Source organism: Chelonia mydas, chromosome 9 (genome assembly GCF_015237465.2).
Source record: "Chelonia mydas isolate rCheMyd1 chromosome 9, rCheMyd1.pri.v2, whole genome shotgun sequence".
NCBI classification, from domain to species: Eukaryota; Metazoa; Chordata; order Testudines; family Cheloniidae; genus Chelonia; species Chelonia mydas.
In genome coordinates this window covers 60,411,673-60,655,465 of record NC_057855.1, presented here as the reverse complement: position 1 = coordinate 60,655,465, position 243,793 = coordinate 60,411,673, and the positions used below count along the sequence as shown (strand labels likewise).

Below are 243,793 nucleotides of genomic sequence, written 5' to 3'. Positions count from 1 at the left end.
TCAAGTGGACTCTTCTGAAGGTTACCCCTCAAAGCAAGGTTCATTCAAACAGTGAGGAAAAATACATGGAGTCTGGTGGTGAAGGAAGCTCCATGCTTTTTCTTCCCCCACTAGTATTTGCTAAAATGCTAACTGTTCTATTTCCTGCCATTTCACCCTGGAGACCAGGTGAAGGCAGTGCTTTTGTGAAGCAGTGCTGTCAGTAGGGTGATTTGGCATAAAAACCTGGAGATGAAGTTCCTATAAAAGTTAGCAAACTCCAGGAAGAGCTTCAGCTTGTGACACTTTTGGTCTCACAATCAACATCAAGACGATAGAAGTGATGTGACAGTCTGCACCAGGAAAGTTTTATGTAGAGCCTGCTAACACAGTAAATGGCCAAGCCCTCCAGGCAATGGACAAGTTCACCTACCTCGGCAGTTCACTGTCACGTGCAGTTCACAACAATGATGAAACCAACACCAGAATTGCCAAAGCAAGTGTGGCCTTTGGCAGACTACATGCAAATGTGTGGGAGCGCAGATGTATCAGTCTACAAACAAAATTGAAGGTCTATAAAGCCATCGTGTTACCAACTCTCAGTTATGCATGTGAAACCTGGATGGTGTACAGATGCCATGCTGTGAAACTGAATCACTTTCACATGGGCTGTCTGAGGAAACTGATGAGGATCAGATGGCAACACAAGGTTCCAGACACTTAGGTTCTCATAATGGCAGACATTCCAAGCATCCATACTCTGTTGATGAAATCACAGATGAGATGGACAGGCCATGTCACCAGAATGTCAGATGAGTGACGGCCAAAGAAGATATTTTATGGTGAGCTAAAGGAGGGAAAGCGCTCTCAGGGAGGCCAGAAGAAACATTTCGAAGACTCCTTCAAGTTATCCTTGAGGCATTTCAACACTGACCTAGAAGATTTTGGGAAGATCTCGCTCATGATCGTTCTACCTGGTGAAGTTCCATCCATACTGGAGCTACAGTCTATGAGCAGAGGCAGAGTAGAAGCACCAACAGCATAAATCTCACAACAGTAGCATGTCTGCTGCTCTTGTTCAGTGTGCCACAAACCATTCAAAGCTCAAATTAGCCTGATCAGCCACACATGTGTTCACAGAAACCAAACCAATCAGTGATGGAGCTTTGTACTTGGGTTCCAGGCATGGAGGTGCTCCTGAGTCCTGGCCATGCATCCCAGCGAAGACTGCTCTGAGATCCAGGACATCCTGTAGCCTGCTCCGTCTGGATGAAGAGATCTCTGAGCTATTAATGATTGTCTTTGAGAACTCATGGAGGACAGGAAAGATCCTAGAGACTGGAAAAGAGCAAATATAGTACCTAGCTATATAAAGGGGAATAAGGACAACCCAGAGAATTATACACCAGTCAGCAGCTTAACTTCAGTACCCGGAAAGACACTGGAGTAAATAATCAATCAATTTGTAAGCACCTAGAATAAGATAAGTAACAAACAACATGGATTTGTCAAGAACAAATCATGTCAAACCAACCCAATATCATTCTATGCCAGAGCAACAAGCCTTGTGGATAGGGGGGAAGCAGCCGATGTGATATATCTCGACTTTAGTAAGGCTTTTGATACTCTCACATGACCTTCTCATAAGCAAAGCAGGGAAATATACACTAACCTACTGTAAAATGGGTACACAACTGGTTGGAAAAGTGTATTCAGAGTAGTTGTCAATGTTCACAGTCAAGCTGGAAGGGCATATCAAGGGGGGTCCCACAGGGATGTGTTGTAGGGCCAGTTCTATTCAATATGTTCATAAATGGTTTGGATAATGGCTTAGAGAGTACACTTATAAAATTTGTGGATGATACCAAGCACTTTGGAGAACAGGATTAGAATTCAAAATTATCTTGAAAAACTGGAGAAATGGTCTGAAGTAACAGGATGAAATTCAGTAAGGACAAATGCAAAGTACTATCCTTAGGAAGGAATCATCAATTGCATAAATACAAAGTGGGAAATGATTACCTAGGAAGGAAGAAGTACTGCAGAAAAGGATCTGGGGATCATAGTGGACACCAAGCTAAATATGAGTCAACAGTGTAACACTGTTGCAAAAGAAGCAAACATCATTCTGGGATGTATTAGCAGTAGTGTTGTAAACCAGACACAAGAAGTAATTCTTCCACTCTACTCAGCACATATAAGGCCTCAACCGGAGTACTGTGTCCAGTTCGGGGCACCACATTTTGGGAAAAATGTGGACATATTGGAGAAAATTCAGAGGAGAGCAACAAAAATTATTAAAGGTCTAGAAAACATGACCTATGAGGAAAGACTGAAAAAACTGGGTTTGTTTAGTCTGGAGAAGAGAAGACTGAGGGAGGGCATGATAACAGTCTTCAAGGATGTAAAAAATTATTTTAAGGAGGAGAGTGAAAAAATTTTCTTCTTATCCACTAAGGATAGGAAAAGAAATAATAGATTTAAACTGCAGCAAGGAAAAGTTAGGTTAGACCAGTGGTTCTCAACCTATTTATCATTGTGCGCCGCAGATTGAGAACGACAGGGCTCCCCCCCGTCAAAAAAAAATCCTATGCCCAGACCCCTATGTCCAGCACCCCCACCCAGAGACCCCTCCACAGAGCAGGACCAGGAGCAGAGCCCCAGGAGCGGGGCTGGGCAGCTGGGATCCGGACCCTGCCACGGGGGGCCGGGAAGCAGGGACCCAGACCCCAGAGCTGGGGGCTGGGCAGCCGGGTGCCTGATCCCGGCGCAAGGGGCTGGGCAGCCAGGGGTCTGATCCCGGTGCAAGGCGCCAGGCAGCTGGGGGCCAGATTTTTTTTTAAGCACCCAGCTGAGCTGCAGCTGTGACCTAATTGGGCTGCATTAAGCCCGTGGGCCGCAGGTTGAGAACCACGGGTTAGACATTAGGAAAAACTTCCTAATCATCAGGATAATTAAGCATTGACAGAAATTATCTGGGGAGGTTGTGAAATTTCTGTCACTGGAGGTTTTTAAGAACATGTTGGACAAACATCTGTCAGGGATGGTCTAGATAATACTTAGTCCTGCCTCAGTGCAGGGGACTGGACTAGACAACCTATTGAGGTCCCTTCCAGTGCTACATTTCTATTATTCTATTATTCCTAGGTAGGGAATAAGTAAAACAGGAATCAAGAAATTTACAAAGACAAAACTAGGATGTAAAAAAGATTTATTTTTAAAAATACAACTTTCAACAGCTGTGACATGGGCATTTACAAAGGGGTTCCCTGAAATGCTTTCCACCTGCTTTCTGCTTAGTCAGCACAAGCACCAGGACTCGTGAGAGCGAGTGACCCACACCCCAAAGCACCACAGGCCAACGCAGCCTGAATCTCACAGAGCAGATCTGAAGAGAACGGTTCCATTAGTTGTCTCCATCTCCACAGGAAATGATACGGGATACACAACCATGCCAATGGGGTGGTGTCTGGCAGGCACTATTTGTAAGTGGAGGTTGTGGTCTCATATCTCCCCATGTCTCAGGAATCCCAGTTCATGGTTTGAGCAGTTCAAGTTTGCTATGAATACACAGATCTGCTCTTTAGAAACATTCAGGAGGAGGGAAATGCTGTTTATGACACTTGCAGCAGCAGTTCTTCCACAGTTCAGCAAGAGAAAGGCAACGAAAGACAGACAATGGTAAACCCAAAGGAGAGGTCACTATTAAAATACAGTCATTTACTAGGACTCTTGTTTCCCAGATGTATAGAAAATTAAATACCCTTCCCCTTTAAAATCAGATTATTTACAAAATGATTCCGCACAGTGTGGACACATGTCACACTGTGCTGCTGCCATGACACTGGCTTTAATCTAGGTTTGCTTTTAAATCTGAAAAAGTCTCATATCTGATACAGTAGAGAAAATAGCTTTGTAAAGTAAGTGACCTTTAGGCTCATAAGCATTTTGCAAAGTCATATAAACCTCCTCTTCTCTTTTAAAATGTGCAGAATTTCTAGCATATAAATGTAGAAAATACTGATTTTTCCCCTTCCGTTAATGCTAGAAGCCAGAAAGTCTCTTTTTTGCTATTCCAAATTACAGTGTATGGCTGCTCTTAACAGCAAAAACATGCAGGGTGAGAGAGACTGGGGACACAAAACGCATACAAATTGTCAACACATTAGTTAGTTAGCTAGGTTTAAAATATATCAAAAAGTCAAACAGTAGCAAAGACTTTGTTCATAGAACATGTTGAACAGTACTTAAGTACAAGACAGAAGACAACTGAACAAAAATGTTACAGCACCCAAGATTCATTTGAATTTCTTCCATGAGTCTCCTGCTAGGTGCTATTTTACATCTGTGATTTCAGTCATGGGATAGTCCATAAAAGTATTTATAATTTATTCATGAAAACCATTGTATATGTAGGTTACAGTAACATCCTAGGTTTGTCTGAGGTACATATTCTGTGATTATTTTCAACGTCCAAAGCCAATCAAGCTGAAAAGTCAAGTCATTTTCAGTCCATCAAAGCCACAAAATTTCCACCTTTTCTCCAGGCTAGCCCCAACTCCACTCAGCTCTTGTTTGAAGGTGTGCTGCAGTCTGCTCATCAGAACTTCCACTTCAGTGGGACAAATCTGTAGGAAAGAAGTGAAACTTTCACTGAAAATTGACTTCTGGCTTGAGAATCCCAACTCTCTAGCTACATGTTTGCAGTTTTGTAAATGCTGACCCCAGGCACAAACACCATTTTCTGCAGTATTTAGGGTTTACCGAGGTCTCCCATACAAGTGCTAATGGTGACCCAGCCTGCTCCTGGTTAAGTTATAAGATGTGTTGTCATCACAGTTTGAGGAGGGATGGCTGCAGACATAAGGAATACTAAAAAGAGGAGGAAAAAAAACCTATTCTCATTACTTAATTATGGGACTTGAAATAATGGATTCAAATAGAAACAAAATGCAAATTAATGTTGCCATGGATTCAAGAACATCTTCTGAAGGGGGAGAGGAATCACAGACATGCAAAATATTCAAGACACATCTCGATGTGCATCTACTGGAGATGCTTGTCTGTGACAGTTGGGTAACCACTTAACCATCAAATGGAGTTCTAGAGAGACACTAAACAATCACAGCACAGACAGTCCCTTCAAAGGGGAACTGCAAATCAAACCCTACTTTATTTGTTGCTTTTCTGTTATACTTGGATGAACAGGAAAGGCCACCTGCTAGTTTCTGCTTTGTCCCCCACAAAATTTTATTTTTATGTTACAAATATCAGTCTTTGGAAAATCCAGAGGTTGAAACACATATTGCTGCTCTCTGTCATGGATCCACAGGACTTGTTCTATGTCCCAGCTTTTAAACAGACCCTGGAGGAACCCCTTCAGTATGCAGACCCCCAAAGGGTCCCACCCTTCCTTAAGAGCAGGGCACACAGCTTCAACATCTCCGAGACTGAGCTTCTGGGCTCCAGCACTGCTGTTTCACACCATGAGTTCTGCCCAGTAAGTTCAACTGAGAAAGACTCCTGTTCAGAGACTTTTACACTCTACAGAGATCCATGCACCTCAGTAAGTATTTGCAGCCTCTTCAAAACAAGAGTAGGGTTTATTAGTCAACTGGAATGCAGCACTGGGAAGCCCTTAGGTTAGCACAGAATAGCACATTTCAGGGCTGGGAGAACTGTAGCTCAGGATTCATTCTCCAGCTATCTTCTTATGGAGTGATATATTAGGAGTTCTGGTCCTAGCTCTGCCGCTGACCTGTGTGGCCTTGAAAATATCACTTCACCTGTCTCTGTTGGTTTGGTTGATGGCACTCGTGAGCTAGGCTCTATGGCCTTTCCTGTGAAGCAGTGCGTCTCAACCAGAGGGTTATGGCATCCCAGGAGGGTCACAGAAAGGCAATCAGGGGCACATGAGACATTAGATACTGTATTACAATCTAAAGCAAAGAAAATCTGGCTCCCCCACTCCCTTTCCCTTCAAGGTTGAATATTCTCTATCAACCTCCCAAACACACATTACAGAGGCTTTTATATTCTTACTATGAAAACAATAAATGTAAAGGGGTTATGAAAATGTTTTGAATTAGTGCCTGCCAAGCTGAAAAGTTTAAGGGACACTGGTGTGAAGGAGGCACTTGGATTGGCTACGCTGATTGAAAGATTTCTTTGTGAGATTTAGCATGTGTCTATGTGTGATGAAGTGGGAACTTTGGTGATATTTTTATGACTCCTATGCATGCTTCAGTTTCTCTCTGTGTTTTGCATTGCTATGCCTGGAATGTAAAGGGTTAAAGGATGCTCTTGGAGCTTGCTGTTTGTGTCATATAACTGTCTGGTGTTGTATGAATTCGTCGTTAAAGGACTGGCTGAAACTGACCCATATCAAGGGATGGTCCGGAAAAACAACGGGAATCCCAATGGCTACCCTGTTCACATCTACCAACCAACAACCAAGAGGAAGGTGATTTTCCCCTCACCTCTTGGAGAACAAACGGGAAAAGTGTAAAGTGGCTGGGCTCAGAGTTCGCCTTTGCAGAGAATCACACACTCACCTGGGACAGGGTGACAAAGGCACAGAGACAGAGAGAGGAAATCAAGATGGCTTCAGTGGCAGCATGGCTCCAGGGAGCTCTGGCCTGGCATTGGCCAGGCTGAACTCTGTCTTAACTTTTGTTTCTCTTTGCTAACCTAAGGACTTTCAGATTCTGTAGCCAGGTGCCTAATATACTGTCGCCTTGTTTTGAGAAGGCTGCCTGCTGCGGCTGCATATTCTCATGGAGAGCACTGACACCACAAGAGGGGTCACTCCCAAAGGTCTGGTTGGTTATTAGCTGGAACATAGACCAGGCCCTGTGGATCTGTGACAGCATCATCTTGTAAAAGTTACAGAGCTTGGGCGGTTACCTCCCTGGGCTCGATGTGACTTTACCATAATTTGGACGACATCCAGGAGGTGGGCATCAGGGCATGTCTACGCAAACACTTACTGAGCAGCAAGCTGCAGTGTAACTCCACAGTGCTCAACATGTGCCTGTCCAAGGGAGACGAGGTAAGTCACCACTCAGCTGCACTGACTTACCCTTCCAACAGAGACTGCATATGACAGCAACCTATCCCTGAGCCAAGTCTAGGTCAGATAACCCCGGCTCAGCTATTTCCCCAACCCTATCAGAGCTGCAGATCAGTCTGTGCAACAGCCCTACCAAGCCAGGAACCACACTGTGAGGCGGCAGGAGAACAGACTCTAGAGACTCCCAGCCTGCTCTTTATCCTGTTTCTGTTCCTGCCCTGGCCCTGCCCGAGCCCTGTTCCAGTCTTGTCCTTGCCTTGCTCTGACCTTGCTCCAGCCCTGTTACCGCCCCCCTCCAGCCTTGCCTCTGCTTCCCGACCCTCCCCAGATGCTTGGACTCTGACTACCTGGCTTCGACCTTTGGCCTGTGTCTGGATGCCGGCTGTGGTACTGACTTGGCTTGTCCCTGGACTCTGACCACGCAGTTTCAACCCCAGGCTTGCACCTGGACTCCAGCTACGTGGCTTGTCTACAGACTCTGATCTCAGTTCTGACCTCCGTCTGTCCCCAGATCTCGATTCCAACGCTACCCTTGGCCCCGTCCCAACCCTACATCCAGCTTCAACCTCCACTCCAACCACTAGGCCTGACTACCAAGAGGCAGCACCTGACACACAGGGCCTATCAAGAGAGACGCTCTCACACACCCTGCTATCACCACCAACACAGCAGGGCCAGAATACAGTCACCCCACTCCACGCACGAGGTCAGACCTACCTACCCAGAGGGAAGCCCATCGCCAACCCCTCAGTGGCTGAGAGATACTCCAAACCTCCCCTCCTCCCATCCACCTCTGTCTGCCTGGACAGAAAATCATCATCCCTGCCAGGCCAGGCTGGTATCCAGCTCCACCATCGCTAAGAGGAAAGCACAAACAAGCGGGAAATGAGAAGGCCAAGATGGAATTTGAAAAGCAAACAGCCTAAGATATAAAAACAAATAGCAAGAACTTCTTTCAGTAAATCAGCAGCAGAAAACCTGGAAGAGAATCAGCAGGTCCACGAGGAAATTAAGGGAACAACAAGGAGAATAAGGAAGTTGCAGAGAAGCTAAATGACTTCTGTGCCTCAGTCTTTGCCACAGAGAATAATGTGAAGATACCTGTTCCAAAGTAATTAAGGTGAGGCTCTCTTAGAGATTGAGATGTCCAAACAGAAAAAGCTGGAATAAATGGTAATGAGACAAAAGAACAAGAGGGCATTTCTCAAGGGAGCTGAGGAAAATTAAGAATTAAGTGATTATGTTGCTATCAAAAATACATAATCTGTCCTGTAAAGGGATACTACACTGGTGAACTAGAGGGGAGTGAATACTTTATACATCATTAGAAAAGGCATCAGAGTGATCCTGGAGAAATACAGAAGAATGAGCTATACTTCCCAGTCAGGAAAATTATCTGCAAATTAAAAATTAAAATTATCTTCAAATTAATTAAGTTAGAAAACAACCTTAATGAACATGATACTGTACACCAGGGACAGACCATAAAGGCAAGTCAATAGAATAGTGCATAGAGAAGAATAGGAAGACATAATTCACTTAGACCTTCAAAAGCCATTGGCAAAGTCCCTCATTATTAAGGCTATTAAGCCAACCAAGACATGGAGTGAGAGACAAAAATTGCCAGACATCATCAGAAACTGGCTAAGAGATACTGCATGAAACAGAAGCCAGAACAAATGATTCATGCTCCTTGTGCTACAACTTGCTTGTTTAGCTCTTATTTTCATCACCTTTCTCCCCCTCCATTTGTTTGTTCCATCTATCATTCTGCTCTGTTGTAACCTAGATTGCTAGGTCTTTAGGGCAGGGACAGGTGTTCAACAAGTGTGGGCTCCCCTCACCAAGCCCAAAATGCTACTACAAATTCACATGAGTGTCCTCGCCAAACTGCTATCTCACCTTCTGGAGTGAGCCCAGAAGTGGAACAGGTGGAGGAGGCAGTGCGAGGAGATGGTGACCTGGGGTTCTGGGAAGCCAGGAGCCAGGTCTGAGGGGTCTTTCAGGTAGGAGGGGTGCAGAGGTCCCAGCCATTCCCAGTCTCTCCAGTGAGAAGAGATGGGGGAGAGTCCCTGGCCAGTCTTGGTCTCTCTATTTTGAGGGGAAGGGGGAAGATGTCCTGGTCTCTCCAGTGAGAAGGTGGAGAAGGTATGGGGAGTCCCCAGCTGGTCCTGGTCAGATCTGCTGGGAGTGGAGTGGAAGGGATGGAGATTCTGGCCAGTTTCTCTCACCCAGGGCTGGTCCTTGGAGATGGGGAAGAAGTGGCAGCTGAAGCTGCCAGCAACCAGCTAGAACGGGGTGTAAACAGATGGTGGCCTGGATTCTGGGAAGCAAGAGTAAGAGACCCCTGCCCAACCACACAGAAAGACAACCACCCTCCCGGGTCAGGCCTGCCTAGATAGAGAGTGACCCTCCTCCCCATCTGAGTCTGCCCAGAGAGACAGAGACCCCAGCACACCTACCTTGGCGTCGAGTCGCTGTAAGTAGGAACAGATGTACTCTATGCTTGCTCCAAATGGGTGAACATGAAGAAATGTTGAAATTATACCTATTGAAATAACATGACAGGGGTCATTCTTGTGATTCACCTGAGAGTACCAACATTGCATGGTCTGCATGCAGCGCTTTTCTCTGCACGCACTGTACTGGATCCTGGCCTGTGTGCTGCAATGTAATGTGGAGCAAAGCATTTCTCTGAGCAGCAACTCAGACAGCAATATCCCTCAGTCCCATACAGACAACTCTCAAAGTGATTGAGAAGCTCCTGCAATGGGCAACGTGAAGCACTATAAAGTGTAGCAAGGGGTCTGCATCAACATGAGGAGGACAGACACTCAAAGAGGTGGAAGGAGAAAAAGGGGGAGAAGGGTGGGAGACAGAGAGGAGGGACGTAGTGGCAGTTATGCAAATTAGTTCCCAAACATTTTGATGAACCAAATGAAGGCAGGTCTGGCTGTGGCCGACAGGAACAGAAACCACCTGACCATCAATAGAGCAAGCAGGCAGCAGGTAGATGAAGTAGACAGGCCGCCAGCATATCCCTGAGGCAGTGCCCACAGCACCAGAAGCAAAACAAGTCCAAACCCATGACACCCAAGCTCTAGGATTCTGTCTCCCACCCAGAGACACATTGTCCTCTACAGCCCAGCCTTCAACTCTTTGGGATTGCCCCCTAGGAAAGCAGTTTGGAAATCTTCTGCAATAATTGACTTTCACTGATTTGCAAGGAGGAGGCAGCTCAGAGGGAATTAGGATTTGGAGGGTGGGATTTATTCCTGAGGAGCATGCGGGGAACGTCTCAGACACAGGGGGACTTGAAAGACTCAGCATCATTATGTCTAAACTCAGTATTTCTAAAACGAGTGATAACAATGTAAAAATACCAACAAAAACTGCTGGACATGAAAAATTACAAAACCACCATATCAGATGCTCCAAAATCTCAGCTTTCATCTGGCATTGGCCACTGGGCTAGATGGACATTGGTCTGACCCAGAATGGCCATTCTTATGTCCTTATCCTCAGTAGCATGCAAGACTTTGGAACAAATTGTGAAAGAGAATAATTAAATTAACGAGGTAAACAGAAAAGGGGGTGACTAACCTGATTTCCTTCTTTGAGAAAAGAACTGACTTTTTAGATAAGGGAAATGCAGTAAAAATAATATATTTGGACTTCAGTAAAGCATTTGACATGCTACCACATGGGAAATTATTAATAGAGAAAATGGGGATTAGTGCAAGTATTGTAAGGTGTATAAGGAATTGACTAAAGGGGAAAAAGCAATTGGGCTGTGCTGAAAGGTGAATTATCAGATGGGAAGGAGGTTACGGATTGGTCTTGGGACCAATCTCATTTAATATTGGAAGAAAAAAAATGAGTGTAATCAAGGGTTCCTCTTTGCCATAAGGTCTAGAAGCAGATCTTTTAAATGGAAGCTTCAATTCTGGAGCTACCCTGAGATGACAAATTGATCTGATGATCAAAATATTTGTCAGCAATAATCATGACAAAGCCAGGGTTATGATTAATAGTATCAATACAACAGAAATTAACAAATTAATACCCTTTAAAATTAGCCAATAACATTGAGCTTGATACAATCTAAGGGCTGGATTCTGGAGGCAGACTGAGCTCTGCTTAGCACAGGATGATGGGTAGCAAAACAGGTTTTACATCACAATTACTCCCCGCTGGGTCCGGGTCTGGCCAAAGGCAGAATCAGTCCCTACAGATATTCTTCCTTATACCTGGCTGGCTACGTCCCCAGCAGATCATTTGGGCAGTTGGGAATAACTGGCACAGAGGCAAGCCGGCCATTGCCCCTATACCATGGCAGCACTGTGAGAGCTGGAGCGCAACACAGGAATACACCTAAGTACACTGGAATATACCACGTGGGGACTCCCTCTACACCAGGTGAATTTCCAGCTGGCCAGATCTGCTGAGTTTCCAGCCCCTTTGCACCAGGGGATCCAAGAATCAGATCGTGTAAGTGAGTCAGTTCTGCTCTGTCTAAAACTTTAAGGCTCTTCTGGTCATATTATCTGAGTGTCTGGCTGTGTGGCCCTTGTTCATTGTCAAGAGAACAACATCTCACTGCATGGTCTTTGTTCCATGAACTGGACTGAAGACTGTTGGTAGGGGTCTAGGATATTGGCTGTCATGCAACTGACCCTGGGTGAACTTCTTAGTTAGTTAGTTAGTCCAGCATGGGTGACGCTGGGTGGTAGCTGGAGAGTAGTCAGCTGGCTGAATTTTAGCATGCTTCTGAAGTGGTGGTGGTGGATTTCCTTCCTCAAATGAAGAGTTGTTAATCTCAATGATTATGCATCCCAGATGCGTTAGCTAGTAAAGCACTGGATCAGCATGGCAAGGAGCTCAGTTTTCCTGCAGTACTTTTTAAGACCTTATTGTGTGAATAGAGCAAATGCAGAGAAGGAAGGGATCACATTATCGACCTAAGTTCATTATATGTTTCCTGGTGTCCCAATTCTAATGTGGGCAATTTTCTCTGAGAACAGGCTAATGGTTCTTCACAGCAGGAAGTGCTAGGCTGCAGACATGCATGAAGCCAAGTGTAGTTTAACAACATAATTCACAGTCTAGAACAGTTTAGTGGGTCATGATTTAGCAGCTGCTATGATGGAGGAGCACTTATGGTCCATGAGATTTTGGACCTTAAACATGGTCCTGGGTCGAGGACTTTATATCGTCTATCCTGTACTTCAGAGCACTGTCAATTGGAGAGAAAGGAGGAAACTTTTTAGTAGCAGGTTGTTTAAAAAAATGGAGAGTGTTTGAAACTGCTCAGAGGTTTGAAATGTGAAAATATGTCCCAGGGAGGCAGATGTGGCCTTGTCTAGATGAGGATTCAGAGGAATGATGCTGGCCCTAGCTTGACCTGTGACAAAGCAATTGTACTTTAGCACGTGGTAAAGTGATAAAAGCCCAGCAGGGAGAGTGCAGGCAAGGGGATTAAAGGTGCATAACATATCAATATATCAGATGAAAGTCACCATCAAGTGTACAGTGTGTGTCATTGTGTGACAAGAACAGATCTAGGTACATGATATGAGACCTCTACGTCAGCAATGCACAAAGGGTGAAATCCTGGCCCCAATTAAGTCAGTGGGAGCTTTGCCATGGACTTCAGTGGGACCAGCATTTCACCCCTGGCCTGCTATTTCACCCCAGTCCATGAAACTGAGGAAAGAAGCACATACACTGAGACTGGAAGAGCTGCATTTACAATACCTCCTGAGAGCATCTCTCATGGAGTCTGAATCTATGTAGCATGGATGGCAGCATTACAACAGTCTTACCATTAGCAGACATACTGTACCATGAGTCTTACCTACTAATAAAGCTTCTCGTTCAGATTTGACAGGGCTACAGCTCAGAGTCCTCTCAAGTGGGCATTCCTTCTCCTGGCTAGATGCACAGATCCTGTAAGTACTGCTCTCCTGCAAAAACAACACCATCCACTCCATACCCGCACAATACAGCACTCATTCTAATTAATTAAATGCTAGCTTAGTTTTTAACTTGAACAGTTTTTACAGAGTTGCAATTTTTGTTCTTCTGGTTCAATGTGTCACTTAATACATTGTTTATGTCATAAAATGCATCCCACAAAACACATGGGATGTGCAATGGGGGACACTGGTCATGTTGCTGTGGGAACCTTTATATTTGCCTTGATCAATTCCTCCGACTGTTAGAAAAAGGTGTCCTTACAGTATTTTGCATTTAAAACACGATTAGCTTAAAAATAAATCTTAGATGGAAACATTAAGATTAATGGTGATAATGACACTAACCTAATTTGTAAAGCACTTTGAGAACTATGAATGAAAAGCACCATATAAGAGCTTGGTATTATTATTAACAGTTGTGTTCTGTTTCTCTAGGTATTACATTCCCTGAATTTAAGTCACACTGGAATTGGAAAGTCAAGCTGGGTTCTTTCCAACACATGCATCCTCACCATTAATATGGCCTTGGCAGGCCATAGTAGGCCCCTAGCGATCCTTATGTAACCTCATTGCCTCCAATAGTTTTCCACAGGAATAACTGACCTGGAACTTAATATACAATTGAACTGATGCTGTTCAAAATAAGAGGGAAAAAACAGGGGTGATGTCATGGTAGGAATCTGCAGTAAAGGAAATCAGGAAGAGGAGGTGGATTAGGCATTTCTAGAACGAATAACAGAAATATCGAAAACACAGGCCCTGATAGTAATGGGGGACTACGCAGACATCTGTTGGAAAATTAATCCGGCAAAACACAAAATTTTCACTAAATTCTTAGAATGAGTTGGGGACAACTTTTTGTTTAAGAAAATGGAGAGAGAAGTCAGCAGGGGGACAGCCATTTTAGACTTGATTCTGAGAAAAAGGGAGAAATTTGTTGTAAATCTGAAGATGAAATTGAATTTGGGTGAAAGTGATCATGAAATGGTTGATTTCATGATTCTGGGGAAAGGAAGGCATGACAGCAGCAGATTAAGGACAATGGACTTCAAAACAGCAGATTTTAACAAACTCAGACAACTGCTTGTAAGTTTGGTTTAGCTGCCATGAGCAGGCCCAAGTTAGACAGGACGTGTCTGAACAAGCAACTGCTGAACAGGCCTGAAAACATAACTGTTGAAACAGCTAACTATTGTAGATGTGTTTATCGTAAATGAAGTAGGCAGAAACACCCTGAATTTATAAACTTACCTTAAACAATCTGAAAGCAATTGGTCTTTACATGCAAGAAGTATAGACATTAGTAGCTAGGAAAGATGTATATAAACTGTGTGATGTGTGACATGAATTGGAATTGTGGTATCACCCTGTACCTAAACCCCCTGCATCTGGGCCTGCCCAGCGTAGGCAAAGAGCTGTAACATGCCTAAAAAATTAACCTGAATGATGAGCTGGAGTCAACAGAATTGTTTGGATGCCAGAGAACTGGATAAGTCTTCTTCCAAAACTGGATGAGGTGTTCTGGATAAGACAAGTGGAAAGGTCTTGGAGGACCTGGTAGGTAAGGTCCCCTTGGAAGAAAATCTAAAGGATGAAGGAGTTCAAGAAAGATGGCAGTTTCTCAAGCAGATGATATTAAAAGCAAAACTTCAAACTATCCCGATGCGAAGGAGAGATAGGAAAAACAGTAAGAGGCCAATATGGCTCCATCAAGAGCGCTCTAATGACCTGAAAATAAAAAAAACAAATCCTACAAAAAATGGGAATATGTGTAAATTGCTAAGAAGGAGAATAAAAAAATAGCACAAGTACACAGAGACAAAATCAGAAACAGTAAGGCACAAAATGAGTTACACCTGACAAGGGACATAATAGGCAATAAGAAGAGGTTCTTTAAATAAATTAGGAGCAAGAGAAAGACAAAGTAAAATGTAGGTCTCTCTACTTAGCAGGGAAGGAAAACTAATAACTGATGATATCAAGAAGGTTGAGGTGTTTAATGCCTATTTTGCTTAAGTCTTCACTAAAAAGCTTAACGGTGACCAGATATTCAACACAATTAATATTAACAAGGGGGAAGGAGCACAAGCCAAAAAAGGAAAGAATATTTAGATAAATTAGATGTATTCAAATCAGCAGGGCCTGATGAAATTCATCCTAGGTCAATTAAGGAACTAACTAGCTGAGGCAATCTCTCAACCATCAGCGATTGTCTTTGAGAATTCATGGAGGATGGGTGAGGTACCAGAGGGCTAGAGAAGGGCAAACAGAGCACCTACCCTTAAAAAGGGGTGGAACCGGGAAATTATAGACTGATCGGCCTAATTTTGATACCTGGAAAGATACTGGAACAAATTTGTAAACAATCAATTTGTAAGCACCTAGAGGATAATAGGGCTATAAGGAACAGCCAGCATGCATTTGTCAAGAACAAATCATGCCAAATCAATCTAATTTCCTTCACTGGCGAGGTTACTGGCTTAGTGGTTGGGGGGAAAGCAGTAGACATTATATATCTTGATTTTAGTAAGGCTTTTGACACAGTCCCACATGACATTCTCAGAAGCAAACTATGGAAATGTGGTTTAGAGGAAATTACTATAAGGTAGGTACACATCTGGTTGAAAGATTGTACTCAAAGAATAGTTATCAATAATTCACGGTCAAACTGGGAGGGCATTTCTAGTGGAGCCCCATCTGGTCAGTCCTGGGTCCAGTGATTCCTAACTTGGATAATGGAGTGGAGAGTATGCTTATAAAATCTGTGGATGACAGTAACCTGGGAAGGGCCACAAGCACTTTGGAGGACAGGATTATAATTCAAAATTACCTTAAAAAATTGAAGAATTGGTGTGAAGTCAACAAGAAGAATTTCAACAGAGACAAGTGCAAAGTACTACACTTAGGAAGGACTAATCAAATACACAACTACAAAACGGGGAATATGTGGCTAGGTGATAGTACTGCTGAAAAGGATCTGGGAGTTATGGTTGAGTCAACTGAATGAGAGTCAATAATATGATGCAGTTGCGAAAAAGGATATTATTATTCTGGGGTATATTGACAGGACTGTTGTATGTAAGCCAAGGAAGGCAACTGTCCCGCTCTACTCGGTTCTGGTAAGGCCTGAGCTGGTCTACTGTGCCCAGTTCTGAGCACCACACTTTAAGAAAGATGAGGACAAATTGGAGAGTGTCCAGAGGAGAGCAACAAAAATGATAAAAGGTTTAGCAAACCTGACAACAAAAACTGGGGTTGTTTAGTCTTGCCAAAAGAAGACTGAGAAGACCTTATAACAGTCTTCAAATATGTTAAGGGCTGCTATAAAAAAGATGATGATCAATTATTCTTTATGGCCACTGAAGGAAGGACAAGAATCAGTGGGCTTAATCTGCAGCAAGGGAGATTTAGGTTATATATTAGGAAAAGCTTTCTAGCTCTCAGGGTAGTTAAACTCTGGAATAGGCTTCCCAGGAAGGTTGTAGAATCCCCATTACTGGAGCTTTTAAGAAAAGGTTGGACAAACACCTGTCAAGAATTATCTAGGTTTACTTGGTCCTGTCTCAGTGAGGGGGCTGGACTTGATGAGTTCTCAGGGTCCCTTCAGCCCTGCATTGCTATGATTCTATGATAAGATGGAATAGACTCAAGCTCATTTTCCCAGATCTGTGTCAGCTCGACAAGGCTACAGAATAAAAAGCAGTCAATGATTATTACTAAACTGAATGGATCTAGTTCAATACACACTTAGGGCAGCTCTGCTGGGTAAAGGAGTTGCCATTTTTACATCATCCTCTTTTCAGAGTAGAACTTCCCCTTGCAGCCTTGATTCAAGAAAGCACTTCAGCAAGTGCTTAACTCTCAGTTAAATCAATACAATGTAACCACACTTTAAAGTTAAGCATGTACTTAAGTGTTGTCCTGAATTCTTGACTGATCTAAGAGGAGACAGAGACTTCTCTAGGAAACGAATAGTCTGTTTATCCACAGAACAGGTGTAGCAAAGCATAAAGATGCAAGTGTTGCCTATTACGTCATCTCCTCCCTTTGTACATCAACCCTGCTCAGCTGGGTGCGGCAGTTAACCTTTCATCTCTCTGCAGAGACCAACAAAAGGACAGTCACTTGGCCAGCTGTTGGTAGGTGCTGAAAGTAAATCCATCATCCTCACTAGTTATGGACCAGGCAGCCATCAGCTGGCAATGACTTTCACTCACTCCTGATGTGGCTGGATTTGAACCAGTGACCGACACAGGTCAATCCCCAGAACTAATCAATCTGCAAGGAAGCTACTGTCTAATTCCAATTAGTTAACCAAAAGGGCAGGGTGTTGGCCTGGAGATTGGGACTAGCAAAATCCCACTCTCCCTCTCAGTCTTCTTGCTGCTCCAGAAAGGGAGTAACCTGCACCGGGTCTATACTCGGTGGCAGCATACACTCCCCAACATGCCGGTGAAGTTACAGAGCTGAGTGCATGAGCTTCCCACTCCTGCCCCCTCACACCCTCCTGTGTTGGGAGGGGATGTAGCAGCCCTATGAAGCCTGCTTTCCTAATTGTATTGTTGCAGATAGCCAGAAAGGAGTGTGGCCCTTTGAGAGACATATGTAGAGGTCTCCTGCAGTCTGTGGGTAGAAGAGTCGGATCACATATTACTAAATCAATAAAAGGAATCACATTATTTTCCTCAAGGTGCAATCAGGGAACAGATATTTTTGAAGAAGACAGGCAGATATAATCCTCTGTGCGTTAGGATGCAGCAAGTCATCTCATACCCTGAGCCTGCTCCCCACACCACAGCTCTGCAGAAATGTACTTCTTTACCAGCCTGAGACTGCTGATGGTGCTTAATGTGATGGTTTCTTGTTTCCTAGCCTACATGCATCAGGCTTATATACTCAGCTCCAAACAATGAATCCATTTATTATGAACTGTCACCACTTCTCTCAGTAAGATGCTCTGCCTAAAGTAGCAGAAAGAAATACACTGACTTACATTTCCTTGATTATCAACCACGTCTCTCTCCTTGTCCTCTTCATCTGCCATCTCTTGCTACATTCAGTTACAGAAAGGGAAAAGGTTATAATCTTTAGCACAGTTGGTAAAATATTAGCTTTGTTCATTGATCTTTGCAAATAAACTGCTCAAATTGGAGCAATCTAATTGAGATTCAAATACTTTAACAACCAGAAAGACAATTACTGTGTGTAACCCCTGCTCCAGTACATAGCACTAGCTAAGGCACAGGGAGAGGGCGAGTTCTCTTGTCAGGGAGTTATTGACTAGATCTGTCCCATTACTGTCCAACTGGATCTACTGTACTCAGTTAACAGAGTTGAGGGGGGCCTTCACCTCTTGTGAGGATTTGTACATAATGGCTGTCATCCTCCCTCCCAGCACACAATAGACAGTACTCTGAGGAAGCAATGACCAGCCAAGATATACCTCACGAAAACAGCTAGTGCAGAGCACAGGGGGAAGGAGGTGGTTTGGGAGAGGAGCAGAGAGAGAAAGGTGACACTTTATAAAGCCAACAGAAAATCAATCCATTGACTCATAAACAACTCCCACTTCCCCTGCTGGCGATACCCATGTGCCTGAGACTTCAACAGGTGGTCTTAGCAAGCTTGCTGCAACACACAGGAACAGCTAACTGTTAAGGGAGCTCTACTTCTCCCTGGGCCCAGCACTGACAAATGGGTGTGACTACAAGGTGCAGTCAGTAGATGGGAGCAATCAAACAACAGTAGGAATGTACATGTGATGGTAAGAGCTGGCCAAGAGGCTCCTCTACTCACAGCCCCACACAGACACCCCATGCTGAAACGCTCCAGACTTTTGAATCCTCATTAAAGCCAAGTCCCAAATCCTGGCTGCGGGTTCTCTGAGTCTAAGTCACTAACTAGACAATGGTTGCAAAGGCATTCCCTGTGGCACTCACAACAGCAGCCACAGTGCAGATGGAGGCCAACTGGGAATCTTGGGAACATGCTGGTCATCCCAGAGCAGGCAGCTCTTTCCAGCTCCCCAAGGAGCTCAATCAGTGCTCATTTTTGGAGCAGCAAACCTTTCTATCTCTCTCTCTCTCTCTCTCTACAGGCCAGGACTGGTGCTGGGGATCCAATAAGCCACAGCTAGCAGTTCATGCTGTGGAACCCTTCACAGCCTTTACCTTCTCTTTCCTCTCCCTCCTGTTCTTGTCCTATTGGCTGCCTTTGACATCATCAGCCAGGCTCTTTTCGAAATCTTCTCCCCCTTGGGTTTCCAGGATTTCATCCTCTCCTGACTCTCTAACCTCTCAAGCCCTCAGTATCTCAAACAGAAGGTGCTCCTCCTGCCTTCCCCCCTCCCACACACACACCGTCTTCATGGGGTATCCCACTGTAGACCTTCTCTTCAGCTCCCTCAGAACCTCTCTCCGGGTTATCACCTCTGCAAACTCAGCTTTGGCAACCATTTCTACGCTGACACCTCACAGATCTACCTCACTGCCTGGGACCTGTTCCCTCCATCCACACTGACAGCCTGGCTGTTTGACAGCTCCTTAGGGGTATCCAGCCATCTCCAAAACCGAACATGGGCGAAACTGAGCTCCTGATCTTCCCCCAAAGCCCTTCTCTCTCCCCACTTTCTCTATCATGGTGGAGAGTGCCACCATCCTCCATGTTGCTCAACCCCAAAATTTCAGCTGCTTCTTTGATTCGTCCCTCTCTGTCTCCACACGCACAGCCAACAGCTAAATCTTCTACCTGCACATCTCCAAGACTGGACCCTTCCTCTCTGCCCACATGACCACAACTTCTACCCTAACCCTGATCATCTCCCACCAGGAGTCCTGTAAGGTAGCTTCCATTCATCAAGATGCACTTCTCCAAAATTTAGTCCAATTTAGTCTTAAATTCTATCTAAATAGGTGCGGTGTGGACGAGCCCACTAAAAATGGGCCCAGTCCTGTGTAGTGCTGAGTGCCTCAGGATTACGCCCTATTGTTCTTCAACATTATTCCTTCCTCTTTGCACTGGCCTAGGCTACAGGAATGTATTTGTCCAGGACAGTGCTTCCCAGCCCTTTCTGCTTAGAGTAACATTTCACCTGATGTTCTAGTCCACTACCTCCCATTAACTCTCTCCTGTGAGCCACAGTGAACCTTAGGCTGTTCCAACAGTACATTGCAACTGAATGGGAGGTGGGTAACAGCTGTTCATGAGGGACATTACAGAGGCTCATCCTCAAAGAAGTGGGGATGAGTATTGTAACGCTGTCAAGACTGCTACGCTGTTAGAGCTGCTCAATGCTTCTGTCCTTGGAACTCCGCTGTTATCAGCACTAGCAGAGAGCGCAGCTTGCTAATTCAGCAGACCTCAATGTTACTCATAGGGAAAGACACAGGCATGGTTGGGTGACAAAGACACTCGGCCACGTTTATTGTCCTCAAGATTCGCACAACTTGCACAAGCACATTAACCCGAGTGCCAGATGGCAAGGAGCGGCTCAGTCAGCAGTGGGAGTTTCTGCTGTCCCCTCGGCCACACAAAGGATTAAGGCAAGGTACCCCGACATTTATAGACTAAGCCAAACAACTGGGATAAGCAACTTGTGTACCACCTTGCATGTTTCATGACATCTGTTTATCATCACTCCTTGTTCCTGATATCTTGGACAAAACATCCCTATTCATTATTCTGTCAAACTACCTTATCTTGTACTAGATTGGGGTATATCTATACTAGCCTTCTAAAATATATTTACATAAATATCTAGTGCCTAGTACACTAACAAAAACTTTGCCAAGTCCACGTACCAAACAGTGAACTTGTAAGCATCTACTTTAATACATGGCCTGACTTTAGTTCACAGCCTCTGGTTCAGGCCTCAGATCATGCACCCAGCCCAGTGCTCCAGCTCTCTCTCTCTCTCTCTCTCTCTACTACAGATGGTGCCTGGAAACTCTGTCTTCTATGGGAATTCTGTTGGACTAAGGAATGTAAAATTTGGCTCCATGTTTGCTGCATTTTAGGCTCTTATCAGCTTTCCCCTATGAAGATCTATTTGGGAAGGGAAAGGAATTTAGGGAGGGGAAAGGAATTTAGCTTGCTCTTGAAAGTAACAGTTTCCATGCTGACTACTCTTGTTTTCACAAAGATTTGGTAGATGAGTCTGCATTTTGCAAAGCATTCTCTTAAGACGTGCCCTTAGAGATTTGTTCCCTTTTGCTATGGAAAGCAAAGGTGCACAAAACAACTTTACTTTCATGAAAAGAGGCATGGATGTTTGAATGGCATTGTAAGCACCAGAAATTCTGCCATGTATATTCATACGGTGGTTCCAGCTTCAAAATATCCACAAAGTCCACACTGATAAATGTGGTAGCAAATCTCTTTAGGAGTCCGCCAGTTGTTCAATCAAAGCAGACCACTGCCACCCAAGCCAGGCTAAGGCCATCTCCTCCATCTGTACCTTGTGCTGCACATAGAGTGAGCTATGATGTCCAGTGGCCACAAGCCCAGCAACAGTCTATTACTGAAATGTCATACAGAAGCCTGGAGGCCCAGACAGTACATACCTGCTCCTTCAGGGTTTCTAACAACATTTCCATTTGTACTTTGTCTTCCTTCACTTTTTCTAGCTCGGCTTCTCGTTTTTTGTATTCCTCTTGCAATTTCAGAAGATGCTAGAAGAGAAAAGGTCAATTCAGACCACAGCATGACTTTCACACACCATTGTTTTAAAGAACATGGAATGAGTAACAAACTCTTAGACAAAGACGTGAGTCAAATTCAGAACATTTTAAAAGTTTCCATCCATAAAAGGAAGAAAAGCTTCCACAAAATCCTACAGCATGTGACAAACTTCTTTGAATATTGCTAGATATAAAAAAAAAAATGTGGTGGGCTGTTAACATGAGGTAAGCTCAAGAAAATACTCCAAACCAGCACATCCTAAGCTGTGTAGGGTGGTTTGTCCTGTACTTTGTTTTATCCAGACTACCAGAAAAACGCCATGATGACTCTGTTTTTCTAAACAAAAAGTGATGTGTTACTTTTTGTAACGTTACTTTTATATTTCTAGGATATGCATAATGGTGATTTGCAAAACTGCACATAATTCCTAAATGAGCACCTATAAAAATTAAACAAAATAATAAAACTACAAGACTGCATGAAAGAGAAAATGTTCATGCAGAAACTCAGGTTTCAGAGTAGCAGCCGTGTTAGTCTGTATCCGCAAAAAGAAAAGGAGGACCTGTGGCACCTTAGAGACTAACAAATTTGTTAGTCTCTAAGGTGCCACAAGTACTCTTCTTCATGCAGAAACTGCGTTTCTCAGGAACACTAGGCAAATGTTCAACCCCTTTTTGTGTAGTTATGTTTTAGGCAAGCTATTTTTCCATGCCTAAAATGGCCCATTTTTTCCCCCATCTGTCCAGTTTCAGAGCATTTTTTTTTCTCCACCACCCACCAAATAATTATTATTGAAATAACAACATATTTTGCTACACTTCAGAACAATTCTCTACTCATAGCAGTGCTAATTTAGGGCACCTCCAAAGACTGATTTATAATGAGATTGCTTTGTCCGAGTTCCTCCTCGTATCTATACAGTCCCAGAACATTCTCAGTTCCTCCAGCACAGCTCACTTGGGAGGTTGCAGGAGTTGGGTTAAATTGTGTGCCACGTAAGGGCCTATCCCTGGTTCCTGCAGGCTAGCTGGGTGCTAAGGAGGGCTCCTGCCTCAAGGGCCTGTGGTTGCTTGTTCCTTAGCTCTCCTGATCATCTTCCTGCAGAAGCACATTTTCTCTTCTGCAGCAAATTCTGCCCCGGCAAGCCCAACAGCTGAAGCAGGAGAGACAGCAGAGGATCAGGCTTTCCCTACAACCAGGAAGGAAAACTGTCGAGATGGGGAGGCAAGGAACAAGCGATCATTAAAATGTTAATACTTTTTTAAAGCTCAGGTGCTTTTGTGAACTTTGCTCCTCTGTGACCTTTATCAGTTTAAAAAGGGCTGTGGACTGACCCAGTAACCAGGTAAGGTGAGGGATCTACAAGGTTGCTGGTCCTGGGGTCTTACTTGTGGTGGGCTATTCTGCACAGTTCCTATTGTGAAGCAACTTGGCTGATAGACACTATCATATTTTACATTAGGATTTTACTCATATAGCACAAACACAAGCCTTGTTAAGCAACATTGCCAACCCTAAGCAGTTAAAATCAAGAGTCAGGCCCTAAAATCATGAGATCTGGGGAAAAAAAAATTAGGTTTGCCTTCTAGTTACTGAGCCTTTGGGCTACACTTGGATCATATTTTCAAGCTTCTTTTTGCAGCATGAGGGCTAGGAACTACAGCAAGGTGAAATTTTTTGACTGAAACTTGTTTTTGATGAAAAAGGCAGATACAGAATGACCAAAACACTTCATGAATTTGTGTCACTTGCGGTAAATAGTTTTGGTCAAAACGAAAAAAAAAAAAAATTGGAAATGCCAAAACTTTGACATTTCCAAAAGTCTTGTTTTGATTTTTCTCTCCAGATACACAATGGGATTTAGGCCCCAAACTATAGTAGGAGGAGAAAGTGGTGCAGTTAGGGCCCTCACTTGGGATGTGGGATATTGAGTGGAGCTGGGACTGGAAGCTAGGTCTTTCCCCACCAGTGAGAGCCCCAACTACTGGACTAGAGTCAGTGTCACACATTCTCTTTCGGGACCAATGACTATCTTATACAAGTGGAACAGCTTCTACATAGGAGAGCCCTATTTCTGAATACCTTATATACCTTATACCTGCTGATTAGTCCACTAACATGGTAGCTGGAAGACCTGGGTTTAAGTTCCTGGTCTTAAAAAGGGGATTCAAGTCTGGATCTCCCCCATCCCAGGTGAATGTCCTAACCACAGAGCTAAAGATTTTAACGGGGGAGGAGAGGCGTCCTCCTCTTCCTGTGGCAGTTTTTGAATTGACCCCTTTATTTCCTTTGGTTTTCTTAAAAATGTCTGGAGCAAAACATTTCCATTTGTGCTGAATGAAATGATTCCACCAACCCAAAGGAAAAATGTTTCCAGGGTTTCGATTAGCTAAAAATTCTGATAAACTTTGGTTTTGAATTTTTTCAATTTTTGAAAACACTGCCAGCGAATCAAATCAATTATTTGCCCAGCTGAGCTAGAATCTTACTTTTCTGTAAATGAAAGCTTAGTCTCACATAATCATGTGGCCCCAGAAGCTAGGTCTTAAAACCATCCCCCCCACGAAATCTCACAAGACTTGTCCCCAGCTGTGAGCACTGGCAACCGTGTTTAAAAGACTGGGAAGGCTGCTTCAGGGCCAATCCCACCTACCCACAATCTTTAAAATATGGAAATATAAAGCTGAGGGAATAGTGCTTGCAGCCCTTGCCCCTGACATGCAATGGTGCCAACATCACACTCCAATGTTCCATAAGGCTTTCACCGCTATCCTCAACACATAGCAAACTGCAACACATCCCCCAGTGATACCCAACTCACTCAGAACCTCAGACACTCTTGTTTCAACAGAGTGACGCACTGGTCTCTCATGGACCCCATGAATTTTGGAGGCCAGTCTGCCTGAACTGTGCTGAGGCTGCTGTTAAGATTTACAAGCACTGCTTTGCTGGCATAAGGGAGATTAGAGCTGTAGCTGCAAGGGTCTCATATTCTCTCTCTCACACACACACACACAGTCGCTGGGAACATGTCTGCCCCCAGTGCCCTCTCACTGTATTAGAAACCCAGAACATTCCATTAACAAAGACAAAACTAGCTTGTAATTCCCACTTTTCCTGCACACCCAAGTTAACAATAAATAGATAGTTTACACCCTGGGGTTACTGAGAGGTTAACCATAGACCCTACTGGGATAAAGTGGGAATTTTGGTTATATTTTTATCATTCCTGAGAGTGCCTCAGTTTTCCTCTGTGCTTTGCATTGCTATGCACAGAGTGTAAAGAGTTAAAAGCTGCTCTTGGGACAGAGCAGGGGACATGAGGTGTTGTAACTGTCTAGGGTGGTATGAATGGGTCATTAAAGGACTGGCTGCAACTGACCCAGAGAAATGGAGGATCTGGAAAAAAAAAAAAAAAAGGAACCCCAATGGCCAGGCTGTTCACACTTAGCAACCAAAAACCAAGAGGAAGACACTTTTCCTCCACACCTCGGCAGGGAAGCAGAGCAAAGGTCCCAGATGGAGAACAAAGGGGAAAGGTGTCAGGTGGCTTGTCTCAGAGCCGGCCTTTGCAGAGACTCACACACTCACCTGGGACTGAAAGACAAAGGGACAGAGAAAGAGAAAGAGAGAGGAAACCAAGATGCTTCCCTCACCAGCATGACTCAAGGGAGTCTTGGCATTGGCCATCTTGGACTCTGTTTTAACCTTTGCTTCTCTAGGCTTATCTATGGACATCCCAATGCTGCACTACGGTTGACTAATAAACTCTACTCTGTTTTGATAGTGCTGCAAATGCTCACTGGGTATGGCTACACTGCAATGTAAGCCCAGGGCTAGTGGAACTCGAGTTAGAGGACCCCGGGTTTGAGAACCTGGGTTTGGTCCTGCTTTGAGCAAGGGATTGGACTAGATGACCTTCTGCGGTCCCTTCCAACTCCGATATTCTATGATTCTGATTCTAACCACGACCTTGAGCATCTACACTGATTGCCAGCCTTAGATCAAGGATTTTCCAACCCAGACCTGAACTCACGGCTCCGGGGTCCACACTACAGTATGCAGATCCAAATCCAATCAACTGTATTCCAGACTGCCTAGAGCCCTCTCAAAATGTGGCTGCTCTAGCCCTCTGTTTGAGGTGCAGCATGGGAAAATTTGGCTGTCCACCTGGCACATTACAGGAAGTTTGAACTGCCCACCAAACTCATTCTGCCAAGCCATCGTTTTGGTCTGCAGGCTCCCAACAACTGGAGCCAGCAACATGGAGAAGAGAAGCCATTTGAAGAACTACTTCTTGGGCTTTCACTCCTGTTTCAGGAGGTGGGCAGAGCTTCTGTGAGACGCTGGTGAACTTTCAGCAGAGTTTTCTGACCCACCCAAGGCACCTGACAGAGCTAATGATGGAGCAGGAGAAGGAGGACACAGACATCACAGACTCAAACTGGCTGATGCTGCTCATGACGCTCAGTATAACAGCTACATAGACCAGTGCTTCGGGTGCAGGGCCACAAGCACAGACTGGTGGGACCACATTGTCTTGCAAACCTGGAACAACCAGCAGTGGATCCAGAACTTTCACATTAAGAAAGCTACGTTTCTGGAGCTGTGAGCAGCTTGCCCCAACTCTCCAGCATAAAGACACATGCATGAGGGCATCCATGCTGGTGCAGAAGTGAGTTACTGTAACCATCTGGAAGCTGGCTATCCCAGACTGCTACAGGTCCATTGCCAGCAAGTTTGGTGTTGGAATGCCGACTGTGGGTTTCTGAGGCAATCAGGCATGCAGTTTATCCCAGAGTGGCTGCATCTATAGTGCTTCAGGCTCAAACCCTCCACTCTTGTAGGGTCCTAGGCCCTCGGGTCTGAGCCCGAGTCTGACAGATTTGTGTGTAAGATGGAAGGAGGGCTTGGGCTCAATCCTGAGACTGTGCCAAGGCTTACACTACAGTGTAGGCATACCCACTGAGAGCACTGTGGCCTGAAGAGGTACTGTACAAGTCTCCCACAGGAGTCTGCCTTGGCTGGATTCACTGTAAGAAGCCACAGACAGAAACAGAGATCACGGGTGACCGAAGGTCCAGTTTTGGAGTCTTGGGGGTCACAGGTGTGGAACTGTGTGAACCCTGGGGGTTCGGAGAATCAAAGCTGTCACTCCCAAGGGACTGGTTACAGGCTGGGGCAAAGACCAGACCCTGCGGATCCCTGACACCTACATTTCGGACATAGCTGTAGGATGCATTAATGTGTACATAACAGAACAAGACTTCCAGGTGATTGTCATCAGTTCATATCCACCCAGGAGTTCTATTGTTTTTGTAACCTTGAGAATGGCAGAAAGTTGCTTTCATCTGAATATAAACTTCCAAGACATTAGCTGTTGCTCCAGCTAAAAAAAGGAAAATGGCTTTTTGAGTGTGTTGCTATTGCTCCCATTTTAGAGCCATGGAGAGAAGCTGAGACCACTTTGCACTCGTAGCAAGGTCATGACTATAGGAAAAAGTAGCCTTACCTGCTGCATTCCCTGCAAAGCTTGCTGGAGGAGTTTCAACTGCTGCTCTCTAGTTGTGTCTTCATCTCTGTTCACTTTTCCCTGCTCTTGCTTTAACAGCTCCACCTCATTCCTGTAGGCATCCAGCTGCCAGCGCAAACTGTCGTTTTCCTCCTTTAGGGCCTCTGCCTGGGATATCAGTGCTAGGAGAATGACGAACACAGGGAACAAACATTAAAAAAACAAATAAAAGGAGAGCAATGTCGGTCTTGTGAGTAAGAGTCCTGCATTCAGTTCCTGGCTCTGCCCCAAAGCATGACCTTGGGCCAGTCACGTAGGCCCAGATCCTGAAAGGTATTTTGGTGCCTAACTCCCATTGAAATCAATGGAGATCTGGTGCCTAACTCCCTCAGAGGATCTGGGCCTCAGACCCCATCTGTAAAATGGGGATAACACAATTTACTTCCTCCCAACTTTTGTCTGCCATGTCTATTTAGACTGTAAGATCTTTGGGGCTGGGCTGTTTGTCAATATGCGTCTGTGTGGTTCCTGGAATAATGGACCCTGATATCAATGGAAGCCTCTAGGTACAACTGTCTTACAAGTAATGTTACTATCTGTTATTAAGGCAGCCTGACACTTCCATTACAAGACCCTGTTTTCAGTTGCATAGAATTTTGCCAAACTTCAACCATCTGAGCTGAAATTTTCCATGCCAGGCGCCTGCCCCAGGCTGAAATTTTTTCCCCCCTGCCAAAGCAGTTCAGTGGTTTCTGACAAGGCTGAGGGAAAATATGTTGTTTTGCTAACGTTAAAAAGTTCTGGTGACTTCAAACAACATTCAGACAACTCTAGCACCCCACACTTTGGAGCAAGTACTAGAAATCTACTGACAGGTGACCTTTGTATCAAGGACGTGCATTTTGTCATCCCCACGAAAATCTGCCCAAATTTGGCCAAGGTACAAGACTTTGAGAGACAGCAGTTTGCACATGCTCAGTAAAGACATCTTAGATTTTAACAGCTAATGTCTCCAAAGAGTCTGGCCATACTGGGCATGCTCTATCCCGCAGCTGAGCGGGCAGTTACAGCTCTGGACTACTATGGAGTGGCCCCGAGCAGGGCATCAGAACTGAGAGAAGGTAGATTCTCTTTCCTGTGCTCTTAGCGACCTCTCCCACCCCCACTCCAAGGCCCACAGGGCCCAGGCAGTGTGGAGGAGAAAGATGCCTGATTTGAATTCTGGGGATGGGGGGAGAGGGACTAAATTGGGACAAAAAAACAATGGGTGGTGGTGGTGGAGAGATAGGAACTGGAGGCTGGCAGGAGAGAGGGAAACTCAAGCTGGGAGTTGAGGAGGAGGAGACTGGGACTGGCTGGACGAGGAGACTGGGAATGAGAATCAGTAGGAGGGAGGCGAGGGGTGTGGGGAGACAGATCTGATGAAGAGCCAAGATGCAGGGGGAGAATTGGGACTGGCTGGACAAGGAGAATGGAGACAAGGAGTTGGGGACTTGAGGAGGTGACAGGAAACGACTGGGCCAGGAGACTGGGACTGAAAGTGGAGGGGGAAACTGGTACATGGAATCCAGAGAGGAGGCGACTAGGATCTATTGGCTAAGAAAACTGGATCTGGGATGAAGAACCAGGAGTGCGGAAAAGGGACTGGGACAGGTTGGAGTGGAGGGGACAGAAGGGTCTGTGCCCAGTAGCACGCACTCCCCTCCGGATATCCATCATCCCTGAGTCTCACCAGTCCTCTGCTGTCAGCAAACAGCTGTGAACCCCAATGGCAAAGTGCCCCATCCTCTCTGCGGCTGGCACACACAGAGGATGACAATCTACTACCGCTATCCATTCCTCCATTAGCTCAAGCGGCAGAGATCTGTGTGACCTTAATCACTCTGTTCCCCATCTGCACAATGGTAATCATATTACCCCCTCATCTCAGGGTGTTGTGAAAATAAATTCACAAATATTTGACGCATTCAGATACCATATCGATGAACAACATGAGGAAATTAATAATTCTGTCTTCAGAGCAGGATTTGAGCAACGGGCAGTAAATAAAGCATAGGCCACACACTGAACAATGAGGACAAAACAAAATAGTGAATAGCTGCTAATTCAGTAAGCACCCGTGCACTGAACGAGGCAGGGATCCTGTGGAAAAAATTGTGAGCATGTAATTGAGATGTATCATAATGTATAAGCACGGAGAGGGGCCAGTGAATGGCTTGCATGGGCAATTTTCAGTCTGGCATTTTTGAGTGTTTGGTATTGCAACCTTAATAATGTCCTTTTAAAATCATATGTGTGTGTAATATAATAATAACAGAGTATGTGTAAAGGTGTATTTAGGGGACTATATCTCAGGACTACACTTGGTCCAATGGCTCCAAATTTGGTTCACTGACTCTGCCCTGCACCCCCACAAGGCACCCTAAATGTCAAGGCAATCTGATTAACTGTATAGAGTTTAGAGCACTTAGAACTACCAACCCTTAAACTGAAAGCGGGTCTTAACCTTTACAATAGCAAAGCTCTTGCTCAGCTATAATTCTTACTGGGATCCAAATTAAGTGCATCAGCTCAAGAAAGGACATTGCATCCCTGTGGACAGCTCAATGGAGACCTCTGCTCAGTGTGCTGCTGCAGTCAAAAGAGCAAACAGGATGTTAGGGTGCATAAGGAATGGAGAGGTGAATAATACCAGGGGCAGCGTTAGAGGAGGGCTTGCGCGGGCTATCGCCACCCCAATATTTACCTTAGCCCCCCTATAATAGGCACCCCCCCCAGCGCAAAGGTCAAACGCAGATACTTCTCTGCTGCTGCTGACAGCAGCGCTGCCTTCAGAGGTGGGCACCCGCCCAGAGCCGCTGCTCTCCGGCCATCCAGCTTTGAAGGCAGTGCCAGCAGCAGCGTAGAAGTAAGCCTAAGTGGGGGCGGGGGTGCCCGACAGCAGCCCCCAGCCTGTGTCCCTGCCCATTGGGGTGCACCGCCCAGAGCAGGTAGAGAGTCCGGGACTCCCCACAGCGCCCAGACTGACCCGCTCTGGCCAAGGCTCCTGGGCCCCACCCCATGTGGTTGCTGCTCCCCGAGGGTTCTGCCAGCCCCAGAGCTGGGTCCCCCCACCCAGGAGGCTTTTACGCGCTGTGAGCAGTCAAAGGGCGGTAGGGAGCTGAGGAACAGCCGCAGCCCCAGGGCCCCAAGCAGCAGCAGGAGAAGGAGACGGAAGCACCAGAGTCTCCTGCACCATGGCACCACCCAGCGCAGCGGCCACGCTGCACTGCCCAGCTCTGGCTTCTGGCCTCCAACCTGGGGGTCTTGGGGGAAGAAGATGGGGGTGGCACTTAACTGAGGAGGAGCAGGGGCGGGACCAAGGAGAGGGCTGGGGCTTGTGGCGAGGAGGGAGCAGCCCCCCCCCAATTTTCTGTCTAGCCCCCACCAGGAAGAGGCTGGCGCCACACCTGAATAATACAGAAGATATTCTAAGACCGTTATTTAAATTGGTCAGCCTACTGGTCACCCTGTCTCAAAAAAGATATCACAGAACTAGAAGGGGTTCAGAGGAGGGCAACAAGTATGATCAAGGTCCTTGAAAAACTCTTGTAAGAGAGATTGAAAAGGTTGGGAGACAAATAAGCAGGGACATGATAAAACTATAGAAATAATGAATGGTTTAGAGAAGGGAGATTGGGAACTTGTATTCTCCCTGCCTCATAACACAAGAATATGACACTCAAAGGTGGCAAATTCAAAACTGAGAAAAAGAAATACCTTTTAACACAAAGTGTGATTAACCTGTGGAACTCACTGCAACAGGGTGTCATTGAGGCCAAAACTTTAGCAAGATTCGAAGAGGAATTGGAAATTTGTGTCACCAACAAGAATATCCAGAGTTATAATAGTTAATACACCTCTACCCCAACATAACACGATCAGATATAACATGGTAAAGCATTTTCCCTCCTCCCCCCTCCCTCCCAGGCTTGCGCGGCAAACCTTGGAGGGAGAAAGGGAGAGGGGAGAAACGGAGCGGCAGCGGCGCACTCAGGGGAGGCGGCGAAGGCAGAGCGGAGGTGAGCTGGGGTGGGGGGGGCGGGGAGCTGCCGGTGGGTGCTCTGCACCCACCAATTTTTATCCATGGGTGTTCCAGCCCCGGAGCACCCATGGAGTTGGCGCCTATGGTGGCAGCGTGTCTGGCTCCAACACGCTGCTCTGAGCAGCATGTTAAGGGAGCCGGGCTGGGGGATTGGATAAGGGGCAGAGGGTCTCGGGGGACAGTCAGGGGACAGGGAGCGGGGGGGTTGGATGAGTCGGGGGTTCTGAGGGGTCAGTCGGGGGCGGGAAGTTGGTGGGGGTCGGATAGGGGGCAGGGCCAGGCTGTTTGGGGAGGCACATATAACGTGGTAAGATTTTTTGTCTCCCAAGGACCACATTATATCGGGATAGAGGTGTATTAACAAACATTTTGAGTGGCTATAAAACCTCCTGCTTCAGGGTTTAAGCCAGTCTCTGACTATTAGGGATTAGGATGAGAGCCTGACGGGGAGGAGGATTACCCCACATCTGCTTCTGCAAGGTTCTTACACCTCCTTCTGAAGCAGCTGGTGCTAGCCACTGTTGGAGATGAGAAACTGGGCTAAATGGACCTCGGCTTTGATGCAGTCTGGCAGTTCCTCTGTTCCTATTCTCCAGGAATCTGAAGCACGTTAGCCCAGGGATAACCAAAGCCCAGAGTCCAATATTCCTGAGATTTTTGGCGTCTAAATCCCAATTGTAGAAAACTGCAGTAGAAGCTCCACTGTTCAGACTAGGTAATTGGCTCAGTTCCACAGCTAGGAACCTATCATTCGGGGCTCCCCAAGGAATTCACACAGTCCAGACACAACATGCAGATATATTTATCATCCATAGCAAATGATTGTACCTGATTCTTCTGTTTCTTTCGTTTCTGAGGGATCTTCTATCTCATCGTCAGACATTTCCATTTCCTCCTCTCTTCGAATACCCATGAGTTCATCGTTATGAATGTTGCGGATTTCCTAAGGTTTAAACAGAAGATCTTTCAATGTAAGGTTACAAGCCACTTGTTTGTTTTAAAAGAGTCTGCAAAGAACAGACCCAGTGCTACCAGAAAAGAGCATGTGAGGAGTACTTCACTGCCCCAACCACATAGCAGCAAAGACCATTCACATTGTAAAACACTCCTGGCATAAAATATTCCACCCACTTCCCCAGCACACTCACCCAGCACTGCCCTCCACCTGAATTGTTGCCCTCACCCAGTGTTTCCCCAACATGCACCTTGCTCAGCACTGCCCCACCTTGTCCCTCCCCTATTACCCTTGCTCAGCCCTGCCCTGCCCCTCCCCCCGCGCTGCCCTGCCATGCCATACATCCTCTTCACACCTGCCCAGGTTGCAAAGCAGGTCTATGAAGTGGTTTAGTGCCAGTTCCAGTGCTGCAAGCTGGGAGAAGCCTCTTCTCTGGTTTTGTATTGTACTGTACTACTAAGGAGCTGAGAGGTAGCCAGGAATCAGATTTGAGCCATCACCTGTATGAGCTGCTGATGTCCAACTGCTCACAGGAGGAAATGGTGAATCACTCAAGGGGGTTGTATTTTCCCCCCTGCTCCACCAACGTGAAGCTGGAGCAATGGAGCCACGAACCATTACTACAGATCCATTGAGGATTCAGCGGATGGCGGAACCACTGTGTCCATTCAGCCTTTCCCAGTTGTGGAAGGTACCAAAGCCTCCTGACAGCCACACAGCCAAATGATACCCAGGAGATATGACAATGGTGCCTAAAGCTGGCAAGTCAGAATACAGCCAGCTCTTCGCTCACTGCATGGGAGGTTTCATACAAATGACCCACAAGCGTGAATATTTTACACCTATGCTAACCTCTTACTGCAGTCTCTTTAGTCCACAGCCAAGGGAGGCCCTTCGTACCTGCACAATGATGCAGGGGGGAAGCCTGTTTGCAGAGAGAGTTGGGGCAGCTGAGAGTACATGAGGGAGGTGAGGACATTTTCCCACATGTACTCTGGGCCATGCTGCATTATTCTTTTTAGCATGCTCCCATTCTGTCTCCTGTGCCTGAAATGCCCTCCCTGGGCCTGTGCACCATGCAGCCTTCCTGTTCCTCCATCAAACCCTCCCTCCCTCCTTTCCACTCTCTGTCAGGAACTTGTCCTCAGATTTTGGAGCTAAAAGGGGAAGGAAGATTTTGGAGCTAAAAGGGAAAGGAAGCACGATGGCACAACCAGGCTCCAAATAGGACTGGGTGCCAACCGGCCTCCGCCTTGCCCTTGCCTGGCCTCACCTCTGCTCTCAACATGTGATGTCAGAGCCAGCCTAGCCTGCAGCTCCTCAGGGCAGGGCCATAGGCCTGGCTGTCCTCGGCCTTGTACTGATTTGCACCTGTACTGGGGCAGAATGGTAGCGGTTCACTCCCACTTTGCACAGGTGTAAACGTCTGCCTGCGCCACATGCAAGACAGTGGAGAAGCCAGTCCAGCAGCTTCATTATAACATAGGAACGGCAATACTGGAACAGACTAAAAGTCCATCTAGCCCAGTATCCTGTCTTCTGACAATTCCAGGTGCCCCAGAGGAAATGAACAGAACAGGTAATCACCAAGTGACCCATCCCCTGTCGCCCATTCCCAGCTTCTGACATTCTCTCTGAAAAGTGTCATTCACACCCAGGGTTCTGTCATAGGGCACAATATCAATACAGGAACCACACAGGAAGAGAGATGGGTAAATGTGTTCAGGTGTTAGGATGCCAAAGTTACTTACCAGAGTCCCTCAGAGGTTGCAAAGTGCCCCTCCTAATGTCAACTTACCAGAAAGAGCTTTGCTAAGTCCCATAAATAATGACTGTAGAGAAGGCAGAGAAGTCTCATTTACTAAGCAAAACAAGAGGCAACCTTACCACAAGAGCCTGGAGCCAATAAGCGTTCTCTCTATTCATGTTCGACTACCCATGAAAAGAGCAGCCAAGCCATGGGAAACAGAAACATTCTCAGATTGGTGCAAAGGGGAAGCCATAGGAAAGGTACCATGAAAAGGACAGGAATGAATGTTGACCTAGCTAGTCAGTCAGAGATGACAGTGCAATGAAATTCAGGAGCCAGAGCTGGCTAGGCTACAAACAAGGGCCTCTGTCAAGCATTTGATCCAATGGTACATGTGACGGGGAACAGGAATCAGGAGAGAAATCTTCCCAAATGCATTAATTCACACTCTTTAATACCTAACATTCTTGATGGCCTTGAAGCCAGAGAGGCGCAGAGGAGCCAGCATAGCCCAGGGTGCATAGCAAGCTCTGGGACAGGGCTGGCCAGCACCCAAAATGGGAGCTCTGGAGGATGGAGCTGGAGAGACTGTAGGGTGCAGGTACTTAAGAGAGACCTTATGCAAGGGAAGATGCTTGGCAGCTAGGTAGCTACCCTGGCCTATAAAGTTCCACCAGGTGCCAGCATGTACTGATTCCTTCAGTAGTTGTACTCAGCAGCAGCATTTAGCAGTTCTGGGCACCAGCAGGCCCTCATAGGCGAATTACTGAATAGGGCCTATTCCTGATCCCAGCCATTGCAATGACTCCCAAAATATACACAAAATCACCAAACCACCTCTCAGACCCTCACATTACACTGTAACCTGTCTGTTGAGCTCAACTGAAAGCAGGACCTAACTCTGTAGCACTCTGGTGCTATGGCAGCTTTATTTAGAGTAACTAAATCCAGGACTGAATAATACACCCAATACAGCAGCCCCTCTTATTGAATGTAACATCAAAACTAATTTGTTTTATGCTCTTGCTGCACTGGAATAACCTATCTTGGGACCTGGTGGATTCTCCATCACTGGAAGGCATTAATACAAGTCTCGCTTTCTAAGAAAGCTACTACAGCTCTGTGAGCCAGGGAGTCCCTCAATGCCCACGGACAGAGAAAACACCATAATATAACTCACATCAGGCCTGACACACTCATTGCCCAAATACCCCGTTGTCATAATCTGTGTCTAAAGAGTATCATGTGAGGTATCATATGCCAACTGGTAACACGCAGTTCATTGATATTACTGAGTGATCTATGTGAGGGCAGCATGTAATAAATTATAGATGTGTGATTCCAGTGAGAGGGACTGGACACTGCAAGGGAGACGGTTTTGAGGAGACGTAGGACTGAAGAAGCTATTGGTGTCACCCTGCAAGGAGTAGCCTGGCTGGTGGAAGTCATGGTGAAGCCATTGTTCTGTGAACAGGTTGCTGGTGTCAGGGCTCTGAACCAAAGCAGCACAGCACAAAAGCACCCAGGGATACAGGACAGCCGGCGACACAACTCCTTATTGGCCTGGGTGAAACCCCATAATGTCATAGGCTCACACAGAAGTTATGGGCATGATACAGAGTTTACTGGGTGAGTTACAGATGATCATAGGGGCTCCTTCTGGCCTTAAAATCTATGAATAATCTATGAGCCAAAGATTCTCCCTCACAGATAAACTGTGCCTTCCTGCATAAAAACCAGCCACCAGATAGCTCTCATGAAAGAAAAAACAAAAACAAATTGCCCTTCCATGACACTATGCAGAACTGGTAATAAAGAGAAAGCTCATCTCCGAGTCCCTTAGTCCAGTCTATAAAATACGCACAAGAGACTTGTTGTGTCTTCATCAAGGGTTCCACATGCTTACAAACATAACCTCAGAGTTGCTCAGCCACACATGTACAGCTTGTATTCTGGGCTGCTTTATCTGTTGAGCAGGATGAGCTTTTATTCTTGAAAGCTGTGTGTTTTAGTGTGCACTTCCTGTAATTATGATACAAGTGTGTCTATTGTAAATATTTATCAATGTTACATAGGATAGACAAAGTATTACACAATATGACAAATGCACGTAGTGCAGGGGTGAGCAAACTACGGCCCGGAGGCTGCATCTGGCCCTTCAGATGTTTTAATCTGGGCCTCAAGCTCTCACTGGGGAGTGGAGTCTGGGGCTTGCCCTGCTCCCACACTCCAGCCGGGGAGCGGGCTTGGGGGCTTGCCCTGCTCTGTGCATGCCATGGCTTTGCTTGGCTCCTGGAAGCAGCGGTATGTCCTCCCTCCGGCTCCTATCCGAAGAAGCAGCCAAGGGGCTCCGCACAGTGCCCCCGACCCAAGCACTGCCCCCGCAGCTCCCATTGGCCAGGAACCACAGCCAATGGGAGCTGCAGTGGCAGTGCCTGCGGACAGGGCAGGGCACAGAGCCACCTGGCCGCGCCTCCGCATAGGAGCCAGAGCAGGGACATGCTGCTGCTTCCGGGAGCTGCTTGAGGTAAGTGCTGCCCGGAGCCTGCACCCTGGACCCCCCTTCCACGTCCCAACCCCTCATCCCCAGCCCCACCCCAGAGCCTGCACCCCCAGCCAGAGCCCTCACCCCCTCCCGCACCCCAACCCCCAATTTCGTGAGCATTCATGGCCCGCCATACAATTTCCATATCCAGATGTGGCCCTTGGGCCAAAAAGTTTGCCCACCCCGATGTAGTGTGTAACTGTGATATCAAAAGTAATTGAACCAATCAGCACCCTTTACTCCACAGCTAATTTGCATGCAACAGTTTCATTGGCTGTATAAGGGAGACATAGATGGTGGATTATTTTGTGACGGCATGGGCTTTTAGCTACTAGTACTACTTAAAGGCATAAGTTTAGAAGAGCATGTCTCAGCGTATTTTGTGTTTATGATGTACATAAAACAATAAAATCACGAGTACGAAACGTTCAATAGGAGGCCGAGAAGTTATTTTTTGCCAAGCAAACCATTCATACCTAAATAATCACTCAACATGTTAATTAGGGTCATTAGTGCTAAAATATGTTATTAATGTGAATCCTCTCTCACCTGCATTCATGGTTTTGCCTAGATGTGCATTTATTTAATTTGCAAAATTATGATGTGTTGTCAGGATTTTAGCTTCCTATGGATACTCTCACATGATGAGGACAGGCTGATGACAGAATTTCTAGCAGCCTGCTCATTTGTGAATCAGAATCTCCATCCATTGCAGTGAAGCTGCGTGTAGCTCCTTGCCTTATTGTGATTTATGACTTGCCTATGTTATGATAACTAAGCAACATCCCCCTACACAAAAATAATGCTTCTCAGTAGGTTAGGTCACTGGGTCTTTCACTCCCACGTTGCATAAAGCCTTTTGTGGAACAAATAGTATGCAGGGCTAACCTGAAATGATACCATGGTTTAATGTCAAAGTATAGCACAAGAAATACACTTGAGGTAAGTTTGACCTCAGTAGGGGTAGGTTAGACTGCACTTTTTCGAAGCAGGAACATAGCTGCAAAGAGCCTTCTGTCGCTGTTATACATTACATTAAATCAAAAAGAATAACCTTTGTTGTTACATATCCACTATATTCTGACTTTGAGGGCTACCCGCAGTTATGGGAGGTGAAATGGAACAAGATTTTCCAAAGCCTTTTAGTGAACTAATTAAGACGAAGAGTTAGAGAGGTTGTAAACTGACCAGTTAGACACAGCCAGTTTGATTATATGGTCTTAATTATAAGAAAAATGAATAATTGTCACCATCCATCCCTCTAGCTTGATTCTCCATCCATGACACTTCCCGTGTGCCCATCAGACTCTGAGACTGCAGGCAACACCCCTTATGGGAGAGGATTCCTTACTCTATGGATTCCTTTTGCCGTGCTGCCAACTCACAATTTTGGTCCCTGCTGCAGGCAGTCTTGCAATGATAGGCCTGTCTATCATACAATCTGGGCAAAGCAAAATATGAGAGAGATGGGCTACCCCACATGATACCCTTTAGCCCAGAGGAAGGTGCACATCCATAGGCCATTAATTATTACCACACATCTTCCACTGACAGCTATTAACGGTTCTGTGCATTTCACCACCCTTATCCTGAGCCAAAGTGTCATACTGCTGGAGAGATAACTATTATTCACAGATAACATAACTCAGAGCCTGTATAAGGTTATTTCAGGCACAGCTGAGAGTAAAAACTAGGTCTCAAAGATATACCTACAATAAACAGAAATCTTACCAACTTTGCTACATAGCCTTCCAGATGGAATGTCTAATCAGATGCTTCTGTAGCCTACTCTAGCACAGTGTGGCTTTGTGTCACCTGTTAGCAGCTAGGACACAGAGAGAGTTTCATAGACTCAGATTCCAAGGCCAGAAGGGACCATTGTGATCATCTCCTGTATAACACATGCCGCAGAACTTCCCCAAAAGAATTCCTAGAGCAGATCTTCTAATCAAAATCCAATCTTGATTTTAAAATGGTCAGTGATGGAGAATCCACCACGACCCTTGGTAAGTTGCTCCAATGATCAATTACTCTTACCATTTGCAACTTATACCTTATTTCCAGTCAGAACTTGTTTAGCTTTGAATCCAGCCACGGAATCATGTTATGTCTTTCTCTTCTAGAATGAAGAGCCCATTATCAATTTTTTCCCCAATGTAGGTACTTATATGCTGGGATCAAGTCACCCCTTAAACTTCTCTTTGTTAAGCTAAATGGATTGAGCTCCTTGAGTCTATCACTAAAAGGTACATTTTCATATCCTTTAATCATTCTCTGAATCCTCACCAATTTGCATGGGAATGGTTGCAAAATAAGAAGCAAATTGTACTGAAGAGGATTTCTTGGTACTGATGCTCGGAAATGGGAGGTGAACAGCCCAGCTGCACGCTCCCCTGAAGGATGGGGGACATGTGCCTCCATCACTCACAAAGATGTTGAGCTGGGGAAATGTCCAAGCCAGCTCCCCTAGAAGTTTTGTTTAGGGTGAAAACTCTATCCCCATTGGTCAGCTAATAGTAAGTGAGGTGAATAGGACACCTTGGTGGGAGGCACGGTCTGCCTAGGTGCCATAGTTGGCAGGGGAATTATATGGGGTGAGGAAGGGTCCAGCCTGGATCTTCTCAGACAGCTGCAAACCTCTGTCATTTCAATTCTAAGCCAGGGGAGCACTGTCTGCTTTTGGATTGGTGCTTACATTTTGCACAGCCCCAGTGGCCAGCTTTGACAACACACACCACAACATGCTGTTGCCGGGTTGCTGCAGCCTCCCATCGCCTGCAACACACAGCTGGCCAGTGGCCAGCACCTGTCTTTCTAAATTGAATAAAGTTAACAGTTTAGAAGACTGTGAGGGTGTATTGGCAACCTATATCAATGCCAAAGTTCCATGACAAGCCAGCATGTACATCCTGCTCTGCCCTAAACCCACTGCTTCCAGTCAGACACCAACAAGTAAGTCACACAGAAAATGCTCTACAGGAACATTCCACAACTAGCACCAGGACCTCAGAGAAGAACAGTTTGCACCTTGCTGCCCCCTTCCTTCTGTGGGTCACAAAGGATTTAACTATGCCCGACAGCATCCTGGGAGGAGCATGGTCTTGTGGTTCAAGCACTGAACTGGGTCTCAGAAGACAAAAGTCCTGTCTGTCATAAAGTTCATGTGTGATCTTGGGCAACCACCTAATTACTCTCTGCTTGAGCTTCCCATGTGTAAAATGGTAGTGTTGATAGTATTGGTATATCCCTTCCTCAGGGATCAGTTCATTAATGACTGTGATGTGTCCAGATACCTCATTGCTGGGGCCACAGAAGCAGACAGATCTCCATTTTACTAACAGGGAACTGAGACCTGGAGATGTAATGAGTTGTTCGAGGCCACACAGCAGGTCTGTAGCAGACTGGAGTGTATAACCTAGATCTCCTGACTCCGCGTCCCAAGCTTTGATTAGTCAATACCCTATCTTCCATCCATCCGAATTTTGTAAACAATGGCTACAAATATCTACCCAAGTTGCAGTCTCTTATTAATATAGCATTGTACTTCCCCACATGGGCAGAGTTTGCTCATTATGCAGCTGCCAGAGCAGCTCCATGGTTAAGGTTATGTTGAGATTAGCAGGGACTCAATTACTTTATTTTTCAAACATAAAAGATGATTTCCAAACTTACAGCACTTCCTTTGTGAATAAAGAATGCACTTTGTGAATTCACAAATTTCTCCACTCCTCAGTGTAAGAGGCAGGAGTATTTTAAAATTATTCCTTCTTGAACTTCGATTCACAAACCTGGATCTCTGCAGCTGATAAATGTCTTTGTTGTGAGACTTGATGACTGATTCACTTGAGGATATGATTAAATCTAGATGCAGACTTCTTTTTAAGTTTCATTATCTGAAAATAACTGAATTATTTGCATGTTCTACATCACTGTTTATGCCCTGGGGGGATAATAGTTTGGAAGACACCACTTTTGACATCAGCCTTCATAAGGGGAGAGGAGTAAGAGTGGGACTCAGTGTGGGAGGAGTGCTATCCTATGAGGTCTTCAGGAGAGGAGCTTCATGCCTACAGATCTCCTCAGTGTAGCAGATCTCTGCAGCCACTCCCGCAGACCTTACAAGGTTTACTATAGCAGAGTCCCCTCCTGCACACTTCCTCAGGCATGCCAAAGAGGAGCTGGATGAACTCTACAGGCAGGGATCTAGTGTTATGACCCTTTCCAGTGGTCTGATGGAAGAATGGGTTGCAGTGTACAAGTTTTCCATCCTTAGAAACTGAGAGCCAAATCCTGGGAGAATATCATTTCCATAAAAAGAAGTGTTCAGTGATCTTAATTTTTCTGGAACTAGCCTGTGAAGGTGCAGCACTGCTTCATACAGGGACCAGATAAGAACAGATCTCTTCTGCCTCATATTTTATTGTTTGTAGTGTTGTAGCAGTGTTGGTACCAGGATATGAGAGAGACAAGGTGGGTGAGGAAATATATTTTATTGGATCAGCTTCTGTTGGTGCGAGAGACAAACTTTGGAGCTACACAGAACTCTTCTTCAGGACTGAGGAAGAGCTCCGTGTAAGGTTGACAGTTTCTCTCTCTCGCCAACAGAAGCTGGTCAAATAAAAGATATTACCTCACCCACCTTGTCTCTCTCATCTTTTATTCTCATTTAGAAGGAACTGCAGTTTTAACCACAACCCAAATTAATTCCACTGTTACACTGTAAACTTAGGCTATGTCCACATTAGCCACTGAATGCATCCGATGAAGTGAGCTGTAGCTCATGAAAGCTTATGCTCAAATAAATTTGTTAGTCTCTAAGGTGCCACAGGTACTTCTTTTCTTTTTGCGAATACAGACTAACACGGCTGCTACTCTGAAACCTGTCATTAGCACTTCTGTCAGTCAGGGATGTGAAAAAACACCACCCTGACTGACATAAGTTACACCAGTGGTTCTCAACTCATGGGCTGCATGCGGCCCAACTAGCATACAGCTACGGCCCGGCTGTGTGCTAAAAAATCCAGGTCCCAGCTGCCCAGTCACCCATGGCAGGGTCCAGCCTCCAGCTGCCCGGCCCTCCATGGCAGGGTCCAGGGTCCAGTCCGCAGCTACCCAGCCCTGCACAGGAAGGCCTTGGGTCCAGCTGCCTGTCCCTGCACCCAGGGCTCCACTCCTGGCCCCGCTCTGTGGAGGGGTCTCTGGGCGGGGGGCGCTGTGGTTCTCAGCCTGAGGACTATAATGATAAATAGGTTGAGAACCACTGAGTTACACTGACAGAAGCGGAAGTGTGGACAGCACTACGTCATAAGAACATAAGAATGGCCATACTGGGCCAGACCAAAGGTCCATCTAGACCAGTATCCTGTCTTCCAACAGTGGCTAATGCCAGGTGCTTCAGAGGGAATGAACAGAACAGGTAGTCAACAAGTGATCCATCCCCTTTCACCAGCTTCTGGCAAAATTCCCAGCCATCATGGCTACCTCCGCTCATTGAGGATGGTTTAACTACGCCGACAGGAGAGCTCTCAGGGTGGCTACAAAGGAGACCTTACAGCAGCACAGCTGAACCGGTACAGCTGTGCCACTGTAAGGTCTCTAGTGAAGACATAACCTTAATTACATTCTATAGACACAGAAGTATAATGATGTCCTTCATCAGACCTGCTGCATTTGTGCCAACTTTAAACTTTGCACCTCTAAAGACTGTTACAAGGATTATATAAAGAACTATGTAGTCCTTTTTAGGATCCTCTCTCAGGTGACTCCCCGCAGTTTCCACACCAGTACACAAATTTTTACAGTTCTAATACCACAATAGAAACCATGGCCCAACAGTTATTTTTGTACACAATACCAATGGCTTACAGAGCTCAATTTATCATTACTAGGGCTGTGTTAGCATATGAAGGATCCTTCTCCAGTCAGAGACACCAATGGAACACTTATTACCTTTGTTGCAGCAGATGATCTAAGTAAGGCCCATATTGCACCATTTCATTAAGGCTGTTTCTGTCCATGTGAGCACAGTGTTACTAAGTGCCCAGGTAAACTTAAAATCAATATCCTGTTAAGAAAGAGACTGTACTCTGTAGGATCTAACACAATAAAAAATTACCAACCTCGGCTTGTTTGCACCACACGCTGATGTTCTTACGCTGAGCTTTCGTGAAATGGTCCCAAGCCTTTTGTTTGGAGGCGGAATGGTACACAGCCACTATCTGCTCAACTGTAGTGTGAAATCAGCAGTCAAATCGGGCCAGAATATCATCCAGAGAATGCAAACGAGAGGAGTAAAGGAGTAAAAGAGCGGAATCAGGCAGGTGGTTTGGCTAATCTTTTGTTATAACACTGTACTGTGCTGAGGCCATGCTCAGGAGGGACTCAGTGCCCAGAAAGGAAAGAAGGGACTCCAGAAGGCCAGAGCCAAAGTGTCTCTCAAGTTATTAACAACTGGGGAAGCCAGAGTCATTCTCAACAGAACAAAAGTGAGATAGGGTTAAATGCACGAAGCATACATTGTATAGGTGGAGCCAACAAGTCAAACAGGGGATTTCCTGGGAATCCAGCAGAACAGGGTCTCGCACTCTTTAGAATGCGAAGGATTGTGTAGCTTGCGTTCTTCTGTGCCACTGTTTCAGTCCCAAAGCACAGACGCATAACCTGGACATTATAACACACCACCCAAATAAGCACAGGGAAGGGTCCTCCACCACAGGGCAGCAAAACCAGGAAGCTCTCATTTCCCTGGACACTCACCTGTCAAACCAGGGCTCCGGAGTCATTCTTTCAAAATATTTTTCCTGCCAATTTTTGGAGAATTTTTTAAAGGAAGTATGTGATCTCCCCCTGCAAAGGGGTAGAATTCTCCTCACAACAAGAAGCACAGCTAGAATTGGCTTTGTATATTTGGGCTGCTGTAGTGGGCATGATTCTTATGAAATAAAACTCAGTGTACTCTATGTTTAGACTAACCAGTGCAGCTGTAATAAGAATACTAATGGGTGTGTTATGATGACTAATTACTAAGGCTGTGATTTAGTCACAGAGGTCACAGAACCCATGACTTCCAAAGACATCTGTGACTTCAGCCAGCGCCGGCTGGGAGCTGCAGGGTCCCCTGCCACGTGTGGAGGCACTGAACTGCGAGGTACCCCCGCAGCTCCCAGCCACCGCAAGTGGCAGGGGGGAACCCTGCAGCTCCCCACCGCTGCCGGCCACGATAGACAACAGGGGGGACCCAGAGGCAGGGGAAATCCCCACTGCTCCTGGCCGCTGAAGGTGGTAAGGTGGACCCCCACCACTCCCTTCCCCCAAGGGCAGCAGGGGGTCCCAGCGGCAGGGGGGAATCCCTGCCGCTTCCCGCCCCCGCTGGTGGCAAAAGGGACCCCCGTCGCTCCCCGCGGGACCCGCAGCAGGGGGAATCCCCGCTGCTCCCGGCTGCAACAAGTGGCAGGGGGGACCCCACGGGTGGCAGGGAGGATCCCCACTGCTCCCACTGCTGCCCTCAGGGGGATCCATGGAGCTCCAGGCTGCTGCAGGTGGCAGGGGGAACCCCGGCAGCTCCCAGCTGCAGCGGGGGGGGACCTTGGAGCTCCCTGCCTCCCTTCCCCCTCCAACCTCCTCAGCTGCCCAGGCTACCCATTTTGTCATGGGTATTTTTAGTAAAAGTCAAGGACAGGTCACAGGTTTCTGTGAATTTTTAATGATTGCCCGTGATCTGTCTGTGACTAATTACACAACACTTCCTGCTCTCTCTATTACTACTTACTCTGCAAAAAACACTGCATTTCCTGGATTCAATGCCCATATTTGTTTATGTTAAGAATAGAAAAAAATCTGAATCAAGATTAAGCATGAAAGGAAAACCAAATGCAAAAGGCACTAGTTTAAAATTTGGTCCTACGTCACCATGAGAAATTGATTTACTCTCCTATTTATGGAGCCTCTTTCTACAAAACAGGACTTTGAAAACATTATGTTACATCCTACCTTTGGTGAGTCAATCCTGAATGTTGCACCAAGGCACTGGGCTGCTGGGGACTTACCTTGACTGCACACAAAGGTGCAGAATGTTGGGCATTGCTACAGTAGAATAATTAACAGAATATATTTAAGAGAGAACAAATGAGGAGTTCATTCCCCTGTGCGTAAATGCTTCCTCCACGAAACACCAGAATTTTATGGAGATAAATGACATATATCTGTAAATTAACTGTATTTGTCCAGCCATGGTGATTATATTTTCTGGGGTCTTGCTGAATTTGCTGCACCCCCTCAAAACCAAAAAAATCTCCCAGTAATACATGAACAACACTCAGTGCAGAAATACTACTCACACTGAACTAGAATCCCTGAAAGAGCAAGCTTAAACTTCTCCTTAGCTTCCTCCATCTCTTTCTCATGGGCTGCTTTCTCGTTCATCAATCTGCGAATGTGGCTGTTAGCTGACTGGATCATGGAGTAGAAGTTGTTTGCACTCCGCCTGTTCACTTCCCCACGTTCTATCCAAGTCACCAAGGTCTGCACTGCTTCCAAGAACTTGGAATCGTCTGGGTCAAAACAGAAAATCTTTAGAACAGGCAAAATCTGCAGAGTCATTTCCAGTGGCTCAGCTGTTCAGCAGCCACCTTCCCAGCAGTCAGCACTGAACTATTTGCTTAGCCCTGGTCTACACAATGAGTTTAGGTCAAATTTAGCAGCGTTAGATCGATTTAACCCTGCACCCATCTACACAACGAAGCCATTTTTGTCAACTTAATGGGCTCTTAAAATCGATTTCTGTACTCCTCCCCAAGGAGGGAATTAGCACTGAAATCGACATCGCCGGGTAAAATTTGGGTTAGTGTGGACACAATTTGACAGTATTGGCCTCTGGGAGCTATCCCACAGTGCTCCATTGTGACCGCTCTGGACAGCTCTCTCAACTCAGATGCACTGGGCAGGTAGACAGGAAAAGCCCCACGAACTTTTGAATTTCATTTCCTGTTTGGCCAGTGTAGCAAGCTGATCAGCAAAGGTGACCATGCAGATCTCATCAGCAGAGGTGACCATGGAGTCCCAGAATCGCAAAAGAGCTCCAGCATGGACTGAACGGGAGGTACTGGATCTGATCGCTGTATGGGGAGAGGAATCCGTGCTATCAGAACTCCATTCGAAAAGACGAAATGCCAAAATATTTGAAAAAATCTCCAAGGGCATGAAGGACAGAGGCTATCACATGGACCCGCAGCAGTGCCGCATGCAACTTAAGGAACTCAGGCAAGCCTACCAAAAAACTCAAGAGGCAAACACCCACTCGGGGTCAGAGCCCCAGACATGCCACTTCTATGATGAGCTGCATGCCATTCTAGGAGGTACCCCTACAACTACCCCACACCTGTATGTGTACTCCTGCAAGGGAGTCTCACGCAACAGGGATGAGGATTTTGGGGACAAGGAAGATGATGAGGAGGGGGAGGTTGAAGATAGCGCACACCAGGCAAGCAGAGAAACCATTCTCCCCAACAGCCAGGAACTGTTTATCACCCTGGAGATAGTACCCTCCCAACCAGGGCTCCCAGACCTTGAAGGCAGAGAAGGCACCTCTGGTGAGTGTACCTTTGTAAATATAATGCACAGTTTAAAAGCAAGCGTGTTGTAATGATTAATTTGCCCTGAAGACTTGGGATGCATTTGCGGCCAGTACAGCTACTGGAAAAGTCTTTTAACATGTCTGGGGATGGAGCGGAAATCCTCCAGGGACATCACAATGAAGCTCTCCTGGAGGTAGTCCCAACGCCTTTGCAAAAGGTTTCTGGGGAAGGCAGCCTTATTGCGTCCTCCATGGTAGGACACTTTACCACGGCAGGTCAGTAGCACGTACTCTGGAATCATTGCATAAGAAAGCATGGTAGCATGTGGTCCCAGTGTTTGCTGGCGTTCAAGCAACATCCATTCTTTATCTCTCTGTGTTATCCTCAGAAGAGTGATATCATTCATGGTCACCTGGTTGAAATAGGGGAATTTTATTAAGGGGACATTCAGAGGTTGGCCGTTCCTGCTGGGCTGTTTGACTGTGGCTGAAAAGAAATCATCCCCGCTGTTAGAAACGCGGTGGGGGGAGGAGTGAAGTGATCATCCAAGAGAATTGGGGGTGTGGGGGGGGGGGGTTAGTTGGGTTTGTGCTGCACATTAACCCGAAAACACCAGTCCCTCCTTTTAAATGGCTAATGTGTCTTTTTCAATTTTAATTTCCCTTTTTTTCCTCCCACAGCTGCAAATGTTTCAACGCTGCGACTAGCATCTCCGTCCCAGAGGCTAGCACAGATAAGAAGGCAAAAAAAAACGCACTCACGATGAAATGTCCTCTGAGCTCATGCTGTCCACCCAAACTGAAAGGGCCCAGCAGAATGTGTGGAGGCAGACAATGGCAGAGTCCAGGAAAGCACAAAATGAACGCGAGGACAGGAGGGACACACGAGAGGAGAAGTGGCGGGAGCAACAGGAGAGGTTGCAGGATCAAGAGGAAAGGTGGCGGCAGCATGATGAAAGGAGGCAGGATGCAATGCTGAGGCTACTGGAGGGTCAAACTGATATGCTCCGGCATATGGTTGAGGTGCAGGAAAGGCACAGATCGCCACTGCAGTCCGTGTAACCAACCGCCCTCCTCCCCAAGTTCCAAAGCCTCCTCACCCAGATGCCCAAGAACACAGGGGAGGGGGCTCCGGGCACCCAACCACTCCACCCCAGAAGACTGCCAAGCAACAGAAGGCTGGCATTCAATAGGTTCTGAAGTGCAGTGTGGCCTTGTCCTTCCCTCCTCCCCTACCCCACCCGGTGCTTTCCTCCTCCCAGGCTACCTTGGCAGTTATCCCCCTATTTGTGTGACAAATTAATAAAGAATACATGAATTTGAAACAACGCCTTTATTGCCTCTGCAAGCGATGATCGGAGGAGGGAGGGGAGGGTGCTTAGCTTACAGGAAAGTAGAGTGAACCAAGGGGGCGGGTTTTCATCAAAGAGAAACAAACAGAACTGTCACACCGTAGTCTGCTCAGCCATGAAACTGGTTTTCAAAGCTTCTCTGATGCGCAGCACGCCCTGCTGTGCTCTTGTAACGGCCCTGGTGTCTGGTTGCAGATAATCAGCGGCCAGGTGATTTGCCTCAACCTCCCACCCCGCCATAAACGTCTCCCCCTTACTCTCACAGATATTGTGGAGCGCACAGCAAGCAGTAATAACAATGGGAATATTGGTTTCGCTGAGGTCTAAGCGAGTCAGTAAACTATGCCAGTGCGCTTTTAAACGTCCAAATGCACATTTTACCACCATTCTGCACTTGCTCAGCCTATAGTTGAACAGCTCCTGACTAGTGTCCAGGGTGCCTGTGTACGGCTTCATGAGCCATGGCATTCGGGGTAGGCTGGGTCCCCAAGGATAACTATAGACATTTCAACATCCCCAACAGTCATTTTCTGGTCTGGAAAGTAAGTCCCTTGCTGCAGCTGTTCATACAGACCAGAGTTCCTGAAGATGCAAGCGTCATGTACCTTTCCCAGCCATCCTATGTTGATTTTGGTGAAATGTCCCTGGTGATCCACCAGTGCTTGCAGCACCATTGAAAAGTACCCCTTTCCGTTTATGTACTGGCTGCCTTGGTGCTCTGGTCCCAAGATGGGGATATGCGTTCCGTCTATCACTCCACCACAGTTAGGGAATCCCATTGCAGCAAAGCCATCCACTATGACCTGCACATTTCCCAGAGTCACTACCCTTGATAGCAGCAGCTCAGTAATTGCATTGGCTACTTGGATCACAGCGGCCCCCACAGTAGATTTGCCCACTCCAAATTGATTCCCGACTGACAGGTAGCTGTCTGGCGTTGCAAGCTTCCACAGGGCTATCACCACTTGCTTGTGAACTGTGAGGGCTGCTTTCATCTTGGTATTCTTGCGCTTTAGGGCAGGGGAAAGCAAGTCACAAAGTTCCATGAAAGTGTCCTTATGCATGCGAAAGTTTCGCAGCCACTTGGAATCATCCCAGACCTGCAACACTATGCGGTCCCAGCAGTTTGTGCTTGTTTCCCGGGCCCAGAATCAGCGTTCCATGGCATGAGCCTGCCCCATTGCCACCAGGATGGCCAAACTGCCGGGGCCCGTGCTTTGAGAGAAGTCTGTGTCCATGTCCTCATCACTCTCATCACCGTGCTGCCATTGCCTCCTCGCCTGTTTTTGCAGGTTCTGGTTGTGCATATACTGCATGATAATGTGCGAAGTGTTTACAATGCTCATAATTGCCGCGGTGATCTGAGCGGGCTCCATGCTTGCAGTGGTATGGTGTCTGCAGGAGAGCAGAGTTGCAGGGGAAGTGGTGGTTGGATGACCAGTTTTGCAGACCTACTGCACCATCTGCTGCCAGGACACAACAGCTGAGTGGGCTGCAAGCTTGCCGTTTTATGGCGAGACAAGAGCAGCCGAGCAGAGTTGCAGCGGAAGCGGCCCTGCGAGACCACCAGGAGAGCAGAGTGGCAGCAGAAGCGGTGGATGACGACGGTCATATAGAGGACCTGCGAGGTGGATTCATAGCATCAGGAGAGCAGAGTGGCAGTGGAAGCGGTGGTTCGATGACGACGGTTAGCTGTCTTACTGCACCATCTGCTGAAAGCAGTGTGGCGCCTGCACAGAAAAAAAGCGCGAAACAATTGTCTGCCATTGCTTTCACAGAGGGAGGGGCGACTGACGACATACCCAAAACCACCTGCGACAATGTTTTTGCCTCATCAGGCATTGGGAGCTTAACCCAGAATTCCAATGGGCGGTGGAGACTGCGGGAACTGTGGGATAGCTATCCACAGTGCAACGCTCCGAAAGTCGACACTAGCCTCAGTACTGTGGACGCACTCCACCGACTTAATGCGCTTCGTGGGGACACACACAATCCACTGTATAATATCGCTTTCTAAAAAATCAACTTCTATAAATTCGACCTAATTTCGTAGTGTAGACATACCCCTAGTCTAGCCGGATTAGATTCCTCAAAACACAACATGGTCAGCTTTCAGTCAAGTACCAAATACACAGGGGCTGCCAGAACAGCAATTTATGGAAAGCATGCTTTGCAAAGATTATCTTAGAGGTTTTGTGGTTTCGCTGTATTTGATGATAATTTATGAATCTGGCTAGCTACTAGATTTTTGTAAATATTCTCCAATCATGACCATATTTTAGAGGGCAACTGCATTACATTAGGCCTCGGGCCTAACCTGTCTTAAGATTGTTATCTGAATTGTCCTCAGAATCATACATCGTTTTGCAGCCGAGAAACCCAGAAGAAAAAGCAGCTGCTGCAATACAATGCAGAGGAAGGCAAGGCCCCCAGCTAGCTCACACCCACTGCGCTGGAGCAGAGCTGGATTAAGTGCAGCTCTACTGAAGAGACAATATAAAGGCACGGATCAAACCCTGAAATACCTATCCAGTTTTAGTCACCCTTTGCCCTGGCAAAATGCCCATTGACTCAAAGACAGCTTGCCTGAGTAAAGGCATGAAGATTTAGCTTAATGTTTACTTCATGGAAAATTAGTTTAGCAAGGAATGTCACTTTCAGGCTATTATAAAACAACAACAAATGTTACAATCAACCAACTCTGGTGAGTGGTTGACTTGGGGGACTGGCAAAAGGCTGGCTGAGGAGCAGGTGAGTGGCTGGCTCAGGGATGGGCAGCAGGGTGTCCCTGGCTCAGGGGACTGGTGAACGGCTGACCCAGGAATTGGTGAGTGACTGGCTCAAGGGCAAGGTGCTGGGGAGTGCCTGGCTCAGGAGACCGGTGAATGGTTAGTTCAGGGGGACGCTTGGCCACAAAAGCTGTTTACCTCTAGGTCACTGGGTCATATCTGCCTCAGGTAACAGTAACTGAGAGGACTTGCCAGATGAAGGCTATTGTCTAGCCTTTGTGAAAGGGGTTGCTGTTCTCAGCCTATGTCACACCTCTAGCTGTTGGGTGGAGGAACTGGCTCTTGCTAGGCAGCAGGGGTTCCATGCTGACCAGCTGGGAAACTGCAGCCCAAATTTTCAAAGGTCTCTAGTGATGTTAGGTGCCCAACATGAGACACCTGAAAGCAGGTGATTTTCAGGAAGTGCTGAGCACACTCACCCCCTCAGATTCAGGCCCGTTTAAGGAGTCGCAAGTTGGGCACACAATGCCACTAGATTTTGAAAATCTGGGCCTGTGTAATGTATATGCCCTATGTAGATTTATGCCACACAAAACCAGATCACTTAACTTTGTTGTAAATGTGTCTTTTCATAGCAGAGAGTTTACTACTCTAAGTCAGTTAGCCTACCCCCAAGACCACAAACGTAGCTGTTAATGTCTTGATGCCTTTGCTGCTCCTCCCACATTAGCCTGGAAAGTGTCACCACCTCAGCTGAAAAATGTCCTGGCTTTAACCCCTAAATAACCACAAACATGTTCAATTCTACCTAGAGAAGGTTGTCTCAGAAACTTCTAGTCCCTTGTTCTTGGTGACATAAGTGATGGACCAAATATCCAATTTCCTGAATGACTTTGTCCACCCAAGATAAACTTGATGGCCCTGCTAACATCCAAATAGTGCCATCTCTATCTCCTGAGGATGAGAGGGCTCAGGACAGAATGAAGTCCTGATTGAGCTGATGAGGAGAATGGATTTTAGGTAGGAAATCTGAGTATTGCTTTTGAGGGAAAGCTGCAGAAAAGCCTCTTGACAGACAGTGCATTTAACTTGCTAATCCTTCAAGCAGATGTGATTGGCAGTAAGCAGGCAACTTTGATAGAGATGAAATATCATGAGTTAACCATCAGCTGAAAGGGCTGCTCTGTGAAGTGTTCCATAACAAGGTTCAGCTTCCAGCTAGTACAGGAGCTTTAACAGAAAGCAAATTTTTGCCACTGCTTTAAGAAACCTGCAGATGTGTAGGAGAGAAGCCAGACTGCCTTTGTCAGATGACATTGTGAGAGAACCCAAAGCCATTGCCAAGGCTTAGCTTTTTAATGGAGTCACCACACAACACCCAGAGCTCCGTGTTGTGCACTCCAGAATCTGCAGATCTTCCAGAGATCTGAGTATTTATGCTCTGCATATGGAGTACTTCCAGGAGTTGGAGAGTCATCCTGGCCAGAGAGCATCCTGGCAGAGGCCAGCTGCTGATCAGAGTATCTGAGCTTCCAGGGGTTCAGCCCCTCATGTTCAACGCCATCAGCTGGAATTTTTCTGGATCTTGGCACCTTATAGGAATCTGCATCAGCAGATCTTCGTGATAGATAACTGCTAGGAAGGGCACCAGGCCATCTCTTCGAGGCAGGATAAACAACGCCTGTGAGATGTAATGGGCTGGAACTAGATCCACAGATTCATCTCATGTACAGGCCACCAAACAGCCATTAGATGAGAAGAGGAGGTTACTTATCTGTAAGTGGAGGTTCTTCGAGATGCATGGTCCCAATCTGTATTCCACTGCACTATGCATCCAGAGCTGTAGATTTTGGAAGTAGTAGTGTCTGTTGGTCTGCCCTTGATTCGCCTCATGGTTTAATCTAAGGTGATAACAGACAGGTCAGATGGACACTCTCCAGTTCCTTCGCCGCTGCAAATCCAACAGATCCACAGCAGAGGGGAAGGAGGGCAGCAAGTGGAATACAGATAGGGCCACACATCTCGAAGAACCTCCACTTACAGGTAAGTAACCGCCTCTTCTTCTTTGAGTAATGGTCCCTATTGTATTCCACTGAGGGTGATTAACAAGCATAATTCGGAAGAGTGGAGTGGAGGGCAGCTGTGCTGAATGAGGCATCTGTTGCAAAGTTCTGAACCAAGCCGTAATGTGTAGCAAAGGTATGTACCAAACTCCATGTGGATGCCTGGGCTCTCGTGGAATGGGCCCTCACGCCAAGGGTTGGAGATGGTCCTGACAACTGATAGTATAGCGTAATGCAGTGGTTCTCAACCATGGGTACCCCGGGGGGTACGCAGAGATCTTCCAGGGGGTACATCAACTCATCTTGATATTTGCCTAGTTTTAGAACAGATGTGACGGGGCAAGGCCAGATGGCTATAGAAAAGTAGTGGGAGATAGATATATTAGCTCCAGGCTAAACAAATCCCTGGTACCAGGTTAAGTGAAATGGAAGCTGCTCCAGGTCAATTAAGATACCTGGGGCCAATTAAGAACTTTCCAGAAGGCAGGGAGAATGCTATGTAGATTGGGACACCTGAAGCCAATCAGGGGCTGGCTGAAACTAGGTAAGCCTCCCAGTTAGTCAGGTGGGTGTGCATGTCAGGAACTGTGGGAGGAAGTTGTGCTGTTGGAGAGGCTGAGTAGTACACACCATATCAGGCACAAGGAAGGAGGCCCTGAGGTAAGGGTGAAGTGGAGCTTGAGGAAGTGAGGGCTGCTGTGGGGGAAGTAGCCCAGGGAATTGTACATGTCATGTTTCTAAAAGGTCAGCTACCATAGCTGATACTATTAGGGTCCCTGGGCTGGAGCCTGGAGTAGCGGGTGGGCCCGGGCTCCCACCCACCACCTTTGCCCCCAATTAATCACTGAGACTGGGAGACAACAGAGACTGTGCAAGGAAGGATAACTTCTCCTCACCTCCCTCGCTGGCTTATGATGAAAATGCCTCAGTAGACTGTGACCCTTGTCTCTAGAGAAAGAAGGGTTACGTGGAGGGTCACAGCGAGCCTCTGAGGCTAGCGAAATCTGCCAGGAAACGTGGGACCCATGGAGGCAAGGTCAGAGCTTTGTCACACAGACTACAAAAAAAGCACTAGCGAAGTCAGTACAAACTAAAATTTCATACAGACGACTTGTTTATACTGCTCTATATACTATACGCTGAAAAGGAAATACAATATTTATATTCCAATTGATTTATTTTATAATTATATGGTAAAAATGAAAAAGTTCTTATTACAAAATCAGAAATAAAAATGCAAAAGTGTCACAGCACATTATTGATTTTTGTGTCCCCTTGTTTGTTGATGTAATAAACGGTGGTAGTGTTGTCTGACATGATGAGAACGCGATGGGAGTGGGTGAATGGGAGAAAAGCTTGACATGCTCTCTATACTGCCCAGAGTTCCAGAATGTTGATATACATCCAGGATTCCTCAGGGGCCCATGTGCCTTGCATCATGTGGTCTCCCATATGTGTTCCCCTTACTCTGAGGGATGTGTGTGTGATGATTGTCCTGTCCTGGGAGGAAGGGAATCCTCACACAGGTATGTCACGGGTCCGTCCAGCACAAGAGGGAAGAGAGCACCTCAAGTGGGGACTGTCATCAGAAGGTCCCTAGTGCTGCATGGGCGAGTAAACTCCCTGGAGACAAATCTGGAGGCAACAAAGGTGGAGGCAAGCGAAGGCGGTGACATACATGCGGGCTGCCAGTTGGCCAAGGAGGGATAGGCAAGTTCTGACCAGGACAGATGGACTGTTGACTGCTGGGGTCATGAGTTCTTGCAGAGTCTGGAATCTGTCCTTTTGTAGGTAAGCTCGTGCTGAAACTGAATTGATGGAGGCCTCTCTGAAAACTCGGGACTGTGCGGGAACCAAAGTTGATTTTTCGACACTGACTCTGACTTCTAGGGAGGAAAGGAGTCTGAGCAACATGGAGGTCGAGATCCAAACTTCATCTCTGGATTGCACTGCTAGGAACCAGTCATCAAGACAGGGGAATACAAGGACCCCATAACGCAAAAATCCCTCTATACAAAACGGCAGGCTCCCCTTCACTGCCCTGACTGTGCCACTCCTCCAGTGGCTAGTAGCGGACCTATTTATCACTAGCAATGGTGGCCTGCTCACTCCCTCACCATATTGCTCTTCCCCTGAACTGCTTCCTACATCTTCCTACTTCTCAGCTCTGCTTCTTGCTCGTCCCTCCTCCCCCTCATGTTTACCAGCCCAACCTCCCTCCTCCCAGACAGTAACTTCAGGCTGTCTGGCACTGTAGACCCAAACACAGCTCCCTTCTCTCAGGGAGTGACTGCAGACTATTTTCACTGCAGCCCTTTTCTGCTGCCAACTTCCTGGTTTTATACCAGCCCCTCCTGTTCCCCCAGCTGGAGTCCATCTTCTCTCAGTTCTTCCAGGCCTTGGCTCTTCCCCAGATGCAGCCTATCAGGCTAATTATTCTACTTTATCAGTCCTGCCTTGTGACGGGTAAACACCACATTACAGGGTACCAGGTGGTGGTATTAGTCAGTCTAGTAAAGGAAGCCACTGAAATCTGGGTGTGTTTCATTTCTTCTTATTTGCTATGAAAAACAATCAGTCTGCAGAAATACATACCTTTCAGCTTTTCAGCGACAATGCTGCACTCGTGGTCAGAGTAGTGGACAACAGGGGGTGGAGAAGGAGGACAGAATCTCTCCTCCTCCATTCTTCTGCGATGGCGCTCCTCTCGTGCCAGCATCCGCTGTTTACACTCCCACTCATACAGATCATCCCGAGCCTGAGCAAAGTCCACATGGAGGCGTCCGGTATCCTTTTTGTCGGTGCTGGAGCCTAGCCTGATACGATAACCTAATCGTCACAACAAAAAATTCAAAGACAGCTTGTACAATAACTAACCCATATGGTGATAGTGCCTCTAGCTCAGAGGTGGGTAAACGATGGCCTGCGGGCCATATCCAGGGCTGCGAGCTCCTGCCACTCTGAGTGGCATGGTAAGGGGGTGGCGGCGATGCGCATGCACAGCAGTGTGGGGGTTGGGTTGGGGGTCCTGGGGGGCAGTCAGGGGACAGGGAGCGATTAGGGGCAGGGGGTCCTGGGGCCCAGTTAGGGGACAGGGGGGTTGGATAGGGAGCAGGTTCTGGGGCGGTCAGGGGTCAGGGAACAGGGAGGGTTGGATAGGGCATGGGAGTCCCGGGGGGCCTGTCAGGGGGCGGGGGTGTGCATAGGTCGGGGAAGTCAGGGGACAGCGGGGGTTTGGATAGGGGGTGGGATCCCGGGGGGCGGTTTGGGGCAGGGGTCCCAGGAGGGGGGGGGCAGGGGACAAGGAGCAGGGGTGGTTGGAGGGGTTGGGGGTTCTGAGGGGGACAGTCGGGGGCGGGAAGTGGGAGGGGACAAATAGGGGGCAGGGGCCAGGCTGTTTGGGGGGCACAGCCTTCCCTACCCAGCCCCCCAATACAGTTTCACACCCCGATGTGGCCCTCAGGCCAAAAAGTTTGCCCACCCCACTCTAGCTCATACAGCACAACAGAGACTGCCTATTGGTTCCACAAAGCTACCCAATCAACCGGTAACAGTGATTACAGTGTAGGGCACACAAGTGTAGAGCGTCTCCTGCCAGAAAGAAACAGAGACAGCAGCTAGGGAGTTAAGAGCAATCGTCACATGTTTGATGCTGTCAACTTCACATCAACTGGCTCCATCTGCTAGGCAGAATTCAACATCCACCTTTCCCTGTCTGGGCTCGTGTACATGCCGTATCCAAAGCAATGAGCATTAGACCGAAACACACCCATTTGTGCATGGGACTCAGCTTGCATGGAGGAGCATTCAGAAACTACCTTGGGTCCTTCACACATCCTTCTAATATTCTGCACAAATAACTAGAGCCTCGCAACCTGACAGGACCTGACAACAAGTGCTGGGTTTGAGTCGGGTGTGAAAACAGCCTGACACAGTCAGCATTGGGGCTGGTTGAGTGGTCTCTGATCACCTGCTCCTGCCCGTGGGATCTGCGCAGCTACCACTGCTAACTCATTAAGCTGCGTATGCTGCAGAGGAAGCATGCCAAAGAGTTGCAGAGCCTCTCACTCCACAGCACACAGACCGCGGTGAGGTAGCAGCAGCCTGAAGGACTATGGCATGCAATCCCAGCCACCATGCTGGCGCCATAGGAAGGAGGCAGCTGGAGATGGATCGTAGGCATGAAGTGTGCGGAGCAGGACGCCCCACCAGGCTGAGCCCCTAGAACAAGGCAATGGTGGCAGCGCTGACACAAGTTTGGGTGGAAGTATCGGGGTTGGGTCAGATCTGAAAATGACTCAGCACTCTCGGGTCAGGTTTGGATTAGCTGTGCTCATACCTCTCATGTGTCCTGCACTGTGTGGGAAATCCTGCATCAGGCGCTTATTTTTAAGGTTGCCCTGAACTGTCATTGCAAAGTCCCAGGAATAAAAAATGGTTACCTATCTTTCGTAACTGTTGTTCTTCGAAATGCGTTGCTCGTGTCCATTCCAATAGGTGTGTGCATGCACTACATGCATGATCATCGGAAGGTTTTTCCCCTAGCAGTACCCATCGGGTCGGCTGTGGAGACCTCTGGAGTGGCGCCTTTACGGCAGTGTATATAGGTCCCTGTCGACCCACCTCCTGCTCAGTTCCTTCTTGCCGGAATACTCCGACAGAGGGGAGGCGGGCGGGATTTGGAATGGACATGAGCAACACATCTCAAAGAACAACAGTTACAAAAGGTAGGTAACCATTTTTTCTTCCTTGAGTGATTGTTTGTATGCATTCCAATAGGTGACTTCCAAGCAGTTTCCCTGGGGGAGGGATCGGAGTTTACCTGGTTGCTGAGTGCAGGACTGCCCTGCCAAAGGCTGCAGCATCCCTCGCCTGCTGGGTAATGGCGTAGTGTGACGTGAAGGTGTGGATGGAAGACCACGTTGCTGCCATTCATATGTCCTGGATGGGGACCTGCGCCAGGAATGCTGCGGACAACACTTGCGCTCCCATGGAGTGCACCGTAGGCTAAGGGGCTGGAATTTTTGCCAGGTCATAGCAAGTCCTGATACAGGACGTGATCCATGATGAAATACGCTGGACAAGATCGGAAGCCCCCTCATCCTTTCTGCGATTGCAGTAAAGAGCTGTGGTGACTTACAAAATGGCTTTGTGTGCTCAGTGTAGAATGCTAGGGCAAGCCTAACGTCCAGGGAATGGAACATGTGCTCCCTACCACTGGCATGCGATTTAGGGAAGAACATAGGTAAAAATATGTCTTGGTTCACATACACAGAAATGCAGGGTGAGGGCGTAGCTGCACCTTGTCTTTATAAAAGACCATATAGGGTGGTTTGGAAGTCAGCGCTCTGAGCTTGGATATCCTTCTGGCCGAGGTTATGGCCACCAGAAAGGCCACCTTCCAGGAGAGGTAAGACAGAGGGCAGGTTGCCACGGGTTTGAACGGGGACCCCATGAGTGCGGACAGGACAAGGTTGAGGTCCCAGTGGGGAACGGGCCATTGTACCTGGGGATAAAGTCTGTCTAAGCCCCTGAGAAACCTGCCCACCATGAGATTACCGAACACTGACCCACCCGCTGCCCCTGGGTGAAAGGCCGAAATAGCAGCAAGGTGTACCCTTAGAGATGATATTGCTAACCCCCTACTGCTTAAGGTATAACAGGTAGTCCAAAATAAGGGGAATTGGAGGTAGTTGCGGTTCGGTTCCTTTTTGCAGAGACCAAATGGAAAAAGGTTTCCAATTTGCCAGGTACGTGGCACAAGTGGAGGGTTTCCTCCTTCCCAGCAGGACTCCCGCACTGGGTCCGAACACTGAAGTTCAAGAGGGTTCAGCCATGGAGTTTCCAAGCCATGAGGTGGAGGGACTCCAGACTGGGGTGTTGCAGACAGCCATGGTCTTGTGTGATTAGGGTCAGGGGCACAGGAAGCGCCACTGGTCTGTCCACTGAGAGGTTCAACAGCATGGTGAACCAGTGCTGGCGGGGCCACGCTGGCGCTATGAGGATCAAGGAAGCACCGTCCCGGTGAGTCTTGAGGAGGACTTTGTGTATGAGAGGGAAGGGTGGGAAAGCATACAGCAGGTGACTCGCCCATGAAAGGTGAAAGGCGTCCGCGATGGAGCCTGGGCTGTGCTTCAGAAATGAGCAGAATCGCTGGCACTTCCTGTTGTTCTGTGTCGCAAACTGATCTACGTGGGGAAAAGGCCCATCTCTGGAAAATTGAGTGTGCGATGTCTGGCCTGAGGGACCGTTCATGACCATGAAACGAGCAGCTGAGGCGGTCAGCTAGCTCGTTTTGCACTCCTGGAAAGTGCGACACCTCTAGGTGCATTGCGTGGGCGATGCAAAAATCCCACAGCTTGAGGGCTTCCTGGCACAGAGGAGAGGAGCGAGCACCACCCTGTTTGTTTGTCAGCACTGACACACATGTGCCCTGCAGGCAGGCCTCGAACGCTTGGCATGCCAGATGAACTGTCCTCAGCTCCCTTACATTAATATGCAGCAATAGTTCTGTGTGGGACCATAGGCCTTGGGTTCTGATATTGCCCAGGTACGCTTCCCATTCGAGCGCTGAGGCGTCCCTGTCTAGGGATAGTGTAGGATGGGGTTTAGCAGAGGGTACTCCCGCACAAAATTGTGGTTGCGGCCACTAGAGGAGGGACTCGAGGATGCAAGGGGGGAGGGTAACTATCACATCCAGCCGGTCCCTGCCCAGCCTGTCCACCCATGCCAGCCACACTTGGAGGGGCCGAAGGTGTAACCTGGCGCGCTGGACCACATATGTGCAGGCTGCCAAATGCCCCAACAGTTTCATGCCATTTCTGGCCGTGGTTGTGGGAAATCGGCGAAGGTTTTCAATAATGTCCATGAGTGCTTGGAAGTATAACTCCGGCAGGAACGCCCTTGCCTGTGTGGACTCCAAGAGAGCCCCTATGAATTCTATTCTCTGCGTTGGGGCCAGTGTGGATTTGGAAACGTTCAGTATGAGGCCCAGCCTGTGGAATGTGGCCCGGGCCAGGGACACATGCTGTGCGGCCCATGCTTGGCACTCGGCCTTGATGAGCCAGGCGTCTAGGTACGGGAATACTTGCTCCTGAAGTCTGCGAAGGAAGGCTGCCACGACCGCCATACACTTGGTGAATACCCGGGGGGCCACCGAGAGCCTGAACAGGAGCACCCTGAACCGATAGTGCTGGCCACTGACCACGAATCTCAGGAATCGTCTGTGGGATGGGATAATGGATATATGGAAGTACGCATCTTTCAAATTGAGGGCAGTGTACCAGTCCCGCGGATCCAGGGAAGAAATGATGGTGGCCAGAGAGATCAAGCGAAACTCTCAGGGAGTCCATCAGCACCAGACTCGACGGGCCTCCCGTTGAGGCCAGAGTCAACAGTGCCAGAGTCTTGAGGCCCAGACCGTGCGTGTCCGGCGGGGGATGGTCCCTGCTGGAGTCCCCTCATGGCTTCTTGATGGGGAAACAATCCCTGTCCGCCTTCTTTTTCTTATGCGGCACCAGGGACTGCAAACGGTGCCACCTGGTGGCACTGGCCTTACGGGTTGGGGAGCGGCGCCGGTGCTCCTGGGACGAGTCCTTCTTCAGTGCTGGGACATCCTGCACTGAGGCCGGGGTGCTGCGCACCAATGATGCCGATGACACTTCCGGTGCCAGCTGCGGGCGGAGGGCCAACTCCATCAGGTGGAGCTTCAAATGATAGTCCCGCTCTCTCTTAGTCCTGGGTCTGAAGTTCCTGCAACTTGGGCACTTATCTGTCTGATGGCCCTCTCTCCTAAACACTTGAGAAAGGCAGCGTGCGGATCACCTGTGGGCATAGGTTTCACACACCTCTCGCACGCCTTAAACCCCTGCCACCGAGGCATGGCCCGGTGCCTGGGGAAATTAGAACGGAGGGGGAAGCCCCCCGAAGTAAGTCCAACTAATCTACAAACTAATATATCACGAACTAACAACTATATACAACTAAGGAAAGGGAACCACTAGATAGGCACTTGCGAATGCAAGAGACTGAGCTGCTCCAATGACCATCACGGGCGGTAAGAAGGAACTGAGCAGGCGGCAGGTCGGCAGGGACCTATATATAATACCATAAAGGCACCACTCCAGGTGTCTCCACAGCCGACCCGACGAGTACCGCTAGGGGAAAAACCTTCCGACGATCATGCACACGGCGCACACACACCTATTGGAATGCACATGAGCAATCACTTGAAGAACACTACCTTGCCTACTCGCTGTCCATACAGCATGCCGCAGTGAGCAATCTACTGTACAGAGGCCGGGAGGTGGCCTAACTCACGAATCTCCCCGCATACTCCTCGCAGGGATACGGGATAATACATCTCAAGCTTATGGCAGCCCAGCTGGATCATTTGGGTAAGGTTGGTGTTTCACGTGTGCTGATCTGAGCAGCAGCTGGCACGCTCCATGCACAGAGTGCTCAGCAGCAGCAGTACCTCTGTATTCACCCTTAATGATTCCCACGCACTCTCTGCAGACTCTTGTTGCTTGGGCTTTAGTCAAGGGATTCAAAGGAAAAAAGATTTCTGCCCACCCCGTTCTTTGCCCCAGCTAGTGCATCCATTTCTGCTTGCGTGGAAAGTGTTACTGGTGGCTGCAGCTCAGCCCCAACAAGTTGAGCCTGATGCAAGGAGCAGCCTGGGCTCAGGTCAAATTCAGGTCCGGGCTGGGCTTTAGAAGTAGGCCCGAGCAGACCTGTACATCAAGACCCTGCTACAGCTGCTGCGTGGAGCTCTATTCATACACATCCTTAGCACCATTCTCTCCGACTGGGAGATGTTACAAACACCACCAATGAACTGTGGAGAAGACAGAGAAGATTGGAAAAGGTGGAGCACAACCCCTGACACCGGTATGGAACCTTTCTGTCTCCTACAAGGATCACCTCCATCCATCTCCACCGGTGGGAAAACAGTGAGGAGGAAAAGGGCTGAGGAGCAAATCTCAATGAAACAGAGACAAACACGGCTCTCCTAGGACAAGGCTTACAGTCAGTGCCAAGTCTGAGAAAATGAATAGAGCTCCAAGCAGCAGCTGTAGCAGGAGCTTGAAGTGAGCTGTTCCTTAAGTTACCAGAGTTGCTTTGGCTTTTGTGGAATGGCAAGAAGCCTGCCAGACACAGCACCCTGACCAATGGCATCACAAGTCTAATCCATTTAGACAATTAATCAACTGATTCAAAGGAAAATCCAAAACTATTTTAGGAAGGAATTTTGACTGGGGACAAGGAGCCACCTTATTTTTTCTGGAATATGGCAAAAGGAAGGTCAGGCTGGAGAGCTCACAAGTGTTTCATGTGCAGCTGTGCCTCACACAAGGAACAGACAGCAAACAATCTGCCGAACTGGCACAGTTTGGGAGCGCTGGATGCGACTCCCACGTCCTGTGTGAAGCAGAGCTCTCGTTGGGGACATGCTCCAAGGCATTTCAAGCCTCCTGCACGGCAGTCTGTGTGGGGAATTTTAAGCCTTGCAGAGCCAGCATTAGTTGAAAAACAACAACTTGGTGTTGGTCTCAGATGAAAAGAGGCTGGTGCCCTAGAAGCGTTGAGGCCTCAGGGCCCTGCACAAAGCCCCCAGCACCACCACTTATCCTTGAGGGGAAAGCTTTCTACACATCTACTTGCCCTATAACCATGTGCACCCACTCTCATGCAGTGAGCTGAGAAACAACCAAGCAACCACAGTTTAAACATTACCCAATAAAACAAGGGAAAGGCAGAAAACAAATAACGGTCTGATGGAGCTCAGCTCCTGCGGCCTACAACCAATGGAACGTAGCTGAGATATTTTCTGGCTGGTGCCCCCTTTTATGGCCATACACGATCAGTTCAGTGCACGCACTCATCACTGCTAGGAGCTGCTGCTTTGGAGATGGCTCTGAGTCTGGTGCATCAGATTGTGTACATCCCAGCGATGCAGGTCTGCAGATGCAATACATTCAAAGGGGCACTGGGTAATTCCTAATGATAAAGCCTGGGAACGGTAAGGAGAGAAACCTCTTCAGATGGAGTCAAGCAGGTAAAGGGGAACTCTCCAGTGACTCTTGACATCAGTAAAGCTACCTTCATGACTAAAAGAGATGTGTGGATCACAAAAAACAACAAAGGGGGCAGGGGAGATGACTCCAGACCAGTGGTTCTCCACCTATTTACCACTGTGGGCCACATACGCAGCTCTCTGTGTGTTACGTGGGTCACATCCACACAATATATATACTCCCTGTATGGCCCTAAGGATGTCACATGGGCCGCAGTTGTATGCTGATTGGGCCACAGATTGAGAACCACTGCTCCAGAGGATCAGAGTGTCACAGGATGAATGCTCTGTGCTGTTGGAGCTCTACGTGTTATTGGAAACATGTTGATGAAACACAAGGGCCCCATCTAATGGCTCCACTACCTGAAATGTTGAAGTGTTACTGTTTAAATGTTCAAATTTAGTTGGTGTTGGTCCTGCTTTGAGCAGGGGATTGGACCAGATGACCTCCTGAGGTCTCTTCCAACCCTAATATTCTATTATTCTAAATGGCCCTTATTTATCTTTTGGGGAGTCTGCTGGAACAGACCCAGTGAGACAATAATGCACAGGACTGCGGGAGGAATTTTTCTGCCTATAGCTCACTTCATCCTGATACTCTGCAGAGTTTTCTGGGGAACAAGACTCCAGGAGGCACTTTCAGATATTTAAACCAGCATGAGGATGTCAAACCCCACAGCAGTGAGAGAAGTAACCACGGGGAACAAGAGGAAACGCCTCTTCAGATAGCAATAACAAACAGATCATGTCACATATAACTACACAGAAACAGCTATTTCTCTGTCCCAATTTCCAAAACCATCATTCGAAGCAAAGGCATGCCTACCAGAGAGATAGAGTGCCTTGTCCACCATGAATTCCTCAGCAAAGCGGATGTGGCAGAAGTTCTTTTTACTCTTCCGAATAGCTATGATCTCTCCACACTGCTCAAAAACCTCCACAATGATCTGCTCGGTCCCGTTTTCTGGTAGTCCTCCTACAAATACCGTCTTGCACCCTGGGGGCCTCTCTCTCGTTGCAGGAGGAGGAAGATCTGCACATGGCAAGAGGTAAAATACTGGAGGTTAGAAGGTCCCTCTCCAAGTGCTCTACATATCCACTTATCAGTCCTCAGAGCCAACCATCACTTTCTTTGAACACGTGCTTAGTCCCAGTATATCTTACTTTACTGAGTACTGGCATCTATGGTATTCACCGGGGCCTACCAAAGAGAACTTGTTCACTAGGTGGTATATCCTGGACTTTTAGAGCCATGAATGGATTCCCCAGTGTTAATAAGCACTCCCCTAGTCAATGTGAGGCATGTCACTCCTGGAGAGCGCTGAACTTCAAGGGTACTGATAACACAAAACCAACTGCAATGAACACCGCCAAAGGCTGTGCCCCAGCCCTGGGCAGTAGGGCAGGTGCACAGTAGTCCCTACTGCAATGTTAATAAAGAAATAAGATATTCATTACATGCTTTTTATTTTGCTTTTCTTTAATTTATCATTTCAAAATCTTGACACTAGAACAACAAACTAGAAAAGATGACATATTAAAACTATCCCCTCCATGTGAAAACAAAGAATCCTGCTCAAGCAAGAAGACAAGAACATCTTGAAATGGATACAAAACCAGAAATCATGGAGATACCAAATCCATTTTCCACAACAGAATCAATATCCATTGCACTCTCTGGTCACAGGAGAAATCCAGCCAAACTACAAAAAACAAACTGGCAGGCAACAGAAGACACCAGCATCTCACCCAGCTCCTTCTGACCTGGGCAGCTGGGGATTCCCCTGGTCTGGGAGGTACTTTGTGGGACAGAGCTAGCTGTGCTGGCTCAGTACTCGCACACATAGTAGGGGAACATCCTCAGGAACAGGCACATCAAGAGCATGGTTGTGCTCCAGAGATCCCCAGCCATGCTGGCTTCATCTCCCACCAATATCTCAGTGCCTTCTTCCATGCAGCACATTATATGGGGAACATCCTACTCCATTAATTTCATATAGCCACTACCCTATCCTCAATACCTGAGAGTGCCATGACATCCTTAGTAAATTGCCCAATGGAGCATACACAGGACTTTACGGCTTGCTGTGGTCTTATGAAATGTGCATGCCTTTCTGATCCTTCCCTTACATAAGCATCACTCCTGCAGCCAACGTTTCTTTTCAGTGCCCCACTTTTATTTCATAGGAACTGCCGGATAGGATCAGCCCCAAGGTCCATCTAGTCCAGTATCCAGTCTCTGACAGTGGCAGCACCAGCTGCTTCAGAGGAAGGTGCAAGAACCTCACAGTAGGCTGATGTGGGATAATCTGCCCCGCGGATTGTTTTAAATGTGAGATTTTATCTCCCTTCCAATTCTTTTTTTAGCATTAACTATGATAGCTCTGGCTAGTTGTGTTATCCATAAAAATGTCCAATTCCTCTTTGAATCTTGCTAAATTCTTGGCCTCACCAACAACCTGTCACAATGAGTTCCACAGTGTAATTATGAGGAAAACATTTCTTCTTAACAGTTTTTAATTTGCCACTTTTTAATGTAATTGAAGTTCCCCTTGTTCTTATCCTATGAGGCAGGGAGAGCACAAGTTCCTTCTATAGACCATTTTATACTTTTATCATGTCCCTCATTTCAAACACATTTCAGGGGAGGAAAACAATCTGTTAGCTGCTCAGAATCACCTTTTTCACATTCAGAAAACTCAAAAACAGCTGCTGGCAGGGGATTTGTCCTGAAGCTCTGGCATTTCTGTTTACTTGGACTTTTGTAAAGTGACCATGATTCATAGATTGTAAAGCCAGAAAAGACCCCTGTGATAATGTAATCTAATCTCCTGCACAGCACAGGCCACTGAATGAATTCCCGTTTGAACTAAAATCTATCTTTTAAAAAACCAAGGAGTCCTGATGAACTATGTCTTGAGGGAGCCAGCTGAGTAGGAGCAGGAGCACCTTTCAGACACCACACTGATGACTGGAAAAATATGGGACTTTGGGGGATATATAACCCGAAACAGCGAGGGCCTGACTGCACCTCCGGAGAGCTAGTAGCATAAATTAATTTGATTTCCATGCCTAACCCAGGATTATGAAAAGCTCCTAGCTGACGCTCAGAGGCTGACAGTGACAGCTGCTCTCAGCATGTAAGTTTCTGCTTCTGGTGGTGTTTCTAGGCCAGGTGAGTCTAGAATAAGAAGGCAAATGTTCCTCAGCCAAAGGTAACGATACTAACTCAGGTGACTGAGGAGTGATGCCTCCTCCTCTGGGGCACACATAGGCCATTTACAGGGATTGTGGGCAGAGGTGCTTGATAGGGTGGGTTCTGAAGGAGGCAGGGAAGAGGTCCCCTGAAGCAGTGAAGAAGACAGTTGACCTTGCAGTCGTTGTAAAAGGGAGCTCAAGGGCAGAAGTGGGGAAAGGTTCCCTCCCATGAGAGAGCAGAGCTGTAGGCCAGGTGCGGACACTCATGAGCCCACTCTCTAGCCAGGAGGAGGCCTGACTGGCTGTTTCTGTGGCTGTAAACCATCTAATTCTTCTCCTGATGCTTCCCCGGTGCCTATCAGACAGGCAGCTCCCCATATGTCCAGATCTTCAGCTCCACAGCAGAAAGGCAGACTCTCTTTCCCATCCTGACTATGATTCAGATGCCAAATGCCTTGCACTGGGAACAGGGTGATGCAGATATTCAGCCCTCTGACTAATATCCATGTAGCTGAACCCCCGTGTCTGTGGAGGCTGAATGTGTGACAGGCTGTATTGTCTATTTTTCCTCACACAGAAACATCTACCTAAGTGCACACTCGCCAGGCCCCAGCTCTAAGCAGTTAGCCAAACCAGCCAGGACCTCAGAGGCAACTGGGACACAGCCCTTGCAGAGGAAGAGAAGGGGAGAGGACATTGGAGGGAGGGATCTGAGCCCATGCCTCATCCTGACAGCCCTCTACTGGAGCCACAATCCATGCTCCTCATGAACCTGATCAAGACGGAGAGCCAGGGGAATGGAGACTAAGACCTCCCAGCACAGGGGGCACTAGCTCTGCCCACAGCATTCACGTGCACCTCCAACTGGAAGAACAGCATCCCCCTAGAGCACGCTAGGCACTATCCATACAGGGCCCAGCACTCCTCCCAAGAGCCAGCACTGTCTACATGTGCTGAGGAGAGGCTGGTGTCCTGAAGAAAATCAAAGCAAGCCAGGAAACTTGCACATCTCCCCTGCTGGCTGCTCTGTAACTCACAGCTAATGTCCCTGCCTGATTGATTCTGTCCTGAGCCCTGCCCTCCATGCACTGAGGAGCAGCACCTCACACCTGCTTTCAGGAACCGTCATGGGGTGTATGTATCCCACGCTGGCCCAGTGACCAAAGGGTTAATACAGGCACTGCCTGCCACTGCTGATTGGAAGCCTGACAGCAGGAGGGAGGATAAAAGGGCTGGGAAGCAGAGGGGCAGGGCGGCTACCAGAGGAGTGAGCAGGCTGTACAAAGGCGAAGGCGCTCCTGCCAACAAGCTAGTAAAGAGCTGCCCATAGACAATAGCCCAGGAGGGGATGAACAGCCCGACAGGCTGGAGAGCCTGCAGAGACCCAGGAGAAGGTAGGAAGAAGCTCAGGGCACTATCACAGTTGATGAACCCTGATTCTGCTTATCCAGCTCGAGGGCCCTGAGCTGGTACCCAGAGGAGTGGGTGAACCTGGGCTCCCCTCCAGCCCCCTGATGGACTTGGGAGTGGAGAAAGGGTTTTCAGACTCCTGGTCATCTGCTTCTCTGTGTATTAGTCTTCCTGTCTTGGGGTTTCTGTTGGTTCCTGTCTGTGATTCTTACTGATTTGTACAGACTGTTATATGCACTTATCTTACATGTGCTACAGCAAGCTTGGCTCCATTCATGCTCCCAGCCCACCCCTGCAGAGCTCGCTACAGAACTGAAACATGGATCATCAACCAGCACTCTCTCTTCAGCCTCCCACCAGCAAGTGTCTAAGATAAAAGCGGCCTTTCTGTACCATTACTCCAGAATCTTCCCATCTTTGTGGCCCAATTATGTGTGCAGAAAACCACACCATAGAGTTTAGACCCAGAACATTCAAAGGGCAGGGGTACACGCTGACTGCTACCAATTACCAGGCTTATTACTGAAAAATATCTAATTCCTTCAGATTGTAAAGAGCTTGTGAAATGATAAACAGCCAGTGACAAGGTGTTAGGACCAATCGGTGCTATTGCCTTATAACTTGCTTTATTATCAGTGGACCCTTTAAAATGTACATCCTCAGCGAGCTGTGCTGGTGGGTGGTACAGGGAACAGGCTCCCACATGCTTCTAAATGAATCACACTTTCTTGTGGTTTCTGGCTTCTTATTTAGCAAGAGGAATGAGAGACATTCTTTCTTATGTTCCATCTTACAGAGGTGATGGGCCAGAACATTAGCAGAGTCTTACTTGGGTTGGGTGGGAAAAGGGTGCAGCTTTTGCAGTGAATAATCTCCTTCACTGCTGGCATATCTGGAGGAATAGGTGGAGGAACTATCCCCAAGCCGGGCATCATGGGGTTGATAGGTGGAATTCCCGTCATCATTCCAAGTGCAGGATCAAAGTCTGAAATGGGGGAGAAGAAGGAAGAGTGTTGCTATTTATTATTTCTACTGCAATTGTGCCTAGGCACCACAATCAGGGCCTCATTCTGTTACGTAGCACACAAACAAATGACGCAAAGGCAGGCCCTGGGGCAGAGCACTCACGCTCTAGGGTTGAGACTATACATGACAGGTGAGTAAACAGACAAACATAGGGAAGAAGGGAAGGACAAGAGAGAAGAATATGTGAACAGATGTGGTACAGCACACAAGCAATTTGGGGTATTAGTTTAACTAAAGAGGAGGAGACTCACAACTAGAGCTATGGGAAATGTTATCAAAGCCGTTTTCTATCAGAAAATTGGAAATGTTTTGCTTTCTCATGCACACCTAGGAAAATGTTTCTATCCTACACACCCCAAACACACATTCTGCAGGTGCAATATGAACCACTACCTTCCCCCAGAAGCAAGAACAGAAGCTGTGTAGGGAAGCTATTACAATTTCCAGCTCAGAAACATGTGATTGTTACAGCCCAGTGCTTCATTGTTTGCTAACAGGAATACAGCACAAAGGAAATTGACATGGATACTTAATGCGATGGATCCATATACTGCACCAAAGATAAATTCACTAATGATTCTCCTCCACCCCCAATCTGTGCAGTGATAACAGAGGGCCCTCTTGGCGGCACCGCATTAGACTGCACTCATGTCTTAGCCTGCCTCAAATCTTTTCCATCCCAGATGAAAATGAGCTAGAGCCTACGTGCCCATTTAGGCAGTCTCTGCTGGAGAGAGGCAGGGCTACAGGTGCATTGACACAGCTGTGTGGAGGGAGCCCAGGATGGAACAGCAGGAGAGCTGCGGGCCAGGACGGAGATTCACTGACAGAATGGTGTGGACATTTTACATGAAGAATATCATTTTAAAATAAAGATTGCAAAGAAAACTGAAAATGTGACCAAAGTGTAACCAGTGCACTGTGCTCTTCCTGAGTCTGCTGCCAGCCTGGAACTGCAGCTCCAAGAGGGAGAACTGCACCATTCAACTCAACAGGACTTTAAATCGGAAACCTCAACATGATAACTTAAATATCTTTGTTGTTAATTACTGCACTGCTGATGATTTTGGAAGCAAAATCTCCAGCCACACTTCTTGTCTCTCAACTTCAAACTGTGCCCATGTCTCCCCAGGTATCAAAGCCCCAACTCTCTCCCATGATAAGTATTACACTCTCAATACAAAACTCCTTGGTGTGTGAGGACAACGTAAAACAAACCGGATGCAATGTCAAAATAAACAACATAGGGGCCCGAGTGTATTATTCATGTTCACATTTAATTCATTACAACCTCACTTTTTTTTAACAGTAACCACTAGAAGACTGCAAAGTCCTGGAATTAGGCTGTAGAATTTGGGTCCAGCTTATTGTGGGGTCCATGAGGTCTTGGATGTAGATGGATAAAACGAATTTAGCAAGTTAGAGGATATTTGTGTGTTCAGTTTGTTCCCTTCATTTCAACCTGCCTAAATTTTAGCTAATTCTGCTCTTCTGAATGATGCACTGCATGTGTTCTCCTCTGGCCACAAGGTGGTAGCATTTCATGTGCTGCTCCAAGGTTAGAGAACCAGTTTTCTTTGCAGAAGATTGTCTGGCAGCCCACAAAAGCCAGTCCCTCCACTGGGATGGTGGCCTGGATGCTGGCCACCTGTAGCTGTTCCTGGCACAGCTGATAGCTGGCTCTGGTAGATGAATTTTACTTTCTTCTGCTTTATCCTGCCATGTTTCTCCCAGGGCTGCATTTCTGCAGCATCTCGATACATGGCTCAGTTTTGCCTGCGTAATTTGGCTTTGCTTAAATTCAACTATCCCAGCCTCTTGTTGGCAGGGGCAGAGGTGACCTGATGCTTTTAAAGATTTCAACTCCCAGATCCAGCTCACAAACCCTTAAGAGGAACCAGACACCCTACTTCTCCCCCACACTGCATGGCATCCAACTGTAATGAGTAACACATTAGCTGGATGTTTCTGATAAAATGACTGGTAATGAAATAGTTAATATCAACATTTAGGAAAAGGAAGTTATTTACCCTCTGTTACTGGAGTTCTTTCAGGTACGTGGTCCCTGTCGCATTCCACTGTTGGTACAAATGCACTCCATGCGCCTGAGACCAGAGAATACTTGCAAGTAGTGTCCATAGGTTCATGCCTGCATACTCGCACTCCTCATACTCTGCACCAAGGGCATTAGGGACGGGGTGGTGCAGAGCAACCACCTCTCCAGTTCTTTCTGTACCGCGAATAGACACAATCTGAAGCAGAGAGGAAGTTGAGTGGGTAGTGGAATACAGAGAGGGACCCTGAAGAACTCCAGTTACAAAGGGTAAATAACTTCCCTTTCTTCTTCCAGTGTTGGTCCCTCTGTGTATTGTACTCTGGATGACTGACAGGCAGTATCCAGAGAGGAGGAAGTGCAAGGATGTAAGTGGTATGGCTGCTTGTAGAACCACTGTTCCAAAAGATGCGTCAGTGGAACAGGCTTGGACCAAGGCGCAATGTCTCAAGAATGAGTGGATGGAGCTCCACATAGCAGCCCTGCAAATGTCAGTCAAGCAGGGGTATCTCTTGAAGTGATGCTACTGAAGCTGCTTGTGGTCTCATAGAGTGAGCCCATATGTCATGAGGAGCAGAAGGACATGCCACCTCATAAAGTAAGATACAACCAGAGATCCACTTACAGATTCCCTGGGAAGAAACAGCTTGTCCTCTGACTCGTTCAACTGTGACAACAGCCAGCCTAGGTGACATTCTGATCTGTTTTGTCCTCTGCAACTAAAATGCCAATATTTGTCTTACATCAAGGGAATGATGTAACCACATTCTGCACCTGCAGGATTGCAACTCGGGTCTGCAAGGTCTGTAGGGCTCCCACTATCTGTGTCAGAGATATTGGCCTTTGTAGGATCCATGTCTGCCGTATCAGCTCTAGTTCCCTTATTATTGGTGGGTTTTTTGGACTACTCAAACTTTCAGAGTCAGGGATGTGGATAGTCACGCCTTGTGGTTGGAGCGGGAGTCAGGGTTAGCAATTAGAGCAGGAGACTGTAGCCAGGAATAGGAGCCCAGGGTCAGAGATGGAGTCAAAGCCCAAGTGTCGGAGCTGAGGGTCAGAAACAAGTTACCCTGAGTGAGGCAAGACAGGGGCAAGGCTAGGAACAAACCGGCACAAGAGCTATCATAGCCACTGGCAAATGCTTTGAGCAGCCACTGAACTTCAGAGCTGGTCTTCTGCTTCTTCCAATCAACCAGGTGGTGTGGCCAATCAGGCAGCCTACTACAGGCCAGCTGTGCTCATTAGGTTGCCCAGAGGCTGGCTCTGCAGCAGGCCCTGCTTCCTCACACTCTGTTAATGTGGCTTGCTATGCTCTGCACAATGCCTGTGAGGAGAAGATGGAGCTTTTTGCCAGGAGCAGACTCAGGCCACTGCTGGATATCTGAACCGGAACACACAGTGAGAGAGGCACTGGTTCGGACTGGTGCTGAATCCAGATGTGCAATGGAAATCACAGATGCTTTGTGCATTCTTATAATGGGTATGCACAGTTCCACACATGAGGGGGAATGAAATGGTATTTGAGGTTGTTGTGTGAGAGAGATTTTGGAAAACGTACTGGTATTGTGCATCATGAGTAAGGCTAAGATTTTGTCACGGATATTATTAGTAAAAGTCACGGACAGGTCACAGGCAAAACAGAAAAATTCATGGAAGCTGTGACCTGTCCCTAACTTTTACTAAAAATATCCCTGACAAAATGGGGATCTGCAGATCCCCACACTACTTCAAGCAGAGCAGCTGCAGGGACTAGGAGCTGCCTGTAGCACAGAGATGGGCAAACTACGGCCCGCGGGCCACATCCAGCCGGCAGAACATCCTGCCCGGCCCCTGAGCTCCCAGCTGGGGAGGCTAGCCCCCAGCCCCTCCCCTGCTGTCCCCCCTCCCCCTCCCCTGCTCTCCCCCCTCCCCCGCAGCTTCAGCTCTCCGCGCCGCCAGCGCTTTGGCCTGCCGCTCCTGCTGGTCAGCGCAGCAGTGGGGTTGGCTCCAGCGGGGCTGCGAGCTCCTGCTGCTCTGAGCGGCATGGATAAGGGGCAGGGGGTCCAGGGGGCAGTCAGGGGACAGGGAGCAGGGGGCGGTTGGATAGGGGGTGGAGTTCTGGGGGGGGGGGAGGGGGCAGTTGGGGCGAGGGTGTGGATAGGAGTCAGGGCAGTCAGGGGAAAGGGAGTGGGGGGACAGATTAGGGAGTGGAGTCCCAGGGGGCGGTTAGGGGCAGGGGTCCTGGGAGGGGGTGGTCAGGGGACAGGGAGCAGGGGGGGTTGCATGGGTTGGGAGTTCTGAGGGGGGCAGTCAGGGGGCGGGAAGTGGGAGGGGGCGGAGAGGGGGAGGGGGACAGGCTGTTTGGGGAGGCACAGCCTTCCCTACCCGGCCCTCCATACAGTTTCGCAACCCTGATGTGGCCCTCAGGCCAAAAAGTTTGCCTACCCCTGTTGTAGCAGCTGGATACCCCTGCTGTAGCAGCTGGGTACCTGTGGGGTACCCCTGCCGCCTGCAGCTCCCAGCATTCCCCGCTGCCCATGGGGGCCAGGAGCTTGGTGTTCCCCGCCACCCATGTGGGCCAGGAGCTTGGGTTCCTCCGCAGCAGCTCAGAGCTGCCCAACAGCCAGGAGCTCAGGAGTTCCCTGCCATCTCCCACGGCCCAGAGCTCGGGGGTTCCCCCATCGCCAGGAGGGAACAGGGGGTCCCCAGCTGCTGTCCGCCAGGCGGTAGGGAGCTGGGGGGTTTCCCTGCTGCCCCCACAGCTTCTTTCCCCAGCGGGTGACAGGGGACCCTGCAGCTCCCAGCCACGGCAGACTGAAGTCACGGATTCCGGGACTTCCATTACCTCCGTGACTAAATCACAGCCTTAATCATGAGTTCTGGAAACACTTTCACGAAGTGTACGAAGGCATGTTCTGCATTTTATTCAGCCTAGCAATGTGCTGCCATTCACAGTTTATGAATTACTGAGATGACAATTTGTAAGTTTTTATTGAGTGTGTGATGACATTCATTAGAGTTGTGCCACTTTTTTCATTATGTATAATAAAACTTGATATTGTAGCCTTGTGTGCAAATCAAACGTATTTTACGCAGGTATTTCCATGCTGTACCAACCAGTAATGCAGACCAGCTGCCGTCACGGCGTGGAGTGCAACGGTATAACCGAACTTGGTCCAAATCCAGTCAAAGTCTTGTCAAAGTCCATGCTCTCCTTGGTTTTTCTCATATGTTTTGCATGTGTAGGCCATACCTGGACAGCAGTGGATGCATGTACAAAGTACATTTGTCCATTCCATGTGCTCGTATTTATCTGTCAGAGCAGAACTCAGGCTCTGACCCACCCCCTAGCAGGCTTCCTGCCTGAGTCAGACTAATTTCTGTCATGGACGGAAGAGGGGCTTAGCCTTGAACCAGAGTTCATGTGTGCTGTAAGAAAAAGAGTACAAGTGGCACCTTAGAGACTAGCCAATTTATTTGACCATGAGCTTTCGTGAGCTACAGCTCACTAAGACGCCTCCATTAACCCCTGCCCTACTCTATCATTTAACCCGATACTATTTTCTCTACTCTTCCTTGTGTCTAATTGATTCCAAGATTGTTCATTGTCCAATTCACTCGTCAGCGAACCATTACTGGCCCAGTTCCAGAGCGTCAGTATGAAGCGAGCAAAGTGAACAGCTTTGTTGTGGCATGAAAGATGGTTGCTGCAGCCTTGGGCTCGCCACACACAACTCAGCCGACGCCTCTCACTCCTGACCTGCTCATGCCTGCTATTCTCTTCTGAGCCTTTATATTGGGCCCTGTGTGGTAAGTCTTCCAGAGCATGGGGAGGGGAGTTGAAATGTTATTAAACACCCATCAAACTAAACTTAGCCCTGGTCTACACTAGGACTTTAGGTCCAATTTAGCAGCGTTAAATCGATGTAAACCTGCACCCGTCCACACGATGAAGCCCTTTATTTCGACTTAAAGGGCTCTTAAAATCGATTTCCTTACTCCACCCCTGACAAGTGGATTAGCGCTTAAATCGGCCTTGCCAGGTCGAATTTGGGGTACTGTGGACGCAATTCGACGGTATTGGCCTCCGGGAGCTATCCCAGAGTGCTCCATTGTGACTGCTCTGGACAGCACTCTCAACTCAGATGCACGATTGTTTGCTGTTGCTCTGACGAAGGGAGGGGCGACTGATGACATGGCTTACAGGGTTGGCTTACAGGGAGTTAAAATCAACAAAGGGGGTGGCTTTACATCAAGGAGTATTTCAGGCAGGACTTCACGGAGGGTTCCAATAAGAAATGGTGCACCCAAGTTATTGTTCTTATTGGAACAAGGAAGTTAGTCTGGCCTCTGATTGATACATGGCTAGATTTACCTCGCTGCACCTTCTCTGTGAGTGACTGCAGTGTGACCTAGAGAAATGAGTCCCCTAGACGGGGGGCGGCGGAGGGGTTTGCAAATGAGTACAAAACAAATCTGGTCTATTTCTTGTTTTGATACACTCCATCTATCTTTTACATCTTTGGCTGGCAACAGAGGGTGCAGAAGGACTGCATGCCATCACATCTCATGGCTGCTCGGCAGAAGATGGTACAATAGGACTGCTAGCCATCCTCATCTCTTGCCTGCCCAGCAGAAGATGATGCAATAGGACTGCTAGCAATCCGTATCACCTGCCTGCTCACCATAAGATGGTTCAATAGGACTGACTCCAGGACTAAAGAGAATGACCTGATCAAGTCACTCCAAATTTAGTCCCTGCGCCCTGTCTGCCCAGGCGCTCCTGATCGACCTCACAGAGGCGACCAGGAGCACCTCGGACATGATGATGACGGCTACCAGTCCTATTGCACCGTCTGCTGCCACAAGGCAATGGGTTGCTGCTGCTGTGTAGCAATGCCGTACCACGTCTGCCAGCACCCGGGAGACATACGGTGACAGTGAGCTGAGCGGGCTCCATGCTTGCCGTGGTATGGCGTCTGCACAGGTATCTCAGGAAAAAAGGCGCGAAACGATTGTCTGCCCTTGCTTTCACGGAGGGAGGGAGGGAACGGAGGCCTGACGATATGTACCCAGAACCACCCGCGACAATGTTTTAGCCCCATCAGGCATTGGGATCTCAACCCAGAATTCCAATGGGCAGCGGAGACTGCGGAAACTGTGGGATAGCTACCCACAGTGCAACACTCCGGAAGTCGACTCTAGCCTCGGTACTGTGGAAGCACTCCGCCGAGTTAATGCACTTAATGCACTTAGAGCATTTTCTGTGGGGACACACACACTTGAATATATAAAACCGACTTCTAAAAAACCGACTTCTATAAATTCGACCTAATTTCGTAGTGTAGACATACCCTTTCATTCATATTTTAAATCAGCACAGTTTAGACCAGGAGTCAGCAACCTCCACTTCCCGCAGCTCCCATTGGCCGGGAACAGCGAACCGCAGCTACTGGGAGCTGCGGGGGGGGGGGGGGGGGGGGGGGGGCGGGCATGCCTGTGGACAATCAATGTAAGCAACATGTCTCATGGCCCGCCAGCAGATTATCCTGATGGGCTGCATGCCGAAGGTTGCCGACCCCTGGTTTAGACTCTGGCCTCTAGATAAGTCACCTTGTACAGTCTGTGCATTTTAGGCATTCATCACCTTTGTGGATTTTTGAGCTAGAAATAAATATCAGTTTAGGTAAACTCCTCTAAATATGTCCTCAGTGCTGACAGCAGTTAGCAAATTAATGACAGATATAGTATCAATTAAGTTACATACCAGGCAGCAGAGGCTGCCCTGACATTCCCATCGGTGCCATCCCTAGATTGTTCATCGCGGTGGCCCATGCAGTGAGGTCCGACATAGGCAAGCCCATTGGGGTGGAGTCTGCATTCAGATTTCTAACACCATCTGCTAAAAGGAGAGGTTGATTAATTTTAGTGTTTGGGAACTTAGTGCTGTGTCTGTTCCTCTACAGAGCAAGCATTACCCAACAAGGTTCTGTAGTATCTAAACCAGTGGCTCTCAACCTTTCCAGACTACTGTACCCATTTCAGGAGTCTGATTTGTCTTGCATATCCCCAAGTTTCACCTCACTTAAAAACTACTTGGTTACAAAATCAGACACAAAAATACAAAAGTGTCAGAGTACACAGTTACTGAAAAATTGCTAACTTTCTCATTTTTACCAATACAATTATTAAAATAAATCAATTGGAATATAAATATTTGTACTTACATTTCAGTGAATAGTATATAAAGTGGTATAAACAAGTCATTTGTTTGTATAAAATTTTAGTTTGCACTGACTTTGCTAGTGCTTTTTACGTGCATGTTGTAAAACTAGGCATCTAGATGAGTTGATGTACCCCCTGGAAGACCTCTGCCTACCCGCAGGGCTACGTGTACCCCTGGTTGAGAACCACTGATCTGCACCAACAGTGACGTTGATCCCAGCCCCAACACTCTGCCAGTTGGGAAAAGAGCTGCTGCCATCATACGCTGTAGAAGACCTTCCAAAGAAAAATAAGGTTCGTGTCATCCCCATGTGTTTCAGGTGCCGCTGATTTGAAGGTATACATTGTCATGGGTGAGGACAAAGTCACAAAGTTCAGCCAACAGGTTTGCCGTGACATTATCGGGGATACAGTTCCTGACGGCTTGTAGTCCATCTTTGTGTGGAATGTTGGTGTAGAGGGCTTCTACATCCATAGTGGCCAGGATGGTGTTTTCAGGAAGATCACCGATGGATTGTAGTTTCCTCAGGAAGTCAGTGGTGTCTCGAAGATAGCTGGGAGAGCTGGTAGCGTAGGGCCTGAGGAGGGAGTCTACATAGCCACACATCTGGGGACAATGTATACCTTCAAAACAGCGGCGCTGCTATGGGTACCCACATGGCCCCGCAGTATGGCAATATTTTTATGGCTGACTTAGAACAACGCTTCCTCAGCTCTCGTCCCCTCATGCCCCTACTCTACTTGTGCTACATTGATGACATCTGCATCATCTGGACCCATGGAAAAGAAGCCTTTGTTGAAATCATGGTGGAATTCCTCAATTTCCATCCCACCATCAACCTCAGCCTGGACCAGTCCACACAAGAGATACACTTCCTGGACACTACAGTGCTAATAAGCGATGGTCACATAAACACCACCCTATACTGGAAACCTACTGACCGCTATGCCTACCTACCTGCCTCCAGCTTTCACCCAGACCACACCACACGATCCATTGTCTCAGCCAAGCTCTACGATACAACCGCATTTGCTCCAACCCCTCTGCCAGAGACAAACACCTACAAGATCTCTATCAAGCATTCTTACAACTACAATCCCCAGCTGCTGAAGTGAAGAAACAGATTGACAGAGCCAGCCAGAAGTCACCTACTACAGGACAGGCCCAACAAAGAAAATAACAGAACGCCACTAGCCATCACCTTCAGCCCCCAACTAAAACCTCTCCAACGCATCATCAAGGATCTACAACCTATCCTGAGGGATGACCCATCACTCTCACAGATCTTGGGAGACAGGCCAGTCCTTGCTTACAGACAGCCCCCCAACCTGAAGCAAACACTCACCAGCAACCACACACCACACAACAGAACCACTAACCCAGGAACCTATCCTTGCAACAAAGCCCGTTGCCAACTGTGTCCACATATCTATTCAGGGGACACCATCATAGGGCCTAATCACATCAGCCACACTAACAGAGGCTCGTTCACCTGCACATCTACCAATGTGATATATGCCATCACGTGCCAGCAATGCCCCTCTGCCATGTACTTTGGCCAAACTGGACAGTCTCTATGTAAAAGAATAAATGGACACAAATCAGACATCAAGAATTATAACGTTCAAAAACCAGTCGGAGAACACTTCAATCTCTCTGGTCACTCGATTAGAGACCTAAAAGTTGCAATTCTTCAACAAAAAAACTTCAAAAACAGACTGCAACGAGAGACTGCTGAATTGGAATTAATTTGCAAACTGGATACAATTAATTTAGGCTTGAATAGAGACTGGGAGTGGATGGGTCATTACACAAAGTAAAACTATTTCGCCATGTTTATTTCCCCCCACCACCTCCCACGGTTCCTCAGACGTTCTTGTCAACTGCTGAAAATGGCCCACCTTGATTATCACTACAAAAGATCCCCCCCCGCCGCTGGTAATAGCTCATCTTAAGTGATCACTCTCACTACAGTGTATACGGTAACACCTATTGTTTCATGTTCTCTATGTACATAAATCTCCCCACTGTATTTTCCACTGAATGCATCTGATGAAGTGAGCTGTAGCTAACAAATTTATTTGAGCATAAGCTTTTGTGAGTCTCTAAGGTGCCACAAGTACTCCTTTTCTTTTTTCACTTTCAGCGTATTTCCCTTCACACTGGAAGTTATGTATATTTTTAACAGTGAGGGTAATTAACCACTGGAACAATTTACCAAGGGTTGTGGTAGACTCTACATCACTGACCGTTTTTAAATCAGGATTGGGTGTTTTTCTAAAAGATCTGCTCTAAGAATTATTTTGGGAAAGTTCTATGGTTTGTGTTATACAGGAGGCCAGACTACATGACCACAATGGTCCCTTCCAGCCTTGGAACCTATGAATCTGTGAACTTGCTCAAATGTTCTGAAGACAAAAGGAAGGGCAAGAACTGGGGAGGAGAGAGGGCATTGGGGATAGGTTTCTCCAGTCAAGGGATTCAAGACCAAAAGGAATAGGAATCAGATAAGAGAGATCAGTTAAAGGAGAAAGAGGGAGGACCGAAGATAGGGCCGGATGGGGCTTTGGGGTTAGAGGGACATAGTAACAGACCTCAGCGAAGAGACTAAAGAGAAGGAGAGCGCAGAACTACACAGAAGAGGGCAGTTTATTCCTCTACCCCACATCTTGTACAGCGTAATGCTGAAAAGGCCTTACTCTTAATTGCACAGTGATCCTCTTTATGACCATGCACAATCCATGCTGAGGGCAGTCATTTCCCATTGTTCATAAAGATTCCATGTGCCAGCAAGTAAATCAGAATCATTAGACACAGAGCCCACATCACTAAGCTAGGGAAGCTTTCTAGGCCAAAGTCATTAAATTATAGCACCTATATAAATAGAAAAAAGATTAATGTGGTGACAAAGCATCACATTTCATGTCAAAGGCATACACGTATGGAGCCTGCTATATGCAATGTTCTGTTGTTCATGTTTACAATATTCCATCCACTAACTTTACAAGTACAGGGCCTTCTCCAAATGTACGAGGTCTTCAGCATACGTCTGAACTTTATGCTCTTCTGAAAAAGTGATGGAGAAGATAGGAGATTAGTACAGCACTGGGACTCTTCCGAATTTGAATTGCCCCAAGGGTGTGGGACACTTCCCAAGATCATTGCTGTTGCAGTGCCCTTGGGCACTGGCGCACCTCGGTCCCTCCTATTCTCTACCTGTGGCACATAACAGTCTAGTCTCCTGTGGGCTGTGATACTTTGGTCTCATTTCAGTTGTTGGGTTCAGCGTATGAGTGGCTGGGTGGTTCTCGTCGCCTGTTATATACAGGAGGTCAGACTACATGATCTGGTAGGGTCCCTTCTGGCCTTAAACTCTATGACTCAAGCCATTCAAATGATTTCTTAAAGCTTTCATCCAGAAATAACACAGCTTCCAAACTTGGTATTTGGGTAACAAAGAAGGGACAGGGGGAGGCTGACAGTACTACTAGGCAAATTAAGGTCATTCTAGTGACCTAAATTGTGAATGCTTTGAAATGTTTTGGGTTTGTTTTGTATACTGGAACCTTTACTTTGAATGTTCTGGCTTTTAATATTAGGTCACTGCTGACAAAACTCTGACAGACATGTAATTGGTATCTAATAATCTAACAATACTGAAATGTTATAATTTTATGAACAGTATGTGTGACCTAGCCACTGAAGTGAAGTTATTGTATACTGGGTTATAAGACCTCCTTATACGAATGTGTTGTTCAAGCTTAATAGGGGGCGATGAGTAAAACAAGCAGGAAAGGAACACAATAGACCAAGACAAGCAACCTCCCAACACATACTTGGTGGACGGCAATTACAAGACAGTGGGGGAACCTATTAGCTTCAGGCATCTGATATCCTGGCTCCAGGTTGAAGTGACACAGTTGTTCTGCTAATGCTAGGAATGAAGAATCAAAGGAACCTTTAAAAAGCCCTTCTCAGGAGAGGAAGGGGAAGGGAGTGTCCATTGTTGGGTGAACAGGGTGAACACAGAGAGAGGCCTAGGAGAGGTGTTTAAAGCAGTTGGCATTCGTATAAACTGGTTTATTGTTTTTAAGATCTATTTTTCCTTAAATGTTTTTGTTCCAAATAAATAATACTTTGCTTTATGAAGACTGTTTGATTACTGGATACCGCTGTCACAGCTGCTGGGGGAAAGGAACCGAAGGTACTGACCCCAAAGCAGGCCTGCTCAGGTAATCACAGTTGATCTCAGAGGGCAGAAGAGTGGCAGAATCACGATTCCACCCCGAGAGAGGTGACAGCTAAAGGCCTGAGAGGGAGTACACACAAAGAGACCAAGAGGGCTCAGCAGTGCAGTTAGCCTGGGAACTGTGACATAAATGATGTTTTCTTATGGGTTTTTTTTTTTTATGTGATATGTTCTTTCAACTTGAACTCCAGGTTAACAAAGTTTTGCCAGGGAATTTCTTTAATCTTTAAAAAAAAAAAAACAGTTATGTATTATGCAGTTTTGTAGCTGGTAAATTACATTATCATATGTTGTGAATTGGGTGCTATCACCCCGGAGCCCTTTACACTCTGCTGTGAACTTGATTCCATTGGTGGAGTGATGCCACAGAGAGGATTGTGTTTGTGCATTTCTTTTATTTGTCTTTTTTTTTGTTGTTTCTACTGTTTTGTAAGCAAATTATATGCATGAACTTGGTAAATACAATTATATGGCTATCCTGCCATTACTTGAGAGGAAAATCTCATTATATTATGTTATCCTAAATGCAACAGTAACCACTGATTCAAAGTCTTTCCATGCTATAGTTATTATTTTCCATTATGAACATACTATTAACAGTGGACATTGAATCACTTAAAAACACTACCATTGGTAAGAATGCAATGACTGCACAATAATTTCAAAATACAGGTTCCCTACACATTTGACTGATGCCTACATGATTCTCCTTAAACTTAACAATTAAACAATATTTTATTTCATAGACATGTCAGTAGTATGATTCTGACATACTACAAAATTTCAAATCTTTCCTCTCCTACAGGAATAGGCCTGTGTAGTAAAACTTATTCTTTAATGTGCTTTGTTGAATACACTAGCAATGTGCATTGTTTTTCACTGAAATTTTCTAAACTCCTTGTACATATTTGTTTAAAATGTCACATTGACTACCCTGTTATTATAATTCTTCTCTCATTGATACAATTACCAATAGATTTCCTATTTTATTTTCCAGATATAAAGTTATTTCACATAAAAGAAACAGAAGACAAACATTCACTTTTATTACTTATTTTATAGTTGTCAAACAACTCTCTTATTTCCTTATCCGTCTATTGGCACAGGAAAATTCACACAGAAGTGGATTCATTTACCTTCATCTATACACAAGGAACGTCTTTACATTCCTATCTACCTAACAGCAGCAGCGGCTATTTCTTAGGATCTGTGGAATGAGGAGTCATCCCTGAACTGGAGCCTGAGCAAGCCACTTGCAGGGAGAGTCATTCCTACACTAGGCTCCAGCCAATCCACAAGCCAGGAGCTAGTCTGGGGATACTCAGACCACACAGGCGAAACAGCAGCTCAGTCACTCAGCATCACTTCATGGCTTGCAACTCTCCTCTGCCTGACAGTGGTGACAGATTCCACAGGCCTCAGCCTGCTCCAGCCCTGCTCTTGCTCCAGTGTTGTCCCCTGTCCTGCTCCAGCCCTGATCTGGCTCCAGCCTAGCTCCCAGCCCTACTCTTGCCTTCTTCCAACCTTGCTCCTGACTCCCAGTTCTGGCTCTGAGCCTAAGGCCCGACTGCCACTGCTCTGACCACTAGGCCTGAGCATTCTTACCTCAGTTTCTGACAGGTTTCAATTAATGGTCAATATGAAGTCAAAGGAGAATTTTCCATAAGAATTTAGTTTTCCCAATTATGTTTTTTTTTTCATTTTTCATGGCTTTTCACTTCTCATAGAAAATAGTAAAGTTTCATTATTAACCTGTCATCAGTAAAAATTGGTATACAAATTAAATAAGTATCTTGCATTTATTTCTATTCACCATCTATTTTACTGTCATAGAAAAGTAGAGAAATGTGCTTTCTAAAACTTTTTTCAACATTAGTTAAGTTTGATCTTGGACTTTTTTTCGCCTTCAAACTATACAAATCTAGGAAATAAAAAGATAAAGTTTACTTTCACACTTTCATTTCTAAAAATAAACCATTACTGATATTCTGTATATTCCCTGTTAAGATCTAAAAATCACATTACCACAATTTAATTAATAACCTGCTATGGAGCCTGAACTCCATCCACTGCTACTTGCAAGAACGTTGCATGATTTGGAAAACTAGAGTGGAAATCAATGCAAATTTAGCAAAGATAATATAGATATGGGTGGAATGAAAAAGAGAATAATATCTGGAAAAAGAAATATTAAGAAACCTAACAGACTTTAGCTAGTAAATTGACCTTGTAGTTTAAAGCTTTTTGAATTGGGGACCCTCTGTCTTCCTCATAACATGGGCTGTCTCTTTCCATTCTTCCTGGCTGAATAGGAATATTGCCTTCCCTGTGGTTGCAAGCCTACAAGAAAAGGATCACTGCGTGTGGGATTCAGTGTGGGTACTCTGCAGATAGTGATACATGCAATCTGAGCAGCACGTGGCAGGCTTGCAGAGCTGAGAAAAGACCCACTGTTTCCAACTCACAATTTTACTGTGAGTCTCATAATATTTGGTGTTTTGTTAAAGCCTCAGGCCCTGGAATCATGAGATTACATAAGAATCTCAGCTTTCTTTTTTTTTTTTAAAGTTTCTAGCCCTCATTGTTGCAGAGAAAAGCTTGAAAATGTGAATTCTGAAGGCTCAAAGACCAGAAAGCAAATGAAAAGCACTCAACATTTATTGTTTTTTAATATCTCATGATTTTAGCCAGTCTCATAATTCTGGGGGGCCTGAGTCATGATTTTTGAGTCACAATTTCAAAACTATTAACACCATGCAGGGTATTGGAGTCTGGCACATCCACTTCTCCAGATGAAGACACGCTCATATCTATATATAAATGGCAACTATCCTCAATATACAGAAGTGAAGGGAATACACAGGAAGCCACGTCCATGTATATTTTTCACACCAATCTGATCCAAAACAGAAATGAACACCTACTGCTGGCTAATCTGGCCATGAGCACGTACCAAGCTGTAATTCCAGTTATTTCTAGCTATCCAGTGACAAGTGACAGAAACAGATCTCCCAGTAACTCTGAATTACTGACACAGCAGGGACTAAAAGCTACTTTGCTTTGCCATTTTAAGCAGAAGCCTCGGTTGTTTCCCTCAGCTACTCTTCCCCAGCTAAACACATAGTGTTTCTGTCTGGCTCACTTGCAGGAATGTTTGTTCTCTTTCTCTTCTTGCTTGATTCCCCTCCATTCTCAACTGCACTTTCAGAAACCAGAGGGCCAGTGGTGTTGGTAAACTGCAGAGGTCCGTTGTTAGTGGCAGGATCAAAGGGCAGCTGGTTTAATCCTGTAAAAGAGAAATAATTCATTAGGCGGATATTTTCAGATTTTCATGATCTTCATACAGTATCACAGAAATTAGAGAAGAAAAGACACATCAGATACCATATACCGCATGCCCTGAGGGACTAGTGCAGGATTCTTTCCCTCACTCTGTTCTCCAGGGATTTGTCTGATAGCTGTCACTGCAAGCCAGGGTTGAATGAGCTCCCCCTCCCTGCCCTAGGGTGACCAGACAGCAAGTGTGAAAAATCAGGACGGGGGTAAGCGGTAATAGGAGCTTATATAAGAAAAAGACCCAAAAATCGGGACATCTGGTCACCCTACCCTGCCCTGTTGATGAACTGGGGGAATAGATATAAGGAACTGACTATATTTGCATAGACACACTTACTTTACTCAGTTCAGAGGCTCCCCTGCTACTTACTGGCATGACCCTATTTTAATTCATTATTTCTTCCCACGACCCCAGACAGCATGGAGGATGCCATTTTGCTCTATAAAATGGTATCCTCTGCACAGCATGATCTCATACATATGGTGTGTGATGTCCTGCTGTGTAGAGGACACCATCATGTATCGCCAAATGATGTCCTCCATGCATCTTGACTTGCACACATGCACGGAGCAAAATGGTATACTCCGCACACTTGGGATCACTGCACCATCTCTGCTGATGGTGTGACCCCACTTGAGGTTGTGACCCACGGTTTGGGAAATGCTGGCCTAGGTGATCAGCAGAGATCTGCTTTGACAAAGTGATCAATTTAGGCTGTTTTGGGTTAAAATTCACGTTAGTCTTGAACTCTGTTTAAAGTGTTCTAGATGCCATTTGACCCTCCCTATCCAGTGTTTAAGGACATATCTGATCAGACCAGACTCAATTTAGAGTCCTCGTTTCTGCTCAGTGATCACGAGAGCTGAAATCACAGATGAGCGATCTAGGGGCTGAACCTTACACTTGATGTGTGGACAGTATTGCAGTGACAGTACACAGCTTACAGAACCAGTTGGGTTCCCCACTAGCCAGTGAACCTCTAAGAACTGGGCTAAAGGACGGAAACTCAGAACACAGCATTGCATCAAGAGGCAGGGACATCAGCGAACAGCAAGCAGCGGCTGTGAGAGCAGTGTGAGCAGCAGCAAATGAGACAGTGACAGAGACAACAGTGGTGAGACGGGGCGGCAGCAGAGCCACAGAACCATTTGGCAAGTGGTTCTCAAAAGACAATGGATGCCAGATTCTCAGTACTGGACTCCATCAACCTGGAGGTATCCACGGACATCAGTGCTGCTCCCTCTGGGCACAGAACCACTTTGGTAAATAGCTCTCCAGAGAAGACACTGCCAGGACCTCAATACTAGATTCTCTCAACCTAGAGACACTTGAAGGCCATAAACACTTTGGCAAGTGGCTCAGAGGCAAGGGCTTTCACTCCCCCTTGTGTACCTGTGGAACCTTCCATGAGCAGGGAGGCAAGGAAAGGAGAGTGGCCCCAATGGCTAGGACTCACCAGATGGTTCTGGAAGCTTGTCCAACAAGTTGGACTATGCAGAGGCCTCTCAACTGAAATTCCACTACATGAAGCAACACTAGTCTCTGAGTTTGAGAGCTTTGTAAGAGGTACTCAGTAATGCACTTATCACACAGCTAAACAACAAGAGTCTAAGGGGCAATGTGATACAACAGAGCAAAAACTGCTAGGAACAGCATGAAACTGTTCACAATGGAGTTCACCATGGAGCACAGTGGAGTTTATCTTCCCTCACCGCTTTCTGCTACGCTGTATTCCAACTTCTTCATTTACAAGTGTTTACATGTGACTGGAATCTTGGCAAGGATTCCAAGCTAAACCATGCATGGTCTGAACAGGTGGCCGGCTACTATTTCAGCCCCTATTGCGTAGAACGAGTGTTTGATTTCAACACACACTTAAAAAGCCTATAAGGTTGAGCTCTGATATTCCTATTGTGAGGGTTAAATATCACCACATAAACGTCTGAAACCTCATTATAAATACATGAGCTTTGACAGGTCATGAAGTTCACAAGCAATAATATGTTATATATAAATACAAATGATTTACAAACTCTGGGCTAAAGGAAGCAGGGCCATTTCCTTGTGCAGAAGAGGGATGATCTTTGGTTTAGTGCACAAAAACTGCAGCTAACTAAGAAAATAACTATGCAGTAGCATTCAGAAGCTCCAGTCAGGATTGGGACCCCACTGTCCTAGATGCTGTACAACACAGAGGAAGACAGAGTTCCCACCCTGCATAGCAATTTGTCACCTATGAAATATGGCGACCAAATGCAAAACAAACATTTTCCAGTGTCTGTGTGAAAATGGCAAATGGAGCTTGCAATGAGACAGAACATTTTACTTCAAAACAACTCAACCTCTCTGCCTCTTATGATGGGCTGGAATTCTTTTCAGAAGTCTGCTTTCCTCGTGGCACCTGCACTAAAAACTCCCAGCACTGCTCTAACATGGGGCAGCTCCAATTTAACATTGGTGGGAGCTTTTGTACAGAATATCCTCCCATGTTTGCACCAGGAATGATTGTTTCTTCCTAAAAGTGGGTGGGGAACAAGGCCCTGCACCTCTGTGGCCCTGACCCTGCCCTTCCTATCCCGCCCAACGCCAAGCCGGAGCCAAGGAGCCTGGGCCCCTCCCCCTGCCTAGAATGGGCGGGGCTCCCCAAGAGCAGCCCCCAGCCTGTGTCCTGGACCCCCACTCAGGGCAGATAGAGGGTCGGCGGCTCCCCACAGCTGCCCACATGACTCTTATCCTGGCTCCAGTTTGGCCTGGGAATGGGGTCTTGGGGACCAAAGCGCTGCAGCCAGGCCATGGTAACAGCCATCCAGGCAGCTGTTGAGTGGGAGGTCCGGGGGGCGGGGACACAGACCAGGGGCTGCTCTCAGGCCCCTCCACCCCAGGCATGTGGACAGTCCACAGCTCCCCACAGCTGCCCAGGTTCCCCAGGCCGGGCTCCAGCTTCCAACCTGGCCGGGGCCAGGCCTCAGGGGTAAGAGGACGGGAAGGGCCAGTGGTGAAAAGTGGATTGGCCAGGCCCGGCCTGTCCACTTTCAATAGTGGGAGAACCATGGCCCCTTGCCCCCCTTTCTCCCAGTATTGACGCCGCTGGTTTGGACCACCATCTAGATAATGTGCACCAGGCAGAGCAATTTTACAAAATGCTTACAGAATGGGGGACGCTATGCTAGGAAACAGTGGCTCTGAAAAAGACTTGGGAGGTCAGTGGATAATCAGCCGAACTTGAGTTCCCAGTGAGACATTCTTGCCAATAGGGCTAATGCAATCATAGGATGCACAAACAGGAGTAGATAGAGTAAATATCTCTGTATTTGGCATTGGTGCGACCACTGTTGGAAGACTGTATCCAGTTCTAGTGTCCACAGAAAGTTGACAAATTGCAGAGGGTTCAGAGAAGAGCCACGAGAATGATTAAAGGATTGGAAAACATGACTTCTAGTGATAGACTCAAGGAACTCAACCTATTTAGCTTAACAAAGAAAAAATTAAGAGGTGACGATCAGTTTATAAGTACCTACATGGGGAACAAATATTTGAGAATGAGCTCTTCAGTACAGCAGACAAAGGCTGGAAATGTTACAACTAGACACACTCTACACGGAAATAAAACCACAAATTTTCAAGTGTGGGTAATTAACCGTTGAAATAGGGTTAATTGGATTGGGTTGTGGTGGATTCTCCATCACTGTCGATTTTTAAATCTGGATTGGATGCTGTTTTAAAATATCTGATTTAGTTCAAACAGGAACAATTCTGGACAAGTTCTATAGGCTGTGTTATGCAGGAGGTCAGACGAGATCAGTGGTTTTCAAACTGTGGGTAGTGACCCAGCACAGGGTCACAGCAGCTCTGGTCAGCACCGCCGACTGGGCCATTAAAAGTCCCATAGGCGATGCTGCCCAGCTAAGGCAGGCTAGTCCCTACCTGTTCTGACATCACGCTGCTCACCAGAAGCAGCGAGCAGCAGGTCCAGCTCCTAGGCGAGGGCCTACAGGGGGGAGGGGGTCACAGGGCTCCCATGCTGCCCCCGCCCCAAACACCAACTCCGCACTCCCATTGCCTGGGAACCGGCCAATGAGAGCTGGGGGTGGGGGCGGTGCCCGCAGGAGAAAGCTGTGTGGGAGCCACTTGAGCACCTCCACCTAGGAGCCGGACCTGCTGCTGGCTGCTTCCGGTCCACGGTGCCAGGACAGGCAGGAAGCCTGCCTTAGCACCTCCACTGCACGGCTGACCAGGAGCCACCCTGACCCCCTCCCGCCTCCCAACCCCTAGCCCTGAGCCCCCTCCAAACCAGGAGCCCCCTCCTGTACCCCAAACCCCTCATCCCTGGCCCCAACCCCTCACACCCCAACCCTCTGCCCCAGCTCTGAGCCCCTCCCACACTGCAAACCCCTCATTCCCAGCTCCGTTGTGTTGAGGCCACGAACAATTTTCTTCAGCGGGATCACCAGAAAAAAAGTTTGAAAAATCACAGCGGTCCCTTCTGGCCTTAGAATCTATGAATAACTGTTTTCAGACTAAAGGGCTTAGTGTCACCAGCGGCAACACTGGTCTTCTCTAAACGCCTTTTCCAGAAGCTTGTGATTTGCTCAGAAGTTTTCCTCTGGGGCAGAAATTACAATCACTCTCAGTTCAGTGGAAGCTTTTTTGGGACAGAGAACAAAATGCAGAGGGTTTATTGAATTATGTCAGCATTAAAAGGAGCTTGATGTTTAAAAAATGTTCAGTACTTTTTCCTCACACAGACAACTCCCAAACACCAGCTTTGTTTCAGAAGTTCAGACTCTGCTTTCTCATAGCCCTCCATGTGGGATACATTCTTTGCCAATTGAACAAGCTGGTTTTTTATATTATAAAATTACTAATGTGTGTAAATGACATTCAGGGCACAGTATACCACTTTCCTTAAGTGAAAAAGAATGTGCAAAAGAAGCAATGCATCTCTCTCAAAATGCTGTTTTAAAATATCTGATTTAGTTCAAACAGGAACAATTCTGGACAAGTTCTATAGGCTGTGTTATGCAGGAGGTCAGACGAGATCAGTGGTTTTCAAACTGTGGGTAGTGACCCAGCACAGGGTCACAGCAGCTCTGGTCAGCACCGCCGACTGGGCCATTAAAAGTCCCATAGGCGATGCTGCCCAGCTAAGGCAGGCTAACTGAAACTGAAAGAAACTGAAAGGGGGACGAGAGGACTTTGATTGGTCCTAATCAAGACCCACTCCACATCCTGTCTTGCCCTATAACCCCACTAACCCCATCAGCACCTCCACCAACAACTATGATTCACGAACAGGCTTGGAAGGATTCAATTTTTCTTAGTAAATGTCGCCAAACGTTGATTTCACTAGACACACAAAACATATTTCCATCAATAATAGTTGAAATGTGCAGATAGGCAAAGTAAGTAAAATGAGAACTTGGAGTTTGATTTAAGGATATTCGCTTTTTCTATTTTGACACATCATGCTGACAATTTGTATTTTAATGGTCATAAAACGTTAACTTTTTAAATCTCAATGTCTACTCTCATTATGCAATTTTTGTCTGGTCCCTCATAAGTTCTCACCACTCTGAAAATGTATATCAACACAAACCAGAAAAAAATGCTTAAAACCCATAATTTTATGCAACTGAAAATTTAAATGGATAAAAATAGAAAAAATGCTTAACAAACATACCTTGATATTAATCATCAAAATTATATTTAAAAAATCGAATTCTGCCAAGCATATTCACAAATGTGCTCTGACTGGGGCCCAGAGTACCCAACCTACCACTGCTGCGGTCTCCTATAGCTCTGGCCTCACTCCCCAGCTCCTCTATGTAGCACTGGGGGAAACGGTAGGGATCTCCAAAGCTTCCAAGTTATGGGGGTTCCTGGTTGGGACACTTCCCTGCCTATGCTTTTCATAGATTCCTAGAATTTAACACCAGAAAAGACAATAGATGCTCAGATATTAATAGTGACATAGTGCTAAATATCATAATCCTGGAGCCCTACCTCTCCCTTCCATGCCCCATCTCCTCTCTGCCCCTCCTCTCCACCATCCACTTTCTCCACCCCCACCTTAAACCTGCCCCTTCTCCTGCCTGTCTCCTCCCCCATCACTTCCCCTGCCCCTCCTCACACTCAATTCACACACTCCGCTCTACTCGCCCCTCAGCTGGTTAAAATATTCTTTGGAGGGGCTGAGTAAAACTGTCAGACCCCACTCTCTGATGTAGGGGGGCTGTGACATTACCCAGATGTAGTAGAAAGAGAGAGCCCTCAGACATGAGGCCCGGTATAAGGGCCTGGTGTAAAGCCTAAGGCCCAAATTAAAATCAGGCCCTGCTGATATATAGCAAAGTTAGCAAGAATCAGGATATGAGCAAAAGTCAAGCCCTGTTACAAAGCAGATGCTTGCAGGTTCACTGTTCAATACATGAACTTGGCAAGAACCGGGCTGGCGTTGCAAAGCACTCCTAGGCACTGAGTATTCATGTGAACACATTCCAGAAGGGTAGTAGCAGAATACCCCAATACCAAGTTTAGTATAAATACACTCCCTGAAAATAATACAGGGACACACTAAACCCTCCTAAAGATAAGTCAGGATGACAGGGTGATGGACAGAGATATTTTGATCGAATCAACAAGTACAAGGTAAAGATTGGTAACTAACCACATCAGAGGAGCATATTTTTCTAGACCTTTAATCATTGTTGATGCTCTCCTCTGGAGTTTCTCCAATTTGTCCACATCTTTCCTGAAATGTGGCACCCAGGACTGAACACAATACTCCAGTTGCAGCCTAATTTGTGCAAAATAGAGTGAAAGAATTACTTCACATGTCTTGCTTATGACACTCCTGCTAATACATCCCAGAATGATGTTTGCTTCTCCCCCCACACCCCCCAACAGTGTGAAACTGTTTACTCATATTTAACTTGTGATCCACTATGACCCCCAGATCCCTTTCCGCAGTACTCCTTCCTAGCAGTCATTTCCCATTTTGTTTGTGTGCAACTGATTGTTTCTTCCTATGTGGAGTACTTTGCATTTGCCTTACTGAATTTCATTCTATTTACTTCAAACCATTTCTCCAGTTTGTCCAGAGCATTTTGAATTTTAATCCTGTCCTCCAAAGCACTTGCAACCCCTCCCAGCTTGGTACTGTCCGCAAACTTTATAAGTGTTCTCTCTATGCCGTGATCTAAATCATTGATCAAGATATTGAACAGAACTGGACTCAGAACTCATCCCTGTGGGACCCCACTTGATATGCCCTTCCAGCTTGACTGGTAACTACTCCCTGGGAATGGTTTTCCAACCAGTTATGCACCCACCTTATAGTAGCTCCATCTAGGTTATATTTCCCTAATTGGTTTATAGGTCATGAGAGACAGTATCAAAAGCCTTACTAAAGTCAAGACATAGCACATCTACCACTTCCCCCCATCCCTTGTTACCCCTGTCAAAGAAAGCTATTAGGTTGGTTTGACATGATATGTTCTTGACCTGGCACAGCTCAGGGAGGAAACATGCCTCTTATAAGCAATCCACTGCGGGGATATGCTCTTGTGCCCATGAGAGCGTTTCTTGCTCTCCTGGAGGGACTTGTTCTTACTTTTTGGTGCCAACGGTTCAGCACAATGGTTCATGCTCAGAGGGGCATGGCTAGACTGTGGAGGCTACTGTACAGGGTGGTCTCCCTGGCCAGAAGCTGAGTGCATTGGAGGCCTCATTGCCTCTTCCATCAGGAACGTGCAGAGACGGAGCACACAGGCCTCTCTGGTTCTGGGTGGGAGGGACTTACAGATGATACACTTCGCTGAGATGTGTGCTTCTCCCAGGCAGTGGAGGCACCATTGATGCTTGTTACCAGTGGAAAAGGAATGAGGGCAGGAGACAAAGCTCTTGAAGCCAAGGATCCTGAGCAGTGATGAGGGATCGAGTCCCCCGACTGGGGAGAGGTCTTGCTAAAGTACAGACTATGCTACAACTATAATCACTATATCAACTATATTAACTATCCCAAATAAGCTATACAGCATAAGCTAAGTCTAAATTATTTACAATAAAGGTAACTCTCTTCTCTGGATAAGAGTGAAGGGCCAACAGGGGCTCAGACTCAGGCCATGCGGCAGTATGAGGGAACTGGAGTGGCGTCGACCCACATTGGCCCTTATACCATCAGTCAGGCGCACAAGGAGACGTACTGTGCATGTGTGGGTCAACAGACGCTACTGGGAAAGAAACTTCTGAATTCGGGTGCCTGGCACACATGCACACGAACATGTGGAATACACATAGGGAGCACTGCTTAAAGAAGGACGTTGATCATGGTGTAGCAGACAGAGCCTGGCACAAGATTTAAGGCCTGAATCAGATGCGGTGAACCCAAATCAGGCCATGTATTCAAGCAGACGCTTGCAAGTTCACTCTCCAGTACATGAACTTGGCAACGCTGTTGCTAGTGTACCAGGCACTAGATATTTACGTAAATATATTCCAGCTAGTATAGATACATCCCAATTTAGTACCAAAGAAAATAGTTTAACAAAATAATGAATAGGGATTTTTTTGTCCAAGATATCAGGAACAAGGAGAGGAAACAAACAGATGTTATGAAATACGTAAGGTAAGTTGTGTATTCTAGTTGTTTGCCTTAGCCTATAAATGGCGGGGTACTTCGCCATAACCCTTGATTCAGCCACTGAGACAGCAGAAATTCCAGCTGCTGATTGAGCTGTTCTTTGCCATGGGGCTCTTGTGTTAGCATACCTGTAACCATGGAGCCAGCTCTCACAGAGCTAGGGTGTTAGCAATAAACCTGGCCGAGTGCCTTTGTCACTAAACAATGCCTGTGGTCTTTCTTTCTAAGTAATGTCAAAGTCTGTTGAACAAGCAGGCTGCCTTATCTGCTGCTAATAATAAGCAAAAACAGAAGCACTGAGCAGCCTGAACAGAGTTACTAAGGCAACAACGTTCCAGCCATCAGCACTCAACTACACTAGGCAGCAATATCAATGTCTGCTATACCAGCTATCTGCATGCGCACACACATGCAAGCCAAGTGACAACACATGGAAATTGCATCTCGCTGTTGACTGCTACAGCTTCTTTGGCTGCTGTTGGAGGACTGTCTTCTTCATTCAGCTGGGTACACTAAAAGTTTTGAAACTGCATGGGAACAGGTCTGGCTTCAAAGATGATCTTTCTTTTTTAAGCATTTTAATGTTGAAAGCCTTGAAAGCACCCTGAGTCAATACAGATGAAACTCTTGTAATCTGTGAATTACGTTTAAAATGTTGCATTATGACATGAATATTGATGCATTAACAACAACATTTTCCAGGCTGTGTACAAAAAAATCACCACAAATATGAACTTGGTTAGTATTGAAGCTCTAAATAACTTTTTGGTGTTAACAATGAAATAATTTTGTTTTGTAATGACAAAGAATTTTATTCCATGTTGAATTTATAAAAGACAAGTTATTAACTTTATAGCAGCACATGACAGAATTCCAGTTCTCTTTATTTAGTTATAGGGAGATAGCAATCTTTAAAACAGTTTATTGTGAAAAATCTTAATCTAAAGCCGCCCACCCAGGTTGTTAAAAAAAAAAAACACTAAACAAAAATGGTACTAACATCATATTTGCCAACTATCACCTTACTCATTTTGTTTGTATTTATATCCCTTTCTCCTTCAATCCTTTGTCTATTTACACTGTAAACTCTTCCAGGCAGGGGCTTACTCAAGGTTTGTACAGTGCTTAGCACGATGGGGGTCTCAATCTCAGGGTTTGTCTACCCCTGAAATGCTACACTGGCACAGCTACAGCTGCATCGCTGTAGCACATCAGTGTGGACGCTACCTTTGTCAATGGGAGGGGTTCTCCTGTCAGCATAGGTAATCTACCAACCCAAAAGAAAAAAAACTTTTGTAGTGATAATCAGGATGGCCCATTTTCAACAGCTGGATGGCCCAGTTTCAAAGATGTTTTTTCTCCTGCTGATAATAGCCCACCTTAATTGATTAGTCTCATTATAGCTGGTATGGCAACACCCATTTTTTCATGTTCTCTGTGTATATATATCTTGCTATTGTAATTTCCACTGCATGCATCCGATGAAGTGGGTTTTAGCCCGCGAAAGCTTATGCCCAAATAAATCTGTTAGTCTCTAAGGTGCCACAAGTACTCCTCATTCTTTTTGCTGATACAGACTAACACGGCTACCACTCTGAAAGTAGTGAGGCAGTGGCCATCAGAAACTTCAATCCCATATAGGAACTGGCAGCCATTCTGAGTAAGGGGAAACTCTATTGAAGTCACAGATTCTACTGGACCATTAGTCTGATGACCTGTATAGCACAGACCATAGAATTTCCCCAGAATAATTCCTAGAGCAGATCCTTCTGAAAAACCATCCAATCATAGAAAGTGGAATAGAGAAAGTAGCAAATCTGCACCATTTCATGACATAGGACTACGGGACGGGGGGAGAATCTGTCAATCTATCAGCAGGATTCCAACAATAATGGTTGAGAACTACTGATTTAGCTCATTGTTAAAGCACCAGCTGCACTGCTTCTTAAAGGTTTATTTAAATAAGTTTGGTTCTCACTGATTAGCATGACCCTAGAACAACAAGGAATTGTAGTTCTTTACTGGAAATGAGATGTTTTAAACCTAAAAGCTCTGGAGTTTTGGTTTTGTTCATTATTTAACGCATCTCCTGAAATGATGACTATAGTAAGCGTCTGCTACATTCTTCAAGGCACTCCATGGCCAAGAAAAAGTTCTTTTGGTAAGATATATAGTAACCATAGTGTGAGAACTCAAGTCAGTCTTATTTGTATTATTCAGTAAAGTAAGAAATGATCCTATTTCTACGAAAAACACTTTGCGTATTTTGTATTATGCTCTGTATCTTCCTATTTATTTTTTGTTTTGTAAAATCCCAGTAGAAAATATACTGCTTTGATATAGTCACGACTACAGAAAACACAGAAGCCTTTCTTTCAGGGATGTGCACCTGGCTCTTCTGGATAAAAATTATTCAATAAGACATTGAAACCATCAGGCAAGCAGATCTTCAACAGTTACTTAGGCCTAGTCTCCATTGGAAAGGGTTTGCTGGTATAGCTAAACCAGTGGTTCTCAACCAGAGGTACACCTACCCCTGGGGGTACGCAGAGGTCTTCCGGGGGTATATCAAATCATCTAAATATTTGCCTAGTTTTACAAAAGACTACAGAAAAAGCATGAGCGAAGTCAGTACAAACTAAAATTTCATACAATTACTTGTTTATACTGCTCTATATACTATACACTGAAACGTAAGTACAATATTTATATTCCAATTAATTTATTTTATAATTATATGGTAAAAATGAGAATAAGCAATTTTTCAGTAATAGTGTGCTGTGACACTTTTGTATATTTATGTCTTGTTTTGTAAGCAAGTAGATTTTAAGTAAGGTAAAACCTGGGCGTACGCAAGACAAATCAGACTCCTGAAAGGGGTAGAGTAGTCTGGAAAGGTTGAGAACCACTGAGCTAAACCACCAAATACCCGCTAGTGGAGATGTTATTTATACTAGCAAAAAGGTCTTTTGCTGGTATAACTTACACCAATTCCCCAAACAAAATAGGCTATACTAGAAAAAGTACTTTTCTTGCCAATATAACGGCAACTATGCTAGAGCTTTTGTGGACATAATTATGTCTGTTAGGGGTGTGATTTTTTCACTCCTAACAGACATAGCTATGCTAGCAAAAGTTTTAAGTGTCTTTAATGAAACAAGCTAACCAATGCAGAAAAAAGACCGAAGCTTTTGCTGTAAATTTCAATCAGCTGGATGCCCAGAAACTGTATACAAGTCTATTGTTCTAACGGAACACAATTCAATTCACCAGCTGCTGGACTAGAGAGCTGATTTACTGTATTGCTCTGTAACAGTAATCTTGAAACACTGACTCAGATCCCTACACTTCATCTCCCCGATATCCACTTAGCAGAGAGAGAAAAATCAATGCACATATTCAAGTCTAAATACCATCTGACTGTCACTCTGTGAAAACAGAAATGGGTCCTATTCTTCATTTCCTTTACTCTTATCAACGTCATTTATTTGAACACCAACTTACAAAAGAAATACCCTGTAGAAGGAATGATACTGCATGCTGTGATGGAGGGGGTGGATGAACTAGCCCAGGCCTTACCATAATTTTTTTTCCCCCAACATTGAGCAATATTCACCATCCTGAACTATAAGCCTTCTAGTCTTTGTTCTGGCATCACATTTATTTCTAACAATGCAACAATGTCTGTGTTTAGAAATGTCAAGGAAATCTTGAATAATTATGGTATTACACAAAGGTGACATTTTGTGATATTTAATTGGTTTCTCTTAAGTCTATTCCATGAAATAACTTGATGCCAAAAGATGTTCTGCTTCTCTGTAACCATTTTGCTAGAAATTTCTTTCTTTTTTTATTTCTGCCAGTAGCTGTAGAGGAAGAAATTACGTGATATTTCTCTGTTTAAATGCCACTCATTTCAAAATGGAATAGATAGGAAAATGTTTAGAAGTTGCTATTCTGAATTCACTTTAAGTCCCCATTCAAAGGTGCATTCCAAATCTACTGCAATAAATTAGAACATGTAGAGTGAAGAAACATGGGAGGGGAACAGAAAAATGCCAAATGCTTGAAAATTGCTTTTTTTTTTTTTTTTTTTATAGATTCATAGATATTTAGGTCAGAAGGGACCATTATGATCATCTAGTCTGACCTCCTGCACAACGCAGGCCACAGAATTTCACCCACCACTCCTACAAAAAAACCTCACACCTATATCTGTGCTATTGAAGTCCTCAAATTGTAGTTTAAAGACCTCAAGGAGCTTTTCAATGCAAGCTCCCCAGCCGATAACCTAATAGTAGTAGCAGACCTTAGACGTGTGCAATTCAAGGCAAGAAATTCATGCACAATTGGGAAATCAGGATTATCAGTTCAAAATACATAGAAAACTACCAGACCCACTGTAGCTAAGGTTTGCATAAAACATGACTGCCACTATCAAGCCAATATAACCCTCTAACAATGATCACCTGGTGATACCACAGGGAAATGTATTTTCGGGGGGGAAAGAGAGCAAAGTATATACTGTACCTGTATACTGTACCAAGAACATTGCAAGATGCTGCTGGCAAAATTCCTCAACAGATCCTACAGTTACCCTGCCACTCCCAACTCCACAATAAAAGAAAAAAAGATCACAACAGTTCAGCACACGTAGGATGCTCTTGTTCAGCTCAGTTACTTGTATGGAGCTGACCTACAGCAACCAGAGCAAATGAAGGATCCTAACGCTAGTACAGCTGACACCACACTTACACAAAAGGCAGCAGGGGAAAATCCAGGAATCGCGAGGGTGAGGGATTGAACTGGCTTTTATGAATTGTTGCCACTGCTGCATGTGTTGCTATCAGTCTCCAGTGACTGACACTTGTAGGCTGACTCTTGGATGGGGGGGAAGATTAAATTATAGAATCATAGAATATCAGGGTTGGAAGGGACCTCAGGAGGTCATCTAGTCCAACCCCCTGCTCAAAGCAGGACCAATCCCCAATTAAATCATCCCAGCCAAGGCTTTGTCAAGCCTGACCTTAAAAACTTCCAAGGAAGGAGATTCTACCACCTCCCTAGGTAACGCATTCCAGTGTTTCACCACCCTCTTAGTGAAAAAGTTTTTCCTAATATCCAACCTAAACCTCCCCCACTGCAACTTGAGACCATTACTCCTTGTCCTGTCCTCTTCTACCACTGAGAATAGTCTAGAGCAGGTAGAGAAGCAATTAGCAGCATGTTCATGTGTGAGGGATTTCAAACTTTAGTGACTTGAAAAGTGGCATGCAGCTGACACATCTGAACTTCACAACATGCATGCCTTGCAAGCTGCTGCTTTAGCACAGAGAGCAGCTAAGCACTGGTAATGCCTTGGACACAATTACAAGTGCCAGAGAACATAGCACTCCTTTTGTTCTGAAAAAGTTCACATTCCAGTAGAATATCTAATTTCCCTCAAAGTGGTCATTTTAAAAAAGCTCCAGTATATATATTAAAAAAAAACAAAAAACAAATTCTTCTGAACACCACCTCTTCAGACTGAAAGAAGGAAGGAGGAATGGTCAAGGCTTAGTGTTTATTGAAACTCATTTACACATCTAAAATATTTGCAGAGCTACAAAAAATTGTATATAGCTGTGACGGGTTGCCTCCCTTTAAGGTGACGCCTGATGTACTGGGATACCACTGAGCCCGCCTGTTCGGCCAGCCTGGGTCCCCTTTACCCTGTCTTGCAAAGCCAGGCTCTTAAGCCTCCTCTAGCGCACACACACACACACACACACACAGGCAGGGCCACGTCCAACTGGAGAAAGACACAGACACTGAGATCAGCTCTGGGAAAACTCCGCTTGAGGGACTTGCTCCAGCACTCAGGTGCCGACCTCGGAGAGCAGACCCAATGGTATATTGTCTTGCGCTGTATAGAAAGATCTGCACAGCGCAAGCTCATAAAAATTCACCCTCTCCCTCAATGTGAAAAGAGATATGCACAGCTTCTTCCCTCCCACCCCCGATATGGATTGCACAAAGTAGGTTTAATAATAAACAAAACAAATTTATTAACAATAAAAGGCAGATTTTAAGTAAATATAAGGGACAGCAAACAGAACAAAGCAGATTACTAAGCAAATAAAACAAAACACACAAACTAAGCTTGATTCACTAAAGAAACAGGTTACAAAATGTAATTTCTCACCCTAAATGCTGAATTAGGCAGGATGCAGAGTTTCTGTAGCTTAGAGTTCCAGTTATCTCTTCTTACAGACTGGACCCCTGTCTCAGTCTGGACTCACACCTGCCTTTCCCCTCAGGTACTTTCAGCAGTCTTTCTTCTTGGGTAGGCAATGGAGGAGAGTCTAGATCAACCCCATCCCCAGCCCTTAAAAGGATTTACCTAAGGCGGGAATCCTGTGTTTGATCCCCATTCCCCTACAAAGGAAAAGTACCAGCAGTGTCCAAGGTGGTATTTTTGTATCAGGTGATCTTATCACCTGACTTAATAGTAGGTTTCAGAGTAACAGCCGTGTTAGTCTGTATTCGCAAAAAGAAAAGGAGTACTTGTGGCACCTTAGAGACTAACCAATTTATTTGAGCATAAGCTTTCGTGAGCTACAGCTCACTTCATCCGATGAAGTGAGCTGTAGCTCACGAAAGCTTATGCTCAAATAAATTGGTTAGTCTCTAAGGTGCCACAAGTACTCCTTTTCTTTTTGACTTAATAGTGTCACAGCTACGTCCCAGGACGGAAGGAAAGAGATTAGCATATTCACAATCTTATTGTTTCTTCCTAATGGCCCATCAAGGCTGTGATGGCCGGTTGTCTGGTGTATGTCTCCCACATACACACATAGTGGTAATTGTTACATTGTCAATATTCCTAACTTTAGATACAGAAATGATACATGCATACCAATTTGATAATCACATTCAGTAAATCATAACCTTTCCAATGATATCTTACATGAGCCACCTTGCATAAAGTATATCTTAGTTATGCCATATTCCTATCATAACCATATTTCTATGAAGACTATGGGCTGTAACGTCACAATAGCCATAAACAAAAACTACCTTAAAAGGGGACTGAGGCTGGGTGAATGTCACATTCCCTTAATGCAAACCCTTAAGACAAGAAAATGCCAAGTTCCAGGACTGCATTTATCTGTACACTTTGTCAACACAGCATGGGATTTATCTTCTATACCAGTTTCAAAAGCAAAAAAAACTTCAAGAAATACTAGGACTTTTCAGGTCCTACATCTAGCAGTGGAAACCAGAACCAAAGCCAACAAAGATTTTTTAGTCACCTACAGATCTCCATAGATGTAGGGGTTTAGAACAGAGCTGACAGCCGCTGTCAGCAATGGTGGCAAAGGTATCCATGTCTTGGGGACTTCAACATACACATCAACAAGCGCTCTAATGGAAAAGCCCAAAAGCTCTTCGCCTCTCTTGCCTCCTTAGGCTTTTCATATGTCATTTCCAGTCCAACCCACAGAACTAGCTACACATTAGAAACGATTTTTGAACTAGATGTGGAGATAGAAGACATCACAATCCAGCCACTGTCTTGAACAGACCCTCACCTCATTCAGATAATTGGTCAGAGCTCTCCCTGCTTCCAGACAACATGAAAGGCACACAACTAGAGCTGGATAAAAAGTTTCACACACAACTCTTTTTTGGCAAAAAATACAGATTCAGCAACACTGAAAGGTTTTGTGAATTCAGGTCATTTTGGGGAAGAAAAAAAAAAAAGGTAAACGTTTCATTTTTCAGTTTGAAATCACTTTTTATTCCAGTTACCCCATGCAGTATTTCCAAACACCAAGCAGCAGAGGGACACACCAGAGATATACTCTGCAGCATAATCCTGAGTATATCTACTATCCCCCCTACGGCATGCCCAATGGCACCTCCATGTGGTTTTCAAGACAATAATGCCTCTAATATCATGGACCAACAGAGACATACAGTCAACTATAGCAGGAACAGAGAGAGGCTTGCTTTACCAAGTAATCTAGGCGTGGTGATTCAAGGGATCTTTGACCCCTTTATGCCTTCAGACTGGGCCAATATGAAATTAAATAAATCTTCACTTAAAATTAGGGCTGTTGAGCAATTAAAAAAATTAATTGTAATTAATCGTGTGATTAAAAAAATTAATTGTGATTAATCGTGCAATTAATCTCACTGTTAAACAATAACAGAATACCATTTATTTAAATATTTTTGATGTTTTCTACATTTTAAAATATATTGATTTCAATTACAGCACAGAATACAAAGTATACAGTGCTCACTTTATGTTTATTTTTGATTACAAGTATTTGCACTGTAAAAAAAAGCAAAAAAAATAGTATTTTTCAATTCACCTAATACAAGTACTGTGGTGCAATCTCTTCATCATGAAAGTTGAACTTACAAATGTAGAATAATGTAATGTGCTCTGGATTGCAGTGCTTGTAATGCTAGGAGGTGATTGGTGCACATGATGCAAGAAGGGGCCTTAACATAATTGTATGTTGCTTTACAGTGCCCTTTTTGCTTTCACTTAATAGAATAAAGATCGATTTCAAACCAACACAATTCTTTTATTAAAAGACAACAACCAGAGGAGAGAGTCAAACAACAAAAATACATTAGCAGGGCGGGGGATGGGGGAAGGAACAGTCTCCAGAGGAGGAGGGGTCCCAGGATAGCTATAGATTTGTGTATGTCCAGGGATCATACCCAACCTTCTCCTTTGCAGTACAGTGCAGTGGGTGCTGTACTTCAGCAGGGCCAAACTGCAGAGGGATGAGTGTTGAGTGCAGTGGGTAGTGGGAGTCCGCAGTACTGGACTGTGAGGAGGGAGGAGTGGAATGCTGTGGGTAGAGTGTAGAACCAGGAGGTTGATAAGAGTGTGGAGGGGAGGGGGTGTGCGCATGGAAAGAGTTTTGTGACAGCGGCTGCAGGGGAGGGCGGGCGCAGAGCTGCTTGGTTTGAAGAGCTAGTATCGCCTGGAGCATGTCCACTTGGCGCTCCATAACATTTAAGAGGCGCTCTGTGGCTTCTTTCTTGTGTGCCACATTCTCCTTTCAATCCCTCTTCTCGCTGTCCTGCCACTTCTTCAATTCCTGCTTCTCAGCAGCAGAGTGCATCATAACCTCATGGAGATAGTCCTCCTTAGTTCTTCGTGGTCGCTTTCTAATTCTTCACAGCCGTTCTGCCACCGATAAGGGAGGCTGGCCTCCCAAGGTCATCCCTGTGAAGTTTAAATGCAACATTTTACAGAAGCAGTATTGTTGGCAACAAAGACAACATTGATTCAGTGCTTTAAAACACAACCAGTACTCACACACCTGTCACTAACTGGCTGACCCCGGGCACAAGACCCCCACATTGGTGAGTAGCGGAAGGGGCAGAGTGAATCACTCTTCCCGAACCCTGCTGTACACTGGGCATGTGGCTCTTGGGGAGAGCCAGCACTGTAGGGGGGGCTTGATAATAATTCCTGTCCCCACACTTTCCACATGATGTGATCATTATGAAAGATATCTCGCTGCTGAGAGTCAACAGGAAACCAAGGGAGGGTCTTCTCCAAGTCTGCGGCTTCCGCCCTGGCCACTATGCAGCTCACCTGTGTGCAGCAATGGTCCTCCCCCACCCCACCCCTGGTGACAGCACAGCAGCATGGGAAAGTTACCGTTGATGGGGACAGAAACAAAGCAGCTCTGCTGAGGAAACTGCAGCAGCTGATTGCCCAGTATCTCCATGAGAGTTTCTTGAGGGAGATTCCCGTGAAGTGAGGGAGTCTATCAACAGCCTGTTCCACCACTCAGAATAGGCATGCAGCGGGAGACATGCCTGCTTTCTGCAATCCTCCTGCCCCCAACAAATCGCTTCAGCAATTCCCAAAATCAGATCCACTTACCAGGGGCCTCCTCTCCTGTTTGCACTTCGCCAAGATCCTACTGCTGTGACTGGCTAGGCTCCTCCAGGGTAGAAAAGAGCTCCTGGCTGCAATCATGTCTGGCCTCCGAGCCATCCTCTGTCTCTGGGTCCCCCTCCCACTCTTCCCCCAAGATTTCCACCTCCTGGCTCAGTCCACTCTCGACTGGCATGTGAACCAAAAAAGTATCCACAGTAGCCTTTGCAGTGGAGGTGGGGTCGCCGCCGAGTATCGCGTCCAGCTCTTTGTAGAACTGGCAGTTCGTGGGCGCAGCACCAGAGTGACAGTTTGCCTCCCGTGCATTGTGGTAGGCGTTCCGCAGCTCCTTCACTTTTATTCTACACAGCAATGTGTCCCAGTCATGGCCCCTTTGTATTATGCATCATGAAATCTGTCCGTAGGTATCATAATTCCTACGGCAGAAGCGCAGCTGGGACTGCACAGCTTCCTCTCCCCAAATGCCAACAAGATCCAGCAGCTCGGCATTGCTCCAAGCAGGGGATTGCCTGGTGTGTGGAGCAGGCATGGCCACCTGGAAAGATGCACTTAGACCACTGCATGCATCACTGAGCAAACAGGAAGGGGACTTTCAAATCTGCAAAGGAATGTACAGGGTAGGGATGACGGTTGGTCACCTGAGGGCAGGGCAGTAGAGTTCAAACCGATGGCCAGAGAAGTGAGAACAGGCATTGTGGGACATCTCCCGGAGGCCAATCACAGTGTTGTAATCGCCATGGTGTCTACACTGGCACTGCAGCACTGTAGCCCTGGCGCAGAAAGCTCTACACCTCTTGTCGGCGTGGTTTTTTTTAGAGTGCTACAACTGCGCCGTTTCTGCGCACTAAGTGGCTTGGCAGTGTGTACACCTCAGGAGTTACAGCACAGAAAGCTGCTTTACTGAGCACAAACTTGCCAGTGTAGACAGAGCCTTAGAAAACATGCCTTATAGTGAGAGACTCAAGGAGCTCAATCTATTTAACTTAACAAAGAGGTTAATGGGTGACTTGATTACAGTGTCTAAGTATCTAGATGGTGAACAAATATTTTATAATGGGTTATTCAATCTAGCAGTGAAAGGTATAATATGATCCAAAGGCTAGACGCTAAAGCAAGACAAACAGATTGGCAATAAGGAAGAGTCATGGTGGATTCTCCATCACAAACAATTTTTAAATCAAGACTGGATTTAAAAAAAATCTGCTCTAGGCATTATTTGGGGAAAGTTTTATGGTTTGGCTATACAGGAGGTCAGACAAGATGCCCACAATGTCCCTTCTGGCCTTGCAATCTGTGAATCTCAGTTTTCATTTATGAAAATTTTCTGGCCCACATGGTTAGGAAGAAAAGCTTGAAAATATGAAGCAAATGCAGCCTGAAAACTCAGAAGCCAAAGAAAGAGACCTGTAATTCTTAGGCACATGATTTTAACCAATTTCATGTGGGTTTTTGGGCCTGATTTATGATTTCTGAATACTTGGGGTTAGCAATCCTGCTGCCTGTCCTGTGAACTAGCCTGAGGACATTGCGAGTGCCCTGCTGGGAGGAGTGGAGATCACGCGTGCTCTCCCACAAGCCCTGCAGGAAGGTGTTTACCAGTAACATGCTCCTCCATGAAACCTGACACAGAGAGAGAAGGCAACTAGATGAGTGATAAACACTTTCCTACAGGACCAGGAGCAGCCAGACTATGGGGGGGAAAGATGGTAGGTCTCCCTTCCCCACAGAATCCAGGCCAGGAAGAGAGACAAAAAGTACAGAGTATAGGTGGCATCCCCCACTGACTTCTGATGCTACAGCTGAGAAGCAGCAAGAATCCCCCCATCCTGGCCCCTTCTATGGAGACTGGAGCAGTCTTGGGATTCAGAGGGCACCAATATCCCAATGGAAACAGGAACAATAGCAGGCTGGGGCCAAGAGGCCTTGTCCCTGTCTACGGAGTCCAAAAGCCGCTTGGGCCTGGAGGCAGCAAAGAAAAGCATTCCAGGGATGGATATATGGGCATGGGGGAAATATTAGCAGGATAGATGAAGTAGTAGAGTAGAGTACTGACACCATCTTTGGAAGGAATATAGGATGCTTCTTTAGTACCACCTTATCCCTGAACACTCTTGACATAAGGCGGATCAGTCACTTTAGACCCTGGACTTGTGTCAATTTATGAACTCACATCTCGGATACCAGGAAAATGACCTTAAATTAAGAAACTTGAGCACATAGTGGCTGCAAAGGAGCTTTCAGCAGCTTAGTCACGACCATATTAACAGCACCACAGATGGCTTTCTAATTAGAAATGTCTAAGCCCTCATAAACCAAATGGCTAGGGAATGGGGTGGAAAAAAAAATAGTAAACTTTCAGCCAGTTTAATGTAGGTGTGAAATATCTGCCAAAAGAAACTGTAAGGAACGTAGTCTACTGCATTGAAAAATGGTGTTGGGCAGTTAAGTTTAGTTACTACTTTTTTTTAAAAAAATCTATGATGAGCCAAAACAGGCAAAATATCTGTAAATGTGTCACAATTGCTATCAACAATTTAAAAAACAATGAAATTCCTTTAATTTATATTAACTGAGCTGGTTGGCTGAAATGACAACCAAGGATTCCCAAAGGTCACAAGGTAGCATAATGATGGGCTAGGAATTCCCTGAAACAGAAAGAAGTGTCTATATTTGGGGCAGTAGAAAGTGTCTTAACTGGACAGGGATGGTTGATCATGCCCCTTCTCCACATTTGAGTGAGGAGCACAGGGAACTGCTGAGAGGTGCTGCCGTTTCTCACATCAATTGATCTCCTCTACCACCGTGGGGAAATTTTCTGCTAAATCTGGACTAGCAAGGACTGTGACAGACGAGGGTACAATCCATGGTACAAGGGCGAGTCATGCCTGACTAATCTAATTGCCTTTTATGACGAGATAACTGGTTCTGTGGATGAAGGGAAAGCAGTGGACGTGTTGTTCCTTGACTTTAGCAAAGCTTTTGACACGGTCTCCCACAGTATTCTTGTCAGCAAGTTAAAGAAGTATGGGCTGGATGAATGCACTATAAGGTGGGTAGAAAGTTGGCTAGATTGTCGGGCTCAACGGGTAGTGATCAATGGCTCCATGTCTAGCTGGCAACCAGTATCAAGCGGAGTGCCCCAAGGGTCGGTCCTGGGGCTGGTTTTGTTCAATATCTTCATAAATGATCTGAAGGATGGTGTGGATTGCACCCTCAGCAAGTTTGCAGACGACACTAAACTGGGAGGAGTGGCAGATACGCTGGAGGGTAGGGATAGGATAAAGAGGGACCTAGACAAATTGAAGGATTGGGCCAAAAGAAATCTGATGAGGTTCAACAAGGACAAGTGCAGAGTCCTGCACTTAGAATGGAAGAATCCAATGCACCGCTACAGACTAGGGACCGAATGGCTAGGCAGCAGTTCTGCAGAAAAGGACTTAAGGGTTACAATGAACAAGAAGCTGGATATGAGTCAACAGTGTGCCCTTGTTGCCAAGAAGGCCAATGGCATTTTGGGCTGTATAAGTAGGGGCATTGCCAGCAGATCGAGGGACGTGATGTTTCCACTCTATTGGACATTGGTGAGGCCTCATCTGGAGTACTGTGTCCAGTTTTGGGCCCCACACTACAAGAAGGATGTGGAAAAATTGGAGAGAGTCCAGCGGAGGACAACAAAAATGATTAGGGGACTGGAACACATGACTTATGAGGAGAGACTGAGGGAACTGGGATTGTTTAGTCTGTGGAAGAGAAGAACGAGGGGGGATTTGATAGCTGCTTTCAACTACCTGAAAGGTGGATCCAAAGAGGATGGATCTAGACTATTCTCAGTGGTAGCGGATGACAGGACAAGGAGTAATGGTCTCAAGTTGCAGTGGGAGAGATTTAGGTTGGATATTAGGAAAAACTTTTTCACTACAAGGGTGGTGAAACACTGGAATGCGTTACCTAGGGAGGTGGTGGAATCTCCTTCCTTAGAAGTTTTTAAGGTCAGGCTTGACCCATCCTGGCTGGGATGATTTAATTGGGGATCGGTCCTGCTTTGAGCAGGGGGTTGGACTAGATGACTTCCTGAGGTCCCTTCCAAACCTGATATTCTATGATCCAGACTGAGTAGAACTGTGTCACCCCTGCTCTCTAATCTGGAGTGCCCTTTACAATGTCTTGCTGCTGTAGCCACCAACCCAGACAGCTCACAAACAGCATCCAGCATGTAATGTAATCACGGCCTACTCTTTGTGTTCTGCTGTCAGCCAGCCACACCTTGGCTTTTACCTGCCTTAAAGAGTACCACAGGGTGACCCTAACATACTCCCAGTTCCAGATTTTCCATGTACGTCCTGTACTGCCCAGCCCTCTCCTGGACAGTACAAGTTATATTAAATATATGATCCCTTTAAGGGAATAATATGCACACAACTTGTTACCCCAAATGGAGCTACCCAGACACTTCAGCTTGAACACACTGGATTAGATAAAACAATCAAATAACTTTATTAACTACAAAGAGAGATTTTGAATACAAGTAATGAGGCATAAGTCAGAAATAGTTACAAAAAAAATAAAGATAAAACAATTACTGGTGCCTAATTTAACACACTATATTAGATTCCAAGCAGTCTGACTGGCCAAATTGTGCAAGGATTTTAAAAGGGAATTTTTTTTCCTTTGGGCTACTGGAAAGCAGGTTTCCAACTGAAAGCAGTTAGAGTTTTTTTCTCTGCTTTGGGGCCAGAGCAGAGACAAAAGGGAATTGTCTTTTGTGAGCTGGAGTTTTCTCTACCTAAAGGCAGGGTAGTTAACCTCCTGCAGGGAAATTCACAAGTCTTCACAGACCTGAAGAAGTTTTTTTTTTTACCTAAGAGCAACTAGAGGGGTTTTCTGCCTATTTGCCTGGAGACAAAGGTATTAGGGTTTTGGGGTTTTTTTGGTTGTTGTTGTTGGGGGTTTTTTTAAGATTTTTCTATAGGCATACAATCACTATCAGAGAATATAGGTATCATATTACAGCACAGCAAAATTTTACAAGCCAAGTTTTTTGTTTGTTTGTTTGTTGGTTGGTTTTATTTCTAACTCTCGGGTGTAAAGTTAGTTAAAAACAGAGAGGTAAAGATGACAGAAACCAAGACAACACAAATTGGAGTTAGCCAGACTGGAGGCAGCGAAAGAGGCAGAAAAAGCCCTAGAACCTGCCCACAGGAGAGAAATGGAGGCAAAGGACAAAGAAATGGAGGCAGCGAAAGAGGCAGAACACCACCAAGAGGTTGCTCACAGGAGAGCTATGGAGGCAGAAAAAAACCAAGAGGCTACCCACAGGCAAGCAATGGAGGCAAAGGAAAAAGAAATGGAGGCAAGGGTCAAAGAACTGGAGGAGAAGGAAAAAGAGAGGAAGCATGCACTGGAGATGGAGAAGGCAAAGGCTCAGCAGAATATACCAACAAACCCTAGCAATCCTTCTCCAGGTACCACTTCCCATCCCAGAAAGTTCCCCATCTACAAGGCAGGCGATGATACCGAGGCCTTCTTAGAAAACTTCGAAAGGGCCTGCCTTGGGTACAGCATCTCTACAGACCAATACATGGTAGAGCTGAGGCTGCAGCTCAGTGGACCCTTAGCTGAGGTGGCGGCTGAAATGCCTAAGGAACACATGAACCAGTATGAACTGTTTAAAACCAAGGCAAGAGTCAGAATGGGGCTAACACCCGAGCATTCCTGTCGGCGATTCAGAGCCCTAACGTAGAAACCAGACGTGTCATTTACCCGACATGCCTACCACATTGTGAAACATTGGGATGCCTGGATATCAGGAGCAAGCGTTAAATCTCCAGAAGACTTGCCCTTCCTAATGCAAATGGAGCAGTTCTTAGAGGGTGTTCCTGAGGAAATAGAAAGATACATCCTAGATGGGAAGCCCAATACTGTAATCGAGGCAGGGGAGATTGGAGCCAAATGGGTGGACGTGGCAGAAAAGAAAAAAACTGGTCACAGTTGGAGTGGATACCAGAAGGGATAACCTCAGACCACCCCCTACTACCGGGGGCCGCCCAAGGCCCCAACTACCCTCCAAGGAACCCTCCAGACACCTTATCGTCCCGCCACACCATTCTCCAGCAACCCACCTTGCCTCAGTGACCCGTCAGCTGGACGATGTTTTAAATGTAACGAGCTGGGGCATGTAAAGGCCAACTGCCCCAAGAACCCCAACAGATTACAGTTCATTGCACCGGAATCACACCAGAGGTCTTCAGGCCCCGATACCTCCCAGATACCCTTGGAGCGGAGGGAAACTGTGAGTGTGGGCGGGAAGAAGGTCACCGCATGGAGGGACACTGGAGCACAAGTTTCACCTATCCATGCTTCCTTAGTGGACCCCAATTTAATCAACCCAGAGATCCAAGTGATGATTCAACCCTTCAAGTCAAACTCTTTCAATTTGCCTAAAGCCAAGCTGCCTCTCCAGTACAAGGGCTGGTCAGGAACATGGAGTTTTGCAGTCTATGATGATTATCCCATCCCTATGCTGTTGTGGGAAGACTTGGCCAATCATGTGAAGCGAGCCAAGAGGGTGGGAATGGTCACCCGCAGCCAGGCTAAACAAGCCGTCACGCCTAGCTCTGTTCTGGAAACTTCTACCAGGACCTGGTCAGAGGTGATGGACCCAGACCCCAGGCCAACGTCTGCAACAGCAGTAGTGGATCCAGTCCCAGAGACCCAGACAGAGCCAGAACTGGAACCGGTGGAACAACTAGCACCAGACCCATTGCCAGCACTGAATCCAGTACTTGCAACCCCAACACCAGAGGGCCCCACTGAACCTGAACCGGCAGCAGCTGATAACCCTACACAAGAGGCTCAGCCGGAACCTGAACCCCGTCATAGTGTCCCAGCGGAGAGTGGTTCACAGTCAACGGAAACAGCCCCATCCGCTACATCGCTTCCAGAGGGACCAAGCATAGGTCCACAATCCAATGAGGAACCGATGCCTCCAGCATAAAGGGAACAGTTCCAGACCGAACAGGAAGTAGATGAAAGCCTCCAGAGAGCTTGGACAGCGGCACGGAGCAACCCACCGCCTCTCAGCTCTTCTAATCAATCCAGGTTTGTTGTAGAAAGGGGACTTTTATACAAGAAAACTCTTTCTGGTGGACACCAGGAAGATTGGCATCCTCAGAGACAGTTGGTAGTTCCAACTAAGTACCAGGTAAAGCTCTTGAACTTAGCCCACGATCATCCTAGTGGCCATGCTAGGGTGAACAGGACCAAAGACCGGTTGGGGAGGTCATTCCAATGGGAGGGAATGGGCAAGGATGTTTCTACCTATGTCCGGTCTTGTGAGGTATGCCAAAAAGTGGGAAAACCCCAAGACCAGGTCAAAGCCCCTCTCCAGCCACTCCACATCATTGAAGTTCCATTTCAGTGAGTAGCTGTGGATATTCTGGGTCCTTTTCCGAAAAAGACAACCAGAGGAAAGCAGTACATACTGACTTTCATGGATTTTGCCACCCGACGGCTGGAAGCAGTAGCTCTAAGCAACACCAGGGCTAAAAGTGTGTGCCAGGCACTAGCAGACATTTTTGCCAGGGTAGGTTGGCCCTCCAACATCCTCACAGATGCAGGAACTAATTTCCTGGCAGGAGCTATGGAAAGCCTTTGGGAAGCTCAGGGGGTAAATCACTTGGTTGCCACTCCTTACCACCATCAAACAAATGGCATGGTGGAGAAGTTTAATGGAACTTTGGGGGCCATGATACGTAAATTTGTAAATGAGCACTCCAATGATTGGGACCTATTGTTGCAGCAGTTGCTCTTTACCTACAGAGCTGTACCACATCCCAGTTTAGGGTTTTCACCATTTGAACTTGTATATGGCCACGAGGTTAAGGGGCCATTACAGCTGGTGAAGCAGCAATGGGAGGGATTTACACCTTCTCCAAGAACTAACATTCTGGACTTTGTAACCAACCTACAAAACACCCTCCAAACCTCTTTAGCCCTTGCTAAAGAAAACCTACAGGATGCTCAAAAAGAGCAAAAAGCCTGGTATGATAAACATTCAAGAGAGCGTTCCTTCAAAGTAGGAGACCAGGTCATGGTCTTAAAGGCGCTCCAGGCCCATAAAATGGAAGCTTCGTGGGAAGCGCCATTCACGGTCCAGGAGAGCCTGGGAGCTGTTAATTATCTCATAGCGTTCCCCACCTCCAACCGAAAGCCTCAGGTGTACCATATTAATTCTCTAAAGCCCTTTTATTCCAGAGAATTAAAGGTTTGACAGCTTACAGCCCAGGGAGGAGATGACGCTGAGTGGCCTGAAGGTATCTACTATGAAGGGAAAAGTGATGGTGGCGTGGAAGAGGTGAACCTCTCCATGACCCTTGGGCGTATGCAGCGAAAGCAGATCCAGGAGCTATGCACTAGCTACACATCAACGTTCTCAGTCACCCCAGGACTGACTGAACAGGCACACCACTCCATTGACACAGGTAATGCTCACCCAATTAAAGTCCAACCTTACCGGGTGTCTCCTCAAGCTAAAACTGCTTTAGAACGGGAGATCCAAGATATGCTACAGATGGGGGTAATCCACCCCTCTGGAAGTGCATGGGCATCTCCAGTGGTTCTAGTTCCCAAACCAGATGGGGAGATACATTTTTGCGTGGACTACCATAAGCTAAATGCTGTAACTCGCCCAGACAACTATCCAATGCCACGCACAGATGAACTATTAGAGAAACTGGGACGGGCCCAGTTCATCTCTACCTTGGACTTAACCAAGGGGTACTGGCAGGTACCGCTAGATGAATCCGCCAAGGAAAGGTCAGCCTTCACCACATGTTGGGCTGTATGAATTTAATGTACTCCCTTTCGGGCTGCAGAATGCACCCGCCACCTTCCAAAAACTTGCAGATGGTCTCCTAGCGGGATTAGGAGAATATGCCGTCGCCTACCTTGACGATGTGGCCATATTTTCGGATTCCTGGGCAGAACACTTGGAACATCTACAAAAAGTCTTTGAGCGCATAAAGGAGGCAGGACTAACTGTTAAGGCTAAGAAGTGTCAAATAGGCCTAAACAGAGTGACTTACCTGGGACACCACGTGAGTTAAAAGAAACAGGTTCAATCCTTCTTAGGCTTGGCCGGTTATTACAGGCTATTTGTACCGCAATACAGCCAAATCGCCGCTCCACTGACAAACCTAACCAAAAAGAAACAGCCAAATGCCGCTCAGTGGACCGAAGAGTGTCAGAAGGCCTTTAACCAGCTTAAAGCGACACTCATGTCTGACCCTATGCTAAGGGCCCCAGACTTTGACAAACCATTCCTAGTAATCACTGAAGCGTCCGAGCATGATGTGGGAGCAGTTTTAATGCAGGAAGGACCGGATCAAGAATTCCACCCTGTAGTGTTTCTCAGCAAGAAGCTGTCTGAGAGGGAAAGCAACTGGTCAGTCAGTGAAAAAGAATGTTACGCCATTGTCTACACTCTGGAAAAGCTACGCCCATATGTTTGGGGACGGCGTTTCCACCTGCAAACCGACCATGCTGCGCTACAGTGGCTTCATACCGCCATGGTAAATAACAAAAGACATATTCGGTGGAGTTTAGCTCTCCAAGATTTTGATTTCGACATCCAACACATCTCAAGAGCTTCTAAAAAAGTGGCTGATGCATTCTCCCGTGAAAGTTTCCCAGAATCAACTGGTTAAAATCGTCCTTGAGATGTGGAAAATACTGTTAGTCTTTGTTAACAGTTGTGAGGACATCGCGCATGGCAGCAGAGTTACTCGCAAAGTTACTGATAGAAGTTGAATTGCAGGCACCCGAGTGTGATATGGACAACTGCTACTTATCAGTGCTTTGTGCATTCACAGCGCAGCTGCATATAGTACACTGTCGCTTTTGGGCTAGGGAAACAAGCACTGATTGGTGGGATCACACTGTCATGCAGGTGTGGGATAAAGACCAGTGGGTACGGAACTTTAGGATGCGTAAAGCAACCTTCCTGGAGCTATGTGCTGAGCTGGCCCCCGACTTGCGGTGCAAGGACACCAGAATGAGAGCTGCCTTTTCGGTAGAGAAGCATGTTGCAATCGCTGTGTGGAAGCTGGCAAATCCAGACAGCTACGGGTCAGATGCAAATCAATTTGGAGTAGGAAAGTCCACGGTTGGGGCTGTATTACTCCAAATGTGCAGGGCAATAAATTGCATCCTGCTGCGGAGCACTGTGACTCTGGGAAACGTGCATGAAAAAGTGGATGCCTTTGCAGAGATGGGTTTCCCTAACTGTGGTGGGGCAATTGATGGCGCACACATTCCAATTTAAGTGCCAGACCACCTTCTCTCTGAATACATCAATAGAAAGGGATACTTCTCCATAGTGTTGCAGGAGCTTGTGGATCTCCGGGGGCATTTCACGAACATCAATGCAGGCTGGTCTGGAAAGGTGCATGACGCACACATCTTCAGGAAAAGTGGCCTGTACAGAAAGCTGCAGGCAGGGTCTTTCTTTCCAGACCACAAGATCACAGTGGGGGGATGTTGAAATGCCCAAACTAATCCTGGGAGACCCGTCTTACCCCTTACAGCTCTGGCTCATGAAACCTGATACCTGGTTTCACCTGGACAGCAGCAAGGAGTGTTTTAACAACAGGCTGAGCAGGTGCCACATAGTAGTCAAATGTGCCTTTGGCTGTTTGAAAGGTCGCTGGAGGTGTCTCAATGGCAAGCTAGACCTTACCGAGGATAATATTCCTGTGGTCATAGCCGCGTGTTGCACTTTGCGTAATCTGTGTGAATCTAAGGGTGAAATGTTTGCTCAAGTGTGGAGCACCGAGGCAGAGCGCTTGGCTGCACAGTTTGAACAGCCAGATGCTAGGGCTGTCAGAGGAGCCCAGAGGGCTGCTATTATCAGAGAGGCTTTGAGGAACCACTTTGACAATGAGGGGCAGTAACACGTCCTCTTTGGAGTTGCTTCCCTGGTACATCCATGTACAATTTTGGGGCCCAAGATCCATGCAACAAAATGCTTTAGAAGCCTGTTCCCGAGAGTGAATTGATTACTATACGCTTTTGTAGAACACAGAATAAAAACGCTGTACCATTAAATACCTTAGCCTTTATTTATTGTTAAAAAGGGTAAAACCTCACAACTGTGTGCAGCTCCAGCTATCATTGTGCAAGCTGTGAGAGGGGGTGGAGTGATGGGGAGGCTCAGGAGGGCTGTGAAGGGAAAAGGAAGGTCTGGGCATAGAGGGGAGTGGAGTTGGCAAAGAATTGTGCATGTGCACATGCGACAGTGGAGGTCAGCCACGGATCTGCTCAGTCTGCAGCTGTGTCAAAGACCTGAGCATCTCTGTCTGATCCTCCATCACTTTTATCATCCGCTCTGTCGCTTGCCTAGCAAATGCTGCATTCTCTTTTCTGTCCTGCCTTTCGGCTTCCCAGCACTCTTTCCATTCCCTGGTCTGTCTCTCATCGCACTGCAGCACCTCCCAGAACACGTCGTCTTAGCTGTGCCTAGGATTCTTCCTTATCTGCCGAAGCCGGTCAGCGGGGTGCATGGTGTGTTCCTTAAGGTCTGTGCTGCACAGAAGAGGGATTGTTACATTCCAGCAAACATTGAAACATGGGCCTTTTGCTAGTAGAAATCACTTTCTCACCGAGACTCTAGGCAGGCACACAGCTCACAGTGAGTGTCGGCGGTGGGGGGAAGGTGGTTGTGCGTACGGACAAAACGGTCACAGCTTGCAGGGCAGCTTTGCAGTGAACTCATTCTAAAACTATCACACACTTTTTCACAGGCGGCTAACCAGCTGGCTGACATCTCACTGCTGCAGGTAACCAGGGAAACCAGGGCACAACTACTGCATGCTTGCAGCTTTCACCCCGGTCTATATACAGCTCAGCTATGTGCCGCTTTGGTCCCAACTCCAGTGATCGCTAAATGGCATGGTACGGTTTCCTACAATGGGGAACTAAAAAGGCTGCAATCCCTTGGAATCTGCAGCAGAGGATTAACAAGTACCTCTTGGAAACTTTCCAGAGCCTCTCTCTGGAGGATTCCCTGCAGGTCTCGATGTCCATCGACACCCTGCTTGGCCATGCAGATTAGCTACACAGTGCAATTTCCAGCTCACAGAAAACACTATCTGCCTCCCACTTTTCAATTCCCTACACAGGCCACAGCAACTTACCTGGCGTCTCATCTGTTTCCTGCTCCCCATTGTGCACTTCTGGAATGGAGAAAAGTTCCTGGCTGCCTGCCCCACTGGGCAACCCCGCTGGGAGCTCCACATCCTCTTCTAGCTCAACTTCTTCCAGAATTTCAGCCTCTGGGTTACCCCCCCACCCCCGCCTTTCTCCTGCCTCTGAAGTAACCACGGGGCAATCAGCGATGGAGGTGGGGCCATCACTGAGGATAACATTCAGCTCCTTATAGAAGTGGCAGGTCTTAGGTGCACCACCGGAGCGATGGTTTGCCTCCCATGCCTTATGATACACTTGCCTCAGCTCCTTTATCTTCACTCTGCACGGCTGCATGTCCTGATCATAGCCCTTTTCGCACAAGCCTCGAGAAATTTGCCTGTGTGTGTCCCGATTCCTATGGGTCACTCGCAGCTACAACTGAACAGACTCCTCTCCCCATATACTGATCAGATCCAACAACTCAGTGGTGGTCCAAGTGGGAGCACATTTGGTGCGATAGCCAGCCATGCTCACCGGGGAAGCCCCTCTGGGAAGCCAGCAAGCAGCAAATGGATTTAAAATTCCCGGGCCTTCCAAGGCTGCAGGGCAGCGGAGTTCAAACCGCTGACCAGAGCGGCAGCAGGGGAATTGTGGGACACTTTCTGAAGGCCAATAAAATTGGAAAAAAAGCTGTGGTGTCTAGACTGACTGTTTGTTGACAATAAAGGGAGAGGAAAAGACAAAAGTCTCTCACAGAGGTGGAAGTTTTTGGTCGCCAAAACTGGGTGGTTCCAGCAATGAGCTGCCAAAATCTTAACAACCAGTTCCCTCCTCACCCCACGAGGGGGTCGTTGCCCACCCCCGCCCCCAAGGACTCCTGCCCCATCCAACACCCCGCGTTCCTTGACGCCCCTCCCAGGACTCCTGCCCCATCCATCCCCCTCCCCTGTCTGCCCCCAGAACTGGGCAGGAGGGTCTCGTGGGCCACCCTAGTGGGTGCCCAACCCGCCCCTAAGAGCCAGAGGCACCTGCCGGGGGGCAAGGTGGGGAGTCCCGGCGGTGCTTACCAGGGGCAGCTCCCAGGAAGCATCCGGCAGGTCCCTCTGGCTCTTAGGGGCGGCGGAGCGTAGCTAGGGGGGGAGCAGGGGGAGCAGCCGCTCCCCCCACTGATCACATCAAAAGTGGCACCTTAGACACCGACTCCCTGGGTGCTCCGGGGCTGGACCCCCCACGGGGAAAATTTGGTGGGTGCAGAGCCCCCACCAGCAGCTTCCTGCCCGGCCCCAGCTCACCTCAGCTCCGTTCCGCCTCCTCCCCTGAATGAGCTGCCCTGCTCTGCTTCTCCGCCGCCCTTCCCCCTGCTTCCCGCAAATCAGCTGTTTGCGCAGGAAGCCAGGGCGGGCTGAGAAGCAGGCGGCGGCTTCGCACTCAGACCCAGGGAGGCAGAGGTGAGCTGGGGCGGGGAGCGGTTCCCCTGCATGCCTCCCGGATTACCTGCTGCGGTAAAGGCAGTTTTTGGTGACAAAAACTTGCCAGTGTAGACAAGCCCCCAGAGTCCAACAGCTGCTTCCTTTGTCTCTTCAGGTGTACTGAATGTGTTGGGTAGAGAAAGTCAGAGGGATGCCTGGGGGTGTTTGTCCCTCCTTTTTATCGTTTCAGGCCTTGTCTACACTGCAGAGTTTTGTCGCCAAAAGACAAAACAGTGGAGGTGGACACACTGCCATGCCACTTTTGATGACCAAACTTCAGTTTCAACGACAAAATAAAATCACCTCTACAAGAGGCATAAAGCTTTTTGTGGCAAAGTTAAAACGACAAAGTGTCAGCATAGACACTTCTGTTTGTTATATCACCAGAACTGCCTCCCCCAGTATCACACAATGCTGTTCTGCTCACTGTTTTTAACTCAGCAGCCCTGCAGGTATGCTCCCCTCCCCCTTCAAAGCTCTGTTCTGACAGCTGAGCGTGCTGCTCTGCTCTGGGCAACAAAGAGCAAATCATTAACATGGAATGTTCTGTGTGTGAGAGAGAGAGAGAGTGTGTATGTGTGAGACAGAGTGAGAGAGAGACACGGCTGTGCAGAGCCAGGGAGGGAGGTGGAGGGCTGATGTCAGGGGTGTCCCTCGTCCACTGCCTCAGGACTGGTTGCTTCTGGCGGCTGTCTGAATTTATAAGACAGCGTACCGACAAGCTCACTCTCCCCCAACACACACACACACTTTCTCTCTCTCTCTCACATACACACTCCCCCACACACACTCCCCCAGCAGTCTCTCTCCTCACACATACACACTTCCTATCACACACTCTTGCCCCTCTCCTCCACACACACTTCAGTTGAAAAGCAGCTGGCAATCTAGCAGGAGGCCCATGGAACAACTGGATTGAGAAATCTGCATCATGTGACGCTGTACCTGCCCCATGAAGCATTGCAAACCCTTCCCAAAGCACCCTGTGGCCAGTTGCACAGTGGGATAGCTACCACAATGCACTGCTCTGTGTCGATGCAAGACCTACTATTGTGGATGCACTCTGCCGACACAAGGGGCATAGTGTGGACATGCAACAGCTGTTTAATTAAACCACTTTAATTAAAACGGCATAACTTTTGGCGACAAAACTCTGCAGTGTAGACATAGCCTCAGTCCCCCTCTTGAAAACATTTCCAGGAAACAAAGAAAGAATCTATGTGGAAGGATGTTCCCTGCTGGTTTTAAACACGTTTGAACTTCCTTTGCCTTTCTTTCCTGCTTGATGACTCTGTTTACTACTTAAATGCAAATTACGAGGAGCACACATTCCTTTGTTTAGGACACATCTGTTTTGTCAGCTTCAGCATGGGCAAGGATGTGGTGTTTGAAACATGTACACCCTAAAGGGGATTTTTATAACTTCACATACAATGTTGCAACTTATTTTACCCAGGACAATACAGACCAGCAAATTATGAGTTTTCAAATGACCCTTTCAAGGCATACCTTATACAAACTTTATTACAATAATGCATAGGGTGTGAACACAACAGAATGGTGCTACAGTTTCTCACATCAGCCACCCTGGGAAAAAATTTTGATTCATCTGGACTAGTAGGGACATCATGATAGCAGGTCAGCTGAATCCTAACAAAAAACTTCTGCTGTGTCAGTATTTAAGATTCCTGGGAAAGAAAGGAAGGAAGGAGCATCACTTAATTCCTAATATATTCTCTCTTTCCTGTCTTTGTTGTTTGGCTTCTGTCCAATCAAGTGCAAACTAAAGCATTTCTGTATTACCATGATTACAACTGACATAACAGGAGACAGCAGCGTAAACAGCCTTGCCCCTAGAGGAAGGAGAACTGGTAGGAATTAGCCAGGACATGCCAGGCAGATGTCATCCAAGACCAGGAAAGTTTATAACTGACTTGTTCCTGTTTGCAGTACACAACAATAAGACAGAAGTTATCCATACTTCTTGCATTTGTCTAAAGAGCTGTGATAATCTTAATCACTGGTTAACCAAAATCCAAACAGCAGATTAACTGTGTTCCCTGGCAACACATGTGTTGATTGACACATTAGGACTCCATTAGCTTGCATGGCTGACTAGTGTTTTCTCTTTCAGGTATAGAGGTTTTTGGTATCAGCAACAGATTTTCAAAACAACTTGTTTCTTTTGAAGGATTTTTTTTTTTTTTACATTAAATAAATAGAAGGGGAGGGAGAGAACATTCCCTAAATGCAAGGCCATCTGACTTTGGAATTCCAGTTCTTGAGTGCTCTCCATTTTGGGTCTGTTGGATGTTTGGAAGTGTGTGGAAGGATTTCTGCAGTGAGGTCACTATGCTAAAAGCAGGCCAAGTACTTTACCATAAAGCCCAAGAAACATGGCTAACTTCTTAATGCCATAACAGTAAGAAAAGGACTCGAAGCAACACCTTGAAGGCCTGATACACTTTCATCACAACAAGTCTGTCACCCAAACTTTGGCAAGTGAAGCAGTTTTTGTTGTGGGCATAAAAAAAACCTATATTCTCCCCTATGACAATGCCTGAGCTTCATACTTGAAAGAAGGAAAGAAGCTAGTTTTGCAGAAATGACTTCCTACTTCACCTACCCTCCTCCCCCTTCAAAAGTCCCCATATCATATGGCTACTGCTGAACCTCCATGTGGAGACCTGCTAAATGGAGCCACTTGAGATAGACAAGAGACAGCTGCCCTCACTGATTTACCATGAGCAAAGGACACCTGCTCTTGATATTGTGCTGTTTCCACACAACTATAAGTCAATTTTTTAAATCCATTTATCTACTTCCAAAAGTACATTCATCATCAGTAATCCTACCCTGTACCACCACACCCTGGATCCAAACCCTCTTCATTCCCAACTTTACCCCTCCACAAACATGCCTTCACTCCCAAAAAGCAAGTACACGCTGGAAAAGTTAACAAATCCAGGTTCTTGCAGACTAAATGAAGACAGCACGTTGTAAAAGCTGAGAACGTCTCAGGAAAAATACCCTGCTAGTATTTCAATTTAAAATGGAAAAGGAGATGTTCTAGGTGGAGTTAATAGTTATATGCAGCTGTATCAAATAAGGAGAGATGTGCTCGCTCATCCTACTTTTCTTTGGTGAACAGAAACAAAAACATTTAAAAAAAAGAAAGCAAGGCCTCTTCTACAGCTTAAACTGTTTGCCTGTGAGGGATCGACATTTCACAGAGGAACTTTCACAGGGGTCTCTGAAAAAGCCTGGAAACAGTATACTGAAAATCTACTAAGTCTTGTCTAAGGCTGCTGCAAACACCAGCACCAGGCTATCATGGTGAGGACTAGCTGCTGGGTTCTCTAAGCAGAAGATGCTTTCTGTCAAGTACCTGGAATAAGGTTGATTCCACACCTTCATCAATAAGCTCAGAAAGTAATGGATACACATTTCAAAAGGGAACCATCTCCAGGTGCCTTGAAATATCTGCTTTGTGGACCTGGACTGTCTCCAAAGTGAAACAAGGCCAAAACCAAACTGACATTAACACTTTATCATCTGCAGGAGTGTTATTCCCTCTGCTTTCGCCTCCGGTAAAAATATAATTGTATTCAGAAGATTCTTCCATCTGTCAGAATTTCACTCCTGAACACCTTCATCATCAGCCCCTTTGTCTCTAACAGGCCCTGCAGACTACTGCATTGATGCTGTGCACAGGCCACTAGCATCAAGACAAGCTCCAACTGCTTCAAAGTAATTGAGGCACAAGCTCCAATTCAAACACTCTCACAATGTCAAGGGTTCTTAGTACTGTCAAGACAAGATACTAGTTGTGAGTACAGAAAAGAAACCTATACCGAATAGAATGTAGTGGTGTCAGCACAAAAATCTTTGATGAAAGCTGTGCTAAATGAAGGGGGAGGGAAGGTCTTTTATGGACATCCAGCCAGCCAGTTAGCTATAAAATCCCTGTTAGTAGCCGTTCTCTACTTGCTTTACCTGTAAAGGGTTAAAAAGACTGACTGCACGCATAGGTAAAGGGAAGTGAGGGGCAACTGGCCAAAAGAGCCAATGGGAAGGCTAGAAATTTTTAAAATTGAAACAAGAATCCTCTTTTGTCTGTCTGTTGCTGTTCTCCGGAGAGAGGGGACAGAGCAAAACATGGCTAAAGCAATACTGTAAAAAGCTGTGAACCAGGTATGAAAAATCACCAGATCATATCTAAAACTACTCAATCTGAAACCCCAGATATGTAAGTAGATTAGAAAATGTCTAAAAAGATGCAATTAAAGCTTGTGGACTCCTCTGTGCTAACCCCAAATGCTTTTGTTTTCCTTGTAACCTTTAAACTGGACCTCAAGAAAACCATTCTTGATGCTTAATTATTAGAATTGCTCTTTTTAAATCTAGCAATACCTAAGTTCCAGATGTATTTTCTTTCTTTTTGTTTTTAATAAAATTTCCCTTTTTTAAGAACAGAATTGGGTTTTTTGTGTCCTAAGAGGTTTATGCATATGTTGTTTAATTAGCTGATTTCACAACAGCTGATTTCCTTTGTTTTTCTTTCTCAGCTCTTCCCTGGATGGGGGGTTAAACGGCTTGAGAGAGGAATTCCCAAGTGCGCCTTCCTGGGTAAAAGGGGGGTTTTTTTGCATTTGGGTGGTGGCAGCATCTACCCATCCACGGTCAGAGAAAAGCTGTAACCTTGGGAGTTTAATACCAGCCTGGAGCGGCCAGTATTAATTTTTAGAATCCTTGCAGGCCCCCACCTTCTGCACTCGAAGTGCCAGAGTGTGGAATCAGCCTTGACACTAGCAAAGCAGTCTTGTTAAATGAAGACATCAGTTTGAACACATTCTTTTGTCTATTTCTGTCAAATAACTGGTACACCAACTCACTAGAAATTGGGGCCTGGGACCCTAGAGATGTCAGGTGCTTGGGGCCAGAAGTAGAGGATAGAGCCAGTTGCATACCTGCAATCAAAGAGACACTTCTCTCTAGACTACAGAAGTAGTGATGTCTTGTTCAATGAAGCTTTGAAACAAAACACAAGACTGACACATTAAAGTTGACCTGAAAAACTTTGATGAATATTTCTAACAGCTCCCATATGTTTTCAAGTCGTAATCTCTCCACCACCACCCTTTTTTTTTTTTTTTTTTTTTAATTTGGCTGTTATGCCTCCTTAAAGTTTGCCTTTTGGACACACCCCACTGGCCTCAGCAATTTGTTGAACTTCCTTTTCTGTGAAACAGTGACAGTCTAAATCCTACAGACATGTCAATCACTGACTAATCAGAGCTCCTTCTAGTCTCCAAGCTTTATCCCCTCCATGCTTTCTATATTGGAAGGTAGGAATATAACCTAAACAATGTAACAACTTTAAACAAACACTATAGCAATATATATGTAAAGAGTATTATGGAAAGGGGAAGGCTGTTTGCATCAATTCTGCATGTCAGCAGAGGGCAGATTTTAAATCCTTTTCATTTGTGTTTTTCAGTGGGGGGGTCAGAGACACTATTTTCAGTTTTAATGGTCATGAAGACATGGGTTTTGACAAACTAAATAAAAAGCAGCAGTGGGTCTTCACGAATCCTGAGAAACTGTAAAAATGAACAAACTCAAAAAAGCTTTGCAGATCACTTCTGAGGCACAAAGTGCACTGAAGTCTCAACTACTGGTGTCACCAACACCCTAGCTCTCACTGACTTACTTTAAAAAGATATCAAAGTGGAGCTCCAGTACTTCTCACCAAATCAACGAAGACTTCACATGAGGCTAGGACGCACAACTCCAGTTGATTCAAGGCCTGAAGTCTTCAGAAAGTTCTCAGCTACCTTCTCAGTGAATTTACAGGAAGCATGAGAGGAAGCCAGAAGAGCTTTCAGGGCACCCCATCCAAGACTTGACTGCTTACATTGATATCTGAGAGGCTGTCTAACAGCCAAGCCTGTCATACTTCATTCCTAGGTACAGGATACAGCAGTCATGCATGTCTTTGAGGACACTGTCCAACCACATTCAGAACACTTCTTAAAGCCAGTGGGCTTTTTCTTTTCCAGACCTGAAAGAGAAAACAGGAGTCATCCATGCAAGCTGAAGTACAGTCCTAATGAGTCAACCAACTCACATGGTGCCAAGGAACAAGAAAAGAGAACTGATGTGCTAATAGATATAGAAGGCTGCTCAAGGCACAAGTTTTCCAATGCCAGCAAAGAAGCAACACCACCAACTGCTAACATTGCTGATTATTTTCTTCTTTTAAATGAAACTAGCATTCAAAGTAGCAGACAGACAATTAAAATAAAATCCTGTGGCAGAAGAAACTAATGAGGTGTTAAGAGACAGACCTGAATTAGCAGAAACAGTGATGCTAGAGATCTCCTTCACCTGCCAGAGAATGAAAGGAACTGGTTGCTAAAGAAACAGGAGATGCTGGTGTTCCATAGCAGGAGCTGGCACAAGACACCCCCTGCTAGAAACAACAACTTTAGAAAGCTGAACTGAAGAAACTCCAGCACTGGCGCACAGAGTGGGAATCTGTGATGATGGACCTCTTAGCAGAAGTGCAATATCAAAAGCAACAGAACTCTTGCTAGATGGTCTTGATAAATTTGTAGCTGTTTTGGGTGGGGGGTGGAGGGGGTTTCTTGACTGGAAGTCAGTTTTGATATTCAGAAGTGCCGAACTGGTAAATTGGCAACAGGATCCAAGAATGCTTTCCCCAGCCCGATTTACATGTATTTGGTGAGGACATCTGACCTCTTCTTTTGAATGTACGGTTGACATTCATCCATACTTTTTTTTTTTTTTTTTTTTTTTTTTTACCTGCAGGGCGGGTTACTGGGATCTGCTCTTAGAGTTACTGCTGAAGACCATTTGGAAACTTCAGCTGGTACAAACTATGACTGTTCACTCACTTGGAGTGTTTCTCATGGACTGCACAACACTTGGGCTGCGCTTCAAGACCATGCCAGCTTGCGATACATTGCTGAGGAAAATTCAAGATGTTGGCTTTGATTTTTAAGCCCTACATAGTTTGTGTCCTAGCTACCTTAGGGCCTGATCCTGTTCCAATGAGATACATGAGAGTTTTATCACTGACCAGACCCTCAGAGGCCACCTCTCCTCTCCTATCCCAAAGTTGATATCACCTGAAATGCTCACGTTCCTCGGCCTTTTGATCTATATATCTAGGGAATGGGGGAAGAGTATTTTTATATGAAGTTAAAGGTAAGAGTCCTCAACTACAGAACTAGTTTCCCTGCCCCAGAAGGTGGTCCAATAATATGTCCAGAGTTTGTTAGGCCTTGTAGAAAGGTTATCTGTATATACAGGCTTTTGTTGGAGGGGCTATTTGGAGAAGCTGGTGTTCTGCTGGGGCCTAAAAGAATTTGACTCCTTTACAGTAAGCCAAGTTGTTAAGTGATAAGTTTCTTAAGTGTATTTTAAGTTTTGCATATGTAAAAAGTGTTGTAATTTAATAAAAATGCACTTGTGTCTCTCAGTCCTCTCCTTCTCTCGCTCCCAACAGAAGTCAAATCTAGCATGCCAGAAAATTTGACCCAAAAATTGAGTTCAGGAGGGAAAAGATTACATGACCTGGACTCTAGTAGCATATATAAAAATCATCAGTCTTGAACAATAGTAAAACACTCGTGTCCTGAGACCCCAGGTATCATTTTAAACAAGAACTGAACAGCCAGGCATTAAATGACGGTCTCTTAATATCCACTGGAAGGTTGCAACACTGAACACTTACAGAATCTCTAGCACACACACTGAAAATGTATTTTTTGCTGATATGTTTCTGGATAAGGAGACCTATTATCATCTGCATCATAAACATCAATGACAGAAGGGGAAGTAAATGCTTCTCCTGAGAATGATGGGGGGCGGGGGAAAGAGGGGGAAAGCTAGAAATTCAATCAAGCTCCTCCCTGTTTATGGACTGACTGAACTCTAGAGTCAATATTACTTAAAAGTAAATTAAAAGTTAAAGGTATCTTGTTCAGGTCAACCATATTAAAGAAATCTTCACTCCAATACATACTGAAGTTAGTTCAGAAGAATTACAAGGGCACAATAACAGCAGACTACATATTCTGCTGCATTCTAAATGGCCCAGTATGGGACTCACCTGCTTTTAACAGATGCACTTTGTGGAGGAAATCTCGTATGTCACAGTTATTTGATCACAGTGATGACAATTCTCTACATATAAATGATCACATGCAAGCTAGCTCCACACAGTGTATTTTGTAAACAGAATTAGGGATTAAATTTCAGAGGCTTTTCTAGGACAAGTATCTTGCATAGGCATCTACCCTACACATTTTGAAAAGTTTGTAAGGCATGATGTAACTGTTAGAGACTTTTCCTGCACATACTTACAGTGCACCCTTTTAAACACACAAGATATGGTACAATTTTTACACTAATTATACAAGTGAGGCAAGCAAGGATTCTCTTCTATACACAAACATCCTCATATACTGAGGGCGGGTCTGCACTACTGCAGTAAATCAATATAACGTAACTGAAGTCGACGTAGTTAGACCCACTTACCGCAGTAGCTACACTGCGCTGTGTCGATAGGAGAGTCTCTCTCATCGAATTTTCGGGGAGATGGAGTACACAAATCATAAAATATTAGGGTTGGAAGAGACCTCAGGAGGTCATCTAGTAGTCCAATCCCCTGCTCAGAGCAGGACCAGCACCAACTAAATCATCCCAGCCAAGGCTCTCTGAAGCCGGGCCTTAAAAACCTAAGGATGGAGATTCCACCACCTTCCTAGGTAAAGCGTTCCAGTGCTTCACCACCCTCCTAGTGAAATGATGTTTCTTAATATCTAACTTAGACCTCTCCCACTGCAACTTGAGACCACTGTTTCTTGTTCGGTCATCTGCCACCACTGAGAACAGCCTAGCTTCATCCTCTTTGGAACCCACCTTCAGGTAACTGAAGGCTGCTATTATATCCCACCTCACTCTTCTCTTCTGCAAACTAAATCACCCCAGTTCCCTCAGCCTCTCCTCATAAGTCATGTGCACCAGCCCCCTAATCATTTTCGTTGCCCTCTGCTAGACTCTCTCCAATTTGTCCACATCCCTTCTGTAGCGGGGGGACCAAAACTGGATACAATACTCCAGGTGTGGCCTCACCAGTGCCGAAGAGGGGCATAATCACTTCCCTCGATCTGCTGGCAACGTTCCTACTAATACCGCCCAACATGCCATTGGCCTTCTTGGCAACAAGGGCACACTGCTGACTCATATCCAGCTTCTCATCCACTGTAATCCCCTGGTCCTTTTCTTCAGAACTGCTTCTTAGCCAATCAGTCCCCAGCCTGTAACAGTGCACGGGATTCTTCCTTCCTAAGTACAGAACTCTGCACTTGTCTTTGTTGAACCTCATCAGATTTCTTTTGGCCCAATCCTCCAATTTATCTAGGGAGTGCTCTCCCACGATTTAGTATGTCTTCACCAGACCTGCTACATCAACACTCGCTGCATCGATTGCAGCAATACCGATCTAGCGGTAAGTGTAGACAAGCCCTGAGAAGAGAAAAATACTCTTAAATAACTTAGGTCAGTCCTGCAAAGTCTTAGCCACATGGGTAATCCTGTCTACTTCAATTGCACTGCTCATATAGGTGAAATTGAGCACGTTCTTAAGTATTTGCAGGATTAGGGCCTTCATGTTGTCTTGATCATAGTAACTCAAAACCATCAATTAGTATGTTATTTAGATTTACAAATTCTACTACGTGTAACTACTGTCTTTAGACAAAAGCAATGTAGGACAGTCTACTTGAATTTTTTTGCTAACTTTTTAAAATTCAGTTTCTGATAAAGTTTATTTAAATAACAGTATGTATTACAATAGAACCTCAGAGTTACAAACACCTTGGGAATTGAGATTATTCGTAATTCTGAACAAAATGTTATGGTTGTTCTTTCAAAAGTTTGCAACTGAACATTGACTTAATACAGCTTTGAAACTTTATTATGCAGAAGAAAAATGCTGGCTTTAATCATCTTAATTTAAATTAAACTAGCACAGTTTCCTTACCTTGTCAGATTTTTTTTTTAAACTTTCCCTTTGTTTTTTTAAAGTCATTTACGTTCAACAGTACTGTACTGGGTTTGGTTGGCTGGTTGGTTTTTTTTGGGGGGAGGGGCGCGGGGGGGTGGTCTCTGCTGCTGCCTGAGTGCGTATTTCCAATTCCAAATGAGGTGTGTGGTGGACAGGTCAGTTCATAACGCTGGTGTTCATAACTCTGAGGTTCTACTGTAAGTTTTTTTTCTACCTATCAACCTGAAACTGTATGGCCACAATATGTTTATTATCGTACAGCAGTAGTTGCACCATAGTTAGAATGCATTACAGGTTCCATTTTACAGGAATTAATTGCTTTAGTTGGACCCCTTTTGCAAAAAATCTGAAGCACTGTGGCCTCTTGCTTGCTTCACAGTTGTTCCTCATGTGCTGATCCACGTAATATCAGTTAGACAGATGAAGTGATTCTTTAGACTATTTTTGAGAAAACACATTTTGTACTTAAAACATGTTTAGAAAATAAAACAGTGGTGTAACCCACTGAGAAAGTGTGAGAAGGCCTCCTCTAGGGGCTGGTCCACAAAGATATAAGCAGTTACTCCTGTTGCTGAACGGATAGTGGTGTGAGCTGGGAATCTGAAGGTCCAGGGTTAAATCCCTGCTGTTGGCCTTAGTGAGAGATGTTATGGTTACATGTTATTCACACAGTGAGAAGACCTCTTTAAAAGAGGTTTTGTATTGAAGTTATAATTACAGCTATGATTTTGGCCCGGGTATTTTTATTAAAAGTCACAGACAGGAGGTGGGCAGTAAACAATAAAATCACAGGAATGTACACACAGTAATGCAGCTTTCACTACACCAATACAGCAGCTCTTAAATGGCCTATTAAACTTTATATAATTTTGATTACTGACAAGATTAATTGTTAGTAAATGACCATTTTATGTTCTAACAGTTACAGCTTTCTACAATTCTGAAAGCAGAGGCCCAGGCCCTGCTGGGCCACTGCCCCAGGAACCCTAAGCCCCGCCACCCGTAATTTAGCTTTGCCGTGCCTCCTGTGGTGTGGGGCCCCAGGCAATTGCCCAGCTTGCTAGCCCTGAATACCGGCCCTGGCAACAATGGGGAACAAAATGGTATTTTTGACATTTGTACTGCAGATTTTAAAGGAAATAAGCGATTTCTCATTTTTTTCCCCTCAAATCTAATACCTTTATTGGAATTTTCCAGAATTCTTGGATAGCTCTTAAAATCTGGGAACCCGTGACCTCTGTAACAGAATCGTAGCCTTAGCTATGACAATCAGTAAATGATGACAAGAATTGTCATTTCACACCTCAATCATTTGTCATGTGCTCGGATTGCAGGTGTTGCACACTGGTAGGCTTGAAGATTGAGAGGTGTGCTTCACAGTGGCAGGCACATGGGATCTAAATAAGCAGACATGCTGCTGGAGTGCAAGCACGCACCCTTCTGATACAGCCACTCCTGGCAGCATCCAGCTTTTCAGTCCATGAGAGGTTGTAGGGTGTTTCAGAGTGAAGATGCAAAATCCTACATGGAGGTTCACTTCAACTGGCAGGTTACATGATCTCTTCTAAACACAGCAGGTTGTTCTTCATGTGAATAATTAAGTAATTATTAAGTGACATACAAAAGTGTTAGACGCCATGCTTGGGTTGGCAGGGAACTGGGTTTGTACTATGTACATGGATATCTACTGTCCTAGCGGAGGAGGTATATGACATAGCATGCTGTCCCTGTTTTAAGTTGGCAGGAAAAGAGTTAACCCTCTTGTCCTAGGAAAAGGCACAGCTGTTTCCACTGACTGCAAAGACACTGGAGAAGAGATAATGATCTTCCTCCCACAAGACACATGAAATATGCAATGGGAAGAAGTCTCCTGCAAGACCCTCCAAAGGGAAGCCTGGAAAAAGGCTGCAGGCCCATTTCAGCCAAGAGAAGAGCTATGAGAACTGTTGAGCTATTGCAATATGGGGTCAAGGACTAACCCCTTGCCACAAAGGGGAGAACAGTTTGGGCATGAAGAAGTCCAGAAAGACCACTGAGGCACTGACAAATGCAGACAACATCCATGTTGGTATTTTGTTGGCCACTGAACCTGGAAGGCCTTGTTGATTTGGTCAAAAGCCAAAATCTCTTCAAATCTCTCACTCATCTGAAATAAAGTTGCCATTCTGAGGGGAAATAGACACAGATGTACTCGGTGGTAAGTTTAACCTCCGACGCAAGGAGAGAGTGTTACAGAGACAAAGACTCTCCTGAACCACACTGCAATCCTCGTGCCTTTGTTCAGCCACGAGCTGTTTGAGTAGCGCCATTTCTCTCCCCCTGTAAGTAAACATCTCTTCTTAATCAAACTGACTCCTTAAACCCTCACTGAAGAAGATTAGCAGTGACAGTCCTCTGTGAAGAATGGCTGAGGAGCTAAATAAAGAGTGAAATCCCTCTCTCCTGAACCACACATCCAAATCAGACTCAGGATAGAGAATAATGTATTAATACGATGATGTATTCATAGAAAGCAATCATATTCCCTCTCAGCCTCCATTTTGCTAGACTTCACAAGCCAAGCTATTGTAGTCTCCTCTTATAAGATAGACCAGGGGTGGCCAACCTGAGCCTGAGAAGGAGCCAGAATTTACCAACATACATTTCCAAAGAGCCACAGTAATATGTCAGCAGCCCACGATCAGCTCCCCTCCCTCCCTCCCTGCACCTCCCAATCAGCTGTTTTGTGGTGTGCAGGAGGCTCTGTTGGCGGGGGGGGGGGGAGAGGAGCGAAGGCACGGCAGGCTCAGGGAAGGGTCAGGGAAGGGGTAGAGTTGGGGCTGGGCCTCTGGCAGAGCCAGGGGTTGAGCAGTGAGCACCCCCCGGCACACTGGAAAGTTGGCGCGTGCAGCTCCAGCCCTGGAGTCGGTGCCTATACAAGGAGCCACATATTAACTTCTGAAGAGCCGCATGCAGCTCCGGAGCCACAAGCTGGCCATCCCTGAGATAGATCCTCCATTCCACTGATCATCTCAGAAGCTCTTTCCTGCACCTGTTCAAGATGGAATTCATCTTTCTTGAAAATGGGTGACCAGATGAGGTCTTACCAGAGCTGGTATAATAGCATTAAAGTTCCCCTATCTCCAGAGGCAACATGTAACTGACGACTGTGGGGGGGCACAATTTAAAAGTTCAGGGGAGGGTGGGGGCACGTGACCAGCCCACACGTGCCTCTGGGTGCAGGAACCCTTCCAGCCCCACCTCCCCGGTCCAGGGCCAATCCCGCCTGGGGCTGAGGCTGGGGCTGCAGGAGCAGGGAGCACATGCTGCCAGGCCAGCCTGGGCCCTGGCAGGGAACTCAGCAACAGAGTTTCTCCCCAGAGCTCCCGAGCCCTAATGGACCCCTCAGCAGGGGGAGGGGCACGAGCAATACCCCTAACTCAGGCTAAGTACAGGGAACCTACTCCCAACACCTTCCTAAGTGACCTGTGCCCAGCCCAGGGCCTCCATGCTCCACTAATTAGGTGTGGCTGCACTACCTTGCACTACCTCCGTACCTTGGAGAAGATGTACATGTAAGGTGAGGTGGTTGCCTTGGGGGGAATAGAGGGTAGGTGGGAGGGGGTAGTGGGGTGAGAAGAGGGGGTGGGGGGAATTTGGGACGTGAAGGGCTGCAGCCGCCAGAGAAAGAGGCGGCTGCCCGGGAGAGAGCCCACTCCTTCCCAGCCCCAGCTCAGGGGCTGCTGCGGCAGGGGAGAGAGGGCACACCCATTGCATTAGAAAGGCAAGACTATAGATATTAAAATATCCATTGTGCTTTTATTTGCAGAACAAAAAAACATTAATTATTATTAAGGTTTTTTTTTTTATATAGCGCTTTTATCCAAAGCACTTTACAATAGTTAGCTAATGGTACAAACAACACTTGGAAAGATCATTAAGTGGTCTGCGGAAAAAAAAGTTCGTGAACCACTGTTCTAGAATAACAGAAACTCAGTAAAGAAGCGATCTGGTCACATCTCATCCTGTTAAATCAAAATTGTGGGTTTCCATCTCCTTTGCTGTACTTTATACATACACAAATTCCAAGGCCAGAAAGGACTGTTGTGATCATCTAGACTGCCCTCCTGTACAGCACAGACCACAGACACCCCCAAAATAACTCCCAGAGCAGATCTTTTAGAAAAGCATCCAATCTGGATTTAAAAATTGTCAGTGATGGAGAATCCATCACGGCCCTTGGTCAGCTATTCCAATGGTTAATTACATTCACTTAAAAATTTACACCTTATTTCCAGTCTGAATTTGTCTAGCTTCAACTTCCAGCCATTGTATTGTGTTATACCTTTCTCTACTAGACTGAAGAGCCTATTATTAAATATTTGTTCCCCATGTAAATATTTACAGACTGTAATCAAGTCACTCCTTTCCTTCTCTTTATTAAGCTAAGTGGATTGAGCTCTCTGAGTTTATCACTATAAGATATGTTTTCCAATCCGTTTTAACTCTTGTGGCTCTTCTCTGATTGAACTCCCTCCAGTTGATCAATATCCTTCTTGAATTGTGGGTACCAGAACTGGACACAGGATTCCAGCAATGGTCACACCATTACCAAATACAGAGGTAAAATAACCCTCTACTCCTACTCAAGATCCCCATTTATGCATCAAAGAATTACATTAGCACTTTCGGCCACTGTCACACTGGGAGCTCATGTTCAACTGATTATCCACCATGATGCTCATATCTTTTTCACAGTCACTGATAGAGTCCCCCATTCGGTAAGTATGGCCTACATTCTTTGTTCCTAGATGTATACATTTAGCCATTTTAAAATGCACAATGCTTGCTTGTGCCCACTTTACCAAGTAATCCAGATTGTTCTGTATCAGTGACCTGTTCTCTTCGTTATTTTCTACTCCCCAAATTTTTGAGTCACCTGCAAACTTTATCAGTGATGATTTCACATTTTCTTCCAGGTCACTGATAAAAATGTTAAATAGTGTAGGGCCAAGAACTGATCCCTGCGGTGGCCCAACTGGAAACACACCCACTCAATGACAATTTCCCATTTACAATTACATTTTGAGACCTATCAACCATTTTTTAATCCATTTCATGAGTGCCATGTTAATTTTATATCATTCTAGGTATTTTTTTAAGTCAAAATGTTATGCAGCATTAAGGCAAACGCCTTAGTGAAGTCTAAGTATTTTACATCAATGCTATTACCTTTATCAACCAAACCTGTAATCTCATCCAAAAAATATATATAAAATTAGTTTGACAGGATCTATTTTCTAGAAACCCATGTTAATTTACATTAATTGCATTACCTTCCTTTAGTTCTCGATTAAGCATGGTTCAATGTCAGACTGACAGGCCTATAACTACCCTGGTCATCTCGTTTACCCTTTTTAAATATTGGCAAAACATTAGCTTTTTTTCCTGCCTTCTGGAACTTCCCCAGTGTCCCAAGATTTATTGTAAATCAGCATCAATGGTTCAGCAAGTTCCTCAACTAGTTCTGTTAAAACTGTTGGGTGCAAGTTATCTTAAGTTGCTGATTTAAAAATGTCCAATTTTAGTAGCTTCTATTTAACATGCTCCAGAGATACTAGTGGAATGTTAAGAGTATTATTGCAAAATAGTGAAACAATTATATCTGTTTTTTCCCCCTCAAATACAGAAAAGAAATATTTATTGAACACTTCAGTCTTTACTGCATTACTATTCCTAATTCTACCATTTCCATCTAGTAATAGACTAATACCATTTTCAGGATTCTTTTTGTACCCAATATATTCAAAAAACTTCTTATTGTCCTTAATTCTGCAAGCCATAGATTTCTCCTTGTGTTCCTTGGCTTCCCTTACCAATTTACTAGAATTCCAAACTTCTGATTTATAATCAATACGATCAACAATATAAAATGCTTTTACAGATGCCTTCATTTCCCCCCTAAACCAGGTTGGCTTTTTTAACCAGTACAGACTTCCTCCTCAATTTTGGCTTTTTGAGCATCTAGGAAGGTGCTCTCTAATTATTCCAATTATTTTTCTGAATGAATTTTTCAGCTGATTTGGCTCATAACTGTTTTCAGCTTTGTGAAATGGCCCTATTAAAGCACCAAATATATATATTACTGGTCTGGACTTTATTCTGCCTGCACATTATAAATGTGATCAAGCCATGATCACTAATATCTAAGCTACTGAAGTCTCCCATCATTACACAGCTTTCTCCCCCAACCCACCCACCCAAGCACATTGTAGATAGGTGTGTAAGGAACTGGTCAATCTGCTCCTTAGAGTGATTTCATGGTCTGTAGCTGACACCAACTAATACCCTATAACTTCATATTATTTTTTATTATTATACAAATACCAAAGACAAAGTCTATGATAACTTAATTCTCAACTGTCCTGGAATTTTCATTTCTGGTCTAAAATATTGAGAATTTTGCCAAACGAGGCAATGCACCACTCATTTATGTTAAAGTTACAGAACAGCTGGCTAGTGAATTTACACACTAGTTTCAGTGTCTTATCAGAAGCTCTCTTGCTGGAGACAAATTAACACAGAACTCTGAAAAAATGGATCTTTGCTACAAGAAGAGGATTTTGAGAGAATTGAAAGCTCTGGGACAAAGTTAACTGCCAAGAAATCCGTAAAGTTTTTGGTCATGGCAAGAAGTGTTACATAGCTAGTTAGGCCTGAGGGGCCCATAGGCCTGTGAAACACAAGGAATATAACACATGCACACTCACAAAAAATGGCCTTTCAGAAGCAAGCCCCAACAGAAGAAGCCAAGGCAGTAAAGCCAAGGCTGAGAACATAAGAGGGTAAAAAGCCTGAATGAATACCCATTTGGGTGGTGCACACAGGATTTGCTAGCTGGGCATTTTGGGTACAGGTGTAAAGGAAAAGCAGGTACATAGGGCTGAACTGAGACAGTCTGGGATCCCAAGCACACACCACAACTTAAGTTCCCCTGTAGCACTGTGTTGTGGTACCACCCTCCTCCTCTCTCTGCACCTGGAGTTAAGAAGGAGCAGGGCCTCTCTCAAGCAAGCAGCAGCATGATGAGAGAGAGGCCCCTTTCCATCAGAAATCAGCAGGAGTGCACCCCCAGGACTGACCCCAACAGCCAGCAATGGGCTGTGCAGTGAACACAGGGCTCACATCCTGCTCGGAGCTATCCTTTCGGGCTGCCTGCAGACTCAGACACACACCTCCGCCTCAGCAGCGCTCAAGGACTCTTGTCCGAGCAGGGACTCCTGCCCATCGCTTCGGGCACGAGGCCCCAGGCAAGGCCTCTCTTCCTGGCTCTCACCCAGCACGGGCAGCGGGGTGATGCTCCGGCCAAGCGTCCCTGCCCTGGGCCTCCCTCACCCCCAGAGCCCGGGCCGGAACCTCGCGCCCCCAGGGACACATACACCCCGCTGATACCCGGGGGGGCAGCTCCCTCCACCCAGGGCCCCTCCGCCCCAACTGGTCCCTCACCTGCCGCCCTCCGGGCCGCGCAGCCCCGATACTCCTTATACATCCGCAGCACGCCCAGCAGCTCCCCAGCCTGCGCCCCGCACAGGCCGCAGAGACAGCCCCGCCCCAAAGCGGCCTGCACCGCCTCCCATTGGCCACCGCTCACCGGGGGCGCGCCGTGTGCCCTGAGGCATGCTGGGCATGGTAGTTTCTTGGGGGGGCACTCGGTCTGTGATTGGCCCTCAGGACTCCGGACGCGAGGCCTTCTGGGTAACCTAGGCCGTAGTGGCTGTACCCCAGAGCGGTGCGTGGAGAGAGACGCGCTGGGCTGCAGCAGAGGAGCCCGCCCTGCAAGTCCCAGCGGGCCCCGCGCAACTCCCGCAGCCGGCCTGCTCCGCCGCCCGCAAAGCGCCGGCCGGCCTGAGCCGGGGTGTCTGAGCGGAGAGCGCCCGACGGGGGCGCTGCAGGCCCGTTACAAAGGGACGTACAAAGCCTCTGACAGGACCATCGTAGCCCCGCGTGACCAGGCGTGCGTGGAAACCATGGCGACGGCCCCAGGGCCAACCTCAGTGAAGGTTGCCATAGCAGCCAGAGCATCCGCAGAACATGCAGGGCTTAGGGGCTAGAGCTAGGGGTGCTCCAGTGGTTTCCATCTATGCAGGGTTTGCAGTTTGTACCCCACTGTACAGAGTGTTCCAGCACCCCTTTGTCAGCGGGCCTGCAAAGCACTCAACATCAGGGCATGGCGGCTAGGGCTGAACAACCATTGCTTTTGCCCCCCAGAGTGCTATCAGAGCACCATCTCTACCTGGACCCATGCTTTCATACCAGTTATACTTTATAATAGCCTACCAGTTTTACTCGCCCTTCAAGTCAGGCACATGGCATCTTACCATTCTTCATTCCATTCTTTATGTTAATGTGATTATCGTAATAGACCAATGCTAATAATAATAAATTAAGAGGTGACAGAATGCAGCCTGTCCCTGGTTACAGTTCCAACGAGCTGCACTTATAATGTCCTACTTTAGGGCTATATCGTTGGCTTGCAAAATTGGTTTCACCCTAAAGTTACTGGGTTTACTCTGAATGTCAAACTAGAATGTTTCTATGAAATTTGAAGAATATTAAACTGGTTTTGAGTTGAAAAGTGCTGAGCATTCAGCAGTCCTGCTGAAGCACCCTCACTCTATGCACCAACATGAATGGAGGTAAAGAAAAGCGTACACTGATTGGTAAATCCCAACACCCACATTGCTTTGGCAAGTTGAATATCAAGGAGTTGCCTGTGGAATATGAATTCAACAAAAAAGCATGGGTGAACTCTGAGCTTTTTGAAAAACGGTTACAAAGATTTGATCGCAGATTGCTACTACAGGGATGTAAAATTCTGTTTGTGGATAATACCCCATGCCCTCTCAAACTCACAAACATTAAACTCTGCTTTGCAGCTAGGGTTGCCAACTTTCTAAAGACCAGACCCCCCCCCGCCCTACCTCTTTCGCCCCCAAGGCCCTGCCCTATGCTCCCTCCTCTTCCCCCTTCTTCTCGCTCAATCCTCTTCCCTCCCTCTCCGAGCTGGGCTCCCTCTGCTCCTGGGCAGAGATGGGACCTGCAGCCTGATACTGAGCCTGCTGCGCGGCTGCCCACAAGATGCAGATAGGAGGCGGCCCTGTCTCAGCAGGGGCTGCCATGAGTTGATGACCCAGCAGCTCCCTACCCCCGCCTACCCTTAGTAATCAGACTTTTGGTGTCCAGTCAGTACATCTGACCAGACACTGCCAGGTCCCCTTTTCGACCGGACTTTTAGTCGAAAACTAGACACCTGGCAACCTTAGTTAGAACCTATGGATGCTGGGGTAATTCAAGCCCTAAAACTGAAATTTCAAAAAAAGGCAAATTCAATTTATTCTTCATCAAATGGATCTGATGTAACTTCATCAGGTCCAATGCTTTTGAAAATTGTTTCACTCTTGGATGCAATACATGGGTTTCATCAAACCTGGAGTGAAACTGAGCCACACACCGTCAAAAAATGCTTTGCAAAATGCGGATTCACTCTTGCTGAGTCAACTGCAGATTCACCAAATGAAGACATTGGCCCAGAAGATGAACATGAGCTCCCTCTTGTGGTAATTAACATGCCGCAAAATCTTTTTGATGTGCCTATTGAGAAGACGTACCAGATTGATGAGAACCTTGCAACAGCTGAAGTGGTCACAGCCTGCAAAACTCCTAAAAAGTTTCAAGCCATGTGATGACACTCACAGTGACACAAGAACAGATGATGATGATGAAGGGGGATAGCAATGGTGCCTCTAAACTCCGAGGAAGAATCATTTCTGTGCCTGAAGCCAAGCAGGCCTGCCGACAGAAATTCCAGGCCCCAGGGCCAGGGCCATCCCTGGGGTGGGGCCCGGGGTGGAAGTGACAAATCTGTCATTTCTGGGACTGGCCCACGGGGCCCCACAAAGCGCAGGGCCCGGAGCGGTCTTGCGCACCTAGGTGTCCTGCGACCTGGCGATTTACAAGGGCCTGGGGCCCCTGGGCCTTTTTAAATCACCCGGGCCCCTGGGCAATTGCCCCTTTCCTCCCTCCCCCCATCAGCGGGCCTGAAGCCAAGAATATGATTAAAGACATGAAAGCATTTGCCATTCAAAAGGGCAACAACTGACTTAAGAAAAAGTGGTAAACATGCTCCTTATCGTCACAGAGGCAGACAAGAATAAATGATTTTTTTCAAATAAATACAGGCTACTGTAGTCTGAAACCAGGACTTTTTGATAACATGCTAACTGTAATTGTAAACATTTTCTTTTGGCTTCAGTCTACAAAATAAGCACTTGTATTAGTGCACTGAATTTCCTCTTTTGATTAACAAAAGTACAGTACTAATGTATCAATAAACCCACCAAGAGCTTTAAAGCATAGTACTGTACACTGTATGCAATGTTCATTTAAAGGCAATTAAAATTAAACATGAAACATCAGTAACAATAGCCTCTCTGAACATTGTAAAAGTGCCCACTTTACAGCAAATCTTTGAAGAGAGACCACCTGTAAAGGTTCCTTCCCCCCTCTGAACTCTAGGGTACAGATGTGGGGACCTGCATGAAAAACCCCCTAAGCTTATTTTTACCATCTTAGGTTAAATCTTCCCCAAGATACAAACTATTTTACCTTTTGCCCTTGGACTTTATTGCTGCCACCACCAAGCGTCTAACAAATATATAACAGGGAAAGAGCCCGCTTGGAAACGTCTTTCCCCCCAAAATCCTCCCAAACCTTATACCCCCTTTCCTGGGGAAGGCTTGATAAAAATCCTCACCAATTTGCATAGGTGAACACAGACCCAAACCCTTGGATCTTCAGAACAATGAAAAAGCAATCAGGTTCTTAAAAGAAGAATTTTAACTGAAAAAAAAGTAAAAGAATCACCTCTGTAAAATCAGGATGGTAAATACCTTACAGGGTAATTAGATTCAAAACATAGAGAATCCCTCTAGGCAAAACCTTAAGTTACAAAAAGACACAAAAACAGGAATATACATTCCATTCAGCACAGCTTATTCTATCAGCCATTTAAACAAAACAGAATCTAATGCATATCTAGCTAGATTACTATCTAGCTAAGTTCTAAGACTCCATTCCTTTTCTGTTCCTGGCAAAAGCATCACACAGACAGAGAGAGCCTTTGTTTCTCCCCCCACCTCCAGCTTTGAAAGTATCTTGTCTCCTCATTGGTCATTTTGGTCAGGTGCCAGCGAGGTTATCCTATCTTCTTAATCCTTTACAGGTGAAAGGGTTTTTCCTCTGCCCAGGAGGGATTTAAAGGTGTTTACCCTTCCCTTTATATTTATGACACCACCTCTTACAAGCGACCATATTTGCTAACTCCCATGGTTGCTCTTGGCAGGTTTTACTGTATTTAAAAATTCCAAGGACATTTTAGTCCTGGCCGTATGAGACCCTCAGCGTGTGTCACTCAAATTGAAGTCCCCTATGATCATGCAGCTTTTTTGCCCTACACATTATCTATAAATGCACATGAGGGAAGTCCTCTTCTTCCCCACCATGCCTTGCTAAAACAGCACATGGCACTAACTTCAAAGAGAGTTACTGGCTGGGAGTCACAAGCAATAGTAGGCTCCTCCCTGCAGCTCAGACTTAGGCACCTGTCTCACTGAGGGGGATGGGACTTAGTACATCCCCCTCTGATCAGCATCTCCCAGTGGCTAGTTTAGGCAGCTCCCTACCTCGCATGCTGGTGTTTGTGAATCCCAGGCTAGGGCCCTATCTCTCCCCATGCATTATACAGGAGCTTAGGCTCCTAATTCACACTGTGTGTATCACAGTCATTTTCCCAGGCACCAGAAAGTTAGGCATTGTGATGCTCAGCACCACACCACCTAACTCTTTTTGTGCATTCAGGACTAAGCAACTTAGGATACAACTCTCATTGAAAGGACTTATGCTCCTAAATCATGTAGGCTCCTGTGAAAATTCCTCCCTGGGAGGCTTTCTGAAAGATACGCTCTAGTCTGGGGCAGTCTGACCTTTTCAGCCTGCAGACCAAACCTATACTTTCAAAACATCAAGAGGCCTCCCTCAGGAGGGAGGCACAGGCTAAGGTGCCATTTCTCTGTGCAGCTCCCACCTAAGGTGACCAGACAGCAAGTGTGAAAAATCGGGGTGGGGGGTAACAGGAGCCTATATAAGAAAAAGCCCCAAATACTGGGACTGTCCCTCTAAAATTGGGACATCTGGTCACCCTACTCCCACCTTTCCAAAGTTCATGACCTGAGGCAGCTCCCAACCCAGGTCCCTGATACCAGACTCTCAGCTGAACACTGCTCAAGCACTCTCAGAGCTTGCTGGGATGGGATAGGTCAGTGGGAGGGAGCTGCCTTGTTAGACTACCCCCCAGCACACCCAGCTCTGCCTTCTTCCCCACCCCAGTGAGACCACCGCCCGTTCCTGGCTCCAATCCCTGAGAGAAACTTCTGTTTTCTTTCCTAGGAAACTGAAGCCTTGATCCCTCAAACCAGTTCACCAGAGCTCAGCCCATCTCCCCTTCACACATACACCTCCCCAAGTGCTCTCAAGTGCATACCCTCTCTCACCCCAGATCTCTTCCTCCTTCCCCCCACAGTCCTCAGGAATAAACCCCACCCCTGAGCCCTCTCCTTTCTGTCCCTATTCCCCCTGATGTGCCCCTTCCCTCCAAATTAGTCAATGACTGAGACCCTACAATTCCCCTAAACCCCCTACTCCTGCACTGAGCCCAGTAACGTGTTTCTCTAAAGGATATCTTCCAGAAAAGCATCCAGTCTTGATTTTAAGACACCAAAAATATGTCTACACTACAAAATTAGGTTGAATTTATGGAAGTCGATTTTTTAGAAAGTGATTTTATACACTCGATTGTGTGTGTCCCCACTTAAAACCATTCAGACCATTAAGTCGGCGGAGTGAATCCACAGTACCGAGGCTAGCATGGAGCCCACTCAGCTCACCGTCACCATATGTCTCCTGGCTGCTGGCAGACGCGGAACTGGTTGCTACACAGCAGCAGCTCATTGCCTTTTGGCAGCAGACGGTGCAGTATGACTGGTAGCCCTCCTCGTCGTCTCCTGGGTGCTCTTGGCGAGCCTCGGTGAGGTCGGTTGGGGCGCCTGGGCAGACATGGATGCTCCTAGCAGACCTCGGTAAGGTCTGTCAGGGGCATCTGCACATAAATGGGAGTGACTCGGGTCATTCTCTTCTTTAAGTTTTGTCTAATGGAGATTCAGTCGTGCCTGGAATATTGGCAGAGGGATAGCTCAATGGTTTGAGCATTGGCCTGCTTAAACCCAGGGTTGTGAGTTCAATCCTTGAGGGGGCCATTCTGCCTCAGGCTCCTCTCCCAGCCAGCAGCACCGTGAGCACCTGGGAGACAATGACAGCTAGCAGCCATACTGCACTGTCTGCTGCCAGCCTACCCTTTGCTCCTCCCTCCGTGACAGCAATGGCCAACAATCATTTCGAGCCTTTTTCCATGCGGGCACCATATTGCTGTCAGCATTGTCATCCACCCGCCGCTTCCACTGCCACTTTGCTCTCCTGCTCATGCCATACCACGGCAAGCATGGAGCCCACTCAGATCACAGTGGCAGTTGTGACCACACGCATTATCATGCAGAACCAGAACCAGAACCTGCAAAACCAGGCGAGTAGGCAATGGCAGCGCAGTGAGGAGAGTGATGAGGACATGGACACAGACTTCTCTCAAAGTACGGGCCCCGGCAATTTGGCCATCCTGGTGGCAATGGGGCAGGCTCATGCTGTGGAACGCCGATTCTGGGCCCGGGAAACAAGCACAGAGTGGTGGGACCGCATAGTGTTGCGGGTCTGGGACGATTGCCAATGGCTGCGAAACTTTCGCATGTGTAAGGGCACTTTCATAGAACTTTGTGACTTGCTTTCCCCTGCCCTGAAGCACAAGAATACCAAGATGAGAGCAGCCCTCACAGTTCACAAGTGAGTGGCGATAGCCCTGTGGAAGCTTGCAACGCCAGACAGCTACCGGTCAGTCGGGAATCAATTTGGAGTGGGCAAATCTACTGTGGGGGCTGCTGTGATCCAAGTAGCCAATGCAATCACTGAGATGCTGCTATCAAGGCTAGTGACTCTGGGAAATGTGCAGGTCATAGTGGGTGGCTTTGCTGCAATGGGATTCCCTAACTGTGGTGGGGTGATAGACGGAACGCATATCCCCGTCTTGGGACCAGAGCACCAAGGCAGCCAGTACATAAACTGAAAGGGGTACTTTTCAGTGGTGCTGCAAGCACTGGTGGATCACAAGGGATGTTTCACCAACATCAACGTGGGATGGCCGGGAAAGGTACAGGACGCTCGCATCTTCAGGAACTCTGGTCTGTTTCAACAGCTGCAGTAAGGGACTTACTTTCCAGACCAGAAAATAACCATTGGGAATGTTGAAACACCTACAGTTATCCTTGGGGACCCAGCCTACCCCTTAATGCCATGGCTCATGAAGCCATACACAGGCAGCCTGGACAGTAGTCAGGAGCTGTTCAACTATAGGCTGAGCAAGTGCAGAATGGTGGTAGAATGTGCATTTGGACGTTTAAAAGTGCGCTGGCGCAGTTTACTGACTCGGTTAGACCTCAGCGAAACCAATATTCCTATTGTTATTACTGCTTGCTGTGCGCTCCACAATATCTGTGAGAGTAAGAGGGAAGATGTTTATGGTGGGGTGGGAGGTTGAGGCAAATCACCTCGCCGCTGATTACATGCAGCCAGACACCAGGGTGGTTATAAGAGCACAGGAGGGCGCGGTGCGTATCAGAGAAGCTTTGAAAACCAGTTTCAAGGCTGACCAGGCTACAGTGTGAAAATTCTGTTTGTTTCTCTTTGATGAAAACCCGCCCCCTTGGTTCACTCTGCTTCCCTGTAAGCCAACCACCTTCCCCTCCCCCCTTTGATCACCACTTGCAGAGGCAATAAAGTCATTTTTGTTTCAAATTCATGCATTCTTTCTTAATTTGTCATACAAATGGGGGGAAAACTGCCAAGGTAGCCCAGGAGGGGTGGGGGAGGAGGGAAGCACTGAGTGGGGTGGTGGAGGATGGGAGGACAGAAGGACAAGGCCACACTGCATTTCAAAACTTTAAAACTTGTTGAATGCCAGCTTTCTGTTGCTTGGCAGTCCTCTGGAGTAGAGTGGTTGGGTGCCCAGAGGCCCCCCACCGCATTCTTGGGCATCTGGGTGAAGAGGCTAAGGAACTTGGGGAGGAGGGTGGTTGGTTACACAGGGGCTGCAGCAGTGGTCGGTGCTCCTGCTGCCTTTCCTGCACCTCAACCATATGCCAGAGCATATCAGTTTGATCCTCCAGTAGCCTCAGCATTGCATCCTGCCTCCTCTCATCACGCTGACACCACCTCTCCTCTCACTCATCCTCCTCTCCTCTCGCTCGTCCCTCCTCTCCTCTCCCTCATTGTGTGCTTTCCTGGACTCTGACATTGTCTCCCTCAATGCATTGTGCTGGGCTCTTTCACCATGGGAGGACTGCATGAGCTCAGAGAACATTTCATCGCAAGTGCGTTTTTTTTTGGCTTCTAATCTTTGATAGCCTGTGGGACAGAGATGATATGTGGAGCGATGAAACATTTGCAGCTGCAGGAGGGAAAAAAAGGAAGATTCGTCTTTAGAAAGACATTTTAGAGAACAATGGGTAGACTCTTTCACGGTGAACCAAGCTATTAACATTACATAGCATTTGTGCTTTCTTTACAAGGTCGCATTTTGCCTCTTATATCGAGGGCCTGCCGGTATGGTGTGAGAGATCACACACGCGGGACCGGCGGGCAACAGAATTAAGCTTGCAGGCAGCCATGGTAAGCCACAGTCTTTTGGCTTCTTTAACCTTCCTAACATGTGGGAATTGTTTCAAACAGCAGCGCCCGCGTTTCACATACCAAGCACCCGTTGGGTTGGCCCTTTAAAGTGGGTTGGCCATTTAAAAGGAGGGGCTGCAGTTTTCGGGTTAACATGCAGCACAAACCCAACTAACCACCTACCCTCCCACCCCCCAACCCCCCACCCATACACCCAATTCTCCGGGATGATCGCTGCACTCCTCCCCCCACCTCATGGCTAACAGCGGGGATGATCCCAAGTCTTCAGGGCAAATTAATTAAACACACTTGCTTTTAAACTGTGTATTATATTTATAAAGGTACACTCACCAGAGGTGCCTTCTCTGCCTTCAAGGTCCGGGAGCCCTGGTTGGGAGGGTACTATCTCCAGGGTGATAAACAGTTCCTGGCTGTTGGGGACAACGGTTTCTCTGCTTGCCTGGTGTACGCTATTATCTTCCTCGTCCCCAAAATCCTCATCCCTGTTGCGTGAAACTCCCTTGCAGGAGTCCACATACAGGTGTGGGGTAGTTGTAGGGGCACCCCATAGAATGGCATGCAGCTTATCATAGAAGCAGCATGTCTGGGGCTCTGACCTGGAGCGGCCGTCTGCCTCTCTGGTTCTTTGGTAGGCTTGCCTGAGCTCTTTAAGTTTCACGCAGCACTGCTGCGGGTCCCTGTTATAGCCTCTGTCCTTCATGCCCTTGGAGATTTTTTCAAATATTTTGGCATTTCGTCTTTTCGAATGGAATTCTGATAGCACGGATTCGTCTCCCCATACAGCAATCAGATCCAGTACCTCCCGTTCGGTCCATGCAGGAGCTCTTTTGCGATTCTGGGGCTGCATGGTCACCTGTGCTGAAGAGCTCGCCACGCTGGCCAAACAGGAAATGAAATTCAAAAGTTCGCAGGGCTTTTCCTGTCTACCTGGCCAGTGCATCTGTGTTGAGAGTGCTGTCCAGAGCGGTCACAATGGAGCACTGTGGGATAGCTCCCGGAGGCCAATACCATTGAATTGCGTCCACACTACCCCAGATTGGACCCAGCAAGGTCGATTTCAGCACTAATCCACTCGTCGGGGAGGAGTACAGAAACCAGTTTTAAGAGCCCTTAAAGTCGGCAAAAATGGCTTTGTAGTGTGGACGGGTGCAGGGCTAAACCAATCTAACGCTGCTAAATCTGACCTAAATTCGTAGTGTAGACCAGGGCCAAGAGATGGAGAATCCACCACTTCCCTTGGTAGTTTGTTTCAATGGTTGATCACCTTCTCTATTAAAAATGTCTTATTTCTCATTTGAATTTATCTGGCTTTAACTTCCAGCTATTGGTTCTTGTTATGTTTCTCTCTACTAGATAAAATAAACCTTTAATACCCAGTGTGTTTTGTCATAGAATCCACTTATACTATATACTGTAATTGTATTTAATTAAGACCTTTGCCTTTACAGTTCAATTCAACTCGGGTCCCCTGGTCAGATTTCAGATGACAATTTTAGTCTGATGATTAATTTGCTTTTGCAGTTTCAGTTCAACTAATAGTCTTCATCACTGCCCATCCAAAAGTGTCCTGTAATGTTGCAGTACACTGTTAAACAGTTGCCGCATCCCTCTCAAGTGGGGTGGAGACAAACTCTATATAGAATTTCTGAGTAATTTAAGTTCTTTGGGCTACCTCAAGATAAAAGGCATTGAATATAAGCAAGGCATTATTGATATTGCCCCTGTACTTTAAATTTTGTAACAAGAGGCTTAGAAATCTGTTTTATCCTTTTAAGTAAGTGACAGGAAGTTCCAACAGACTAACTTCTATTCTTACTTTGAGAATCCAGGTTATGCTACAATTGTACATAACCTTTTCAGTGCATCAGATGCTTCGAAAAACTATCATTCTTCTGCACTGAAAAAGGTTGTGTACGTTCCAGATGCCTTCTCAAATAGCCTGGATCTGCTCTGCACCCACCAACCAACAGCTCCCCCATATCTCTGAATTCCCAGAGTTCAGTACATTCAGGGTATCCGATGCTCAATTCTGTGGCAGGTTGTAGACATTCCGGATTGAGGAGGTACCTGGTTTACCACCATGGATAGCTCCTCAGGGCAGGATTTAGCAGCTTCAGTGGAGGCAGATAAGAAGGTTCTTCCAGCCTGTACAGGCTTGAAGGAATTGATTGTTTCATCTTGTCTGTTTCCACCTTCATTTTTTTCCATCAGCGCTAGAGTTTCTCCCTCTCTATCAGCTCCAGGAGCCAGAAAACCCAGGGGATCTGTGTGGGCTTTGGGGAGGAAAGGGTCATTTGGGGGCTGACATGTCAGTGGCCAAGGCTGGTATAGAATGGTAATGATTCACTAAGTCTGACTCCTCATCCTGTCACTGGGTGCTGCTCTCCTTTAACAGGCTTTGAAATGAGGTGGAGTCCATGAGCCTTCCTGGTAGAATCAGGAATATTGGTCTTTGTTTCCTTGGGGCTGGCAAGGCTCTGACCATGGCATGATGATTGTCTGTCCAAGACCATAGCTGAGTTGTGATTACAACTGGACAGGAAATGGTTCCCAGCCTATGAACATTTTAAGATTGAAAAAAATCTTTGTTTTCCTGTAGTTGGGACAAAGAGCTGAAATCTCAAAAAAAAGAGAAATTTTTTTAAATGGTTCAGATCTATTGAAATGTTTCATTTTGATCATTTTGAAACATCCCATTTTGACTTCAACCACTTTTAAGTTAATATAGCTATATATGAACTATAATTAGCTAAAATTTCTGAACAAATCATTTCAAACCAAAAACCCAGATTTTTTTTATTTTGAAAATGTCAAAATGAAACATTTCAACAATTTCTGAAACGTTGTTCCAAAATATTTTTGAGTAGAAGTATTGGTCAGAACCCATCCTTTCCTGTGAAAAGTTTTAGTTTTGACAAATGGCGTTTTCTGATGGAAAAACATTTAACTGAAAAATTCCCAGCCAGCTCTAATTGTGATCTCTTTGATCTTGACATCTAGGCTGAAGACCAGGTCCGGGGCATGATCAGCTATATGGGTTGTACCAGAGAAAGTGTGAGAGTCTTGACTCCAGTACCTCCCTCTGGGGGTGTTGAAGCCCTCTTTCTCACTGGTGGTAGGCAGCTAAAGGGTGCTATCCCCACTGAGAAATGTTTCCAGAGAGTGGAGTGCCTCTTTCTGGACTGGTAAAGGGGTGCATTCGTTCCCGCCTTCACCTTATCTCCCATCGTAGTCCTTCTAGGGAGCTTTTATTTATTTAGATTTATTTATTTTGTTAGTAAGTGTCAGTCCTCTCTCTCACCAGCCTGATTAACTGACATACTGAAAACTAAATTAGAAATGGCCACCACTGGACTTCCTGGGTCAACCAGGTTGAAATGTTTCATTTTGACATTATAAAAAAAAAAGTGCTAATAAGGTCATTTTGATGTTTCAGAATCAAAAAGTTGTGGAATTTCCATTTCACAAAAAAATTGAAATTTTCTATTTTCTTTCTGATTCAGAACAAAAACAAATTTTGAAATGTCAATTTCCCATGGGATGGACATTTCATTTTCCAAGTAGCTCTAATGATCATCCAGTATGAAGAACACAAAACAGGTCTTAGATTTCACCCAGTGAGTCATGCATTGAGCCCAATAATTTGTAGCTAAGCTAGAAAAGATCTTTTACAAAAAAGACACCCAATTTCAAGGCTGCAAGAGAGTCACTTCCCATGGTGAGACCAGTCAATTGTGAATTCCTGCATGCTGGAAGTGTGATTCCCCATGTGCTAAGCTCACCAAAGGGCACATGACCCATGGTACTGGGAATCCCCAGGTACCCATGACTGGCTGAGTGTTAAGATACTACCAGTCTGCTCAGACAGAAGAGTTAGAAATGAACACAGTGTATCTCTGCAGGAAGGGAGTAACAGAAGAAAAAAAAGGAGCACAAGGGCAAAGACTCTGAGAATAGCTTCAAGGAGAAGTAATTTGAGCCTCAACCACGGCAAAGGGGATCATGCAGCAGTGCTGTAAAAAGATTAAGAGAAGGGAAGAGGGGGGGGGGAGAAGAGAAGAGGTGACCTTCTCAGTTTGCACACCTGTCAGGGCAAAACAAGCCAATGAAATGTAGAACAAAGGACCCAAATGAGGAACACCTGGGCTTTGTTTCAAAACAGTTTTCAGATTATAATGGCTTTTAATTAAAAACCTGTTTTTAAAGATTTATTTTCTATGTGAATTAAATAAGAGGTTTTTTTAAAAAAGAAATAGATAGCTTTCTAGGGCTGTTTACTTCAGGCTACATGATATCTCACCACTTAACAATGGCCATTAACACAGTGAGCACTAAGCAAACCAAGGCTCCTAGATACGAGTAACATCTAATGGCAGGGCACAGAGGCAGCCCAGGGCTGTACAATCTGTCACTGTTTGGCTTTGGCTGGAGAGTGCTTTCCATAAGGATGATGAGTAACCGGGAGAGAGCTAGAATGAGTGAATGACACAGAGGAAAGGCTCCCATTGGAGTTCTCTTTGGAGTGCTTCACAGTGCATGGTGGGACAGCGTAGAATGGGGGAGTCTCAGCCACACGCCCGGAGATGAGGAAAGCCAGGATCCATGCTCAGTACAAAAGCTCTGTGTCTGTGTTAGCCAGAGTGCTTCAGCTGGGACACGCTTTCATGGATCCTGAGAGCCTCACTTCTATTGACACTGAAACACCATCTTCAGTGACAGGTTTCAGAGTAGCAGCCATGTTAGTCTGTATCCGCAAAAAGAAAAGGAGGACTTGTGGCACCTTAGAGACTAACAAATTTATTTGAGCATAAGCTTTCATGAGCTACAGCTCACTTCATCGGATGCATTCAGTGGAAAATACAGCAGGGAGATTTATATACACAGAGAACATGAAACAATGGGTGTTACCATACACACTGTAACGAAAGTGATCAGGTAAGGTGAGCTATTACCAGCAGGAGAGCGGGGGGAGGGGAGGGAAGAGGGGAGGAACCTTTTGTAGTGATAATCAAGGTGGGCCATTTCCAGCAGTTGACAAGAACGTCTGAGGAACACCCGGGGGGTGGGGGGGGGGAATAGTTTTACTTTGTGTAATGACCCATCCACTCCCAGTCTTTATTCAAGACTAAGTTAATTGTATCCAGTTTGCAAATTAATTCCAATTCAGCAGGCTCTCGTTGGAGTCTGTTTTTGAAGTTTTTTTGTTGAAGAATTGCCACTTTTAGGTCTGTAATCGAGTGACCAAAGAAATTGGCGTGTTCTCCGACTGGTTTTTTAATGTTATAATTCTTGACGTCTGATTTGTGTCCATTTATTCTTTTACGTAGAGACTGTCCAAATAAATAAATAAATAAATTTATTTGAGCATAAGCTTTTGTGAGCTACAGCCACTTCATCGGATAGCTTTTGTGAGCTACTGCTCACTTCGTTGGATGCATCCGACGAAGTGAGCTGTAGCTCACGAAAGCTTATGCTCAAATAAATTTGTTAATCTCTAAGGTGCCACAAGTACTCCTTTTCCTTTTGCAAATACAGACTAACACGGCTGCTACTCTGAAACCTCTCGTTACAGTGTGTATGGTAACACCCATTGTTTCATGTTCTCTGTGTATATAAATCTCCCCACTGTATTTTCCACTGAATGCATCCGATGAAGTGAGCTGTAGCTCACGAAAGCTTATGCTCAAATAAATTTATTAGTCTCTAAGGTGCCACAAGTCCTCCTCATCTTCAGTGATTATTTTTATCCAGGTATTGACTTTTGTCATGATACACACATACAAACCTAGCAATCAAATAGAGGTTACCAAACATTCATTCATTGACTGCAAAGGCCAGTGGGAGTATTTGGGACAAGTTATTCAGTCAGTCTCAATCTTTTTGGACCTCTGAATCACAGAGCTTTCTTATTTAGTGCATTTTTATGGCTGGTGAAAGGTCCTGCATACCAAAGTCCTCTTTTTATCAGTTAGTTGTTTGCCGTCATTTAACTACAAAAACTTAGCACCGACATAGAGGTTTCCATATTTAGATCATTGTAATATAGGTGTGATGCACAGGACTGCTGGTGCACTTGATTTTTTAAAAAGGTATAACTGTAAACATAGAAGTCATTGGATATTGACAACTCTCATGTCTGGCCTTTTAACTGATTGTAACTACACCTGTTTCAAATGAGACTGGGGCCAGGATATAAGAATTGGTCTCTTACCAGAGGTGCTGGACCCCTGTGTGCTGCAATACCCTCCATTTATCAACACATCTGATTTCTCTTGGCACTTTGTTCTCCCTTGAATTTTCTCCTAGTACATTTTGGATTAGATGCCTTTCATTTCTCACACTGCTTGCTAAAACATTCCTTTGGGAAGCACAGTTTTCACTGACTCTGCAAATATCCACTGTTCTTTGCAAAGTCCAGTCTATTTCTCACAAGAATTGTGCTTTGACCGAGTTATCAGCTGTACCAGAAATAATCTGGGGCTAGATTCACAAAGGGGATGTAGGTAAATTATATTTTATGATGTTTCATTGCTATATTATTTCATAACATGTCAGTAGTAGTAATGCATAATCAGACAATGAAATAGTTGAAATATTTTTTAATTTTGTTTTATTTTATTTTAAATATCATTAAGTACTGTGACAGGGTCGGGCCAGATGGCTACAGGAAAGTAATTTTTTTTTTAAAGCAAAAGATGTTTTTATTTGCATAACACACTTACAAAGTAAAAACAGCAGCATATGCAATGTGTAACACAGCAACCAGTCACAATTGTTTTCTCATTAGCTTCAGGGGAGGGAAGTGTTCAAGCTTGCCTGGGCCCAGAGTGGGGGGCTTCCTCGACTCTTGGGGTCTTCTGAGTTACCTGGTGGCCCAGAGCAAGGGGGCTTCATCGACTCTCAAGGTCTGCCACCCCCTCGAGTTACCTGGCGCCACACCCAGTGTCACCAACAATTCCCTCCTCTGAAAGCACCCAACAAGAGGGGCAGGCTGTGGACAATCCGGGGGGGTGTAGGGGGGGCACGTGCACCAACGTGTGAAAGGACCCCTCTAAGGTGGTGGTGTCCGCAGCAGCAATGGCTGGGGCTGGGGTCCCTTACTCTCTCCCCCAATCAAAGGGTCAGACAAAGGGACCCGGATAGGGACACCGAGCAGAGAACCTCGGACAGCGCCCACCGCTCCCCTCAAAAGCATCAAGGGAGTCGGTGGACGCCGCCCAGAGGAACTCCGCCCGGATACGTGAACGGACCGAGGATCGGAAATTGGCCCCACAGTCACAGGAAACTCCATCGGCCAACCTCCTCTCTCTGGTTTTATAGATGGCCGTTTTAGCCAGGGCCAGGAGGCGGTTAACTAGGAGATCCCGCGACTTTGTGAGGCCACGGATGGGGAGTGCATAAACAAAAAGGTGAGGGGAAAAATGCAACCAAAAATGTAGTAGGAGATTTGTGAGGAGCTGGAACAGGGGCTGCAGCCTGGCGCACTCCAAATATACGTGCGCCAGGATTTCCCTCACACCACAAAAGGGACAAGTATCTGGGATGAGGGTGAACCACGCCAAGTATGTGCCCGTGCTCACAGCTCCGTGAAGGAGCCGCCAACTGATGTCCCCGATGGGCCTTGGAACCGAGGTGGAATATAGGCTGGCCCACCGGGGCTGCTCACCCTCCGGCAGAAGGTCTCGCCACTTTGTGTCGGGGCGGGACACTAGGGTGAGGGCGTGAAGGGTGTGGAGCACGAGCGTGTATAGATGTTACCTTGGCGCGGTTTGGAAGCGTACCGGCTGCAGTTCATGCAACCGGCTCGCAGTAAAGGGGTGAGGGAGTCAATTGGGTCTGCGGGGCAGGGGTCCAATTAAAAGGTCTGGCAGGCCTGGGGTAGAGGGTGGGCGGGGCGTGCCCTCAAGCAGGACCTGGTCGAGGTAAGCTCAAGCAGCGGGCAGCAAAGCGGCCTTCACCTCCTGAAGTACGTGCCGCGGGGTACGAGGTCTGGAGAGCCCCATGCGCCGGGCTAGCGTCAGGGGATCCAGCCAGTCTCCCCGGTCATAGTCCAGGAGGTCTCCGACTCTCGTGACTTCTGCCAGGACCAAGCTCTGGCACACCGAGCGGGACTCCGCCACCTGCACATGGAGCTAGGGGTTGTGTAGCAGGGGCTCCGCGAGGAGATCTACCCCCTCGGTGGCCGCCACAGACCTGGTCGTTAAAAATAGTTTCCAAGTCCGGAGGAGGTCCTGGTAGAAGACCGGCAGCCCGGAGAGGTCTCGCAGAAGACCTCCCGGACGGAGATAAAAGAGCTGCCGTCATATCGGAGCCCTCGGATGCGGTGCAGGATGGCGTGCGCCAGTGTGCTCCACGCCGAACTGCCTGCACCATAGAGGAGCCTCTGTAGGGCCTGAAGGTGGAAGACAAGGACCTGAGTGTGTAGACACTTCAGGCCCTGTCCTCCTTCCTTCAGGGGTAGATGAAGAACCCCTAGAGGGGCCCAGTGTGTTCCTGACCAAAAGAACCCCAGAATCTCCCTCGGAGGGAGAGACATCGGAGTAGTCCCGTACATTTTCGTAGCCGCTCTATCACCCCACCCTCTAAATTTTCCCAGTTCTCCGGCGGAGAGGGATGCGTGGCAGAAGGGTAAACGCCGAGGTAGAGCAGCGGACCCGCACTCCACCGGATGGTCTGAAGCGCGGGTGGGAGGGAGCTCACCTGCCTCCAGTCTCCTACCACCAAGCCAGAGCTCTTGACCCAGTTGACCTGGGAGGAGGAGGCTGCTGAATAGATGGCCTGGCAAACCTCCACCCGCGCCAAGTCGCCGGGGTCCTGGATCACGAGGAGCACTTCATCGATGTACACCGACAGGACCAGCCGCAGCTCCGGCTCCCGCAGCACCAACCCTGTCAACCTCCTGTGGAGGAGACAGAGGAAGGGCTTGATCGCCAGAGCGTACAGCTGGCCCGAGAGGGGGCACCCCTACCGTACTCCTCGCCCAAAGCTGACCGGTTAGGTCAGGGTCCAGTTGAGCTTAACCAGACACTCTGCGGAAGCGTACAGTACCCGGAGAAAACCCACAAACTGGGGTCCGAAGCCAAATGCCTGCAGAGTGCTCAGGAGGTACCTGTGGTCCACCCTATTGAATGCCTTCTCTTGATCTAGGGACAGGAGGGCGAACGACAGACCATCTCTAGGTCTGAGTTCCAAAAGGTCCCGAACCATAAATAGGTTATCAAAGATACTGTGGTCCGGGACGGTGTAGGTCTGGTCTGGGTGGATCACATCTGCCAGCACAGACCCTAGCCGCAGTGAGATTGCTTTCACTACGATTTTGTAGTCCGTGCTGAGGAGCGAGACGGGACGCCAATTTCGTAAATCAAGGAGGTCCCCCTTCTTTGGCAATAAGGCGAGCACAGCTCGTCTGCACGAAAGAGGGAGGACCCCGCTCTGCAGAGACTTGGGCCAGACGCTGACTAGGTCTGGGCCAAGGAGGTCCCAAAACACGCGGAAGAACTCCACGGTCAGCCTGTCCATGCCTGGAGACTTATTAGTGGGCATACGACGGAGGGCTTCCAAGAACTCGGCCAGAGTGAGAGGCAACTCTAGCCAGTCTCGGTCGCTTGCGCTGACCTTAGGGAGCTCCTGCCAAAGCACTCTGCAAGCACTAGGGTCAATCGGATCCGGGGAGAAAAGACTTGCGTAAAAGGCTTGGGCTCTCCCGCACATCTCCACCGGTTCCGTGAGGGGGGTGCCATCTTCTGCCAGGAGGCAGGTGACGTGTTTCTTGGCCCCCCTCATTTTCTCCAGGGCATAGAAGAAGCGGGAGCCGCGATCCATCTCCCGAAGGAGGCAGATGCAGGATCGAACAAAGGCGCCCCAGGCCCGATGGTCCTCGAGGGCCCGGAGCTCCTCCCGCTTCTCCCAGCACGCTCCGCAGAGGAGCGGGTCCTCGGGACTGGCGGCCAGACACCTCTCCAGCTCTAAGACCTCCCATTCCAACTGCTCTATCACCGCATTTCTCCGTCGGCTGGTGCCCTGGGTGTAGTCGCGGCAGAAAAGCCGGGTGCACACCTTCCCCGGGTCCCACCATCGCCGCGCCGAGGGAGAGGCACGCCGCTGCCCTCGCCAGACCAGCCAGAATTCCCGGAAGGACGTCACGAAGCCCTTATCCTCCAACAGGCTGTTGTTAAAATGCCAATAGGCCGGCCCCGGCCTCTCCGCACAGAGGGAGGCTGTCATGGTGGCTAAGTGATGGTCAGAAAATGGGGCCAGCTGAATGCTGGAGGAGTGGGCTCGTGAGAGATGGAAGCGTAATAAATAAATGCAGTCCAACCGGGAGTGGCTCGACCAATGGGCTTCCACCCAGACAAAGGTGAACGTGGAAGTGTCATCCGGGTGGTGGTCACGCCAGAGGTCCACTAGGGAGTGATGTTCAACTATCTCCCGGAGGGTGTCAGCGGCGGCCGGGCTCTGCTCGGTCCCCGAGCGGTCTCGCTCCTCGAGGGTGGTATTAAAATCCCCTCCCAGGACCAGGCACTCGTGAGAATCTAAGGTGCCAAGGAAGGTGGACGCCTGCTGATAGAATTGCAGCCGCTCCGGGCCCAATGTCGGGGCATAGACGTTAACGAGGTTAACCACGAGCCCCTCTATACGGACCCGGTGATGCAGCAGGCGACCCGGCACGGCTTCGGCGACCCCTAGCACCTCGGGCCGTAGGTCGGGAGAGAACAGGGTCACCACTCCAGCCTGTCGAACCGTGGAATGGATAAAGTAGACCCTGTCCCCACACTCCAGTCACCAACTGTCTTCGGCGGTCGGATCCGTATGGGTCTCCTGCAGGAAAATCACAGAGTACCCTTCCTCCTGAAGGAAGGAGAGCACCTGGGACTTGCAGAGAGCCATCCTACAACCCCGGGTGTTCAACGTTGCGATGGTGAGAGGTGTCATGGCGAGGGCCGGTGGGGATCCTCACTGGCAGGGATGCTCGCATCCCCCAGCGGGCCGCGCAACAGTCCTTGACCCATCCCGTAGGTGAGTAATTGGTCACGGAAGACGCGGACCCGCCAGTAGGCCACGGCATCCTGCTTCCCCGTCCCTTTACCTTCCCCCATGAGGGCCCTTGTAGCCTGGAGGATTTGAAAAAAGTCCCCCCATCACTGGAGAGCAAGCTGTACCTTGTTGCGGGAGCCACGGACATCCTCTAAAAACTTCCGCAGCTCTCCTCGCAGCTCAGGAAGGGGCGGGGTTACAGTTTCCCGATTGTTCCCCGGTGGGGCCCTTGGTGCAGCCCCGTGGCCCACTAAAACGGGCAAGCAGGGTGCGGACCCCCGACGGGGTGCCTGATGGGCTGGAGCTTCTAGGCCCGCCTCAAGCCCTGGGGCGATAGGGGCAGTAGAGGGAAAAGAGCAGCCCCTAATGGGTCGGGGCAGGAGAACGCAAAGGCCGCTCCCTGGGGGTCATCAGTTGGAAAAGGGAAGGAGACAGCCCTGGGGGCGGCGATAATATCGCAGGAGGTAGACTGGATAGGGGCAGGGGCAGGGGCAGGGGCAGGGGCAGGGGCAGGGGCAGGGGCAGGGGCAGGGGCAGAGGCAAGGTTCTGGGTTTCGGGAGGCAAGCAGCTGGATGGTGGCGCCTCCTGATCAGGCTCGAGGGTTAAGGGGGTGGGGAGGGAGCTCTCAGTGATACCGAGAAGGGGCTCTATAGTGGATTTAGCGGCCACAGCATCAGAAGGTGGATTATCTTCTGTTGGGTCCCCGCCCAGGAAGGAAGTCGATTGTTCCGCACCAACAGGGGGTGCCCCTGGAGACTCGTGTCCCAGCCGCGTGGCGCCGGCTGTCACCTGAGCAGGCTCGGTGGTCGTCAGTGGCGTGCCATCAGCGGCCGGGTCGATGAAGGAGTCCAGGGGCTCCTCGGAGGTGGGAGCAGAAGCAGCAGTTAGGGGGAGGGAGCATGGGGAAAAGAGGGGTGGAGTGAGGTCGCCCAAATCGAGGTTTGCTGGCAAAAGGTCGCCCTCCCCCTGGGCGACCGGGGTCAGACCTAGGGCCTCGATCTCCTCGAACATGGAGGAGAGGATACTTTCCGTCGCCCCAGGGTTCTCCCCGCTGGCACCCGCCACGACGGTTGCCTCAGGGTTCACGGGGGCTTCGGGTAGTGTCAGGACAGAAGGGGCTTCCTCGAGGGTCTCGGAGGGGAGGGTCTCCCGTGGAGGGGAGACACTACCCTCCGGTGCTACCACGTCTTTCCCAGCTGACACCAGTGGATGGGACACATTGGTGGGCAAAGCGGAAGGTTTGGCATCGGTGCCCCCCTTCCTGGTCTTCCAGGGGGCCTCCGCCTCGGGTAAATGAGGCAGAGCTCGAGCCTTCCGCTTGCCTCACTTCCCCTGGACTAGGGCCCAGCCCTCCATGGCATCATCTGGGGGCTGGTTAGCAGGGGTCATGCCAGGGGGTAAAGGCAATGGCTCAGGGACTTGCGGGGGGGATGGTGGGGCGGCATAAGGGAGGGAGGATTCTCCCTGGGGCAGGCTCTCTCCTATGCCTGGTGGTATCTCTGCCACACCCACCTCCATAGGCCCTGCCAGATTGTCAGCACCGAGGGCGGGGCTCTCCCGCTCGTCTGGGCATTGTAGGGGATGTGCCCCTTGGGCCTGAGCAGGAGAAGTGGTGGTCCGAAGAGGAAGGGGGGCGGGTTCTGGTATCGGGGACCAGGGGTGTTGGCAATGACGGGGCCGATGTCCTGCCGGGTCTCGGGGATCCAGGTGCCCCTCCTTGCCGGGCTAAGGGGCAGTCCATCCGGGCATGTCCTGACGCCCGGCAGAGGTAGCACCGGGCTTCCCCCGTGGAGAAATACACCCAGTAATGGGCCCCCTGGTGGGGGACTAGGAAGGACCCCTCGAGCGCCTCTCCGTCACGCGCCGACGACGACAGTAGAAGCTGCACTTGCCAGCGGAAGGAAAAGATGTGACAGAGGGTGGGGTCCTCGCAGCCCAACGGGAGAGGGCTGATGACAGAAACAGGTTTCCCCAGGGTGGAAAGGGCAGGTAACAGGGCAGCATTGGGGAGAAAAGGAGGGACAGAGGTCAGGACCAGGCGGATGCCCAGGTCCTCTAGTGGCTCTAGGGGGACAAACATCCCCCCGCCCCCCACCGCCAGGCCCCTCTCCACTGCTTCCTGGGCGGCAGCCTCCGATGCTAAGAAGAAGACGACCTTCCCATACATTTTGGAGGCTGCCACAATGGCCGAGGGCCCCACCACCCTCGCCAACGCCCGCATGTAGGTCTCCACATGGGGCGAGGCAGGCACCAGGAGGCATTGGACACCGTGCTTCCTTGTCATGGTGGGGAAAGGGCCCCGGACGCTGTTGATGGTGGCGGAGGCAGTGGGCGGGAGAGATGACGAGGCGGCAGGCAGGGGGGCTGCCGCCGCCCAGGCATACATCCTGGGGGGCGAGGGAGGGACACTCGCAGAGCTGGTGGAGGGGGTAGTAGGGAAGGACGCCGTGGTTGGTGGCTGGGCCACAACAATGGGGGTGGCCCCTGCCACGGAGGGCCTTGTTGCTGGCACCCAGTGCCAGAGGCGAGCAACAGCAGGGGGTTCGCTGCCCGGTGTGCGTCACTCAATAATCACAACGGGGTGGAGAAGCAGAAAAGTTTATTTGAAATTTCAAAGAAGGTACAGGGAGATTAGAATCTCAAATCCTGCACACAGATCAGGAAGTTACACAGGCTTTTATACATCCTTTCTTCAGCATACTTATCCAATAGCAAGCTGCCCTAAGTATCCATATAGCCAGCCAATCTAGTTACCAGCTAGTTCCCTTGTTCTCTGTGCCAGCTGTTAAATCATACATAAAGCTGCTTTATTCAGCATTGTTCTTCCATATCTGTCTTGTTTGGTCTTGTTTAGTTTCAGGCAGTCTGACTCCGCAACATGTTGTTGCAGATCCTCAGCATAACTGCTGCGAGTGCCTCCAGGCAGGGGGGGCCAAGGACACTTGGGCCTAGTGTGAGGGGGCTTCATCGACACTCGTGGTCTTCCATTCCCTCGAGTTACCTAGTGGCCATGCCCAGTGTCCCCAACAGCCTGGTGGTTTTAGCGGGGCCCTTCCCCTTCTTCTTGTCCTGGCCTTTCCCGCCGGCTGGGGGGGCTCCCCTAGAGTCTGGGGAGGCGGTGGGCATGGCAGCAGCGGAGGTCACCCCGGTGCCCTCCATTGCTGATGCCCCAGCGGGGGCGGTGGCAGGTGGTTAACAGGAGTTGGGGTCAGGTAAAAAGGGACAGGCTGTGGGATGGGCAGTTCGGGTGGGGGCACATGAACCACCGTACGCTTGTCCAGAGAGTCCTATTTGGTTGGCGGGTGCTTCTGGCCCACATGGTGGAATCAGGTGAACAGCTAAGTCCAGAGGCAGATGTTAAACAGCCAGCAATGACGATGGAGGGAGCAGTGAGGAAGATCGTAGTGTAGGGATTGGGAGGACACAGATGGATCGGGGGGCAGCTCCGTTCCACACCCCCAGTGTCCCTACAAACACAGTCAAGACACAGTCAAGGCCTCCCCCCACACGAGAGCACAGTTCGAAAGTTACTCAGTCTTGGGCCCCCCTCCACGGCGATTTGTAAATTCCCTGGGCGGTGTTCCTCCGGTAGATGGCTGTTTCTCTTTCTCTCTGTTCCGGGCTTTCTCCTCAGCTGCAACATTCCAGGGATGCCAGGGATGCCAGAGCAGATGATAAAAGTTCCCCATGGCCTAAAAGTATCTGAGAGGTACAAACTTTGCCTTGTCCTTGAACCATATGCTGACACCACCAAGTGTTTTTAAACAAAGAACAGGGAAAGAGACCATTGGAGACGTCTTCCCCCAAAATATCCCCCCAAGCCCTACACCCCCTTTCTTGGGGAAGGCTTGATAATAATCCTCACCAGTTGGTACAGGTGAACACAGACCCAAAGCCTTGGATCTTAAGAACAATGAAAAATCAATCAGGTTCTTAAAAGAAGAATTTTAATTAAAGAAAAGGTAAAAGTCATCTCTGTAAAATCAGGATGGTAAATACCTTATAAGGTAATCAGATTCAAAACATAGAGAATCTCTCTAGGCAAAACCTTAAGTTACAAAAAGACACAAAAACAGGAATATACATTCCCTCCAGCACAGCTTATTTTACCAGCCATTAAACAAAAGGAAATGTAATGAATTTCTAGCTAGCTTACCTACTAACTTAACAGGAGTTGTAAGGCTGCATTCCTGATCTGTTCCCAGCAAAAGCATCACCCAGACAGACAAACCCTTTGTTCCCCACCCCCCCTCCAGATTTGAAAGTATCTTGTCACCTCATTGGTCATTTTGGGTCAGGTGCCAGTGAGGTTATCTTAGCTTCTTAACCCTTTACAGGTGAAAGGATTTTGCCTCTGGCCAGGAGGGATTTTATAGCACTGTATACAGAAAGGTGGCTACCCTTCCCTTTACATTTATGACATCTCCCTTTACAGAAACCATGTTGACTTTTGCGCAACAATGTATGTCTGTGTCTGTAATGGTGCATGGGATTCTTCCTTCCTAAGTGCAGAACTCTGCACTTGTCCTTGTTGAACCTCATCAGATTTCTTTTGGCCCAGTCCTCCAATTTGTCTAGGTCACTCTGGACACTATCCCTACCCTCCAGTGTATCTACCTCTGCCCCCAGCTTAGTGTCATCTGCAAACTTGCTGAGGGTGCAATTAATCCCATCAACCAGATCATTGGATATACATCATCCTTGAGTGGGTATATGATAAAAGCTACTTATGCATGAAATGTCTGAGCCCATGACAGAAAAGGTTCAAGGGTTAGAGATGCAGTTGGAGGGGATGCTGGAATGCAGATGGGGAATTTGAATGTATAATGCAGAAGTGGAGAAAGGAGATGGCACTCTCAACTCAGGGTTCACAGACACTTGCTAAACAAAAGGGTCCAGAGGGAGGACTGCCAGAAAAGGATGGTGATCCATGGAAGAATGTGACTGAGGATAAGGCAGTGAAAGACTAGCTAGTGGTGGTGCAATCAAGTTGAGTAACAGGTTTTCTGCGCTGGGGAATGAGGAGGAGAAACAGGCAGAAGATGGGATAGTGAGGAAGAAAAGAAGAGAAGCCAGTCTCTCCAGAAGAGAGGAAGCAATAATGGAGGTAGCCAGGGACCAGACTCCAAATGAAGATTATGTACAGGGGTCAGAGAGAGAACATAAAACAGATTCCTATCAGCACCAGGAAGAGACAGGTCTATGTGATGAGGGACTATACACTCCCAAGAACTGACAGTCCTATCACCAGACCAGATACAGAAAACAGAAGTGTGTGCTGTCTGCCAAGAGCAAGGATAGGAGATGTGGATGTGAAGCTGAAAAGGACCCTGATAGGAGTGGGAGAAACCCCCTGATTGTGCTGCATGTTGGGATAAATGACACTTCTAGATTCCCTCTGGAATGGGTCAAGGATGACTATGCGTGGCTGGGTGAGATACTTGAAGTGGAAGCTCAGGTGATGTTTCAGTGGAATACTTCTGGTCCTTAGAGATGAAGGGTGAAGGCATGACAAGATAATCAGATGGCTCAAGGATTGGTGCTATAAGGAAAGTTTTGGCATGATAAACCATCGGGAGGCATTCAGAGAGAGAACTCTTCTTGACTGATGGACTCCACTCAAGTACCTGGGGTATTAACCTTTTGGGATCAAGGCTGTCCTGATTGATAAGGACTTTAAACTAGGAGATGAGGGGAGAAGGTTGGGAGAGACTCATGAAATCTACACCTGAGGAGGAAAAATCAGCTAAAAGATGATATATGAAAAGGGATAATGGAACACCAAAAGGTAAGAATATGTACAGCAAGGAGAAAGAAAGAAAAAAATAAATAAGTTCTACCATACTAATTTCCCTCTACTGTTACTCACCTTCTTGTCAACTTTTTGAAATGGGCCACCCTCTTTACTACTACAAAAGTGATTTTTCCTCCCTTGGAATTCTACTGTTAATTGAATTGTCTCATTAGACTGAACCCCCACTTGATAAGACAACTCTCATCTTTTCATGTACTATGTATTTATATACCTGCTACTGTATTTTCCACTCCATGCATCTGATAAAAAGGGTTCTAGCCCACGAAAGCTTATGCCCAAATAAATGTGTTTGGTCTCTAAGGTACCACAAGGACTCCTCGTTGTTTTAGTCAGGTAGGTGCTTCAGTTAGTGAAGGACTATATCTAATCCAGCTAAAAAACTGGGTGAAGGTCCAAGGGAAACAACTGAAATGATTGTACATGAATGCAAGTGTCTGGGCAATAAAATGTAGGAACTGGAACTACTGGTGCAGGAGGTCAAACCAGATATTATAGGGATTCTAGAAATATGATGGAATAGCACTCGTGACTGAAACACAGGTATGGAAGGATAAGTGTTGTTTAGGAGAGATAGGAATAAAAGTTAAGGTGGTGGGGTAGCATTGTACATCAATGAAGCAGTAAACCATCAAGACATAAGATGTGATAATATGAACAAAACTGAATCTGTTTGAGTCAATCACTTTGGAGAAGGATTATAAAAGGTTCTCCTGGGATAGTGTTAGGGGTCTGCCATAGACTTAGACTCATAGATATTAAGGTCAGAAGGGACCATTATGATCATCTAGTCTGACCTCCTGCACAATGCAGGCCACAGAATCTCACCCACCCACTCCTGTAATAAACCTCTCACCTATGTCTGAGCTATTGAAGTCCTCAAATCATGGTTTAAAGACTTCAAGGTGCAGAGAATCCTCCAGCAAGTGACCTGTGCCCCATGCTACAGAGGAAGGCGAAAAACCCCCAGGACCTCTTCCAATCTGCCCTGGAGGAAAATTCCTTCCCTACCCCAAATATAGCAATCAGCTGAACCCTGAGCATGTGGGCAAGATTCACGAACCAGACCAGGAAAGAATTCTCTGTAGTAACTCAGATCCCACCCCATCTAACATCCCATCACAGGCCATTGGGCCTATTTACCATGAATAGTTAAAGATCAATTAGCTGTCAAAATCGTGTTATCCCATCTTACCATCTCCTCCATAAACTTAAGAGTTTAATCTTGAAGCCAGATAGGTCTTTTGCCCCCACTGCTTCCCTTGGAAGACTATTCCAGAACTTTACTCCTCTGATGGTTAGAAACCTTCATCTAATTTCAAGTTTAAACTTCCTGATGGCCAGTTTATATCCATTTGTTCTTGTGTCCACACTGGTACTGAGCTTAAATAATTCCTCTCCCTCTCCAGTATTTATCCCTCTGATATTTATAGAGAGCAATCATATCTCCCCTCAGCCTTCTTTTGGTTAGGCTAAACAAGCCAAGCTCCTTGAGTCTCCTTTCATAAGACAGGTTTTCCATTCCTCGGATCATCCTAGTAGCCCTTTTCTGTACCTGTTCCAGTTTGAATTCATCCTTCTTAAACATGGGAGACCAGAACTGCACACAGTATTCCAGATGAGGTCTCACCAGTGCCTTGTATAACGGTACTCACACCTCCTTATCTCTACTGGAAATACCTCGCCTGATGCATCCCAAGACCGCATTAGCTTTTTTTCATGGCCATATCACATTGGCGGCTCATAGTCATCCTGTGGTCAACCAATATTCCAAGGTCCTTCTCCTCCTCCGTTATTTCTAATTGATGCGTCCCCAGCTTAGAACTAAAATTCTTGTTATTAATCCCTAAATGCTTGACCTTACACTTCTCACTATTAAATTTCATCCTCTTACTATTACTCCAGTTTACAAGATCATCCAGATCCTCCTGTATGATATCCCAGTCCTTCTCTAAATTTGCAACACCTCCCAGCTTTGTATCATCCACAAACTTTATTAGCACGCTCCCACTTTTTGTGCCGAGGTCAGTAATAAAAAGATTAAATAAGATTGGTCCCAAAACCGATCCCTGAGGAACTCCACTGGTAACCTCCCTCCAGCCTGACAGTTCACCTTTCAGTAGGACCCGTTGTAGTCTCCCCTTTAACCAATTCTTTATCAACCTTTCCATTTTCATATTGATCCCCATCTTACCCAATTTAACTAATAATTCCCCATGTGGCACCGTATCAAACGCCTTACTGAAATCTAGGTAAATTAGATCCACTGCGTTTCCTTTGTCTAAAAAATCTGTTACCTTCTCAAAGAAGGAGATCAGGTTGGTTTGGCACGATCTACCTTTTGTAAAACCATGTTGTATTTTGTCCCATTTACCATTGACCTCAATGTCCTTAACTACTTTCTCCTTCAAAATGTTTTCCAAGACCTTGCATACTAAAGATGTCAAACTAACAGGCCTGTAGTTACCCAGATCACTTTTTTTTTCCTTTCTTAAAAATAGGAATTATGTTAGCAATTCTCCAGTCATACGGTACAACCCCTGAGTTTACAGATTCATTAAAAATTCTTGCTAATGGGCTTGCAATTTTATGTGCCAATTCCTTTAATATTCTTTGATGAAGATTATCTGGGCCCCCTGATTTAGTCCCATTAAGCTGTTCGAGTTTCACTTCTACCTCAAATATGGTAACCTCTACCTCCATATCCTCATTCCCATTTGTCATCCTGCCATTATCCCTAAGATCCAGTAAGATCACAATACCGGTAAAAAGTAGCCGCCAGTACCAGCCTGTACCACTGACTTTAAAGCGCTGCCACGGCAGCGCTTTAACGTTTCTACCCCTTTTGCGCCTCCGCCCCTCGTCCGCAGCCCTGCTAGGTCCCTACTGGCAGGGCTGCTGATGGGAGGAGGGGGCACAAAAGGGGCAGTGATGACCCGGCATGGCTGCCGATGGGGGGGCACAAAAAGGGCAGTGATGTTAAAGCAATGTTTAATATCATTGCCCCTTTTGTCCCGTCCCCCCCTCCCCCAGCCACCAATTGGTGGGGAGGGGGCCGCGATTTAAAAGAAGTAGCTGCCTTGGGGCGGCATGGACCAGGCAGTGCAGATAGGCTGGCAGGGGGACGCTGTCCCCAGCCCTCCCAGCCCTGCCCCCTTCTGCCTGAGGCCCCGCCCCTTCTGGTAAGAGCTCCATTTTACTTTCACCCCTGCAGTAGAGAGCCTGTAGGAAATGGAAAAGGGGATTGGTCAGCATAGAAAATTACATCCTGTGGGTTTGTAAATGACCTGGAGGGGAGGACTTGTGTTGCCAGAGGCTGGTGTAGTCAGAGAGCTGACCCACAGCACGCAAAAACTCATGCTAAGGGCAGGTGATAGTGAGGTGCCTCACAACCCTGGGTACCCTGGGAAACGTTGCCATAAATACAGTAGGGGGGTAAATACCAGGAAGGGAGAAGAGCTATTTAAAGGACAATGTTGGTACAAGAACAAATGGGTATAAACTGGCCATGAAGAAATTCAGCTGACAATTAGAAGAACCGTTTCCAACCATCAGAGAAGTGAGGTTCTGCAGCAGTCTCCCACGAGGAGTTGTGGGGCCAAATAACTTAATTCATTTTGAGAGAGAGCGGGACAAATTTCTAAGTTTGGCTGTATGATGGGATTGCTTGTGATGGCAGGGGGCAGAGCACAGCAGCCGGTTTGTGTCTTATGAGCCTAAAAGCTCATGTTTCAGGGGTTTCAGCTGCACCTGCAGGGGTCAGGACAGGATTCTCCCCCACAATGTATTCTGGTTTTGTTTATCTCCTTCCTCTGAAGCATCGGGGGTGACCACAGCTGGAGATGGGACATCGGCCAGGGTGAGCCAGGGCTCTGAGGTGGCTCTGAGCATTCTCTCTCTCTCTCTCTCTCTCTCTCTGGTGCTTGGCTGGCTGGTTCTTGCTCACATGCTCAGGGTCTAACTGATCACTAAGTGGGGCAGGGAAGAAATGTTCCCCCAGGTCAGATTGCCAGTGACCTTGTAGGGGATGGGGGGCGCAGATCTCCTTACTCTGCACTGCATGGGTGCAGCTCATTGATCAGAATTATCGGAGTATCTCTCACTTAATCATTTCCCTGTTACTGCACTGGTGCACCTCAGTCCTGCTATTCTCTGCCTGTGGCCCATAATAGTCTAGTCTCCTGTGGGCTGTGATACTTTGGTCTCCTTTTGGCTGATGGATCAGTGTGTGGATGGTAGGTGGTGGTGGTGGCCTGTGATGTACAGGAGGTCAGACTACAAGAACTGGTGGTCCCTTCTGGCTTTAAACTCTTTGACTCTGACTGTGAGATAAATTTCAGAGTAGCAGCCATGTTAGTCTGTATTCGCAAAAAGAAAAGGAGGACTTGGGGCACTCTAGAGACTCACAAATGTATTTGAGCATAAGCTTTCGTGAGCTACAGCCCACTTCATCGGATGATTGTATTTTCCACTGAATGCATCCAATGAAGTGAGCTGTAGCTCACGAAAGCTTATGCTCATATACATTTGTGAGTCTCTAAGGTGCCACAAGTCCTCCTTTTCTTTTTGTGAGATAAATGGCACTTCTCCTGTCCTTTTACTCTGCATGCTAATACATCGCTGCAGGGACTATTGTGATGAACAGCATTCCAGGCCTGCCCCCTGGGCATCGTACAGAGCATAGGAAGATGCAGTCCCTACCCATAAGACCACAATACAGTCTGCAGCTATGGTTACCCTATGAGCTAGGCGTGCGATTCCCAGCTTGCATAAACATACTCCCGCCAGTTCTCACCAAGCTAGCAATAGCCGTGTAGCTGCAGTAGTACAGGTCACCATATGAGCCTGTATGTACACACAGGGTTCAGGTGGGTTTGTACTCAGGGTGGCTAACCCACACCACTACTCACCGCTGCTCATTCTACTGTGGTTATACTAGTGTTTTGAGCTCACTAGCTCAGTGAGCGCTAGTGGAAGTATATCTGTGCATCAGTGCATGCTGGGAATCACACTCCTCGCTCTAAGTGTAGCCGTAGCCTAGGAAGAAAAAATGCAGGTGGCGAGTGGGGGAAGCACACAGACACAGTCACCTCTCACTAATTCCAGGGGTTTTATATTCGGGGGGAGCGTTTTGTTTGTTTCCTTTATTCTGAGCCGCTTCAGAGAGTCACAACTTTGTTTTTAAACAGCCTCCCAGAGAACTCTTTCCCAGCTGTGCCTCCCCTTCTCCCCCCGCCCCGGTACATACAATGTGGGGATGACACTGCTTTCAGATTTGGGGTTGGTACAAGTGAACTCCCTCCTGGATCCAGGAAGAGAGCTCAGGACTCCTGGCCCCCTGTGTCCTGCTGCTGTCTAGCAGGTAGTGAAGTAAGGCACTGGAAAAGTGTGTTCTCAGCAGCCTTCTACTGGTGTTCCTCTAGCTCAGGTGGCCAAGGTCAGTGCTGCGGGACTAACAGACCAAGGTTCAACCAAGTGGTGAACCAAGTGGGGTTCTCATGGTCACGCATAAGGGAATTTATTCTCTTTTAAAATCTTAGTTATTTAATTCACACAGCAGGAAAACTTCCCCTGAAACAGGCATCATAGTTAAACAACTTGATCATCTAAAAGTCAGGGGGTGATGCACACGAGAACAGTGGATCTACATTTTGGTCATTTGTCACACTCTGACAGACACGAAGGTTGTGAGCTATGTCCCGGCTCAAGCACCCTGGCTAACCCAGATACTTGCTGCGGTATGGAGCATGGATCCTGACATTCCCCATCTTGGAGAGTGTGGCTGAGACTCCCCCATTCTGCGCTGTCCCACCAAACGCTGTGGCACATGCCAAAGACACCTCAATAGGAGCCTTTCCTCCTATGTCATTCACTCGTTCCAGCTTTGTCCTGATTACTCATTAACCTTATGAAAAGTGCTCTCCAGCCAAAGCCAAATAGTGACAGATTGCAGCCCTAGGCTGCCTCTGTGCCCTGACATTAGATGTTACTGGTATCTAGGAGCCTTGGTTTGTTCAGTGCTCACTGCGTTAATGGCCATTGTTAAGTGGTGAGATATCATGTAGCGTGCCCCTGGGTCCTGGTGCAGAAGCCACCAGGGAGCTCTCACTGCCTCCACCCCCACACCTTGTCTGGTATCATGGTGGATAGCAGAGATCATTGCCCCATACTGGGGCCATGTCACGCGGTAAGTACACCCTGTCGCAGGGTGTTGGGAGGGCATCAGGTGGCTACCCTCCTGTGCAGGGCAGCCTGGCCCAAGTCAACAGGGTGGCCCTTGTAGGGTTATCACCTTTGAAATGCCAAAAAAATGGCACCACCCCTCCCCCACAAGGCAAGGCTGCCACAATCCCAACTCCACAACCCCTCCTTCAACAGCCATTTACAGTATCTAGCAAGATAACACAAAGATTGATAACATTGCACATCTCAAAAAGAAAAAGGAGGACTTGTGGCACCTTAGAGACTAACAAATTTATTTGAGCATAAGCTTTCGTGAGCTACAGCTCACTTCATCGGATGCAGTGAGCTGTAACTCACGAAAGCTTATGCTCAAATAAATTGGTTAGTCTCTAAGGTGCCACAAGTACTCCTTTTTCTTTTTGTGGATACAGACTAACACGGCTGCTACTCTGAAACCTGTCATATTGCACATCTCACTCTCACATCACTCAAACCTTCTCTCTCACACACCGTGCACTTGTGTGTTGGTGGCTGATGGCTGCTGTATATTCAAGTTTTGATCTGTTCTCACTTAAACTGCAGAAATGGGAACACTGCAGCATCTTTAGCTGGACACAGAAACTTTTAACAATAGATATCCCCATGTATTGTGATGATAATGCAAATCTTTAGACCCACATGAAAAAACCCCAGCAGATTAAATTATTTTTCTAGCAACTGGCAAATCTATTAAAAAAAACAACCAGGCCAGTCAAATACCACCCAGGGGGTAACCCTAAGCCCTTTGGAGCAGGACAGCATGTCCTAGGGCCCAGAGTCAATAGGACAGGGCAAGCAGCCCTCACCGTCTAGGGTCCCACAGCCTCCTGGCTGGGGCATGTCAGCAATAAACTTGCCCCCCTTGTGGCCCAAAAAGGAGCAGCCACCGCCCAGTGGTGCAGTTGGCAGCTGGGGTATGGGGACCAGGTCCTCGCTACTCCACCAGATCCCAGCCCAGGGCCATATCAGTGGCAAGTGGTCCCACCACTGGGTCAGCAGGTATCCCTCTGAAACATACTGACTCTGTTCCTGGTACCACAAGCAGACCAATGTTTGATTCCCATGGGATACTTCCTACCCTGCCTCCCCAGCCTGAAGTCTGCATGTCCTCCATCTCCTTGGGGTATTCAGCAGGTGAGATTTCTGGCAACTCCTTCCACTACATAGAATCATAGAATATCAGGGTTGGAAGGGACCCCAGAAGGTCATCTAGTCCAACCCCCTGCTCGAAGCAGGACCAATTCCCAGTTAAATCATCCCAGCCAGGGCTTTGTCAAGCCTGACCTTAAAAACCTCTAAGGAAGGAGATTCTACCACCTCCCTAGGTAACGCATTCCAGTGTTTCACCACCCTCTTAGTGAAAAAGTTTTTCCTAATATCCAATCTAAACCTCCCCCATTGCAACTTGAGACCATTACTCCTCGTTCTGTCATCTGCTACCATTGAGAACAGTCTAGAGCCATCCTCTTTGGAACCGCCTTTCAGGTAGTTGAAAGCAGCTATCAAATCCCCCCTCATTCTTCTCTTCTGCAGACTAAACAATCCCAGCTCCCTCAGCCTCTCCTCATAAGTCATGTGCTCTAGACCCCTAATCATTTTTGTTGCCCTTCGCTGGACTCTCTCCAATTTATCCACATCCTTCTTGTAGTGTGGGGCCCAAAACTGGACACAGTACTCCAGATGAGGCCTCACCAGTGTCGAATAGAGGGGAACGATCACGTCCCTCGATCTGCTCGCTATGCCCCTACTTATACATCCCAAAATGCCATTGGCCTTCTTGGCAACAAGGGCACACTGCTGACTCATATCCAGCTTCTCGTCCACTGTCACCCCTAGGTCCTTTTCCGCAGAACTGCTGCCTAGCCATTCGGTCCCTAGTCTGTAGCGGTGCATTGGATTCTTCCATCCTGAGTGTAGGACCCTGCACTTATCCTTATTGAACCTCATCAGATTTCTTTTGGCCCAAACCTCCAATTTGTCTAGGTCCTTCTGTATCCTATCCCTCCCCTCCAGCGTATCTACCAATCCTCCCAGTTTAGTATCATCTGCAAATTTGCTGAGAGTGCAATCCACACCATCCTCCAGATCATTTATGAAGATATTGAACAAAACCGGCCCCAGGACCGACCCCTGGGGCACTCCACTTGACACCGGCTGCCAACTAGACATGGAGCCATTGATCACTACCCGTTGAGCCCGACAATCTAGCCAGCTTTCTACCCACCTTATAGTGCATTCATCCAGCCCATACTTCCTTAACTTGCTGACAAGAATACTGTGGGAGACCGTGTCAAAAGCTTTGCTAAAGTCAAGAAACAATACATCCACTGCTTTCCCTTCATCCACAGAACCAGTAATCTCATCATAAAAGGCGATTAGATTAGTCAGGCATGACCTTCCCTTGGTGAATCCATGCTGACTGTTCCTGATCACTTTCCTCTCATGTAAGTGCTTCAGGATTGATTCTTTGAGGACCTGCTCCATGATTTTTCCAGGGACTGAGGTGAGGCTGACTGGCCTGTAGTTCCCAGGATCCTCCTTCTTCCCTTTTTTAAAGATTGGCACTACATTAGCCTTTTTCCAGTCATCCGGGACTTCCCCCGTTCGCCACGAGTTTTCAAAGATAATGGCCAAGGGCTCTGCAATCACAGCCGCCAATTCCTTCAGCACTCTCGCATGCAACTCGTCCGGCCCCATGGACTTGTGCACGTCCAGCTTTTCTAAATAGTCCCTAACCACCTCTATCTCCACAGAGGGCTGGCCATCTCTTCCCCATTTTGTGATGCCCAGCGCAGCAGTCTGGGAGCTGACCTCGTTAGTGAAAACAGAGGCAAAAAAAGCATTGAGTACATTAGCTTTTTCCACATCCTCTGTCACTAGGTTGCCTCCCTCATTCAGTAAGGGGCCCACACTTTCCTTGGCTTTCTTCTTGTTGCCAACATACCTGAAGAAACCCTTCTTGTTACTCTTGACATCTCTTGCTAGCTGCAGCTCCAGGTGCGATTTGGCCCTCCTGATATCTTTCCTACATGCCCGAGCAATATTTTTATACTCTTCCCTGGTCATATGTCCAACCTTCCACTTCTTGTAAGCTTCTTTTTTATGTTTAAGATCCGCTAGGATTTCACCATTAAGCCAAGCTGGTCGCCTGCCATATTTACTATTCTTTCGACTCATCGGGATGGTTTGTCCCTGTAACCTCAACAGGGATTCCTTGAAATACAGCCAGCTCTCCTGGACTCCCTTCCCCTTCATGTTAGTCCCCCAGGGGATCCTGGCCATCTGTTCCCTGAGGGAGTCGAAGTCTGCTTTCCTGAAGTCCAGGGTCCGTATCCTGCTGCTTACCTTTCTTCCCTGCGTCAGGATCCTGAACTCAACCAACTCATGGTCACTGCCTCCCAGATTCCCATCCACTTTTGCTTCCCCCACTAATTCTACCCGGTTTGTGAGCAGCAGGTCAAGAAAAGCGCCCCCCCCAGTTGGCTCCCCTAGCACTTGCGCCAGGAAATTGTCCCCTACGCTTTCCAAAAACTTCCTGGATTGTCTATGCACCGCTGTATTGCTCTCCCAGCAGATATCAGGAAAATTAAAGTCACCCATGAGAATCAGGGCATGCGATCTAGTAGCTTCCGTGAGTTGCCGGAAGAAAGCCTCATCCACCTCATCCCCCTGGACCGGTGGTCTATAGCAGACTCCCACCACTACATCACTCTTGTTGCACACACTTCTAAACTTAATCCAGAGACACTCAGGTTTTTCCACAGTTTCGTACCGGAGCTCTGAGCAGTCATACTGCTCCCTTACATACAGTGCTACTCCCCCACCTTTTCTGCCCTGCCTGTCCTTCCTGAACAGTTTATAACCATCCATGACTGTACTCCAGTCATGTGAGTTATCCCACCAAGTCTCTGTTATTCCAATCACGTCATAGTTCCTTGACATCACCAGGACCTCCAGTTCTCCCTGCTTGTTTCCAAGGCTTTGTGCATTTGTATATAAGCACTTGAGATAACCTGTTGATCGCCCCTCATTCCCAGTATGAGGCAGGAGCCCTCCCCTCACAGACATTCCTGCCTGTGCTTCCTCCCGGTATCCCGCTTTCCCACTTACCTCAGGGCTTTGGTCTCCTTCCCCCGGTGAACCTAGTTTAAAGCCCTCCTCACTAGGTTAGCCAGCCTGCTGGCAAAGATGCTCTTCCCTCTCTTCGTAAGATGGAGCCCGTCTCTGCCCAGCACTCCTCCTTCATGGAACACCATCCCATGGTCAAAGAATCCAAAGCCTTCTCTCCGACACCACCTGCGTAGCCATTCGTTGACTTCCACGATTCGACGGTCCCTACCCAGGCCTTTTCCTTCCACGGGGAGGATGGACGAGAACACCACTTGCGCCTCCAACTCCTTTATCCTTCTTCCCAGAGCCACGTAGTCCGCAGTGATCCGCTCAAGGTCATTCTTGGCAGTATCATTGGTGCCCACGTGGAGAAGCAGGAAGGGGTAGCGATCCGAGGGCTTGATGAGTCTCGGCAGTCTCTCCGTCACATCGCGAATCTTAGCCCCTGGCAAGCAGCAGACTTCTCGGTTTTCCCGGTCAGGGCGGCAGATAGATGACTCAGTCCCCCGGAGGAGAGAGTCCCCGACCACCACCACCCGCCTTCTCCTCTTGGGAGTGGTGGTCATGGAACCCCCAACCTCAGGACATCGCATCTCATGCCTTCCAACCAGCGGAGTCTCCTTCTGCTTTCTCCCCCCAGACATAACATCTGGTCCACTCTCCGCAATGGTACCTGTGGAGAGAACATGAAAGCGGTTAGTTACCTGTGTCTGTGTTACTGGAACCCGGACATTCCGCTTACCTCTTCTGGAGGTCACATGTTGCCAAGCTTCTTCACTGGCCTCTTGGCTCCTCTGTGCAACCTGCTCTATATCTTTAGAGCTTTGTGCCCCTAGAAGCCTATCCTGAGTTTTGTCCAGAAAATCCTCAGTTTCTCGTATACAGCGCAGGGTCGTTATCTGTTGCTCCAGACCTTCAGTCTTCTCTTCCAATATGGAGACCAGCTTGCACTTTGTACAGACAAAGTCGCTTCTGTCCTGTGGAAGAAAGACAAACATGGCACATCCAGTGCAGGTCACAACAGCTGAACCCCCCCCTTCCATATCACCTACCTACTATGAGCTTCCTCAGAGACGTGGGCCTCAGCAGACATCCAGATACTACAGAGGGACCTAGACAAATTGGAGGAGTGGGCCAAAAGAAATCTGATGAGGTTCAACAAGGACAAGTGCAGAGTCCTGCACTTAGGACGGAAGAATCCAATGCACCGCTACAGACTAGGGACTGAATGGCTAGAATGCAGTTCTGCAGAGAAGGACCTAGGGGTGACAGTGGACGAGAAGCTGGATATGAGTCAACAGTGTGCCCTTGTTGCCAAGAAGGCCAATGGCATTTTGGGGTGTATAAGTAGGGGCATTGCCAGCAGATTGAGGGACGTGATCGTTCCCCTCTATTCAACATTGGTGAGGCCTCATCTGGAGTACTGTGTCCAGTTTTGGGCCCCACACTACAAGAAGGATGTGGAGAAATTGGAGAGAGTCCAGCGAAGGGCAACAAAAATGATTAGGGACTGGAACACATGAGTTATGAGGAGAGGCTGAGGGAACTGGGATTGTTTAGTCTGCAGAAGAGAAGAATGAGGGGGGATTTGATAGCTGCTTTTAACTACCTGAAAGGTGGATCCAAAGAGGATGGATCTAGACTATTCTCAGTGATAGCAGATGACAGGACAAGGAGTAATGGTCTCAAGTTGCAGTGGGGGAGGTTTAGGTTGGATATTAGGAAAAACTTTTTCACTAGGAGGGTGGTGAAACACTGGAATGTGTTACCTAGGGAGGTGGTGGAATCCCCTTCCTTAGAAGTTTTTAAGGTCAGGCTTGACAAAGCCCTGGCTGGGATGATTTAGTTGGGATTGGTCCTGCTCTGAGCAGGGTGTTGGACTAGATGGCCTCCAGAGGTCTCTTCCAACTCTGTTATTCTATGATTCTGCTCACTGGGGTGTTCGCATGGCTGGTCTCTGCAGCCTGGGGCTCTAACAGCTTCTGAGCAGGAGTCTGCAACACACCTCCACTCTTCTCCCTGGTCAGCCTAGACTGAGCTGGGCTGCCCTCTTTTATAGTCTGCCTCCAATCGGCGCATGCCCAGCAAGGGTGAGAGGGCGTGGCCTTCTTGGATCACACGGTGTAATTAAGCCCTGCAGGGCCAGTGCAGGGTAAATACACCCCATCACAGGCCAGATCAGCTCCACCTTTTATGAGGGTCCACAGACTCTGCTCCAAACCACCGAGACACCTTTCTTCCCAGCATCACAGGAAGGGAGTTCCACTGGGACAGGAGCTGACCCAGGGGCTAGTGGGCTAGAAACGAGTAAGAAGGACTGTCAAGGAGGGTAATGTCAGGTTTGCACATCAGGAGGAGCGTGGGGGATGGATATGTGTGTTTGTCAGTGTGCGGTGAAAAGGAATGGCGGGGTGGGGGTATTTGTCACTGGGTAATGCAAGAGTGAGTAGCAGTGAGGAGGGAAGTTAGGCAGGGGAAGCACAGGAGCAACTGGCAGCTGGAAGGAATGAGGGAGGAATTATCCATTGGGAGGAAGGGTGAGTTGTGGATGCTTGCCACTGGGCGGATGAAGTGCCACCCAGCTTCTTCCAACAGCCCTGACCCACTGGAAATACCTTTACCCTCCAGTGATGTAGGGTGCCCCCTCTATCCCCTGGGGTAGGCCTTGGTGCTCTTTGCACTTCAGGCCCATTCTGTCGTGTCCCCAGGTGGTTATGCATTTCCCAGGTTCTCTGTCACCGTGAGGCCTGGCTCTGGCTTGGGGATGTGTGGGGGCTAGGGGATGGGCTCTGGCTGTGGGGTGGGCTCCAGCTGTGGGCCAGACGCTGTCTGTGGGACAAGCTCTGACTCTGGGACATGGCCAAGGTTCCGTTTAGACTCAGCACGGTGTCTGTGGCTGCACGTGTTTTAGGACTTGTTTCCGTGGCGGGGTTGCAGGGGCCACTCCTGTGTAGCTGCTCTGCCCTGCAGTACATCAGGGCTGCCCCATGGTGACTTATACTGGTTTGAAACAAAAGTCCCTAATGTTGTGAAGTTCTTATCTCAGAGATCCTCAGCCTGCCCCTCCCCCCGTCCCAAATCAGTCCCTGGTTATTGTGGCTGTACCTGTAGCCCCAAGAGCCCACGAGTCTGCCCCCACATGGGGAGGGCACCTTGTCTGCCCTGCTCTCTGGGGGTGTTTATCCCCCCTGCTCTCCTGCTGGTAATAGCTCACCTTAAGTGATCACTCTCATTACAGTGTGCGTGGTAACACCCATTGTTTCATGTTCTCTATGTATATAAATCTCCCCATTGTATTTTCCACTGAATGCATCCGATGAAGTGAGCTGTAGCTCACGAAAGCTTATGCTCAAATAAATTTGTTAGTCTCTAAGGTGCCACTAGTACTCCTTTTCTTTTTGCAAATACAGACTAACACAGCTACTACTCTGAAACCATGTTCTGGTAAGTTCCACTTCACACTGAGATGATTATATTTGCATTTGATTTCCAGGATGGGAAGAAGTAACAGGAGCTATTGGAGTCAGTGGGTGCTGGCACCTCTCATGTGACTGGTTTTGAAGTAGGGATGTAAATATAGTTTTAAAAGTTAACCATTTAAACTATTCAAATTATATCGTTTAAACAGTTAACTGATTAAAGGGAGAGAGGCTGGGGTTGCTCTGGCCAGTGAGGCAGGAGCTAGGACTGGAGTCGGCCGGCCGGCTGGGTGGGGCCATGGTTGGGGCCTGGTGCAGCCAGAGTCTGGCCACCATTGCCGGGGTCCAGTATGGTGCAGCCAGGGTCCAGTGTGGCACGGCTGGGGACAGGGTCTGGCCAGCGAAGTGGGGTCCGATGCAGCGTGGCCAGCATGCGGCCAGGGTGCGGCCAGCGCGGTGGGGTCTGGCGTGGTGTGGCCGGGGTCTGGCCAGCACAGTGGGGTCTGGCACGACCAGGACCAGGGTCCAGCCAGCGCAGTCTGGTGTGGTGCGGCCGGGGTCCGGAGTGGTGTGGCCAGGGCCAGGGTTTAACAGTTAAGGTTGGTTAACTGGTAAGCCTGAGGCAAGCCCCAGAAAATCATGAGATTTTTGTTTTTTAAAGATTATTGTCATGCTGTCTGGAGTGGCTCATGACCATCCGTGCCAACCTCAGGGCAAACTGTCAAGAAGCAGGACAGAGACCGCAAACTGCCTGTATGTCCTATAATTAGATATCCCCAACCCAGTAACAAATGTAAACTCCTAAAGCACTATAACAGCCTTACCATGGATTCCTAGACAGTCCCCTTGGGCACTCCAATCTATCTTGACACCCAGGCAAGCTAGACTTAGTGATAATTGGTTGCTATACACCAAAGATCACAAAATATGCAGGTTACTTCCAGTCGCAAGAGACCAATCTCTTACATCAGGTCAATTTATACCTTATATCTCTCACCTAAGACAACACCTATAACCAATCCTTTACTAAACTAACTAAAGATTTATTTACTAGGAAAAAGAAACAAGAGCGTTATTACAAGGTTAAAGCAAACAAACATGTATACACAAATGAGTTACAGTCTATGTATGGTTTTAAAAAGTGACAGAGTTGTAGTAATCTGCCAGCTCTGAATGTCTTTTAGAGCTAAACCAGGTTGATTCTGGGGATCTCTGATTCTGTTTCATAGCTTCAGCCATGCGAGAGTCTAAACAGCAAAACAGATCAAAAATTTTCTTGTCCACTATCTTTATTTCCTTCTTCCAGAATTCAAGCTACTGGGATGAGCCCTTTTGCACGTAGCCTCTTCATGGGTGTGCAGGGCCAATAAGCAAAGTCTTTGTATTGGGATGTCCTACAATGGCCCATTTAATTTTGATCGGCCTTCTTGATGGGCCAGGGACGATCCCTCCTGACAGGTGCACAGTTTCAGAGCAAACAGTTTTTACAGTTATAAAGCAAAAACTTCGATATTACCTTATAGCGTGTGATAAACATATTATGTGACATTAATGCAGGCAGCAACTTGCAAGCAACTCATGAAATCCAAACCCTAAACCCATGATTATAAGTCCAATACCCATCTTAGTCACACTGACACACAGGTGACACAGACTGGTTTCCAGCAATTAATTTGTCAGTGCTCGGCTGAGGCCTAAAGCCTTGGCAAGAGCTGGCACCTGGTCTGCCAGCGTCACAATTTCTATTGTTTTTGGTCTGCCTTTTGATTGTTGAACTCCCTGTGCTCATGCCCAGTGTGTGGGTGATCATTCATGTTGCCCACTCTCCCAGATGTGTTGGGTAAGGTGATTTTGGCCCTCACTGCAGGTGCTCTCACCCCCATAGCTGCCCATCCTCTGCCAGCAATTAATTCTGCCCCCACCCAGTCCCCATCCCATCAGCTCAGCTCCCACCGCACAGTTCATCAACTCAGCCCTGTCCAACCCCTGTTCAGTCCTCCCAATCCCCAGTTCAGCCCCCAACCCATCAGTTCAGTGCTCTCCCGATGCACCTCTGCTCCTCCTGGGGTTCTTCACCCTCTCTTCCAGGCTGGGGGGCTGCAGGGACTCTTCACCACCCTCTGCCCTGCCCAGGCCAAGTGCTGCAGGGAGGAGCGGGGAGGGGAAGGAGCTGCCCTGAGCTGCGGGGCTCTTTGTTCCCCCCACCCCTTCTGTGAGAACAGCTTTGGGTTGCCCCAGGAAGGAAGAGAGCCATCTCTGCAGCAGGTCTAGTAATGCTGCCCCAGGAGGCAGGTGAGTGGGATGAGCAACCAATCAGGGCTCAAATTCACTAGCATGTCTCTGGCATTGCCAGAAGGGCTCCAAGCTGCCCCCAGTCGTAATCCCATAAGTGGGAAAACCTTGGGAGAGCTGATAACACTATATAACCAGAGCCCTGTCTAGCCAGGTCTCTTGTACACTGCAGAATGCAGGTGCCCTGGGCTTAGCAACGTGCTGGGGTTGTGACAGGCAATTCTTTATTGGCTTAGGGCCCAATCCTACTCCCAGCGAGGTCTGTGAAGAAACTCCCACTGACTGTAGCAGGAGCTGGATCAGACCTTTAAGGAATCCAACATTGAGACATTTTACCATGATGTTATTGACCAGCAAGTTTTTAGTTTGCAGATGATACTGCACAAGGCATGTGTTATACAAAGATTATTACAGTGGAGTGTAGCGTGTGAGCACAGGGCTCTTAGGGTCACAGGTGCAATCAGTGCTTAGGGCCAGCCCATTTGGTGAAGAACACGGTCAGGGCTGACCTGCTGGGGATCCTAGGGCAAGCTCTGGGCCAGCTTTACTCCCATGCTGCAACACACATACACACACCTGTGCTAGAGTGGGCGGCCGTTGGCACAGGCATCAGCTATGCCTGCTTCACCCCATGGGACAGTTCTCCCACTACGCATCTTCACAATTGGTCAGTTGCAAATGAGTCCAGCTCCTCTGTGATCCTTTCGGGGGAAAGGAGGGATTCTCTGTGGCCCAGCATTTTGTGCCCTTGTCATCGACAGCAATGTCCAGTGAGTATGCAATCCTCCGACTCCAGTCCAGGAGCACCTTCCCCCTCCTTTGCACTCCAAGTGTTCTCGTTACATGATGAGCCAGAGTGCACGTGGCCTAGGATGGCAGAAAAGCCAAATGAGATACAAACAAGCAATAACTTGTCCGGATTCCTTTTGTGAACTATTTCACCGAGGGTGACCCACCCTATGGAAACAAACCCCTATCAGACCCTTGTTAGCAGACTGCCAGGAAGTAAACAACAGTAGACTCTCAACAATCTAGCATGACAATATTTGCATGGCTTGTGTCAGTCAATTGCCCCGGGAGGCAGTGCAGTTAATGTCACTGTGACTTAAGTTTAAAGAAATAAAAGCAGCCCAAGGGCCAGGGAAAGAGCAGAAGGAGCTCCTGCTGCCAAAAGGGCTGTGGGAAAAGGGAGAAGGGCTTTGAAATGTATTGGGATAAATAAATACCAGGTAAAATGCATAGGAACAAGGCAGAAGAAGGAATTAAGGCTGGATATTGAATAGCTGCTATGGAATCACTTTTTAAATTTGATCTCACTAAAGAGAAGAAGAGATCTTAGGACAGGGCTGGAGGGTCTTATTATTTTCTATTTCTTATTGCCCCAGAACAGCAACAAAGAGACACGAGGAGCACTATAAACATGGTGTCTTGGGGTAACAGAATGGAGAGATGGCTCCCAGGGCACAGTACCTGCGGTGACACTGGCATCACAGGGAGGGCTGGGGGCAGCCTCTGATCCCCAAGCCAATGGCTTATACTCCAAATTTTTTGCTGTGTGCAGGATGGCTTGCCTGGGTGCGTCGGAGAAAGACCTTAGGGCAGGGCTTGACTGAGCTGTCAGGATATGTTCCTGGACACAGTTAACCCATCTGTAAGATATTGGGAATGGCAGAAGAAGCCATGGAACCCAAAGAACCAATATCCTGATGTTCTTGTAGAAATGTGTGTGGACACCACCCTTTCCTTTGAATGCCAGACAGCCACTGAACCCAAATGTGACCCCAGGCTGGGTGGCTGCTCAGTGCCACAGACAGGATGATGTGCCTTGGAGATGGGGAAGCACAGAAACACTTGCATCACGAGGCAGAGCTCAATCTCTAGAGCAGCAGTGAGAGGGAGGCACCCAACAGCAGCCAGAGCAGGAGGTTGCTCCTCCGGCAGATGCACCACACATCCCTCACAGGCTCCTGCTGGAGAGGCGACAGCAGCTGCCAGGTTAGTGGCAGGTACTCCGAAGGGGACAATCTCCAAATGCAGGTGGGGTGCAGTTTCCTGCCTTCAGAGGCAACATTTCAGGAATGAGCCCCTTTGACAGATCCTGTGGACACATGAACCATGTAAAGCCTGTTACATTTACTCTACAAATGCTATATGCATCCTTATCGGAGGGCTTGCAATTGTGTTCCTGTCGCAGTGGAGGAGTTACCGGGTTTCCTGCAGGAACTAAAGTCACCAGGGTAACGAATGTCAGTCGCTAGGCAGGTAACAAGTCTGGGGACATTTTACCCTTCCCTTCCCCTCTGGGAAATGACACCGACTGGCTGGACCTGGTTCAAGGGGCTTGGGAGACAAAGAATGGAGAGCTGCATAAAGTGACCAATGTGTCATGGAGACGGTCACTCACCCTAGATCCATGAATGGTCGTAAGACTGTGACTGGAGGGGCAGGTCCTGGGGAGGATCTGACCTACTCTGAAACCTGCCAGAGCCTCCAGGTGGAAGATGGGCAATGCCCAAAAGCCAGCCCTGCATATAGGCTCTATATTGTTTTTAAGATGTTTTCTCTGTCATGCTTTTGTTCTGAATATAAAATAGGACTTTGCTTCCTGAGAGCTGGCTGGCCACTGGTTTACCCTGTCATTGCCCCTGGCAGGACAGGACGGCAGGTGCTGAGCTGAAGCCAGCCTTGCTGAGATCATCACAGTGAAATGCGGAAGTCTGCAGCCGAAGGCCCCAGTCTGGAGGGAGAGGCTGAGAGATTCCCGCCAGGAACCTGAGAAAGGTGATGGCCTGAGACGACAGTGCGGGGGGGCCCTTACAGAGGCCATGAAGCAGTCAGAGGTGCAGTTACTTTGGGAACCATGACAACCCCAAAGTCTGGTTCTAAGGAGCTGGGCAGAAGAATCCAGTTCTTGTTTCACAAAGATATTCATGTGCCTAACTTTATTACCCTGATGTTGCAGCCTTTGTCCTTTCACACCTTGTTCCTTACCCCCAAATGCAGCTGGCTAGCTCTTTGGGGAAGGGGCTGTGTCTTTCTGAGGGGGCTGGAAAGTGCCCCGCCCGCATCTAGGTGCTGTAAAAAAAAATGAAATGTAATAACAATTGTTTGATCATCTCCCAGCACCCCTGGATTCCAGCAGCTTTAGCTGTGGGTGGAGAAAAGAATGAACGGACCTTAAAGACATTGGGGAAGAAACTGCAGCAGCATGTGGAGGGATTCTGGATGTGTGGGGCCGGAAGGGGCACATGGGATGTCTGAGTTATGAGCTGGGATGTGTGACAATAACTACAAAGGATTGGGTGATTGTCCTGGATGGAAAACAGCATTGGCATTGTCGGTCTGGAGCTCCTGGTGGGATCGTTCACTGTGATTGCTCTCATCAGACCCAGCATAGACTCTGCACAGCCTGCTGCAGTCCGCCAACCCCTGGGGTGATGCTATGAATGCAGATGGGATGCTGAGCCACCCAGCTGATTGTCAGAGCAGCCTGGCAAGCAGCGAGAGCATTTCCCCTCCTTTCTCTGGAGTTGTCTGGTAACTGGGTTCCTGGAGGGGCGGGACTAGACCTGGTCACTGGCTGCTGCTAGCAGCATGCACCTTGCAGTTCCAGTCTGCTGACAGCTGGGGATACATAGGCACGGTTCAACCTCATGGGCTCCCTAACCAGAGAGGAGACAAGTACACCCACATGCACTGAGCTTTCCAAGTCAGCTCTTATAGCTGAGCCCAGGACCATTGCACGGTGACTGTCTGACGTTTCTCCAGGACATGTTTTTCCCCAGGATTCCTAGCTGATCTGTGATTCTGGTAGCAAGCCCAGGGAATGCCATGGAGTCAAGTCAGTAAGGTTGGACCTGCCGTGTCCTTATGAGAGATTAGCTATGGATGGCTTTGCGTTTGGAGTGGTTCTCTCAGTTTTGGCCTCTCTCATTATTGCTACAAACACACTTGTTGCTGTTGCTTTGTTTAGGCTGATCCAGAAGAACAGCTGCACAGGACTGTATTTTGTCTTGAACCTCGCAGTTGCAGACTCTTTGGTTGGTGTCACAATCACTGGGCTGGTCACAGACGAGCTTTCCGCACACAGACACCCCCCACCGAAGATGGTCTGCATCCTGAGGATGGCCTTCATCATCTCCCCTTCAGCTGCCTCCATACTCACCATGATCATGGTGACTTTTGACAGATACTTGGCCATTAAACGACCTTTCCAGTACTTCCGAATCATGAGTGGCCTGGTAGTTGGTGCCTGCATTGTGGGTCTCTGGCTGGCTGCCTGCTTTATTGGCTTTCTCCCAGTAATAGTGCAGGGCTTTCAGCAGAGCTACGAGGGGAAGTGCACTTTCTTTGGGGTTTTCCAGCCCACATACATGCTCACCGTCTTCTGTACCGGGTTCTTCCCAGCTTTGTTCATTTTCATTTACCTGTATTGTGACATCCTGAAAATTGCCTCTCTGCACGTACAGCACATCCGAGAAGTGGCACAGGTTGGGCTGTCGGGGAACAGTCCTTCGCCTCATAACACCAGTGACATGAAAGCCGTGAGGACCGTGGCTATTCTCATCGGGTGCTTTGTGCTGTCTTGGTCCCCTTTCTTCATAGCTAGCATTGTGAAGACCATGTGCCAGAAGTGCCTCCCATACAATGTCATTGAGAGGTACCTGTGGCTGCTGGGGCTCTGCAATTCTCTGCTGAACCCGCTGATCTACGCCTACTGGCAGAAGGAGGTGCGGCTGCAGATCTACCAGCTGTGCTTGTGCGTGAAGAGGAAAGTTTTCCCTCTCTTCCACATGGAGCGTGGCCCTCAGGTTCCCAGCAGGGGTCCAGCACCGATTCGTGCCATATCCCACCCACAGCTCCAGGAGTGATACGGTAAGGAAAGGAAGTGTGGGCTTTTCTCCTCTTCCTCCCCTGGCAGAGTCACAGGCTCGGAGGGTACCGAGATGGAAGGAACTTGCTGGGATGTCTGGGCCAGGCTCTTGGGCTCCATTTTGCAAACACTGGCAAGGCCAAATTCAGCCCTAACGTAAATGTTGCAACCACAGTTTCAGAAGCACCCACTGATCTGGCATGTCTCAAGTTGGGCACCAAAATTAATGGCCACTTATACAAACAGCCTTGGTCCATAGCGCTGAGTTTGCCAGGAACCACTCTCTGGCAATCAGCTCTGTGTCCATCTGGCTATGCCCTCTGGACACTTCCCCTAGTTCAACGCCTATTCTTGGCCTTGGTTAAGGTTAAGTCCATTGACTCTTGGTTTTACTCCCAGAGTCCTGTGAAAACAGCCCTCCTCCCTCCCTTCCCAGGTTTAGGGTTTGTCTACACTGCAGCTGGAAGTGTAATTCCCAGCTCTGGTAGGCGGACCTGCATGAGCTCTGCCCCAGCTAATGCTCTAACAATAGTAGCATAGTTGCGGCAGCCTAGGTGGTGGCTCGGGTGAGCCATCCAAGTACAACCCAGTCTGAGTCCCTAGGTACGTATTCGGGCAGCTGTCACACTACCATGCTATTTCTAGCATGCTAGCTTGAGCAGAACTATCACGTGGATGTATGTCTGAGCTAGGAATTACACATCCAGCGGCTGTGCAGACTTACTCTTCAAGCAAGCATCTCCCTTGCCAACCCCACTGGCTAAATGAGCTCCGGGCCCCACAGCAGATCTCTGCTCCCACCATCAGGCTGGTCACCTCCTCTGAAGTTCTTCTGCCTTTTTTGTAAAGCGAGGTTCCTCAAGTTAAGTGCAGCCCCTGGTGCAGCCTCCCCACACTGGGCAAGAGGACCCTCTGTCCTCTGAGTCTGGCCCAGCCCAGCCCAGAACAGGCCTTTGTCACAGCAGCCTCACCATCAGCTCAGGACCCCTTTCCAACACTGACACACCTCCCAAGGAATTAGCTGGGAAGCAGCCGTGACAAGGGGTGACCCAAAGTCTCCTGCAGGTGCTGTATCCTGCTCTCCAGAGCTGAGGTTATTTCAGATCACCCAGAGGAAAATTAAATGGTGGCGTGAGACAACAGCCAGGTGCAGCCCTGCTCTTTACCTGGAGAATCACAAAAATCGCACACAGCGAAGACGCACAGCTTGGGGCTCAGTCTGGCAGAGGCAGGCATGCTTTGGCAGGGATTGTATATGTTTCCTCCTGCCCTCTAGGCAGTGGGTGGCAGCTGAGTGAGGCAGGCCAGTGAACCTGGCACCATCAGCTAGCACCTGCCTGGAAGGGAAGACACAATAAAGAGCAGCTGAAACCCAAACTGCACACTGGGGGGGGCGAGGGCGCGAATGGGGGAACCGCTCACTTGGGCCATTCACTCCTTTTCCCACCCCTACATCACCATGGCCGGCGTGCATAATATGCTGGGGAGAGGTCAGTGAGGAATGTGTGGGCGGGTACAGGTCACAGAACATGGCCGAGAAGGCCTGGCCCAGCGCAGAATAAGCCTCTGCCAGCAAACCTGGACATTTTTAAAATGTATCATTCCCACATGAATGTAGGGAGGGGGCTGGAGCCGAGAATCTATACCAGGGATTTCCAAACAGCGGTACATGTACCCCTGGGGGTATGTGAGACATCTCTGGGGGGTGCGCAGGAGAAATTGTGTAATGGTGGGGTTTATTTATTTATTATTTGATCGCATTTTTCACGATAGGCTATTCAGACGAAGGTTTAAAACTCTGTGGGAATTTGTTACATAAAATATAGTAGTTAATTTACTTCAAGATGTACCAATGAGAACACAGAGACACCGACGTACAGAGCTCTCACCTCCAATCACTGTACAGTGCAGGTTCAGTTGCCCAGCAATTGTCCAGTCTAAGTGAGCTCAGAACTGAGTCAGGGTTTTGTGGGGGGGGTTTGTTATATACATCGCACTGTAACTGTGTCTGTACGGAACCGTGAAATATGGGCAGATGGCTAAAGACAGGTAGCTGTTAAGAAGAAGACACAAAGTATCAGTGAGGAGAAGGGTAGGGATTTGCGGGCAGTTGGTGGAGCTAGAAGGGGATACGCAATAAGAAAAGTTTGGGAACCTCTAATCTATACCAAGCTCTGGCTTGTGGGTTTGTCAAAGGGTGTGCCTGCCCTGTAGCACCCCCTTCTGGCGAAGTGTGGTTCTTTTGAGGCCTGTCTTAGCTCAGGCACCCTTAAAAAAGATACTTAAAACATTCCCCCTTCTGGGGTCCTGCGTATTACCGCCAGCACAAAGTCTGTCAAGAGAAAAGTCAGCCCTTCAGACTCCAGCCCAGTTTCAGTTAGGCCCAGCCTACGGGTGCCAGGTGTCCGCTTTTCAACCGGAATGCCCGGTCGAAAAGGGACCCTAGCAGCTCTGGTCAGCACTGCTGACCATAGGCGCTGACTTCTAATGGCACCGGTGGGTGCTCGACCCCCTCTGCTCCCACCCCGACTCCACTCTTACCCTGACCCCTCCCACCTCCATTCCAACCCCTTCCCCAAAGTCCCTGCCCCAACTCCACCCCCTCCACGCCCCGATTCCCACTCCTTCCCCAAATCCCCGCCCCAGCCCAACCTCTTCCCCACCTCCTCCCCTGAGCGTACCATGTTCTCGCTCCTCCCCACTCCCTCCTGGAGCTTGCTACAGCTGTTTGGCGGTGGCAAGTGCTCGGAAGGAGGGAGGGAGGAGCTGGGACATGGCATGCCTGGAGGAGGCGGAGGTGGCGCAGCGGAGGTGAGCTTGGGCGGGGGGCAGGGCAGGGAGCTTGGCTGCTGGTGGTGCAGAGCACCCACTAATTTTTCCCCGTGGAGCACCCACGGAGTCAGCACCTATGCCACTGACCGGGCTGTTAAAAGTCCGGTCATTGGCGCAGCTGAGCTAAGGCAGGCTCCCTGACTGCTGTGGCTCCACGCAGCTCCTGGGAGCAGTGGCATGTCCTCCCTCAGGCTCCTACGGCATGTCCCCTCTTCACAGCCAATGGGAGCTGCTGGTGCGGTGCCTGTGGATCGGACAGCAAGCAGAGCCGCCTGGCTGCACCTCCTCTTAGGAGCCGGAGGGGGAACATGCTGCTGCTTCCAGGAGCTGCTTGAGGTAAGTGCCGCCCAGAGCCTGCACCCTGACCCCCTCCCATGGCCCAACCCCTGCCCCACCCCTGATCTCCCTCCTGCCCTCCAAACTCCTCAGTCCCAGCCTGACCCCAGATCCCACACCCCCAGCCAGAGCCCTCACCCCCCACACACTCAAACCCCCTGCCCTAGCCCTGATCCTCCTCCCACCCTCTGAACCTCTCAATCCCAGCCCAGAGCACCCTCCTGCATCCCAAACCTCTCATCCCCAACCCAGAGCCCACACCCCCAGCCGGAGCCCTCACCCTCCCCTGCACCCCAACCCCTGCCCCAGCACAGAGTCCCCTCCTGCACTCCAAAATCCTCAGCCCCAGCGTGGAGCCTCCTCCCTCACCCTGAGCCCATTTCTGGCTGAACCCCGGAACCCGCACCCCCAACCCAAAGCCCATACCCCCTCCAATACCCCAACCCCCTGCCTCAGCCTGAAGCCCCCTCCCATACTCCAAACCCCTCAAGTACACCCCCCCATCCCGGAGCCCTCTCCTGCACCCCAAACCCCTCATCTCTAGCCCCACCCCAGAGCCCGCACTCCCAGCCAGAGCCCTCACCCCCTCTAGCATCCCAACCTAGTGCCTCAGCCCAGAGCCCCCCCCGCACTCTGAACTCCTCATTTCTGGCCCCACCCCAGAGTCTGCACCCCCAGACAGAGCCCTCACCCCCTCACCCACTGAGCCAGCCCCATGAAAATGAGCGAGTAAGTGAGGGTGGGGAGAGCGAGCGATGGGGGGGAGTGGGCCTTCGAGAAGGGATGAGCCGGGGTGGGGCCTCAGAGGAGGGGCATGGCAGGGGCGGGGCATGGGTATTCAGTTTTGTGCAAGTAGAAAGTTGGCAACTCTACGCTCCACCCTGAGGATCTGTCTTCCCTTCAGAGAGCCAGCATTCTTCTGGCATGATTTCCCAAGCCAGGCCCTAGGGATCAGGTTAGCACTAGTCGTGCTTAACATCAGCATTTGTGACCTGGACAAAGAACTCAGCTGCTCAGTAATGAAATCTGCAGGTGATACTAACTGGGGGGCACGGCAAACCCCCGTGAGGAAGTGAGATAATCCACAGGGACCGCCGAGAGACTAGAACCCTGGTAGGAAATGGCAGCAGGAGACAACACAGCTAATCCTGCTGGAGACAAACAATGTGAACCCCAGCTTTTATGTGGCACTGGGGAGCCTGGAGCCAATGAATCATGGTGGCGAAAGCAAGCTGGAGAAGGCAGTGGCTCCCTTCTAGCTTCTCTGCCCACCAGGGCAGACATTTCCGTTTTGGGACGGCCAGTGTTCTGCACCAACTTCACTGCCAGGCCTCCAGCCATTGCCTATGGAGACAGCTGCCCAGCCACCCGTGACTCACTGACTGGTATTCAGCCCAAGCTCTTGCTTTCCTAGGCTAGGCTACTCACGTAGGCAGTTGTGTAATTGGGCAGAGCTGGGGCTCAGCACCTGCGGGAGCCTGGGAAGGATTGTAATGAGAGGGCTAGGTTTGCCCAGGCTGTACCACAGAATGGACCAACGTAGGGCCTAGGGCCTTGCCTCATCTCTGCCCCTCTTGGGGTTGGGGGTGTGCCCTTGGAGTGCATCAGTGGAGCAGTCCTTGTGCCCCCCCCCCCGAGACTATGATCATTACTGGCCTGTGTGCAGAGGATGCAATGGACCCCATGAACACCCCACAGGAGTCAGGGAAGTCTGGCCTTTAATATCATCCCACTACACCTAGTGACCCGTCATGATCCCTGGGCAGGCTGCCCTTCTGAGACCCTCCTCCAGTCCCCCAAGTGCCTCCCTTTCGAATGGCAGGCCTATGCCTTCACTCTTCTTTGGGGTGGGATCCCTCAATCCAAATACTCTCCTACTAGGTCTCTCGGTTACATCTCCCTGGGTTCCCTCCGTGTTACCTAGCAGGCCCAGCCGGGCTTGCACACTGCCCGAGCTCTACTTCAGGAGCCCGTGGTCAGTGAGGCTTGGTCTACACTTTAAATTTAGGTTGACATAGCTACAGCTCTCAGGGGTGTGAAAAATCCACACCCCTGAGTATGCCGACCTAACCCCGGAGTAGATGCAGGTAGGACAATGGAAGCGTTCTTCTGTTGACCTAGCTACCATTACTGGGGGAAGTGGAATCCTTTCCATCACTGTAGTCTGCGTCTACACTACGGGGTTACACTGGCATAGGTACGGTGCCATAGCTATGCTGCTGGAGTCCCCGTAGTTTAGACGTGGACTACTAGTATGCAGTGACACAGAAACAGTTTCTCCAAAATAAAGCATGATTTATTTTGCTCCAGAAGTGGATTTAAACATAAGACAGAGACCTATATGCATAGTCTCTTACCTATGCTTGGCATCCCCCTCAAGCCCACAGGCAACGTGGGAACTGCCAGCTGGGTGGGGCTAGCAGCTAGCCTCCCTCCTTCTGTCCGAGGCCCCGCCCCTTCCACACACACCCTATGCCGGAGCCCAGAGCCCCTCCAATGTGGCTGCCGGCCCCCACCCCAGGCTAGCGTCCCCAGCCCCAGAGCACTAGGAGGGGAGGCAGGTAGAACGGCCCCAGCCTCCCCAGCCCCAGAATGCCGGGAGGGCGGGAGGCATAGCACGGCCCAGCCCAAGGGGGGGCCAACGCACAAGGGGACAGGAGCCACAGAGCAGGAAGCAGGGGGAAGGGGGGATGGAGCATGGGGCGGGGCCATGCCTGGCTGTTTGGGGAGGCACAGCCTCTCCCAGCCTATGATACCCACCATCCATGCTCAAGCCCCTAGGTAGACATGACTTAGCCTGTCCCCATTCTCCCTGGGCGCCAAGTTACAGCTTGCTTGCAGGAGCCATTGACTCTGTCAGTCTGCCAGAAGAATACACAGGGCAATAAATGTACTGGGAAAAATCGATGCCATGTTATTCTAGCGGCAAATGTATTCCAGCACTTGCTTAGGACTTGCCTTAGCTTTCACTCTGAGAGCAAGCACATTCAACTCATCATATAACTCTGCTGAATCTATATTCTTTGTATCGTCATACATCAGGGAAAACTGGAAATCAGTGGACTGTTCAAAAAACACCTCAGGACTGCCTGAAGACAATTTCAGTATTTCATACAAAGCACCGAAAGGCTTGCTATGTTTTTGAAGTTGAGAAAAATTTTCCCCAACCGACTGTATGGCAGTACTGACTACTTGATAAAATAAGTATCAGGGGATAGCTGTGTTAGTCTGTATCCACAAAAACAACAAGGTGTCCAGTGGCACCTTAAAGTCTAACAGATTTATTTGAGCATAAGCTTTTGTGGGTAAAAATCCCACTTCTTCAGATGCAATCAAATAAATCTGTTAGACTTTAAGGTGCCACCGGACACCTTGCTGTTGATAAAATCCGTTCACTTTGAAGTTCAGGGTCAACAATTGCAAGCCTTGTAATCAATTTTCCTTTGGCTTCAGATGTGAATCTCTTCCACAAATCTTCCTTGTATGCAAAGCAATTCTGCTCAAAACTGATCTGACCAACAGTTTTGCAAGAAGCCTCATAGAACTGCCAGTTGTTCAGTTGCTTGATGCAGATCAAATTCTACCATTTGTAAAGTCTTGCTCACTATTTAAACCTCAAACAAAGCATCATGCCACACCACAAAGATGCACTGAAAACTGAAATTAAGCTTCTGTCCAGGGATGGATCTTGCTTCTGCATGAAATTTGGTTCCAGAAGTACCAACCAGTATTGCATCATCAGCCAAGGATAAAACCCTGCGCCACGCAGGGCTGAAGTCCAAAGCCCTGAGCCCCATGCTGCACAGGGTTGAAGCCCCGAGGCTCGAGCTTAAAACTAGAGGGGAGGGGGTTCGCAATTTTTTCTAGTGGGGAGGGTCATGTTTTTCAGTCCAAACAGGTTGAGAAACACTGCTTTAGAGTAAAGCTCATGCATCTGTTTCTGTACTCTACTATTCTTTCTGTTTGTGTTAGCTCTGTTGTCAACCTTGCCCTTTCATGTCTGCAAGAGGTGGTTCCATCTCACTTAACTTCTGGAGAAGAGCTTCCGTCATATCTGCACCACCTGAATCATCCAGTTTCACAAACACCAAGTGTTCGTGGCTTTCCACATTTACATCTTGTTTTCTGCCCTTACCTGCCATGGGATCCAGACCGAACCTGGGGTGGTGGTCCAAGAGGTGACCCGGCCATTGCCTAAACGAACATAGGAGGCCGTAGAGGAGGAAATCCAGGCAATGTTGGAGCTGGGTGTTATTGAGCGCTCCCAGAGCGAATGGCGGAGCCCCGTTGTCCTCGTGCCAAAGCCATTTGGGAGTCAGCGGTTTTGCATTGACTTCCAGAGAGTAAATGCCTTTCGAAGCTTGACACCTATCCGATGCCCCGTGTCGATGAGCTCCTCGACCAGCTTGGGGAAGCCTGCTATATCACCACACTAGATCTCACGAAGGGGTACTGGCAGATCCCCTTGGACCCCACGTCCAAGGAGAAGACAGCGTTCGCCACCCCTTTAGGGAGGTACCATTTCACCCGGATGCCTTTCAGCCTCCATGGGTCTCCGGCAACCTTCCAGTGCTTGATGGATCGGCTTTTGCAACCACACACCAAGTACACTGCGGCCTACTTGGACGATGTGGTCATCTATGGCAGCCGCTGGGAGGAACATGTCAACCAGGTATTGGCTGTCCTCCAAGACCTCCACGCGGCTGGTCTTACAGCCAATCCAAAAAAATGTCAGATCAGGCAACAGGAGACCACTTATCTGGGGTTCACCTTGGGCCAAAGGCAGGTACGACCCCTCATCGGGAAAGTCCAAGCACTCCAGGAATATCAGGCGCCGACCACAAAGAGGCAGGTGCGTCACTTCTTGGGCTTAGCTGGATATTACCGGCGGTTTGTACCCCACTTCGCAACCATTGCCACCCCTCTGACAGAGCTCCTGACCAAAGACAGCCCCCACTGAGTTTGCTGGTCCAATGAATGTGAGAAGGCCTTTCAAACCATCAAAGAACGGCTGTGTAGCGAGTCAGTACTCTTCAGCCCTGACTTTCATCGTGGATTCATCATTCATACCGATGCCTCAGGAGTAGGGCTTGGGGCAGTCCTCTCCCAGGAGATGGACGGGGAGGAACACCCTATCATTTACCTCAGTCGGAAGCTGTTCCCGAGAGAAAGGAATTACTCTGTCATTGAGAAAGAGGCCCAAGCAGTTAAGTGGGCTATTACATCCTCGGGGCCCCCTTTATATTGGTTACGGACCATGCACCCCTGAAGTGGCTCAGTAAGATGAAGGACACTAATGCCAGGCTTATGCGGTGGTACCTGGCTCTGCAGCCCTACGCCGTCACCATTCACCATCGGGCAGGAAGGGACAACGCCAACACAGACTTTCTATCCCCTTCAGACAGCAGCACACTCCATGCTAGACAGAAAGGGTCAGAAATGTCCCTGGTGTCACCCAATTGCCTTCAGAAGGGTTACACCAGTGATAAACTGGGCCCCTCCAAATGTTTCTTGCTCTTTCTTAACTCATCCCCTCCCTTCCCTGATCATTACTTTCTTGTCTCTCTATTCCCTGCAAAGTACCAGTCTCTCTGAGGTACTACAGTGCCCAGACTGGAACACAGCACCTGTCCTCCCCCATTGTTTCTGGGACATTCCAGCACGATGAAGGTGAGGGCCACGTAACTGCCTAGACTGAGCAAACTGAATCTGCATGAGACATAGCTACCTCGCAGGTTTATAAAAGCCAAACAGTCTGCTTGGCCATCAGCGCTGAGCGTGAGACAGATGGAGGGAAATGGAGAGAGTATACTTGTCTGTCACAAGGCACTAAATGCCACATAAGAGATATACAAAGCAATGTTTCTTAGCAAACAGGAGGAGGAGGCGAAGCTAGTGGGACTGGGCACAGAGAGTAACTATTAGTGACAAGATCCACAATTGTCACTGAACTCAGACACGCTGCTTCTTTCCCTGACCTGAGGAAGAACTCAGTGTAGTTCGAAAGCTTGTACCTTCCACCCGCAGAAACTGGTCCAATAAAAGAGATTACCTCACCCACCTTGGCTTCCTCCATTAGTGACAAGAACATTTTGACTTGGGCCTCCATAGAGGAACCTACATTATTCAGCACTTCCATTAAGTGATCTAGAGAAAGGTGCATTCAGCCCTTTGCCGAGCACTGGTCAGACCCACACAAGTGACCCCAGACCCCAGCTCCAGAGAGCAAGCTGGAAAGATCAGAACTGTGAGCTGCGCACAACCAGAGGAGTTCCAAACTCAGACGTACCTGATTGTACACAAGGGAGGAGGCCTCGGCCCCTCAGAGTCACAAGGGAGCATGGCAGAAAATAAAAAAGCTCATGATGTGAGGCTATTTCCATGCCCAGGTTGCATGAGAGGAGGGAGTGGACACTGCAGTTTAGGGAATACAGAGAAAATAGAATGGGCACCAAAAAGAGGAGCCACTAAGGAAATGCACTCATTTGGGGCGAGATTCGACTTTGCCAGCCTTACCCAGGCTCTACATCCCAGAATCACTGTAGTGCTGAGTGCAACCAACATGTCCTCTTCTCCCCATCCCCCCCACCCCCACCCCCGGCTCTCCTGCACTTCACCCACATAAAGCCCAATGGCTGAAATGACATCACCCAAAGAAGGCAAGAGCGTTGTCCTCTGAGAGCAGCTTCTCCCAGAGCAGGAGTCCTCACCCTCCGCATGGGGGCTACATAAGCAGCACTTGCTCCCATTCTGGGCACAGACATACTGGGCAAGGGCAGACCTGGGTAACAATCAAAGTCAATGGGCAGCCATGCCTGCTTACCCTAACGCTGAGTCAGATCCACTCCATTCCTCAGGAACATTGCAAAGGAAATAAACGAAGTAATATCAAAGGGCACACGTCCACCCCAGACCGAGGTCTCCCCCAAGAGTGCCCATGTAACACTGAAACAGCAGCATTAATGCCCAGCCAGCTTCTGGCTTCCCACAGACCCACGCTCAGCCCCCTTCCCCACTTCCAAGCAGATTGGTCCAGGGGAGAGGGGTGTTAATAAAGCCCATTTCTCAGTCATGGATATAGAGCTACAGAACAAGCTTTCCCCACAGCCCTGTCCTGCACCGCTCTGTCAGCCTACAACAGCATACCAGCACCTTCTCAGCCCCAGGAGCTGTGGAGGGAGCTGCCATGGGTTTGGAGTCAGGCAGAGTTGGGAGGAAAACTCCCCCCTCACTCCAGATCCCTCTGTTGGCTTGTTTTTTTCCTGATGGGCACAGACACCAGCCAGGGTGTTCCAAGAGGGTATTTTGTAATTTTGGATTTGGAAGTTAAAGGAAAAATTAAGAGAAAATGAAAGGCCGGAGCATCTCATCCCATGGAGAATCCCCCTGGAGGGGCAGGGACTGGAAAGCGCGCTCCATTGATAGAACAAATTCTGTAATCAGTTGGCATGGCAAAGCACCAATAGGTGGCACTTCTAGGGAAAGATGTGGAAGAATATGGAAATTTGCAAGAGAAAGGCCTGCCGGGCATTACCTTGTACAGCAGGACGATGATTCAGAAAACAAGGGATTGATTTGGAAGGTTACCATAGTTACACATTCTGCACTGTGGAATTCCAGCGCTACATTAATTCTGCTAGTGCATAAGCTAGGTTAGGCAATTCATTTCCTCCTCATATCTTCCATAATGACTGGAAATTACTCTGAATTGCTACCTATGAGATCTGACTTACAGCCTGTGCCTGCGGGGATAACAGTTCAACTGACCTGCAATCTGCGTGAATCAAGCCCATTCACACTCACTTACAGAACGGCAACTGACAGTCATCTACGTCACAACTGCACTTGGCTTTTGACATTTCAGTTGCCAGGATATCTGTGGTGGATAATGAGAGAATAAACTAAACTCCTCACACAGCATAGGCAATGGGAGTTGGTGGAGATGCTTCTAAAAATGGACTTGATCCTTGCTGAAATATTTCCACTATGTTAATTCAGGAGAATGCTGCTCTTTGTAGGTGGTTAGTAGTCATGGAAAACTATATGAACCGTACTCAAGGGAACGTGGCATGAAAGGAATAGAGGGAACTGAATCGTAGGACTGGAAGGGATCTCAAGAGGTCATCTAGTCCAGTCCCCTGCACTCACCGCAGGACTAAGTATTATCTAGACCAGGGGTCGGCAACCTGCGGCACGCGTGCCAAAGGCGGCACGTGAGCTGATTTTTACTGGCATGCTGCTGCCAAGCCGGGGTCCTGGCCGCTAGCCCTGCTCAGCCCGCGGCCTGCCTGGGTGAATGGAACCCCAGGCCACCAGCAGGCTGAGTGGGGCCAGAGGCCAGGACCCCGGCTGGTAGGAGCCAGCAGACGGAACCCAAGACCGCTCAGCCCGCCGCTGGTCTGGGGTTCCATCCACTGGCTCCGCTCAGCCCGCTGATGGTCTGGAGTTCTGGCCGCTGGCCCCGCTCAGCCCGCTGCCAGCCTGAGTGAACAGAACCCCCTGGATGGCAGCGGGCTGAGCGGGTCTGGTGGCTGGAACCCCGGCTGGCAGGAGCCGGTGGAACCCCAGACCGGCAGCGGGTGAGCCGCTGCCGGTCTGGGGTTCTGTCCGCCACCCAGCTCAGCCTGCTGACAGTCCGGGGTTCTGGCCACCGGCCCCTTGCCAGCTGGGGTTCCAGCCATCTGCCCTGCTCAGCCTGCTGCCGGCCTGGGGTTCCAGCCACCCGGCCCCCTGCCAGCTGAGGTCCGGGCCTCCGGCCCTGCTCAGCCCTCCTGCTGGCTTGGGGTACTGGCAGCCAGCCCAGGGCCCTGCTCCTGGCCTGGGCCCAGCACTCTGCAGCCCTTATAAAAAATTACACTACACTTAGCTTAAAAACTTGAAAACTTAAAAAAATTGTATGTTACAATAATGGTTAAAAAATGTATAATGTTAATAAATACATAGGTTTGATGACACAAAGTAGTTGTACTTATGTGCCTGTGCTTAATTTGTGTTTTTGATGATTTAACCTTCTAAAAAAATCTGGCAGTTCTCACACCCCCAGAAAGGGCATCTCGCACCCTCAGGGGGTGTGTGCACCCCAGGTTAAGAACCACTGCACTAAACTGATAAGATCTGCATTTTAATTTAATTTTAAATGAAGCTTCTTAAACATTTTAAAAACCTTGTTTACTTTACATACAACACTAGTTTAGTTACATAATATAGACTTATAGAGAGAGACCGTCTAAAAACATTAAAATGTATTACCGGCACGTGAAACCTTAATTTAGAGTGAATAAATGAAGACTCAGCACACCACTTCTGAAAGGTTGCCAACCCCTGATCTAGACCATCCCTGACAGGTGTTTGTCTAACCTGCTCTTAAAAATCTCCAATGATGGAGATTCCACAACCGCCCTAGGCAATTTATTCCAGTGCTTAACCACCTTGTCAGTTAGGAAGTTTTTCCTAATGTCCAACCTAAACCTCCCTTGCTGCAATTTAAGCCCATTGCTTCTTGTCTTGTCTCAAGGGAGCTGGAGTGAAATTTGGGAAAAGGGAGCCAAGTATTCAGGAGCGTACTCATGCACAACTTAAATAACAAGTTTGTGCAGGTGGGCAAAACTACTACATGTGCCCAGTCACCAAGTTGTGTGCTGGGGGACATGTAAATACACACTGGACAACGTAGACCAAGATGGAGCTGCCCTTTCAAGGTAATGTAATCCTGTTACAAGTCAAGTTCCCCATATCTAGCCCATCACGGAAAGGGGGAAAGTACCCAAAGAACCACTTTCTTTGTCTGATTATGGGTGGGAGACAACATCCTGGAGAAATTAGACTGCTGGGTGTTCTCACCAGGAATGGGGGATTCATCTGTTACTGGGTCTCTTTGGAGCAGAAGTTTAGCAGGTGCAAATTAGATTGTATAAAAGCATGTTTTTGTGCCTGTGCAGATGCCTCAGGTCTCTGGACCAGATCCCAGGCTGACATGGGAAAGAGGAGAACACCTCTGTGGACTGAGTCAGATGAGACACAAGATGAAGGATCATGGCGCTTACTGGAAGGGGAGAGCTGTGTGATGGGAGCTGTGCATCCCAATGGGACCTGGGACAGGGGAGGAAGCCATTGCTCTGCCAGATGCCGATCTGAGAGCTAGCGCTCTGACAGAGCAGAGGGGTGGAGTTCTGCGCACAGCCATGCCCTTCTCTCTGAGAATGCAGCCATGCAATGACTTGGGGATAGGCACTGAATGGACGGAGTCTGTTACATGAAATAGGCCTGCTCTTGAATGGTCCCTTAGAATATGTGCTAACTACTTATGCTAAACTATCTGTTCCACCTTGTCCTTAGCTGTGATACTCTTGGTACTTTTCCCAGCCCATCAGAGGAACTCTGTGTAAGCTTGAAAGCTTCTCTCTCTCACCAACAGGGTCCAAAAAGAGAGATTACCTCAGCCATTTCGTCTCTCCAGTCAAGACTGTGTTGGTTTTATCAAGCTCAAGAGGGGAAGAAAGTGAGCAGTGCCAGTGAGAGAGGGAAGGGGGTGTCCTGCCTGCATCTACCGCTGGTGCCTGAGTACCTCTGTAGACGCAGCCTCCCTCACCCACACACCGGCAGCACGCTGGTGCCCCACAGGAATGCTTCCAATACCTGCACCCATAGGTACTGACTCCGTGAGTGCTCCAGTCCCGGAGCACCCACAGGAAAAAAAAATAGTGGGTGCTCAGCACCCATCAGCCACTACTGTTCAGCTGTAGCACTGATAAGCTGTTTGGCAGCGGGGGAAGGGGCGTAGGGAAGAGCAGAGGGCGGGCCGGGGCCCCAGGGGAGGGGGCGGAGTGGGGACAGGGTCTCAGGGCTGAGCGGGGGTGGAGCACCCCTGGGGAAAATAGAAGTCAGCGCCTGTGCCTGCACCAGTGGTGACTCCTATTTATGCAGGTTCCTACTCACTCATGGACCGTGGCTTCTGGCCACCATCTCCAGTTCCTTTCACTAGGACTGGTGGTGGGCTGCTTTGCTGGGAGGAGCCATTAGACTTTCAAGTCTCCTGTTTGTTTTTAATTGGCTCGTGGGATTTGCACATTTGGGGCTCGGGATCCTGCCAGGCCACACCTGTCTGCATGAAATGGAACCACTTCCAGCTTCTCCTATTCATTGCGCAGCTGGGGAGACTATAGCTCCCAGCATGCAGTGCTCCAGCCTAACCTCTGTGCCATCCCATCTAATCAAACTAGAGCATGGCATGTGGGGCCTATAAACCCCACAGATGTAATGAGGAGGGCAGGGCAGCCCCAAGATCCACCTTGGACACCACCCCTTTCTCAGCCTGCCCTAACCCACATCCTGGAGCATTCCCTGCAAGCCCAGGCTGGCCAGAGGCCACCTGAGATGCTAACCAAGTTTTCCTGCTTTGATTCAGCAGCGGCAAAGAACATCCCAACTCTGTAGGTATTGTAGCAACCAGGCAAGGAACTAACAAACTTCAACAGGACTTTATTTTTAAAGTGGAAACCTCTTTACCCCCCTCCTTCCTGTTTCCTGTCCTTTCAGACTCCCAACAGCCAGTACTCCCAGTTCTAATCATTACAAGCAACATCTAAACACCACATTCCCTCCTCTCTTAAGAAACTCTCCCAATTAAAATAAATATTGTTGTTCTAACCACAGGAACAAATATGAAACAAGACACTATACTGTTGGCAGAAATATTACACTGAAAACACTGCAGATACTACATAACATAGGCTCTAGTCCAGACAGGTGGTCATCTGGGTCTGACAGGCCGTCTCTCAAGCCCCGGTTCCAGTGCAATGTCTTGTTGTGTTGATACTATAGTGAAGCCATCCAATGCAGACTGGGTGTTGGTATAATCTCCTCTTGGTGCATAGGCAGGTGTAAGATAAGAAGCATTCCATACCCGCCCATCAGAAAGTCGATAGGTGTAAGGTCCCTTCTTCTCTATGATTTTAAGAGGAGCTGTGAATTTATGGTCCCCTTTGCATAAAATTCCAGGTTTTCATATTCTAACGAAGGAACCACACAAAGGCGAATGCCTCCACCCTTCTTCTGTGTCACTACTATAGTTGAAACCCATTCTGAGGGGTCAATCTCTTCAATAAATGTCCTTTTGAACAAGTTTTCTAAGTTCCCCTGAAACAGCTTCCCTGACTGAAAATGGTAAGCACCGTAACTTCTGTAGTACAGGCATCACATTATTCCGCATTTTAACTTTATGCAGAAACCCATAAGCACAGCCGAGTTTCTCCTCAACCTGGTGTTGGGTCCCAGCTGAAACTGGTGTGTGTACCGCAAGAGTGCTTTGCTGAGGAAGATCAATTCGTCCATTAACTACCCCGAGATTTAAAACAGCCAATAAATCTCTGCCAAGAATAGGAGTGCCTTTGTGGACAATGTAGAACTCTGCAGTTACACAGCAATCACCAAAAGTAACTATTGCTGGCAGGCAGCCATGTACTGGAATATGGTTTTTCTAATAGCACACCAAGTGAACTTTGAGTTCAGTAAGAGGCACATCTTTAAAGTAATGCAGATAGATGGAATCAGGTAGTATAGATACTGCTGAGCCAGTGTCCAACATTAGCTGAATAGAATGTGATTTGCCTGCGGGTATGGTGGAAACGTTTACAGTGCACTTTATTTGTTCTGGAGTATGTGCAGTAGTGATTTTGTCCACGCTCAGCACAGTAACATCTGGTATTGTAACTGCATGCACCTGTTGATTGAACTGGCTGCTGCGACATACTTTAGCAAAATGTCCAATCTTTTTGCAATGATTGCACTGAACTACTTTTGCCGGACATCCTGTGTAGCTTACAAGGTGTTGTGGGGATCCACAGTGAAAACATGCTTTTACTGTATTTTGAATTTGCTGATTCGGTGATTTTCCATTAGTTTTCCTCTTGTAATCGTTTGTCTGCAGCGATAGTGAACTTTTCTGTAAAGGAGTCACAGCCTGGACTGTGCCTCCTGTATCCATGCTCATTATTTTGGCTTCAGCTGTAGCTGACTCAATCTGAGTAGCAATGGTTATTGCTTTTTCTAGTGTAAGTTGTGGTTCTAGAAGTAAGCATTCTCTTACATGAAGCATGGCTGTTTTCTCAATGAGCTGGTCTTTAATCATCTCATCTGCCATATTCCCAAAGTCACAAGTTACAATCAGACACCTCAGGGAAGCAATATACTGCATTATAGTCTCCCCTATTTTCTGCTCATGCTGGCAATATCTGTAGCGATTAGCTACTACATTCAATTTTGGCACAAAAAAAGTTCTTTAATGCAGTGAGTGCAGTCTAATATTTATCATCATCTGCAAGGGGAAAAGCGTAAAATATACGCTGCCCTTCTGCTCCAAGGCAGTGGATTAGCAGAGCACACTTTCTTACTTCAGAAATCTCTGTAGCACTAATTGCAAGCAGATAAGTTTCAAACATATGGATCCAGGCAGTAAAAGCAATTGGAGGCTCACCTGGGCTTTGCAGAAAGGGTGCAGCTGGGTTCAGAGGCAGAAGATCCATCCTCATCACCAAAATGTTGTAGCAACCAGGCAAGGTACTAATAAACTTCAACAGGACTTTATTTTTAAAGTGGAAACCTCTTTACCAAGCTGCTGCTGCACCCTCGGTAGATCTCACTCCACCTCCTCAACTTCCACCCTGTCCTTCCTGTTTCCTGTCCTCCCAACAGCTGGTGCTCCCAGTTCTAATAATTACAAGCAGCATCTAAACACCACAGTAGGTGCTGCTCTGGGCGCCCCCATCTGGCGCCACTGGGATTTCACAGGCACAAAGCCCAGGAGGCCCCAGGACACACCTGGGGGGCGTCAGAGCTTGGGGCTCCCCACAGCTCGGTTCCCAGTTTCAGCTGGGGTAGGGGAGTGTGCCAGGGCTCAGGGCTTTAGTTACTGCTGGGGCTAAAACCAGAAGCAGAACCACAGGGAGCCCTGGTGCTCCCCCGGTAGCTAAAGCCCTGAGCCCTGGTGCCCCCTGCAGGGCTGATGCTGGGAACAGAGCCACAGGGCTGAAGGCCTGAACCCCAGCGCTTCCCCCATGTCTAAAGCTCTGAAACATGGTGCTCCTGTGGGGAAGAAGCCCTGAGACCCCCACCCAGAGCACCGAAACACCGAGGGTGAGAAGCCCCAAGCCCCCACCCCCCATCCAGAGCCCTAAACACCCCCAGCTGCAACTCCAACCCCCCAGCCTCACAGGGCTAAAGCCCCAAGGACCTCTGTGCTGGGCCATGGAGTTTTTATAGTATGTTGGAAGGGGACCTCAGAAAGGAAAAAGGTTGAGAACCCCTGCAGTACAGTATTTACTGGTTTTGTTTTTGTCTCTGCTGCTGCCTGATTGATTACTTCTGGTTCCACATGGTGTCTGGTTGACCAGTCAGTCCATAACACTGGTGTTTGTATCTTTGAGGTTCTACTGTATATAAAACAAATGGGGGAGGGAGGGTGGGATTACCATAATTCAGGTTCCCAAAAAGCGGACACTGCTGGAAGGGGAGCTGGGGGTAACGGGGGGGGGGGGGTACAGTTGGGGGTGCAGGAGGGGGTACTTGCAACAGGAGTATTCACTGGAGGTGAGGGGAAGTGTTACTCCCAGTTACAGTGGTAGGGCAGCTGGTGCAAGCCCAGGACACAGCAACAGGCATCAGTCAGTCCCTCCTTGCAGGACCCCCTTCCCGGGGCTGGGAGCTGGGGCCTGGGTGGGCAGGATCCAGCAGCTGTGGCTGCAGGGGAATGGACCAATCAGCTGCAGATACAGGGGAGCTTCTCTGCTCTGCAAAAACCTGGACATTGCCTGTTATTTGAAAAATCCTCCTGGACAGAGACTGAGGCTCAAAAAAGAGGCTGTGTCCTGGAAAACCCGGACGTCTGGTAACACTAGGAGATGGACGTGTGAATCCGAGGCCCTGCCAGCTGGCAAAGGGGTCGCTGCTCTGTGTCAGCAGCTCCTCACAGGCCTGACAAACTCACTACATCCCACACACTGCTGTCACTGTATTTAGCCATAAAGAACAATCTTCAGGGAAAGCTGGGGTCCTGCTGGTCATTACTATCATTGTGAAACGTATGCACTGAAGCTATGTTAAAAGTTAGGTCTATGTACTGAAAAGATATGCTAAATCTGCGTCCCAAGCAAGGTACACAGGCAGGCTTTGCCAGACAAAAGAATGTATATTACCTCTTCATATGTAGATTAAGCACTGCAAGCCAAAACAGTGGAAGTCTATTCAGATAGAAGTCAACAGGGGAATGGGAAGTCAACAGAAAAAGAACCGCAGGGAAAAGAACTATGTCTAGAGCAGCAGTTCAAGCTGGGTCGCAGCACCAAAGTAGATTGCGAGTGTGTTTCAATGGGGTCGCCAGGGCCAGCACTAGACTCACTGTGGCCCAAAACAAAAAGCCAAAGCCTGAGCCCTGCATTGCAGGGCTGATGCAGAAGCCTGAGCAACTTAGCTTCCTGGGGCCCCCTGTGGCATAGGGCCCCACACAATTCCCCTGCCCCTAATATCAGAGTAACACCGGGCACTGGGTTCGTGTAGTAATTTTCATTGTCAGAAGGGGGTCGCAGGGCAACGACATTTGAGATCCGCTGGTTTAGAGGTGCACTTCGAGGTTTATTAGACTCTAACCGTGGGAGGGGCACAGGGACAGCACCCTATTGTCCCTCACTGAGGGAGAAAAAGGGCAGTGCTTTTACATCCAGGAACATGGATCCCAGCCATGTGGGTGGGTGACATGAAAAGCAAGCTTTGGGTGAGAAGGTGCTCCAGTCTAGACAAGGATTTTAGCCTGTTAAAGGTAAGTTTAGACTCTAAGAAGCATGTTGTGCTTTTGGTTCTTAGGTACCCATTATCCATACTCAGTATCTCTTAAATCTTAATCTTTGATAATAAACTTCAGGTTGTTTTACTATAACTATATCTCTGTGCTGTGGTGATATAAAGGACCTGTGTCTGTCAAGTTCTGCATATTCTGTTCCCTTGGGAACAGTGAACATGGTAGTTATTGTGAGAGTCCAGTGACAGGAACTGGACACTACACAGGGATGCTTGGGGTGGGAAGGGTGTCGGGGACTGGAGTGTACCAAGTGTTAACCTGCCAGGTAAAGTAAGGGCTGGCAGAGCCATAAGGAGATGTTTGGGTGTCACCCAGTTTAGCACCAACAAGCCTCCCTCTCACAAAAGCAGGGGTGTAACACGTTGACTCACAGTCCTGAGCACCCTGAGAAAGTGTCACAGGATGTTGATAGAAATGACAATACATTAAAATTAAGGGAATACAAAGACCTGACAAGGGAAACTAAAAGTATCGTTCAAAATATCCATGGACGCTAAGGTTAAGGATTATAAGGAGGAATTTTAAAAAATACATTAGGAATAAAGGGAATGCTAGTAATGGTATAGGTCCGATATATCATGAAGATATTAAAATTGTCAGTGACACAGAAAAGACATGAATACTTATGTTCTGTATTTGGAAAGAAGCAGGATGATGTATACACATCTTACAAAAAGAAAAGGAGGACTTGTGGCACCTTAGAGACTAACCAATTTATTTGAGCATAAGCTTTCGTGAGCTGTAGCTCACGAAAGCTTACGCTCAAATAAATTGGTTAGTCTCTAAGGTGCCACAAGTCCTCCTTTTCTTTTTGCAAATACAGACTAACACAGCTGTTACTCTGAAACACATCTTACAGCGATAATTCTTTCTATTCCGACAATCACTTAGGAAAGACAACAGCAGCTATTAAAGATTTTTAAAATCTGCAGAATTTGATATATTGCACCCAAGAGTATTAAAAAGAATTGGCCAAGGAGTGTTCTGAACCACCTGTGTTGCTTTTTAAATAAATCATGGAAAACTGGGGAAGGTCCAAAACACTGAGGGGAAGCGTTGATATTGTGGCAAATTGCCAGTACGATTATGATGGATCCCACGTTTCCTCTTCTTGGGGGGGGTTTCAGGGGAGTTTCCTGCCCCTGAACTAGGGTATCTACTGTCCCACTAGTAACCCAGAGAAGGGTAGTGGAGAGGGAGGGACCCAGGCCCGCCCTCTACTCTGGGTCCCAGCCCAGGGGCCCTAGGGATAGTGGTAAACCCCTTGAACTAGTGCTTCTTTCTTTTGGGCTATTTCCATCTCCTGTTCTTCAGCTTGTGGGGCTTCCTGCCCTCTCTCTGTGCACAAGCCAGGTGTCTCTTTACCTAGGGTCTTGGTCTTCTAGCCAGCCACAGCACTTCTCCAAATTCTCCTCTACTTCAACTCCTCCAAACTGCACTCTTACTCCAACTCCTTTCCTGACCAATTGAAGCAGGGGGGTTTTATCAGGTGACTAGCTTCAGGTGCTCTAATTGGCTTCAGGTGCTTTTAATTAATCTATAGAAACCTTTCTTCCCTCTACAGGGAATAAGGCTTCTCCTCATCCTGGGGCTTACATATCTCTCCTATATCACTCTCCTTCTGGCCATGCTGTATCACAATATTTACAAACAGTAAACAGGATTACCCAGGTAACTGTAGGCAAATCCCAGGCAAAGCAAATAATGAAGAAAAGGATGGTAATATAAATAATGCCAATCAATATGTTTTTATGGAAAATAGGTCTGTCAAACAAACTTTGCATCAGTTTTTATGAGATCCCAAGTTTGCATGACAGTATCTGTGTAGATCTGATAGACTTCGACTTCCGCAGGTAACATATGATAGTCTGATCAAAACATCATAAAACAAAATATCACATATTAAATGGATTAAAAACTAGCAAACCGAGTGATTGCTCATGCAATTGTAAATGGGGATTCGTCATCAATAGGGGTATTGCTAGCACAGTCCTACAGGGATCTGTTCTTGGCTCAGTGCTTCTCAATATCCTTAGCAGGGGAATCTCAAGTAGGAGTAAAAAGGTTATTTTACCTCTGCATTTGACACTGGTGTAACTGCTGCTGGAATACTGTGTCCAGTTCCAGTGTCCACAATTCAAGAAGAATGTTGATGAATTAGGCCTGGTCTACATTAGGAAATTAAGTCAGTAGAAAAATCCACATCCCTGAGCAACGCAATTAAACCAACCCAATCCCCCGCTGTAGACAGCATGAGGTCAATGGGAGAGGTGGAGTACCTGTGCCAACAGAAGAAGCTCTCCCAACGGTGTAGGTAGTGTCTTCACTGAAGCGCTACAGCAGTACAGCTGGAGCAGTACCGCTGGAGCATTTTAAGTGTACACAAGCCCTTAGAGAGGGTTCAGAGAAGAGCCAGGAGAATGATGAGAGGAGTAGAAAACCTGCCTTCTAGTGATAGACGCAAGGAACTCTTTGATATTTAGCTTATCAAAGAGAAGGTTAAGAGGGTGACTTGATCCCAGTCCATAAGTATCTATATGGAGAATAAATATTTACTATCTAGCCGAGGAAGGTCTAACACAACCCAATGGCTGGAAGTTGAAGCTAGATACATTGAAACTGGGAATAAGATGTAAATTTTCAATCGTGAGGGTAAATGACCATTGGAACAGGTTACCAAGGGTCATGGTGGATTGTCCGTCACTGACCATTTTAAAATCAAGATTGGATGTTTCTTCTAACACACCTGCTGTAGGAATTATTTTGGGAAAGTTCCATGGCCTGTGTTATCCAGGATGTCAGCCTAGATGATCTAGGGTGACCATACATCCCATTCTGGCCGGGACAGTTCCCTTTTTTAAGGCCTGTCCTGACTTCCTTTTTTTTTTAAAGGAGGGATTTGTCCTGTTTGCTCTTGCTGACTCCATTAGTTGGCAAGAACAAATGGGACAAATGCTCACTTTTGTCAAAAAAGTGGGGTGCAATGTAGAGGAATGTGGGGGGGAGGGGAGATACCAGCCCTCATGGAGGGAGAGGAGGCAGTGTTCCAGCATGGGAGGGGGCAGCAGGGTTCCAGCCACAGGGTGACAGCCTCTTGAGGGGGCCCCATGCAGGATTCCAGCAATGGGCGACCGCCTTGCCCAGGGGGGCTCGGACAAGCAGCTGGGGGTGTCCCATTTTCTCTTTGGGAAATATGGTCACCCTAAGATGATCACAATGGTCCCTTCTGGCCTTGGAATCTGTGAATCAACAATATGGAAGAAAATACACAATCAATGATGGTAGAGTTTGCAGCTGACACAAAAATTGGTGGGTTGGTCTCCAAGAGTCTGCAGTGAACAGGGATAAAGCCTGAGTGAACGAGTATTTCCACTTGTCAGCTGCACTGCAATGACTGATTCTAGTGGGAGCCTGCCAGAGCCTGGGATGAGAGAATGGGAGAGCAGTAAGGGATATATAGACTAGATAATCCTTGAATAATTAATAACTAATCATTCCTTCTGGCTCTCAAAAATTAGAAAAAAAACTATCCACCTCTGTTTATCCCGGAATAGGATCCACTTATGAAGACAATAAGAAAATGGTTCACATCATGTGAGACATCTTGTCTAAGGACCCACAGATCAGCCAAGGTTGGAGATTCCCCAAGAATAGAAACTAAAACACCTAAATGAGAGTATTAGAGACACAAGATGGGTGAGGTAATATCTTTTATTGGACTTCTGCTGGCGAGAGAGACGAGCTTTCAAGTCACACAGAGCTCTTCTTCAGGTCTGTTAATCACCTATGTAAGAATCCCTTATAATATGCATACAGATAACACCTCTTTCTCCCTCCCAACCTCGCTAAAAAGAACTCCAAATTACCAAGCAAGGGTCACACCCTGCTTTCCTATGCAAAGTAGCCCACTGCCTCTTGCCTGGATCAAAAGACGGGGAAGCTGCAAGTTAAGTGAACTAAAAATGACAGGCAAATTGCCTGTTACCCCAAGAAAGCCAAGCCACATGCTTTCACCCCAAATTATAAACTATACACTGTTTTCCTTGTAAATCAATATGTTAATCAAGTATTTTATGGATATACTGTCTTTCACCCCAAATTAGAAGTGTCACATTTTTTGTCTTAGAGAAACAGGGTGGGTGAGGTAATATCTTTTATTGAACTTATTTTTTGCCTTGTGAGTCAGATCTATATGTGAATAATGTGTTTTGTTCTACTGTAAGTCCTAAATAATATGAAATGCTGAAGTATAATCAAAGAATATATGGAGTATATCCTCCAGTTTTAAGAAGATGATGAGTTGGTTTTCATTGTAAATAATTTTTGCACTCTAGAAGTAATAGGAATTGTTTGGCACAAGGAAGATGAAATATTAAAACATAAAAAATATGGTATAATTGAGGGACTTTAAGAGAAATTGCTTGCGGGGGGGGGCTTCCCAAGTGATAGTAGGGAAATACAAGCCTTGAAATGAATCAAACTTAAAAAGCTACCACAAAAAGGATTAAGGAAATTTGTTATACACCATTGCCATCTACTGAACACCAAGGAAGCAGCAAAGAAATTGAAAGAGCTAAAATCAAGTCACTCACTTGGCACGTGCAGTAGGAATAAGAGGGTGGCCCCCTCCTATCAGCCCTGACACTAGGGTGCGTAAATTGAAGTCACCATGTGTCAACTGAATTGACTAAACTCAACAAGAAGCTGAAGAACCATAAGTGTGACAGATGCCCAGACCAGCCATTCCCCTTCTATTCTTCAGTATCGATAACTGTAGGTTGCCTTGCTGAGTCTACACTCTCTAGTGAGACCTCAACTAACCATGTTTTTTTAACTCCTTTATAAGACCAAGCAAATTGGCCTAAAAGAAATTGAAATGAATTGTTTTAAGCAATTGTTCTTAATATTCTAAACTTATCCCTTTTGGACCAACCCAAGCAAAGAGATGACTTTGTCTGCCCTATCTGCTCACAAGCATGTGCGTCATGCTTTGGACGTCAGCGTCACTCCAGAATCCACAAAAAGAGATAGCATGAAAACATTATCGTCAAACCAATGGACTACATGAGAAGCAAAGAGAAGTAACCACACTCTTAAAAGGTGGCTTAAAGACAAGTGCATCCTCGGAAGTTTGATAAATGTGTTTGGAATTGAGAATTTATTATCTCAGTAATAAGTAAATGTAATAAGAAATCTAGGTAATTTGCATTGTTCCTGGATATAAGTGCCGAGTCTTAACTCTGGCCTGTGATAATCACTTGCAAGACTGTTTTGTGTATAGTACACACAATTGGTTGTGTCTACATTTCAGTGGTGAACGTTGATTGCATATGAATGTGGTTCTGGGTGAATTAATAAATTGTTGGTTAGTTAAGAATAAGCAAGTGTCCTTATTGGAAAAATACTGTTCAAGTTAAAAGTTGACGTGAAAAGATCCCTGCATTCAATTAGTAAGCTAAACACTTCCTGGACTCAATACAAAGGGGTTATTCTAGTGCCGGGATTCTCAAAACACATTTTTTTGAGAACAACTCTTGCTGGCAGCCACACTGACACTTTTTCCTAAAATACTTAATTAAACTTAGGGAAAATAAATAAATATGCACAGGTACACATCCAAATCACTGTAATTTATTTATGTAGGGTTTTTTTTGCTGAACGCAGCACTCCTGTCTCTTTTCATGCTTTTGCCACTAGGATTCCTCTAAGCTATGGACCAATTTAGTCTCCATGATATAAGCCGATAGCCCCAGCCTACCCCTAACAGACATCTTAGCTCTCTACCTTGGAGCACTGTGGAAACAGGAGGAGAAACTGTCTGGTTGTGTCCTCACCAAGGCAAAAGTCACAGTTAGGGTAGGCTCCATGAACACCAGCTGCACAACCCCATCCGAGACTCCAGTGTCCCACCCCTTCACCCTTGTTCTATGGAACGTCACCCACACTTACCTCTGCCCTGGAGTGCGCAGTCATGTGCCTTACCAGATGGTTACAAATCCCTTCAGCAAGAACAGACCTTTGTACAGCACGACCCACGTAACTCAGAACAGAAACCAGGGGTTTGTGATCCTGCTGGGTGCAGAGACCCCGACAGTGTAGTGTGATCTGTGACAACCTGCAGAAAGTGACCCCTGCCCCAGTCTATACAGCTACCCCAACACAGCACAGGGTGGTTGAGTGCACGCAGATGACACAGAGAATTCTGTGGGCCACATCACACCACAAAAATGGCACATTTACTTAGTCACTCCTTATTATGCATATTATGACATGGTCCTACCTGAAGCATACTGACAACTGGCCCTTGCCAGATCCAGGAAGCAGAGTTAAGGTTGCAGAGCAGAGCTTAGTGTGTATCTTAGTTCTGGATTTCCTGCTTTTCAGATGTTTACGTCTAGGTGCACTCAACGTTCTAGAAGCATATGTGGCAGTGTTGGGCAACCTTCAGGGTATGTCTACATTGCTGAGTTAACCCAGGTGATCAGCGCCTGGGCCTGGGCTTCTGGATTGGCCTATTCCAGGTGTGAGTGTCCACATTGCGAGGTCGTACTTGAGTTACTGTGTCCACAGTGGCACTGCGTTAAACTGTGCTGCTCTATTTATTCTTCTGCAGTGTATTGTGGGAGAATGTGTCTGTCCTTCCTGGGGTGCTCTTAGCCCATGAATTCAGTAGATAAAGCATTTTTGGCTTGGCACACTCTAGATTTCAGTTTGCAGCCTCCGTTCCAACTGGTGGCAAGGCCTGGATCCAGCTCAGGATAATAACCTGTTCAAGCTGATGGCATGAATGCAATTCTCACTTTGAAGCCAGGAGACAGATACAGGTCATGAGACACAGTGGAGGGTTGTCGCCCTGAGAAGGCAGCAGCATGCCTTGCAAAGGCACTCATGGCACTCATGGCACAATGGAGACAATTGATGCAGGTTTAATAGCTGTGGAATCGCCCTATGCTGGCCAGTGGGTCTGGAGTAGGGCCAAAAGCACAGTGCGGTGGGACTACACGGTCACGCAGCCCTGGGATGGCCAGCAGCGGCTCCAGAACTGCTGTGTGAGAAAGACCACCTTCCTGGAGCTGTGAGAGGAGCTTGCCTTGGCACCTTCACAGCCAGGACATGCAATGAGAGACACCCTGCCAGTCCAGAGGCAGGTTGCTATTGCCATCTGGAGGCTGCTGCCGGTCAGTGACTAATCAGTCTGATGCTGAGAAGTCAGCAGCCAGTGCTGTGGTGGGGAGGTTTATATGGCAATTATTGCTGCAGTTCACCCACAGATGGTTCAGGTTGCTGATGTCCCCAGAGTAATTGTGGGTGTGGAGAGCAGTCTCCCCACTACCCCCAATCCCAGCCCCAAAGTGCACATGGACACAGGCACCAGAAAGGACAGTACTCATTCATAATGCAGGCCTTGGCTGAGGGAGGGTCACGGACACCAAAGTGGAGGCACCAGCAGGGTCCAACATACCAGAGCATTCTGGAGATCCAGCATTTTGAAAGTGGGACAAGCTGGACTTTATTCCCACCCAACAATATGGATCTCAATGGGGTGTCTGTGCATAACGTGATTTTGGGAGCCCCACCCTTCTCCACTACCCTGGGGCATGCAGCCCACCTTGATGTGAGCACAGCTGGCGGAAGATAAATGCACAGGGCAGATGCAGGGTGGAGGTGGAATGTGCATTTGGCTGACAGGTGGGGTGGTGCTGCCTGCACCCTCGTTTGGACACCAGTGCATGTAATGCCATATGGGTTAGTGGAGCCTGCAGTGCGCCAGGGGAAGGGGAGGGCTTTGGCCGGGAGTGGATCAATGCCTGTGCTGGTTTACAAGCGCGCCTCGGATTGCTGGGTCTGGGTCCAGCAGAGCTAGTGAAGTGCGACCGGTCTGCCCCTGCTATCTATACTTGGGGCTAGGTTGGCTTAACAATGCTGCACAGGGGTGTGGATTTTTCACACCCGGGAGTGAGGTAGCTGGGTTGACCTAGCTTTTCAATAGAGACCAGGCTGGAGTGGCTGGAGATTCCTACAGTTTGAGTCGTGGATGAAAATTTTATTGGGGCGGGGGGTAATGGAAAGTATTTGTGCGGGGAAATAGACATGTGACAGCTTCCTGGGAGAAGAAGGATATTAGGGAATGGGGGAATTAGGGGAGGGGGTTTGGGGCTGCAGCGAGGAGAGGGGGTTTTGGGGAGGGGGGATAAATGGGGATGGGTGGTAGATAGGGTGACCACATAGCAAATGTGAAAAATTGGGAGTTGGGGGGTAATAGGCACCTATATAAGACAAAGCCCCAAATATCGGCACTGTCCCTCTACAATCGAGAAATCTGGTCACCCTAGTGGTAGATGAGGGATTGAGGGCTCAGATGTTAGGGAAGCATGGCAATTAGGGGGAATGCAAGGGTGGAATACTGGGGGTGAAGGTGGGGTGAGTAGCAGGGGGACTGGGAGAGAATGGGACAGAAGCACCTCTCAGCCTCAAATTCTCCCTTCCCAGGTGTGTGCCCAGAGCTGGGTGGGGAGGGGTGTCTTGCCCCTGTAGACGCCTCTCTCCCTTATGTGAACTGGGATATACAGACCTTGATCCTCTGGGGTGTCAGAGCACCTTTTGCCACCCCCATGTTTGCCAGGATCTGGGGGTCCATACCAATCTACAGGGGTTGGATGCCCCTCTCTCTTGTAAGACAGATTCAGGGCGGGGGGACTGGCTCTTTTGTGAGGCCCCCTCCCTGCCCCAATGTGAGCCAGGATCTGGGCAAGTCCTGCCCCTTTGGGTGGGGAGCTGAGAACAGACACACTTCATGCATATCAGTAGGCTGTAAAGCACTCTGGAGCCGGAAGGGAACACACTGAGATCAATGGAGCAGTTCACACATCTCAGAGCTATTATTTCATCTCCCTGGGGTGTTCTCATTCAGCTGAGACCCTCACATTGAAATGCGTGGGCCACTTTCCACCCCTCAGCCTCCGATGCTGCAGATGGAAGCGTTTCCCGCCATTGTCTCTCTGTCTCAGTTTAAAGCAGAGGTGGGCAACCTACGGCCCGAGGGCCACATCCGGCCTGCGGGACCCTCCTGCCTGGCCCCTGAGCTCCTGGACGGAGAGACTTGCCCCCCGCCCCGCCCCCTCTGTTCCCCCTCCCCCACAGCCACGCCGCCATGTGAGCAGCGGGGCTGTGCGCTCCTGCCGCTTTGAGCTGCATGGTAAGGGGGTGGCAGCGCGCACGCGGCAGTGGGGGAGTTGGGTACGGGATCCCAGGGGGCAGTCAGGGGACAGGGAGCAGGGGGAGGTTACGGGCGGGTGGTCCCGGGGCGCAGTCATGGGACAGGGGGGTTGGATGGGGCGGAGGTTCTGGGGCGGTCAGGAGTCGGGGAGCAGGGGGGGTTGGATAGGGCGTGGGAGTCCTGGGGGCCCTGTCGGGTGGGTTGATGGGGCTGGGGGTCAGTCAGGGGACAGGGAGCAGGGAGGGTCCCAAGGGGAGAGGTTTGAGGCGGGGTGTCCTGGGAGGGGGCAATCAGGGAACAAGGAGCAGGGGGGGTTGGATGGTTTCAGGGGCTCAGAGGAGGGCAGTCAGGGGGCGGGAAGTGGGAGGGGGCAGATAGGGGGCAGGGGCCAGGCTGTTTGGGGGGCACAGCCTTCCCTATCTGGCCCTCCATACCCTGTTTTGCACCCCAATGTGGCCCTCTGGACAAAAAGTTTGCCCACCCCTGATTTAAAGGATGCTTGCAAGTGCTTGAAACGCCTCCTGCTTCCACAGATTTTCTTGAATCCTGCTGTGCCTTGCAAAGAGTGCAGAGTACAGTTAGTGACTCAAATTTGGGGTCATTTGAGCCACAGGTTCCTAAGATATAAGTCCTGAAAAAACAGCCATTTTTCAAAACGTTGCTAGGTGTATGTTTTGATTTCTGTGTGCGGAATGAGAGATTAACCTATTGCTGTAATGGAAGTCAAAAGGGGCTGAATTTTCACGACAGGTGGTGCCTGGTACCTCCTAAGGCTTTGAGGGATCCAAACCCTGAAGGACATTTAACTTGTAGTTTGGAAGGATTATAGCGCATATGCACCATTAAAGAAAAAAAAACATAACAGGGTTTCTATGCAGCCTGTTTAGTGACAGGGAACGTGCTGATGCCAATGCCCCAGGAAACACTAGAAGCTGCTGTTTCTAGTTGGAGCCTTTGTCCACTTGTGCAGTAAAGATACAATACCTCACGCTAGGAGTTGTGTTTAATGTCTTAATTTCATGGGGAGATTTGCTCTGGACACAGCAGAATCAGCAGCAGCTGGTCTAATATTTGGCAGAGGGAGTGAGGAGGAGCCAGAGGCCTGCGTGTTCCATATCTCAGGTGATTTATCTCACTGGCGCTGCCACAAACTCCACCCTCAAACCCTCGTGAAACTCGAGCAGCAACACCATGTCTTGCTGTAATGCAGCTGTCCTTCACAGATGAGTTGGGGTGTGGGTGGCAGTAATGGCAACAGAAATGTTGGTGAACTGGGGGGTAGGGAGGTGTGGGCTGCTGCGGTCCCAGCTAATATGGGGGAGTTGGCTGTCTGGGTATGCAAATAGCAGGATATATGATGTACAAATGCCTAAATGACTAACTCCCATCACCAACATATATTTTCTTGATTAAAAAAAGAACCTAGGCAATTCAATGGCAAATTGCTCCATGAACTCAGAGTTATGGCAGCTCGGTGGTAGTTGTCCCCTTGCACAATGTTGAGTAAAGCAAAAAACAAACTTCTGAACCTAGAAATGCAGTTTAGGTTGCCCATGCAACCTTAATAGACATGTTGCAGCACTGCTGAAAGAGAGTTAATACACACACTTTTATTCTGCCAACCCCACAGTGACTGAAATGTACAAGCTCTTCGCCTCCTTTCCCAACCCAGTCACTCTCATGCACAGGATTCCATCTAACACTATTAAAAGACCACAAAAAAAAAAGAAGAAAAAAAAAGGCAAGGTTATCCACACCACCTTCCCTCTATTCCCCAGGAGATGGTAGTAGCCAGTGGAAATTATTTGGATACACTGCCTGTGCAATCAGAGTGTTAGGTGGACCTATACTATACAGTGGTTGGGGATGCTTCATAAAGGTATGTTTGGGATTTGAGGACGCGTGTAGATTACTTTGAGGTTCTGCCAGAGCTGTGATTATGAGATGTGCTTTTCACTCTCTGATGTGTGTGATAGGGGAATTGTTGTATGCGTACCTTCAGGGTGCAGTATCTATCAGATCTTTGCAGGACTGGGTACATTTTACAGTTAGCAGGGCACATCGGTTTATGGGCCCATGTGGTCTTTAACTCTATGCAGCTATGAAAGAGAAGCAAAAAAGGGATGTAGGCCCAACTTTTTCCCCTTTGAGCATCACCTTTACAATTCAGTTTAAATCTGAAAGAGCCAGTAGAAGTCACAGGCTTGGGGGTCTTAGGATAGGTCTACACTGGAATCAGAGACAACAGCATGGCTGCAGCTGGCCTGCGTCAACTGACAGGCTCATGGGGCAGAGCTAAAAATTGCTGTGTAGATTTTGGGGCTCAGGCTAGAAACTGAGCTCTGGGAGCCAGCAAGAGGTCCCAGAGGTCTGTCTCCAATCCAAGCCCAAATGTCTACACAGCAATTTTACTGCCCCACAGCCCTAGCCCCACAAGCCTGAGTCAGCTGAACGAGGCATTTAATTGCTGTATAGACAGACTTACCCAGTGAGTCCCGTGCAAGTGGCCCCAGTATGCAAATAAAAGACACAGCTTTCATGGGGAAATGCTGCAGGCTTGGCTTTCCTCCCACACAGCATAAAGATTTGACAGCCAACTCCTACCCTCACTGATGCCTGTGCAGACCTGTTGTCCTTGAGGGGTATGCTAAGGTGCAACTGACCACGACTTATTGAACCAGGCTCTGACGGCCTTCAAGGAATCAGAACATCTTACTTTTGACACCACAATGAGCAGATCCACCAATACACACACAATATCTGCTTAAGGAGGGAGAACCATTTTCAGTGATGAACCAAACTTTGCAGCTACCAGAGCTAGGAAGCAATGATCAAATTTGCTACAAGAATATGTACAGCTCTCCTAGATTTATCCAGGTTTACTGAACCACAGGGAGTGAAAAATCCCATGTCCTTTCGATATTCCTGATCTGCCCCAGCCTGGATGTTTTGAGCATGGAGATCTTCCACATTATTCTGCTCTGCTTTGTCTCAAGTGCTTTCTTGCCAGTATTTCAGAATGACTCGGTGTTAGAGGCAGCACAATATAGCACAGTGGTACCCGAACTTTTCCAGTTATCTCCCCCACACACACACACACACACCCCCCCTCCTCCCCATTGCTGCAGTTGACTCAGCGGAGAAACTCAGGCTGATAGCAGAACTGGGGATGGAGAGGAGCTGGGGCTAGAGGGGGAGCTGGTATGGGGGCGGACAGGGAATGAGGGCAGACCTGGGCTGGGAGCAAAGTGGAGCTGCAGCTGGGATAAGAGCTGGTCTGAGGGGCAGAGCGGCACTCCCTCCCCATCCCCAGGGTGGGCTGGCCCAGGCCCCACCACAGCCGCCCCCCCCCCAATGTTCCTCCATGCCCCCTTAGGGAGGCACACCTCACAATTTGGGGACCACTTATCCAGTAGGTAAAGCAGCAGACAGGGAGTCAGGAGTCTCAGGTTCCATGCCTGACATTCCTAGAGTCATACTGGATGTGTCTGGGCAAAACTCCAGGCATTCTGGGCCTGTTTCCCAAGTTAAAGGGGGGCTAGGGCCCATCACCGGAAGGTGCTATAAAAAATGCAACGTATATTCTAAGAAAATCGGACATTGCAGCAGCACTAAATGGTTGCTCCTTTTCCTCTCCAAGGGCAGAGACAGGCCATCTGCGTGGGAATCACACCCACACAAAAGCAACAGACAAACCCAGACAACCCTGTCAATAAATAGTTTAATGAGGTTACAGGTCTGCAGGAAAACATGGCCGCCTCCACTCCAGCTCCATCTTCTGTCCCGCCCATCAGGCAGGGTGCAGCAATGTGCACAAGCCCAACCAACACATACCACAACTGTACTGCAAGGCCACCGCACCACACTGGTCTTCACAGAAGACACCGCTTCAGGCCCAGACACTGGTACAGTCAGGGGCAGCAGGTTTGTATAATTTCTGGTGGTGCCCAGAACCCGCCCCTGCCCAAACTCCACCCCCCACCTGCCCAAGGCTCTGGGAGGGAGTTTGGGTGGGGGAGGTGGTCTGGGGTGCAGGCCCTAGGCTGGGGCAGGGGATTGGGGTGCAGGTTCTGGGAAGGAGTGCAGGGGTGAGGGCCGTGGGAGGGGCTCAGGGTGAGAGTAGGTGTGTGGGGGGTGAGGGCTCTGTCTGGGGCTGGGGGGTTTGGGGTGTTAGAGAGGCTCAGGGCTGGGGCGGAGGGTTGGAGTGCACGGGGATGAGGGCTCTGACTGGGACTGGGAATAAGGTGTTTGGGGTGTTGGAGAGGCTCAGGGCTAGGGTAGAGGGTTGAGGGTGTGGGGGGGGGTTGAAAGCTCTGGCTGGGGGTTTGGGCTCTGGGGTGGGGCAGGGCTGGGGATGAGTCTGGGGTGCAGGCAGGCTGCTCCGGGACAGGGGCCAGAGAGGAGGACTCCCCCCAGCCCTTTCCCTGCCAGCAGCAGCGAGCTCTGGGGGAGGAGCCCCCCTTTCCCACCCCCTGAGCAGCACACTCACCCCCACCACTGTCACTGCACGTGCTCCTAGGGCTCCTCTCAGGTCCAGGAATCTCCCTCGCCTCCCCCATGGTGGTTGCTGGGGGCTGCTGCATGCGCCTCCTCCCCTCCTGCTGCCCTTCACTGTAGCCTCACTGGGGGTGAGGGATGGGGCTGCCTCCTTGCCCAGCATGGGGCAGGAGCAGTGACTGTGGGCAGGGTGGCCCCCTGTGCTGGTGGAGGGTCCCGCCGGAAAAGGGAAGGGTCTGAGGTGGAAGGGCAAGCTGAGTCAGTCTGCCCTGGCAGTCGAGATGGGGGGCACTAGGACCCTGCAGCAGCAGCTGCTGCAGGGACACAGCACTGCTCGGAAGAGGCACCCAGGGAGGTGCATGGGGGCAGCAAGCGGGGGCCGGGGGACACTTGCGGGGAGGCGCGGGAGGGCAGCAAGTGCGCCGGGCAGGGGGACACCCAGCCCCAAATATTGGTGGAGCTGGGCCCCTGGGCTCTGAATATTGCTGGTGCCAAGGCATTACGTGGAGATATAACTCGCCGCCCCTGGGTACAGTTAATACTTCCCCTAGAACACACAACCTCTTCCTCCGGCCTCCACTCCGCTGCAGGCAAGACGTGCTCCAAGGACCAGACGTTCAGTGGACTGCGGATCCCAATCCACGCATGCCAAGACATCAAGACACAGGGAGGTGAAATGAGTGAAAAAGGGGGCGGCAACTTCAGGCTGCTCATTCCCAACTGCACGTCTTGGAGGCTGTGCCAGTGGATTGGAGGCAGCCCTAGAATGGAAGTCGCTTCAACTGCTCATATGTGATAAAAAACTGAGGGGCATGTCAAGGAATGGGGCCAATGTGCTCATCCAGCCCTCCCACCCCACACAGGCTCCAGAGCGCTCCAGTTGCTGCTGACCAAAGCCCACATGCAGCAGGAAAGCCAGAGCAGCTCCACCCTCACAGCCAGCATGGAAATCATCACTGAGCTCCAGTGTCAGTCACTCCAAGGAGCTCCCTGGCACTCCACACAGGACCACGTCCTGCAGCTGTCTCAGAGAGATCCTACAGGTGGCAGCTGCAGACAACTCCCTGGAGCCAGGGCTTGCTGGGGCATTCTGAGAAGCCACTGAGGAGGAAAGTGCACTGACACTTTCAGCTCTACTGGTCATGATTGGTAAACAAACTGCTGTGGCTGACTCTTATTTTGGCAGCTATGTCTGAATGGAGTAGGGCTGCCCCCAGCAGGTAGGAGTTTGTACTCTAGAGCAGTGCTACTCAAAGTGGTGGTCCGCGGACCGGGGCCAGTTCGCGAGCCATCGGCTGCCGGTCTGCGCGCACATTGGGAAAAAAAATTGCCGGTCCCCCACATCAGATTGCTTGAGAAGGACTGCTCTACAGTATGCTTGCTGGAACAGGTTAGTCATGTTGGCCCCATTCCTTGCCACATGCCCACAGAAGGACAGAAAATCTGCAAGAAAGTCTGGCGGAATTTCTCCTACAGTAGTGTGAGGGGTTACCACAATACAGCTAAACGCCCACACATGGCAAGGCCGCACTACCACTTCCAAGAGGAAAATATCGCCAGAAGCCTTCCTTTAGGGGGCACTACAGCTAGAAGCAGCCTGCACATAGGGAGGAGGAGTGGTCAAACCCCATGGAAGCCCAGCAGAGGGAAGTCTCTAACCCTCCCACACAGCTGGGACAGGATAGAGGGCTCACTCAGGGCTCAGTTGGCCGCCTCTGCCTCTCCAGTATATGTGCTTTCCACACTGGGAGGACACATTTTTCAGAAAAGTAAAAAAGGGTCCAATACAAGGCTTGAGGTACAGGATAACTGCAAACAGTGCCTGTTCCGATCACCTGTCCCATGCATCCCAAGGCTTTCCCCAGACTTCATCCCAAAAGCAGGGGCCTGCCCAGAGACGCCGGCCCCAAAGGGCTCAGAGCAGATATGGGGACCCTCAAACCAAGCAGCTCAGGGTGCTCACTGTAATGAAGGTTTCCTTACAGTTATGAAGCCACAGCAGAACTCCCTGCTCTGGCAACACAAGTGGGACAAAGGACTAGCCACTCAGCAGGCTACATTAGAAGCCACAATGTACCCCCTGTTGGTTTCTTGGCCATGCAATAGGCTGCAGCTGTGTTGTATCCTGCACGATCACTGTCCATGAAGGGCAGGGAGTACATCTGAGTGCGCCATTGCAAGGAAGACAGAGCCATGACTTGATTTGGTTAATGGGGCTAATGGTGCCTGACTAGAGCGAGAACCCTGTCTGCTTTGTGTAGTTCTTTCTGTCCTGGACTTTCTCCTGCTAGCCGCACCCACACTGTCACCCAGTCACTCTTTCAAAGGATACAATGATATTCCAAGGGCCAAGCCGGAGCCAGTTGGGCCAGAACCCTTTATAGAGTGCAAAGAAGCCCTCACTCTTCCATGTCTGGAGAAGAGAGAGACAGAGTGACCATGAGATGCTCCCCAAGTGCACAATGAAACAGGGTGGTTTCAGCTAAAATGACTCCAGTAGCGTCCTAGTTTCTCTTGCCTATTCCCGAAGAGACAGACATGGTCTCCCCTCCCTACATACAATGTAACACCCTTCAGTACAGAACAACTCCAGTCTAACTGGCTGGTGCAAGGCAAGATGTTCTTCTCAAAGCTCTGCTCTTGGAATTAGTTTGGGGCAGTTCTATGTTATACAGGGGGTCAGACTAGAGGACGCAATGGTCCCTTCTGGCCTTGGAATCTATGAATAAGATCTTGGGCTGTCCCTACTCTGACTGTCTCTCCCACAACTCCCAGAGTCCCATCTCACAGGAGCAGGCCCAGGGGGCAGCTCCTCAAGTCCATGTTCATTGCACTGCAAGACACTCCCGGAGAAGAATGCTCCGTGGCTGGTGCCTTTTGCTGCGAGGATCAGAGTCACATGTGACATCAGAACCGGCTCAGGCTCAACTGGGCCCTGATGGCTGTAACCCCACTTGCCCAACACTATCTGGCTTCTTACCTTTACTAGACCATCCAGCGTGCCTTTGTAGAGCTCCACAGTCCCCACTATTGCCCTCTGGTTCATCATCCGTGTCCGCACCACGTCCACTGGGTTGGAGGCGATGGCTCCGGCCAGCCCACATGTAAAACTGGAACTAAATGCATCAAAGCATTAGAGGCTGCTCCGGGCCCAGGCTGATGACATGCCTCACACACACCCGAGGGCACAGGGAGAGCGCTCTCCACGAGAACATAGTGCAGCTAACTTTTTTTGCTCCATCTGTTCTCATGCTGTCTGTTGTCATTCAGAAACCCATGGTGCAGACAAGATGCACATGCCATCACTCCGGCAGGAGGAGCACATTCATCATTGCAACCATCTCCTAAATCCAAGCCCCAGAGGTTGTAATCCCCCATGGGGCTTGGGGAGATTTCAAGCCTCTCCTAAACCTGGACTCAGGGACAAACTGCAGTTTCTTGCCATGACGCATTGAGATCTGCCAAGGGCTGTGGCACTGCAGTCATGGCAGGTGGTTTTTGGAAGCCTGCGGGGGCTGAATTCAAGGACTGGGTGCAGGGCTGGTATTGGGGATGCTTCCTCAGAGTGAGTGCTGCAAGAGCAGAAGACCAACACTGAGAATGGCAGCGGGAGTAGAGCAGGGCAAAGGCAACCGTTTTGCTACTCCCCTCCCTTGTCCTTGCTCTCACTGTCTCCTGCTGAATTCCTCCCTCCAGCCATGTGGTGCAAACTCAGCGGTTGCCCCACAGCACCTCCAGCTAAGAAACCCTGACAAAAGAATCATCTCACTGAACCACTCTGCAGCAACAGCCTAGAATCAGAAGCCAGGGCAGGGGAGGAATGGGGAATAAAGCAGCTAGGAATGCAGCAGCTCATGTCACATGCTCTACAGAATTCCTGTTCCCCAACCCCCTTCACCTCTCCTCCTGTAAGTCCCACTGGATTCTAGCTGGGAGACCTGCACCACATGCCACCCTACTGCCCACATGCCAGGCAGCTGAACTGCTGTGGAACTGCTCTCTGTAGACCCCCAAGAAGTGGATGCCACTGCAGAGCTGCAGTCCTTGCCCCTCGATAGGATCTAGCCAAGCTGCTGACATTGCATTCAGCATAATCAGGAACTGGTCAAGGGTTAACCCCACAGGCTGCACTGCATAATTACATCCTGCCCTTCTTCAGCAGGTCTGACTGGCAATGCCTACCCTCACTGGATCCAAAGAGAGCAGAGGGGATTGCAGATACTCACACGAAGTGGGCAAGGATTGTATCCCCCATGAACCCTGAGAGGATCAGGTGCTTCTTGGTGATGTCGTAAACTGGCAGCTCCACTCCAACCACAATGGCAGCTCTCTGCGCCGTGGGGACTACACCCTACCAAACACAAGCACTCAATTTACCACTGGAGGCAGGGCCCCATCCCTCCTAGACACTTTGAAAAGCCCTCCCACAGCAGTCAGCCCTGCAGCCCATGACATGCCTTCTGGCCGCCTCCCCTAGTTCATCAGCTGCACTTGCCCTTGGATAAGGGAAGCCCACTGTCTCTTGGTTTTACTTCCAGAGCCCTCCTCCCTTTGGGCATGACTCCCCATCCTGGTTTTAGAGAGTTATGCTCCCTCCATCCTGACATCACTTCACTAACGACATGAACTGTGTGTCCTGCCACTCTGTCCCCTGGCCTGTAGCCTGGCTGGATCAGGCTCCTCACCTGCCCCCAGAGACCCCAGCTGAAGCCCTTAAATCACTCAACTTCTCCCATTGGGCAGCACCTAACAAAACTAGATGCCAGCATAGATTAACCAGAAACAAGATGCAGTTATGCAGGGGCCACATGGGGCCACATCCTCCCTGTCAGCATGGCAAGGAGCTGCTAGGACCCCAGTCTCTTTTGCACCACGGCCTATGATCTGGGAGTCCAACCTGGCAGAAGGTTGCTCTGGCCCGAGAACAGATTACAAAACAGCTGAAGGAAACAAGAGTAAGTTAGAAAGAGCCACCTGAACTGACTGCGAAGCAACCCTCAAGGAGGCCAAACAGGTGACCCATTTGCATAACAACGGACGAGAAATTCCTGGGTCAGAGAAAAACCATGGGCAATGGACTGGAGAAGGAGACAGGACAGTGATGGCTGCCCCTTCTGGGCACTGTAGAGAAGTGTAAGGACATTAATGTTCTGGATGCCACTCTCTCACCCAAAGGAAAACCCTTTGGCCTGTAGATGCTGGGGGAATTCTTCAGTACATCCAGCTGGCAAACAGGCCAATGAGAAGATGTGGCCCTCAGACCACACCAATCCGCAGTGACCTGAGGGAGGTTGCTTTAAGAATCCCATTGCCCGTCCCTCAAGAGCTGTTTCATGTCTATCCTCTTCCCTATCTTCTTCGGCTTCTGTGTAACTATTTCCAAACTTGGTCAGCTCCAGCATTAATTCACCTCCACACTACCATTGCTACAATCAGTATGACAAGCTGAGGCTGCACAAGCAGGCTCACCTCAGCATGAAGGAGAGGTGGGAGGAGGGGGCCAGGGCATACCAGCTTTTAGACCAGGTGAGCGAGCTGGGGCCAGGGCTAGCACGCACCCACTTGTGACTGACCTGACTGTGTACTGTATCCTGCCTGCAGCACGTGTCCGTGAGACAGATGTTTTCCTTTCTTTTCTATCCTCTCTTCCCCTCTCGTGTGCGTTTGTCTAGAGAGCAGGAATAATCTTAACAGTAACCGCTGAGCCAAAACCAGCAGCGGAGATACTCCTTACCCCGCCCCTCCCTTCCAGCCCAGGAGGCTCTGGAGTAAGCGAGAGATTTAGGGACAAGTATCTTCCCTCTGAAGGATTGTACTGAATACAAGGCAGAGATAAAGGGGAATGCTCCATTTGGGAAAGCCATCTGACTTGGGAATCCCAGTACTGGAGCTCTCTCCAGTTTGGGTTTGCTGGTTCAAGTTCATGGAAGGATTTCTATGGCGAGGTCACTATAGTAAAAGCAGGCCAAAGCGTCTTACCACAAACCCCAAGCAGTGCGGCTAACTCCTCAATGCACTAACAGTAACAAGTGGGCTCTAAAGCATCTTAGCACCTTTAAGCTCAAGATCCTGTCTTCCCAATCCACCCTTCCACCAGCCACCAGGAAGCTGCCATCCTGCTGTCATTCATACACACACAGGGCAGATTCCAGGCAACAAGGGATGGGGGGTCTCAGGCTGGACATGAGGCAGAGCTGAGGCTGGTGCAGAACATTAACTGTGGATTTTCTCGCCTTTAAACAACTTGTGTCTTTAAACTGAAGTGTTCTGGTGAGGACATTCAAGGGAAACACTCGCTGACATTGAGAACTCCCCTGACAGCATGCTCAGCCTCAGGCTTCTGTGAGGACAACACAAGCTATTCTGCTGAGCTCTGCAGACTCTTCCTCACTAACCTCACAAGGGTGTTCAAAACCCACTGAGAAATACCCAGGCTGAGTCACTCTTCAAGAGGTGAGCTAGGGGGAGGAACAAGGAGTCCTGCAGGCAGAAGCCAACTGCTGGACCCTGCTCTGCCTGTTAACTATTCTGCAGCTGTACATTCTGGGAAAGGGGCAGGTTTTGGAAGACTGGACTCTGTGCATGAGGGGACCTGCCCCATTCACATCCTGCTTGTGTTCCAATCCAACACATACACAGAGTGACCTTAGCCACAGTTTCCCTATGGACAGCAGACAAAACAGCAAGCCTGCTCCTGTCCTTGGCCCGGTCACTCTCCAGATGCTTCACTTACGCCAAGGGATAGCAGCACACCGGGATCAGAAGGTGAACCCATCACCTGGCTTTAGTCAGAAAATGGCAGTTGAGGAAGCAGTTTACTATTCTGCTGCCTGAGTAGAAAGGACTCTCAGCAGTGGGTGCTTACCCTCCAGAGCCCCCGCGTGCCTTCCTGCTGGTAGATATCAATGAAGCTGCCAATCATGCCCCCCTGGAATAAGCTGCCTTGAGCCTGCATTCGAATCTGAAATGAGGGGACAGATTCCATCAGGCAGCAGTGGCTGCCAAGCAGAGTTATGTTAACATACAGATTCAGCTCCCACCTAGGACGGGAGAAATAGCCAAGTATAGCGGAGTAACATCCAACTGCCCAGTGGAAGAGTTATTCAGGGGCCAGGAAAGTGCATTTGGAGGAATGGCTAGCAGGTCGCAGCACCATGAAAGTGACAATGGACTGGAGAGGGCAGGACCTTATAGGACTAGTTAATGGATCTCAGTGCTCAGAGGTCAGACAAAGAACAAAGCAAGGGAAGCAAATTTTTTTTTTTTAAACAGAGGCTGAGCCCCATGTGAATTCAATCAAGAGAGACTCCCCCAGATGAGGCCCCCTAGACCTAGCACCAGGACAAAGAATAGGCCAGGCTGGGCTCTGCTGTCACTCTGCAGGACTGGAGTAACAGGGGGCTACAGATCAGAATGGAGGTGCATCACCAGAGCTGTGTGTAGTGGCCACGGGGAGAAGGCTTGTGGCATGCCTGACTACTGGCCAGCACTCTTAGTCCTTTGCACAGTTCACCCAGTGCTGGGGCTCCAGAGCATCTTTCACCACAGAGCTCAGCAGCTGCATTTTCCACCTCCTTCCTGCACTGGGCTGTGGCTCCCTCATATTACCTCTCTCCTTCACTCCCCCAACCAAGGTAGTGCTTTCTTTCTATACCCAAGCCAAAGCCTGGCAAGTGGCTTGGAGGGCAATCCGCTCCAGCTAGAAGAAAGGAAAGAATCAGCTTAATCATATCAGGACCTGGCCCACCAGGGATGGTCCCTCAAAACAGGCACCTCTTACCTTCAGCACATCTGTTGGGTTGGCCAGAGTGGACGAGATCACCCCTGAAACCACCCCACAGATCATGTTGATTAGCAGCGTCTCATCTGCAATCAGGCAGGGAGAAAGAAGGTCAGAGCCCAGAGATGGTGATTCAGGGACCTACCAGAGAAACTGAAAAGCTTTGGGAAGAAAAGGATGGAAAAGTTCAGCTGCCAATGCAGAGAGCGAAGCTGTGGGGTGCAGAGACTAACCAATTACTGTAAGCTGTTGGCAAACCTGTCCCCTAGCTGCCAGGGCCCAAAGGCAGTGGCAGGGATGTTGGGGCTTCAGCAGTATTCTGCAGAGGAGAAGGCAGTCTCTGAACTCAGAGCCTGGCAGAGAGAGAGAGAAGCAGATTGCCAAGCACCTCATTTCTAGACACAATTATCTGTAATTTCAACCTCCCCGATGGCACTGTGAGCTGATTTCATGGGCGCTGGGTTTGCAAATGATTTTTTGGGTCATCCAGTGCTGTAGAGCTTTGAGCTGGAATCCTTAGCAGCTGCATCCGAAACACACAGAGGACAGAGACTGGACAGCCCAGACAGAGTGGGTTAGGAGCAATTAGTTCAGAAGGAAAAGCCTCCAGGCCCAGAGTTAGAGCAGTGGTTATGCTGGGAAAGGGCAATGGTACTGACCGCAGCACTCTCCAGAGGAGACCAAGCCACTGGCAGCCCCAGCCCTGCAGGGAAACAAACATTTAGAACACAGTACCAAGCTGGAAGTGCTGCATCAGCAAATGGAAACAGACAACTTGTGACCCAATTCACATTCCATGGAGTCAGATGCAAGGAAGGACCATCACTTGTGAGTTAGAATGCAGTCCCAGGTGCTGCCCTATCCCAGGCTTGCTGCATGGCTGTGGCAAGTCCTTCCTCATCAGTAACTCAGGGGCTCACCTCTTGAGGTGGCGACTGCGAATCAAATCCATCAGGGTTTGTCAAATGCTCAGAGCTCCTTGAGAGAAACTGCACTGGATTTTTATTGCTTCAGTATGCAGGTGGGGAGAATGGAGATCCTGTGGCCTGCCCCAAAGCAGCCAGGAAAGCACATCTCAGGACTGTTCACACATGCCCAGCTCTGGAGGAAGGGAGAAGGCACGGAACTAAGGGGACGATAAGCTCTGAGCAAAAGCAATGGCACTGGGGCTTAAAGCCTCTGGAATGGAGATGGGAAAGGTTAGTTAACCAAGCCTTAAACTGCTGCTGCGCAGGGCAGTCCCTGGGGGTCAGGATTGTGGGAGTGGGGGCTTTGTCCTGAAGGCAGCTGGGAAACTGGAATGATAAATAAGAATCAGATACTTTGAGAAAGGCGAGGTGCTATCCAGGCCTCAATGCTGCAACGGCAAAATGGGGATAATCCTTCCTTTCCCCACCCTTTTTTCTGTTTAGATGGGAAGCACTTGGAGGCAGGGCCTGCCTCTCAAGTGAGTCCGAGTGGCAACCAGCACCATTGGGACCTCTATCAGCTATCCCCAGTGTTGGGACAGCAGGAAATGGAACACAACTCAGCTTCTTTAGGATTCAGCAGCTGGGCCGGGTAGAGAAGGAAAAGAACTGAGAAATGGAATGGGTGGGGGGCTGGCCTCAAGATTTCATACTGTGCCATTTGTGACAGTTCCAGAGACATCTCAACATGACGCTTCACCGACACTGACCTTCTAAGCGATCTACAAACAGCCGCTTCAGGCTCTGGTAAATGCCAATCTTTATGGTGCCATAAGATGCCTGTCTCAGCAATGCAGGAGCAATCCTGCAAGGACAAATAAACACAAGATCTGGTTACACACTGCAAGGCCCACCAGCACCACTGTGCCCCTGGAGGCTCCAGCACAGCTCACTCCCCTCAGATACAAGCTCATGTAACACGCACACCTGTTGTGGGCTCCCGTGCACCTGACAGGCACAGTTCAGCAAGGGAGCTCAGCATCACAATACCTCCATGGATTCTGAGAACAGGCCAAGACTGGAACAGCAGAGGATACTGTATGATAAGGGATAAGCCCTTCAGCAGGGTGAGCTCATACAGACCCTGCCTGCACTGCGAGTGGCTCATGGCAGAATTACTAGTTCAAAGCTTATTGGGTGCCAAACTCAACCTGTCCGAACATGAAGAAAAGGAGAAGCCTGGACCTGCTTGTCCACATTCTAGTGCCTGACACAACTGTTTTGAAGGGGCTTGTACAAGACACTCAACAAGGAGACAGAGTTACCCCCTACTTCCCCACCTTTATGTCACTGTTATACACAAAGCAGCTCCCAAGAAGTGGTCAGCTATCACACCCACATGCCTAACACCAATGACAGAGCAAAGTGCTGTCTGAGAAGTACGACTTTGCACAGTATCTTGGCATGGCATAGGGATGGACTGGCAACACATCTCCAAAGGAGCCAGACCCAAATATGTTTAGACTATAGCAGCCAAGCAGTCTTTTGGAGAAGGAGCAAAGAGGATGGCCTGCCTCCCTCCCCCTCTCCTCTGAGACTTCCTGGGTCTTTATTTGGATATTTGAGACCCATACATCATCTTGGGACACTGACCAAACATACCAGCCACTGGAGAGTCCAAGGACTAGAAAGAGTTCCACCTAGACTTGCAGCGACAGGCCGTGTTCCCAGGCTTTTTAACCAACATCAGTCGAACATTCAGTCAAAAAGATGTGGCGGTGGCTCAGTGTGAGAAAAGGGAAAGCACATGGCCACAGGTCAGACTGTAGCCCTCTCCCCGAAGGGTGCAGCAGGACAATGTGCATGGGATAGGAGACTCTGGACACACAGGGTATCAAGCAGAGAGCCTTTTGCTGGGAAAAGGAGGCATCAGACCTTACCCAGAATAGAGAGCCAGAATCCCCTCCTCCTTGTAGATGCGGAACAAGGCATGGAACATGCCCCGGTACTTGATCTCTCGGAAGCGAGCATCAATGCTTTGACCTTGCACTTGGAGGCGTGTTTTGGTGAGGTCCACAGGAAAGGTCCCTACAAATGGAGAAAGGCTCCAGTCAGGCTGCAGTCCCTGCAAGGTGATGGGGAACAGTGTCCCAGGACACAGACTAACACCCTCAAGAGTACAACCACCAGTCAGGTCTCCGGCACCCACAGGGCTCAAATAAGTCTATTACGTTAAAGAGCTCAAACAGACTGAACACAGTAAAGTCACACAGAGAGGCTGCCTCCCATCCCACCTCCTTTGTGCCCCTGGGACAAGGACAGGCACTTTGTACTAAAAGACCAGAACCAATCATTGTGATGGTCAGACTGGCTTCCTGCATAACACCAGCCAGACAATTTCACCCAGTGATTTTTGTGTTGAAACTAACAATCTGTGGGTAAACTAGAGCAGATCTTTTTAGAAAGAGAGATCCAGCCTTGACTGAAAGACTGTGGTATGGAATTCATCTTTGGAAAGTTGGCCCTATGGCTAATTGTGTTTACTGTAAAAATGTGCCCCTCAATTCCAGTCCAAGTTTATCTAGCTTTCAGACACTAGAGCAGGGGTAGGCAACCTATGGCACGCATGCCAAAGGCAGCACGCAAGCTGATTTTCAGTGGCACTCACACTGCCCGGGTCCTGGCCACAGGTCCAGGGGGCTCTGCAATTTAATTTAAATTTTAAATGAAGCTTCTTAAACATTTTAGAAACCTTATTTACCTTATATACAACACTAGTTTAGTTATATATTATAAACTTATAGAAAGAGACCTTCTAAAAACATTAACATGTATTACTGGCATGCGAAACCTTAAATTAGAGTGAATAAATGAAGACTCCGCAGGCCACTTCTGAAAGGTTGCTGACCCCTGCACTAGCGCTTGCTCTGCCTTTGCCTGCTATGACACAGAGCTCTCTGCTGCCAAAAATCTCCCCACACTTGGTGCGCGTGGTGTCCCGATGGTCTCAGGGGCGAGCTGCAGAGATCCTGCTCCTGCAGGCGGCCGCGGGAAGGCAGGTTTGCCAGACCAGGCTCAGGTCGGTCTTGCAGCTCCTCTCTGCGAGCCCATCGCCACGCCCCTGGTCCGCTCACACTCCCCCCGCAGCGCGGCCGGGGAGCCCAGCTCAGCGCCTCGCCCGCCGTTACCCCGAGCCCTTCCAGCGGGGCCAGGCTGCCGGGAGGGGCGCAACTCCCCGCCCCCGGCCACAGGGTACAGCGCAGGGGCGCGGCCCCGCGCCTCACCGAACTCGGCCACCAGCGAGGCCAGCCCGCCGTAGACGAAGGGTTTCCAGTTCAGCGCGGACATCGCATGGCGGAGCGGGGCCCGGGCCGGGCCGGACACGGGACTTCACGTCACGGCGGCGCGCGCCGGAAACGGACCGGTGACCGGCTGAGGAGGACAGACCCGGCGCGGCGATGGACGCGGGGGGTGGGGTTCCCGCGAGAGAGGCTAGGGGCGGGACTATGGCGTCCTTCGGTCGCGCCTTCTTTACGCACAGACGCGCGAGCGATGACGCCGGGCAGTGACGTGAGCGACCGCTAGCCAGAGATCAGCGGCGTCGGGCTTGTTGCCCCTTGTTGCAACGGGGGGCAGGGCCACGCGAGGGCCGCCTCTTTCGAGTGGACGGTGCCCCTCGCCCAGCGTCGTGACGCACGGACGCCCATCCCTGCCCAGCGTCGTGACGCACGGACGCCCATCCCGCTCCCCTCTGTGTTGGGGCGGGTTTTACTTTTTTGGCCCAATCAGGCTTGTTACGGGCGGTTGTCCTGGCAACGCGCACGGCGCGACCATGGGCACACTCCGTTTTCTCCTGTGTGCGGGCGGCTCGGGTGGTCCCCGCGCTGGCTGCGCTGCTGCTCCGAATCCGAGGAGTCCCGGCCGCGCGCAGCGCTAGTGTGGGCTAGTGTGGCGGGAAGCCGCGTTTGCGCATGAGGGAAAGGGGAGAAATCCCGCCCCTCGTCGGAGTCAGCGCCGCGGGGTCAGACCGGCCTCGCCGCAGCGGCAGCCCCGAGAAGCGCGCTGCCCGCCTGCGCAGCGGCGGGTCCGCCCGGCCCGGCCCCTGCGCGGTGTCTCGCCCGGCTCGTGTTGCCGGACTCTTACAGAGCACTAGGTGGTGCAGCCAGGGAACCTCTCCGCCCCAGACAGCAGGGCTAGGCCCGGCGTTTCCGCGCCCGCTCTGATGTCGGGCCGTACCTCGTAAAAATGGTGTTAAATGTGATTCCAGTGCCACCCCGCCATGGGGCTGAACGTGTCCCTGGGAGACATTGCAACTGCAGCGATGGGAGACTGGCCGTACCTTAGCACAAGCAGGGCCGTCCTTACCCATACGCAAAGCAGGTAGCTGCATAGGGCGCCAGCTGCATGCTGCTCCAGCCCCTGCTCCCCTGAGGAGTGCAGCACAACCAGGCTGCTGCACTCACCAGCAGCGAGAGTGCAGCAACTGGGCCCCAGGCGCACTGCTGGTTCCCCCTACCCCTCAAGCCAGCCCCTACAGAGGCCTGCGGCCCAGCTTCCCTCCTCCCCCACAGAGGCCTGAAGGGCTGTGTAGGGCTCCAGAACAGCTAGGGACAGCCCTGAGCACAAGAGTACTGTAGGAACCCATTCTGCAGTGGGTACAGGGCCAAAAGAAGCAGGACTTGCTGCTGTTCTAGATGGTGTGGCACCCATGAGTGTGGAATACTTCAGAGGCTGCATGTGGCTTAGGACCAAAGGAGAAATGGTCTGAAGTAAATAGGATGAAATTCAGCAAGGACAAATGCAAGTACTCCATTTAGGAAGGAACAATCAACTGCACACATACAAAATGGGAAATGACTGCCTAGGAAGGAGTACTGCAGAAAGGGATCTGGGGGTCATAGTGGATCACAAGCTAAATATGAGTCAACAGTGTAACGCTGTTGCAAAAAAAAGTGAACATCATTCTGGGATGTATTAGCAGGAGAGTTGTAAGCAAGACACAAGTAAGTCTTCCACTCTACTCTGCTCTGATTAGGCCTCAATTGGAGTATCATGTTCAGTTCTGGGTGCCACATTTCAGGAAAGATGTGGACAAATTCGAGAGAGTTCAGAGAAGAGCAACCAAAATGATTAAAGGTCTGGAAAACATGACCTATGAGGGAAGATTGAAAAAATTGGGTTTGTTTAGTCTGGAAAACAGAGGACTGAGAGGGGACATGATGAACAGTTTTCAAGTTTGTAAAAGATTGTTATAAGGAGGAGAAAGAAAATTTGTTTTCCTTAAACTCTGAGAATAGGACAAGAAGCAATGGGCTAAAATTGCAACAAGGGAGGCTTAGGTTGGACATTAGGAAAAGCTTCCTGGCAGGGTGGTTAAGCACTGGACTAAATTGCCTAGGGAGGTTGTGGAATTTCCATCATTGGAGATTTTTAAGAGCAGGTTAGACAACCACCTGTCAGGAATGGTCTAGATAATACTTAGTCCTGCCATGAGCACAGGGGACTAGACTAAATGGCCTCTCAAGTTCTATGATGCTGATGTTAGTCATTGTATCACGTGTGCTCTTGGGGCCTAGATTCGCCTTCTCTCCTGCTCCCTGCATTCATCTTTCTGCCTCCTCTTCCGAGTGGTGACCTGCTTCTTCAAACCATCAATGTTCCACCGCCCTCCCTATCCATCGAGAGTTGAGAACAACCTTGATTTTTTTCCTCTTCTGCATTTGAAGAACAAGTGTTGCTGATGGTTTAAGGAGCCATTTTGTAAGGAGTACTAGTGCAGAAACAGGTGGATGCTGACTGTTCTACAGTGGCAGCAGCTCATTGGGTGCTCATTGGGCTTTCTTCTTCCCGTGAGAAAGCCCAATTAGGGATTTTTTTATTATTATTATCTCAACAACATGAAGTGTTGATAAATGTTATAGTGAAATGCTTGACCACACTTTGGTTAAGATACAAAATATGTTAAAGAGACCAAACAACCAATGTCAGATTTATTACTATAAGCCAATAAGAATATAGTACAGGAGAAAGGTTCAATATGGTACCAGTCTTCATTAAGGCACCTTATGCAGCATAGTTACATTCACTTTACACAGCAGGTATGCTCCCAAAGTTACACCCTTCAAGCCATCTTTTTATACCCTACCTGTTTACAAATAAAAGATACGTTATATGTCATCTGAAACTAGATTTAACTATTCAGCTTTCTACCTTATCTTTCTGATACCATGGTGTACCCCTCATCTCTTTGTTCTGAACACAAGTGTGAAGGCACCTCCTAGATTTGTACTACAGTAGAACAATCATATCCATCCTGTTCCTCTGGGACGCTCCAGTATTGGCCTGTGAAAATCCCTACCTGTTGCTATGGTAAAATAATCATAGGTCCTGATCCAGACAGCTTTTGTATCTATTTAACCCAAGCTTACTTCAACTCATGCAAGGTATTATGGGATACTTAACATAACTGAATTACAGTAAAGGTATAGACCTATTTAGACTACATAACTGCTATAAAATATTTGTGCTTAATGCATACTAGTGTATATGGTGCAGATAATACTATATACATGCTAGCCAGCATGTATTAGTCAACATAAGATACCAGCCAACCACATCTATGGACCATTATTCACTTGAATGGACTGATAGCCCTGATATGTTTTTCTCAATATAAGTTTTAGTTTAAAACAGCTTATTCAATCTAAAGTTTATTATTTTCAGTTTCAAATTGAGCAGAAACTTATTTAGCTGCCATTTGCTATAGCAAAACATCTAGATAATCTAGAAACATTTCAAACTCAGGAACAGCATTAAGACCCGTAAAGGGCCTGTTAATCCTATCCTTTCTGCTCAGGTGAACAATGCTGGTGGCTCCAGCTGGCCATTGCCCATTGTGACATTAGCTCACAGAAGTCTGCAGGATCCCATAGTGCTGGAAACTGGACCACTATGCAGAGGGACTGTTCAGAATAATAACTGACGAGGTTTGAAGTGATAGGAGAACTTGGCCATTACATGCAGGGTCAGCAGAGGACCGCGCGCTGCCCAGGCCCTGACCATATAAGCCAGAACAGTGCCTCACTCATCTTGATGGAGACTATCTAAGATACTCCTTGATAACAAATGTTGCCATTAGAGTATAAACTATTTCACTGCTTAAAGCAGGGGTCTCAAACACGCAGCCCACTGGGTTATTTCCTGTGGGCCGCCAAGCTCCCCACGCCCCCGGAGTTATTTTCTGTGGGCCGCCAAGCTCCCCGTGCCCGCCCCCCAGAATTATTTCCTGCGGGCCACCAAGCTCCCCTCCTCCCGATCCCACTCCCCCCAGTGCGCCGTGTCCCAGCTCCTCTGCCTACCTCCAGGCACTTCCTGACACCAAACAGCTGTTTGGCAGCACTTAGCGCTTTCCAGGGGGGAGAAGTGGAGAGCCGCGCCTCGGGGAGGAGGCAGGGATTTGGGGAAGGGGTTGGAATAGGGCCAGGGAGGGGGCAGAGTTGGGGTGGGGACTTCAGGGAAGGAGTTGGAATGGGGGCGGAGAAGGGTGGGAAGAGGCGGGGCCTCATGGAAGGGGTGGAGTGGGGGCGGGTCTGGGGGTGGGTGTCAGTGATGCAGCCCTCGAGCCAATATACTAGTCCTCATGTGGCCCGCGTGGTGATTCGAGTTTGAGATCCCTGTCTTAAAGCATGTAAGAAAGGAGAGGGATGATCACAATGTGCAGCTCTGCACAATCTTCTGTGAGTGACAGCTTCTTTCAGCACCACAAGTGCTGGGCTTGGGTGACATCCCCTCCCCCCACTCTAGGAGCCAAATTCCAGGAACCTAGCAGAGCCCAGTGGGGTATCTGTTGCCTCCAAAGGGGAGTGAAGCTTAAGAAGCTCAGCAGGGTACAAGTTTGGGTGAGGGGAAACCAAGCCCACAAAAGGCAGCAGAGTCCATGAGTGAATTTGAACCCCACTGAGCAGGAGCTGAGAGAATGCACAATACACTGCAGATGGCATTGTGTGCTAGCACAGCTTGGAAGAGTAAGGACCTAGCATACAGGAACAGCTGGGTGATATTCTCTGGGCTGTGTTATACAGGTGGCCAGACTGGATGGCCATAATGGTACCTTCTGGCATCTAGACATTAGAACACTGCTCAGCAACAGGGTACGGGGACCATGGCAGGTTTTACCATGAGGCAGACTGCATTTCTCTCCCTGCTCTCCAAGGAATACAAGCTGTATTGGCCCTCTTCCCTCAACGGTTTACAGGTAGCGCTTAAGACTGCTTTCAGACCCTTAAAATAAAAACATACAAAGTTAGAATAGCATCTTCCAGTGCTTCGTACAAACTGTCGTAGTGACAGGGTGAGCTACACCTCTGATCCCTCTCTGATCTCTGAAGGCACCCTCCTGAAGTCACAGGCCTTTATCTTCCTTGAGGTGGACTCTGACAGTTCCCCTAATCCTAGGCCATGCCGTGTGGTTAACCACTCTCTGCATCAACTGGGCTTACCGGCAGGTCTCACTTGGCACCTGCAGTTCCTCCCTTCAGGAGCTAGTGACAGCACAGAATACAGTGACACAAAACATCCTCATTTAAAATCAAAAGTATTGTTTAATCTTAACCGTAGGAACAAAGCATAGCATAGTTTTAAAAACAGAAGTCTACATGCATGTCTATCAGACCTAGAGTCCTGGGCAGGCCTACTTCACACCCCGACCATCTGTTCCCCCATCCTTGAGAGACTGTCTTTGTAAAACCAGCCAAAGTTCTTTGTTCTCAGTTCCCCAGACTCAAGCAGCCCTGCCCCTTTGACAAACTCAGCAGGGGATTGGAGGTAGTCAGCCTCTTCTTAAATAAACCCCTTGTATTCATACAGCAAATGCCCTTACTGCAATCAGACACACATATAGAACTAAGTATTGATAAGCAGCCCCAGACTGGTCACACACTCTCTCTCAGGGATGACCTGAAGCAGGCCATTTGTTCAAAGTAGTTTTATTATTCCTAGAATAGTAAAACAGCCATGGATCTGGAGAGAGGAGGTAAGCATTAAGTGACATTTAAAACAGTAAGCTATCCTGACTCCACAATGCAACACTTGGGAATTCATGGCAGTAGCAAATGGCCACGTTAGAATTCCTCAGGTGACATAAATCCAGGTTATATGGACTACTGAAGACACATTCACCACTTGTGTCAGTTTAGGCAGGGAACCCTCACCAACAGAACTGATGACACAGGTTATTTCTGAGAACTACAGGGGCCAGCATGCTGTGCTTGACAACAATGAAGTGGCCAGACAAAGCTCATTATCTGGGAGGCATCTCACTGTTAACACCACAGGGCATTTACTGTAGATTGCAACTTGAGTGTGCGCCCCAGACCCCAGCCACTTCCACCAGCTAAGACAACAGCAGGAGGGTGCCTGGCTCTCTGGTCCTTGAGGAAGGACTGCAGGAACGAAGAGCAGAGATACAAAGCTGATGGAGGAAAATAGGGTGCTATTTCACTGCACTCACAGAGGCACAAATGCTTGGAGTTTAGTAGGAGAGAGGCTTCGAAGCAAGCTTAGAAATGGATTAAACAGGCGGGGTTTTCCTCCCCCCTCCAATTACTAGCTACCCACAGTATTTCTCCACAGGGAGCACCAGTAGCCTGGAGTACTGCTCAGTCTGCAGCCACAGGACAAGCAGGTCAATAGTGGCTGGAGTCCCGAGAGCTAGACAGCTCTCTTTCCCTGGCATGCTGGTCCCTGGTGCTTCTCTCCCATCGCTCTCTTGATCTAGTGCCTAGACATTCCTCTTGTCTGCTGCTGCGGCCTTCCCCCTTTCTGTTCTTGTCTTCTGCCTTTTCCTCCTTCCAGGCACTGCTCAGACCTTTCTGCTCCTGGTGCCCCTTGTCCCCTCGTCTCTCCACACCTCTCTTGCGACACTGCTCTTGCTCAGGTTCCTCTTCCAGATAAGTCCTGCTTGCATGCTTTCGCCCAGACCCATTCCGGGACTGCTGCCTTGGGTTAGCATATTGATCATAGGCAGAGTCTTCCTTTTCCTTTTTAATCCAGGCTGTGGGAGGCAGCTCTCCTGCAGGGAGGGCCCTCTTCACACTTTGCAGGTCCCTCCTCTTCTCCTTCTGCTCTCTTTTGCTCTTCACTTTATCTGAAATACAGATTGATCTCTGTGAGAGAGAGAGAGAGACTCATGCAAGCACTGGCTCAGCCTCAACTCCGCATGTTCCATTCACCCTAGAATGTTTTCCTTCCAATAATTCCAGCTCCTGACCACAGAAGGCTCCTAGCCTCCCATGCTGCCTTCACCCATCCTTCCCACCACTCCATGCTATCAGCACCCCTAATCAGGAAGCTCTCCCCCATTCCCTGATTTCACACTGCCCGCCCCCCTCCCCCCGTTCCAGACACACACACACAAGCTTCCCAGCTAGGCTGTGCAATCACATTTTGATTTGACTTGGTACCATCTGCTGTACCAAGTATCTGAGTGCAGGGATTACTGCAGTCCATCCTTAACACATTTGTACTGGTTTTCTTTAATAAGAATTAAGATATCCACCCAGTGGGTGTGTTTAAGACAGAGATGCTTGACTCCAAGGAGAGGGCTAGATTCCATGTTTAATTAAGGGACATGGGGCAGTGTACTATACAGCCTCCCCACCGTGCATCCATAGCCAAGCTTCCTGGTGTCAGTGGGCACAGAGAGAGAGAGAGAATAGATCCATGAAGTAGTAACTATACTTTATGTATTTAGTTTTATTGCCACATTCAGCACCACTCAGTGGGAAAATCTGCTCCCCATTAAATCCAATACTGTGCCTGCCCTGCAGTTCTCTTCCTTCACCATCCTTTCCCTGACTCTCTTCTGTGATCCCTATGCATTCCTTCCCACAGACCTCCCTGTTCCAGCCTCTAAAATGATTAGCAGTTAAATAGTTAATGTTCACACTGAAGCATTAGCACTGGGCTTTAAAGTTGACATTTCAAAAGAGATTAATAGAGAGCCAAAGAGCTCACATCTAAGCCATTGTTTCAGGCTCTCTGCATACTCAGGCAGGTATATCAGCTACATTCAGTAAACATTTTGAAAGTTCCCTGAAGCCATGAGGGCTTAAAAAAAAAAACCCTTACCTTACTTTTTCAATATCATAGATTTTAAGGCCAGAAGGGACTACTATGATCATCTAGTCTGACTTGCTGTATAACACAAACCAAAGATCCTCACCCAGTAAACTGTTTCAAGCCCATAAATTGTTTGAACAAGAGCACCTTTTTTAGAAAAGCATCCGGTCTTGATTTAAAGGCTTTCATAGATTCCAAGACCAGAAGTAACTATTGTGATCATGCCATCTGACTTCCTCTATAACACATGCCATGGAAAGGATTCCTGTTTGAACCAGAACATTCAAAACAAAACAAAAAAAAACACATCCAATCTTGATTTAAAAGTTTCCAGTGATACAGAATCCATCATAATCTTTGGTAAATTGTTCCAACGGTTAATTACCCTCACTATAAAAAATTTACACCTTTATTTCCGATAGGAATTTGTCTAGCTTCAACTTCCAGCCACTGGATCTTGTTAGACCTTCATTTGCTACACTGAAGAGCCCATTAGCAAATATTTCTTCCCCATGTAGGTACTTATAGACTAATCAAGTCACCCCTTAGCCTTCTCTCTGTTAAGCTAAATAGTTTGAGTTCCTTGAGTATATCGCTATAAGGCATGCTTTCTAATTCATGGCTCTTCTCTGAACCCTCTCCAATTTATTAATATCCCTTTTGAATTGTGGGCACCAGAATTGGACACAGGATTCCAGCAGTGGTCACACCAGGGCCACACAGAGGTAAAATAACCTCTCTAATCCTACTTGAGTATCCTGTTTATATATCTAATGATCACATTAGCTTTTTAGGCCACAGCATCACACTGGGAGATCAAGTTCAGCTGATTATCCATCATGCTCCCCAAATCTCTCTTGGAGTCACTGCTTTGCAGGATAGAGGCCCCTATCATGTAATTACGGCCTACAATCTTTGTTCCTAGATATATACATTTAGATATATTAAAACACATTGTTTGCTTGTGCCCAGTTTACTAATTGATCCAGATCACTCTGAATCCGTGACCTGTCCTCTTCATTATTTACTACTCCCCCAATTTGTATAATCTGCAAACATTATCAGTGATAATTTGATATTTTCTTCCAGGTCATTGATAAAAAACGTTAAATACCATAGGGCCAAGAACCGATCCTTACAGGGCTTCTTAGAAACACACCTTCTCAATGATTATTGCTCATCTCCAGTTATGTTTAGAGACCTATCAGTTAGCCAGCTTTTAATCTATTTAATGCGTACCATGTTAATTTTATATCTATCTACTTTTTAAATCAAAATGTCATGGTACCAAGTCAAAAGCCTTACAGAAGTCTATATATATTACATGAACACTATTACCTTTATCAACCAAATTTATAATCTCATCAAAAACAGAGTAAAAATGATAGCTTCCTACCATTGGATATGGTTGTGCCTTCTTCTAACTTAAAGAAGTTTAGATTCTGCACAATCTGATTGTGTCAGGCAAGCCATATAAGGCCCACATGATATGTTGAAATGAGACAGGCAAGTACCTCTAAGCTTTAAAATCAGGAACCCAACCCCTTTCCCCCCAACTAAGGGTAACCCCACTGCTCTCAGGTGTAGCTCTGCAGCCAGCCAGGAGCTTCAACTGAGAACTCTGTGCATAAAGGATCCATCTGGTAAAGCAGCGCATGCAGGTTAGCTATTACAGCCCCCAGGGTCTGCAAGGTGGGAGGGAAAGGGCGGGGGAAAGAGAGGAGAGGAGAGAAATCCACAGCCAGCAGAATGAGGACAGAATGCAGGACAATGGATTCCCCTAGCAGGATGGCAAAGGACAACCTAGACACCAAGACTATGTCTCCCCATACTGTTCCCGTTGGCAAGTGCTTGTTTGTGTTGCTCGATGCCTTGCGGGATTGAGGAGTTCTCGCATGGTGTGTTTCCAGGATTAGGATTCTGGTAGGAACATGCTTCACCTTTGTGCTTTTTCACTGGTACCTCACTGTCTTCTGAGGAAGAGTCAGATGAAGTAGGTGGAGGAGTTTTAGCCCCACAGCCTCTCTCACGTAGGACTTTTGTTACATCATCTATATCCTCAGAGTCCTTTGGAGGGCGATAGTTAGCAACATGGTCCACCCGAATTGTCCTTCCTTTTATCTATACAAAGGAAAGGCTGGATTATTAGTAAAGTTGCCAATAAACCCACAAGGCTACAGAAAGTACACAGCACACAGGCGAAAGTCACAGGACTTGGGCTCCAAGCCTGAGCTCAAGACCTCCTTCTTTCACACATGATCAGGCTCCCTCTTTGTGATTACATTGGTGGGGTCCTGTTACAAACCCCTGCCATAGAGAACATGCCCTGCCCCAGGACTCAAAGTAGAGCCATTCATACACCAGAAGGCCAGATAAATCCAGCGACAGTTTGAAATATCCCCTATCCAAGCATGGGCAGCCATGAGCTCCCCCTATCCCTGCACCCCGCTCTACCACAGGATCAGATGACTGTGGGAGACATGTCACCTTCCGTGGCCTTCCACACTTGATAAAATACTCCTACGTATCAAAAAAGTTATCACTAATACACTGGCAAAATAATGAGTGACCCCTCAGTGCTGTGAACAAGAGGGCTTTGCAAAGAAGAGTATCCAGCCAGAGCCCAAAAGCCAGGGGAACACTCCTGGGACAGTCGTGTCAGAGGGGTTTCCTTGTACAGAGAAATAAGATGCCACCAAGAAGCGTAAAAGGGGAGGTAGGTCCTAATCCCTGGAGTTGGATGAGAACCAATATATATGTTAGGGCAGGGGTCCCCAACGCGGTGCCTGCAGGTGCCATAGCACCTGTCAGGGCATTTTTGTGCTCCCGCAGGACACCCCGCCGCCGAAATGCTGCCAAGAAGCGTTGCCGTTTCTCGGCGGCATTTCGGCGGCGACATTTCTTCCCGCTGCCGCTTTTCGGCGGCAGCATTTCGGCGGCGGGGTGTTTGGAGCCCGCCACAGTCTTCTGGGAATAGCAATATGCTATTCCCACAAGAAAGGTTGGGGACCACTGCGTTAGGAAGAAACAAGAAGCAGAGAGGGAGAATCTGCATTCCTAGACCTCAAAGAGAGTCTGTAAGACTGACAAAACCACATGTCAGTTCCAAGGCCCAGGATATAGCAGTTTTTGTGAAGCAGGGTTGCAATGACACTCAGAGCAGGTGTGGTACTGGTTTGGAGAATGAGTAGGTCCATGACCAGAAAGAAACCTCATGACTCTCACTGGGACTAAGGCCAACAAAGTTGTATGAGGCAGTGGGTGCCAACAGGAGTCCAATGTGCCCATTGATAGAGGGGGTGTCAGCAGCAGCTGGCTCACAAAAGCTTTAGAAACACTAGCAGACACAAGGAGGAGGTTTATCAAGGAGATTGAGAGCTGCTCTGCTTAAGGACAGTCGCAGTGATCTGGGAACAGCAACATTAGTGTGATCAGAGCACTGAGCACTGTACTTCTGCTGATGGAACCAGCTATTTGGAACTGTGGCCTGGGGAAGCTCCTGCCTCACAGTGATTTTTTGGAGGCACATTTTGTTCCGCATGTTGATAAGATGTTCAGAAAGATCTTATCAGATGTCAACAGCATTCTCCTTGGAGAGCAAAAATATCTTTTGCTGAAGAGTTCAAGCCTAAAAACAGGGGTTAAATATGGAAGTGCCTTCTCTGCCAGAACTCTAGCACATTCTGGGGCAAGTGAAAGGTTCAAGGGATAAGGTCACAGGTCCCGTTTTGCAGTATTGTCTGCCTGCAAAATGAGCCTCTTTAGTCAGTGAACTTCAGTGTGGCGTTTAGAGACAAACTGACTCCTCCACTCCTGTTATTTCCTATAACCACTTTGCATGACCCACATATACACCTTTTTGTGAACAATTCTCTTCCAATTATATACACTGTTGAGTACTTCTCCTTCCCCACCCCCTTTGGGGCATTTCTGTCCCCACCCCCAGATCTGTTCCCTGTAACTTAGAGGCTGCCACCTCCCTTGTGCGTCCCAGCAGCGACGGGGGGCACTGAAAAGAAGCCACCTCTGACCCTAGTACTGGGAGGCTTCAATGTGGTAGGGAGGAGGAAGGAGCCTGCTTTCACAGCAGGAGCAGAGAGACTGGACAGGATCCTCCTTCCAGGTCACATTGTTGGGCATTGTGAGGCCAGCTGTACAAAAGGCTGATGCTAAGGTGGGGAGAGGGATAAGTGCCTGGGATCAGACACAAGCTCCCTTCACAATTCTACTCACTCCATCTTCTGCTCCATACCTGAGCTGCCCTAGGTGGGTAGCTGGAGAGATCCCTTTGCGAGTTATAGAGGAAGCTGCACACTGGAGGAAACACCTCTGAAGGTTGGATCCAGCCATGTGCCATATTGGACGTCTCTGCTCTTGTGGCACTAATATACTGCTGTAATTCCCTCTGCAGACACTATGGGAGCCACAAATGCTTCTAACTGTGCACCCCTGGACATGAAAAGAATGGTGAACTGGAGCTCTGCGTGCCCTAATGTCATAGCACATAACAGCCCTATACTAGCCGCCAATCTGGGCACAGACAGGGCTTTATTTAAAGGCAGGTCTCTCTTCTTTGACATACCAACCTTGATCCCATTAAAGTTGTCAACAGCAAGTATGGTGCTTCTCTGATCTTCATAGCAAATAAAACAGAAACCTTTTGATTTTCCAGTCTTCTTATCTCGCACAAGATTAATGTTCACAATTTCTCCATATCTAGAAAGAAAAAAAGTGTAGTCACAAATGCTTAGTCTTAGCACCAAAGGCCAGGGAAATGACAATTCCATGGAAAACCTAATAGGAAAACTGCAACAGAGAAGGAAAAGTCACCAGCCCTCAAGATTCATCCTGCAATGATGGGGGGTGAGGAGGGAGGGGCGGTCTCTGAGAGGCCACGTGTCATGCAGTATCAAGGCATAACACCAACCATTTGGCATCCTGCTGCAACCCTGCTAAACTACTGAGAATGAGAAATGAAATTCCACTTACTGTGAAAACACGCAGATTATATCACCTTCTGTCAACTCATAGGGGAGACCTCCTGCAGAGAGGGAAACAGGTGTTATGCTGCTCAACTGAATAGGACTGTAGTGCAGCCTTTCTTCCTGGCCTTGCGGATTACCATGCCAATCTCCTCAACCCAATATGCCTCTCCTCTGGCTCCCATACTCTAAGCAACAATTCTTCAAATATTCAAGTCACTTGATTTATTCAGAACAATATCACAATGCTGAAGAAGTTCTACAGAACTTTCTTAAATGCATAAAACAATCTTAATTTAGACCCAGGTCTGGAAATTAACACTAGAGACATGGAGAAATTTGGATTAACCTCATTATAGAGAGAATCAGATTTTTAGAAGTATTCAAAACCCAATGCTTTTAATTCTTTTGAAAATCTAATTCCCAAGGGTGGGGACTGAGCACTTGAAAATCTGGTCCAGTATATGCAACATGGACAAGTTAAGGTTGATTTGACAGCTTTAACTTTGCATTTCCTGATGGGGGTGTTTGATTTTGTATCCTCAATGTTTCTGCTGATGCAAGTTTTGCATTTAGTTTGTTTTTTTAGAAAACAGTTAGAAAAAAAGGGTTATCCCCTTATTGTAACACTATGGAATAGAAGAATTATATTCTGTAGATTTCTTTAGGCATTAATCTTCACCACTCTTGATACATAGTTACAGCACTATCTCTTCAAGGTTTTGTTTCTTCAACAGCACCCCAAGAAGTTAGGCAAATTATTTGAAGAGTAATGTGACATTTCATCCTCACAACCGCCCCAGTAAAAGTATTCCTCACTGGGGATTTATTCACAGAGTGTGTGAACTTCAGACATTTGGTTACCTGAAGACCAAGAGAGCCCGATGTTCCTTTTGAAAAGAGACACCGTAAGCCTGAATTGCTTTGAAACTAATTTAAAATACTTCAATTTTCTGAGCGAGCCCCCTTTAATAGTACACCCAGGACTTTAGAAGTGGTTACGTATTTCTGCTTTCCTCATCACGTTTAGGAGGATTTTATGGACCTTTCCTTCAGCCTTCCTGCAACCGTTCCTCTCTCTGCACACCCCTGCCTGTAGCTTTACTGCTGCTGTTATAGCAGAGCGAGGGGCAGAGCATGCATGTGAGCAATGCCATTGTTCTAGTGTAGGAAAAAGACACTGCACTGTGTGTTTAAGTGCACTGAGAAGACAAGGATACAAAGGGAAAGAGTAGAGAACAAAACATAATAGGCAGTGGATCTGTGCTATGCCTTAACTTTTAAACATGTTTTGGGAGGTATCCCTTCAGTGTTCTAGACCCCCAAGGGGTCCCACTCTTCCTCAAGAATAGGCCACATGGCCTCAATGCCTCCAAGACTCAAACCTCTGGGCTCCAGCAGTCCTGTTTCCCTTCCCCCACTCTCATGAGTGTTGCCCAGCAAATCCAACTGAACTAGACTCCTGTTCAAGAAACTTTTCCCCTGTTCAGGGATCAATGCATCTCAGCAAGTATTTGCAGAAACACTAGGCTACCTTTAAAAACAGAGTAGGGTTTATTAGTCAACTGAAACACAGCATCAGGAAGTCTGTAGGTTAGCGAAGAGAAGCAAAGGTTAAGACATAGTCCATAATGGCCAATGCCATGTTTCCCTTGAGCCACGCTGCTAGAAGTCATCTTGGTTTCCTTTCTCTGCCTGTCCCTTTGTCTTAGGTCCAGGAGAACCTGCTGTCTCTCTCTGAGCCCAGTACTTCTTACCACCTACTGTAACTTCCCCACATTGTCTTCCCAGCTAAGCTGGGAGCCTCCCATTGATAGCTGTCAACTGTTCAGTCACTGGGGTTTCCATTGTCTTAGTCAACTGATATGAGTTGGTCCCAGCCAGTCCTGAACAACCCATTCGTGACACCCCATACAGTTACATGACAAAACACCTCAGGTCTCCTGCTCTTTCCACTTAGGGCATGCATCACTGAGGGTAGGTCTTCACTACCAATGTTAAAGCGCTGCCATGGCAGCGCTTTAGCATGGATGTGTAGTCGCGGCACCAGCGCTGGGAGAGAGCTCTCCTAGTATTGTAAAAAAAAAACAAAACACCCCCACGAGGGGAGTGTGGCTCCCAGTGCTGCCAGAGCACAGCTCCCAGTGCGGCTGCACTGTCTACACTGCCACTTTACAGCGCTGAAACTTGCATCGCTCAGCAGGGTGTTTTTTCATACCCCTGAGCAAGAAAGTTTCAGCGCTATAAAGAGGCAGTGTAGACAAGGCCTGAGAAAAGAGGGAAACTAAGATGCATTTAGAATCATAAAAATATTACCAACATTCCCACACTTGTCACGGTACAAACAAATATTTTCCATTGAAAGTGTTATTTTCATTATTAATAGTACTAATATTTGTATTATGGCAGTGTGTAAGGATCCCAGTCATAGACCAGGACCCCACTGTGACAGGTACTCTACAGACACAGAACAAAAAGACAGTAACTGTCCCCAATTTAACACAAGACAAGAGACAACAGATGGACAAAATAAACTAATGGGGGAGAATTAGATAAACTCCCTTGGAAAATTATTCATAAGTGAGAACTAGGAGTTAAACTGAAAGTGACCTTACAACCTTACCCACAGAGTTAGTTACATTAACAATCCATTCAACTACAGGGCATGATGTTAGCAGAGAGATGATGGGGTGTACACTGCTAATGAGGGTAGTAAAATAATTTGCCAGCCAGAAGAAAGGGTACTTGGACTGGAGCAGTCAGGGTATGTGTGGAGGATGCACAGGCTAGTTAAACAGCTGGAACTGTGATTACTTAAGGGCCTTATATACTAATCTTCAGTTATGCAGGGTTCAGTTTACAGATAAGTTAGAGTTGCAGATGTTCAGTTTAAGTCAATGGGAGCCACAGGAGTGCCCACTCTGAAAAATCAGGGCCTTGGGGTATGTGTCCTCACTGTCCTAAGAGTTAGCCCTGCGTAGAGAGGTACCTGCAGGACATACAGGTAGCTGAGTGGAAGTTCCTCTTGTGAGTAGCAACTATTAAGGAAGCCAAGCCGTCTGCATGACACACACAGAGAGATGTGCAGAGAGTTGGAGGTTATTACACCTTCTGAGAGAGCAGAAAGAACATCCTGCAGCAGAGACTGACTATACTGCAAAAAGGACAGAATGGGGAAATGCTATTAATGCTATTTTATATAGAAAAAACCCAACTGTGAATACCAGCCTTTTACCAGCCAATGCAGGCTGAATGGATGAAGAAAAACCAGTGGCAGTTGGCAACATGTGGATAAGAGAAGTGGTTCAAGATCAGGAATGCAGAGCTAGAGGAACAGAAGAGATTACACTTTCACAGCAGCAGGGAAACATGCCCATCATGACAGCATGTCCAAATATAAAGTCCATAACCTGAACCTGGGAGAGCTAGGAAAGAGTCCTGAAGTCCTGGGAAAGAAAGAAATTCTAGAGCTCCTTATTCCTGAGCCTCTTTGGGCCTAAAGCATATCAAGACTGCATGATCCATCCCTTGAGCAACATACCAGAGAGGAAGACCCTGGGAGTCCTTGCACCCACAACATGTTCTCTCAGAGCCTCTCAACAGAGACTGACATTGTTACAGCACACAGCAACAGTGAAATCGACTTCACTTGGTGCTCAGCCTCCAGAGCTGACTCACAGAGGTCATAGTACAGGACCTGGGGGAACCAGCACCAAGATTGCTGTACCAAGTACATACCCACGAAGATCCAGGCACTATCACTGTACTCTGCATGCCAGGACACCTTCTCCTGTACGCCCAGCTCAGCCTCCCGTTGATTCAGCTCATTGATCAGTTTCACCTTCGTCAGGGGGCTTCAGGGCAAAGGCCAAACAGTTACCAAGGTATGGACATCTCCCTGTCCAATGCCTCCCTCCACACACAGCCCTTCCACCCCCTCATACAGTCAGCCACAAACACCCCCTGTATCCCCTATGCAGCTCCCTGCCCCGCACATATCCCCATGCAGCCCCCCTCATGAACAGCCCCCACCAATATCCCCTATGCAGTCACCAGCCCCCCACATATCCCTATGCAGCCCCCACAAACAGCCTCTGCCCCCACATATCCCCCTGCAGCCAACCACAAACAGGCCCCATTCCACCTATGTAGCCTCCCGGACCCCCACATATCCCCCATGCAGCCACCTCCAAACAGCCCCCATACTCCCTATGCTGTCTCTCTCCCCCCAAACAGCCTCTGTATCCCCCTTGCAGCTCCCTGCCCCCCACATATCCCTATGCAGCCCCCACAAACAGCCCCCCTGACCCCCCTAGATAGCCTCCCACCCCCACATACGCCTCAAACAGCCCCTATAATCCCCTACGCAGCCCCCTTCCCACGTAGCCCCCACAAACAGCCCCCGGTAACCCCACAAGCGGCCCCACCGGGAGAACGGGCCCCTCAAACCTACTTCATCGTGGTAACTACAAGGCCCCCAGCTCTCGCGCACGCGCACTTCCCGGGGAGCCCGCCCGGGACGCGAGACCGCGCGCACCCGGCGGTAAGCCCCGCCCCTGGGCCGAGCTGCGCGCGGCCCTGTTAGTAGCCACTTGCTGGGTGGTGGAGGGGAGCTGCTAGGGCGGCAGGGGGCGGAGCGAAAAGGGGGCCGTTGAACCCGAGCGGTTTCCCACCGGCCTCTCCTCGACCCTAGGGGGCGGGGGCCCGGCCCGGCCCGGCTCGGCTCCTTAGCGCGTTGGGAGCGCTGCGTTAGCGGGAGCTGCGTCCCCAGGGCCCGCGCAGGGCCAGTCATCGCCGACCGGAGGTCACGGCGCCGGCAAGGGCTGAGCGCCGCAGCGCCTGTGGGCCGCGTTGCCCGAAGCCTGCGCTGTAGGCACGGCTGAGCGGGGCGCAGGGGGCCCAAGGGCTGTGCGCCTAGAGGGCTGCGAGCGGATTGCGGGGCTGGGTATCTAGAGGGTGTGGGGGGATGGTGGGTGTCTGGCTCAGGGAGGCAAGAGGCTCAGGGTCCCCGGGGGAGGCAGAGGGGGTTGCGCGGGGGGCTCGGGGTGCCCGGGGGAGGCAGAGGGGGTTGCGCGGGGGGCTCGGGGTGCCCGGGGGAGGCAGAGGGGGTTGCGCGGGGGGCTCGGGGTGCCCGGGGGAGGCAGAGGGGGTTGCGCGGGGGGCTCGGGGTGCCCGGGGGAGGCAGAAGGGGTTGCGCGGGGGGCTCGGGGTGCCCGGGGGAGGCAGAGGGGGTTGCGCGGGGGGCTCGGGGTGCCCGGGGGAGGCAGAGGGGGTTGCTCGGGGGGCTCGGGGTTGCGCGGGGAGCTCGGGGTCCCCGGGGGAGGCAGAGGGGGTTGCGCGGGGGGCTCGGGGTCCCCGGGGGAGGCAGAGGGGGTTGCGCGGGGGGCTCGGGGTCCCCGGGGGAGGCAGAGGGGGTTGCGCGGGGGGCTCGGGGTGCCCGGGGGAGGCAGAGGGGATTGCGCGGGGGGCTCGGGGTCCCCGGGGGAGGCAGAAGGGGTTGCGCGGGGAGGGTAGTTCTGGGGAGGTAGGGCGGTTGCAGTGGTACCCCTGGTTCACTCTCACTCCTACACACCCATGTGGGTACCGGGTGCCCAGCCACAGGGCACAACTAGAATTTGCCTAAGGGGGCTGAGAGGCCTGGGTTCCCCCCTTTGCATTGCCATGACCGAGCTTCCCCCTCCCCTCTCCTTCCTTCCCACCAGAGAAACCAGTATGGTGAGACCTTTTCCCCTATCCTCCCACCAGAGACCCAAACTAGTTGAGATCTCTCCCCTCCAATCGGAAAGACCAGGACCAGCCAGGAACTCTCTTCCTGTCCCCCTTGTATTAGTTTAGATCAGTGGTTCTCAACCAGGGATATGCATTTTCCAGGGGATCCACAGGGTTTTCTAGGGGCTACATCAACTCATCTAGATCAGTGTTTCTCAACCTGGGGGTTCGCAGGATGGGTTTAGGGATGGTGCAAGTGGAGGGCTGGCGTTAGGAGATGGCAAGCAGGGCAATTGTCCCAGGCTCCACGTGAAGCTCAATTACATGTTTCAGCCCTGGGCAGCAGGGCTCGGGTTTCAGACTCCTGAAAGGGGTACAGTAATCGGGAAAGGTTGAGAACCCCTTAGATGGAATATATAGGCCCAGAGAGTCAGAGGTGTTGACGTGACCTGTCATTGTCCAGCATTAAGCAGTGTTAAACACGGTTTGGGGTTTGGTATACAGAGACATCAGCCTGCTTAATGTCTGGGCAAACATGCCATTAAACAACCTTGTAACCTTTTATTAAAGATCCAGAAAGTGAAAAACAGTTAAAGCATTTGAAATGTAAAGTATCAAGTAAGGCTTTCATTTTAACAGCATACCTTGTTCCCGTTCCTTTTCCCTGTAGCTGGAGAGAGTTTTTAGCAGGACCCCCTTTCCCCCCCGCCCTTGTTTGACAGTCTCTTAGGGGTTTTGAAGATGGTAATTTCCTTTTTGGGGGAAAAAAGAAGTTAGGTAGAG

At 48.1% G+C, this 243,793-nt stretch overlaps 4 protein-coding genes and 1 long non-coding RNA gene across 17 annotated transcripts; 1 reads left to right on the top strand and 4 right to left on the bottom strand.

Moving 5' to 3' along the window:
• Window positions 1–3,173: 3,173 nt before the first annotated feature.
• Window positions 3,174–134,111, bottom strand: ENOX2 (ecto-NOX disulfide-thiol exchanger 2). Of its 11 annotated transcripts, none has more exons than XM_037908176.2 (17): window positions 133,622–133,727; window positions 121,790–122,101; window positions 121,008–121,068; window positions 83,631–83,774; window positions 75,781–75,915; window positions 67,785–67,940; window positions 63,174–63,380; window positions 54,865–55,098; window positions 44,891–45,103; window positions 42,674–42,780; window positions 32,133–32,247; window positions 27,221–27,402; window positions 21,591–21,698; window positions 18,023–18,079; window positions 12,909–13,017; window positions 9,514–9,599; window positions 3,174–4,607 (listed from the first exon to the last, which is right to left on the bottom strand). In XM_037908176.2, exons 5-17 carry the CDS (start codon window positions 75,875–75,877, stop codon window positions 4,476–4,478), a joined length of 1,803 nt encoding a protein of 600 aa, XP_037764104.1. In that variant the 5' UTR covers window positions 75,878–75,915; window positions 83,631–83,774; window positions 121,008–121,068; window positions 121,790–122,101; window positions 133,622–133,727; the 3' UTR covers window positions 3,174–4,475. The 11 variants fall into 11 exon arrangements, with proteins under 11 accessions (XP_037764104.1, XP_043377959.1, XP_037764102.1 ...); XM_043522024.1 differs by having other exon boundaries at window positions 121,955–122,101; XM_037908174.2 differs by lacking the exon at window positions 121,008–121,068 and having other exon boundaries at window positions 121,751–122,101.
• Window positions 113,484–115,905, bottom strand: LOC119567017. Its single transcript, XR_005226658.1, has 2 exons — window positions 115,861–115,905; window positions 113,484–113,965 (listed from the first exon to the last, which is right to left on the bottom strand). It is a non-coding gene; the product is annotated as an uncharacterized LOC119567017 (long non-coding RNA).
• A 44,684-nt stretch (window positions 134,112–178,795) lies between the features above and the next one.
• Window positions 178,796–179,782, top strand: GPR119 (G protein-coupled receptor 119). Its single transcript, XM_007072744.2, has one exon. It carries the CDS (start codon window positions 178,796–178,798, stop codon window positions 179,780–179,782), a length of 987 nt encoding a protein of 328 aa, XP_007072806.2.
• Window positions 179,783–211,721: 31,939 nt separating this feature from the next.
• Window positions 211,722–225,124, bottom strand: SLC25A14 (solute carrier family 25 member 14). 3 transcript variants are annotated; one of them, XM_007063803.4, is made up of 9 exons: window positions 224,486–225,124; window positions 223,142–223,289; window positions 221,972–222,066; window positions 220,294–220,379; window positions 219,379–219,474; window positions 216,740–216,864; window positions 215,494–215,629; window positions 214,846–214,926; window positions 211,722–213,316 (listed from the first exon to the last, which is right to left on the bottom strand). In XM_007063803.4, the coding sequence occupies exons 1-9, from the start codon at window positions 224,547–224,549 to the stop codon at window positions 213,275–213,277; spliced, it is 873 nt and encodes a 290-aa protein (XP_007063865.2). In that variant the 5' UTR covers window positions 224,550–225,124; the 3' UTR covers window positions 211,722–213,274. The 3 variants fall into 3 exon arrangements, with proteins under 3 accessions (XP_007063865.2, XP_043378105.1, XP_043378106.1); XM_043522170.1 differs by having other exon boundaries at window positions 224,390–224,717; XM_043522171.1 differs by lacking the exon at window positions 219,379–219,474 and having other exon boundaries at window positions 224,390–224,719.
• Window positions 225,125–229,777: 4,653 nt separating this feature from the next.
• RBMX2 (RNA binding motif protein X-linked 2) lies at window positions 229,778–242,225 on the bottom strand. Its single transcript, XM_037909016.2, has 6 exons — window positions 241,755–242,225; window positions 241,040–241,155; window positions 237,309–237,360; window positions 236,906–237,035; window positions 234,260–234,440; window positions 229,778–231,345 (listed from the first exon to the last, which is right to left on the bottom strand). Exons 1-6 carry the CDS (start codon window positions 241,757–241,759, stop codon window positions 230,885–230,887), a joined length of 945 nt encoding a protein of 314 aa, XP_037764944.1. The 5' UTR covers window positions 241,760–242,225; the 3' UTR covers window positions 229,778–230,884.
• Between the last annotated feature and the right edge of the window lie 1,568 nt (window positions 242,226–243,793).

Bases quoted from the DNA above. Each gene is read 5' to 3' on its own strand.
- RBMX2 (XM_037909016.2), bottom strand. The intron at 234,441-236,905 runs GTTGGTATGTCA...TCCTTTGTATAG, and splicing joins ACAACTTTAATGGGATCAAG to ATAAAAGGAAGGACAATTCG. The intron at 231,346-234,259 runs GTGAAGCATGTT...TCTGTATTTCAG, and splicing joins ACCAGTGAAAAAGCACAAAG to ATAAAGTGAAGAGCAAAAGA.
- SLC25A14 (XM_043522170.1), bottom strand. From the start codon at position 224,549: ATGTCCGCGCTGAACTGGAAACCCTTCGTCTACGGCGGGCTGGCCTCG. The intron at 222,067-223,141 runs GTAAGGTCTGAT...TTGTCCTTGCAG, and splicing joins ATTCTGGCTCTCTATTCTGG to GATTGCTCCTGCATTGCTGA. The intron at 220,380-221,971 runs GTCAGTGTCGGT...GCCTGATTGCAG, and splicing joins GTTTGTAGATCGCTTAGAAG to ATGAGACGCTGCTAATCAAC.
- GPR119 (XM_007072744.2), top strand. From the start codon at position 178,796: ATGGATGGCTTTGCGTTTGGAGTGGTTCTCTCAGTTTTGGCCTCTCTC.
- ENOX2 (XM_037908171.2), bottom strand. From the start codon at position 133,664: ATGTATAAGGAGTATCGGGGCTGCGCGGCCCGGAGGGCGGCAG. The intron at 32,248-42,673 runs GTTGGTAATTTT...TTTAAACCTTAG, and splicing joins TGTGGTGCAAACAAGCCGAG to GAAATCCGCAACATTCATAA. The intron at 27,403-32,132 runs GTACAATCATTT...TCATTCTCCTAG, and splicing joins GAAAGAAACAGAAGAATCAG to CACTGATATCCCAGGCAGAG.